General features: G+C 42.2%; 13 protein-coding genes and 2 long non-coding RNA genes across 23 annotated transcripts; 7 read left to right on the plus strand and 8 right to left on the minus strand.

The window, feature by feature from the left end:
* Window positions 1-32,614: 32,614 nt before the first annotated feature.
* On the minus strand, window positions 32,615-33,252 carry LOC149090670 (uncharacterized). The gene is made up of 2 exons (XM_089263249.1): window positions 33,134-33,252; window positions 32,615-33,031 (listed from the first exon to the last, which is right to left on the minus strand). Exon 2 carries the CDS (start codon window positions 33,007-33,009, stop codon window positions 32,695-32,697), a length of 315 nt encoding a protein of 104 aa, XP_089119375.1. The 5' UTR covers window positions 33,010-33,031; window positions 33,134-33,252; the 3' UTR covers window positions 32,615-32,694.
* Window positions 33,253-33,445: 193 nt separating this feature from the next.
* On the minus strand, window positions 33,446-36,361 carry LOC149090671 (uncharacterized). The gene is made up of 3 exons (XM_089263479.1): window positions 36,243-36,361; window positions 35,858-36,138; window positions 33,446-33,844 (listed from the first exon to the last, which is right to left on the minus strand). The coding sequence occupies exons 2-3, from the start codon at window positions 36,126-36,128 to the stop codon at window positions 33,561-33,563; spliced, it is 555 nt and encodes a 184-aa protein (XP_089119605.1). The 5' UTR covers window positions 36,129-36,138; window positions 36,243-36,361; the 3' UTR covers window positions 33,446-33,560.
* Window positions 34,275-35,262, plus strand: LOC149090672 (uncharacterized). Its single transcript, XM_089264504.1, has 3 exons — window positions 34,275-34,573; window positions 34,663-35,079; window positions 35,148-35,262. The coding sequence occupies exons 1-3, from the start codon at window positions 34,514-34,516 to the stop codon at window positions 35,178-35,180; spliced, it is 510 nt and encodes a 169-aa protein (XP_089120630.1). The 5' UTR covers window positions 34,275-34,513; the 3' UTR covers window positions 35,181-35,262.
* A 405-nt stretch (window positions 36,362-36,766) lies between the features above and the next one.
* Window positions 36,767-37,705, plus strand: LOC149090673 (uncharacterized). Its single transcript, XM_089264505.1, has 3 exons — window positions 36,767-37,021; window positions 37,111-37,524; window positions 37,593-37,705. The coding sequence occupies exons 1-3, from the start codon at window positions 36,962-36,964 to the stop codon at window positions 37,623-37,625; spliced, it is 507 nt and encodes a 168-aa protein (XP_089120631.1). The 5' UTR covers window positions 36,767-36,961; the 3' UTR covers window positions 37,626-37,705.
* Window positions 37,706-38,185: 480 nt separating this feature from the next.
* On the minus strand, window positions 38,186-38,901 carry LOC149090674 (uncharacterized). Its single transcript, XM_089263151.1, has 2 exons — window positions 38,735-38,901; window positions 38,186-38,632 (listed from the first exon to the last, which is right to left on the minus strand). The coding sequence occupies exon 2, from the start codon at window positions 38,608-38,610 to the stop codon at window positions 38,296-38,298; it is 315 nt and encodes a 104-aa protein (XP_089119277.1). The 5' UTR covers window positions 38,611-38,632; window positions 38,735-38,901; the 3' UTR covers window positions 38,186-38,295.
* Window positions 38,902-40,127: 1,226 nt separating this feature from the next.
* LOC149090675 (uncharacterized) lies at window positions 40,128-41,070 on the plus strand. Its single transcript, XM_089264506.1, has 3 exons — window positions 40,128-40,372; window positions 40,462-40,860; window positions 40,933-41,070. The coding sequence occupies exons 1-3, from the start codon at window positions 40,313-40,315 to the stop codon at window positions 40,960-40,962; spliced, it is 489 nt and encodes a 162-aa protein (XP_089120632.1). The 5' UTR covers window positions 40,128-40,312; the 3' UTR covers window positions 40,963-41,070.
* A 5,906-nt stretch (window positions 41,071-46,976) lies between these two features.
* Window positions 46,977-167,059, minus strand: LOC115564802 (uncharacterized). 2 transcript variants are annotated; one of them, XM_089264162.1, is made up of 6 exons: window positions 167,050-167,059; window positions 69,311-70,169; window positions 66,602-66,864; window positions 52,382-55,316; window positions 51,749-52,239; window positions 46,977-50,155 (listed from the first exon to the last, which is right to left on the minus strand). In XM_089264162.1, the coding sequence occupies exons 2-6, from the start codon at window positions 70,134-70,136 to the stop codon at window positions 49,061-49,063; spliced, it is 5,610 nt and encodes a 1,869-aa protein (XP_089120288.1). In that variant the 5' UTR covers window positions 70,137-70,169; window positions 167,050-167,059; the 3' UTR covers window positions 46,977-49,060. The 2 variants fall into 2 exon arrangements, with proteins under 2 accessions (XP_089120288.1, XP_089120287.1); XM_089264161.1 differs by lacking the exon at window positions 167,050-167,059 and adding an exon at window positions 119,323-119,349 and having other exon boundaries at window positions 69,311-70,336.
* Window positions 57,817-59,616, minus strand: LOC115564800 (uncharacterized). 2 transcript variants are annotated; one of them, XM_089264877.1, is made up of 2 exons: window positions 58,185-59,616; window positions 57,817-58,114 (listed from the first exon to the last, which is right to left on the minus strand). In XM_089264877.1, exons 1-2 carry the CDS (start codon window positions 59,436-59,438, stop codon window positions 57,926-57,928), a joined length of 1,443 nt encoding a protein of 480 aa, XP_089121003.1. In that variant the 5' UTR covers window positions 59,439-59,616; the 3' UTR covers window positions 57,817-57,925. The 2 variants fall into 2 exon arrangements, with proteins under 2 accessions (XP_089121003.1, XP_030245367.1); XM_030389507.2 differs by having other exon boundaries at window positions 57,817-59,616.
* Window positions 60,410-61,230, plus strand: LOC115564801 (uncharacterized). Its single transcript, XM_030389508.2, has one exon. The coding sequence runs from the start codon at window positions 60,500-60,502 to the stop codon at window positions 61,004-61,006; it is 507 nt and encodes a 168-aa protein (XP_030245368.2). The 5' UTR covers window positions 60,410-60,499; the 3' UTR covers window positions 61,007-61,230.
* Window positions 62,260-63,044, minus strand: LOC149090676 (uncharacterized). The gene has a single exon (XM_089264753.1). The coding sequence runs from the start codon at window positions 62,935-62,937 to the stop codon at window positions 62,455-62,457; it is 483 nt and encodes a 160-aa protein (XP_089120879.1). The 5' UTR covers window positions 62,938-63,044; the 3' UTR covers window positions 62,260-62,454.
* Window positions 64,093-65,124, plus strand: LOC115564799 (uncharacterized). The gene is made up of 3 exons (XM_030389506.2): window positions 64,093-64,220; window positions 64,294-64,740; window positions 64,829-65,124. Exons 1-3 carry the CDS (start codon window positions 64,199-64,201, stop codon window positions 65,014-65,016), a joined length of 657 nt encoding a protein of 218 aa, XP_030245366.1. The 5' UTR covers window positions 64,093-64,198; the 3' UTR covers window positions 65,017-65,124.
* LOC149090677 (uncharacterized) lies at window positions 78,906-79,767 on the minus strand. Of its 2 annotated transcripts, none has more exons than XR_016197429.1 (3): window positions 79,576-79,767; window positions 79,131-79,517; window positions 78,906-79,055 (listed from the first exon to the last, which is right to left on the minus strand). It is a non-coding gene; the product is annotated as an uncharacterized LOC149090677 (long non-coding RNA). The 2 variants fall into 2 exon arrangements; XR_016197430.1 differs by having other exon boundaries at window positions 78,952-79,040; window positions 79,089-79,517.
* On the plus strand, window positions 85,689-127,470 carry fog (folded gastrulation). 6 transcript variants are annotated; one of them, XM_089264163.1, is made up of 4 exons: window positions 85,689-85,838; window positions 87,118-88,060; window positions 102,464-102,609; window positions 123,581-127,470. In XM_089264163.1, exon 4 carries the CDS (start codon window positions 123,646-123,648, stop codon window positions 126,349-126,351), a length of 2,706 nt encoding a protein of 901 aa, XP_089120289.1. In that variant the 5' UTR covers window positions 85,689-85,838; window positions 87,118-88,060; window positions 102,464-102,609; window positions 123,581-123,645; the 3' UTR covers window positions 126,352-127,470. The 6 variants fall into 6 exon arrangements, with proteins under 6 accessions (XP_089120289.1, XP_089120290.1, XP_089120291.1 ...); XM_089264164.1 differs by having other exon boundaries at window positions 87,118-88,053; window positions 102,431-102,609; XM_089264166.1 differs by having other exon boundaries at window positions 85,725-85,832.
* On the minus strand, window positions 105,504-106,348 carry LOC149090678 (uncharacterized). Its single transcript, XR_016197390.1, has 2 exons — window positions 105,870-106,348; window positions 105,504-105,833 (listed from the first exon to the last, which is right to left on the minus strand). It is a non-coding gene; the product is annotated as an uncharacterized LOC149090678 (long non-coding RNA).
* Window positions 136,212-138,634, plus strand: LOC115565248 (uncharacterized). The gene has a single exon (XM_089264192.1). The coding sequence runs from the start codon at window positions 136,462-136,464 to the stop codon at window positions 138,586-138,588; it is 2,127 nt and encodes a 708-aa protein (XP_089120318.1). The 5' UTR covers window positions 136,212-136,461; the 3' UTR covers window positions 138,589-138,634.
* Window positions 167,060-230,948: the final 63,889 nt, after the last annotated feature.

The following is a 230,948-nucleotide window of genomic DNA, read 5'->3' on the forward strand; positions in this document are numbered from 1 at the left end:
AGGATACAGGATACAGGATACAGGATACAGGATACAGGATACAGGATACAGGATACAGGATACAGGATACAGGATACAGGATACAGGATACAGGATACAGGATACAGGATACAGGATACAGGATACAGGATACAGGATACAGGATACAGGATACAGGATACAGGATACAGGATACAGGATACAGGATACAGGATACAGGATACAGGATACAGGATACAGGATACAGGATACAGGATACAGGATACAGGATACAGGATACAGGATACAGGATACAGGATACAGGATACAGGATACAGGATACAGGATACAGGATACAGGATACAGGATACAGGATACAGGATACAGGATACAGGATACAGGATACAGATACAGGATACAGATACAGATACAGATACAGATACAGATAAAGATACAGATACAGATACAGATACAGATACAGATACAGATACAGATACAGTAACAGATACAGATACAGATACAGATACAGATACAGATACAGATACAGATACAGATACAGATACAGATACAGATACAGATACAGATACAGATACAGATACAGATACAAGATACAGATACAAGATACAGATACAGATACAGATACAGATACAGATACAGATACAGATACAGATACAGATACAGATACAGATACAGATACAGATACAGATACAGATACAGATACAGATACAGATACAGATACAGATACAGATACAGATACAGATACAGATACAGATACAGATACAGATACAGATACAGATCAGATACAGATACAGATACAGATACAGATCAGATACAGATACAGATACGATAAGATAACAGACTACAGATACAGATACAGATACAGAAGATACAGATATCAGATATACAGATTAAGCTAAGATTACAGATACCGATACAGATACAGATACAACAGATACAGATACGCATTGTAGATATCAATTTAATTGAGCTCGCCGGTGACACACACACAGCCTAAAAGTATCGCATCGATGACAAGTCCGAACGAGCTGGAGAAAGAGAGCCAGAGTTGGAGCATGTCATGCAATAAATACCCTAGTTTTATAATAATCAAATAACAGTTGTTACGAGCATTCGCCACTTCGCTCGCTTGACCCAACTCAAATGGAACGGAATGCGCCAACAACTTCCAAGCACTGCAGTGCTTAAGGCGACCCCCCCCCGGCCCTTTATGGCCTTTACATATGCGCCACCAACCGCGTACATTGATGGTAAATTACTCGATGCTCAGTGGTCGATGGTCCGTCGACTGCTGCATCCTCCATCCCGGTCTCTGCTTTGCCGGCGACATCAAAGGCGACACAAGACCAGAGAGTCAGAGAGAGAGACAGAGGCAGAGAGACAGAGAGACGTGTGAGAAAGAGAGAGAGAGAGACGTAGACTAATAAAAATGGCAACGAAATTATGCAATTAGTGGCGTAATATGAAGCACTTTACGGTCATTGTGGGCGTTCTCGTTAATAACAGTTGTGTGCGCTGTTTGTTGTGCTCGTTGGCTAGCTGGCCGTCTGACTGTCTGGATGGCTGACGATTCGGCTGTGGTTGCACAATCTACTTGAATGGCCAGCGCAAAAGTTGTTTGCAACCATGACGAGAATCGTTGCGGACAAACAGCGTCATGAGTATGGGATCCAACAATGAAGTCAATGGACAACGAAATCCTCGTTTTATGTTAGCGATATTCTTGTGGCTTATCGAGCTGTGCAGCCATTTTTCGTCGACTAGGTGTAGGGATAGCTACCGCTACCTCTGTGCATGCACTTCAAAGAGATCCAAGCGGAGCAGAGCCGAGCGTGTACATTGATTTACATTCCTTTTGCTTTCACATCAATGACATCAAATCTCGTCGCATCCCACTTCGTGGCAGCTATCTCATTCACTCTGCTAAGCACATACATAATTATGTGCAGACTGCATATTATATATTTTCGTTTTTTTTTTTTTAAATGAGTATTATATATATACATATATATTATTATAGTAATATAGCAGTTATTGGAACTTAAAACTACAACTACAAATATAGAAATAGAGTAACTAATAATGACGGGCAACCTACGCTGCTGTGGTGCTGCTTAGTCAGTTTGCATTCACATATCACGCATACGCCCGATGTGCGCGCATGCATTCCGCTATTGTTAAATACAGATGGCAAGCAAGTGTCTTTTATTCTTTGACTTGCCACGGCTAACGAGCAAACATTTTTCATCTAATTTCCCTGCTGCTCTCTGTCTTTTTATATCTATTTTTTTCCATACATTTATACATATATATTTTTGCATTCTTCCTTCTGGCTCGTGCAGAGAGCGAGAGAGCAAAGGGTGCGCGCTGCCAGCCAAGAAATTGTGAACATTGCCGTTATATGCTTTGTCTTAGCCTTACGACTAACGTCTACAAACTAGCACAATGTCTATGGGCGTGGGCGTATGTGTGTGTGTGAAGGTAGGTGTCTTAGTGTGTCTTCGCAGGCATGCACACACGCATACACACACACACATTTATATATGCACACTAATAGCATGCGCATATGAAATATATGGTCGGGTAGCGTTGGTAACCTTGGCGTCGCTTTCTTTTGCTGCTTAACGGTTTGCTTTGCATATCGCACCATCCGCCCCCGCCCAATAGTTGCAAAAGCCGATGTAAGTGTGTGTGTGTGAGTGTGTACGTTACCACAGCCACGCAGCCTCTGCGGTAGCCGCAACACTGCAGCACAGCGAGCTCAGGTAGAGTCGGTGTGGGCTGCATGAAAATACTTTGAACGTAGGCAAGATACTGCACTGCAAACAATTTTCGTTGACTTCTGATTTGCATTAGTTTACTGAGCAACAGAGCCGCTTGATTAGCTTCTGCCAAAACCATTGAACAACAACTCATATAATGAGTAACATTTTATCTTTGAATAAAAAAAAACTCTATTTAGATATAAAAGAAATACATTTAATTTGCACTTAATTTTATTTAAAAATTCAATATTATTTATTTTACATTTAATTTTACTTATTAATCATATTTGAATTCCATGTTATTGCAAATTGTAAATAAAATTATAGTCGATTTGGATGTGAGGTAATTTGATTTGGCTTACATATAATGCGATTTGAATTTTAACTGAATTAAATTAAATTATTTATTTTAATCCATATTGCATAACTTATTTTATTCTTTATTTATATTTAAATTTATTTATTTTTAAATATAATTTGAAATTTAAAGTGATTTAATTCACCATTTTATTTAGATTATTTAATAGTTTAATATCCATATAGCTCTAATTTAATTTATTTAACTTACAATTTAATTTAATTACATATTTCCTTCTAAAAATGTTTATCTCCACTTTTAATTAAACTACTTAATTAATTTACATTTCAATTCTATTTATAATTAAGTTTAATTTTTCAATTTATTCAATATATACAAAATAACAATTTTTTCTAGTTAATTTATTTCATTTATTTCTTTTTATTTTCTGATATATATATTTTTTTTTGTTTAGTATCAAAGCAAAGTAAATTCTCATCCTTGGGATCATATAAAAATCTCACAGTAAAATTTCTTGCTGTGCACAATTAATTCGCTGTTGGCGAAAAAATGTCATAACATGAAGAGTGATATTCCACGCTCCAATTACGAGCAGCCGTGCCAGTGCTCCAACAGAAAAATGCGCAAAGTGACGGCCGGTAGAGGGTCGGGCCACCAGCCAGTGTTCCGTTTGTGGCATGCCTCGGCACTGGCACTGGCACTGGCGCTGGCGCTGGCCCATCCCAGGCCAGCCCATCTCATGCCAGGCCAGGGCAGGGCAGCCCGCTCTGCAACAGCTCTGCTGCTTAGCTGCGCTCCGCTCAGTTTTGCTGCAGCTTGTGCATGCATTTGCGCTTATGTAACCAATGTCATCGTTATTTTTAACTTAATTTACATGCTTAACTAAAGTTGTCAGAAAATTATGTTGACGCATGCAGCTTTCAATTATGCTGCACACACGACGCGCCACGCCCACATCCACAGCCACGTCCACGAGGACTTTGCAAGCAGCCAACATTGCGGGCCAACGTGGCGTATGAATTCGTCATTTGGCAAGTGAACATCAAATTATGATAATTTTCGGCATGCCAATCACAAGGGATCGCAACAAAAGTCTTTAACGAATCGAATCGTAAATACGTACGACTCTACAGGTAATTAATTTATTCATTTACCCTGGCTCGTTTCCTTGTCAAGAAATAACGGGCCGTGAAGAAATATTTGCACTCGAACAGTTCCTGCCCAGCCGATCCTGCTTTCACCGATGCCAAACCAGGGATGAATGAAACTTGGATGGGTAGACTCCATATTTATGTTATTTTTAACTATATTTTAAGATTTTTTAGTAGCTCTTTATATTAGAGAAGATTCAATAATTAGCTACAGCAAACTTTAAAAAACAAATGGTATTCTTTAATAATGAATTCAATAAATTTGAAATTATTACCATGAGGGAATAAGATATTATAACCAGCTGAAAAAGGAATTATAATTTGGGAAAAAAACTTGTTTGCCTTGAATATAGACAAGATTATCTAAAGTAAAAATTAACAATATTGTCGCAATTTACAGTAAATGAGTTTTTATATTAAACATAGTCAATATATTCATCCATGACCAATCCAATGCCTTAATCAGAGCTTACGAAAACTAGTCTGCTCGATACCTTATTTAACCTTGAAAATAATGAAAATAATACAGCTTATGTTGGCTTGAACAAAGTCTCTCGCCCAAGCAGTAAACGGGTTATGGAGCCCACCAATAGAGTTAAAAAATAATCCTGAGTGCTGAATTTGTGCGGTTTATGTATACGAGATTTTCGACTTTTGATGTTTTCTTGTCCTCTGTGGAGCTACTCGCACTTGAGTTCCTCACTCATGCCGGCAATTCGGGCCATTTGGAATGCTCAGTAAATGTTTGACAGCTATTTTGCTGAGGGACTCGCCTTCGATTTTTGCCCATTCCAAGAAAGACTTTGTAATACATTTTTGGCCAGAAACAATGCAGTTCCATACAGAGCGTAATCTGACTTTTTGTTGTTAACGCAACTGAAGAGGCTCATAAAAGGGCGACGTTTCGCTGCAATTTCGAACATGATAAAAGCCTTCATCGAAACTGAAATTCAACAAGATTACAGAAAGAGAAAAGGAAAATAAATATTAAGAACTTTATAACAACTGAAGGGAATTAATTTAAAGAGTTTTGCATGACTAAACATTAGTAAATTCGCGATACTTTTGGAGCGCACCTAGTTCATTCTTCTCAAATCTATTTCAATCAACTCAAATAGTTAAGTTTTAAGTAAAAGCCACACTTGATTGCCCTTTAATTGCAATTTTACGCTATTTCTTTCATCATATTTTTTTTTTATTATTTGTCTACATTTAAATACATATCAAAGGCTTTTTATTTTAGATATATTTTTTCGAATTCGTTGAGTGCGCATTTCCGGAATTTTAATTACAGTTCAAACGCCCTTGATTTCATTCTTGAGCATAACAAATTTGTCTTTCAATCTTAACTGAGCCGTGCCGCAAATGCCATTGAGCCTAAGCGTGCATCTCCAGCCCCGCCCCTGCACACATACGTGCACCGCACCCTCTGTGCGCGTGTGTGTGTGTTTGTGTGTGTGTGTGAGTGCCGTTGAATGCCATTCATTTCATTCACACCCAGCACACATTCATCTTAATGCCTCGTTTCGCATTTTTTTTTTTCGATTTATTCTTTTTCTTCTCTCTGTGTGTGTGTGTGTGTGGGCGTGATGAGCGCAGCGCGACAATTAAATTTAATAGCAATGCAATTAACTCTTAATTTCTATTTTGGCATTGCCTCTCCTTATTTTTCATTTTCCTTTCATTTGTATTTTGTTCTTTATTTTTTTTTTTTTTTTTTTTTTTGGTCTGACAACCTGCTGCTGAGCCATTGTCTTCAGCCGTCCACTAGGTTTCTCAAACATCGTGAATTCCGCACAAAAAGCGAGAGCAGACACTACAAAAAAAAAAAAAAAAAAAACGAACTACGGCAGAGGTCATTTTATTAATTAACCAACAGGCAAAGTTGCTCTGAGTTTGATTGGATCCGGGTCTGTGTCTATGACTGTGACTGTGACTGTGCCTGTATGCGTGTCCGAGTCTGTCTGGGCGCCAGCCAAAATGTGTGGCAAATTGCGTGAATTATTTCAGCTGTCTTCCCACTCGCACTCGCACTCCCTGCCGGCCCACTCCCACCCCGGCCAGCCTCTCTCGGTAGGTGTTGACCCAACGCTGGTTGCTAAATTAAAATAAAATGCTTGCCCCAACACGCTCGTGCCACAGCTACAGTAGGCTCCCCTTTCAAGCGCCCAGGCATCCACTATGCCATTTGGACCCTTTGAATTACTTCATTAAATTTGCATATTAGGTGAGGATTTGGTTCGCCCTTTGCCACACTTTTTTTGAGCTGCGCTCGGCTTGTGTCTCCCCCACACACGCACACACACGCACGCACACGCACGCACACTTACACACTTTTTTTGTTGCGTCCAGCAGTCCTTAACTGCTCGAGGGCCAAAAAACTTGCCATTACAGCTGTAAACGCACTTGATAGATATGGGGAAAGCTTTAGTTAAAAAACTCTTATTATTTTTTTCTGTCTTTATTTTTTTGCTTCTCATTTTACCGGAGCATTTAAAATGGAAACAGAGTTTACTTTAGAGCTGGAAAACTATTCATATGTGGCTGCTTGAAAAAGTAACGACTATGTTAATCGGCTTGTGAGGTGGAATTTGAATCGCATGTAAATCGCTGACCCCGACAACAACAAAGTTTCCCACAAAAGATTCCTATTCAAGTCGAGAGCCGCGTGGGCCTTGCCCTACATTATTTGACTGAACATCGGAAAGACGTTATGCGATGCAGCTAACAAAGTAGGTAAAAGCTTCGACTATAATCCTACATAGATAATCCTATAGCGTTTTTAGATAGGTCAGCATAGCTTATACATCTCCTGTTTAGTCTTTTTGTTTTCTCTCAAATTTGATTTGACCACAATTGTTATTCACTTTGATTTGATTGTTATGCTTTCTATTTTTCTGTTTATTATTTGATTTGATCAATTTTTGTTCCTCCTTTTTGCTGCTATTCAATTTATTTTGCTGCCACAAATTAAAATAACATCAATTATTGTTTACAGAGCAGCTCTAACAAAAACAATTTCATAGATTTGGCTTTGCATATCTGATATTTGTACAAGGATTGAAGAATAACAATATAATAACAAACACAACAATATTTATATACTATATGTAAAAATAAATAAAAGAATATCAAATAAAATTCGAAAATTACTAAAAAATGTTTTTAAATAAAAAAATGTATATATATTATTAAAATTCCAGAAAACTCTTTTTATATTTTTAATAACTTTTAATTAATTAATTAATTAATTAACTGGAAAAAATATCATTATATATTACCTATAGTATATATTTATATTATTTAAAGTATATATTATTATTATTTAAAATATATTTTTAAAGTAATATTATATTATTAACATGATAACGAATTTTGTGCCCTGGGATTTATGTGACACGAATGTATTTATAAATAAATTAAATTGAAAAAATAAAAATAAAAATAAAATAAATAAATAAATTAAAAAAAAAATACAAAATAATTATAATCAACAAAAAATAATTATTGTTTTTTTTTTTAATATTATATTATTATTATTCTATTAATATTATTACCATTATGGTGGTTTGGGTTTTTATTTAACACAAATGTTTCCTGGTTTTTAAATATTCTATTTTTTTTTTTTTTAATATATATATTTTTTCTGTAACATCAGTCATTTGTAAAAAGTATATTCTGATATTTAGGCAGACTTCAGAATAGTTTTATTTATTTCTTTATTTTACTATTATCTTATTTATTTATTTTATTCAAGAAGAGTTTGTCACAAAACTCTAAAACAAATTAAAGCTTTTGGCATTTGCTCAGTCACTCTTTATTGTCAGACAAAGACTTTAAGACTACAAATAATTCCAAGACTTTAGACATTTCCCGCAACAATACCTACACCTCCGCCCCTCGCAAAGTTGCGCAACGATCTTAATTATTGAAATTTGCGTAATCCCTGGCATAGTGCAAATGGCATTCGACCTCCAATAATGCCTGTCAGCTAACATGTTGACCCTCAAAGTAATGTGGCTCGCGGCGATAGGCCTAGATGATGCCACAAGCCCCTGACTCCATAACGAGCCCTCCCCCAGCCCGCTACCCGTCACCCCCACCGCCAGCTGCTCGCCCTGTGCCCTGCAGCTGTTAAGTTCACGCGGTTAACGGCACAAATGGAAATGGCAGGCGGCTAGACTATCGCCATTTCGCAGCGCCATCATCATCTTCATCAGCGCCATCAGCCCGATTATCGTCATCATCAGGAGCAGCGTTTCGACTTGGCTGCCATTGTCATTGGGCTGGCCTATGGAACGGCGCAGACGCTGCCGCAGCCGCTGCCGCCGCTGCTGCTGCTGCTGCTGTTGCTGCTGCTGTTGCTGCTCGATGCTATAAATTAGAAAGTGTCAGGTTCGTTACGTAAATTACCTGGCTATAAAAAACGGGAGAAAAAAGAAAGGCGACGGCACCTGAGGCAGTGGCTGACGCGGCGGCGGCGGCGGCGGCGGCGGCGTCATCGTAGGCAGTGGAGGGAGCGCGGGCAGCGACTGCGCGGCTCACCCACAAGGACAACGACAACGAATTAATGTCTTTTTATTTGCGCTTCGCGCGCCGAAAGGGCAAAAAGATTTGTCAAGGATATTTACGGCGGGGCGGGCCAAGCGAGAAGCGGGGGGCGTGCCTAGTTTAGCTTTGCATGCCACGAAGACAAAGAAAGAGTGAGAACAAGAGAGAGAGAAAGATAGAGAAGGAGAGAGGGATAGTCAAAGTTAAAGCGAGAAGGCAACAAGAGCGAAAACAAGAATAAAAAAAAATAAAAATAAAATAAATAAATAAAGATGCTGACCCAGAAATAAAAATGAGATTAAGTGTGATTAACACGCTGTCGAGCTGAGATGCCGCCATCTTCCATAACGTGTTTGTGTGTATGTATGTGGGTGTGTGTGCCTGGTGGGTGCCTTAGTGTGTGTGTGTGTGTGTGTGTGTGCGTGTGTGTATATCAGCTTATGGTCGAGCTTTTTGCTTTATTCTCCCTTTGGCATCCCGCAACTCCCCTTTCTCCCCCTGCCCGCCCCTCTCCCGCATCTCGCTCAACTTTTGTTTTCTGTTTTCAGTTTTCTGTTTATTGTTGTCTCGTCTCTCGTCTCTTGTTTCTCCACGGATTTGCCGCTGTTCTCTTTCAATCGCTTTTAGTGCCCGGCCGCCGCTGTCCGCTGGCGGTGGGGTAATTTATTTGGTTACAACTTGATTTGCATAAAAGAACATTTACTTTTTAATTAGGTGTAAAATTTATGCACTTCACTTTCGCTTCGGCCGTTTGGTTTGTATCGTTCCTTCCTTTCATTCTGTTTTTTTCTCTCTCTCTCGCTCTCTGCCGCTTTTTTGGACTCTCTGTTGCTAAAGTTGTTGTTGTTCATTCAGTGAGCGGCTCGAGTTCCCTGTTGTTGCGGCTTCACAAGTGGGGTAGTTAGCAAGTATACGCCTGGGTAAACGCTGAGGCCCTCGAATACGGCTAGAAATGTCCAAATGAACTCGGCCCGGCCATAAATCAGGCAACTTGATTGAATCGTAACTTAATAGGGAATATGCTAGAGAATGTTGCTCTGTTATAAATGTGAACTGAAATATGCTTATAAAAATAGCATGCAATCAAGCTAGCCTCTCGACCATTATCTGCTGCTTGACGTATATCTATTGTGGAATAGTACAAGGGTAGGGCTATTTATTTATTTTATTTACTCAATTTAATTTATTACTTTTATTTTATTTTTTTATTTTATTTATTCTTCTATTCCTTTGTTTATTTGATTTGTATTGAATAAATTAAAAAATATATATTTAATAAATTTATTTATTTTTGTTACTAATTTAATTTATTAATTTTATTAATTATTTTATTTTATTTTATTTATTCTTCTGTTTAATTTTTATTTAATAAACCTATGTTTTATTTAATAAATTTATTTTTTTTCTATTATTTAATTAATTATTTTTATTTATTTATTTTAATTATTATAAATATTCAAATTGTTTTCTTTATTTTATTTTATTTAATACTGAGCCAGCTTTAATGATCATCAACTGCACTTTACAATACATTAATTGAAATGGAGGCATAGCTGAATTCAAAGCCCGCGTCGATGCGTATTACAATGGCTTAGAGGCTAACACAGCTAGAGCGAAAGTTGGCCCACTTCAGCCGTGACACCTTGTGGGCCGAGTCTGAGCTGCTGGCTGAAATTCAGGCACGTCGCCTTGTGCTTGAGCTGCCCAATGACCTGTTTACTTAGACAGCACATCTATCGAGCAGAGCACAACATCATTTTAGCCGCTGGCATTCAGAACTGACCAATGATTCGATTGCGATTGCCAACGCCAGTGCCAGTGCCAGTGCCAGTGCCAGGATGGCAAATAAAAAATTGTGAAATATGTATGTAGTTGCTCAATGGCTGCTTTTGCTGGCCAGATTGCGGGGATCGGGCGCGGAGGCGGGCCCACAAGCCGCAGCACGTTCAAGATACACATTTGCCTCTCTCAACACGTTGCCGCTCCACATCGCTTACCCCCCCTCCCCACCCCAAGCCCTCTGCCGCACAGCCCCGTCACTGCAGAGTCCTGTAGCTCGTTTCTCTGTCCTGCGAATGTATAGCGCTGTTGGTATGTGAAAATACTTTCGTGTTGACGTTGACGCTGGCGGGTAGTTAATCGGTCGCTTGCAACGCCAACAGTGACTTACCACTCGCTCGCCCGCTGCCCCACCGGCTGCCCCACCGGCTGCTCTGCCCGCTTTAGCTACACGCTGTGGGTGTGCGGCAGGTGTACGTAAACGTGCCACAGGCCCACTTAATGCAGCACACTGAGGTGCGATAAGGAATTTTCAGATTTCTTTTGCTTCGCATATACATTTCAGTAGTCAGTCAGGCTACAGGGTGATTCACATCTGCCGGAGCTACGAACTGGAGAACTAATGAGCTGGTATTGTTAAATGCTCCGATACTAATCGATATCATTCAATTGAATCCATTTTTCAATAACCTTCAATCTAACTTATTGTTCTATATATAAAATTATTTATTTGATCGTTAGTTCACAGATATATCGGGTAGTATTATGTTTTGTTTATTTGATACTTATCGATAAGTTCCACTTCTATAGATTATGACCTTTATTTTTTTTCTGACCGATAGCTCTTAACTATATCGATTACTGACTTAATTATTAACTTTATATTGATCGATAACGCTCAATTTGTTCAATTAAATCCAATCTAATTTTATACTTGTCGATAACTTCCATTTACAGAGTTTTCTATATCGATTATTTTTCAATCTATTATTTTATATTTTTCGATTAATTTTTAATGTTTTTGTATACCTGATACATATGTATATATTAATTTGTATTACATTAATATAATTATATTGAGATCCATCTATGTATAGTCATCCTCAGCCCGGATCACCCTGTAGCCTTAAATGCGTTTCGGTTTTTATTTTGTGCCTTTATTTGGAAAACTTTTGTTGCTACTTTTGTGTTTTGTTTGCACATTTCTGCGCCAACAACTGTCAATCTTTTTTCGCCGCTGCCGAGGCTGATGATGCCTGCTCCAGTAGCACGGCCAACCCAGTTGCCCCACCTCTCCCCATTGCCCATACGCTTCACTCCGTCAGCAAGCAATTCACGTCGACATCCAACACTTGCGTCTCCATGTCCGTCTCTAGCTCGCATTCAGCTCATGTGTTTTGATACACATATTGTATCGTTTTGTGAGCAGAGGCTCGTACGTGTGCTTAAGGGTGTGGGGCGCAAGGTGAGTGAGTGAGTGTGTGTGTGTGTGTGGGTGGGTGGGTGGGTGTGTGAGTACCTAAGGGGGTGGTGCTCGCCATAAGTGGCTGTATAAAAAGAAGTCGACATTTATTTGCGAGCATGCTGTAAATTGTAAATTACATTTCTAATCTTTGTAAGGCGCATTTTACACACACACACACACACATGCACACACCGACACACATACGTGTAAACACCGCTACACTAACTACACTTTAAGGCCGCTTCTGTCGGTCCAGGCATCGCACCACTGGATCCCCAATGACACACGCAGACAGACAGCTCAGCAGGCGGAGGGAGCGAGCGTCACGCACTTTTGCTCATTTGTGTTTTAAATTTCATTTCGAGACAACAACAGCAGCAGCAACAACAACAACAACAAACAAGAGAAAAGTAATGTTAAGTAAAGAAAGTTACAATTTCGGCTCTCAACTTGAGGCGACGCGTCTGCCACGCCCCCTCTGGGGACACAGGGCGCTGGCTGCATTGTGTCTTTGCTGCTCGTCCTGATTTGTGTCTGTCTGTCTGTCTGTCTGCCTCGGCCTCGCTAGATGTCTGTCCCCCGCTGTGCGCCAGGCGTGTTTTGCGTGTGTCGCTTAAAAATCTGCGGCAGTGACAATGTCACGTTTTGTGTTAATTTAATTACAAGAAACCATTTGTAAATATCAAGACGTGATTTGCAAGGCACGCATGAAGCCCGCAGCCCACCCACTGCCGCCCACCCAAGGCAGCTAACACACGCAGCCACAACCACAGCCACACACACACGCCCGCAACTCTCTCTCTGTGTCAGTGTGTGTGTGTGCTCATGAAAAGTATATAAAATTTACTAAAGTTTTCTTTAGCATTTGCCATTCATACGCAAGCAAATTGTGTTTGTCTCTCAGCTCGAGCTGCGCGGCTGCTGTTACGTCGTTTACAGTTACAGCATCGCCGTCGTTCTATTTGCGCTTGGCCGCAATAATGTCCCGTTTGGCCCAGCTGGACGCATGTTGCTGCTGCTGACTCTGCTCGGCTTGGCTGCGCAGCGCAGCATGTTGCTAAGCGCCGCATCGCACGCAACATGTTGCTGCTGAATCTGTGAGCCGGCAAAACGTGTTTGGCCTTTGTTTATGCTTTGCTCTGAATGGCACTGCATGTATGTGTGTGTGTTTGTGTGGGTGTGGGTGTGTGTGTGTGTGTGTGTGTGGCTAGCTCCTTCAGTTTAACGGCATCAACATGCGCTGCGCATTTAACACAAATCCTCAGCCGAACAGCAATTGATGGTAAATTATTTCAATAATCCGCTTAATGCTCCCCATTTAATTATTGTCAGCAAACATATTTGGGTGCTCATGCATACAGACATGCATGCACTAAAAAGTTTGCTCTCTCTCTGCCTCTCTCTCTTTACTGCACAATTAACAGTCAATAAGTCCAACTGGCCAAATAACACAAATTAAGCCATAAGGATTATGAGCTTAAGCCGCACTTAGCCAACCGCTAAAACGCCTGCAAACATCGATTTGAATTAACAAGTAAAAGACGTGGAAGCCATACTTATTTAGCATTGATTACGATAGGATTCGCACGGCAGATGTAACTAAATGTATGTATGCTAGTGTAAATGTGGGATTAGCCGGAGACAGTTCTGCCCAAAGGCTGAGTCATATATGTATAATATTAAGCTATATAGAACATACATATATGTACATATGTATGTGAATACAAACATGTACAGTTGTAGTGGTGGACAAGAAAATAAATACTTGATATTGAGCTCATTATTTGATTATATTTATTAAGTCGAATGTCAGTGAAAATATTATATAATTAAAGTGAAGCGATAGTATCGCTACTATCGATTGCACAGCAATCCTAATCCAAAACTCTGATGCGATTAATACACATACTACATCTGGATTGGGCAAGCAAAAGCCAAACTGATGCAATTAATTCTTGTCTAATATATGGCGAAAGATACAAATGTATCTGCGAGTTATGGCACACATGCAGGCATGCATGCATCTGTGGGTGGCTACGCACACCGGAAGGCGTTGGAGCTGATGGAGCTGCTGCTGGGCGAGCCAAGACGCAGCCAGGATTTCGCTTTAGCTGCCCGCCCGGCGATTGCTTTTTCGTGGCAGCTCAAGCAAAAAGCGCCAGTCATTAAAAGTTGCAATAAGAAACTACTTGCGAGAGCACTCTGGGTCGCCTCGCCTATTACTTGTCCTAATGGCGTGCAATTTAAGCTTTGGCGCCGCACCACGTGTGCCACAGGGTCAGGTGTGGCGCCGCACCACACTGCACCCCAACTGCAGCAGTGGGGAGCTCTCTGGCTGTTGCGCACTTAAATTAAACACCCGACAGCACTTTGGGCAATTCATTTCATTTTTGGTCGGCAACAACAGCAACCACAGCAACAGCAAAAGCAACAACAACGACAACAACAAGTTGCAAACAACATGGCAAATCTTCAAATGCAACATCGTGACAGCTCCATTGTGCAGCAGCTCCACATCCTCGGCCAGCCCAAGCCCGAGAAGAATGACCAAATGAAGTACTTGCTGCATTCAAGCTGTCTGCCATGAAGACTCCAGCGATGTATTACAAAAACCATGTTCAGTGGGTGTAGAGTCCATCTAACCAGAGCAAGCAATAAAGAGAGAGAGAGAGAGAGAGAGAGAGAGAGAGAGAGAGAGAGAGGGAGACAGAGAGAGAGAGAGTGGGCGAAGGATGCCCTGCTGAGATTATATTTTATAATAATTGTCTCAGGTAATCATTGATCAAATGCCAGCAGTAGTATATAGGTAGTTTATAGATAATCCTAATAATTAGCACATTCAATATGTATCAAGTAGAAGGCCCCACCATATATGAGTTGGTCGAAATTTTATATTATTACTAATCTATAATAAATGAAATAAATAAATGTCATGTATGTATATACATATATATGCATAAGATTTGAAAAACCAGCACTAAGGTTAACCATGGATAGATACATACCAATCGCGGGCTCAGGCTGTCGATAGTTGCTTGAAGACAGAAGGGAAAATTGGAGAAACAATAAGAACTGAAGAAAATTAAGTTTCATTGCTTAATTTACTCCTCCTACACATGTATTTATGTATGTACTTCCTTGAGAAAATAAAAATACAAAAATATAAAATAAAGGAAATATATATGCATGTATACATATTATAAATAAACTTATAGGCATTATGTCATTTTCAGAGAGAGCTAAATTTATTTTATTTATATATCTTTCATTCTAAACTTTTTTGTGTGTATTGAAGAGAAAATGGAAAATATAACGATTTATTATTATTTTTTATTTTTTTTTATTTTTTTTTATTTATTTATTTTTATTTATTTATTTATTTTTATTTATTTATTTATTTATTATTATTATTATTTTTTTTTTTTTTGTAAATTAAAACTGATCTGCGCGCAGTCACACAGTTGGTTTCCACATTGACTCTGAGGCTTGTCTGATAGTTATAGTATATCAATTGAAATAATAAGAAAGGGTAGGGGTAGGACAAGATGAAGTGCTACTGCTGCTGCTACTGCTATGATCTATCGCCAAGTCCACATATATCGCACAATATATCGAAAAAGTTGCCGGATAAATGATGATGCACGTTTGCTGGTGGCGCGACGCGGCTGGCTATGCCGCACGGTGTTGAGGTCATTTGCGTGGCAATCGCGACATTTTATCACATTGGACAACGCCCAAAAGGTGTTAAGCATAGGTGAGGAGGAGTGGAAGAGAGGGAGGGGGAAGGGGGAGAGTAAGTGTGTGATGGCAGAGGGTTTAGCGCATTAGCTGCCAACTCTACTAAAAAGTGTGTGTGAGTGTTAGTATCTCTGTGTGTATGGGAGAGGGAGTGTATGTGTGTGTGAGTATTTATGTGTGTGTATGTGTGCCTGGTGAATTCATTGATTTTCTTGGTTTTCGTAATCAAAAGTTTTGTTCCCACGGCGCGTTCACACTGATATTCTTCACACACACACACGCAAACATATAAATATATATATATGTATATCTATATGTATGTATATCTATGTATCTACATACATACATATGTATATATTCGCTGCTTCATTCTGCTGCAGTTGGCCCGGACAACCGGCGATGAGGAGTCGTTGGAGTATAATAAATTTTTGTGTGCTACCAACACTCTGACAAATTAATTAAAATGATTGGCCTGCTCACAGGCTGGCTCCAATTCTGGCGTTCGCCCCACAGGAGCTGCCCCAACCACACACACACACACACACACTGGAAGAGAGACACGCACAACCGCCACGTTATGTAGATAAGCGACAGTGTGTGTATGTGTGTGTGTGTGTGTGTATGGGTGTAGAGAATTGGGGTTCGGGCTGGGGCTGTGGTGTTAAATTTTCACATGCGCTCGCCGCGACGTTGGCGACGTGTCGCTCGCAATTAGCAAAGTAAGCTTAATGTGGTTTCACTTGAATTACTTACGAGTGTCGCTGTGGTGCACACTCAGAAATAGAGGGAGACGGCAGGCGAGCGAGAGAGAGAGAGAGAGAGAGATAGCAAGGAGCACGCTTTACCAACCGCTCATCAATTGTAGAGCCAAGCGAAGCAAAGCCAAATTCAAGTTCATTTCGCTTACACGAAATTTCCAACTGCAGCGAATGCAATTACCAGCAATTGCCAGACTTATATGAGACGTATTAGAGTTGGAGAACTATCGGCAGTCGGCACTATCGATAATTATGTTTTCTCAATCGATGATAGTCTCAAAAAAATTACGGTGTTAAAGCTCTGTAAGTGTTATCTGAATCGTGGAGCACTATCGGCAGTCGGACCTATCGCCAACTATATGAGAACTATCGATGATAATCTCAAAACGTAAGCTGTGTGTATGCTCTTCAGGTAGTATTTGATTCGTATTCGAGTTGGTGATTTAACTTTGAGCTATCACAACATTTTGATTTGTCTAATCACTGCAAATTCAAGGGAAAATTTTAGAGGCAATTAGTGTCATTTCGTGTCACGGCCACAGACGACCATCTCTAGGTCTCAGCTCTGCACACAAATTGAGCATGGGGATTGCATGCTGGGTAAGCATACGCCGTGGTGTACGCTCGGCGACTCTAATGAGCTATCAGCTACCCCATTTAACTGTTCATTTGAACGAATGCAGTCGCTGGCTGCATACATACATTCTTTTTTTAAGGGAACTTGGCAGTTACAGTCCTCGGTGAGGCGATCAATTTTCGATCAGAGTCCATTCGGCATTAAAATGCAAATTGCTGAAGTGCAAACACAAGTTGAGCGAAAGTTGAGAAAAGTTCTTTAAGCGATATGGATATGCAAAGCAAGGCCAGACGCGACGTTGGCGTCGACGTCGACGTCGACGACGACCGCCACGACGGTGCTCTTCACAATGTTCTTCATTAAAGTTGTTAGAGAGAGATGGAGAGAGAGGGAGGGTGAGAGGGCGAACTTGTGGAGCTGAGACGCTTCAACAGCAGCAGCAGCAGCAGCAGCAGCAGCAAATGAAACACGTAACTGGCAAAGTTGTGTGTCCAAATTGCAGACGTGCCCAACTCCGTAACCCTGGGGCCCCTGGGCCCGTGGGCCCGTGGCCCTTGGCGAAATGCAGGCGCCACCAGACGCTACCTGGGCGCCACTTGAAAGGGCAAAAATATAAAATTGTTCCTGCCCTTGTCGCCTGTCATTGTTGTTGCATGCATAATAAGCAAGCATGAATAAGTGACAGAGAGAGAGAGCGACAGAGACAGAGACAGAGAGAGGACTCAAGTGCACTTATGCGACAATTAGAAAAGTTGTTTTTTCGCTTTTTTCCTTCATTCGTCTGACTGACTGACAGATGCGAAGTGTGAAGAGACAAATGAATGCAAATGCGTGTCACTTTCGTTTTTGCTGCCGGGGGTTAGAGCCCAGCAGGTGGCAGCACCTAGCAGCTGTTGGCATGGGATTGCTAAATATGCGGTACGATTAGTTTATTGTGTTTTCTGGACAAGCTTTTCTACAGTTGTACAAAACGAGCATTACACAACACTGTAAGGCTCTAGTTTCTTTGCCTCTTGAGGTGTTACGAATAAATTTGAGCGACATGTGAAGCTTACAAGCGAATAACTTGAACTATTTAAACTCCGAAATGCGCTTCAGTGCCTCGTTTTGTATTTCAGCAGGTGAGAAACTCTGGTGAATCATGAAAATGTTAAGATACATACATATGTATGCGTATGTACACATGTACATGCAGAGGCAAAAATCTAATATGAAACATATTTCTATTCATTCTGAATGCAACTACGAACATATCAAGCTGAGAGACCTTCCATAGAGACCATAGAGACCTTCCTTCACGTTGCAAATGCAACAGCAACTGTGGCTGCAACTGTTCGAGAGAGACAGAGAGAGAGACAGAGAGAGAGAGAGAGAGGGGGGGAATCACAGAGTTGGCAAATTGATGGTCGCCCTCAAAAGCTGTCGGAGAAAACAAAAGTCATAATTTATAATGGCTTTATGGGCTCGCCTCAAATTGATATAAAGGTCAAGCGTGTCCACGTGCTCTCGTCGAGCATGGCCAAATGGGCAGCAGCGCCAGCCACGTTTGTCGGCCATTTCCCAGCCAGCCTCGGGCACTCTCCCACTTCCTCTCTCTCTCTCTCTCTCTCTCTCTTGGTCTTCTACATTCGCAGTCGCAATGCCACGCACTGGCATTCATTACTTGAATACCCGGAAGCGCTGCTCCAGCCGCATTCATAATGCCCAGCCACCTGGCCCAAAAGTTTGCGTACGAAATTGTGTGGCTTCTGGCGTCGATTAAGTCAGCGTCAGTTCACTTCATATCGAGGCTAAGGCTGTCCACAAAATATGCTCAGCATCTCATTAGACCGTCTTGTGGACAGACGTATGTACATAAGTAAATGCAGCTCAAGTTCCCCCGTTCCCTGGACTTGTTGAGTTCTTCATTCTGATTTATTGTTAATTATGTAAATGCTGTGCACACACACACACACACACACATACATCTATAGATACCTATGCACACCTGGACTAGTCATCATCGACTCGTAATCAGCTTTGCTAAGTGCCCAGCTACATGGGAAAAGTGATTATAACCGCAAGAGCAAACCTTAAAATTATGCAGTGTAAATGCATTTGTTAATTTTCGCCTCTGATTAATGATAATCAACAGCAGCATTATCAGCAGCAACATCATTATCGTCATCATCATCAACATGATAATAATATAAACACCCATCAGATTTTGTTTATGGGAAAACAAATCCAGCTCAGTGCCATTCGAGTGGTTTTGCTCCTTCGCCGATTGGCAGAGATATTTCACAGCATTTGCAATTAGCTAATGGCCATTGTCCTTATTGCTAATTACATATGTATATATGCTCGAAACATGTTGAGCTCATTTATTGGACACTGATTTACACAGATTGGCAAATATGTTTTGGCCAAACATCACGTCAAGCGGCTTAGCGCAACTAGAGAGCTACGTTATTAAAGTTGGCGCAATTTGACGAAACTTTAAATGGGACTTGATAAATATTGTGGCAAATGGAATTGATTATTATCAGAGATTCCTGTACTCATCTCCGACTCTACCTTAGATGTCTTTGTATTATCATGTTTACAGCGATTCCGATTCTATTTTGTCTCTACCTGACACCGCCTCTCTGTCAGTGTCTTTCGAATTTCTGTTCGGTCGAAGCGGGAGAGAGTGAAGTTAGATAGAGTTAATTATTACTTATGACACGAGAACTTTATATTTAGATGCCCCTATCATGTATTATATATGGAAAATTCCTGAATGCATTTTGATCTTCTCTTTCCTGTTATAGTGTAGACCACATGTTCCAGCTTGAACTAAATTCAATCATATGAATATATATTGCTGTTATGGAGATCGTTCTTATAGCTTCTTATAAGCCTTTTATTTATATTATTATATATTTGAAGTTCTCTAACAATATGGTGGAGGGCTGATCAGTAACGTAGATAAAATGTTTTGAATGGCAGAATTATTACGACAATTGAGTCAAATGAAGCTGTGTCTCTCTACAGCTCGATCTCTGCTGAATCAAATCATATTGTATAGTTATTAGTAGTATCAAGCAACAAGAACAAAGTCTATGGGAAATTCTTACATGTATTTATCGCAAGCCAAATAACTTTTTAAATGTTCCGCTCTTAAATTAAAGGTAAAGGTGCAAAACCTTAAAAGGAAGTGTTTCGTTTCACTCTTGTTCCAGTAGAGCTGCATCGACAATCCACTCCACTCCACTTGATGGTGAGTCCCATCACTGGTGTCAACATTCAAAAGTATGGACGGTGCCATCGATTGCTTGAATAGCTTTCAGATATCATTTTTTATTTAAGCAGAAATTCATACATACATACATATCTCTCGAGCATATACGTACATTTAATTTATACGGGCATGGCTCACGTTTTACCAGGCAATTAAAGAATTCCTGAAGTGTGTCCTGCTGTGAGCGGTGCTCGCTGATGCTGTCATGGCTGCCGCCTAATGTGAAATGTGAGCACACACGGCTGCCTCTACCTTGTGCAAATGGGGGCAGTCAGCGAAATTTTATTTGAATTGAAAAGGCTTCTCACTGGCCATGTGTGTGTGTGTGTGTGTGTGTGTGTGTGTGTGTGTGTGTGTGTGTGTGTGTGTGTGTGTGTGTGTGTGTGTGTGTGCTTGAAATGGAGCTGAGTAACCACTCAGGCAGCTGGGCTTGGTGGCCACCAAAACAGCATCAACATCGGCAGCGCCAGTATCGCATTTGGGTTAATCTGAATCCGAGACGAGGTTGTAAAAGTCATTCAGTCAGGAAGCAATAAAATGATTTTACGCCAATGCCATGAAAATGCTGAATTTGAATAAAGGTTTGTGGCGCTGTTTTGCCACATCCACATCCACATCCACATCTACATCCAGAGGCACATCCACATCCTCAGCAGCGCCATCATCATCATCATCATCGTGCTTGTCCTCGTCTAACATGGCTATCGATGCCGTCTTGGCGGTTGCCGTTGGCCGTCTTTTGGCCTCTGCTTCCTCTTCCTCTTCTACTACATCTTCTTCTTCTTGTTCTTCTTCTTCTTCTTGCTCGTTCTCATCTTCACAATTTTGTGCTGATGCAGCGGCCAACATGACGCAGTCGGCGACAGCTGCAGGACTTTTACGCCAATTATGCGTGTGTGTTGGCATATACATATCTATATATACACACACACATGTGTGTGTGTGTGTGTGTGTGTGCGTGTGCTAGTATTTTCATGTATGTGTCTTGTGTGCGCGCATTTACGCAAAACGAACTCGGCTAATGCACAACGCATATTGAAGCAATTTGACTCGAAATGCTTATCCATTCCATTGCACAAGAATGCGTGTCTGTCTCCTTCTCGCTCACTCTCTCACTCTCTCTCTCTCTCGTTCTCTGCATGTGGTTAGTCGTTTTTGGGCGTCGGCCACACCCACATGCTCGCATATAAGTCCTGCCATTGACAGCATAAACTTTTGGCTTTAAAGCAAAGAAACTGCCCAACTGCCTCCCATATGCCACACCCACTCGACCGGCTTGCGCCTGGGTGCTGATGCTGAGGCTGAGGCTGATGCTGATGCTGTTTCTGGTTCTGGGTTGTGCTTCTGGTCTGCATTTCCGTCCGGCACTTTGCATTGCTCTCGTTTCTCTGGCTCCCATTGTCGTCAATTGCATTGCAATGCCCTCACTCTCGCCGCCGCCCCCCAGCCCCCTCTCCAACTCCCTCGCTCTGAAATATTTTTGTGCTCCGACCTAGGCTAAGCACTCCCCCGCTGCTGTCACAATCAACGTCTAATGTCTTCGTTTCGACTTTATCGACATCTTCTTGCCCGTCCGGAGGTGCTCCTAATACACAATCCCAGCGCACATTCGCCACATTTTAAGCATTTCATCCGGGGACTCTTTGCCCAAGTCATTTCTGTTATTTCATTAGAGATTTCAACAGATTTGCGTTGCACTACATATGCGCTGTGCCTCCGCAGCTCCCCCTCACCACCCCTCTCTGCCTCACCGCGTCCGTTTCATTCAATATTCATATTGGCTACTAATGCATCACTAATTATTCAACATAACTGAGCGCTAATCAGTTAAGTAATCCACTTATAAGCCCGAGCACTTTGCCCAGCCCAGGCCAGCCCAACAGCTTGACTCCCATCTCTTTTGCCTCTCCACTCTCTCTCTATGTTTCTCTCACTTTTCTTTGTTTCCTTGCCTTTTTTTTGGATAAGTCTCGTGGCGCAGCAGCATCGCCAAGCGCTCCCTTGACTCCGTCGTTTGCCACAGCTCGGACGGCGCGACGCACAGTGGGGCCACTGCCGGCAGAGCGTGGCAAAATTTTTGATCTTTCGCAGTCATGTGTCATATGTCTTATATATGTCATGAATATTATTCTGACTATGAACTCGAAAGTTGCTATATTTATTTTACATAGTTATCCTTCAAATTTGATAAATATTTTTACATAAAACTTTTTTTTTTTAGATTCTTTATACTCAAAAATATTTTTATTTTATTTTCATATTTACCAAAAATAATAAATAATATAAACATTTTTATATTAACTCTAAGGGGGGAAAAAAATAAATCTATTTTGTATATTGAGGCAAAAAAAAATTAGATAAGGATATATTTTTTGGCCAAAATCATTTAAGCTTTTTTCATGTCTGTGAAAGACCCTGTTAACGCATCACCCTATAAGTAGATTCATTTTAATAAATTCGCTGGAGTATGCCTTTTGCTTTATACAAATATCCAGCTTGGTCCGTAAGCGATTATTTTTGCCACGCATAATGAACGCCTGCCCCACTGTGCGACCGTGCAGACAACAGCAGCGCGCTTCCCAGTTGGAGTTGGGCTATGTTTTGACTCTATATTGTAGTAGCTCCATGTTGTGGCTGTATTTGTTGTGCGACTGTGCTGCCTCGTGCCACGAGGCTCCATCTGGCTGGCTTTGATTATGCAAACAGTTGTTTGCTGCTCTCGGCTGGCGCTCCCACAAGAACTGGGAGTCAACCACTAAGTCTAATAGGGATTTGTGTTTCTATGTTGCCATCTATAGATATAGCTGCTACCTGAAACACTTATCAATTAGTAGGAGCAGCAGCAGCAGCAGCAGCAGCATGCAAAAACGTCTTGCCTTTCATTTGCGCTCTGCCAGCTGGGGAAGAGGGGGCGAGTGGGCAGAGGGGGAGCTTGCCAACAGCTTTTCGGCTCATTAGCTAGACAGAAGGTGACCTTTGCTCCGTTGGCAGATGCAAAATAAAGCTCCGCCTTTCAGCGCTTATGAATCATAAATCGTTCCTTTGTGGGCCATGGCATGCAAGTGACTTGGCTGGCTTTGAGCCTGGACTCGACGGCAATCGCATTTGGGCCCGCTCCCTCAAAGACTCAAAGACTGAAAGGCGCACGATTAGGCCTTTATGTGTGCACATTTGCTGTTTGCTTGGCCTGCTGCACACGGAGCTGGGCCACAAAGCTTTATTTAGGCAAATTTTTGAAATTTACTGTTGCTGTTGCTGTTGCTGTTGTTGTTGTTGGCGCTGCACTGGACAGCCTGGCCTGAGCAACAGCCACGCTGCGTATGCGTAATATTTGCAAGCATCGAGTCTTGGCCATATGAATATTTGCCTTTGTTTATAATATAAACTTTATATGCATATTTATTTAGACCTTTGTTTGCAATCAATGCGAAAGTATGCAAATTAAAGCTCATCTCTAAACACATTCACTCAGGTCAAATGGGTATATTGGTTTTGAGTGAAATGTTCGTGTAGAAGCTGAAATTTGCTATACATACTCATTCTCGACGGATAAAGTGTTTGAAATTGTGCCGATGCAGTCGCTAGAGAGTTGATATATAGAATGCCATCTGTCATGGACATCTCTGTATACAAAATATATTACGGATATTCTTGCGCCCACAAGAGGCGTGGCACAAAACTTGTGTCTACTGAAGTTGAAGAGCCAGAAGTCAATTAATTATTGTCGATCTCTTCTATAAATGAAACAGTTATGATCTCTACGATCTTTCGTGGGCGTGGCATACAGCATACCCTGTAATTTGAAGTGCTTTGAAGCGTCAGTCAATTAAATTTTTCATCGCCTTTACGACTACTTCTTTGAATTTATCAAATATTTTATATGTACATACGTCCAATAGGGGCGTGGCAAATCAGGAAAGTCTTTAATATAGACTCTATGTCCACTGCAGCTTTGCTGTCAGCAACTGAAACAGGGTATTCGTTTTTGATTTGTGTTAAATAAAGCAATTGGAGGCGTGGCCAATCGCCAAATCATATATAAAAATCCTTTCAAATACATATAATTGTTGCCCGACTGCTCTAACAATAAAGAATCAGATATTTTTGGACCATGGCTGGGTATCATGCAGTCGGTAGCGCCCGTTCGCAGCGCTCTGAATTGTTTTCTTAGAGCTTTGATGAGTTTATTTGCGCAAATAGTTGCTGCATGCCCATGGCTTAAGTTGATAATAGTTTAAGTTATATCCCTAGACTATCTAAGGGACATTCATGTGCCGTACCGTAATGACAGTCAGGCATTAAAGAGACATAAAGCATATCGTTTGTATATTAAAACATGCTTTCGCTCACAGCTCACAGTCTCTCTCAGTCGCTCAGCTCAGCTCTGCTTGGCATTAAATTGCAGTTGATATCAAGATTACGTATACGTATTTCTGGCTAGCTTCTACGACAGCTACTGCTGTCCTGGCGCATAGTCCTGCTCACAGGGAATTTGTTTCTCTTTGTTTTACAAGGACCACATTTTGGTTCACTTTCTGTGGTTTTTTATGCTTTTTAATTTACATAGATTTGTGCTTCATTTACAATATTTTTATACGCCACACACACACACACATACACACAGAGAGAGACCGAGATTGTGGGCGTGGGTTTGGGGCCTTTCGCCTTTCGCCCGTCGCCTTTTGCCTTCCGCCCTTCGGACAGCAGACAGTCAAATGTAATTTGCTTTTTACATCGTTGCTCAGTTTCCGTTTCCGGTTTGCATTTCGTCGTTGCGACCATTTCTCGATATGCCTGCAGCGTGGCCAGAACTTTATTGAAATTGTCTCTTTTCATTTATCGTTTATGCGTTAGCCGGCAGCAGAGACGGCCAAAATACAATTGTACGGAATACAATGAAGCCCGTAGTCCGCCTTATCTCGTAAAAAATGTGGCCAAGGTACGGCTATTGAAATCGGCCAAAGCAAATCTTCGCTTCGTATATCCCAATTTATGGTTATTCATTTACATTTGTTGGCCAATTGAGAGACTGGCAAATAAACTCGATAGCAAAAGGTAAATCAAGCAGATGACATTCGAATGGGGGGAGGAGGGAAATAGTTTAGACTAGCGGATATTGGGTAGATGGATTTAAGGGATATGGAAATGCCAGTTGAGCTGAGATATATCGAGATAGAGAGCTAAGTTATGTCCTTAGATCAAGTCAGTTTCGCATTATAAATCGAATAAAAGCTCTGACATTCAAATATTTAATTATTTGAATATATCAAATGATTAAAATTTAACGATCTTACTTTAGATGTAGATGATTCAAAATCAAATAAAGAACTAAGATGATGTATTCATCAATTTAATGCCAGCCGATACTATCGATGACACTATCGATGACTCTAACAGCTCTACTTAGCAGCCATTGACAGCTCTGCGATATGATGAGACTTAAGTATCTTGAAAGCTGACTATTTGCCGACAGGGCAGGAGGCACTGGCAGAGCAATTGGCCCGTGGCTAGGGGCTGACAGCGGGCTATGGGGCTGGGCATATCGTTCAATTGCAATAATTTACATGCAAATGCGTTTGGCCATAAATGTGCCAGAAACAGCGGCAGCGGCGGCAAGGCAGAGGGGCAGCGGGGCAGCGGGGCAACGGCTGCTGACTATGGCCTCAGAAAGTGGCATCGGTTTTGGCCAAATCGAACTAAAATACTCATACACAGGCATATGGATGTGCGAAAGAGTGGCGCAATTCAAGACGGCGCTGAAAATAAGTTGGCTGTGGCCACAGCTGGCACTCCACGCCTCTTTGGCGCTGAAGCCCAAAGGGTGTGGCACCCATACGTTTATGTAAATGTATATCTATGCGAGCGTGTGCGTCTCTCTCTCTCTCTCTCTCTCTTCCTGTGTGTGTGTGTGTAACACCCTGTATCGTCAGCGAATCGACAGAATGTGAACATGACAGCTCGCTGACTTGCACAGGCGTGTTTGTGGCTGCGGCAAGGACATACTGATGGGATACATTTCGGTCGTTTGCGACACAAAACGAAAATCCTTTTGACATTTTATTTACAAAACGCATTTGTCGCCAGCGGAAATTGGCACAGAACACAATAATAAAGCCGCACAGGACGGCAATGGCAAACGCCAACGCCAACGCCAACGCCAACAAGCGCGAAACGATAGGCAAAAGGAATTTCCGAACCGTCTGTCATTCGAGCAACAAAAACAGCAGCAGCAACAACAACAACAACAACAGCTCTGGCTTTGTCCTAAAATATAACTGAAAATGCTAGCAATCTTGAATGGAATTCAATTCTTAAAGCTCTGCTCATCGCCACATGGAAGCGAAGCGACTCTCGCTAATGAATTGGCAATTGCTTGTTTTGCTTTTTATGAAAACTCATCGTTCGCTAATCTGATTGGCAGCGCCTCGCTGTTGCGCGCACTCACTCAATAATCTATTCAAAGCCACTCAGCGTGCCCGACTCGACTGGCCATTAGGGGCGCTGGTGGCACACAAAGGGCCCAACAGCTCCTGGATGCCAGCCGGCTCCTGCTGCAGCTGCAGCTGCAGTTGACAAGCTCTCCATGACAGCCAGCAGCAGCTGGTGCTTCTTGACTCTCGGCCGGCAACCGAGGCAGCCCATTGCAGTTGGCAGTTAATGAGCACTTTGAGAGCGTCAGGCAAATCAGTTGAGTTGTTTCTTTTTGCTTGCTTCTTGTTGCTCTCTGTTTAGCTTATTTTCCCTCACTAATTCAATTGCAACTGTAGCTACTAGCTTAAGGTCCACACACATAAGCAGCGACTGTGTGAGGTTGGACTAATGTGCGACAATGGCGATCAATCAATGCGGCAATTCGTCAGGCGGTCAGTCAACCAACTAGCCGGTCAATCAATCAATAATGGATGACCGCAGCCAGTCACCAATCTCTTTCTCTCTCTCTCTCTCTCCCTTCCTCTCACTCTGTGTTGGCTGGGCATGTTAGTTGTGCGAGCTTTTCGACTGATATCGTGCAACAATCAATAACGGTTTGGCTCCGGCCGTAGCTGCATTTCCGTTGTGTAGTCGACTGTAATCTGTGCCCCACTTCAGCAGCTGCGGCCGCTGCACGGCCAGCATCCTGCTGCTGCATCCATATTTAAAGTTGCACTTAAAGTATCGTTGTCGACACATGGTTAGGCCCATCCCAGCCCAGCCCAGCCCAGCCCAGCCCAGCCCGGGCAATCGGCAATCCTTAACAGGCATCAGGACAAATCCGGCGGCTTGTTAACGTTGAATTATTTTCGTCAGTCGCAGCTTAACAACCTTTTGCTTATCTACTGCTGCTCTCTCCACCCCTCTCTCTCACTCTCTCACTCTCTGTGTATCTACCTCTGTCTAGTTTTAGGGTATTACAAAGTTTTCAAATTTCTCGCTCAACTCCATGGAGTGCAGGTTGCTCTTTATTGCGTTAACAATTTTCGCTTTCACGAAAGTCTATCGACGGTTCCTGGAATGGCACTTACACACTCACACACGCACACACAGATGCATCTAGGGACTATCGGCAACTGCCACGCCTTACGCAGACGGCAGCTTTTTCCCTGAGCTCTGTAATTGATTTATGTGCGCGAACGTGCGTGGAACAGCTGCTTACAATTTACACTCTCACTCACAATCCTGAAAAGAAGAAGAAGAGAACAAAAGTAAAAAAAAAAGAAACTAAGCACAAAAAAAAAACGAATCGCAAGATAGCGACAGCGACCACAACTTAAAGGTGTCCCTGTCCATTTCGCACCTCTCGCTTGGGTCCAAGAACAAAACATCTATTAAGTTCTCAGACCATAAATCACTGAATGGCCCACATATATATACATATGTGCTTCAAAACTTTCCGTATGTGTAACACAATAATAGCAATTCCTTAACAGAAATGAAACCCAACCTTATACAGCAAAGGTCCTACCAAAAAACAAAGACCTTTTCTGCCTATAATTGCAATTGTCTCAAATGTCATGAAAGCAAAAAGGTATTCATTTGAGGCTTCTACTAATTATAATAAAAATAAGTGATATGTGTGTGTGAAATGAAATATTATATTGAACTGTGCGGCTTGTCTTAAATTTAGCATAGATTTGGTCAAGCAAATATGACGAATTTTATACTCTGAAAGCATTGGGAAGTCAGGGTATATTGGTTCCGCTAAAATGTATGTAACGTGGCCGTGACAGAGCCCAATGCACAATGATCTGAGCCGTCTGGGTATCCGTATGTTTGAACATGTCAATCTCGGTAACTGTGGGAGCTAGATACATAGTCAATCAAATCCATATCAATTGAACGATCGGCGGTCAGCCTCAGTTAAGATTTCCAGGAATTCGCACGAGTAGTGCTGGTAGAGGCGGTGCTCTTGTCGTCTATGTCGATTGTCATTGTTGATAAATGTGAAAGAGTGAACTCGAAAATGCTAATGCGACTACGCGAGGTATTATATAGGGTATATTGAGGTAGAGTAGGGTGTTGGGTACATACGTAGATACGATGGGGCTTTTGCCAAGTCTTAGCAAATTCAACTGAGAGCTTTGCATTATGAATATGCTCTACTTGGATGTAATCAACCGTAAGTGTCTACCATGAATGTAAATTGATTTTCGAAACGTTTTGTACAGCTGCAGTTTGTTCTTAATTTGGGTCAATTTGGTATTTGGTCGAGTAGCCAGCTGCATTTAGTAGAGCCTTTGCTTGAATTGTTCCATTTTCGTTTTGAAATACATGTACCTTGTTAAGCTTCCGTATGAAATGAAATTTCCATTAATGTGGAATTGTGGCCAGTTTTCGTGTCTGAGTGCAAATGTCAGAGAGTGTTGGCTCCTCACAGCTGATGCATCGATTGAGTCAGGCAGCTATATATGTACGTATACATACTGTCTGTCTTACATCAATGCTTAGCATTTCAATTAGACTATCATGTCTTGCATTAAAACATGTTCGTTTCCATAACAACCTTTTTATATAATTTGCAATAGACTCAGGCACAAAGGTTTATTAAAATTTTTGGCTGTGCCTTTGAGGTGTCGCATCTTTGTGCCATAAGGCTGTAACTGTATAATTTTGCAAATACTTTTTGAAGGCACTGTCTGCTTACGTATGTGGCGGAGGAGCTCCTATTCAGAGGCCTTACACTTTAATATAGGCATAAGCAGTGGAGTGATTTGATTCACTTATGCGAAGAGTTGTGTTTATAGATGACATTGTGCCCCTTGGCCATATTCCACATGGAAAGCAACGCCCCTTGCTATAGCAGTTAATGGCAAATCAAAACTGATAAATGTGCCAAGTCGTTGGCCAAGTTAAGAGCTGACGCGAAGAGAGATGCAGTTATTGGGCTAAATGATAATGCGCATGTCGATGACAATTTTGCCGGCTTTGCTGACAATGCCTTAATTTATTTGTAGCGTCTGCTTATCTGGAGGAGGCGCCAACAGCGTCCAGCAACTGCTACTGATGCTCATCATTGTCACTGTCAGCCGCTCACCTGGCAGTGCAATCAATTTGCATGCGTTGCCAGCAGCTCGTGCTGAATGGAAATCCCACTGGCTGCTGCCTGCCCATCAGAATGCCAGACAAACAATTTTGCTGGAGCTTAAGGCGGACTCTTGCTCTCTGGATAGCCGAACAGTCGGACAGCCGGACAGTCGGACAGTGTGGACTGTGGGACTTGATGCGTAATCATGGCCCAAAACGAAGAGTGCTTTTCGCGGCAACAGCAGTGCCCATAAAACTGACCAGGGGCAGCACCTGCAGCAGCAGCACCGGCAGCAGGAGCAGGAACAGGAGTAGCATCAGAAGCAGCAGCAGCAGGAGGAGCAGCGTCAGCAGGGGGAGGAGTATCTGCAACAGTAGCGCCAGCAGCAAGAGATTGAGCTTGAGATTGAGTTGAGTAGAAATAAAAATTTATGGAGTGGTCATTTATCACAAGACGGGCAGCTTCTGTTTGTGTTTTGCACGTTGGCCGAGCTGGCAACTTTGCTATCTGTGTTGTAAGTCTGTTGGCCGTTTTAACTGTAAGCAGCTATAAAAACACCAGCAACAGCAGCAGGAATAGCGGCAGCAGCAGCAGCAGCAGGAGTAGTGGCAGCAGCAGCAGCAGCAGCAGGAGTGACGGCAGCAGGAGTAGTGCCGGCAACAACAACAAACAGCAATCCCACCAACACAAGCACTAACAATAACAATAACTGGCACGCTGTTGCTATATTATTTTTTGTGTTTCGCTGTTGTTGTTGTTGTTGTTGTTGCTATTGTTGCTCATTTGTTGCTGTTGTCTTTAGCTGGTTGCTTGTGGTTTATTTTGCAGTTGTTGTTGATTTACTGCCGCTGCTGCTGCTGCTGTTGTTACAACTAGCTGCTGCTCTCTGAAATTTAAAACTTTCATTTTTAATGGAATTTCCTTGTCAAAGACACGGCGGCGATTCCCTCGATGGGGCATCAACACAGCGTGTTCTCAGATAATCCACTAATGCTTTTTTTTCGTGCTTCTTTTCATTTTAACATACATGGTCGCACACACACACACACATGCAAACGCACAGCAGCAGCGCCAAAAAGTGACAGTTGACCAAGCACCTTATGTAAAGGCCTCGCTCAGTTCTTTTGGCTGTGGGCGAAAGTTGAGAGAGAGAGAGAGAGAGAGAGAGTATTAAATGCTAATTTGATCAAATAGTCATCTAAATACATGCAGATCGTTGCGTTAATACTATTCGTGCCTTCCAGTATAACTCTGCACAATGATGCTCTTGATTAGCGCTTTTTATCTTGATTATCGAAATCAATGCAGCCCTATGCTTGACTTGTCTCTTCCATTGACAATATATACATACTCTAATTGTCATTCAATTGGATAGTAAATCACGACAACGACGATAGTAGCAACACGACGACATGACGTCACGCCGATATTTGACGGCCATACTGACACTTGCACGTCCCAGTGAAATTATTTTCCAATTACATTACTCCGATATGATAAATACTGCACCTACCTACATGCATACATATGTACCTATATCCACTACCCGAAAGCCTGTGGACATATGTAGCTAATTCTCTCTCTTCTCATAGCTAAAGACCAGCCCATTAAGTTACCAGATATTCTGGACTTTTCGAAAAACAGTTGATGTAATTATTCAGCACACATATACACAATCTCAGATAAGCACACGCTCTGTTAGCTGCGCAGTTAACGCATCAGCTGCGCTTGGAAACTATTTCGCCGTCGACGAAGTTACATAATCAAACTCAAGAAATGTGACAATGACATTCCCATCTCTAGCAAAATATTACAAAAATTGTAAAATATATTGACAAATCTAAATAAACAAGAAAAGGCGAAGCCATTCTGAGAACTACATGACGTTTTTATTTCATCATATTGAAGCAATAGTAGAATGAATGGGCTTAGCAGTCCTTCAAGAAATGGGTTTCGCTTGATCGACAATGTGCCTGCCTTTCTCTGCCAGGTTAGTCCTCCGATTCGCTTGGCGATGGCACAGACGAGGAAGAGGTGCTCTCGGTGGAAGAGTCGTCGCTGACCACTGGGCTGCCTGTCTCGCTCTCGCTTTCAGTCTCCGACAGTACCGGAAGTATTTCCTGCTCTACAGGCAGGATTTGCTCCTCTATAGGCAGGATTTGCTCCTCTATAGGCAGGATTTCGTCCTCTACAGGCAGGACGTCATCCGGTACAACTATAGGACTGGCCAGGGGCGACATCTTTAGCTTCTTGTGCAATGGCTCACCTTGGCTGGAGTTGTCTGCTTCGGAACGACGCATTTTACTTGATATATTCTCGACTCTAGTAAAATTAACCAAGTGTTATTTTATTATTTTTTTCACGTTAAATGACGCTCTAAAATAAATTTAAAATATTTACATATATCAATTTATTTTCACTTACGCTTTGAATGTTCTTGACGGATTGTACAATTTTCGATTTTTGTTTAGAAATATTTTTTATTATTTATTTATTTATTTTGAGAGCCTTAGAAGTTTAAGTGTTTCTCGACGAAATCAGCTTCGAAATGATTATGATAGATTTTAGCTTGTCAAAGCCTACTTTGATTAAAAAAAACAGCAAAGCAGCATTCCTGAGGTGATAGCCGATAGTCGATAACATTGAATGAAGCATCGATTGACTTGACAACTCTAATGCTAACTTAAATATATATATAATGACAAATCTAAAAAACAGAAAGACGCAGCTATTCTGAGAACTACATGACGTTTTTATTTCATCATATTGAAGCAATAGTAGAATGGGCTTTGCAGCCCTTCAAGAAATGGGTTTCGCTTGATCGACAATGTGCCTGCCTCTCTCTGCCAGGTTAGTCCTCCGATTCGCTTGGCGATGGCGATGGCACAGACGAGGAAGAGGTGCTCTCGGTGGAAGAGTCGTCGCTGACCACTGGGCTGCCTGTCTCGCTCTCGCTTTCAGTCTCCGACAGTACCGGAAGTATTTCCTGCTCTACAGGCAGGATTTGCTCCTCTATAGGCAGGATTTGCTCCTCTATAGGCAGGATTTCGTCCTCTACAGGCAGGACGTCATCCGGTACAGCTAAAGGACTGGCCAGGGGCGACATCTTTAGCTTCTTGTGTAATGGCTCACCTTGGCTGGAGTTGTCTGCTTCGGAACGACGCATTTTACTTGATATATTCTCGACTCTAGTAAAATTAACCAAGTGTTATTTTATTATTTTTTTCACGTTAAATGACGCTCTAAAATAAATTTAAAATATTTACATATATCAATTTATTTTCACTTACGCTTTGAATGTTCTTGACGGATTGTACAATTTTCGATTTTTGTTTAGAAATATTTTTTATTATTTATTTATTTATTTTGAGAGCCTTAGAAGTTTAAGTGTTTCTCGACGAAATCAGCTTCGAAATGATTATGATAGATTTTAGCTTGTCAAAGCCTACTTTGATTAAAAAAAACAGCAAAGCAGCATTCCTGAGGTGATAGCCGATAGTCGATAACATTGAATGAAGCATCGATTGACTTGACAACTCTAATGCTAACTTAAATATATATATAATGACAAATCTAAAAAACAGAAAGACGCAGCTATTCTGAGAACTACATGACGTTTTTATTTCATCATATTGAAGCAATAGTAGAATGGGCTTTGCAGCCCTTCAAGAAATGGGTTTCGCTTGATCGACAATGTGCCTGCCTCTCTCTGCCAGGTTAGTCCTCCGATTCGCTTGGCGATGGCGATGGCACAGACGAGGAAGAGGTGCTCTCGGTGGAAGAGTCGTCGCTGACCACTGGGCTACCTGTCTCACTCTCGCTTTCAGTCTCCGACAGTACCGGAAGTATTTCCTGCTCTATGGGCAGGATTTCGTCCTCTAGAGGCAGGACGTGATCCGGTACAACTATAGGAATGGCCAGGAGCGACTTCTTTACCTTCTTGTGCAATGGCTCACCTTGAGTGGAGCTGTCGGCTTTGGAACGAAGCATTTTTCTCGACTCTAGGAAAATTAACCAAGTGTTATTTTATTATTTTTTTCACGTTAAATGACGTTCTAAAATAAATTTAAAATATTTACATATATCAATTTACTTTCACTTACGCTTTGAATGTTTTTGACCGATTGTACAATTTTCGATTTTTGTTTAGAAATATTTTTTATTATTTATTTATTTATTTTGAGAGCCTTAGAAGTTTAAGTTTTTTCTCGACGAAATCAGCTTCGAAATGATTATGATAGCTCGAGGGAGCTCCTTATATACCCTTTTTAGCTTGTCAAAGCCTACTTTGATTAAAAAAAACAGCAAAGCAGCATTCCTGATAGCCGATAATCGATAACATTGAATGAAGCATCGATACTCCCTCGTTTCCATCGATTCTCCACTCTACACCTCCCTGAAAGGGTACAAAAATGGTTTTATAAATCAATCGTAGTAGGCTTTGACTAAAAGTATCAAAGGGCTATAGCCCCTAAAATTTCATTCAGTCACTCTCATTCTCGCTTGTTGTAGGAGCTGATAAGAAAAATTATATTTCTAGTTTTTTTCCGGTTCTTTATAAAAATAGAATTTGTTATATATCTGCGCGCTAAATTCTTTGATACGCCCAAATTGACATTTAAAAGCATCCAATTCGTAATTCCTAGCACAAGGCTTTATTAGAGCCGACAATGAAGACCAAAACTCGTGCCACCAAGAAGCAGACAGTCAAGCCAAAGGCCGGGGCTGCGGTAAGTGCTTAGTGCATAGTGCACAGTGCATAGTGTGAAACCAAGCGATTGCAACTCCAATATCTATCTACGAAAAACCCATTATACAGAAGAAATCGAAGCGCAATGGCAAATCCACAGCCGTGCCCAAGATCCGTATGACCAGGAAACTCGATTGCGAGTGCGATCAAAAGCCCGCAGCTACCCCGAGGGCTACCACCCAATCAAAGAACGTATCTGGCAAGGCCAAATCATATGCCAAGCAGAAGACTAACTGCGCTGACCAACCAAAGAACGTATCTGGCAAGGACAAATCGTATGCCAAGCAGAAGACTAACTGCGCTGACCTGAAGCGCAAGTTCACTACCTGCATCAAGGCGAAGAAGTCCCACAATGCAAATGTATTTGTCGACGTCTTGCGCGAGTGCATAGCTCACGAGAAGATGATTCCTGAGCAGCAGGCCGTAAGGCTTGCCGCAGTCGCCTACTGTGTGCTGAATACAAGTCTACGACGAAGACGCCGATTGGTGAGTTAGCTTTAGCAATCAGGCTCACACAGCTCATTTTGCATGCTGACCATTTCATTGCATTCCAGGCTAAGCTGAAGAAAGAGGGATTATTGAAATAGAGCAAATAGTAAATATATTATTCGGAAAGTCATTCGTTGTGGTTCCATGCGAAACGTACAAATAAATTAAATTAAAATCGTACATCAATGTTTTATTTCCAAATACAATTTGTTTTAGCGAAGGGCAGAGTTAATAAAGATGCAATTTTGCTATATTGATAGACTAACCCATCGAATGCTTATGGAAGTGCGTTATTATTTTGAGTATTCAAATACTGAAATGACTCCAGGAGTGGCGCTACTCCAAATACATACATACACACATACATACATACATACATACGTAAATACATAAATGTGTTCTTTTCATACGCTCGATAAAGCTCAGAGCACAACCGATAGCACCGGTTCTTTAACTTCTCTTGCTATCAGTTCGCAACCGATGTGTATGTGGAGACCGTTTGTATTGATTCACTATTCTATTGATTCTCTTTCTCAGATATTCGCTAAGAGCTTTCGATGAAAATGTGACAATGACATTCCCATCTCTAGCAAAACATTACAAAAACTGTAAAAATATTGACAAATCTAAATAAAGACAAGGCGAAGCCATTCTGAGAACTACATGACGTTTTTATTTCATCATATTGAAGCAATAGTAGAATGGGCTTTGCAGTCCTTCAAGAAATGGGTTTCGCTTGATCGACAATGTGCCTGCCTTTCTCTGCCAGGTTAGTCCTCCGATTCGCTTGGCGATGGCACAGACGAGGAAGAGGTGCTCTCGGTGGAAGAGTCGTCGCTGACCACTGGGCTGCCTGTCTCGCTCTCGCTTTCAGTCTCCGACAATACCAGTATTTCCTGCTCTATAGGCAGGATTTCGTCCTCTACAGGCAGGACGTCATCCGGTACAACTATAGGACTGGCCAGGGGCGACATCTTTAGCTTCTTGTGCAATGGCTCACCTTGAGTGGAGCTGTCGGCTTTGGAACGAAGCATTTTACTTGACATTTTCTCGACTCTAGTAAAATTAACCAAGTGTTATTTTATTATTTTTTTTTCACGTTAAATGACGTTCTAAAATAAATGTAATATATTTACATATATCAATTTATTTTTACTTACGCTTTGAATGTTTTTGACCGATTGTACAATTTCCGATTTTTGTTTAGAAATATTTTTTATTATTTATTTATTTATTTTGAGAGTCTTAGAAGTTTAAGTTGTTTCTCGACGAAATCAGCTTCGAAATGATTATGATAGCTCGAGGGAGCTCCTTATATACCCTTTTTAGCTCGTCAAAGCCTACTTTGATTGAAAAAAGCAAAATTTTTTAGATGTAATTTTATAGATGATAACCGATAAACGATGACATTGAATGAAGCATCGATACTCCCATGGGTTCCACCGATTGACTTGGCGACTTTAATGCTAACTGAAATAAATTTATATATTTTTTAATTCTCTATAATAAATAAATGAATTCTGTAATGAGATAAATAAAAAAAATAAGATAAATAAATACACATGGATAGATTAAGTTTACTCCATTCTCCACTTTACACCTTCCTGAAAGGGTACAAAAAATGGTTTTAAGAATCAATCGTAGTAGGCTTTGACTAAAAGTATCAAAGGGCTATAGCCCCTAAAATTTCATTCAGTCACTCTCATTCTCGCTTGTTGTAGGAGCTGATAAGAAAAATTATATTTCTAGTTTTTTTCCGGTTCTTTATAAAAATAGAATTTGTTATATATCTGCGCGCTAAATTCTTTGATACGCCCAAATTGACATTTATAAGCATCCAATTCGTAATTCCTAGCACAAGGCTTTATTAGAGCCGACAATGAAGACCAAAACTCGTGCCACCAAGAAGCAGACAGTCAAGCCAAAGGCCGGGGCTGCGGTAAGTGCTTAGTGCATAGTGCACAGTGCATAGTGTGAAACCAAGCGATTGCAGCTCCAATATCTATCTACGAAAAACCCATTATACAGAAGAAATCGAAGCGCAATGGCAAATCCACAGCCTTGCCCAAGATCCGTATGACCAGGAAACTCGATTTCGAGTGCGATCAAAAGCCCACAGCTACCCCGAGGGCTACCACCCAACCAAAGAAGGCTGGCAAGGACAAATCGTATGCCAAGCAGAAGACTAACTGCGCTGACCAACCAAAGAACGTATCTGGCAAGGACAAATCGTATGCCAAGCAGAAGACTAACTGCGCTGACCTGAAGCGCAAGTTCACTACCTGCATCAAGGCGAAGAAGTCCCACAATGCAAATGTATTTGTCGACGTCTTGCGCGAGTGCATAGCTCACGAGAAGATGATTCCTGAGCAGCAGGCCGTAAGGCTTGCCGCAGTCGCCTACTGTGTGCTGAATACAAGTCTACGACGAAGACGCCGATTGGTGAGTTAGCTTTAGCAATCAGGCTCACACAGCTCATTTTGCATGCTGACCATTTCATTGCATTCCAGGCTAAGCTGAAGAAAGAGGGATTATTGAAATAGAGCAAATAGTAAATATATTATTCGGAAAGTCATTCGTTGTGGTTCCATGCGAAACGTACAAATAAATTAAATTAAAATCGTACATCAATGTTTTATTTCCAAATACAATTTGTTTTAGCGAAGGGCAGAGTTAATAAAGATGCAATTTTGCTATATTGATAGACTAACCCATCGAATGCTTATGGAAGTGCGTTATTATTTTGAGTATTCAAATACTGAAATGACTCCAGGAGTGGCGCTACTCCAAATACATACATACACACATACATACATACATACATACGTAAATACATAAATGTGTTCTTTTCATACGCTCGATAAAGCTCAGAGCACAACCGATAGCACCGGTTCTTTAACTTCTCTTGCTATCAGTTCGCAACCGATGTGTATGTGGAGACCGTTTATATTGATTCACTATTCTATTGATTCTCTTTCTCAGATATTCGCTAAGAGCTTTCGATGAAAATGTGACAATGACATTCCCATCTCTAGCAAAATATTACAAAAATTGTAAAAATATTGACAAATCTAAATAAAAATGGCGAAGCAATTCTGAGAACTACATGACGTTTTTATTTCATCATATTGAAGCAATAGTAGAATGGGCTTTGCAGTCCTTCAAGAAATGGGTTTCGCTTGATCGACAATGTGCCTGCCTCTCTCTGCCAGGTTAGTCCTCCGATTCGCTTGGCGATGGCGATGGCACAGACGAGGAAGAGGTGCTCTCGGTGGAAGAGTCGTCGCTGACCACTGGGCTGCCTGTCTCGCTCTCGCTTTCAGTCTCCGACAGTACCGGAAGTATTTCCTGCTCTACAGGCAGGATTTGCTCCTCTATAGGCAGGATTTGCTCCTCTATAGGCAGGATTTCGTCCTCTACAGGCAGGACGTCATCCGGTACAGCTAAAGGACTGGCCAGGGGCGACATCTTTAGCTTCTTGTGTAATGGCTCACCTTGGCTGGAGTTGTCTGCTTCGGAACGACGCATTTTACTTGATATATTCTCGACTCTAGTAAAATTAACCAAGTGTTATTTTATTATTTTTTTCACGTTAAATGACGCTCTAAAATAAATTTAAAATATTTACATATATCAATTTATTTTCACTTACGCTTTGAATGTTCTTGACGGATTGTACAATTTTCGATTTTTGTTTAGAAATATTTTGTATTATTTATTTATTTATTTTGAGAGCCTTAGAAGTTTAAGTTGTTTCTCGACGAAACCAGCTTCGAAATGATTATGATAGCTCGAGGGAGCTCCTTATATACCCTTTTTAGCTTGTCAAAGCCTACTTTGATTAAAAAAAACAGCAAAGCAGCATTCCTGAGGTGATAACCGATAGTCGATAACATTGAAAGAAGCATCGATTGACTTGACAGCTCTAATGCTAACTAAAATATATATACATATATATATTGACAAATCTAAATAAACAAGAAAAGGCGAAGCCATTCTGAGAACTACATGACGTTTTTATTTCATCATATTGAAGCAATAGTAGAATGGGCTTTGCAGCCCTTCAAGAAATGGGTTTCGCTTGATCGACAATGTGCCTGCCTCTCTCTGCCAGGTTAGTCCTCCTATTCGCTTGGCGATGGCGATGGCACAGACGAGGAAGAGGTGCTCTCGGTGGAAGAGTCGTCGCTGACCACTGGGCTGCCTGTCTCGCTCTCGCTTTCAGTCTCCGACAATACCAGTATTTCCTGCTCTATAGGCAGGATTTCGTCCTCTAGAGGCAGGACGTCATCCGGTACAGCTATAGGAATGGCCAGGGGCGACATCTTTAGTTTCTTGTGCAATGGCTCACCTTGAGTGGAGCTGTCGGCTTTGGAACGAAGCATTTTACTTGATATATTCTCGACTCTAGGAAAATTAACCAAGTGTTATTTTATTATTTTTTTTTCACGTTAAATGACGTTATAAAATAAATTTAAACAAATTTACATATATCAATTTATTTTCACTTACGCTTTGAATGTTTTTGACCGATTGTACAATTTTCGATTTTTGTTTAGAAATATTTTTTATTATTTATTTATTTATTTTGAGAGTCTTAGAAGTTTAAGTTGTTTCTCGACGAAATCAGCTTCGAAATGATTATGATAGCTCGAGGGAGCTCCTTATATACCCTTTTTAGCTCGTCAAAGCCTACTTTGATTGAAAAAAGCAAAATTTTTTAGATGTAATTTTATAGATGATAACCGATAAACGATGACATTGAATGAAGCATCGATACTCCCATGGGTTCCACCGATTGACTTGGCGACTTTAATGCTAACTGAAATAAATTTATATATTTTTAATTCCCTATAATAAATAAATGAATTCTGTAATGAGATAAATATAAAAAAAATAAGATAAATAAATACTCATGGATAGATTAAGTTTACTCCATTCTCCACTTTACACCTTCCTGAAAGGGTACAAAAAATGGTTTTAAGAATCAATCGTAGTAGGCTTTGACTAAAAGTTTCAAAGGGCTATAGCTCCTTAAATTTCATTCAGTCACTCTGATTCTCGCTTGTTGTAGGAGCTGATAAAAAAAATTTTATTTTTAGTTTTTCCGGACTTTTATGAAAACCGAATTTGTTATCTATCTGCGCGCTAAATTCTTTGGTACGCCCAAATTGCCATTTATAAGCATCCAATTCGTAATTCCCAGCACAAGGCTTTATTAGAGCCGACAATGAAGACCAAAACTCGTGCCACCAAGAAGCAGACAGTCAAGCCAAAGGCCGGGGCTGCGGTAAGTGCTTAGTGCATAGTGCACAGTGCATAGTGTGAAACCAAGCGATTGCAACTCCAATATCTATCTACGAAAAACCCATTATACAGAAGAAATCGAAGCGCAATGGCAAATCCAAATCAAAGCAGGGGAGGAAGTGTGTCAAAACCGTGCCCAAGATCCGTATGACCAGGAAACTCACTTTCGAGTGCAATCGTAAGCCTTCAGCTACCCCGAGGGCAACCACCCAACCAAAGAACGTATCTGGCAAGGCCAAATCTTACGCCAAGAAGGAGACCAACTGCACCGGCGTGAAGCGCAAGCTCACCACTTGCATCAAGACAAGCAAGTCCAACAAGCTAAAGCAGAATTGCTCTCAGACATATCTCGACTTCTTGCGCGAGTACAAAATTCGCAACGGGATGGTTCCTGAGCAGGAGGCCGTACAGCGTGCCGCAATCGCCTACTGTGTGCTGTCCGAAAATCTAAGACGCAGGTACCTTCGCCAGGTGAGTTAGCCTTAGCAATCACTCAGGCTCACACAGCTCATTTTGCATGCTGACCATTTCATTGCATTCCAGGCTAAGCTGAGGAAAGAGGGATTATTGTAATGCAGTCACAGTGCTGAGTGAAGCAGAGCAAGTAGTAAATACATTATTCGGAAAGTCATTCGTAGTAGTTCCATGCGAAACGTGCAAATAAACTAAATTCAAATTGTACATCAATGTTTTATTTCTAAATTCAATACATGCATACATCAGAAGTATAAATGCATAGGCAAGTATCGTTTACTCACACTCTGGGTACCGACTCGGTGAGCGCAACCGTTTGCATTGGTTCTTTGACTTCGCTTGCGATCGGCCCATAACCGTTTCATTTTGTGCTCTCTCTCTCTCTCTCACACACTCTGTGGCTCAGGCTGTTCGCTGAGTGATATGAAGCAAATATCTTTGTGTGTTGTGTGTGTTGGTGTGTATGTGAGGCTTTGCTAAGCATATCAATTGCACTCGTGAGCAGAGCGTGGGCTTGTGCGTGTGTGTGTATGTGGAGACCGCTTGCATTGACTCGCTGAGTGAACGTCAATCGTCTCTCTCTTTCTCTTTCTCTGCTGTTCGTTTAAAGAACGTCACACGAATAGTTCTGCACAAAGCGCTCAAGAGAAAGCAAAGCGAAAAGGATTAAAGTCATCTGCGAGGGCGACTGAGCTGATTAGACATGCATACATGTATATTTATGCATGCATGCATGCATGTATGTATGTATGTAGGCAGCTTCTTCAATGGCTCAACTAATAATACTTAGCATCGTTGCTAGGGCTCCTCTGCAACATGTGCTCAAGTGGGTCTGCTTCAGTTTAGTGGTGCGATCTCTTCTTATTCCCTTATTACTAGCTTATTTTTAGATCTCTTTTCATGTGTCTAACATCATAGTGCAAACTGTCGCATTTTAGCTGCATTCGCGCTCAATTCTTTGTTTTATTTATTTGTTTTTCTCAGCTTAGCTTTCTTTGTATTTGCATGGAAAACAGTTTGTTTGCTTTGGCCAAATTGCGCAATTAGTTTATGCGAACTTCAATTAATAATTCCGTTTTTCTGCCAACACTTTTAGCACCCCGAAAAATGTTTAAATACCTGTGTGCATGGTGCCTTAGTAAAATGAATAAAACTGAAATGAAATAAAAGACTGTACACACACACTGAGAAAAAAGTGGCCAAGGGGCCGCCAAACGAAATTTATGACAAAAATTTTTACACGAAGCGTATGTTGTGTCATGTGGCCATTCATTGCCTTTGCGTCGCCACTGTCACAGAGTCCGTCCTTTCGTCTTTCCGTCCGTCCGTCTGTCCACCTAGCGCAACACAGACTAGCTTCGCAGCTGTCCAGTTGTCCGGCTGCAACGTCTGTCTTTGTACACGACACACACACACGCACTCACACACACACACACACACACAGAGCTCTGCCCACATCCCTTTCGCACCCTATGACTGTGACTGCAGCAGCCAATTGGCTTTTTGTTCACTTCACTTCGCTTTATACTCATTCATAAAAGTGAAACGAGTATATTGGTTCGTGCAATGTCTGTCTGTCCGAATGAATGTCCGTCTGTTGTCTGTAAGCTCGAAAATCTGATCATACACATATTCTTATATGCCCTCGAATTCGAGAGTGTCTAGATTTTTCTTGAGCCGTCCAATAGGGGCTTGGCAAATCGAGCAACATGGCAGTTGAGTTGCTTGAGAAAGCAAAGAAGAAGCTTGCACCCCTTGGGGGCGTGGCAAAACGAAGAATATGAATGAAAGAGTATTCTGAATGAGTATTCTGCAGTTGGTAAAGCTCGTTACATTTTCCCTAGTTTCCCCTTTTTTTTCGGCGCAAATGTTTTCCGCAACTTTTGGTGCATTTCTATTTTTTACTTTTGTTTGTAAAATGTGTAAAAACCAGAAAAAATCGAGCTGTCATCATACATAAAACACACGCACATACACACACGTAAACAGACAGACAAAGCCCTATCTATGAGCTGATATAACTACCTAACTAAATCGGCTGCAGGCTATGTGCAGTCAGTCATACCATATGCAGTCCACTGCATATCCCTTAACACTAGCTGCACAAGATCACCATCAATTAATCATATATTATACAAACTATATTATATTGTACCATATATGGTAATACCTAACAAATCTTTTGCTTGTTGTTGTTGTTGTTTTTATTGCCAATGACTTATAGAGTTGCGCGTTGTTCCCTTGACTCGATATTATCGTTGGCGCGAATATTTTGTGCGCTTCATTGATTTAATGGAAAAACTTTTCGGTTCACAGTTTGTTTGTCTATTACATATATATTCTATATATGTATTTTTTCTGATTTTTTTTTTTTTTTGCCCAAATCGACGCTCATAAATCGACTGGGTGGCGGTCAGTTTTGGTTTCAAATATCCTTGTTGTTGCTGTTGTTGTTGTTGTTGTTGCTGTTGTTGCTGCTGCTGTTGTTGTTGCTGTTGTTGTTGATGGCCAGCCAAGTCCATGGCATACGTTTGCCGAAGCTGTTTATAGTAATTTTCAATAGTTTTGCGGTGTTCATGTGAAAAATATGTTCCGCTTGTTTTCCCCTCCACACACACACACACACATACATACACACATATTTTTCGACTGCTTTGTTTTGGCCAGTCTCGTGTTTTCACACACACGGTAGACTTTAGTTGTTGGCCAAGTTATGTGACGCTGTGTGAATGATATCCTGTTTTTTTTTGTTTGGTTTGCTCTAGATTAAAGTTGTGCAGGAGCACTTGGAGATTAAAAATTGAAAAGCCTTTGGAATTTCCACATTTGATTGTTGTTGTTGCTAACTTAATTGACTATTGGCTACCTGGTGATTGAGTGTCCTGCTGTCTGCAGGACTCGAGCTTGTCGCTTGGCTAGCCATGCCTTTCGATTTTACCAAACATGTCCTGTTGCAAATATTTGACAAAAACTGGCTGAGCAGCCCAGCTGGAGTGCCAGCTAACAGATACCCTGTACACAGTACAGGCAGGAGCTCATATGGGTATGCAGGCAGGGTATTTGTGCGTCTTTCATTCGCCCAGCTCGTTGCCAGCCCGGTGCTTGTCCTTGTCATGCAATTAAGTCGAACCCACAGCGACAGCCAAGTCAGACAGTTGACATCCATGTCGTTGAGCTGATGATGAAGATGACGATGACGACTTGGCTTGACGTTACTTGACTTGAGTTGTGGCTACAGCTGCTCCCCGTCTTCCCATCCTCCCATCTCTCCCAGGCCCTGTTCGCCGACGCAGCTGCAATTGCTGTTTGCCTAAAGCCCCGCAAACTGCTTTCCTAGTCGAGTGGAGCGCGGTAAATGGTCCTGCTGTCGATATTGTCATGTATCTTTTTTCTCTCCTCCAAATATGCGCACAGACTGAGACTGAGAGGGGCAGAGATAGAGAGAGAGAGAGAGAGGGAGATGTAGTACTCCTATTCGCGTCAGACAGGTGCAAATTTTGCCAATTAAAGTTTGTTTTAATGAAGCAACTTAGTTACCTACTTATTGTTGCAAGTAATGCAAATGGAGCCGCAGCCAGCTGCCTAGACGCCGACTCCTGCTGGCGCTGCTCGCGTTGCTCCTAATCCTCTGTCCCAGCTGCCGCATCCTTATTCACTTTGGGCAAACAACAAACATTCGTGTGCCAACATCTCAGCTTACTAGCCAATTTACATTGCCAGCAGAGCTCCACAGTGCAGTGCCGCCGCCGAAATGTGACTCTGTTTACAATAGAGCAGCATTTCGAGTCACTAACAATATTTAATTTGTTGCTAGTTAGTCTTTACCTAATTCCAGAGAGTGAGATGGTACACTACAGAGAGAGTGAGAGAGAGAGAGAGAGCTCCTGCATATTCTTATCAAATCTATTTAATTTTCAGGCAGATCCAACTTACAAAGTTTGACACTGTTTGCAATGACACTTCATGCAGTAAACCTCACATATGCATACATTCTGTATAGTCTATTAGTCGTAAAAGTCTCGCAGAAACAAAGTAAACTGTGAACAAGTTAAGCTCATGTGTCAGCGCGTCTTTATTTCTATTAATTCGCTGAAAGACACAAAAAACACTTTTACTGCCTGCATATTGGGGATGGCACGATTGCTATCTTATGATTATATGATAATCGATTATTTAGCTCCAATCGATGATTAAATTCTGTTACACAAGAGAGTGCGATCAGACATTAATCAAATATTTGCACAATTAAATAAGTAATTGGGCAAATGTAGAAGATATAAAATGCACATCGAATGCATTATATCATGCAGTCCTTTCATATTTCAGGGCTCTCTGCTTTTAAATAATAGTGCTAGAGTGAGACAACGAAACTGCAGCTGTTAAAGGCACTGTTAAAATTGTGGTAATGGCAATGTTAGCGGCTGGCAATGTTAACCTCTACCACTAGTTCCTCTACCTATACATATGTAAAGCATGTGGAACTGAAACACTAAGCTGGCAACAGAAAACAGAACCAGCGAACTTTTTTCTTCTGCTTCCTCTTATGCATTCTGTACATATAAAAAATATCATATGTAGATAACATAGCAACTAGTCAGATCAAAGCCCTCCGCAGCTTTGCGTATAAAGCCAGAATCCAACCAGTTTGGAGCTTTACAATGCATTCAAGCAACAGTATTCAAGCCATTCGAATGGCCGATTCAAATAATTTTTTCCGCATTTACGACTACGTGATTTAAAAACTGTAAAGATACTGCCGTGGCAGGCTTTCAGCAATCAGTTTATTGTCGCTCAGGTAAATATTTAAATTCCAGTTTTTACTATGTTGTCAGGCTCATATATTGTTTTTGTCATGTTTCTTGTTCAGGATAAGCCTTGTTTTTTCCTACGTCCATGTCTGCAACATCAATTGTACTACTAGCATGCTCCAAATAATACTCCACTGGAAAAAAATTGTATTAAATGAACAACCAAATAATACTCTTCTTGTTATCTACACACCCTGCATTTCAGTTGACAATTTTGGCAGCTGAAGCCTCAATTCTGTCGACTCCAACTACTTGCACCAGCTTCGTCGGCTCTTAAATTTGAGTCGAATGAAGTCGAATAAAACTCTTGCTCACCATCTTGCTCATTCCTACTCTCAAACTATGCTTACGTCTTTGTTTGCATTTCAATTCCGATTTCAATTTTGTCGATAGCGCCGCATATGTCTCGCATTTATAAATATGTCACATATACTGCGTATTAAATTTGAGTAAAGTTAAAGCCAATGAATCCCTTCGTTGACATCGTTGACATCTCTGAGATTAATCAAAATTCGGTCCTGACATCACTCACTGAAATTTCAGCTTTGATGTATGACAGTTGCTGTAAATATTGCATAGTACAAGCAGCTATTGAATCAACTTTTAAATGGACTATGTGTGTGTGCATGTGTGTATGTGTGTGTGTGTGTGTGTGTGTGCATGTGTGTATGTGTGTGTGTTCTCTGACAGACTGCTTGTAGTTGCAGTTGCTCTTCTATTGTTGGGGGCTTCTTGGCCCCTAGCACATCTTGTTGCACACACAGTCTCTATGATATACATTTTAATAACTAGCAATAAGAGAGAGAGAGTGGGGGGGAAAGAGAGAGTGGAAGTGAGCGAGAGAGTGAGTGGAAGAGAGCTGCAGAGTAACAACGCTTGAATTTGGGTTGTGGCAGGTGCGAGCTGCTCCTTGCTCAACTTGTGTGTCTATGTGTGTGTGTGTGTGTGGGCGTGTGCATGTCTATCTGTGTGTGTGTGTGCGCGCGGCTAATTAAAATTCCGCATTGCATTTAATGTCGTTGATAAGAAAACGTGCTCAAGACAGCGGAAATGTCCATTTCATTAAAATTTTCTAAAGACAAAACAAGATGATATATATGTATAAGTATAGATACACATACATACATATATAGGTATATGTCACATATATTGTCACACTTTACTTCAAAGCATGCATTTAACCTCCCCTTCCCCCTCCCCCTCCCCAACCTCAATTAAGCAAAACTTTCGAGTCATCATTTATTGTTAAATTTCGTTTGTCATTTATTTATATTTAGTTCTTGTTGCATTCAATACAATATTTGGTTTTTTGTTCATAATAATTTCATTTATTGCATTTGTATTTTTTGTTGTTTCTTTTTGCTTTTGTTTCGTATGTGAATTCTGTTTGGCTTTCAAGTTCTACGTAAGACTAGAACTATTGAGTGTTGGTGTGAGTGTGTGTGTGTGTGTGTGTCTGGAGGGACATCAACTCACACACACACACACACACACGCACATTATTGCTGCAGAGCATTTGATAAGCTTCGTTTAATGCATAGATTTACTCTTAAAGTACTTTTTGTTGTTTTTGTTTCTGCTTTGTCTTTATATTTTTTGGTATTTTTGTTGGTATTTTGTTTTGTTGTAGTTTTTGCATTTGATTCTTATTTGCGATTTTTTTGATTTTGTTTGTTTGTCTGCTTTTGATTTGCATTTAGCGATTTCAGTTAGCTTTGCATACTCTCTGCCTTAACTAATGCGCCCAGCAGCGGTCACTTTTACAGGGTATACGCCCGGCTCACGTGTGCCCACATAAGTATGCTACTGCTAAGCCAGGGACTGGGGCGTAACATCTTTTGATTTGCTTCGTTTTTGCTAAGGTTTTGCATTTGCATTTTTCGCTTTCTCCTTCTCTCTCTCTCTCTCTCTCTCCCTCTCTCTCTCTCCCTCTCTCTCGCTTGCCTGTTCGCCTCCTCTCTGCTGGCCATAAAGTAATTGGTATACTACGCAGCGCTCCGTCACATAAATATGCTTTGCTTAAGTATTTAAATATGCTTTCAATTTGTATTTAGTTCGTTTTATAGCTAAATCCTTGACTAAAGTTATTTCATTATCATATAAGTAGTTATTTAAAAAAAAAATTCTATTTATTTATTGTATTACGAAAATGATAATTATAAAGTAGATGACAAAAAAAATGTATTTCTTTTGCATTTTAAAAATGAAACTCTTTGAGTTTTTTTTTTTTTTTTTTTTTTTTTTTGTTTTTTTTTTTTTACTTTTGTTGCTCGCTTAGCCTAATCCAATTTTGTATTCTTGGTTTAATTGTATATTTTAATTAGATTAATTAGTTATAATATGTTGCTCTTGCAGTTTAATGCCACTCGACAGAGAGATGCTTAAACTCCTTCGTTTACTGTTAGTGATTCTTACTTACCGCGCTGCTTCGACAAAAAAAAAATTGTTTATTTTCGATTACATCTAAGTTTTTCCGCTTGGGTTTGAAAAAAAAAATTTGTCAACAACATCAACATTGATTACAGTTGTGTCTGTGCCTCTCTAAACCCTAAATACATGTATGTACTATGCGTAGCTGGCTTTATCTACGACACTTTTCATAGTATTTCCTTGCTTTTATTTTAATATATTTATCATTACACTAAAAACAGATTTCTTTTTTTTGCATTTTTTTTTCTGTGTTGCTTTTCATATTTGAGTTGAGTTTTCATTGCGCTCCAACTTGTATTTACATTGAAAATGGTTTACTCTCTGTATTATTATTATATATATTTATTTATTTTTATTTTTTTTAATATTTTTTTTCTCTATTTGAAATTGTCATAACTAAACGAACGTTGAACGCATCATGATGTTTATTATCACTAACCTAGTTATTTTTCTGTTTATTTGTTGGAAGTTGGTTTCTTTTTTTTTTGGATTTTATTTTGTTTTTTACTCATAAATTAAATGCATTTTTGGGCCACATTGAAAACATAAAGAATGCTTTGACATTTTCTCCGATTGAAAAAGTTTTTATGCTAAATGAATTGAATGGCACATCGAATATATATATATATGTATGTATGCACTTATATATGTAAATATATATGCTTGTGTATTTGGCAGATCAAGTGAGTGCAGCGACAGAGCCAGTGTGGTAAAATGAATGAATTATTTGAGTAACCCTTTGAGCACTGCATATTTCGTAATACTCGCGTCTGATTGAATTGGTTATTGTTCGAGTATAATATATACATATATATGTATATGTATATGTGTGCTGCATGCTGACACGGATAATGCCATTAATGACGACAACTGAGAGCAAGTCTTTCAGCATATAATATGCAACATTCATGAAGTGGACTGCAAATCGAATGCAATCGAAATAATCCGGCGTGGGCCGACTAACAGACGCTCAAATGGTTCGTATTGAGCACCACGCCCGCCGCCATATAGCCCCCAATGGCCCCGTTGTTGGGCCGGTGGTGGTGGTGGTGGTGGTTGTTGTGGCTGTGATTGTTGTGCGGTGCACTGCTCGCCGGCGATGTGGAGACGGCCACAATGCTGCCCGCTGCGTCGCCATTCTCCACAACGAGCCCCCCGATGCCCACAATGGGGCTGCGGCTGCCCGACTTGGCCATGGCCAACGGCACGCCGCCAATGGGCGTGGTTGCCGTGGTGGTGGTGGTGCCGGTGCCGGTGCCGGTGCTCAAGCTAGTGCCGCTAATGTGCGCACTGATGCCACTCGGCACGCTGGCCATGCCATGGGCGCCGCCGGCTGGCGCCGTCGACGCCGAGGCGGCGGCCGCTGCGGCCGCGGCGTTGTTGACGCTGGCCGCGGTGCGCGTCAGCTCCTCGTTGGGTATGGAGAAATGTCGATAGGAGATGTACTCGGGCGGCATGGCCGCCTGCCGCTTGGCGTTCTCGATGCGCTGCTTCTTGAGCTTCACGTAGCTGAGCACCGATATCATCACAATGAACACTATGATGCCCAGGCAGCAGCCGACAATCAGGCCCAGGCGACGCGTCAGTATCGAGTGGATGAAGCCGTTGCTCGACAGCCCGTTCTCGTCCGTGATCAGGCTGGGCGTGGAGTCCAGGGTCTGGACGTCGGTGCAGGCCGAGATGTGCGAGTTCTTGAGCACCTCATGCAGCGCCTTGTCCGTCCCGATGCTGTTCTCAATCAGCGCCTGCTGCTGCTGCTGCTGCTGCTGCTGCTGCAGCTGCTGCTCGTGGATGGCGCCGTTCAGATGCTGATACGGCGAATAGCTGTCCGGCATGGAGGGCAGGGCGGCGGCCAGGGGCCCATCTCCAGCTGCTGCCAGCGTGAGCAGCAGCTCGTCGCGCGACTCATTATAGTGGAGCCTTTGGAGCGCGTTGGCCAACGGCTCCGAGAGCCAATTACCCGTGCCGATGACGCAGATGTGATAGCGCGTGTTGGGACTCAATTTCGTTAGCTTTGTCGAGCTGGCCGTGCCGTTTAGCCGCTTGCCGTGTATCTGTGGAATAAATTAACCAAGTTTTCAACATAATTATTGCGATGCCAACCTCAGTCATGCACTCAATATGCCCCAGTCACCAATTCTCCATCATCATCATCATCGTCATTGTCATCTCCGTCATCATCACTATCATCATCATCGTCGGCGTCGCCCTCGTCAAGTCGTTTTATTAAAATTTTCTTTTGGGGCCTGCGGCCGCAATATGACTAACTGACCTGGACAATGGGCTCGATTAGCGATTCAATTGTAAAAAAAATGATGGCAAATAATAGCTAAATAAGCTACGTTTGTTTAATATTAATTTGAGTAAAATATATAGACTAAATTTTGTATATTATTTTCATTTTGTTTTGTATAATTATTTTTTAATGTTTTATCATTATGTTTTTTAATTTGATTATTTTTAAGTAGCTTAAATGTATTTATATTTTTATTATATTATTTTTAAAAATTTTTTTTTTTTATATTCTTATATAATCTTAGTTTTATTTATTTGTTATATATATATTTTTTTTTTTGTTTTTTTGATATTTTTAATATATATATTTTTTTAAGCTCAATATTTTAATTCTTATTATATTATTTTTTTAAATTTGTTTTATTTGATATTTTTATATAGTCTTAGATTTATTTATTTGTTATATTTTTTTCATATTTTTAATATATATATTTTTTTAAGCTCAATATATCTATTCTTATTATATTATTTAAAAAAAATTTTTTTTTTGATATTTTTATATAGTCTTAGTTTTATTTATTTGTTATATTTTTTTCATATTTTTAATATATATATTTTTTTAAGCTTTCATCTTCATTATTTTTAAATTTTTTCAAAATTGTTTTAGTGTTTTAATTATTTCAGTTGTTCTCATTATTTCATTTTATTCTTTTTATTTATATATTTTTAATATGCTTGTAAATTTTGTGTTTCTTCTCTATTAATTAATATTAATATTTTTATCTAAATATTATTTATTATTATTTGCTATTTTATTCATCCTAATACAATTCGGTATCCTAATAACATAATTAATGAATTATAATAGAAAACAAATCTCTTAATAGCTTAAATATTAAAAAAAAATAATTAAAACAAATTTCTGTTGTTCAAATCAAGAGATTAAAATTTTTTGAGAGATTGATATAAACTTCTACTTCAACTATTTCAACTGAAAAGTTTGGCTTACTAAAACAGTTCCTAAGCAAATTAAAATCGCCTCGGAACAAAAGAGTCTATTCACGCTTTCTGTGCGCATTTCGTCCGTGTCGAGCCCACTGTGCCATCGGCATCTTAGTTAGTTGAGAGCCCGGGGCAACGGGATGCTTAAATTAAATTTTGTATGCACAAAGTTGCGCAGTTTATCGCCGATCGAACGAGGCCACATGGCGGCCCCTGCTCCACGGCGACCGCTAAGCGTTGATTAAGCGTTTATTAAAAGAGAATTACGGGCCGGGGGCCAAACAGGACAAGAGTACCAAAGTGGAGCAGGGGCGGCAGGAGCCGGCATCGAGTGCTTTACATCGGATTTCTTTCAAATTTGTGCGTCCACTGTCAGTTAGCGTCTGGTTGAGCAATCATTGGCCACTCACCTCATCCGTGGCAGCAAACTGGGCCAGCCGCTCCCTCTCGCTGTCTCGCTCAAACTCGCTGTGCTGTCGCTGCATATCGTAGTCCCGGTCCCGGTCTCGGTCCCGTTCCCGTTCCCTATCCCTATCCCGTTCGTGATGATTATCGGTGCGGCCTCGGGCGTCGTCGCGGTCGGCTGGTGCCGCAATGAGTCCATCGCCGGTGGCGTGGTAAACAATTTCAAAGCCAGTGAGGCCCAAATGGTCGCGACTCTGCCAGGAAACGACCACCGAATAGGGCTGTATGTCCTGTATGGCCATTTTGGGTATTAATGGGGCGTCACAAAATTGCTGCGGCTCCATGCGGCCAAACACCTTGCCGCGCAGCTCCGTCGGGTGTTCGCACCTCAGATAATTAATGTTATCACCGCCCGTTGGCGATAGCGACCATTTGCGATGATCCCGCAGCCATTCCCAGAGCTTTTGTGCATCACAGCTGCAATGCAGTGGATTCTCTGTATATGCGTGTGTGTGTGTGTGTGTGTGTGCGAGTGTGCGTGAACGAAATACAAATGAAAATGCCATCAGAGTAAGCACCAAATTAGCTAAAGGACTGTGAATTTACGGCTGGTTAAGCGCCGCTGCCTCGGTACTCACCCTCCAGCTTCAGAGTGCGCAGATTCGTTTCGAGCGGCCGCAGCGGCTCCAGCGGCACCAGCTCAAAGTAGTTCTTGCGCAGATCGAGCAGATGCAGCTTCCGCAAGTAGCGAAAGCCGTCGTTCGACAGCGCCGTCATCCGGTTGCCCATGAGCAGCAGCTCGACGAGTCCGTGCAGGTTGCGAAAGGTCTTCTTGGAGATGCGATCCAGCTGATTGAAGCTGAGGTCCAGCGTCTGCAGCTGGCCCAGCTCGCTGCTGAACTCATCCAGATCCTTGAGCGTGTTGTGGGATATGTTGAGCAGGCGCAGCAGACGCAGTCCCTGCAGGCGCTCCTTGGGCAGCATCTCCAGCTCGTTGACGCTGATGTCCAGGGTGAGCAGATTAACCAGCGACTTGAAGGCGCCGGGCGAGATGCGTGTGATGCGATTGTTGACCAGATGCAGATGCTGCAGTGCCTGAAAGGCCTCAAAGTCCTTGGACGTGAGTATGGAGAGGTTCGTCTGACAGATGTAGAGCTCCTTCAGGTAGAGATAGCGCTCCTCCTTCACCGTATAGATCTTATTGATGGGATTGCCGGTCAGATTGAGCCAGGACAGGCGCGGTATGGACGCGTCCGACAGCGCCGAGCTGGGTATCTGCAGGAACCGATTGCTGGACAAGTCCACGCGCTGCAGATTGATCGAGTGCCGCAGAAAGTTGGCCGGCAGCGAGAGCAGCAGATTGCCGCTGAGATCCACATTGTCCAGCTGCGTCAGGTTGACCGCATTGAAGCCGCTCAGCGAGCTGATCTTGTTGTCGCGCAGCACCAGTTGCCGCAGATTGAGGGTGCCGCTCAGCTTGAAGAAGTCAATGGAGTTCAGTTGATTCCTGGCCAGATCCAGGGTCTCCAGCGTGCTCAGATTGTAGAGGGCGATGTGCGGGAACTCGACGAGATTGTTGCGGCACAGGCGCAGCTCCTTGAACACGTTCAGTCCGCTGAAGATGTTGCGGTTCATCTCGGTCAGCTGATTGTCGCACAGATCGATGCGCACCAGGTTCGTGTTCTTGGCGAACAGCTGATCGGGTATGCTGCTCAGGCTGCAGTTGGCCATGGAGAGCTGCTGCAGGGAGCGCAGCTTGTCGAACATGCCCGACATGATGCCCCCAACGGCGCCGCCGATGCCCACGTGGCTGAAGTTGTTGTGCGAGAGATGCAGACGCCTCAGGCTGGGCACGTCGAGCTTTTGTATGTCCGCCGGATTGAGCTGATTGCGCTCCAGATTGAGCTCATTCAGATTCTGCATGGACTTGAACGTGTGCTGCTCCAGCTTGCGCAGCGAGGTGTTGCGCAGATTGAGCGTGCTCAGGGGCAGCTCGTCCAGGAATATGTCGCGTGTCAGCTGCACCAGCGGATTGTGCGAGAGATCCAGGGACTTGAGCTGCTTCAGCCGGCTGAAGGCGTAGCCCTCGATGGCCTCGATCTGATTGTTGGCCAGACTGAGCTCCTCCAGGCTGTGCAGAGTGGCGAAGTAGTCGCGGCGCAGCTGACGCAGCTGATTGCCGCTCAGGTCGAGGAACTTGAGCAGCCCCAGGCTGGCGAAGGTGTCCTTCTCGATCTCGCGTATGCGATTGTTGCTCAGGTAGAGCCGGCCCAGATGGGGCGTGTCCACGAACAGCGATCGGTCGATCTTCACCAGCTGATTGTCGCGCAGCCACATGATCTGAATGCGCTGCTGCTGCCGGAACGTGCGCTGGTGGATCTTGTGCAGATAGTTCGCCTCCAGCTGAATGGAGAGCAGCGAGGAGTTCTGCTCCGGAAAGATGTCCTCCAGCATGGTCAGCTGATTGTCCTGCAGATTGATGTGCTGCATGTTGGCCAAGGTGTGGAAGGCGCCCGGCTCGATGTCCTCGATGTTGTTCTTCTGGATGTGCAGCTCCTGGAGCGCCGGCAGCGGCTCGAACACCCCCTTCCGCACGCGGCGAATGCGATTGTTGTGCAGCCGCACCTCACGCAGCTGCTCCAGCTTGCGGAACATGCCAATCTCCAGGTCTTGAATCTCATTGTTGTCCAGCGACAGCGACGAGAGCTTCGTGCACTTGTCGAAGAGGGTGACGGGCACCAGGGGAATGAAGTTGGAGCGCAAGTACAAGTGATCCAAGTTGGCCAACGTACTGAACACATTGGGATCGATGTGGGCAATGCCATTCGACTCCAGGTAGATGACATCCACATTGGTCGAATTGGTGAACGCATCCGCGGGCAGCTCCAGTATATTGTTCTCGGAGAGGAACACCTCGCGCAGCTGCGGCAGATTGGAGAAGACCCCGCCGATGGCGTGTATGTGATTGTGGCTGAGGTCGACGGTCTGCAGCCGTTTGTTCTTGTCGAAGACCTTCGGATCGAGCGTGATGATGCGATTGTGCGACATGTCCAGCGACATCAGCTCCTTGAGGCTCCTGAAGGCCTCCGGCTGCACGATCTCGATCTGATTGGCATAGAACGACAGCGTCTTCAGCTGGGGAAAGGCGCGAAAGCAGTCGTGCGCAATCTCGCTGAACTGATTCGAGCTCAGATCCAGCAGGATCAGCGAGGGCAGCTGCAGGGCGGCCGCCGTTGCCGCCGCCGCCGAGGCATTGTTCGTGGCCAGCTGAATGTCGCCATAGAACGTGGAGATCTTGTTGTTGGAGAGCCGCAGGATGCGCAGGTGGTCCAGCTTGCGCAGCGCCATCATCGGAAATGTTCGCAGACCGTTCTCCGACACGTCAATCTCCTGCATGCAGTCCTCCAGACCGGCGAAGCCATGCTCCGGTATGGCCTGCAGCCGATTGCCCTTGATGTTCAGCTTGGACACGCGCAGCCCATAGAAGCTGTAGTCCTCGATGCGCGAAATCTCGTTGTAGTCAAAGTCCAGGGCGGTCAGCTTTTGCATCGAGCTGAGGGCACGCGAGGGCAGCTGTGAGAAGAGAGAAGGCGTTTCGATTAGGGATGAATATAAAAGAATATAGAGTCTTAGCCTTAAGTGAGGTAAAACCATTTGCTTTGTATGTACATCTATGTATTCTTAAGGAATTGGGGGGTAGTCCGTCTAAGACAGATGAAGAACTACTGAAGATCATTTATGTAATCTATATGTATGCAGCAGTCTTCATTTGGTATTTTTATTTAAGTAAGAGAAATCTTTAAGCAGCAGAGAGCATTCCCATTGGTCACTCAAAGCGCAATTGCAACGACCTCTACCTGACACCGGCCTCAACATTTGAGCAGAGCTTGGTGTTTGAGTGAGAGGCGCCCTATATATAGGGCAGCAGCTGCAGCATTTCTTCAGTCGCCCAGGCCTGGAGGGGGTCTAAATATTAAATGATCGTTCAGCTAAGCATTGAAGACATGGAGGAAGTTTTTAGAGGAAATGCTGAAAGGAAATACTAAGCAGAAATACTTTAAGGAAATACTTAAAACTACTGAAAGAAAATTCTTAGAAGAAACAATTAGAGAAACGACTAGGAAGAACTTGGAAGTACTTGGAAGAACTTGGAAGTATTTGGAAGTACTTCGAAGTACTTGGAAGTACTTGGAAGTATTTGGAAGTACTTGGAAATACTTGGAAGAACTAATTAGGCTGTTTTGGTAGAGGAAATATTTTAGGGAAATACTTAAAGTAAACACTTGAAGGTACTACACAGAGGAACTACTGAGAGAAAATAAAGACAATACTTAAAAGAAATATTTAGAGAAACGAATTGGAGAATTTACATGGAGAAACTACTTAGATAAACATAGAAAAGCTATATAGAGATAGATAAACTACATAGAGGAAATGCTTAGAGGAAATACTTGCAGAAACTATTTGAATGCACCATTTAGGGGAAGTACTTGGAGGAATCACTAGGAGTAATCATTTCATTTCGAGCATTCAAAGTAGTCTGATTAGCTGATATTCTGATTAATATTAAATATTTTTGGTTTGCCTAATTAAATGCGACTTTAATTGAATTTAGTCTAATACGTATTTTCATTTATTGAAAATGTCGTATATTTTAGTTTCTAATTTGAATTGCAAATGTCAAAGGCAAAATTTTGACATTTTGCATGCATATCAATTCGGGGGTTTTTTTCTATACAACAAGCCCAACTAATTACATAAAAGCAAATTAATGTCAAGCGAAACTTGGCGAAATTGCGTCAGTTTGCGGTTCAACTGTTATGCAATATTTTGCATTTATAAAATATTTACATTCGTTTTTAAATTTTTTTTTTTTTTTAATTTAATTTTTTTTATTTCACTTATTTATTTATTTGCGCAAGTGCTTCGTGGCAGCTGTTTCGACCTTACAATGTTTTGAATAGCATTAATTGAAAGGCACATGCATGTTTTATGCACCTACACACACACACACGCACACACACATTGCATGGAGCAAACAGGTGCCCCAATATTGAGTTTATGCAAGAGAGAAAGAGAGAGAGAGAGAGAGAGAGCAAGCATGCACTATGGACTTTGGGAAAAGAATGCAACAAGAGCAGCTGGTCTCAATTATCAAGCGAACGGCGCGCATTCATCAGCTGAACCTGTATTATTAAGCAATTTATATTTATTTAAGAATCTCATTTGTTATAGTTCAACAATCAAAATCTTTTCAGAATCTGTTCAGAATTGCCAAATTTCTAGTTGAGCAAAATGTTGTTTCAGTTCAAACTGAGTCAATATAGATTTTATATGCATGCGTATATGAATAGGCAATAGGCGCACTATTTCTACTACCTCAGTCTTTTGGGACTCTGAGCCTCATATCCATATGAAGACCTGGGTTTGAACTGAATTTAGCAGTTCATATAAAATGCACTAGTTGAGTAAAATTGGCCGCGTTTGATTGAAAAATCTGGGCTGCTTCGATTGCGAAAGTAAAGAAAGAAATATAAAGATGTATGTGCATATACATTTATGCACCTTGCTCTTCCTCTTCTCGGGAATATTCGCAGACGAAGGTGGCATACAATGATGGCTACTTATATATTCTACATATATTCTAAATATTTTATGCACTTAATTTTATTAATTTATATAGATTTCTTATGCGTTATACAACAGATTTGTAGTACATCGATTTGACTATGGGATTAGCCACGCCCCTTACAGAAAAGAAGAGAACGGACTTGGCCAGTAAATTCATTTATCGTGTATTATGATATATATTTATTCCCCTATGTATTTAGAATGATTATTTATTTTTATATATTTTATTTATTTGTTTATTTATATACATTTATCAGTGGATTGCATTACATTGTTTCGCTCTCTCGCTCTCTGTGATTCCCTATGTGTCTCTCTCTTTGTAGCTCTTTTTCACTGTGTGTCCCTCTGTTCCTGTATATCTCTCTCGCAGTGTGTCTGTCTCTTTCCTAGTTTGCCTCTCTATATCTCGCTATCTCCTTGCATCTCGCTCTATCTCCTTACGTGTGTCTCTCTCTCTCTCTCTCTCTCTGTCTCTCTCTCTCTCTTTCTCTGTGTGTGTGTAACTCGTGTGCGTTGTACAACATTTGGAATTCAATAACGATCCCGGGCATTCAGTGGAGAAGGACGACGCCGGGGAAAACGCACCATATTCTCCTTGAACGGAGAGACGACAATGTGAGTGCCGTCGATCCTGCCGCCGTCCATGGTCCTCCGGGCGCGCTTGCAGTCCTCGGGATTGGCGTATTCGACAAAGGCGTAGCCGCGCCCGGCGGGCGTGCAGCCGTTGTAATAGTAATGATCTATGGGAAAATCAACATTGGTCAGCTGGCCAAAGCTGCCAAAGATCTCAATGATATCGCTTTTGGTCACCTGGCGCGTCAGGCCCCTGATGTGCAGGCGCACGGTTCTTGGATCGCGATCGTGCGACATCCACGGACTGGGCGTACGCCTCGCGCTGCGACGCCGATAGCTTCTGGGCAGCGTCGACTGGCGCGTGAGCGAGCGGCGGGAACGAGACCGCAAGCTCTGATCGGAGGGCGAGCGGCGTGCGCGAGGGCGTGGCGTTTTTCGCGACGAAGAGCGCCAGTCCACGGTGCGGCCGCCCTCACGCCTACTCCTGCGGTAGTCGCGTAGTTCAGTGGTGTGACTGCGCGCCCTCGCCATCTCCTGGCGACGCTTCTCCCGATGAGCTGAGCACGACCTCTTCTCCTCCTCTTTCTTCAGCTTCGCCTCCTCCTTGCGCGCATGTGACTTGCACTCCAACTTCAACTCATCCTTGTCCTTCGGCTTGGCCTGCTCCGTCGTCTCGCTCAGCTTGGCCTTGCCCGAAGTGTGCTTGTCCTTGCCTCTAAGCGGTGAGGGCGTCGAGCAGCTGCTGTCCTTTTCCTTTCGCTTTTGCTCCCCGTTTACCTCCTTCGAGATGGTCTTCGACTTGGTAGTGGCCGAGCTCTTGTGCTTGTCCAGCGAGTGCTTCGAGCATGATCTCGACTTCTTGGACTTGGACCCGTGCGACTTTGACGAATGCTTGCTCTTGCTCTTCGACTCGTTGCCCGACGGCGTCGAGCGGGAGCCATGGTCACTGCGACTCCGGCGCCGTTTGGTGCACGGCGTAAACGAGCAAGCCCCATTCGCTTTGGCATCCTGCGTTGAGGCACTAGCCGGCTTGGTCGCCGGCGCTGGCGCAGGATTCGGCACAACTGTGGACATGGCAAACACAGCCTCGATCGTGGTTGGGGCCGAAGGCGGCAATTGTGCTGCAGCCGGAGCCGGCGCAATGGCAGCTGAGGCGACCTTCTTACGGGAGCTACGCGAATCGCTACGATATTTCGATTTGCTGTGGGATCGCTTCAACGTCTTGTATTTGCGCGAGCGTCGGCGTGGTCGCCTCGTTCTCTCAACCTCGCTCTCCGAAGAGCTGGTCGACGTCACCGAAAAGCAAGTGCTGCAAGACATCGAGCCACTGCTGGAGTAGCAGCTCTCCGAGTCGCTTTCGCTGTCGCAGGTGGACGACGACGACGACGGCAAGCGGGAGACCCGCTTCGACAGTACGGCATGCGGAGCCGGATCGGAATTGGCCGATCTTCCCTCCCTCCTCGGACTGCGACTGGAGGCCCAATCACGCATTTTCACTGGATATTTTCTCGACTTTTTGGCCAAACAAATATTATTTCAGATTTTTTTTTCGATCTGAACGACGAACGTGTACAAATGAAATAAACGATATTTACTGTTTCTGATTTTTGTTACTTTTTTTTTGAAATTTGTATTTTGTTGAATGTGAAAAATTTAGGTTGTTGCTCGATCAAATCCGTTTCAAAATGAATGAGTGAGCTGGAGCGAGCGGCTATGTGCCCCGTTTGCCTCTCAATGCTCACTTTGATCGTAGAAATTCTTGACTGCGAAATGATATCAAACTGTTGAGGCAGAAGGCATGAGTCACTGATTAAGTAAAAGCATAAAATATAATTGGGAAAATAACAAACGTTGAAATTCGTTTTGATATTTGATCTCAAGGTAAATTCTTCCTTCCTAGATATAAGGTACGCCCACCTCAGTGGATTAATTGAAATTATGCTTGCTAAATTATTGCGAACTGATTTCTAGATTTGTTGTCATTGGCTGCCTCAAATCAATAAACATTATATCGGCTCGATTTCATTTGCCCTAATGAAACCAGACACGTGTTATGGCATTCCCATGACGAGCCTTTGGCCCCAAATTACATAACTTTGCCCAAATTAAGCGAGATTCTTATTTGTATACTGCCATTTGAGTTAATCATTGACAGATAACAGCCTTATCGATAGAACTATATCGAAATCTCTGAGTGGAAAGCTGTCACACAATCTTATTAAAAACTCATTATTTACTTAACACAAAGGCATATTCGAGACAAGAGAATACTCCCGCATTCATTGTTTTGTTTCGTGTATTTTGCAAGTAAACTTTTTGTCAGATTGACTAAAGAAGACGTTATTCGATTGTCTGGCCCACTGAAGGGGGAAATGGGAGCAGTTGTCGCCAGAGAATGCCGCCTCGCGCTGGCCGGCCGTATAAATAGCCCGCCGAGGTGTCTGGGCAGTCATCAGCAACTGTCGCTTGCTTCTCTCAACAGCTCAAGTCAGCTCAGCTCCGATTCCAGCCCAATTCCAGTTCCAGTTCCAGCTCCAACTGCAGTTCGAGTCATGTACAAGCTCACCATTTGCTGCATGCTAATCGTCGTCCTGGCGACTGCTGCCCTGGCCACGAACAGGCCCAGACCCGTCTGCGTGGGCCGCTGCACTGTGGGGGACTTGAGGCGCACCGATTGGGTCTGCACCCGGGATGCCAGGACCAATCTGTGCACCAAGCTGCGACCCTGCCGACTGCGCGAACGCAACTGCGCGCTGAGGGATCTGGGCCTGAAGCCGCTGCGACAGACGAGCCTGCGGCAGTGCGCCAATGTCAGGGGCATCGAGGGCACCGCCCGCTGTGCCCCCACCAGGAACCCCGTCAGGGTGAGGAGCTGCGTCGACAGGTCCTGCGTCAATCAGAGGCCCAACAGCTGCTGGCGCACTCGGGACGGCCGCAACCTCTGGCTCAGCATCTGCGATGCCCGCCGGGTGAACTGCGTCAACAGGAACAAGCCGCTGAAACAGCTGGTGCGCGTCCAGGACATCAAGTGCCGCATCAAGCCCGCCATCCAAGCCTGAGCGAGGACCACAGCAACTCCGGCGATAGCCCATCCGCGTATATTTCCCGTATATGCACAGCTGCATATATATCTATTGGGCCTCATTCTATATCTTATTTCGGACAATTTGTTTGCTCCTTATTATTTTTTTGTTCTCTCCTCTCGGTCCTTCGTATCAAATTCAAAACGCTCGTAAATATTTCATAATGTTGCGACAATAAAAATAAATATCATTTTATGGCATCCATTTCTTTGTTCTGCTTTTATATGTGCTTCGGCCACACTATGTCACCTCGCACCACAGGGCTGTGCCTCCTGCTACTGCCTGCTCCTGCTCCTGCTCCTGCTCCTGCTCCTGCTCCTGCGCCGGCACTGACTCGCATGACTTGGCCATAAATTTGCTGGGGCCGTGCGCTTTTCAAGGCGCCAAGCCAAAAGCGGCCCAAACGGCATCGCAAATGTTCAATAAATTAAAATCGACTGCCATAAATTTCCATGTCAGTACATTAATTAAAAGCCCGTAATTCGCTCGCCCATGTCACTGGCCGCCCGACTCCTGTTCGGCCCTGGCTGCAGCCACCTGCCACGCCTACGCCACCACAGCAGCGCAGCCGTAGCGGAAATTTTGTAATTTAATGCAATTAAAAAGCCAAACAGCTCGAACAAGAAATTGTATTCATTTCATTTGCCGAAGCAAGCGAAATTGTTGCCACGCATGGAGCGCATCAGCTGCAGCTCGTTAAACGCATCCCATTCCCATTTCCATTCCCATTCGCCATCCTTCTGCTCAGACGTATATTCTCTGCCTGAGCAGCACGCATTGCATTTCTGCAGCCTTAAGGCCATCTCCCGTCTCCCGTCTCCCGTCTCCTGCTGCTCTCTGCAGTTACGTGCGTTGCGGCTGACCCGCGCTAATATCAATTGCATTGCATCCTTATCCTCGTCCAGCTGCAGACCGAGCCGCCTCCCAGCCGAGGGCCACGTGAGCAGCTCGAGCAGAGGCTGTTCTGCTCTGATTAAAAGTTGATTACAGATAAAAGCTTAAAGCAGTTTATGAATGCTGGCCATTGTTGCTTAAGCAGCGTAGCATTGTAGGACTCGAATATGAAATACTCGATGTAATTATGTAAAATAAAAATAAAAAATAACAAAAAATAGCTCAGCATTGACGAAATAAACTTTTCAATCAGTTACAAGACGCCTGCTCAAAAGCATTGCAAGATATAAATTTGGCCCACTATTTGTATACCTTTATCATATATATAGACAATATTTTATGCGAATACAATTTTATTTATTTACTTCTTTTCAAATTATGTGTACGATTGATCGAGAAGAAAAGAAGAAGAGAGCAAACAAATTGTCCGAAATAAGATATAGAATGAGACCCAATAGATATATATGCAGCTGTGCATATACGGGAAATATACGCGGATGGGCTATCGCCGGAGTTGCTGTGGTCCTCGCTCAGGCTTGGATGGCGGGCTTGATGCGGCACTTGATGTCCTGGACGCGCACCAGCTGTTTCAGCGGCTTGTTCCTGTTGACGCAGTTCACCCGGCGGGCATCGCAGATGCTGAGCCAGAGGTTGCGGCCGTCCCGAGTGCGCCAGCAGCTGTTGGGCCTCTGATTGACGCAGGACCTGTCGACGCAGGTGGGGGCACAGCGGGCGGTGCCCTCGATGCCCCTGACATTGGCGCACTGCCGCAGGCTCGTCTGTCGCAGCGGCTTCAGGCCCAGATCCCTCAGAGCGCAGTTGCGTTCGCGAAGTCGGCAGGGTCGCAGCTTGGTGCACAGATTGGTCCTGGCATCCCTGGTGCAGACCCAATCGGTGCGCCTCAAGTCCCCCACAGTGCAGCGGCCCACGCAGACGGGTCTGGGCCTGTTCGTGGCCAGGGCAGCAGTCGCCAGGACGACGATTAGCATGCAGCAAATGGTGAGCTTGTACATGACTCGAACTGCAGTTGGAGCTGGAACCAAAACTGGAACTGGAACTGGAACTAGGCTGGAATCGGAGCTGAGCTGACTTCAGCTGTTGAGAGAAGCTAGCGACAGTTGCTGATGACTGCCCAGACACCTCGGCGGGCTATTTATACGGCCGGCCAGCGCGAGGCGGCATTCTCTGGCGACAACTGCTCCCATTTCCCCCTTCAGTGGGCCAGACAATCGAATAACGTCTTGTTTAGTCAATCTGACAAAAAGTTTACTTGCAAAATACACGAAACAAAACAATGAATGCGGGAGTATTCTCTTGTCTCGAATGTGCCTTTGTGTTAAGTAAATAGTGAGTTTTTAACAAGATTGTGTGACAGCTTTCCACTCAGAGATTTCGATAAAGTTCTATCGATAGATAGATAGTCATCTCGTTTGAGCATTACAAATTATGTCATAATCAAGGTAATCTAAGGCCTTGTTTATAAATTATTTGGTAGAGTTTGCTTATATCTGAAGTGATTCTAACCATTGATTATATTTGCTTGACCCTCTATGTACAGTAGGAATTCATTGTACCTTGGCTTTTTTGTCAGCTATCAAGCAAATTCAATCATATTGGAGACCCACAGAAATGAATTACGTTAGAAATTACTTATTTTTATTTAAATTAGAAATCAGGCTGGTTATTTGAATGAGTCGAAGTTGACTTGAAATATTAAGCATATTTTTGATCAGGATGACGATTATATACATACATCTTTCCCTTGATGAAAATTATGCTATTTCCTTTCACATCTTTATATTGAAATACTTATCGAACTCTGTTGGTTCAAGTTTCCCAAGATTCCTTAAAATCTCTGCACAGCCTTTTCAAATCGAGCTGTTGGACATAACAGCTATTTAAGCATGACCATGTCCATTACTTGAATTGCTCCACCCGCAAAGTTGGCTTGCGAAAGCAATTAAATTAGATTATTTAGTCGTGTTGCTGGTTAGCTGAGCAGGAGCCCGGCTACAAAATGCCCCCAAATATGCATTAATTGCCATTCGATGGCTGCGTCGCTGCCGTCGCTGCCGCCTCTACCGCCGCTGCCGCCTCTGCTGCTGCTGCTTGGGTCAATGGCATCGACAGCTGTCGCTCAATTGTTGTTGCTCCTCTTGGACTGGGGCGCGTGCCAGGCCCCCATTGTTTAGCCAGTGGCTGGCCGAGCTATAAAACGTCGAGCGTCTGCTTGGGGACAACAACTGAGAGAGCAGCCACGAAGCACGCCACAACATGCAGTTGACCACGCTAATTGGTAGGTGTTTCTCTGCTCTGGGAATATGCTTAGACTGACCACTTGCTCTACTTGCTCCACTTGCTCCTTGCAGTACTTGCGCTGCAGCTGATGCGACCAGCGATTGCCTCGACAACTCGCGCGCCCAATCCCCTCACGCAGCCCACAATGGGACCCGTGTGTCTCCAGCCGCCGGTGTGCATGGCGCGCAGTCCTCGGGTTTGCGGCCGGCTGCCCAATGGCCTGTGTCGCCGCTTCAGGAACATCTGCGAGCTGATCGCCGTGAATCGCCGGGATGTGAGCGCCGACAGGAGACTGACCTGGACGCATACGCAGGAGCGGGACTGCCGGCTGGTGCGCCGAGTGGGCGCCGGCAATGCGAACTGGTGCCAGCAGGACTGTCCCCGGCGCGCCGTCCCCTGCCGACGCACGCCGCGTGCCCAGGAGATTTGCGTGCGCTCACGCAACCTGAGGTCCTGCCGGGTCCTGGCCAACCGCTGCCAGCTACTGAACCTCAACTGCTTCGGCCGTCCACGCAACAGTGAGTGATGCCTAGGTCCTCTTGGAGCATTTCAACTAAACTCCCTCTCTCTCTCTCTCTCTCTCTCTCTCTCTGTCTCTCTGCTTAGATTGGCTGCCGGCGCCGAGACGCCTTTGCGGCCAGCTGCGTGCGGGCGATAGACCACGCGCCTGCCAGCTTCGGTTGCCCTCCCGGAGGCCCGATGTGACCATTAGTCCACCCGTGCTGCCACGCCCACCAACCAGCGAGCTGCCTCCGACGACGACGACCAGCCAGCCTGCTGCCACATCTGGCTAAGACACGGGCTCGCAGCTCCCATCTGCATCTCAATCTCCTTCTCGCTCTTCTTCTTTTCTGTTCGGTCTTCTCTTTCGCTCACAATAAATCGAACTACTTTAACATTGACTTGCAACTTTAACTGTATAATTGCAGGCAGGAGCAGCGAAAGCAGTGCTGCCACGCCCACATGTTTCCAGCTGGCTGCCTTTTTCGGTGGAAATTATTTTATTGAACGCAATTGTTTTTAGCTTTGGCTCGTTTGTTATTTCGCGGCGGCAAATTACTTTTTATGGCCGCCCAAGCGGCGTTTGTCGGGTTTACGTTACGTTAACGGTGAATGCCGTTCGCATTGCTGCCACAGTGGCTGCCTGCCGTTGCCTGGCGTTGCCTTTGCTGCTGCGGCGGCTGTTTTCCAAATTTAATGGCTTAGAAAGCCATTTGCATTTTTTCGGTTGCCCAACTTTGTTGAACATTATTGACGCCGTATGTTGGTGCCGCTAATTAGCGTTAGCAGCACCACCAACACCACCACCACCACTAGCACCACTGCTGACAAACAAATATTGTGGCTGTATTAAATTATGCAATCGACTACAAAAATTAAATAAACAAAATTCACTAAAAAACGAAAATCTTTAAGAAAATGCATTTTATTCTCATGTATATTTATGTATTTACTGTATATATATTTACTCAAGTGCGAAGTTGCGCAAAGCAAAGAGTTGCTCGGTGTTTGGTGTATTTTAAGTTTCGCCCGAAAGTATGCAATGAAGTTTCGCCAGCCGGAAATTGAAGCCCGCTGCTGCGGCTGCCATATTGGAAGCACGTCGAATTCCATTGCATACTTTTGAGCGCGCTGGAAATTCAATAAACTAATAAGTAAATTTGCCGAACGCATAAAGAACTAGTTTTAATTGGATCTTATGTGTGGTTGCCCCACGCAGATATGCAAATGTCCGATATAAATATATTGGCTTATGCAAGGCAATGTTTGCTGCTGCTGCTCTACCTCCTGCACCTCCTGCCTCTACAAGCTTGACATTCCTAGTAGAGCATATTAAATTTTACCCACCTGCACACACACACCCCCACACACACACACACACACACACATATATATATGTACATGCACAATATTTGCATATTGAAATTTTCTTGGCTTTTTAGTCAGCCGAGCCACGTGGCTGGCACACATATTAATCGCCGTTGCTGCTGTCGAGCAGCCAACAGTTGATTGTCACAACGTTAGTTGGGCCGTTGGCTGTGGGGCGTGGCACTGGCATGACAATAAGTACGTACACTGTTGCCAGGACAGGCCACAGGCGGCGGCAGCACATTGTTGTGAAGTGCAATAAATTTGCATGCTATTATTTTGGTGTCTGTTGACGTTGAAGTTGACGTTGACGTTGACGTTCAAGTTAAAGTTAACGTTCACGTTCACCCTCACGTTGACATTGCCTTTTTGTTTGCCTTTCTTTGCCCCACTTGAGGGCATTCTTCAGCTGCGTATATTAGCTCCTGCTCAACTCCACTGACTGCCTACAGTCAGCCTGTGTCCTGGCCACTTGGCGTATACGCAATTTGCCATTTTTCAGCCGCTTACCTGCGTTAGTTTGCCATTGACAATGCTGAGCGACTCGAGGCTGCCGCGCACATTGCGCAAACTGTTCTCCTTGAGCGCCTCCAGGTGCGAGTGCGAGAACTGCAAATGGCGTATGTGGACGCCCGGCTGGATGACGTCCTGCGAGAGCGATGTCACCGACCGATCAAAGTCGTAGATGGAGAGCGAGTGTATCGGCGCCGAGATGCGCTCCAGCGTCGAGCGCAGCGACAGCGCCGTCGTCCCGGGGCACTCCAGAAAGAGACCTGCAAATAGCCACACAGCTCAATCATTAATCATCGACAAACAACAGCCGGCCCAATGCGTATTATCATTGCCATTAGCATTAGTAATTGCGCTCGCACTCAACTGGCGCAATCAGTCGAGCCGAAGCGAGTGCTCTCCTGGCTCTTGACTGTGTCTCAAGTTGCCCGATGCGTGTGCCCCAAGCGAACGTTGGCCCTTGATTAGGCCCGATAGAGATGAGAGAATAATCAGCTTACCTAACGCTGAAAATTCTCGGGAAATTCGCTGCCAATAACAATGGATTATTCTAATTTTCCCTTTCTTGGCAAACAAAAGCAGAGGCTGCTTTTTGAAGCCCTATTAAGACGCGAATAAATATTTCATAATTGAGCTAAATAATTTTATTCAGGATCTGCTAAAGAATAGTTCTGAATCAAAAGTAAAAATTTTCTTATTGAAATGAAACCCTCAAGAAATAAAATTAATTAAACAAATATAGAAAAAAGAAACAGCTAAAAGTCATAAATTGAATCGACTTTTGTGAATATCTAAGAAATGAATTTTCGCTTTTGGCTAAGCCAAATGCCATTTGGATGCAGAAGCTCCCAAGCAGCTGCATTAATCGCGAAAATTCCATTAAAAATGCAATTATTGCAAATTGGATTGAATAGTTTTTTCAATTAATAGAAAATACGTATAGCTGGCGGATTTCTCATCTTGCTAATTAGCGGAAGCGCAGATCAAAGCAAACGGATTGCTAAATTGAATATTGAGCAAAGCTAATCGGGTGTCGTTGACTAGCAGATACCCTGGGAAATTAAAAAAAAAATAAATAAATAAATAATAAATGGGAAATCAGAATTTATGTAAGATGGAAGGGGTATGTAAAAATTGAAGCAATGAATATCTAGAGAAAATCATTGAAGTATATAGAGAGAGACAACAGCTCATATAAGTATAGCCTTAAGAGGTTGAGAAATGGCATGATCTGCATCTTCGATTGGTTGGCCATATGCAAAATTGTAGTACGCTCGTTGATCTACTTTTCGAGATCAACACATTTCGATATGAAACCAGAAGGACAAACAGCAAGGCGAATATTACGAATAGACTAATGAAATTTTTGTTTGCCAGTTCAACAAGAGATAACTTTGTATTCTATGTTTACGAAAAACTCGGTAGCTTTTTCTTAAATATCATAAAGCCACGCCTAGTACAGCTATATAACAATAGCTTATTTAATGTGTCTACTTCCAAGAAACATATGCATATCTGTGTATATCTGTGTGATCTATCTATGATCTGTATATTAAGCGTATATGGATTACGCTCACTTTTCTAGTGGATTTCCTCGAAAGTACTACAAATTTGCTGGCATACCGAGTATTTTTATGATTTAATGTGATTTAATATATATTAAGAAAATATACATAAAAATATATCAGAGTACATAAGAACTTGTACTCTAATTGTACAACTAATGGCCAGATTTAGCTAGCAAAACGGCTAATAACTATATGATATTATATGATACTATATGATATTATATGCTCTCTCTAGCGGCATTTTACCTTGACAAGAACTAGAAACTACAACTTTAAAGACTCTATTGAAAATTATTCTTTGCTGCTTGAAATTGGGGGCCTAATAAAGAGGGAATATTATTTATTGAAAATCTGGTAAGGTATCAGAGTTATCATGGATATATAGGCATATATAGGTATATATATGTAGGTATATATAGGCATATATATGCAGGTATATATAGGTATATATATGTAGGTATATATAGATATATATATAGGTCTATATAGGTATATATGTATATAGGTATAGATATACATATATTGTATGGCTCCCACCTTTGAAAGTCCTGAGTATTGCATGGTTTTTGGGCTGCGATCAATCAACTAAAGTATTTCTACACATTATCTAGTCGCATGTCAATACGGGAATCCCAAGAATTTAATTTGATCTTGTGAAACCTATATCTATCATAAATGTTATATTCATGTCTTTTATGCTTGTCCTCTACATATAAAATCTGTAATTATTTGCCTCAATTTAGTCTTTGGAATTTCTCTTTAATGCGCTGAGCAGCTCTGTCCGAGTAAACGTAACTGAATCTGTTCAGCTCCCCTAATTTGGGGCTGATCTACTGACCACACTCGACTTAATTGACTTGATGGCTGTGAGTGCAGGGCATATTCGCATCGCCATCGCCATCGCATCGCATTCAAGTGCACTTGGCTGGCAAGTGGAGTGGTGCCTGGTGTCTAGCCTCAAATGCTGGTGTCTCTGGTGTCAAAGTAAACAATCTTTGCATGCGCACACACACACACACACATGCATGCATATATGAAGAGATTTGTTATTGGGCCTGTTCGCACGTTTTTGGGTGCAATAAACTTAGCCATGCTCGAGCTTTGATGCGTTTAATTAGTTCGGTGGTCCGTTTGCACTTACCATCTTCAAACTTGTAGCAGGGACAGGCGGAGCTATCGTCGAAGCTGGGGCACTCGATGCCCGCTGCACCACCGCCTGCACCACCGTTGCCCGCTGCTGCTGCTGCTGCTGCTGCTGCCGCTGCTGCGCCGCTGTTCAGCTCATAGTGCAGCTCACGTGCGCTGCTCTTGCCGATGCCGCTGCCGACGCCGCTGCTCAGACTGCTGTGACCGCTGCTCAGCGAGCGGGCTGCTCGCTGGGCAATTGTTGCTGTTGTTGTTGGAGATGTTGCTGCTGGTTTGCTAGTTGTCGTTGTTAGTGTTGTTGTTGGTGTTGTTGTTGTTGTTGCCGCTGCTGCTGCAGTCGTGGCCAGCATTAACCACAGGACAAGCGAGGAGCAACCAAGCTGATGTTGCTTGAATTGCTGTCTCGACTGCTGCTGCTGCTGCTGCTGCCGCTGCTGCACTTTGGCAACATTATTGCAATTTGGGCGACGCTGTTTTCGGTCTCGTCCGAATTCGTGTTCCTGCTCATGTTCCTTGTCCTCAGCAATTGTCCTTGTTGCCATTTGCTTTATTTGATGTCCTTGTTCCTGACGTTGTTGATGTTGCCGCTGATTATGTTCCTCCTGCTGGTGCTGCTGGTGCTGCTCCTGCTGGTGCTGCATGTTTTGGTGCTCTACTCTTTGCTTATGTGGCTCTGTCTCTCCCTCTGACACTTGCAGGCGCCTCGGCTGACAATTGCTAGCGTCGATGCTGCCGCCGCTGGGAGCATTTGTTGACTTTCTGCATTTTGCTAATAAGTTTGTGAGCGTTGCATTTGCACTGGGACTGCTGCCCTTGCACATTTTGCTATTCGATTTAAAAGACAGCCTGTCCGACTGCCCCTCCGTCCCTCTCTCTCTCTCGCTGTCAGTCTGTCGCCTTAAACCGATTTCTCACCCGATTGCTTTCATCAACGCTGCTTTTTCCATTCAATTCTCAACTACTCTCTGGGGCTGCAGTTGTTGTTGTAGTTCTTCTCCTTTTTTATTCAAGCTCGTGCCATCTGCAAGTGAGAGCAAAGCAAAGAGGTTTATAATTAAGTTGGAGTATTTAAGAGTAAACGACATTAGATTGAACAAGAAAACTGTGTTAAGTAAACTTCAGTTGGATATGAAAATATACATAGAGATAGAGATGGAGAAAAAAAAGCATAGATATAGATAGTTGTACATATTGTTGGAAATTTCTGCTCAATTAAGACTTGATTCGAGTCCTTTAAAGCCTTCGCAGCTGGACAAAGGAAACTTGCTGAAGTTTCGCACTTTTGCCGTGTCAAGTTTCATTCAATTGGAAAATTCTTGAGATTTTCGCCTGAGGCTTCGGGCTAAAGCAAATGGCCAATTCGGTTAGGACAAGCCTTTTGCTGGCCAACCAGTGGGTCAACCAGTGGGCCAGCCATTGCACTGTATTGCCTGCATATTCTCACTTAATGCAGTTGGAATTAGTTTTCGACTTAATTGCGTGCCGATTCGCCCTTTGCTTCTTGGGTTAGCGTTTTGGGGCTAACAGCATTTTGTCATTTGCGCGCACTTCCGCTTTGGTGGTCGCCATTTTGTCGTGCCACTCAGCCACAGCCACTCAGTGGCTCGGTCCCTTTGCCCGCCCACTTCGGCTGGGGCTCTTAGCACCAGTTCAGCATTATTATGAATTATTTTCTTGGACATTTTCTGCCACGTTTTTTGTTTCTCTCTCTCTCTTTCTCTCTCTGCACTTTTTGCCTCCCTTTCCTTTTCCTTTTTATATTGTTTTTTTTTTCGTTTTTTTGATTTGTGTTTTCTGTTGTTTTAGTTTTTTTTTTTTTTTTTTTTTTTTTTTTTTTTTTTTTTTTTTTTGCCTTTCTTTAATTTTAATGCCATCCGTCCCAAAGGAATTTGTGTCAAGTGCGTGAATTTTGCGGGTATTTAGTCTCGAGCGCCTAATTTACTGCGTTTCGTTCTGTAGAAGGGGGGAAGGGTGTGTGGGTGCTGGGGTTGCTTTCTGAGTGGTGGGCGTGTCGGTCACGTTGGTGTGCTATATTGTTATTATTTTATTACTTTAGTAGAGAGGGAGTCACTCTCATCATCTCTCGCCATCTCTCCGTCTTTGTCTCTCTTTCTCTCTCTCTCTCTCTCTCTCTCTCTCTCTTCCTCTTTGAGCTGTCCTTCTGCTCGTTTTTCTAATTAATGCGTTTTTTTTGTGTTTCTTTACCTACTCTTGGCCAGCATTCGCATTCAATTCTTGCGCCATTAAACGCAATTAAAATTATGGCAGCCGACGTCGCCTTAGCCGGAAATTTTGTTTTTGCAATAAAATTAAAACAGAGCACAAAAAAATGAAGAGGAAAAATTGCAACGAACCGAATATTAATTATTCCGTATTTCCGCTGGACCCGGCTAAAATAATAGAGTCCAGCATAAAATATATCTAGATTCGACGCGCCCGGGCCGAAGGTCAGGCGAGCACAAAATATTTTATTTCTAAATTCTGCAAAATTTAATTCACCCAAATAGAATTCGCACTAAATTATTATACAATTTTCCCCCTTTAGGAGTTAGCCATAAAGCTCAATTGGCTTACAGACTTACGGTTTATTCGCAGAAATAAATTTGTGGAGAGACCCAAAGCTGAATTATTGAATAACTCTTGTACCAGATGCATTTTCTTAATCAACTTTTAGGATTAGCCAAAGCTCGACTTATTTTTGACTTTTGGAAATACGCTTTGAGTAGAGAAGCGTAAGATATTCCAGATCCCATTACTAGTAAACCTTTTGGAAATACTCAGCTGTTCTGATGTTCAATTTATGCCCAGTTTATAATATAAAATTATCGATAATTCGAATTATGGAATGAGTTATCGATAAATACATGCAAATGTGTATCCGGAATGCGGACAGGCAAAAACAGAAAATATAGCCATTATCTTCTAAACTGATGGGGAATATACATATGTAAATAGTCTACTTACTGGATGGATTATAAATATGATTATGATTCATTGGATGGATTGGGAAATCTATCGCCGGATCTATTGCCGTACCTGTTGCTATCGGTTGGTCTATCACTGAGTCAAGCGCTGGATCTGCCGCCGGACTTCCAGCCGGATCTACTTCCGCATTTACGCTTTCCTCTGCCTTTCACTTGCTATTTAACAACCCCATTATGCCTCGAGCTCACATTTTTCATATTTACGACAATGGCATCTACAATTGCTCCGCTGTCAATATAAATATTCTTTTATTTTACTGCCAATCGATTACGAATTGATCAAATAAATTCACTTAACTGAAAAGCTCTTTAAATATATTAGACATTATGTCATATTTGGTATATGCAATGCCCTCGCGCCTCGCGTAAACATTTCAATTTGGTAATTAAATGGACTTTCAGTGGAGTGAAACACCTGAGCCGTGAGACACGTCACCTGGCCACGGGGCAGGGATGGTCGTTGTTTGGCTGTTAAACAGCCATTGACCAGATGATTTGGCCATGGCTCAAATAGACTCGCAGCTACATTTTTATGCCCCGATTTTCATCCCCCGCGTGGCAATTTCAATTAGTGGCCATGACAACTGAGCCATTGCTACCACAATTTCGTCGCTCGCCTTGCAGCCAGCTAAAAGTTAGTCCAGCTCCAGCTAGAGGCCGGTCAGCCGGTTAGCAGGTTAATCGCCAGATAAATGCATATACCTGCATAGTATATACAATATATGTATGTAGTACGCTCGTACGTGATGTGCGCTGCTGGTGTGTGTTAATGAAAAGTTAATTATCAAGAGGAAATGCGCAATGAAATTAAAAGGAATTATGCCAATTCACTTAACATTCACAAATATGCAAATAATAAATAGGCAATATGCGCTGTTCTGTGCCAGTGATAATAAAACAAATGCCATACTGTTAATGGTGATAGTAATAATAATAATAAAATTACACTATTATGAAATAATGAATGCTTAATGTGGCGACAAAACGCAACGATTACCAATAAAATATTCGCGATAAATAAATACATATTTTGTTCGATAAAGTGAAAAGTGGAAAGAGTGAAGTTTCCATAGTCGGAGACTCGTTTAGGCATATCAATTTGAATTATTTGAAAATCAGCAGGTGGAGAGTATGCAAAATCGATAAATATCGATTATTTATCATTTCTACTTTTGTATACACAACGTTCTTATTCATTTGTCATCGTTATATTTTCAAAAGTACTCAAATAATATAACCCGAAAATTATTGTTTATCGATAACTGTCGATTATCTATAATTTTTTCCTGTAATACTATAATAAAAAATATTATAATGTTATTTTTTATATTATATTACTATATACTCATTCATATTATAGTACCCTCATAAACGAAATATGTAAACATATATCGATAACCATATCATGTTCAAATATCGCTAAAAACTTACAATTTTTGTTCTATTGTATATATGTACATATATTAATATATATAACATATCTTTATGTTGTTATACAATTGAAATTTTATTTTTATCGAAGACTATCGATATTTCTCTTATTCTACATACTAAGCTACAATATTTTGTTTAAGTACTCTAAATTGGTACCGAGTGCAATCTGGCCAATCGATATATATCGATTGATTCAACACAGTACTGTGCAGTCAATTACACTGGCCTGCTCGCGGAATCACAATCTTTCCTCTGCTAAAAATCGTCGAAAATCATTTTCCGCCCGTTCGATTTCTCCCCCTGAAAAAAACTAACTCTAAAAGTAAAAAAAAAAAAAAACTATATATAGAAAATATACATATGTTGCCCCATATTAAAGGCCAATCTAAGCCCGAACCTAATGCAGGAATGGCATTCAGGCGCTGGCAATAAAATGAAAAATTGCAAATTTGTATGCAGCTGTTTGCAATTGAATGCATCGCTGCACCGAATGTACCTTAATGCGAATATGAATATTCGTATGCATGCAAATATGGAAATCAGCAGCAGCAACAGCAGCAGCAACAGGAGAAGCAAAACAAACTAGAAACTTACTGCAGACACCCAATTTTATACGGATAGCCCCAATCACTAGTTGCATTTTTGACTTGAAGGTCCAACGAGCTGTGCATTAATTAAAGCTGCTGGCAGAACAGCTAGCATGTGTGAAGGTCTTATATAGTTCTATATGAACATATACACTGAATTGGCAATCGATATGTAATCGATAACACTGATATGCTCTCTAGCTGGACATGGAAAATGCAATTCAGCTGCTGCACAGGCGATAATCATAGTAATGTTCGCGATCATTGAGATTCGATAAGGGCAACTGATTCTATAAGTAAACATATTCCCAAAGACCTAGGTACAATACGTTAAAACTATGTCTTATGTAATAAGTTATGATGACAACAAATGTAATTGCATAGATTAGAAACGAAAGGCTCGCTACATAGTAATCGATATGTTATCGATAACAATTCTTTGGTACACAGAAACAAATTCTGGCAGCTGAGGAAGTACTAGTGCGTTACTAAACATACTTACCAGAGGCAACATATACTTCGATAACGATAACTTCAATTGAATTTCATATTCAAATAACTATCAAATTAATACCATGCAGTACGATAACGATAACTGTGGCAACTCAAATGAATCGACAATCGATCTTGAGCTAGTAGCGACGATAGTTTTGCTTTCCATTGAACACGCACAGGTCTTGAGACTTTCCGGATCCCAGCAGCGAAAGTCTTCGATGACAACGGCTGGACTATTAGCCAATGATAAGTGTTTTTTTTTTTTTTTTCTCAGTGGGTTTTTGTTTTGTTGATTTTTGCTTTGCTGGGCCACTGCCCAGACCCCAGAGTGGGACATGGCAGAGCCATAGAACCATGATGAGTTGCCATTTGAAGCACGGCGGGACATTGTTTTGGCCATGGCCCATGGGCATGCGCCCTCTACAGTGTGTCTCAAAATTAATTGCAATTAAAAATCCAGTTACCCCAGGCAATGAATACAGCGACAACGATGCTCATGATGATGATGATGATGAGGACGATCTCTAATGCCGGCAATGACGTGGACAATAACTTTGCGACCAACTCTAGCCGGGGACTGCGGCTGTCTCTCTGTTTCTATCTGTGACTGGCTCTGCAGGCTCAAAGTCTGAGCTGGGATGACATTAGCGTTGACAGCGCACACAACAAAGGAGTGCAGCAGCAACAGCAACAGCAGCAGCAACAACAAAAAACAACTTTGTTAATACTAGTGAGCATCTCATCATTCAGTCAACAACACAGACACAGAGAGACAGAGCGCAAGGGGCAGAGGCAGTGGCAGAGGCAGAGAGCTGCAGACTTATGCACCTGTGTTTGCTCTTACCGTGTGCCCCCAACTTTGGCCTCCCTTTTGGCCGTCGCTGCTCCTGGCCTGTGCTGCTATTTCATTTTAATGACTCACGTGACTTTCACGTATCTCCTCTTGCAGGCAGTTCCCAAGCTTCCACCGGCAACGGCAGCGGCAGCGGCAGCAACAACAAAGTCATGCTAGTTGAAGCAGCAGCAAAAGTATAATCATAATAATAAAAGTTATACACGTAACATGCTATTACATAACAGGCACATGCTTACATACACACACGCACACAGAGGTCCAGAGGCTCAGGCCCTGGCCACGCCCCCTTTGCAGCGAGACAGCAAGAGTTTGCCTTGATATGGTTTTTTACTTAATTTGAACAACACACGAGTTGCCCGGAACCCTAGCCGGCGGCGCTGCTGGCGCAGTGGGCGTGCCGCTGCTGAGCATGAGGCAATGGGGCAATGGGGAGTGCGTGGGGCTTTTATTAGCTAGCTGCAGCCAGAGCCACAGCACCACGCTGCTTACCCACTTACTTAGCTCAGTCAATTTGCAGGCAGCAAATGATAAGAGCCAAAGACTCTGTCTGTGCCCAGAGCAGCGCATATTATTTGTTAAGTATGCCATCTTCTGGAATTGCTGCATCGTTTGTCTGGCGATTGTGGTGCGGCATGCCTCACATTTCAATACTTGACATTTGCCACTGTGTTCCGGCCGTAATGTATCCAGTGATAGCCCGGCCGCCTCGCCAGTGACAGCCCATTCATCAAATCGGCGTTGCCGGCGTTTTCGGGCATTGAACGTGTGAATGGGCTGGCGGATGGAATAGGCATGGATGTGGATGTGCGAGTGTGGGTAATTGGCCATGCCCAGCCAGAGCGCCTCCTTATGCGCTTGCTTTTCATTTTGTTTTTTTTTTTTTTTTTCTGTGCTGGCATTGCTGGTCTTTTGACAGGAAACATTAGCGCCTGGTGTCTGCTGGCTATTTGGTGGCCGCTTCCACATCAGATGAAGTCCAATATGGGGCCGGAGCACTCGTGGCCCGCATTGCTGGAGGAGTCGAATCAGCTGTGATTGACAGCAGCCGGAATGCCAGCCGCTGTTAAGACAAACAATCTGGCGGTTTTTGTGGTTTTTAAGCGAAAATGAAAAATGTCAATTTGACAGCCAACAACGGGGGATGAAACCAAATCATTTCCCCCCCCTTCCCTTACACAGAGTGTGAGAGCTTCCCTATCTAACAGGCGCCCGCCTCCTCATGCGTCCAGTCCCTATTCGGCAAAAAGGCCCAGCCCTCCTCCTGCGTCTCCTGCTCGAACCGCCATCTGTCGCTAGCCATTTGCGGGTCGCACTTTAAGTAGATTGTCGTGTTTAACTGACACATTGCGGTTGCCCATGGTAACAGGGGACAGGGGGGGAGGACTGGGGAGTGGGGGGTGTGGAGTGGCATCCCTGCCAACCTGCCGGGCTAACTGCTCTTGGGTTTCTATTGAAAATAACAGAAATGGTTTGTTTTGTTTCGCTCAGTTCATTTTGGCCATGGCTCTTCGCCTTAAGGCCATAAGCGGCAGCACCACTTTTCAAAAATAGAACCAAGCGGAAAAAGCCAAAAGCCCATAAAAAAAGCGCGACTAAATACAACAAAGGCAAACAAATAAAGAGCGAGAGAGAGGGAGAGGAAGAGAGAGAGCGAAAAGAAATAATGTTACGTGCACATACAAGCAAAGGAAAATCGAAGCAGTTTAAATGGACAGCAGCAGCAGCAGCAGCAGCTCCTCCTGCAAGGCGGAAGACTAGCCACCGCCAACAGCAACAACAACAACAGCAACAACAACAACGCCAACAACACCTTTTAAAGTGCGGCCCAGAAAAGGCAGCGACTGCGGGCAGTAAAAGCAGCAATTTAAAGGCGATTAGAATTGATTATAATTAGTTGTTGTTGACCACAAGAGCAGCAACAGCAGCAGCAGCAGCAGCAGCAGCAGCATCAGCAGCAGCAATCACAAACACACAAACAACAACAACAACAGCAACTGCTGCCGCCTTTCCCCAGGGCTCGGATATTACTTATGCATATTAACATGAAATGAAGTTATTTTTTACTTAAAATGACATTTATATGCCACGAATTCTTTATGATTATTATTCTAACTGTTATTGTTATGATTGGCATAGGGCAAACGTTTGCCCCAGCCTCAGGAGGAGGTGACAGCAGCCGACAGGCGGCAGGACGGCAGGAGACGGTGCTCCTTTGAATGGCACTTGGCAAACGAGCAACCAAATTGGCTTAAAGTATATATACAGATAGCTAAGGTAACAAGTCGAAGCAATTGAGCTGACAGCAACGACTGCAGGACACCCATTGAAATGCTGCAGCATTTATTATTTACTATTCCTTCGGGATTTGACAACTAGATAAACTCGAAATATTTCTAGATGAACTCATTTAATTTTATATATTCTGACAACGTATGTGAATTGAATTATTTTTAATAATTATATATGAAATCTAAGGAAGACTGAAAAACTTGCATCCTCTGGACCATTGAGAAGTCAACTAAATTCGAAATACTATAGCATAGCATGGATATCAACTAAAATACTATCGTAGCATCCGATCAGAAGTTAGAGCTAAATGAGTCCTAGACAAAAACTAAAAAGCAAAAAAAAAAAAAAACTAAAATTCTTATCTCAAATGTAGGAGACCTATAACTGGACCAATGCCACGCCCACCTACAACAAGACCTAACGTCGCACTCGACTGCAAACAAATTCGAATTGAATCTGAATATGTTTGGCATCCAGAATTTTCCAACAGACTGAGCACTTCTCCTGCTCAGTGTCCGTCCGACGCTGTGGGCCAAATGGTAAATAACAAAATATGTGAAGTGACTTATTAATTGGCAGCGGATGTGTACAATAATCTCTCTGTGGGCGGCGGAGGCGGGGTGGAGGCGGTACGGCGGTACGGGACGGGGCTAGGCTCGTAGACAACTCTTTTCGGACTGGACAGATGGAGTGTTGGGCTCGTCCAACGAAATTCCTGGAAGGTCAACAAATTACAGAGCTCTAAGACAGCAACAGCAACAGCAACAACAACAACAGGAGAGAGAAAAAGAAAAAACCCCTATGCAGCAGTGCTGCCAACTTTTTACCAGAATAAAAAGCTGTTTTTAGATGGAAGAAACGGAAAAAAAAGCTGAAAATTTTTACAAAAAAGCCTAAAAAAAAGCGGTTTTTATGGTTTGATTGTTTTTTGTTTTTTTTTTTTTTTTAATTCACAAGATGTTCAGCATGCTATCTAATTCTTCGCGACTAGCATCGGCTTCAGAATAGTACGACCTGTTAGTACCTATCATGCGAAGATAATTTGAAGGAACTTAGTATTCATAGCAGCATTTGCCCAGTCTTCGCAAACCATATCTGTGTGTTATATTAAATAAAAAAGTAATATACATATATATCGGTATCATCTTTTCACTCTCAATAAAATATTACCTTATGCTAAGAATACTGTTTATTGTGCTTAGGCTCATTGAGTTCCTTAACTTGGACTTTACCAAGTTAAGCTGGCTAAATACGCGTTCCACCTGCGCGTTGGACCATGGTAATGAAAACATTTGCAGGGCAACAACTGCCAAGTCAAGGAATCTGCGGTTGCCGCCAGAATCCTTGTAATTGGAGACTTCATTCCAAAATTTGGAGCTGTCATTAACGTTTTCCCACTTATTTAGATTAATATCATAGTACCGCCGCTCAATGTCGGCTATTCTGTCTACTTGGAGGTGTTCCAAAAATTCTGTAATTCCTTTTTTTTTAGTTGACAGAATTTTATCAACGGAAAAAACGTCAATGTTTTTTAAGATTTTAAAATTGTCGGGGAGCCTGCAGATAAAATCAAAATTATTTAACGGTCGGTAGAAGAATCAGAAAAATCGGTTACCTCTGCTTTAGCTGCTTGATAAGTTCAATAACAAAAGAAGAGCAGCGAGCACGAATTTCTTGTTCGAGGCCTGCATCGATATTTAAAGACTTGATTTTCTTTTCAAAATCATACCCTTTGTACATATCAGATTCTACATGCTCTTTTCTTACAAGTGGCAACCGCGATGCTACATGTTTTCAGTATTAAAAAAATCGAAAAAAGCCTAATTCATTTTCAAAAAAGCCAGAATTCCCGCTTCCCGCAATTCTTAAATATTTCCCGCAATTTGTCTTCGGAAAAAGCCAGATTTGACGGGAAAAAAGCTAAATTGGCAGCAGTGCTCAAAGTAGTTGTATCTTGTTCTTCTTGCTGTGTTGCTCGTGTACATTGTTTTTCTTCTTTTTTTTTATTTTTTGTGATGACTCATTGCCAAGTTCAAATGTCACGGCAAAGGGGCAGCAGCGATGCAGACGACGACGCCACTTGGCTTCATGTTTCCACGATTTTCTTGGTATCTGCCTGTCGCCCGCTCAGTTATCAGTGCTTCCCTCTCGCTCTACCACTCTCCTCTCTCTCTTTCTCGCTCTCAAGATATCGGGGTAAAATATTTCATCTTGTCGTCACATGGAAAAACAGGCGAGAGAAAAGTAACCCAGTAGCAAGTCGGCAAACGGCTGTAACCGACTGAGCAATGCTCGTCCGGAACAACAATGCCGAGACGAACCTTGTCAAGGCAGCTCAGAATCGAGTCTAGGTCTTAGGGTTTTTAAGGTTTTATGAAACTTTTCTATTTCATTTACTACTTTTTAAAAATAATTTTAAAATTTCTTGAACTACAATCGAATTATAATCGACTTCTATTTCTATCTATCTAGCATAAGTTTTATATAATTCATTCCATATTTATATATCCTAAATACATATTTTATTATCTCTCACTTTCAAACTACCTTTCAAGCCAGCTAATGTACTCTTATCACTCTCTGAGCCGAGCAACGGCAAGCCCAAAGAACATTTGTTGGCCCTGGGAACGCCCAAGTTGCCATTATCGGACTATCGGCCTATCGGCTTATCGAAACTGGAGCACTGAGCGGCCAAGTTGCATTCGTAATGCCTGAAAAGTCGAAAGATCTACATTAATCACGATTCATGTTCTTTTCTCTTAACGACTTTGAGTTCTACTTCTTCCCTGTCTCCTCCCTTTCCTGCTTCTTCGTATTGTCACTGTCAACTGTTGGCCTATTAGGTTTATAGTTTTTTAGTGCTAGCAAATTGTTGTCCACTTTTCATGTTGCTGGAACTTTTATCGTTGCAATTCATGTTGTTGTCAGAGTTGGTTTTTCCCCATTCGCTTTTTTTTTTTTTTTTGTTTTTTGATATTTTCCTTCGCTTTCGACTCTGGTAGGCCCAAAGCGCACTGAGACCTAAAAATGTTGTTGTTGGCCTTTTTTCCGGCTGCGCTGTTGTTGTTGTTATTGGCCGTGGTGTATCTGTGTATCGGTATTTGGCATCTGTTACTACATGTGGCATGTATCTGTATCTGCAGCCGCATTTGTATCTCTATCTGTGTCTGACATGAATGTGTGGGGCTTCCAGGCCAAGCCCCGGCCCAGGCGCTGTCGACGTGTTGACATGTTTATCATTGTTATTATTTATGTTTAGATTTGAATGTCAATGTCGATGCCAGATACATGGGCATCGGCATCGGCATCAACATCGGCATCGACATTGGCATTGGCATTCGATTGCGGACTTTTTTTTTTCTCTTTCGTATCTGCCCTAGCCAGCTCGGTAGCTGGAGGTGAGGGAAAAGTGTTTCGGGTGCCGCATGTTGTTGGGGTTTATTGTGCGCACTTTGAACTTTGATGGCATTAAGTTGTCAATTTGGGTTTTGACTTGCCAAAGACATAAATCGACAACGAGGCGGGAGAGTTTCAAATGGAAAAGGATTTCTCTTGTTGTGAGGCATGTGAAATCTTTTTTAGGCCCGACTCTCGATTGATATCTTTTTCACATTTCCTGGGACCGCCACACACACACCCCCCCCCCCCCCCCCCCCCCACGCCACCACACCCCGTTCTGTTGACTGTTGACAACTTGAAAGTTTTATTCATTAGCTCAAGCAATTAAGAAAATTCCAAATTTTGATTTCTGCTTTTAGGCATTAAAATATTACGTTCCCAAAAAGCAAGCAGACAAAACTTTTTCGAAAGTGAAAACGAGAACCTTCACCAGAAAAAAAAAACACATACAACTACAAAACAAATGTAAAAAGTGAAAATGAAAATGAAGAAGAAGCTACAGGCCAGTCGAAAAAGAAGAAGAAGAAAAAACACCCAAAAAAAAAAAGAAGAAAAAACAAAAGAAATTAATTTCCATTGAATTCCAAATGCCACTTGGAAGATGCTTCGCAACAACAAATACAACAACAACAGCAACAACAACAAATAACAACAACATCGACAACAACTGAAGTCAAACATTCGAAAGACAAAGAAATTTTTTAATTGATTTCACTTAAAGTACCAAAAAAAAAAGAAGTAAAATATGCTGAAGAAGACAAAGCACAAGCGGCTGAACAAGAAGAAGAAGAAGAAGCAGCAGCAGCAGCAGCAGAAGCTGAAGAAGCAGGAAAAGTATCAGCAAAAACAAAAAGCTGTTGTTTTTGGACTTTCGGGAAAGGCCAGTGGCAGAACGAAAGAGGCATATCCATCCGCAATACACTTGACCATTAAAAAGTAAACTCCAACACCAATACACACACACACACACACACACAGACACACTAATAGTGGGCGAGAGGAGCTTTAATGTGCGAGTCCAAGCGGGCATAATTGGCCATTATGTGGGCCTAAAAAACAGCAGCTGCCATTGGATGCTCGCAAAGGGGGTGGGCGGGCATTGGGGGGGAGGGCATATTGAAGGGGCGGCCAATTAAAAGTAGCGTGAAATACAATTTGGCAATGGAGCAGCAAGCACACAGCAACAGCAACAACAACAATAGCAACAGCACTTCTTAGTGCGATAGTCGACTAGGCTGATACCCTGCAGTGGCAGAGGAGAAGACGGAAGGCAAGGGCGAGAAGGGCAGCTATCATGATTGGAACAGTTTTGGATATTTTAGCTAAGAGTTGCTCTCAGTTGAGATCTCTTCCAACTTCTTACCTAAGTTTATGTAAAAATTTAAAAATATATGTGAGTATCTATATAAGAAACGCTCCTTAGTGTAAATCTCATATGAACTTATGTGAGCTGCATCTGAAAATCGACAAAATCTAATAGAACCTCCTTTGTTTAAATCTTATCATAAATTCTCCATAGTTTTAGTCTCAGCTTAATGTCTTTAATCTCTTTCAGAGCATCTACAAATATTCATATATGAGAGTCTCTATAACAAAATCTCTTTAGTTTTAATCTCATCTTAATTTATTTTCGTTAATTTCTTTTATATGATTCCCCATATAAAAACAAGACCTTAAAACCTCTTAATTTGCTATCAAATACGCTCTCTTTCTCCACTTTTCACACTCCTTTTTGATGTACCCCTTATATAGTCAGCCACTCTAGCACATTACCCCGTTTCGATGGCCATTGGCAATGTGTACAGGGTATCAGAACAACGGCATTACAGCGCATTGATATTAAACCATAATGGATTCGAACATATTCAAGTAGAGTTTAGGGATTTCAATAAAATCACGCCCCCCAGGCCCCGTAACCAGCATTAGGCAAATGGAAACAGAAATTAAATACGTTGCCAAAACCCAGCGGCTGTTGCTGAATTCGAGCTGGAGTTGATGCTGGTTCCAGAGCAGGGGCCTCCTTTATTTATATACATACTAACAAATATATATATAGAAATAAAGAGAGGGAGAGATATTTGTATATAATTCCTTGAATTTTCATTCTGGAGGATTGCGGGAAAAGTTAATGTAAGCGGATGAGCTTAGCGCAAGAGAAAGGTAACTATGGGAGTTGGTGAGGCTATTGGGAGTTCTACTCTTGCGTGGTTAAGCAGAGGTTCAACATTTTCCAGCTGACCTTTACATCTATTTAGATTTGGGCTGCTGTAAGCGAGTGCAAGTGTTAAGGGCTTAGTGGGAGTCGGCTGTACAGATTCTGCCATGATTTTTCTCCGGTTCCTGCTACACCTGACCTATGCCAAGGCAAAATGTCTTGAACAATGCACAGAAGTTGCGTCGACAACAACAACAACAGTTTGACAAATTGAAAATGTGAAAAAATAGAAATTGATTTTCTTTGAAATAGTTTTGGACAAAAACAAAATTATCTAGAGAATTTCTATTTGTTTCTGAACGTGAAAACTGAATGGGAATTGTCATGCCCAGACCGACGACCCCTGCCCAGAGAGACAGAGAGAGTGAGACAGAGAGAGCGAGAGAGAGAGAGAGGCAGAGCTGGAGTCCCACAGTTAGACCCATTCCGAGCTGCGTGTCAGACGCTCTATGTAAATTTCTCAATTAGTTGCACAAACAAAGCAAAGAAATCCATTTCCCTGCTGTCATTAATCATGCGGCCCAACTATCTATCCACATACCCAGACACACATTCAGTTCCAAACCCAGACGAATGCAGCTCAGCAAGAGTCCAGTTGCCAGTTCTCAGTTAACACTCACCCAAAAAAATTGCTCTTAGCCAATGCTAATGTGCAGAGCCAAGCCGAGCACACGTACTCATCCCAATGAATAATATATGTACATATGTATATGTATATGTTATATATACATACATATATATTTCAGTAAATGGAAATTTCCAACTTAAATGCTATCGATAATTATAGAAAATACCATTACTTTTGTAGCTATCCAGTCAATTAGGCTGACTTTGACTCGAATATGGTTCAGCTTGATTTGAAAGCTTTCTCGAAAGTCTAGGAACTATAAAAAATACCATAGGCAATCATTTGAACTGTATTCAATAACTTTTGTTGTGCATTCGCAAGTATAAATTGATTGATAAAATTAAAAATTATTTATAAAGCTAAAACAGATCTTTCATTCAAGCTGAAGAAATAAACTTGTCATGTGGCTGTCCGACGGTTCATGAGAAATACGGACGGTACTTTTTCCATTGAAAAGGAAATAGTTGTCTAGTATTTGCTTAGACTAGAAAATTTATTGCAAAATAAAAAAAAAATAAATAAAATAATAATAATAATAATAATAATAATAATAATAATAATAATAATAATAATAATAATAATAATAATAATAATAATAATAATAATAATTAAAAATAATAATAAATAATAACAATAACAATAATAAATAAAAATATAATAAAAATTAAAAATAAGAGTTATGATTTGATTTTAATATAAAAATTGACCTGTGATATTTTTGATTTTTATCAAATTATTATTTATAATAACTAAAAATAATTTAACAAAAATTGCAAATAAAGGTTTATCCCTTTTTTAATTTGCCGTAAAAAAATAACATATGTGTCTTTTCCCCTCTCTTCCTTGGGATTCTTCTGAGCCTCAATTAAAAAAAAAAATAAGAACTCATATACTCGGTCCCTGTTTAATAGTAAATTTCATCAAGTATTTCATATTTAACTGATTGCAAATCTGTGTTAGTGGATTGATTAAAGCATTGCTTGGCATATAAGAAAAATCATATGCATACATACATACATACACATACATACATACACACATACATACACATAATATGCAAATTGATTCATTTTGTATGCACGCTCTCAATTTGAAATTTCATCATTAAGTTTCTATTTCTTTTGATAGACAATAGAAGGAACTTTAGCTCTCTACATCATGTTTTTTTTCTAGCCAGACTCATTTACTTTTAGTTAGCTCAAGCTGAATTGCCGGCAACAACATTATTTACAGCACTAGCAAAAATAATACCAACAACAGCAGCAACAGCAACAACAACAGCAACAACAATCGCAACTGCAACTACATTGCTGCTGACACTAGTACGCGATTTAGTCGCCCAGTCAAAGTCGTTGCGCTCTCTTTGTCATCTGGCTCTCCTGCCCGCGCTCTCTCTAGCTCTCCCTCTCTCTCTCTCTCTCTCTTGCGCTCGCGCTCTATTCAGATGAACAGCAAGTCAGCTCGTAGCCACACGATCGTTTGACGCTCTTCTGCGTTCGCTCTCCCTCGCTCTACCGCTCTCGCTGTCGGCGCAGCGTCTGCTGCTGCTGTTGCTGCTGCTGGCTCGGAGCCACGACGCCCGCACACACATTTCCAAGCCTCATTCCATAAACAACTGTGAACGTGAACGGTAACGGTGCGTGTGTAGCTGAGCCTCTCTGGCTGAACGTCAGAGCTCGGGATCGTTAAAACGGGGCTCATCTGCCTCTACCCATATTCTGACCCCTGCCACCCTCGCTCCCTCTCTCCAGCCGAGCAAACGCCACAGAAATCAGAAACCCAAATGAAATGAACAGTGACAAGTGCCGTAAAGAGCAACCAAAACAGTTTGAACTTGTTTTTTTTTTTTTTTTGTATTTTGGATTTTTTGGTTTTTGGTCTCCGTGTTGTTTTATCTAATTTCTATTTTCGATTGCTATTTCTATTTCTGTGGTGTTCCGTTTTTTTAGTTTTTGTTTTTTGTCGAGTATTTAAAATATACCAAAATATAAGCATACACTATAACGGGATGTACGAGCACTTGACTAATGCTAACACAATTACAGTTATGTGCAATCGCACGAAACGTGCAAAATAAATGTTGAATTTGAAAAGTTTTAACTTGCATTTTTTTTGTTTGTGCGCGCCAAAAAGCAAAAAACAAAAACAAAAAATGTGTCGCACTTAAAAAAAAAAAATGATTTTTTTTTATATGTATAGCAAAACGTTTCTTCGTGTGCATTTCTCTTTGGTGATGTGTTTCGCTTTGGGTTTTAGTTTGACCCGATTCCTATTTGAATTTTGTGGACTGTGTAACCAAATGACAAAAGCAACAATAACAAACAAATTCGAAACAACAACAACAACAACAACATAAACCCAAGCATATCTGTGAAAGGAAACAAAAAGCGAGTGAAATAAAATGCACAAAAAAAAATAAAATAAAATAAAATGAAATAAAATTAAGCTTAATATTCATATAGAGAGACATACATACATACATGGATATACATATGTATGTGTGTATGTCTGTGTGCATGTATTCATGTAAATTGACTTATTTATGTGTTGTGAAACACACGCGACATTTTCTTGTTGTTGTTGTTGGCTATTGTTACAACAGCAACAGGCGCCGATAATTTATAATCTTATATACATATGTATGTAAATATATAATATGTATATAATATATGTTTGTGTATGTATGTATGTATGTATGTACATGCATGTTGAAATTATAATCTTTTACAATTTGTTGTTGTCACAACAAAGTGCATACATACATACATACATACATACATACATACATACATATATAAATACATATATATATACTTGCATACATATATGTACATATCTATAGACTACATACATACGTATATTCAATATATTAAATCTTGTTTTTTTTTTTATTTAATATTTTACAATTTTTACAGTTATGTTTTGTATCCACTGTGCGTGCGTTTTCTGCTTCGTTTAATACACACTACAATTTCAATTTATTTCCATAAATAATACATACATACATATTATTGTTGTTGTTGCTACCGTGTAAAATTGTGACAATAAATTGACTTTTATATTATTTTATTTTCATTTTTTCTGTTTTTTTTTTCTTGTGTGCAAAATCTTTTTCTTTGTGAACGCGGATTTATCAATGCGTCTGTGTGCGTGTGTCTATGTGCGTCGCATTGTGTGTACGTGTGTGTGTGCTGCCATGTGAGGCGCTTGCACTGCAACAACAACAACAACAAACAGTTGTCATAATGCAACAACAACAACAGCTACGAGAGCAACTAAGAAAAAATGAAAGGCAACAAGCGACAAGAAAACTTTAAGCAATTAAACAAAATTTAGATAAAAAAAAAAATACAAAAACAAAAACAAAATATAATACAAGCCGAAAAGCAACAAAAGCAAAGCTCGCAACGATAACAACAAATACATATTTGGAGCATGGTTCTAAGCACAACAACAACAACAACAAGCTGAAATAAATACAACAACAAAAGGAAAACAAATAAACGCACAAGATTCGTGTTTAATATTTATGCGTTTGCTAATTTATGTTACAATCATTTTGTATTAACCCAAAAAAAAAAAAAAAACAAAAACAAAAACAACGCGCCAAATCAGCGAACGAGAAGATAAAAAAAAAAAACGAACAAACACAAACAAACCAAATAGCAACAACTGCAACAACAACAAACACAGCGTTGACAACAGCAGCAACAACAACAACAGCAACAGCAGCAACCGCAACGCATGCGTAACTGTTGTTGTCTCTCCGCTCTTCTTCACTGCCGACGCCGACGCCGACGCCTTCTTCTTCGTCTTCTGCTTCTTGCGCCTGGGATATAAAGCAGTTAAATGTAAGTTGTTGTTGTCATTTCTTTTCTTTGCTCTTTCTTTCGGTTTATATAAATATTTTATTTGACTTTATTATAATTATTGCCTTTTGTTGGCTGTGCAAATTGAAAACATGTTTTAAATGCAAATTCAATTAAATTTCGCCGTTAACCATGGCTGAGCGAGCGAGCGAGCGAGCGAGTGGGAGAGAGCGAGATAGGGCTAGAGCATGTCGGATTAGGCGTGCGCTGCTTGCCATTTGGAAGCAATCAGACAGATCCTTGCCGTTATCCCTGGGCCAGGCCCAGCAGCTGCTGTGGCCTTTGACCTTTTCGCTAATTGCAGGCGCGATGCGAGCGATGCGAGCGCCGCGGCGCCGCGGATGTGATTGCGGATGTGATCGCTGGCCGTCCAGCGGCAGCTGCGGCCGGTTTTCGCCGACGAGATCGCATCGAAATACCAAGAAATACTCACTTGATTGGAGATTTTGCAATGCAAAGAGAGTGCGATTACTTAAAACTCTTTTGTCTTTCCGTTTTTATTTGATTTCTTCTTTTTTCATGCATAAATAAATATTTTTTCAAATATTTCAACTGGTTTTTAGCTGATCAATCTTCAGGCTCGATCATCAACTTGTGCTTCGAGTTTTTGTTTTCTTGCCTTTGGTTTTTTTTTCTTTCAATAACTTAACGGTTCTTAAGTTGTCAATTGATGCTTTGTAGCTATTAATATTGATTATATTGATAGAACGTAATCAGTTATTATTTGATATAAACGGAATCGGAATCCTGAGTTCTTGGAAGCGAGATCTTGGGATGTACCTGAGTTAGGCCTGCATTCTAAGCTCGGATATATTGTTTGGTTCGTACAAGAATTTAATCTATTTTTAAATCTATATCAAAAACTTTATATGAATCAACTTTGCCTTAGTAATCTTTAGTAAACCTCTGCCTCTCTCTTTCTCCTTCGCTTGCTCTTCAGATTTTCTACTTGATTTGTGCTTTGCTACCATAATTCCAAGTCACGTAATCCCAGTCCAGCAATAATATTAACCTAAATCGATAGATGAAGAGTTTTCACGGCCCATTGAACCGTTTGACCTTCGCTTGGGTCTTATCAGAACAAAAGTCGCGAAATGGAATGAACATTTGGCAAAACAACAAATTCTATTATTTATATAGCTAATGATCATGCTGATGATGACGATGATGATGATGATGATGTCATTGGAGTTATCAGTGGGTGCTCGAGTCCCATGGGTCTATATGAGTGTGTCTCTCTGTGTGTGTGAGTGTGTGTGGCAAACCGATCATTTCCGCTAGACAGCCAGACAACTCGACAGCCCTCATATTCCCAGTGAAGCATCTAATGAAATTTAACATTTGGCATTTCGGTTCTCAGCTCCCTTGCCCTGGGAATTACCAAAAATTGTTGACATCCGATTCACCAAAGCAGAGTTCAAATGGTTTTCCACCCAAAACTTCATGTTTAAGCATTAGAAAGTGTTACAAACAGCACGCAAATCAAATTAAGTACTTTACACACACACACGCACGGACTCTCCCTCTCTCTTTCTCACACTAGCACTAGCACTGTAAATAAATCAGCAGCGAAACACGAACTCATTTTCGTGAGGCTCTCAATTGCCTAGCCTCCGCCGACTCCTGCTGCACAGCCCAGTCGGACTCTCGCCGTGACCCAGTCGGACTTTGCCCGCTGAAATAATGCTATATACATGGGCAGTCCCAGATGCACTCACAGGCTAAACGCTTTTGCCATTTGGACTGGCCTAGGGCCGCAAAGAATGCAAAGTACGTGCCCGTGGAGCGGTGCGCCGTGACCTCAGCTTCCGTTTTGTATTACTGCCAATCGGCGAGAGTTTCGGTGCTAGCTTTTGATTTCGTCTCACTTGTCCAGCAGCAGCTGCAGTTCAGCTAATGCGCTGCCAGCTGCACGAATTCTGTAATATTCGGTTACAGCAAAAATATCAGCAGAGCGCGAACAGCACAGCGAAATATCTTTGCTCTCTGTCTGTTTTCATCGTTAACGAGCCAAGCAGAGGTCAAGCGGATCGTGTGGCAGAAAAAAACAAGTAAGAAGACTCTACTCGAGACTGCTCGACTAGGAGATACCCTGAACCCTCCAAGCTGATATTCTTATCATTCTGCACTTCTTTTATGCACGCACACATACATTTACATGCATCCACCCTCACGCGCCCGCGCTCTGCTAACTGCGCAATAAGCAGCGACTGCGCTTGGGCTGCGCTGCAGTGTGGGCAATAGTATGAGAATTTACTTGGTGAATAACTTCTTTTGTAAACATACGATCTTAATGAAACTTTCAGGGCGTAATTATATGGTCAAAATGTGTGTACATTCCAAAGCACAAGTCTCTAGTACTTGAAATACGTTTTTTACAAATTGGGGGCGAAGGGGGCGTGGTATCCAAAGTCTGTTGATTACAAAATGTTTGTAATCATCATCTATATATACACAGTAAATCTGAAGTCTCTACATCTAATAGTACTCCGATGAGGCTCAAAAAACAAAATCAATTTTTCGATTATTCTCGATAAAAAAGTTATCGGATGAGTTATCGAAAAAATAAAGCAAACTCGTACTGCGTATGGTATACACGAGTATTCACACAAAATTTCAGCTCTCTAGCTTTTATATCTTCTGAGATCTCGGCGTTCATACGGACGGACGGACAGACGGACAGGGCTATATCGACTCAGCTCATCGTGCTGATCAAGAATATATATACTTTGTGGGGTCTGCGATGATTCCTTCTGCCTGTTACATACTTTTACACAAAAACATTATACCCTGATTTCCCATTTTCAATGGGTTCAGGGTATAAAAATATATGTATACATATAATAATAAAAAAAAAAAGTATATTGAAACAGACGGAATATTCTAGTTTGAAACTGATTGATTCTAAAGCATTTGCTGCTTTTATTCCAAATATAGAAATGATTTTAAATATAGATATAGAATAGATTGATATTTTGATATTTCTTATATACAGGGAAAGACACTCAGGGTGTAACCTATTTAAAACTTTATATATTCGCTTTGAAACCTAATTATTGTTTACTTCAAAGTACTACATCTGTATAATTAATCTGAAATTTAGAATACATTTACTTTGGTTCAATATGAGTAACTGTTGCCGTAAGACAATCAAGAAACGAGCAAGTGGAACCTCATTTTGGAGATCGATAAAACTATTGCTTAGCATGTGAAGGGAGTAAAGTATATTGCATAGACTGAAAAGAGATTGTACAGCTGGGTAGATAAATATTCTATAGATACATATCTATGAAGATTCTTAAAGGCTTAGCTTAGACTGTGAAAGGAGTGTATATGTAGTATATAAACTCTGACTATACATGTACATATGTATATATTTCATAGTCATCTATGTTTACATCATCATTCTCGATTTCATATGGAAAATTGATAAAGAGATAAATTGATAAAGTAGTATTAAAGACTCTATATATTCCATATTCCTAATTCCTCCTTGTATTTCAATTTGAAGATTGTTAAGATCTTAGCTTATACAGGAAAAGGCGAATATATCTGTAGTATATTTATGTACTTTCTCTCTACATATGTATATATACATATGTCTATTCCATAGTTGGTTCCATGGAATATAGATACATCATCATTCTCGATTTCATTTGGAAGATTGCCAAGAGTTTCTTTTGGCCTATAAAAGGGATGATAGTAAGAGAAACAAGTCTGGCTCTATATACATACATTCCTATTTCACAGATATCTCTGTAAATCATCAGCATCCTCGCTCTCTGTAGCTATAATAGCCATTAATTTTTCCATGGTAACGCACTGATGAATCGATAAAATCTTTTACTATTGATGATTTCGTATGCTAAAATAATAACAATGGATGTATTACTATAATAAATGCTATGAATATATTTTTTTTTGTTATTTTCTGAATAATTGTGGATGAATACATATAGAAACAAATCGCAGCTGTTCATATTTTTAGCCACTTGTGGTCCACAAACAGTTAACCCAACTGTTTATATAAAGTTCAAATCCAAATTGGATAACGCACTTGACCTTTCCGTGCCACCTGAACCGCATTTTGTGTGTTTGTGTGTGTATTTGTGTGGGTGAGTTGGTTAAATTGAAATGCCAAAACGCAAGTGGCCGCTGCTTAGAATTCCCCTTAGCGGGCTCCAGCTGTCCCCAAGCTACGCTAGCCATGTGCAGCGTAGCGTTGCCTCTGCCTCTACCTCTGCTGGCTCTTCTTCTATCCACTGGGCAGTCAGGCGGCGGCGGTCAGTTATTTGAGCATGAAATGCCGTCACAGGGTGACTCGGGGCCGGCTTGTGCCGCCGCACTGAGTCATCGGCGTCGCCCGCTTAAGCCCAGCGAAGCGTCAAAGTGTCGACGAACGTCGCGAGGAGCAGCGCGAGAGAGACAGAGACAGAGAGAGAGAGTGAGAGAGGGAGCTGGCTGGCAGGAATGGTAATTGGCAGAGGGGTAGGCGGAAGAAGGCGGGGCAGGGGGAGGGGGTTGGCTGATTTGATTGCGGCAGCGCATGTTACGCTTTTGTGGTCATTGTTGTTGTTGTTGCTGCTGTTGCTGTTGCTGCTGCTGTTGCCGGCAGCAAGCGGAAGCAGTAAACAGTTTGGGGCAGCGGCCGCCTAATCGCCAACGATCGACGCAGCTAGCTGAGCACTGGCTGCCACAATTGGCCCACAGGTGCAGCGGTTGACTGCCTCATTTGATGCCTACAGTGCAACGGCAGCAGCAGCAACAACAACAGCAGCAACAACAACAGCAGCAGCAACAGCAGCAACGGCTATTACAATGCGACTTTTTTTATTGTTTTCATTTGGCTTTGCTCGTAATTTACATTACACTCCATGGCCGACAGTCGTCGTTTGTCTTTCTTTATGATGCCTCTACGTCTTCGTAGTCGCCGTCAACGAAGGCGACCAGCGGCGGGAGGGGCGTGCCGCGCAGGGGGCAGACCTTCTTCCGTTGCTGCTGCTGCTGTTGCTGCTGCTGCTATCACTGCTGTTGCTGCTGTTGTTTCTGATATAAGCCAAAGCTCAGTCGACGTCACAGCTGAATGCGTCGCTGCTACTTCCGCTTACAGTTGTTGTTTCTTTCATTCTTCTTCTTCTTATTCTGCTTGTGCTTCTTCTTTTATTACACTTTATTACACATTTTATATTCCGTTTTCATTTCTATTTCTACTGTTGCTGCTGCTGCCGTCGTCCGTTGTTGTTGTTGCTGCTGCTGTCGCCTCTGTTGCTGTTTTTGGTAAATGATTTAATTATTTTAAATTTGTGTTGCTGCTGTTGCTTTTTTTTTTGTTTTTTTGTTCGTGTTTCTGCTTTGCTGTTTACTTGTTTCTTGTTTGTGTCAGCCGCATTTGCATGTGCGACCAGCCACGCCTCCCCCAACACACGCGCACACACACACACACTTGCGCCCACCCTTGTGTATGTGGGGGGGGTATTGCTTGGCATGTTATTTGGGAAAGCATAAAAATAAACTGAAAATTAAACGTTGTCAACCGCAAATGTGACAAGCACTTAATTTTCATGCATGTAAAGTGTGCGACAAGTGGAGGCCAGCATAGCAGGAAGGCAACCGGCGAGTGGTCCAGGACTGGCCGGCCAGGATCTACACGCACACACACACACACACACAAAGAGACATGCACATGCACACACCAGCAGAGCCAGGCGACAAGCGTTTAGGTCTGGGAAGACGACAAAGAAGCTGAAGAAGCGAAAATGATGGAGCAGAATAGAGAATAAGAGAATTAACTCAATCAATATACAAAGAAATCAAGATTATTGTAGCAAAAAATATATATAAAGAATGTTGTATATAGAGAGAGAGAGAGAGAGGCCTAGAGAGTGTGGGGTTTAAACTAACAAAGTAACAGAAATCATATCAGAAAGAGAGAGAGAGAGAGGGAGAGAGAGAGAGGGAGCGAGAAAGAGAGAGTAATAGAAATAGAGACAGAGAGATATAGAGAGTAAGAGGGTGAAAAACATTGAGAAATAGATCTGATATGATCAAACCAGAGCGAGAGATATAAAGAGAAAGATATGATATTAAGACTGAGCAAGAGAAAGAGAGTGAGAGCGATATATAGCAATGAGACTTGTGGAGAGAAATATTGAAATAACAGTGAGGTAGAAGGCGAGAAAGCAGAGTGAGAGAGAGAGAGAGAGATACAGGGAGAAAGAAGAATGAGAAGAAGAGAAAAAGAAAGAGCGAGCTAGACATGAAGAAAGAGAGGCGCTATGACAGAGACAGCGAGATAGGACTAGACTAAGATAGATCGATAGTGAGTGAGTGAGAGAGAAAGAAAAAGAGTAAGCAGAAGTAGAAGGCGAATGAGAAGCAACAGAATAATTATAATATATGTATTTATTATATATTTAAAATTCACTCAGTTCCTCAATTTAAATTTATCTAATTCTTAAGCAAAGAATAAACTAGTTAAAAACAAATTAAATTAATTGAAAATAAAACAAATGTTCTAGAATGTTTAATTCTAGAATATCCCCATCAAGTCGAATACCTTTCATCACGTATTTCCGCATTCAAGTCTGGAACATTCAGGCAAAACAGTTGCGACAATTTTGTTAGCTGGACAGCAATGCACCTGTATGTCTGTGTGTGAGTGTGTGTGTGTATGTGTGTAGCTTGTAAGTGACATATGTGTGCGTGTGTGTGTGTGTGTGTGTGTATGTGTCAAGTGTGAAAGCATATGTTTTTACAATGCTAACGTGATGGAAGCTGCGTGGCAGGAGAACAAAGCAGAGCGTCGAGCGTGTGTTGTGGCTTGTGAATGTGAATGCAGCCAAGGAGGAGAGGCAGGCGGAGGAGCAGGAGCAGGAGCAGGAGGAGCGAGAGCAGCCTCAATGTGCGCGCCGTGGCATTTGGTTTGGGCCAGGGCTCGTTAGGGATCACTCTTATTGTGCATTGCAGTTTTTGGTATGCGCAAAATGGAAACGCGTGTTTTTGTGCCCGCCACGTTTGTTGCTGCTGTTGATGTTGCTGGTGGGGGCAGCAACAGCAGCGCCAGCAACGTCAGCAGCGCCATCAGCAACACCCACAACCCCTGGGGTAGCTGGCGCTTGTTGATGCCGAGGTAAGCCGAGGTGCCAAATGGGGGAATGGGGAATGGGGCCAACAACGACGTTGGCATCCGTTACAGCTGTTTGCGGTAGCCGGCGTTGTTTTGCTTGACAATGTTCATTTCAGTTGTTGGCCCTCAAAACTGTGCATATGCATGTGTGTGTGTGTGTGTGTGTTTGTATATATTTTATATATCATATTGTTATCATATTGTGTTGTTTTATTAGGTTTGTTTATTATTCATTTGGTTTTTTGTTGAAGTAACGACACCAGCAACAAGCAACAAACAACAAACAACATAATTTTATTATCTGATTAACGTGAAAAACTCGCTTTTGCTTTTTATGCAAACTATCTAAAAATAAAACGTAGCTGTTTTGCTTTCTCCATTGCGCTAAACTGAATTTGAGGCGTGCTAAACGGCCTGATCACATGATGTTTGCGCCCAGCGAATCACCGACAACAGCAACAACAGCAACAGCAACAGCAACAGCAACAGCAACAAGAGCAATAATTGCTGCTGCATTGTATTCTTGTTGTGCGGGGCCAAGAGTCGACTTATGTGAGAAATGTATTAAAATTTGTTGCGACAGCGAAATGCAAGCATGCCAATTGCCAGCAACACCAACAGCAACAACAACAACAGCAGCAGCAGCAACAACAGCAGCTATTGCCTTTGCTATCACAGCCAGCCCTCTGCTTTATGCGCCCACACCAATGCCAGCAATTGCAGCGGGGCCAAGCAAGCAGCAGCTGCAGCAGCTGTTGCTGTTGTTGTTGTTGCTGCTGCTGCTGTTGCTGTTGCTGTTGCTGCTGACTGTGTGGCATCTTTTGCAGAAGTTTTCCCATGAACTGATGGCGCCCTCTTTGCTGAATGGGCGATTGGCCGTGTGACCGCCGCTGACATGTTGCTGATGCCTTCGGCAGCAACAGCAACAACAGCAGCAGCAACAGCAGCAGCAGCAACAACTAATAAGAACAACAGTAGCCGCATTGTTGGCAGTTGTTAACGTTGTGTGCTGTCAATGATTTTGTGGTTCAAGCAATTCAATTGAAAATGCAATGCAATGCATTAGGCGATGATGACGTTGTCGGAGGACGAGCACGAATGACGATGACGATGACGATGACGATGACGTAGACGATGCTGCTGACTGAACAATGCGAGTCATGGGTGGGCCATGGATCGGACCAAAGCTATCCGCCGATCACGACCAAGCGGCCCTTCTCAATTGTTGTTGCCTGCCATTGCCATTGCTATTGCTATTGCTATTGCTGGAGTTGTCGTTGCTGTTGTTGTTGTTGTCGTGCAATGGAACGTGAGATGGCAGATAAATCAATGCCGGCCACAGCAGCAATATATGTGGGCATTGTTGTTGCTCCACATTCAAAATCATTGAACTAATGAGCGGGCCTGTTAGCGGCAGCCGCAGCAGCCACAGCTGCAACATGTTGCTGCGATGAAGACACACGGCAGCAGCAGCAGCACCAACAGTACCAGCAGCAACAACAACAATTGTGATAAGCACAGCCATAGAAAGTTTAATGACTTTAACAAAGGCACAGGGAGAGCGAGTAAGACAAAGAGAGAGAGAGCGAGAGAGAGAGACAGTGAGAGAGAGAGAGAGAGAGAAGTACACACCGAGTGGGTGAGAGAGACCGCAATCGTATGCCAACTTTGTCTAATCGAAATCAAAAACAAAACCACATTTAAAGTCGCAAAAACAAAAACAAAAACAAATGGAAACATCGGGCGAACATTGACCTCCATTGAACTGATCGCAGCTCCTCCCCAGGGGCGGTGGGTGTGCCAAGTGGGCGGGGGAGACAGTGGGGCCGGTGCCGCGGCTAGGGGCAGGCTGTATGTCATGCTGTCACATAGATTACAACAACTGCGCCACAGCTACGACAGCCCTGGCTATAGCTATAGCTAGAGCTAGAGCTACAGCTCCAGCTATAAAGCAGTGATTAAAGCTGAAGCTAAATAGCCGTAAATCTAGGTAGACTACGGCTAAGCAGCTGAAATGTCGACTAAAGTTGATGATGAAGTTCATCTTCATCTAGTTAATAGCTATTATAGCTAAATATAGCCAGATTCAGATAGTCGAGTGTCTGAGCTTTAGATGTTTAGATTTTAGATGTTAGATGTTTAGTTGTTCTAGTATATGCTCAGCTCTATTATGGCCATAGGCTGAACCATTTGGCTAAATCGTAGGCCTAAATATTGTTCAAACTGAAGAATTCTGCCAAAGTTTCAGCTAGAGTGGAATAGCTAGAAGTATGATTAGCTGATGATTTCCGCTAAAGTTTCAGCTAGAGTCAAAAAGCTGAAGAGCTGACAACTTGAAGATTTCTTTGGCTGTTTAGCTGTTTAGCAGCTGATTTCACTATACTAGCTAAAGCTATTTATTGAATGGATTTTTTGGCTATAGCTGTTTAGCAATTTAGCAGCTCTTTATAGCTAGATATTGAATGGACTTTGGCTATAAAATTATGCTATAGCTCTTTAGCTATTTAGCAGCTGACTTTAGTGTACTAATATCTAGCTATAGTTAAATAGATTTCGGCTATAAGTTATAGCTATAGCTGTTTGAATATGTATATAAATCTAGCCCCTTTTATGCAGTTGCTTTAAGGATTTGGCTATATTAAAGCTGGTTTTTCCTAAATCTAGCTAAATTTAGGTCTACATATCTTCACACACATACAGACACAGACGTGGCCCCACCTCAAGCTATATTTATGAATATGCTATAGCGGCAAATGACTGCTGATAATGGTTAATGGTTACAAAAATCGACGGTTGGGCTCTTTGACCCGCTTGGAGCACCACCGGACAACTGTGCGGCTTTTGACTGTCCCTGAGTTGAACTCAAGCTGTGGGAGGGTCGTGGAGCAGAGCGGAGTAATGAAGGCAGGGGGGGGGGGGGGGTGGTGGTGGGGGGTAGACGGCAAACTGAGCTAAGCGGACTTCTCCTTGTCATTGTCAGTTGCAATTAATTAAGCTTTAATCATGTCTTGGCCATGCAATCACTTTCGGATCTGTTGCAATCGACAGACGCAGAGTTCAAGCCTCAGGCATTCAAGTTTCTGCTGCAGCAGCGGTAGAGGCAGCGGTAGCTGTGCCAGCTCTGTCGGCTCTGTCAGCTCTGTCAGCTGGCCTCATGAATAGCTTACAAATGACTCGCACCACTCGAACCACTCGCAGACGACATTCATATCTCAGTTGGCAATTATGATTGCATTGAAATTCGTTTCATTATTTCTTGGATTCTGCGCAATATGTGTTGGATCACTCAAGATTAAGTTATCGGTAAAACTCATCGATTGTTGTACGTAATTCCAAGGGCGATAAGCTATACGAGATGTAAGTGATCTATTGACTAGCTCTAATGAGGCATAAGTGCAGACTTTATGATTGATTGTACAAGATATGAGGAAAGGAACTGTGCCAACGAATATCTTGTATAGCTGGAAGAAGGATCAAAGCGAACGATATTTGGCTTGAATATCGATTTGGATTATCTCGAGAGTTCAGCTGTATGCAGAAGGGCAAAATGATTGAAATAGAGACTTTGATATAGAGAATGGTAAAGAGAGAGAGAGAGAGGGAGAAAGAGAGAGAGAGAGAGATAGAGAGAGAGAGAGAGAGAGAGAGAGAGAGAGAGAGAGAGAGAGAGAGAAAGAGAGAGAAACAGGGAAAGAACGAAAGACTACCAAAGATGGATAGACAGATTTTAGGAAAGAAGCAGTAGATACTTGGGACTTCAGAGCAAATAAGCTACAGAAAGACAGAGACATAGATAGAGTAAGAGAGAGAGAGAGAGAGAGAGAGAGAGAGAGAGAGAGAGAAAGAGAGGCTGAGAGATAGATAGATAGATAGATAGATAGATAGATAGATCGATAGATAGATAGATAGATACACAGATTATAGGATAGATAGGAAGGAAGGAAGCAGTAGATACTTGGGACTTCAGAGCAAAAAAGCTATAAAAAGACAGAGAGATAGATAGAGTGGGAGAGAGAGAAACACATACGAATTAAGAATTACTCAAAGAAGAGAGAAATAGAGAAGAGAGGGTGTTACACAAAGAACGAGAGAGAGAGAGAGATAGACAGAGAATGAGTGATGCATCTTACTATTCACTTTTCGTGTCTCAAATGTCCTCTAACACAACTTCTACACTTTGCCTTCGGAATTGTTAAGCTAGCAAAAAAAAAAAAAAAAACAGCAAGCAAGTATTCCCCTCGGAATTATGAAGTGGCGCAACTTCTGTGGCTTGATATGGACTTGTTTTATGAACTGCAAGTCCGACTTCGGCGCTGTTTGCCCGGATAACCCTTCTGGAGCGGAGGCAGCAGTGAAAAGTTTTCATTGCTCATAAATTTTAACGCACTTGGCAATAATGATATTATAATCATTTATTTCTGCTGTCGCCGTTTTGTTGCTGTTGTTTTTTTTCTCGCTTCTCCTCCTCCTCCTCCTCCTCTTCTGTTTCTTCATTATATTTTTTATGGCCAGAAGAAAACAAGTCCAAAATTTGCGTTTAATTTAAAAGTATTTTATTTATTTTTGCATTTAGGTTTTTGCTGTTGCGGTTGTTGTTGTTGCTGTTGTTGTTGTTGTTGTTGCTGTTGTCTTTGCATAAGCGCAAATTATGAACAGCAATAAAAAAGTAACGAAGGCAACAACAACTACAGCAGCAACAACAGCAATCTGCAGAAATGCCACAAAAATTAATAAGACGTCGACAAAAAATTGTGAGATGATTGCAAACGTCTCAAAGGCAGAAGCTGCGCCGTTGGCGTCAGCGTCAGCGTCGGCGTAGGCGTCGACTGTGGCGACATTGCTTGGCGCTAATTTGATTTTTGTTGCTTTATCGGCGCCGCGGCGACTGCAGCTGTTGCAGTTATAGTTGTTGTCGATGTTGTTGTTGTCGTTGTTGTTGTTGTTGTCGTCTGGGGAGTTACATTTGTGACATTTAAACGTGTTTTTGGCACTTGACGCCGCCCGTTACTGTTATTGTTGTTGTTGTTGTTGCTGCTTTTTCACTTTTTTTTTGCCTTTGCTTTACTGTTGCTGTTGCTGCTGCTGCTGTTGTTGTTGTTGTTGTTGTTTTTGTTGGCTCTCTTCTTTTATTGTTCAATTTTTATTATCTTTCTTGATTTGCGTTTTGCTGTTTTTATAGCGCTTGCCTGATTTGTTGTTGTTGTTGTTTTTTTGTCTTTTGTTTTTGTTTTTGTTTGTTTTTGTTTTTTTGGTACAAGTTTTCACCATTGCTGTGGCCCACAGCGCCAACCCTTGCCCATGGGTAACTCGAAAATCTGGTGTCCACTCATAGAAATTTCTCAGCCGAATGCAAATTTTACTTTTATGGCTTGGCATGCTTTTAACTTGGCTATTTGCTGCTGACTTACTTACAATCTCTGTATGTGTGTGTGTGTCTCTCTCTCTCTCTCTCTCTCTCTCTCTCTGTAGTTTTTCTCTGAAATTCGATTGCAATTTGGCGCAGTGTACGAACGCACGAACGTGAGTGATCCTTGGTCCTTGGTCTGCGGGCCGACAAATTGAATGTCAAGTTGAAATGGCAGAGACCTGTTTGATTTCAAATCAACGGCAGCCAAAATAAAGATTGAAATAGACACAAAGCGTTGCGTGCGCGGGGGGGCGTGGCATGTTTAGGGTCGACACTGGCTGAGGCATATGGCGTCCGTTTCATTTCGTTGTTGTTGTTGTTTTTGGTTCCTTTACGTTGGCTGACATCGATTCGGGCGAACGCTCATCGAGGCGTAGAATTAAACTGTCAAATTCAACAAATAACTGGATTTGTTACATCGAATGCCGCTGCACGGCAAAATCGAAACGAAGGCGAAGCAGAAAGAGAGCCAAAACATTTCGATGCGCCAGTCCCGCGCACATGGGTCAAAATTTGCCAGGAAATGGCAAATGGGAAACGAGCCAGAGCTTAAAGCTATTTAACTTGAGCGCAGCTTCTACAATATTCCAGAGAAACTCATCCACTGATAAACGGGAGTACTACATATACATACATACTTATTTACTATATATGTACATATATATATTTCTATATAAACAGCTTTAATCACGACTCGATTTGGTTGTTGTGTCAAATTTTATGTAAGCTCTGACTGGAATTATACTCAAGGTCTTTTAAATGGGGTATATGTATATACAGATATAAGTCTATTTTATGTGTATATATGTATCTGATACGCCCTACACCCACAGCCGTACTTCCTCTCGGCAACAATCGTCGCAAATAGACGCAAAACATTTGCGCATTTACAAATTTGTTTTGGTCTTGTGTTACAAGAAGTCAAAAATATATACACACATTTATAAAATGCTGATATGAAAGCACTTAGCAAACATTTCCAAGTTTCAAAATCGTCTAGCTAAAGTATTTTCTTAATATACTAAAATTTGTATATCGAAATTCTGAAATAACGTAGCGAACCTCTATAAAAGCACATTTAATATGAAGTGCTTTTAGTATAAAATAAAGCTCATGGAAGCTAAAGCACATTAAGAATAGAACAAGTTTGTTATATCAAAACATATACAAATTTGGGGCTTTAAGACTACTTCCAATCTCTAGATCTCTAGATTTTACTTCTAATGTAACTTAAATTTGTTTTAAATAAGTTTGTCTTAAGGCGCTTTTATCAATTTGCATTATGAAGAAGACGAAAGCTCAAGCACATTGTAAATAATTTAAAGCTTTCATCATCAATTTATGAAACTAAGAACATTCTTGTCATGAAACTACTTTAAGTATCTAGATCTTTAGAATAGGCTTTTAAAGCCACTTGAATAAGTCTTTAAAGTAACTTTTCATTCGCATTGCTCGACTCCTGCCAGTGAAGCTTTCAGCATAATGAAGCTTTGACTTAAGTTAATCTGATCAATTTTCATTACGAAGAAAGCAAAAGCTGAAGCACATTAGAAATGAGGAAAAGCTTTGAATTCATATACATTAATTTCTAAAATTAAAAAAATTCTTGCTATGTAACTACTTCAAGTCTCTAAGCTCAAGTGCTTTAAGCTTAGCTTTAAAACAACTCTAATGAGCTTTTGAAGCCTACAGCTGCATTTAAGCAACTTTAAAGACACAAAAACCTTTGACTAGCTTATGAATTGCAGAAAATGTATTTAAAGTTGATTATAATATTATCATTTGCTGACTCTTCTATTTGTTTTCCCATTTCCCCCTTTTTGCAGCCATCCCGCAGCTTGTCCGTCTGAGAGAAAGAGAGAGAGAGAGAGAGTGAGAGAGAAGGGAGATACGCACACATCCTGCGCCAGGATTGTCAGCCACACTTCAGTGCAAAAAAAAAAAGTGTTGGTGCTGCATTTGGTATTCCCGCTGCCATTTGACATTTATGTCGCCTGCTTCTGGGGTGAGTAGTGTAATAATATATGAATATACGGCATCCACATAAATATTGATGAATATTTTTTGGATTTTTGTTAATTTGTTGTTTTCGCGCTGATAAATATTGAAATGTGAAGGGAGGGGGCAGTTGGAGCAGGGGGAGGTGACAGGGGGCAGACAGTCGCGCTGCATAATTGTGAATGGGTTGCGTTCGCCTGCTGATTGAAATTTATTTCACTATAAATATTTTGCTTTGCTTCATTTGTTCGATTTCGTTTTTCGCGCTGCTGTTTTAGTTGATTAAACACAATTGTTTACTCGCATTTTTTTCAATTTTATTTTATTTTATTTCATTTCATTTCATTTCATTTTATTGAATTTATTTGTGTGTGTTTTTTTCTTTTTGCTGCAAATGCATTTTCTGGCAGAGTTTTTCTTTATCACAAGTGCCATAAATTACGCGACTGCGCCGAAATGTTCGCTCGCCATGCATAAATATTGCCAATCGACAGCAGCAGCAGCAGCAGCAGCAGCAGCAACAGCAACAGTTGCTGCTGCTGTGCATCGGCATAAAAATTACAAAATCCAAATTAATGAACTCTCGGCGCTATTAAATTGGTTCAATAACATTTCAATTGCGTTGACATAATTTTAATTAAAATAAAGTCAACTACAACAGCATATATATGTATATAAACGAAACCCGAAAAAACATACACACACACAATAATATTGGATACTCGCAATGAATTTCAAGTGGAGCTGGAGCCCGAGTTCGCTGAGCTGTCGAAATCGAATCGAAGCGCTAACGGGGTTATCCAAGCAGCGCTCTCTGCGCGATTTGCATTTAATTGCATTTACCAGGGCTGCATGCCTAATATGACCGCCCAGCCACCCCCAAGGGCCCACTAACCGTGCTGCCCCTGCCCCTGCCCCCGCTTAATGCCAGACATGCGGCCAAGGTGGCCTCCAGCTGCCACTGCCTCAGTGTCTCGATGTGTCTCTGTGTCGCACCGTCTCACTGCGAGAGTCGAATGCCGCGCACCCGGAAGCGATTGCCGTGCGGCCAGATAACTGACCATGTGCCCGACGTACAGTGAGCACTCGGAATACAGAATGTGTGTGTGTGTGTGTGACAGAATGAATAATAATAATAAAGCGCGCAGCCACCGTCGCTGACGCACTTGCCCCTGTTGCAGCCGCTGGCACTTGCCCCTGAACGGCTCGAGCTCTGCAGAAAATTCGGGTATGCTCGACTCACAGTTAAGTGGGGCAATTGTAATGCCTCTTTAAAGTGCTTCCCGATATCTTATACGATTGTTATCGATGTCATGAAGAGAGAGAGGGAGAGAGAGAGAGGGAGAGAGAGAGAGATAGAGAGAGAGAGAGAGAGAGAGAGAGAATGAGGTAGAGAGAGAGAGTACATCATCGAGTCTACAAGTGGACTCCACACATTCCAATATAGGGTTCCAACTGGAATGTCATATCCTATAAGAACTCTCTTCTACAGGGTATCTATACGCAACTCATCATTACATCACATATATATGTACATATATATATATGTATGTATTTCATACATATGGAAAAGCCCATACCATCTGCATATGTGAAGAAGTCCAAGTGCGATAATGTAAGCAGAATCCAATTCAATTCACGCAGCGCTGCCAGATCTGTAACACTTTATTTATTTTTAGCCAGATCAAAGTGGAATTGAAATAGAAATTATCATAAAGGCATTTACCACATTTAAATAAATAAATAAAGGGAAATGGTTTTTAGTTTTAAAATATTGTGAATGAATGCATAACGAATGAGTCGGCGACGAGTCGATCGATGCTGCCACCTGGTCTAAAACATATTCAAGCGCTCTGGCAACTCAGGCCTTAAATCTGACAAGGCCAACTGTTTCCAAGTACTAGAATATCGACGAATGTTTCATATACTTATTTTGATATACAATATAAGGAATCGTTATTCATATTACTCTTAAAGTTTTTGTAAAGAATAATAAACTTGTCTTTGGATATAGTTATCCAGTAATAATATAATGAGATAGGTATAAGAAGGTATAAGGAGTTAAAGAGGAATGCTTTTTATATTGAATGCAAATAAATGGAGTTGGATGGGAATGCGGAAATTTGGATGTGCTTAAACTAGTTTACAGCTATACAGAACTATTCCATGTTTCTCATTATATCTGTTTAACATATGTCTAGCTTTTGGGCTTAATTTGCCTTGCGTAAAGTATTTCTATATTATCAACTCGAGTTGCTAGGTTCTCGAAGGTTCTTGTATGTATACTCTATTTATGTAATATATGTTGTATATTCTCGGTTATGTTGAGCTTACTTGGTTTTTGTTATAAGAACTTTGTTCATTCCCTCAGTTATATTGTATGATATATTGTATTTTCAGTCTTAGGATCAATTTTGCGTATTTTTAGCTATTCAAGCTAACCCAGAATTTTAATAATCATAAAATAGTTTGGAGTATGTACTGAAGCCTTAGATATTAATTTTTAATAGTCTGGCAAGTAGTAAATAATTTATTAGATATTAAAGCCTTGTCTCATCCATCCACTTTAATTTTTAATCCCATTAAAACTCTCCCCTCCACAATATATAATTACAGGGTATCATTGAGCTTAGACCTGCTGGCACCCCCAGCAAAATTCTTTAAAGTCAGCGTAAATTGCAAAAAAATGAAAGTAAATATAAATAATAAAAAAAATATATATATATTTTTAAATAAAAATGAAAATAGTTGGTGGTGCTCGGTGGCTCGTTGTAGTTCGCAGTGTGGGTCAAGTCGTTTAATGTAATAACAATGATAATTATTTATCAATTAAGCAGCTACATTTAATTCAATTTAAAGCGAGTATATTGAAGCTCTTCTTCTGCCATTTATTTTGTGTTATTTTTTTTTATTTGTTGTTTTTTTATTTTTTATATGTCTTACTTAATTTATGCGGCAAGAGTTCAATTGCGTTCAAAATGTCAATAATTTGCTGCGGTTGTCCGCTGGGTTATTGATACATTTGCTGTTGTTGTTGTTGTTGTTGTTGTTGTACTGTGAATTGTCTCATGAATTTTGCATGCGACAATTTATTATTGATTTACTTTACAGCGCTGCCAACAACAACAACAACAACAAGAAAGCTAACTAAACATAGATAGAAGCATATCCAGCCTGCCTGCCTGCCTTTGCTGCCTTCTCCAAAATGCCTGCTCTATATAATCAACTACCCTACACACACACACACACACACACACACACACACACACACACACACACACACACACACACACACACACATACATTTGAATTGTTTGCACATTTCCATTTGCTTCACATGGCAAATGAAAACGTGTCAAAGGTGTTTGCAATTTCGCAGTCAATTGGCATTAATTGAGTGTGAACACAAAAATATTTTGTAAATCGTCATTTCACTGAGTGTATCAGTGTGTGTGTGTGTGCGTGTGTGTGTGTGTGTCAGTGTGCGTGGCATGATGGGCTCGCAAAATGCGTCGCGCAATATGCAAATTGATTTACCGAACAATTCATTTGGCAAAATGTGTTGCATAAGCCGCTATGGCAATTCGAGGCCCAAATGGCAAATGGCCGCCGCATTGCCACATTTCTGTTGCAATTGCCAATTTGCAGCAAAGCCAAAGTGCAACGGCGCACTCGGCTGCCCATTGACTGCACTCGTAGCACTCGTTCCTAGGCGCTGCAAACTAAATAAACAATATGAAAAACACTTTCCCATGGGCCACATGCAAAAAAATTAATTGTATACACATATACACCTCTCTCTCTCTCTCTCTCTCTCTCTCTCTCTCTCTCTCTCTCTGCATATGGTTAGACGTGTGCTAATCCAATTGACTGTTGCATATTTTGAACTCAAAAGTTTGCCAATACTAATTTCATTTCTGGCATCCAGCTCCACTTGCAGCAGACAATGGGATCCAAAGGCAAAGGGTAGGCCCACAAATTTGATTAGATGTGTGCCAAAATCTTCTCGGAGCAAAGTTTCAGCTTTGGTTCTGGGCGAGGCAAATTCATCTAATGGCATTTTTGAAATTGATTTAAGAAGTTATTCCTGCGAAGGGATTCATATTTTCTGTGTTTTTGCTTAGACAGGGTTGTTCGTATTAGATGCAGCCATCTGGCAGCCCTATGTCTTTTGAGAGAGACATCAAAGTAATTGTGTTTTCTCTTATAATAAAAAGGGTTGTAGGGTTGCCAGCTGGATCCGTCGAATACGGAAAACCTTTATAAACGTGAAATGGCCTAAGCTCAGTCTTAAGTCAGAGGCAAAGGGAAACGTCTCAGCATATGCTGAGATCTTTTAGTCTCTGCCTCACTTGAGTGCTATAAATATTGATTTATACTTAGGCATTAAGTATTTAATTCATAATCTTTTAAATATCCATTAGCTGAACCCTAATCTCTCCTATCCATATGTACTCACTGATCTATTTAGCTATATATCCATATATCATACAGTGCTTCACAGCTTGTTTCAACCAGCACCTCAAACAAATTTGGTTGGTCTATAAAATCTAAGCCATTGGGCATATAAACAAAAATTAAACGCTGGTTTTTAGTATGATGTTTAAACTAATACAAAATGAATTTATTTATTTTTAAAATATTTTTTCAATATTTAATCATGCTTAAAAACTAAAAAAAAATTAGACAAAAACAGCTCCACTGTTTATTTCAATACGAAATAATAATATAAAAATTAATTATTAATTTAGATCAATTCAATTTAATTATTCATCAATGAATTTAGAACTTTGATATTGAAATGTCAAAAAACGAAAATATTCCAATTTCATCTACATCAATGCAGCGCCCACAATATAGGGTATCTGCTCGTCATTTACGGCCAGCAGCCAGAGCTGCTCTTGTGCCGCCCCCAGAGGTATCAATCGATTCAAATCGATCCACTCGAATCGCGATCGGCTTTCATGCTCATGTGAAGCATCGTTCGATCTGTTAATTGTGGTGCGAAACTTTCACATGCTTCTTGGCAAATAGAAATCTTGGGGGTACTTCTAGCCGCAACTACAGTGTGGGGGTGTGGCATTTAATGAAATTATCAAAATCGATTCGCATCACGTTTTCAAAATATACCAAAATATACCAATGTATGTATATAAATATATATTTTTTTTGATTTGGCAATTTTTCTATTATTACATGCCGCCCACAAAAGCGATCATAAAATGCACACACACACACACACACACATACGTACATACACACACATGCTTCAAATATGGCACAAATGAAGGTTTGGCCTTGAAACCTGCGCTAAATGCGTGAAAAAAAAAATCATTAAAAAAAAAACTAACAACAAATAAACAGCAACAATAACAACTACAACAACAACAGCAACGAAAATACCAGCAGCTAGTGATAAACAATTGTTTTCTCTTTTTTTTTTTCCTCACTTATTTAGTTTTATTTCTTGTTTGGCTTTTTTTTCTGCTTTGTTGATTGGCCTGTCACGAATTTGTTGTGTTCACTGTTTGCGTGCTTTTGGCCGCCCTTTGCATTGCGAAAATGAAAAATAAAATACCCAAAAAAAAAGAGGCATATATGTATGTATGTATGTATATATAGAAAACAATTGTGAAAACTGCAAAAATTGAATTCCAAACAAGCAACACAACAACAACGACGCGCATTGCATTTGAATTAGAAATTCATAAAAAAAAGCCAAAAAAAAGCAAAAAAAAAAAATTGAAATTGAAATTTGGATTTGAACTCGAGTTGGATTTAATTTGCGATAGCCCGAAATGCGTGTGCCATCAATGCAAGCGCACATTATTTTAATTAGCTAATTTCACACAAAGGGGGGAGTGGGGGGTAGAGAAAGATGGGGAAATACCATACCATACACATGTATGTGTGTGTGTGTAGACCTGTGCTGGCTGGCAAACACATGCGAATTGGGTTTTTTTTTTCTTCTTTGTCTTTGGCCCAGCGCAGACTTTTGGTTTGGCCCCAAGGCCCGCGGGATAGACCCAAACAACCAAGTTTTTAGTCTCTGTTTGTCTTTTGGAGCAAAGCAACTGTTTCAGTTTCAGTTCCATTTGGGTGTACTCTTGGCTTGGCTTGGCTTGCTTTTTATAATTGCCCACGATGTAGAGGGAAATTTGTGGCTATATATGTATATACATATATGTATATATGCATGTAATATTTATGTGCGTGTACTTATATATAAGATAATAGATCTAGACTTTATCAAGTTGTAATTACATTTCTATATTGTATATGATGTGATATGATGTATATTAAATTGAGAATTTGGGCATTTCCATCTCTTTATCGGATTATGATATTATATTCTATATGATACATATCATATTATATATGAGAGAATTAACTGAAATATATATATTTAAATAAATATAGATATCATATAACAATAAGAGTTTTGGCATTTGCATTTAATTCTCTATCGACTTTCGATATTATATATGATATGATATATATTATAATTAGAATTGTAGCATTCTCTGATTACTAACCAACTTTTAATCACATTTAAATATTTTATACGATATGATATATCTTATAATAATAGAGATTGTGCATTTCCAGTTAACTCTCCTTATATATATATATTATGATATATATTATTATATTATGATATATATTATAATAAGAGTTCTGACATTTCCTTTTAATTCTCTGTGGGATTTCAATATTATATATGATATGATATATGTATATTATAATTGGAGTTTTAGCATTTTCTGATAACTATCTGTCTGCTTTCGATATTATATATTATATGATATGATATATATTATAATAAAAGTTTTGGCATACATAGAAAGTAAAAGATCAGCAATATATACATACTCTATTTTTTCACTAGACTTAACAAAACTTGGTTAAGTCACATTTCAATATCATAGACGATATGATATATCTTTGGGCATTTCCAGTTAACTCTCTTTCTGATTTTAATAATTCATATATACATATATATTATGATATATATTATAATAAGAGTTCTGGCATTTCCTTTTAATTCTCTGTGGGATTTCAATATTATATATGATGTATTATAATAAGTCTCTTGGCATTTCCCTTTAACTCTAACTCTGATTTCGATTGTATCTATGATGTGATAAATGTGTATCATAAAGCTTTTAGCGTTTCCTTTTAGTTCTCTGTCTGAAGTGCCGCAATGCTTGGGTATATGCATTTATTTCAACAGTCCATTCATTCGTCAATTAACTGTTGAGTAAACAAAGTCTTTAACAACAAATCACTTTCAGCCTAAGCCCCGGCACACCTCTTGGCTAAATTGTCTTCTCCTTCCGCTTCTCTCGCTTATTCAGCTCATATTCAGCTTTGCCGGACTGGACAAAGAAACAAAGCGTTCATAATTACTTCACTAGCAATATAGTTTTATTGGGGGTACTCCCTCATTAGTATCTCTCACATGCACTCCAAAACTCTCGTGATACATGCGACTGGGCTGACGGATGCTCGAGACTTTTGTTTCGATTTGATGGCGCTCAATGAGTGTGAGTCGGTGTGAGTCGATGTGTTGTGATGTGATATAAAATTGTCGTAAAGTGCATATAAATAGAATTGGACAAAGTAGTTTTTGGGCTTTGACATTGCTGAATTCCAGACATTTATGGACCGATCGATCTGTGCCTGTGTGTGTGTACATGTACTATGTCTAGATCAGACTTATTTTTAGCTACTGTTTTGTTGGGTTTCGGTTTTGGCCTCCGGCACGCGCACTCTCAATAAATGTCCATTAGTTGGCGCCCAAACTTATCATCAAGTTCAAGTCTCTCTCTCTCTCTCTCTCGCTCTCTGTCTGTATGTGCATTTGTCTGTGTCTGTGCCCAAAACGAAATTGATGTGTCTCCAGTCGACCTTATCGATGCTTATCGTTCGACTGTCTCTGCTCGCAGCTCTGTTGCATGCAATTAGACGCTGTCCATTTGTGAGGTAGTCACAATGGCATACAGACATGCACTTGCTGTTATTATGATTGTTGTTTTTTTCCTCACTTTTTTTTTTGTTTGTTTGCTTGTGCTGTCTATCTTTAGAATTTGGCCAGACAATGGCCAGCAGCAGTAGCTGCCACCGAAGTCTCAGCAGTCGCGACTGTCTAACACTTTGATAAACCGCAGACGCCCGTCAGCGGCCACAGGGCCCACCGACACACACACACACACATATATATACATACATATGGCAGTTGTATCTGACAGATAGAGCTACATATGCAGCTGCTGCTGATCTTGCAATTGTGTGGATCATCAGAGAACAGCGAGTGCAACAAGCTGCGGCGTCTGGCATTGAGAGCGTTAATTGAATTGCAAACAGCTAAGCGCATTGCGCTGGCAAGCGAAAGCTGTCTTCGGTGCTGAATCAGAATCGTATCGATGATGTCTATGTGAGTGTGTGTGTGTCTGTCTCACTTTCGTTGGCCAGCCACTGGCTGACCTGTGTTTGCAGCTCGGCTCATGCAGATGTTGGCTTGTTTTGCTGTCGCCGCTTATCACTCGATAAACAGCCGGAAAAGTTCGAGCTGAATAACTGCTGTACATGCAGCTAGTTTTTTTGGCGTCTCATTATTGTGTTTTATATGAAAATAATTAAATATTTGTGTGTATATGTAGCTGTATGTCTGTCCGTCATCTGATAGACGACACAAGTATTCCGGCTTGAAGACGTAGCTATTTGCTTTTATCTCGACCTGAGCTATCTGTCTTAGCCATATGGCTAGGGGCAGATGTAACTGCATGGCTGCCTTAAGCAATAAGAAAATTCAGTTGGCATTCAATTTCACGATATCTGCACTGTATTTCTATCTCTGTCTTGCAACATGCCCAGATAAAGCCCGCTATCTATCGGCTTGTCTATTTTAATAAAGCCTATTTGTCAATCTAATTGACGACCTATTTACACAATGCTACGATAAAGATGCGGTAGATAGGTCAGGGTTTTTTTTAGATATACACAAGTGAAAGCCAGATAAGAGTGCATCTCATTGATGAATCCACTTGAAGCTCTCGGGCTTAGCTGAAGCCAAGCCAACTTCAAGGACTTGCTGTCACGCAAGCTTATGTAACTGCTGCTAGCCTCGGCTAGCTTATCACACGCACACACGCACGCACACACTGGCACATGGAGCGTAATCAGACAATACCCTTGGCCAGATCAAGTGCATTGCATGACAAGAGCGAACGAGCGAAAGAAGGGCAGATGATGAGAGAATCGCTTGCACCAAGGTATCTTTTTGCTTGTTCGCCGCTATCAGTGCACGCACACATGGCCAAGATGCAGATACAGATACAGATACAGATACAGATACATTGCTCAGATACTTTTCACCTTGCTGCTGCTGCTGCTGCGATAACAGCTGCGGCAAACAATGCAAGGACGCGGCACGTACGAGCTGAGCTCAGCTGTGAGCCGAGCAGAGCAGCTCTTATCACTCGCTCTTCCACTCTCCCACTCTCCCACTCTCTCTCTCTCTCTCTCTCGCTCTCTCTGTGTGTGTAACTGTAACAATTGTATCTGAATGGAGTGGATCAAGGCTGCGATGACTGTGCAGGTAGGTGACAAGTGTCTACCTGGCCACGTTCCACGCTCCACAAACCAAATCCGCTAGCTGCATGTGTGTGTGTGTGTGTGCGTGTGTGTTTGTTTATCTTCGGTCTCTCTGTGTGTGGCAGGATCGTTGCGGCAACGGCAACGGCAACAAGTGGCAACAAATTTGCCGCCAAATGGCAACTGCCTGGCAGCTCGATCTGCCATAAATTTGTTGCTCTTGTTGCCTGCAACAGCGGGGCAGCTGTTGTTGTTGCTGTTGCTGTTGCAGCGGCTTCTGCTTCTGCTTCCTCTTCTTCTTCTTCTACCACCTCTCCTTGCTCTTCTTGTTGGCCGTTGCGTAAGTTTATCTTTTACTCTGCTTAGAGCTGATCGGTTTTGTTCTCTCCGCTGCTCGCACACAAGTCTTCTGTCTATCTTACGCTCTTCTGCCGCGCTCACTCGCTCTCTCACTCACTCACTCTCTCTGCCTCTCTCTGTTGCTGTGTCTCTTGCTCTCACTATCTCTCTCTCGGTGTGTAGTTCTTTAAATTTGGTTTTCTTGCTCGTCGTCGTCGTTCTCGACGATTTGTACGTCTATTAGCTGATACGATATTTTCGTGTACTTCCACTCAGTCTGCATTCAGATCTCCAGCCAAACAAATCGCAGAGCGCGCTCTCCTTAATCAAATTTACAATTTTATCAAACAAACATTCTCGAAAATTCAATTCACGTATTTAAAAAACAATAAACAAAATAATCAAATTAATAATTATCATAATAAACAGCTGTGTTTCAGTGAAAAGTGTTTTTTAAATATTTTTATTTTTATTTTTATTTGATTTTTTTTTTGGCAATGCCAGCTTCAAGCTGTGAGACATAAAGATACAAGTGAAGTTACAGTTACAGTTATAAATACAGTTAACCGAAACCTTGCACTAATTGGATACACTTTTCACGGCCATACATACATATATATACTATATATATATATATATATATCAGCTACATCTCTACACGCAAGTGAGTGAAAAGTCTTGGAAAATGTTCGTTCAATTGCGTTGCGGCAGCGCGCGAATAGTTTTCCCACGCTCGTCGAATAATGCGCAAATTGAAAACTTTTAAGTGGAAAAACACAACATGGAAAATGGGAAATGGGTAATGGGCAATGGGCAAAAAAATGGCAATGGACTGGTAAACGCTGTAGTAATTAGGAAAAGATACAGAACAGACCCAGCCAGGGCTTGCTAGGTGACGAGAGATACATTTCGTGTTTTTTTTTCTTTTTTTTTTTTCCGTGTTTTCGAAAGGCAAACAAACGCTGTCTTACGAGTGTTTTGTAAATACAATGGAGGGTGTATGTGTGTGTGTGTGTGAGTATTGGGGGGAAGCTAACAACAGCAAATGCTGGCAGGTTGAGGCAGCTTCAGGTTCTCACGGACAACCTGTTGGGCTGGCCTGGACCTGGACCTGGCCAACAGGCGAGCTGGCGAGCGCATAAAGTGTTGGCCAGCAATTGAGCATCAGCATGTCTGTGCCTGTGGGCGGCTGGGCTGTTGGTGGGTTGCTGGGTCAGCTACAGCCATGACCTCTGCAAGTTTGTGTACACTGTATTATTTTGGGTGGAAGTGAATGAAGTGAGCCAGAAATGAAAATGAAAAGCACATTCAAAACAATCAACGGCCGCAAACAACAACATTGAAATGCCTGTGTGTATGTGTGTGTGTTGGTGTGTGGAAAGCAGAACTCCAAACAGCACAACAGCAGAAACAATTATAATATGAGTCAAGCAACTGCCAAAAGTTGCGCTACACTCACTCACTCACTCACTCACTCACTCAGTCAGTCACACGCACAGCTGGGCATGCCGGCACACAGAGCCAACATGCTGCATGTTGGGACTTAACATACTCAAAGATCTTAGCGCACATTTGCATAAGCATTGCATTGAGGCATTCTCTTTGGGCATGCCCGCCTATATATATATCAGGCTGAGCGCTAGCTTATGCTAATGAGCCGGGGCCACATGGGGCGCGGAAGAGCTTAGGGCCCAAATCGAATGCCGTCGATATGCAGCATGAAGTTGGGCATCGAGTAGAGCATCGCATCGGTCGCCTAATAGCAGCTGCTAATTTTTTTTTTTTGGTTTCAAATTCTGTTCGCTGGCCTCTTGCATGCGATTCGCTCTCAGTTGTTTGCTTTTGGACTTTTATGTCGATTATTATTGTTGCTGTTGTTGGTGTTGCTGTTGTTGCTGTTGTTGGTGTTGTTTTTGCTGCTGCCTTTTCATTTTGATTGGACTCAAATTTCGTGCCTCGCTTGACGTTCGCCGGGTTTTTGGCTGGCCTAAGTGCGACTTAATGTAAATCGATTCGAATGCGTTTTTATGAATTCGGCACGCGTCTGCGTGCGCATTTCAGTGCTACGTTCGTGTCGCACTGTTCACACACACACACACACACACATGCACACACACACACACACATGCAGTCATTCGCATACTCTGACCAGTTGTTAGTAGCCAAGGCACCAGGCACACCCATACGCACACCCACACGCACAACTAGGGCAGTTGTTGCATGCTAACCGTCCGTCCGTCTGTCCGTCCGTCCATCTGTCCGTCCGTCAGTGGCGCCGCATTCGCGTCTCGCCGTCCAGCTGCTGCATATCATAAACAAAGCTCGATTCACTTGGCAGCCTATCAAAATTTGTGCTTCCGCCAAAATGTGTCCAGAGAAGAAACGCACCGACAGCTGATGGATGCCCGGATTGCAGCTAATATACCCGACAGCAGAATTCGAGCAGTTTACTCTTCAGTTTGGCATATTTGTGTAAATGTGGCTTGATCAATTTGGGAACTCAGTTTGTTAACCTTAGCTTGACTTAGACGCTCATGAGTTATTTTTGTAATGTTCGAGTGTTATTCACCTTTGACTTATTAGAAAGAAATACTAGAATATAGTTTTTATTACACTCAATTAAGAGTGCGGTGGAATTCAACTTGAGTAAATGATCTTGAAATATATGTTACATACATATACATATATATATACATATACATATATATGAATGTATGTATGAATGCATAAATGTGTGAATGTATGAAAGAATGAATATATGGGTATATGAGTGTATGTATGTATGTAGGTATGGATGTATGAAACTATTCATGTATGAATGCTTGAATGTATCAATCTGTGAATCAATGAATGTGTGAATGTGTGAATATAAAACAGTATGTATGTATGAATCTATGAATCTATGGATCTATGAATCTATAAATCGATGAATGCTTGCATGTATGAATCTGAGAATCTAGGAATCAATGAATCTATCAATCTATGAATCAATGAATCTATGAATCTATAAATCTTTGAATCTATAAATCTGTGAATGTTTAAATCAATGAATGCTTGAATGTGAGTGAATTAATGTGTATGAATGTATGCAGTTATATATCATTCATACATATATATGTATATATTCATACATATGAGTGCATCTTTGCCTATATGATTCACTGCCAGCAACATCACTTTGAGTATTGCTCGTATACACATTCATTCGTCCATCAAAAATGATCTACAGAGCATCTGCTAGTCATGCACTTCAGCCCGAGTCCTGCACATTTGTTTATTTTGCAATTGGGTCACGAGTTTTGGCCACCCTCAACCCAAGGCGAGCAGCGAGCCAGGCCACCTGGTGGCACAGCTAACAGCTAACCGCTGGGTGCCGCTGGTTGCCGCTGAATGTTGCTGCGTGCTGATTGAAAGCGGCGCGCTGTGCGGCATTTCACACGCTCGTCTCACACGCAACGCACTCTGGGTTTGGAAATCAATTTTCCATTTTCCATTTTCAATTATCAATTTTGCAATTTTCCAGTTTTCCATTTGCGATAAATATACGTTGCAGTCACCGCGGAGGAGTGAGGGGCATCATCGAATGCTTCCTAGACTTCGATCATGCCTCATTTAGCGGCAATTCAGCGACAATAGGCAACAATTTATTGCAGTTGCAAGTCGAGCCAAACAAAGGGCGACAATTGTTTGCATTCCCCAAGTATTTATTAGATAAGTGACCGTCTCTCTTGCCACACCCTCCGCCCTCTTGCATCTAATGGCATTGCCAGAGACGATGATGTCAGTCCAGTCGGTTGCAGTTCGACAAGTTCGTGAAATTGGCCCAGTTGATGGATGCAAAACTACAAAAACAAAAAAAAAACCTTGCGATGATGCGATCGCCCAGCTCTAGCTGTACAATATTATCATTATCATTATCATTATGCTTAATAATTACTATTATTATTATTGAGCTCGAAGATTTTGTGAATGCGCATTTATTAATTACTTGGCTCTCAGTTAATTGATGTGCAAATTAATTCTTCACTCGCTTGGCCTCCGATCGCCGCAGTGCCGCAGCATTTCCTGAGCTGATCTCATAAATAACTATAAATATATCTATGTATAAAATGATTGCCGCGACTATTTTTAATTGCAGTTATCTGGCTGCAATAGTCGCCTATAAATAGCCACACTTTTCACTCATTTATATCGTCGTCTTCTTCGTCTTCTTCTTCTACTTTTTGGTGGGGGGGCCAAGTTGATGCCTACTAAATAAGCCGGTAGTTAAGCAGTTCGCACGAATTGTAACGGTTCTCAAGTGCGTTGCCAGCAACAACAACAACAACAACAACAACAACAACAACAACAGTTACAGTTGCTTGCCACAGCGACAACTTGGCATCCAGTGTCCATTGGTTTAGGCCGCCTTTTGGCCGCTTGGCCAACTCGATCGTTGCCAAGCTGAGTGATTGCTGAGCGCTGGCTATGGCTCTGACTCTCTGACTATCTGACTCTGAGTCTCTGGTATTGGCAAAGCTGTTAAACGGCTATGAAAACTAAATGACACCGCCGCTGGCAGCACCATCTCCGCCCGCATCGGCACATAAATAAACCACAAGAGCGGTGTAAAATTGCGTTCCAGTTGCCTGCTGAACTACTATGAGCCGCATGCCCCAGCCCCTGCCGCTGCCCCTGCCCCAACCGCTGCCCCTGCCGCTGCTTTGCATGTTGTTGCTGCGGCGCATCAGCAGCAGCAACAACTTTGTTGTTGTTGTTTTTGTTTCATTTAAGCCCGACTGTTTTGCATTTGTTTCAATTTTTACGACACGACTGAGGCCCAAAAACTGGTTGATATACTATTTAGCCGTAGTTCCAACTCGACATGTACATATATCTCTCTCTATATATATGTACATGTATCTGTATTTGTATATATATATCAACATGTTGGCAGCTACACACATGCAAGACAACAAACAGTCCACGTGCGTAGGCAACGCTGGCAAACCAGCTTCGTTAGCTTTGGCTCTCGATTGTATAATTCTTTTGGCCAGACATTGACATACTCTGTGTGGCCTGCTGAATGCATAATAAGCCACTTCTAATGGCCACTCGAGCACTCTGTAGCCAGGCGAGTGCCAGTTGCTGCTAATTGGACTACTTTGATCATCAGCTGTGCTCGCAAATGAGTAATTGAATGCCCATGCAACAGACACACACACACACTCAGTGTATATGAATATGTATTGTAATTGTGCTAGATGGCAGCCTCCATCGATGCACTCCAACTGTAAACGTCTTAGCCAGCGATGAGATCACTAATGATGCAATGCCGGCTGCATGCCTGCACTGCGAACAGGGCCAACACAATTGGGCAATGGGCAATGGGCAATGGGCGATGGGCGATTGGGCAGCGCTTCCAAAAATACATTTCTGTTGCAGATTTCCAGCTCACTTCGACCCACTCCAATCGACTCCATCCCAGCAGCCGCACCACAATGAGAAACAAAAAGAAAACAAAAACAAAAACAAAATCGAAAGCAGATGACTTATTGTTTGGACAACTGAGAAAGCAAAACCAAAATCCAACTTCAAATGCCAGACTGAAGCATCATTGCGCGTCTCTGGTGTAAGCAAGTCGATGCTGGCATACACTTGACGGGAGACTCGAAATGATTTTACAGGCGATACGATAATGCGATTTATCAAATATGATAGACTGCCAGATACTTGGGCTGGAGCACATGATGCATTGATAAATAGATAGGATACGCTGTGCTCTGATGCTGACTTCCTTGCCTCAGCAATGCCTTTCGTGAGCTGTGATAGGGTGAATTTATTGCAGTTCGATTTTTAATCGAATCAAAGTAGATTGTGAATCGAATACAACTTCCTTTTTAGGGGAACGCAACTCGATTATAAATCCAATGCCACTCGATTGGGAATCGAATGAAACCTGATTGTGTATCGAATAAAAATCGATTGTTAATCGAATGCAATTCGCTCTTCAATCGAATGTGAGTTTATTGCAACTCGATTGTCAATCAAATGGTACTGGATTGTTAATCAAATGGCGGTCGATTGTAAGTTAATTGCAGCTCGATTACAGATTGACTTCATTTTAATTTCATTGCAACAGCTCAGAAGCAGCTCGATTGATTAATACTCGATTGCATCTCGCTTGCAACTCGATCGCAATTATGATGAAAATCGATGGCCAACTCGATTGCAGCCCGATTACAACTCAATTGTGACGTGGTTGTTAGTCGACCGGGGAATCGATAGCATCTCGATTGCAACCTGATTGCAATTTCATTGCAACTCAATTGATAGTCAACTGTAAGTCGATTGCAACTCGATTGTAAATCTGTTGGAAATCTAAATCAGAAAATACATTGATTGTTACTCTACTGAATTTGCATTGCAAATCGATTGCAACTCGACTGCCGTTCGATTGCAACTCGCTTGCAACTTCATTGTAACTCCATTGCAACTCGATTTCCACTCGATTACTCATACTTTTTAAGAACTACACTTAGTTTGCCTCTTCAGAACGGTCACCCCCTTTGAGCACCACACACTCTCTGACTAAATCATATGACTCTGTGCTAGTTGAGGCATCAGTTTAACTTAATTTGCTTAAAGTGAGTTGAGTCGTAAATAATTTCGTCTTTGTTTTTCTTAATTTGGGTAAGTCATACTCTAGTTCGCTTAAGGCTTGTCACAAAGATGATGATGAGCTGTTCTTTTCATCACAGATAATTGATATTTTCTTGCATGAGTGAGGATCGTTAAGGCTTACCTTTGTCACCAAATGATTGCTGCAAAGAGAGAAAGAGAGGGGGGATAAGTTTATATAAGGAATTTTTATATACAAATGTGTATTATATAGAGAATTGCGTATATTTTGTTTCAAATGTTGAGCTGTAAGCTGCACTCACACATATATGAGAGAAAGAGAGAGTGAGAGAGAGAGAGAGAGAGAGAGAGACACAGATGGGCAACTCTGATGATGCTGATAGGCAGGGACATGCACATGCATGAATAGCTGAGCATATGGGGAGTGAGACAGCGATTGCATGTGGCGTTCCGCGGACACCATCAAAAATTGGCAAATGAATAGCGGGACACATGCACGTACACACACATGCACACGCACACACACACACATACATACATATGTATATGTATATGCTGCCATCCGTTGCCATGTTGTTGTTTTGAAGGATGCCGAATGGGATTGAATCATTGAATTGAATTGAATACGTGCGAGCACGAAACAGAAAGCACAGTTACGTGTCCTGTACGTGTTGCTGTTGTTGTTGTTGCTGTTGCTGTTGCTATTGTTGTTTGTGTTTGTGTTGCTGTTGGTTTGCAGCTGTAATGTATTAGCAGGATGTCAATGTATTGTGGCCTCGAATTATGCATGTCTGTGTGTGTGTGTGTGTAGATAGCAATATCAACAACAACAACAACAACAGCAAAATCATAGATAGGACCCCAAATCCTGTTGCCATCCCAAATGGAATTGCACGCGTAAAAGGCATCAAATGTTGTCCGAAAAACCAAAGGACATCAAATAGAAGAGAGCAGAAAAAAAATGAACAGAAATGAAGCAAAACTAAAAAAAGGAAGAAGAAGAAGCAGCCCGAAAAACAAACTGAAACCGAAACCGAAACTGAAACTGAAGAAGGCGGAAAAAAACACGAAATGTTTTGAAGTGTTTTGCGAGGTCCGTCCGTGGCTGTGGGTCCTTTTGGCTGTGGCCCCAAATTGACATCCGTTGCTGATTTTTAATTAAAAATTTGCGACGTGTGAAGTTGATTTCAATTTGGCGGGCCTAACAGACAGCTGTCTGGCATGATGTAGTATAGACAGCCAGTCGACAGGCTGCAGACATGTGACACATGAGAGGGAAAGAGAAACAGTGTGTGTGAGAGAGAGAGAGAGAGAGAGACAGAAACTATAGAGACTATCTAAGTCATGCGCGTGTCTGACCGCTGGCAAGTGCGAATGTGGCATTAGCTAACAGATGTGAGAGCAATATGTTATCACAGTTAACATAGATGAGATAGAAAAACAGCTTCACTGCTTACTCAAACTCATATCTCACAGTTAGAATGTTATCTTAGTTAGTATATTCTCATAGTTGCACATAATTAATATGTTACACTGAACATGTTATCATAGTTAACATAAGTGAGATAGAAAGGCATATTCGCTGCTTGCTAAAATAATTTCTTATAGCTGTAATGTTATCTTAGCTAACATGTCATCATAGTTAACATAAGTCAGGTAGAAGTTACATATTCTCATATGTTCCTATAATTAACATATAATAGTTAACATTTCATAGTTAACATAAGTGCTAAATTGATTTCTGAAAGCTAAGATATACATTTAATTATAGCTAACTTGTTCTCATAGTTTCTAATTTCTTAAAGTGGAAATATCCTTGGCATATCCTGCCATAAGCCTGGCTAGAGAACTACTGCAGAGTCGTCTTGCAGCTGCGGAAGCCGCTTTGTGTTTACACTGCCCTAGCATGAGAAGGGCTCTCTCTACCTGTAGGTGTCAGCAGATATCGCTCATCGCAATCTATGTGGAACTGCAAGTATTCATATGCATGCATATGTATATGCTAATGCATGTTAACCTCGTCGTAATTATGCCACCAAAATCCCCATTTGCATTCACTTTTAAGCTGTGGGTACTTCAAATGCTCAACTAATTGAGCTATGAGGCATACGAAGTGCTGCGGGTGTCAAAGTCATTGTCTTACATAATGCCGTAATGACATTAACCTTATCAAGTGCTTATTTAATATATACACATGTGTGTGCTCTTGTGTGTGTGTGTGTGTGTGTGTCGAGAGGTTCTTGACGTTCACACGCATTGCCCAAAAAGCAGAGACGAAGCTGAGGACATAGGCTAAGGTGGCCAATGGCCAGTGTTCAGTTTTATGACCGATACGCCGAGTCCGGCCCACTAAAAAGCTATTAACAAGTAATAATGACAACAGCAACAGCAACAACAACAACAACAGCAACAACAGCAACAGCAACAGTAGGCGGCCATAAACTTGAGTGCAACAGTTAGAGCAGTGGGAAAAAGTCGCGGTTGCAATGTGCCACACTTGAACTCATAAATTCGAAGAACCCGCAGATAACCTACATATATGTCTATGGTCTCTCCAGACGTCGCACTCTGTCCCTGTGTCGCTCAGCCAGCGTGCGTGTGTGTATCTTTATAAATAAACATTGTGCGTGCTTGTCCCACTACATATCTGTTTGCATTTGTATGTGTGTGTGTGTGTGTGCGTGTCTGTGTGTGCTTAAGCAAAGTGCAACATCAACAATGACTGCTGTGGCAGCAACAAGTTGATGCAGTTGCTGTTGCTGCTGTCGCCACTGCTGCTGCTGCTGCTGCTGCTGTTATTATTATTATTGTTGCCGTTGATAATGACAACACAGATGACTGATGAGAGATATACATTTGTCTGTGTAGGTGTGTGCGTGTGTGTGTGTGCCTGTGCGTGTGCCTGCCACCGTCGATATACCCATTAAAACATTAAAGCGATGCCCAAGTTCACAATCTTTGTGTATGACGACTGCCGCCGACGCGAGCGTCAAGCGCACAGTGGCACAAAGGCTATAAAAAATGCAATAAAAAATAACTATACAGCTAAAAATATCCATAAATAAATAAATATTAAATTAAATGAAAAAGTGAAGAATAATATAAATATTTTTAAATAAAATAATAATAAAATTAAATTAAAAATAAATCAAATAATACTATAAATATATTGAATGCATATGATAAATAAATTATATTATGCTGCTTGGCGGAACTGCAATCAATATATTTATAATATATTTTTTAAAATATTATCTCTTAAATTTGACAATTTTAAAATAAATATATATACAATGATAATTATTCAATAAAAATTTAAATAAATATATACAATGATAATTATTCAAGGAAATCATTGCAGCTATGGAATATAATATAGAGGCATGCAAATTATTGAGTAAAATAATGAAACGAATATAGTGAATATATAAAAATATAATAAAAATAATGAACATTAATATATGAGTATAATGAGTATACTAAATACTTTATGGAATTTTTTCGCTATATAATTATTTGCACCTTCCACACAAAAATATATATAAAATACAAATATATATGAATACGAATATATATAAAATACTTAGAATCGTCACTTCGCCTTAATAATTAATATTATGGGGCTTCACACAAAGCTATTTTAACATATGAAATGACTAAATGAAATAATATATAAATATATGTTTCCATATTAGATTGCTTCCGCAATTATTTCAATCAGCTTCGATAGAGAGAGAGATAGAGAGAGAGAGAGAGACAGAGAGAGGGAGACAGAGAGAGACAGAATGAGGGTGATAGAGAGAGGGCGCAAGAGAGAGTTTCGCTCTGCTCTATACTAAAATTAATCTCGAATTAGTCTTCAATTGTCATCACATTATAATTTATTTTTTAGCCAATTAATTTATCTTTATTTCTTATCAACATTTGAGTGCGTGCTAAATATGTTTATATGTACGATTAATTATACATATATACATTTATTAAAAATTTACAAAAATAATTTTTCTTTCAATTTATCGTTCTCGATTTTTGTTTTATTTTTTTGGGCTTTAAAGTGCTCAGAAAGTTTTATGAATTGTTGCCATTGTGGCACGCTCCGTGTGCGGCCCAGCCACACACACACACACACACACACCCGCACACACACAATTGAGAACCGGTATTGTTCCACATGCCACAAAAGATGCGGCGGGGCAAAAAGCACACAGAGCAGAACAGCTGCTGCTGCTGCTGCTGCTCTTGCTGCTGCTGCTGCTGCTGCTGCTGGTGGCACAGAAAGAGCATTAGCAGCTGTGTGTGTGGGGGGGCGGGGTGGGGTTTAGGGCTAGGGGAGCTTTACCTGTGGGCAATTGCCAGCACATTTGGCCACTCATACTAATCCATTCTCTTTCTGTGCGTTTCCGTTTCGCTTTCGATTGCAGAGATAAGCGGCACTAGGATCGTGGGATTGGTAACGCTGCAGCAGTGGAGCTGGAGGATCGCCGCCATGGCATCGTCGTCGAGAGGCAAGCGGCAGGCGAGCAATCGCTGGATGCTGTTGCTGGTGCACGGCCTGCTGGCGCTGGCCGTGCTGCACATGCACAGCCTGAAGGCGGGCGGGGTTGAGGCGCTGCCGATTACCTCGCGGCCCATCGAGGGCAATGCCCAGAAGGATGCGTGGGAGGCGTGGCTGCGCCTGCCCTACGAACAGAAATCGCTCGAGAAGCAGAAGAAGGTGATGCCCAAGTCCATATTCGCGCTGCCCTTCCGCCACTGTCCGCCGGGCCACAAGCTGTACAACGAGCGCTGCATCTCGCAGACCAACATCGATCCCACCGATCTCGTTGCGCAGGAGCTGCAGGAACAGCTGGGCTACGGCGGTGGCGGCGGTGCTGGCGGTGGGCCCACGGCCTTCACCGACTACGACTACAGCGACAACGAGAGCGACGAGCTCATCTACGAGATGCCACTGGGGCCGCTCATTCTGTCCGATCCGCTGCCCACGCTGCCCACAAGTGGTGCCAGTGGTGCCGAGGACCAGGCGCTGCCCAGCGAGGATGCGCCGCTCAAATTCAATATATTCGAAAAGAAGTTTCCCACGGCATCGGAGTCTGATGTTGTCAATACAACGACAGCAACATCATCATCGATTGCAACGGCAACGGCAACAGCAACGACCACGCCAACACCCACAATAGCAACGATGCGCGAGGACGCCCTCAAGGCGCAGCAGCGGCCGAGTAATCGCATAGCCGAGAGCGACCAAGACCTGCAGGCGGATGCGAGCAGCGCTCTGCCCAGCACAACAAGCCTCAGCATATCCAGCAGCAGCAGCAGCAGCAGCAGCAGCAGCAACATTGGCTCCTTCGGCGACATTGGCCATATCGATGCCATTGTTGTGCCAGCGGGCGCGTCAGTGAATGAAGAGCCAACGGTGCAGCTTGTGACGAGTTCGATGCGCACTGAGCCCAAGGCGAAGCCGGATGCAAAGCCCAATGCGGGGGCGCAATCGGAGTCAGAGCCAGAGCCCGAGCCCGAGTCGGACTCAGAGTCAGAGTCAGAGAGCGCTGCCGAGACGGTGGCTGAGGCTGAGGCCGAGGCCGAGGCCGAGGCAGAGATCGAAACGGACCTGGAGCAGCTGCTCAAGGTCGACGCCTTTCTGCCGGCCTACGGCAGCAGCGTCGATTTGATGCCGCAGTTCAGTCATCGTCGCGTCTCGCCGCTCAGCGCCGATCTGGATGCTGACGACTCAGCGACGGATATTGTTCCAACCACAGCAGAGCGCGATGCCGATGCAACAACAACAACAACAACAGCAACAGCAGCTACAACAACAACAGCAACAGCAACCGCAACAGCAACAGCAACTACATCAGCAACCACATCGTTGGCTACGCCCACAACACCAACACGAGCAGAAGAACAAGAGCTAGATGTGCCTGTGTTGAAAAAATCGAAAGTGCAACCGGTTCAGTTAAGCTCAACCACAACAACTGCAGCAACAGCAACAGCAACAGCAACAACAACTGCAGCTACAGCAATATCATTGACATCAACAACAACACCAACAGCAGCAACAACAGCAGCAGAATCATCATCATCGGCAGCAGTGACAACAACAACAACAACAACAACAACAGCTGCAACAGTTGCTGCTGCTACTGAAACCAAAGTTGCTGCCATACATCAAGATGCCAATGGCAATGCTCGAGATGATGACCGGTTTTATTATCAGCATTTGAACAGAAATGTTGCTGCCATTGGCAGCAGCAGCAGCGACAGCGACACCAGCAGCAGCAGCAGCAGCAGCAACAGCAACAATGCTGACAACGACTTGGATGTGTTGAACGATATGGCATCCAGTGACAATTTAATGACAAACACAATCGGCGGCCAGGGTGACAGTGAGCGGGCGGCAAGTGAAATTAATTTTGAACAAGAATTGCGCATTATAAACGAACTGGTTAAGGACAAGCGGCGATTATCGCAGCTGCGACAGCAGCAACACGAGCAGCAGCCGTCAACGACAACGACGACGACGACGACGACGACAACGACAACAGCAGCAACGATCATTGAGAGTGGCTCGGATGCGTCTAGCACTCCAGCGGCGGCAGAGGCAACAAATTTTTGGTCTAGCCTCATGCCAATGCTGAGCCAGACGTCGACAGAAGCAACAGCAGCAACAATAACAGCAGCAACAACAGCAGCAACAGCAGCAACCGAACAGACAGCAGAGACAATTGCAACAACAATAATGTCAGGTAATGCTGCTGCTGTTGCTGCTGATAGCTCAACAACAGCAGCAACAACAACAGCAGCAACAGCAACAGCAACAGCAACAGTTGCTGACACCACAAGAAGCACACAACAGCAATTAAGTATTAATACAAATCGTAGCAATAGAAATAGTAAAATAATTAGAGTAGATAGCTTAGGCGCGAGTCCACAGCCAACAGCAGCAACAGCAGCAACTACAACAACTACAACAGCAGCAGCAGCAGCAGCAGTAGCAACAACAACAGCAGCAACAACACCAAACGATGAGAATTACACGCCTTTCTGGTGGCTGCCTAGCATCGGGTGGCGCGTCGATCGTCAGGTGGACGAGAAGGGCGAGGATCGTTCGTTGTTGTTGCGCATCTTCAGGACGTTTCGTGGCAGCGACAGCAGCACAGCAGCAACAGCAGCAACACTAACGTCGCGCCGCTAGTGCGGCCCAGCTATTTGGTAGCCAACTGGCGCCATTCCAGTGCCTGCGCGCTGCTCTTAGCAGCTCTCGCCCGTGCGGAGAGTCGCTGGAGTCCGCTGGTCGGTCGGAAGTGCTGCCGTGTCGTCGAACGGTGCCGCTGGCAGCAACGCTTCAATTGTGTGTTGAACTCTCTGCTTGGCCAGTTGCAACCAGCGTCTAACCTAACCCTACTCCCCCACACTCACACTTACACTTACACTTACACTACACCACACAGCACTACTTAGCTTTCAGTCTATAAATATTATTTAATAATTTTATGCACGCATACATATATACCTGGATCGATATATGTATGTCTTAATACTTGTATCTGTTTATCTATTTGTACATATTTATGTAATGTCAAGTAAATTCGTTTATATATATATATATATATTCATATATTTTTTTTTCGTTTTCAACAATTCTTAGAGTTTTTTTTTTTTGTTATTTAACTTGCTGCTTTTTTTTTTTTTTAAGTTGTTGATTTAATTTTAACACGATATATATATATATGTGTGTATATATATGTATATCTATATGTATATGCATATATCGATTTTTACAATAGTTTTATTATTGTGCTTCTGTGGGGCAGGACACGTGCATTGCCGCCTGTTGCTGTTGCATTACCTTAGCAATATTTAATTGTGATTATTTAAAGTTAAAGCTAGTTTTTTAGCCAACAAACACACACACACACACACACACAAGTTCGGAATATAATTGCAATTATTATTGATATTATATTCAGATATATATATTCATATATAGTTGTAATAAAAGTCCTTCCGGCATATTAAACAGCTACCTAAATACCCCCAGCCCCCACCCCCACCACCCTTTATCAGTACCTATGTAATATTATTAATATATAATTATTATCGTAACCCCCCTCTATATACCATTATTATTATTATTATTATTATTATTATTATATTTTATGTGAAGCCTCGTTGTAGTTGTCTCTGTGTATATACCCCACGTGGAAAGCCATTTAAATGCGCTGCTTAATTTTAAACGTTGTGAATTGCTGCGCTGCATTTGAATTTAAATTAAGCTCAAACAAAAACAAAACAAACAAAAAAACAGGAAAAACATGAGGGAAAGAAAAAATGCGTTGCTTTTTAAATGCTGCTAAATGAAACATTTTCAAAGATATACGAGTATATTTATACATTAGAATTACAATATTTTTTTTTGCTAGCACTTAAGCATATTATATTATTTATGTTATCTAAAACAAAAAACAAAAAAAAAAAAAAAAAAACAAAAAAAAACGAAATACAAATAACAAAATATTAATGTAAAGTAAATGTAATGCATGTACATAGATCTAATTTTTTTTCTGTTGGTGTCTAAAACAAACAAAAAGAAACACATAAATATATCAAAAATATCAAAACAAAAAAAAACAAACCAAAAAAAAAACTAAAATTGTTTAGTGTTTTTTTTTTTAATTTAAAGAACAATTTCAGGAGCTGGGAATGAATGGAAACAGATGGAAAAGGGTAAGTCGATTAGGGAGAGGGAGAGAAAGAGAAGGAGGGAGAGAGCTGTTATGGAATTATATGTGAATAGATGTAATGCCAGCATAATACTCGCTCGTAAATCTCTGCTCTTCCTGGAGCATCGTTGCAGCAGCTCTCGAAACATTGCACATTAAATATCCACGAAGCTAATATACCCCTTAGCACTTGAACGAGTATTGGAGCCACTAGCCTAGCAGGAGTTTTTAGCAGTCAGACTTGGCCAGTTCACCAACTGTGAATGGCCGGAATTAAGTCAGACACTTGACTTCCAACTGCTGGACCCAGACATCAGCCCTGGGCTCGAGGCGGAGCAGCAGCAGCAGAGGCGAGTTGCTGCAACGCAATGTGCAAACACTGTGTATGCGAATGCGGATGCGGATGCGGATGCTAACGACAGCTGCTGGCGACGAAGAGCATTAGAATTACCAGGCGATAGAAACAAAATCAGGGCCTGGAAGCTGGCGCCCATAGCGCTGCACACAGGCGGAGGCAAACAAATGTACGCAAATACACACACACACACGCACACGCACACATGTGCACAGACACGCCCCTAATATGCTAAAATATCTGTCACACTCGCATGCAGCCGGCGTAGGTGTCGATGTTGTTGTTGCTGTTGCTGTTGCTGCTGTTGCTGGTGTGTTTGACTCGTGTAGCAAATGCCATTAGGAAAATTTAACTTTTTTCCCAAAAAAAAAAACGAGGCAAAAGTGGAAAAAAAATCTTTGGCAAACATATGCAGACGGCATGTTAACATGGCGAATAAAATACAAGGGAGGGTGAGCGGGTGCGGGTGCGGGTGCTGGAGAAATTGGCAGAGCTGTGAAAATGCGTGTTTACCTAACGATTGCATTAGGCGCTGATTGCAGCAGCAGCAGTGGCAGCAGCAGCAGCAGCAGCAGTGGCAGCAGCAGCAGCAGTGGCAGCAGCAGCAGCAGTGGCAGCAGCAGCAGCAGCAGTGACAGCAGCAGCAGCAGCAGCAGCAGCAGCGGCGGCTCAGTTTGTTTGTGCGCGCAACTGTGCGAATTTGGCCCAGCTTTTCAGCTGCCATTCGTCAGTCGGCTGCAGCAGCGCCACCTGGCGGCGTGTAGCGCTGCCGCAGTGCCGCTGCCTGAACGCTGCATACCTTAAGGCGCTCGCTATTTGATAGCACACACACACACACACACACAGCTCGATTGCGGAAAAAAAATATGAAAAATAAACTCTGCCACAATTTGCGCAAAAGCAAAATGGAATCGTTTGCATTTTGCATATCGAACGACGCTGTATTTGTCATACAAATCGAACCGAAATAAGAGAGGAGCAAAAGTTTCATACATGTATAAATAAAATATTTCAATTACATAAGAAAATTTTGTATTTGTGTTTGTGCTGGACTGCTGGCTGCAGGGCTGGCGGTAGGCGGGGAGGGGAGGGGAGGGGAGGGGGCTGGTTCTGCCATGTTTATAAGCCAAATGGCAATAGTTGCCAGAAGGAAATTGTTGTTTATTTAACTATTAAGCTAAAATGCACACTGAAAGCTGGACGATAAAACGACGCACTTAAACGCATGTGTGTGTGTGTGTGCATAAAATATAAATGAAACACCGCCTAATGCTGTGCAATACAAAGTCTCAATGTGCTGTGCAGTATTTTAGTTTTCAATGGCTGAGCTTTTATGCAAAGTAAACACACACGCACATAATTCAACTGAGTGTGTGTGTGTGTGTTTGTATTTGTATTTGCCAGCTGAAGCATTAGCTATTGTCTGCCTGTCAAATCTGCCCATTGCGAGGGGGCGTGGGGCGTGGGGCGTGTGGCTTGTTGGCAGCCTTGTTGCTGTTTTTGGGGTTACGTTGCACAGCTGAAGGGAAGCTTCGCAATCTGCTCAATGAATCTCAATAAGTTTGTCAGAGTATGCGTGTGTGTGTGTGTGTGTGTGTGTGAGTGATGCTTAAGCTTGTTTGCATTTGTGTGCGTGTGCTAAATCAAGCGGTAATTGGGTCTTCTCTCTCCCTGCCTCTCGCTCTCTCTCTCTATCTCTCTCTCTGTTGTTTATATAATTGAAACTAACACAAATAAAGTGCAAAAGCTTTCTGATTATGGGGTTTTGCGCCAGCCACAAAATGAGCGTGGCTAAAAGCCCAGTCAAACGCTGTCCCGTTACAATTGCCGCCGCCACAGAATCACCAGCCAGCCACTCACATTGCTACAGAGCATTGTGTTGCTGCTGTTGCTGATGTTGCTTGAGCAGCGACAACATATACTCCAAATCACTTTGCTTACTATCGAACAGTACAGTGGTACAAAAGTGTTGAGAATGAATCGAATATGACTTTTAATTTAGTTAAATATATATCTATATTATTTTCGGGAAATTTATTAATTACTGACAGGATAACAAATTCTTAAAAATAATAATAATGCAACCCGATTGTGAAATAAATTGTTATGTTATAATTTACTGTAATTGTAATTTATACAAATTAATTTAGCTAAAAATATATCTACATCTATTAAATAATTTATTATTCACATAACAAATTCATAAAAAAGTAGTAATAAATAATAATAAACGTAAAATAAATTTTAAATGAATTAAATTAAAATTAATTGTAATTATATATTTATATAGAAACATATAAATATTTATAAATTAAACAAAGTTTATTGCAATATAACTATACATTGTGGCAAAAGTCGTACAGATTTTAGCACTTTGAAGAATAAATTGCATTTTAAAATATTATTTTGTGTTTACAATATTATGAAAATAATTGTTATATTTAACGTAGTACTTAAACATTACTTTAATTTAATTATTTTTGTATATATATTTTTATTTTATTAAATATTTCATTTACTTATTATTATTATTTATATATTTTCATTTTATTAAATATTGTGTTTATTTATATTTTTTCATTTTATTAAATATTTTATTCATTTATATTTTTATAATTTATATTTATTTTTTTCCTCTATTTGCTTTTTAATTTTTTAGATGTTTTTTTCTTTATAATTTTGGGTCTTATATCAACAAAAAAATTAAATAAAATAGTTCAAAAAATATAATATAGTTTATGTTTGATTTGTATTTATTTTAGTTTCTCGCATTTTCTTCTAGTTGCAATATTTGTAGCCTCTTGATTACAATTGAAAATAAATTCTGGGGAATTATATACTTATATATATGTATATATATTGTTTATATCTCATTTTAAACTCTATAGACTGAATGCATTTAAATGTATTCATTTAAATTTGCATCGCTTCGAGCCCACTGTGCGGCACATAAAATTCAAGGTGCCTCCGCACAAATGTGTGTGAGTGCTTGATTAGTGCTTGAGTATGCGTGCGTGCGTGCCCATGTGTGTGTGTGTGTGTCTGTGTGTGTTTGCTGTTGTTTAAGCTGCTGTTAACTTAAGTATAACAATGATAAGGATAACGTTAGACGATTGCGATTTTGTTGGCATTTAAGCTGCAAAACGAGCTCAGCAAACTGCCAACGCACACACACACACACACACACACATACACACATATGCGTGTTTGCACCTTATTTATTTGGCACTTTCATTGCTGGCACACAAACACACTAACACACACACACACACACAGACATAAAGTTGGCCACTTACTCAAACAATTGTGTTAAGTAATTGGAATGGTTGGGATTTGCTGTTTGAACAAAAGTTTCGTGCCGTTGTTGATTCTGTTGCCGGTGTTGCACTTGATATAATGCCACAAGCCGTGTGTGTGTGTGTGTGTATGTGTGTGTGGATTCGCCAGATATAATTGTGCACACATACATACGTATATATCTGCGGCTATAAGCAGCTATCTTATGAGCCTATCTGAAGCAGATTTAGCCAGCGCTCGGTTCATTAGTTTGCCAAATGCCCAATGCTCAGTTGTTGTTGTTGCCGTTGGTGCTCAATGAAAAGGCTTAAATGCTCATTTGACGCAATTCATTCGCCTGTATTTATGCACCCACACACACACACACACAGAGATAGACAGACGCGTCGTGGAACTCAATTAATGGCAATAAATGCAAATTACATTTAAATGTGGCGCATAATTCTGCATTTGGCTGCCTTTTCCTGTAGCTGTGCGGTTGGCATTTTAGTTATTTACGAGCCATCACTTCCTAAACACCACCACCAGCCTCCACCCTGCCACGCCCCATCCCTGCCTGTTTGCCGGCTAAAATGTGCATTTCGCCTGGCTAAATGCTGCGTGATTCTAGCTGCAGCTGTTCGTCAATTGCAAAACCGATTTATAATGCAATCAGTTGATATCTGCTTGCGGCTAAGCCGCTCTCATCGTAACTGCAGCAATTGTAGCTTAGGCTATGAATAATGCCTATGAAATAGCTCCATTTGCTGGGACTATAAAAAAATGACAAAATTTTCAATGCATAAAAAAGAAAAAGAAAAAAAAAATATAAATATGTGTATGTATATATATATAAAGACAGCAATAATAATAATGCTAATGAATTTATGAATAATGACAATAATAATAATGTAAAGAAGGTGCCAATAAACACAATGATATATAAATCATAATTATCATGTAGGATTTTAAATTGTTATAATATGGCAATGATAATGAATAATTATAATGCTACTGATATCAAAAAATAAACAGATAATAAAAAAGTTGAAGTAAAAATAAATTTATAAAAGTATAATAAGACGAATGTAAAAGCAATGATAATGAACAGTAATGGAAATATAAAATAAATATAATTTAATAATAGTAAAAATCTAAACAATCGTAATTCAACTCAACAATGTAATGCCAATGATAATGATAAATAATATGGTAATAAGAGAGATTTTGAAGCCAACGATAAAAATATGTTTTTTTTTTTTTTAATTAATTTATTTATTTATGTTTTATTGCAGCTTTTTGTCTTAGGCTCTATAGCGCAGTCTTCATTAAACCTTAACTTAAAAGTAAAATATTTATTTTACTAAAGAAAACATTATTTATAACAAATAAACAATTAAAAAAAAAACATTTTGATAGTAATAATGGGGAAAATGATCAAAAATAAATTAGAATACATTTACTTAATTAATATATTTTTTTTAAATTAATAATTAAATAAATATACGCAGCCACATCAATACCAATAACCCAGACTATTATTATATGATTTGAATAACTTAATGATGTTGAAGAAATGTAATAAATTATTGCATATGCACTTCAGCTCTAATAAGAATTGGCAATCATCGTCATCTTGCATCATTAAAGTCCTCAGCCAACTTGAATTCCTCACTCTGGCTCTGCAGTGCAACACATTGTATATATGTATATATGTATATTTCAATACACACAGACGCATACATGACATCCCAGTTGGGGCTGTGAACCGGCAATAAAAGTGGCGTGCGTTATTACAATGAAGCTGGCTTCCATCGCCCAGAGCTTGATTAAGCGCATCGAGCTGATGCTCAGCTTAAGCCAATCAGCTGGCCAACGAGCTGCTGCCATGTGTTTTGTGTAATTTGAAAACGAAACCTGCCATCGCCATCGCAATCGTAATCGCAATCGCAATCTCATAATGCGCCGTATTCATTCATTGTCATTGTCATCGGCGTTGTCATTGCCGTTTTTCGTTGTCCCAGCTCGCTGGCCGGTCGTTTGCCATTGTCCGTCCACTGTCCTCTGTCCACTGTCCGCTGTCCGCTGTCTGTCCGTCCTTCCGTCCGTACACTTGTCATAAATAAGCTGTGCAGCTTGAAGCTCTCTCTTAACTCTCAACTCTCAGCTCGCGGCTCTTGGCTCTTGGCGCTCAGCTGCCCCCGGCTCAGGGCTCGCATTGAATGACTGAATTCAATTTAACGAGAAATTGCAACAATCAACGCTGCTCAGTGCGTCCAGCGTCCTGTGCCTGCTCTGTGTCCAGCGTCCTGCGTTCTGCGTCTAGTGGCACGCTCCTTTCGTCGACGTGCACCTCTTTTATTGCAGCACCGACTGCTGCAATGCTCTTTTCTGTGGGCATAAGCTCATAGAGCATTCTCAACAGATAATAAATCTTATATATATATATATATATATATATATATATATATATATATATATATATATATATATATATATATATATATATATATATATATATATATATATATATATATATATATTATATACAGTCGAGTCTCAATAGTTCGTAATGTCAAGGGCATAAGTATTTTTTCGATTTGCACAGTAATTCAAATTATCGAGAATTATCGAAAACGAATTTTGCTAGGGGAATACAATTTTTACTCGATTTAACGTGTTTTTCGATTAGGTGGGATACAAATTATCGAGACTCGACTTATTTTTGAATATCCAATAAAGCGAAAATTAAAAATTTTCTATAAATTTTAAAAATAATTAAGCAACTAAACATAGAACTATAATGTATATAATGTAGATAAATACTTTTTTTTTTTATAATATATTTTATATTTTATATTATATATTTTATAATTTTTTTTTTAAATAAAAAATGAATGCGCCTCAAGGCCTTTGAATTAATTCCTTGTGACAATAAAATAAATAAATATTTTTTAATAAATATTTTCAAATTATTTATTTATTATGTTATTAATAGGATTATTCAGTTTAGCTGCCCCGAAAATCTAGCAACAATTTGATTACGATTTATACAGAATTTCAATTTATAGCAAAGGGCATTTGCTCTTCGGCTAGCTATTTCAATTGATTCTTTTGTTGCTCTACGCTCTTATTTTGTTGTCGTTTTCGTTTTGTGACGCCCACATTTTGCGGACAGCCAAAAAACGAGCAGACCAAAGCAGACCAGACAATGGGCTGATCGGCTTGTTGGTTGGATGGCCGGCTGGCTGGCCGGCTGGCTGGCTGGCTGGAAAGGATTTCGAGGTGACCAAGAGGCAGCAACAGGAGTCGCAATAACAAGAGCGCCATGCTGTTGCTGGCCGCGACAGCGCGCCGCGCAGGAAACGCGAGGCATGCCACCAAGGGGCGGCAGCACCGCAAAAGGCACAAAATAAAATGTTGGCCAACGGCAGCGAATGGCGCAAAAAGTTGCACAGCGTATGCCAACAATGTAATTTTGACGCTTGATCTCGGTAAAGCACACACACACACACGCTGTGAGACTGCCAAATGGCAGATGGAAAAGGGCGTGGCAGGAAAAAAAACGAGAGGAAAAGAGGCGAACAAAAAAATGGAAAAACAAACAAACAAATACCGCTGGATAATGGACACCGATGAATGCAGCACAAAAAATGCCACATATGTGTGGGTGAGTCTATATATGCATGTGTGTGTGTGTGTGTGTGTTTACAGAACAATGGTTGCATTGAGCCGATGCTGTTATTGTTGTTGTTGTTGCTCGTTTTGAGTGCGTTTTTTGCGCGATTTCGGTTCACATGCGTTTTCTTTGCACAGGAGCAGGAGCAGGAGCAGCAGCAGCAGGAGCAGGAGCAACTGCACGCTTCCGCTGCTGCTGTTGCTGCTGCTCTCCGCCACTCAGCTGCCGCCCAAAGAGAACTTTGTGCTGTGTGTTATTACTGCCAAGCCGCAGACGTCGCAGCCAAACGGCCTCATAATATTTCATGGCTGCCTGCAGTTTGTTGACATTCCGTTTGCCGCTTCCTTCGGTCCTGGCCACCGTCTTGATTATGCGGCAACAGGACACGTGCAACTTGGCACCTTGTCAAACAGGATGCAGGCAGCAGCAGCAGCAGCAGCAGGAGCCGGCAGCAGCAGCAACATCCTCCTAGCAGAACAACAGTTTTCGGTTACGGCTCAGCCATGCTCACTAATGAGAGTTCGCTGAGGAGCAAAATAGATGTTAATGGTCTAGCCAGGGCAGGCTCTATACGGCCTATGTGTTATTTATTTAGGATAGGATAGGAATGTTACGCTGTCCACCCTAAAGCAAAAGAAGCCTCTGCTCCTAACGGGTTTTCCTTCTAATTGATCTGATTCCTATGATTACTTCAGTTGTCCTCTGGTTATTCTATATACACATATTCTTTTAGGTATATATCTCTGTCTCGACAATCACAGCCCAAGCTCAACGCTGTCATGCCCCTCTCTGCGATTCCCTTGGGGCTCTCGGCTGGCAAATATTATTGTTGATTAAGTGAGCTTGCTATTGAAATAAATATTTATTTTTCATTTACTAATTGCAATTGATTCAACTTCTGACAGAGCTGCTCAACATTTAAATGTTTCGAACAATATAGTAATGAAATTCCATTCGAGAATACAGTGAAAGAAAAGCCACATTGATGCCTGCTGCGATTGTCATACGAATGCTATGTAGTCGGCCCAGCTGGCAGTCAAACTAGTTCAGCTCTGACAGCTACGGAGTGTAGATAAATCAAATATCTTTAAAATTAGGCATTGTCTTCGTTTGCCTCTGTTTGGCGCCGGGACAACCATAGACCAAATCCGTTTGCTCGGACGCTCGGGCTAATTCAAATTCAAGCAACCAAATTCCGCGAATTCATCAAATTTTGCAAGTACCGCTATTACCGTAAATTCCGCTAGTATCTATCACAAAATTCAAGTCATAATGTATCCAAATCCGAACGCAAACGTGTGCGTGATGGTGTCGGTGCCCACCGCCCAGCAGGAGGCGGCACAGCAGCAGCGCCAGCACAACAAGCGCTACGCCGAGAACTACAACAACATCGAGTGCAGCTGCGCCTGCCACAACTGGAGCTCCGTCTACTGCGGCCAGTGCCGGCAGCGGCCGGACAGGAGCCACTCCCTGGAGCTGCCGGGTGTGGAGCGGACAGCGCCACTGGAGAAGGTGCTGCGCCAGATAGTCGTCCAGCTGCGGGTGGAGCATGTGTTCTGGTCACATGATCTGGGCGGCGGGCAGCTGCAGGCGCGCTTCGAGCTGAAGCAGGACGAGCTCTACGAGCGTCTGCTCTACACGCTGAAGGAGTGGGGCATCGGCAAACGGCCGGGCACCCATGTGACGGCCTTCCACTGCCTGGACACGAACGTGCCGTTCGAGGCGGCGGCAAAATCTCGCGCCTATGGATCGGCAGGAGCCGGATCAGGAGCAGCGGGCGCGCTCGAACCCTACGACGAGGACACGAATGAGGGCCAGCACGTGGGCTGGCAGAGCTTCGTGGACTCGGTGCGCTGCCGGCTGAACGTGAACCAGGTGGTGCGAATGGTGCGCCGCGATGCCACCGTCAACTTTGACTTCGTGGTGCTGCTGATGGTCGCCGCTCTGCTCTCCTGCGTCGGCCTGGTGGAGAACAGCTTCCTGTACCTATCCAGCAGCATGCTCATCTCGCCGCTGATGGGCCCGATCATAGCGGCGATATTCGGCTCGGTGATCAATGACCGGGGACTGCGCTGGCTGGGCATCAAGAACGAGCTGATCGGCATTGGCATCTCCGTGGGCACCGGCTTCCTCTTCGGCTGCGCCGTCTGCCTGTGCGGCATGAGCCGCTTCTTCATGCTATCCACCGGCTTCACCGACGAGATCATCTCGCGCTGCGACACCCACTCGCTGGCCATCGGTTTCTGCACGGCGCTCGTCTCCGGCGCGGCGGCGGCCATTGGCGTGCTGGGCGGCAATACTGGTTCGCTGGTGGGCGTGGCCATATCGGCATCCCTGCTGCCGCCGGCCGTCAACGCCGGCCTGCTGTGGGCCATCGCCCTCTGCACCCGACTGTTCCACATCGATCCGGATCTGCTGCAGAGCCTGTCCAAGCACCGGGACTACTCGACGCACCTGCACGTGGAGCTCTTCGTCTGCGCGACGGTGAGCATGGCCCTCACGCTGGTCAACGTGCTGTGCGTGTGGGTGATGGGCGTGGTGGTGCTGCGCATCAAGGAGGTGGCGCCAGCGGTGCAGCGGGATCAGCAGTTCTGGCGGCACGATGTGCGCCTCGCCCGCGAGGTGGCGCTGAACGATCCGGAGCTGCACAGCGCCATCGATCGCCTGGACCTGGACGAGCGGCGGCATGTGAATCTGGATGCCGACCACTACCAGCACACCTGGTCGCCGGGCACGGTGGTGCGGCCGCGCCACCGCTCGGACACGGCTGGCAGCGAGGGCGAGGACAAGGAGTCCAGCCGCACCTATCACACGGTGCACGGCTTCCAGAACTTCTGCATGACGCTGCACAAGCGCAGCTCGGAGCCGGCCAAGCGGCGGTCCGGCGTGCTGCCCAGCTTCCTGGACGTGTTCAAGCCACTGGAGTCAACCGAACGCAGCTCAGCTCCGCTAAAAGTAGTCACCCATCCGCCGCCACCGCCACCACCACCACAGGCACAGCCACAGCCACAGCCACAGCCACAGGCAGAGCCAGAGCCAGAGCCTCTGTCCATACCGACTCAAGCAGCGGGCAGCGACGCCATCGCCAACTATCGCAGCCTGCCCGATCTGCGGGTCGACTGCCCCGACAGCCAGGAGGAATGCACCCTGGAGCTCTCCGATCCTGAGCCGCACACCAAGTCGAAGATCTCGCGCAGCGTACACTGGCACGTGGAGCGCCGTCCGCTGAACGAAAGTCCCGACTCCTGCTCACAGGCCGGCAGCAGCCAGGACTCACAGCGGCGCTTCTCCATCCGGATGCTGGTCCCACCACCGCCCGACCGTCGACTGCGTCTGCTGGAGCGCCGCCAGCCCGAGGACAGCGAGGAGAGCGAGTACAAGCACGAGTTCAATGTTTAGTCCAACTGTACATCTCTGTCTCCCCCCATCTCTGTGTGCGTGTGTGTTTATGTTACTTGGCCAATAGAAACGCTGCGAACAGCAACGCAAACATTGAGCACCGAACTTCTCTTTCAGTTGATGTCGCGCCGCTTTGGCTGCGGTTTCGCTTTGATTACTTCGCGACGTCCTTGTTTGCCCAGCACTTTGCAGCTCCACTTGCCGCATTCCCTGGACATCACCGGCAGTCCTCTGCTGCTGCAGCTGCGGCATGACAAACATTTTGTTGGCTTTCAATTTGCTGGCTCTGCCCTCCCCTCTTTGCCAGCGACTGGCTGAGTGCATCAATAAGTCACATCGTGAGCTCCTGGCTTGCTTTGTTCCTCAAAGGCTTACTCCTTTGCCTGTCTCTGCGCAAGCTAAGCTCTTTCTCTCTCTCACTCTCACTCTCACTCTCACTCTCACTCTCGCTCTCTCGCCGCTGATAGCTAGCCAACTGCTCTTAGCTTACGTCTTGTTTCTTCCATATCGCATAAAGTTTGAAATGCTAGCAGCTTGTAGCCTATTTCAATATCCAGTCGCTGACATGCTGTAATACTCGCTCACACTTTGCAGAGAGCATATTGGTTCATGTCTGATATAGGCTGAACTCTCTCACTCTTCTAGCTCTTTTCAATCAGCTCTGCATTTGCTGAAATTCGCAGCTCTGACGAGCGAGTATTAGGCAGTCGATCGGGGCATACATATATAGAGTGAATTAGATGTACTTCCATCATGGAATATTATAAAGCGTTCTATCACATCCACTAGCTCTACAAGGGATCAGGAACTTTAGTGATCCTTGCTGATCTGCTGAGCGAGTATTGGGCAGTCGATCATGACATATGCATATAGAGAGTGAGCTAGATGCAATTCTATTATATTATAGTCTTTTCTGTTTTCGAGCTCACTTAAGAGAGCTCTGCTACCTGCTAAGCGAGTATTATGCAGTCGGTCAGGTTATATATAGAACTAGATGTGCTTATATTAGATTACAGAGATCAATTCAAGTTATATTATAGAGTGTTCCATCACATCACAGCACTTGGCTAATCTAGTGGATCTACCGAGCGGGTATCACGCAGTCGATCAGGACATATGTATATATGTAGACTGAGCTGGATGTGCGCTTATTATTTTACAGTGTGCTCTATAATGTATATAGAGTGATACATCAAATAACATCAACTAGCTCTATGAATGGCGAACCTCACTGATCTGCTGAGCGAGTATTGGGCAACCGATCAGAGTTTCGATCACTTTTACTATGCTTTAGAGTGTTCTATCACATCACAAGAGAGTTATACTTCTATTATAATAGAGTCTATTTTATTATAGAGTACTTTTCCATACAGTCATCTCTTGAGCCAGCTCTGCAATAGCTGCAATAGCTGCTGCTGCTGAGCGAGTATAAGGCAGTCGATCAGCACATAGATGAAATGAAGTAGTTATACTGCCTTACTATAGAGCGCTATGATCAATAAGTCATACTTTTATTATAATAGATTCCATTATAGGCATTTATATTCGAGCCCACTTCAGGCAGCTCTGCCATTAGCTAAGCTGGCGAGCGAGTATTGGGCAGTCGATCAGGACACGTACAGAGCTAAGTAGTTGTACTTCTATTATTCCATATTATTATAGGGTCTATTACAGAGCATCGACACTCGTTGGCTTGTTGAGCGAGCATTACGCAGTCGTGCTCACCCCATGCATGTCCTGCGGAAAGCCCTCTTCGCTTTTTCCTTTGCTGCTCTCGACTTCTCTGTGCAATTTTCGTTCGCTGATTGCTTTCAGATGTTTTTCCTTTTTTTATATCCTTTTCGACTAGCTGGCTCTCGGCTCTAATAGGCAAGAACAATTACGTGTTGCGTGTTGTATTGTATTGTGTGGCTATGGCTGTGGCTGTGGCTGTGCCTGTTGTCCTGGTCACTGGGCCCGATTGGCCAGCAGGCGTTGTTAGCCAGCCTGGAGCTCAGTGCGAAAAAAAGGTCCTGCGGCCCAGTGGGTGATCCTTTGATGTGATGGGCTGCTGCTGCTGCTGTTGCTCTAGCTGTAGCTTAACAGTAATGTTTATTTGCCATGTGGCACTGTCGCTGTCCTTGCCACGTGCGCCGCATCCCATTTGCTGTTTGCTGTCGGCTGTCGGCTGTTTGCGTCCTGCAGGTGCGACATTTGTCAGGTAGCCGCAATTAGCGCCATTCGCACAACGCCGAACCCACGCAGCACGCACCCGCACACCCTGGCACCCTCGCACCTCGTCCGATTAACTCGTTTCCGTCCGCCTGCCCACTAACGACCACTTCAGGGCGCATTCCTCAAGTGCCCGGGCCTCATATAATTTTATGATGCATGCGCGAGAATTTGTGAGTCCATGAGGGAAGTGCCAAAGGTGGCAAGGCAGACTAGAGCCCGACCAGCGCTTGCATCTCACACCCCGGAACAAAAACCAAACCCATTTCAATGGCCATTCTCATAGAGGTGCTAACATGTTTATGTGCCGGCTTTTAGAGCCTCGTTAATGAGGTGAGAGGCCAGGCTCGGGGCAGGACAGTTGCCTTTCCTCCTGCGCCGCCCGTCTTGATTATTGCCATTAGCTGAAGATTACGCTTATTTGCTACACGGAACGGACTTGAAAAGTTGCAGGCGAGCTGACAGAAAAACTGTCAGCAACAGAGATAGCACTCAGTACTTGCCTCTCCCTCTCTGTTTACGTCTGTGACTAAAAATGCGCTCAACATGGAGTCTGGTGCTAAAAGAATTTCCCTGCAATCCAATAAACAGCAATTTCCCTGCATAATATTTATTTGAAATGCAACAAGGCGAATCCTGAATGATGCTGCTTTTCTCTATTATGTCTGCATTTGGACCCCGATGGAACCAGGTGTATACAGGCAGTGCAATATTCAGATGGTTATTCTTAACAACTAAAATGAGATCGAATGGAATATACTATGGTCGAAAGGCGCTGCTCTGCTATTCTCGGGATCCCAACGTAAACTCTGGGCACTCTCGTTCATAAGGAAAACGTATATCTCTATGGGATTAAACGTATTAGTTGTTGCAAAATAAAGAATTTAATAAACAACTTAATGCAATTCATTGCACGCTGTTTGGTAGAGCTTCAGCTTAACCCGGACACTGTTCCTGCTCCTGCTCCTGCTCCTGCTCCTGCTTCTGCTCCTTCCTCACCCGCTTGGCTGTGCCTGTCTCTGCTTTATGCTGCTCCAAAGCAATTTTTTGTGCTGCCAACTTCAGCTGAACTTCTTTTGCAACAAATTGTGTTGGCTTTGTTATTGTTGGCTGCTGCATTCCGTTTTAATCTTGCCGCAGCGCATCGCAGCGCTGCCTGCAACTCGAGCTGGGCCGGCCCAGCGGCGAGTGGAGTCCGGACTCCAGACTCCGGACTCCTGGCACTGTCAGCATTGTCCTTTGAAGCGTTCTCTGTTTCTGGTCTTACTTGTAAATTATGTGTTTTAATAATTTACAAAGACTCAAAAACTGAAGCACTTTGCTTATAATCTTTTTGCCGTCTCGCTCACTTTTGATAGCCCTAATGACCAGCAGCAGCACGAGTCGGTGGAGTCGGAGGAGTCGGCAGAGCCGGGGGAGCATCTGCAGCAGCTGTAGTTAAATGCAAGCCTGTAAATAACTACAAAAGACACAGATCCGGCTGAAATGGCATATAACGAGCAAAGTCATACAAAAATGCTTCCAAGTACCAACTTTTAATTTCAAAAGAAGCCCAGACCAGATCGCGCTGGCATTTCACTAAGTTTTCACTCTGGGCGAGGGAAAGCCTTTGTGCTCGCCCTCCGCGCGGCTGACCCCTTCAATTTGTTCACAACAGCTGCAGCCAAGCCACTCTGAAACGACTTTTGTCATACGATTATTAAAGGTGAGCCTTGAATTGCATCAAAATGCTGCGAGTTGCCGTGAGATGGGCAAAGCTATCAACATTGGGATCTCTAATAAGCATGAATAGAGTTGTGAAGGAATTGAATGGCTGGAAATATTCAAAGTATGCAATAGAAAGCAGATAAAGAATAGCAAATATTGCCAAGAGAGCACCAGTTAGGCATGCCTTAGACAAGCGGCTCCTTACACTCTACTCGCGAAACCAAACGAAAACAGAATACTCATACTCATTCGATCTCGCTCTGCTCTCTGGACTTCAGCGTCTTGAGTGAAACTGTTCGTGTGACGCTCTCTGAATGAACATCGTTTAGGAGAGAGAGACACGATTGACGCTCGCTCAGCGAATCACTCAAAAAGTCAATGCAAACGGTCTGCACATTCACATGCATATGCACACACAAACACCAATACACACACAGCAGACTCTTTGCTTAGTTTGACTCAAGCGAATCGTGGGGGAACAACGAGAGCGAAACAAAAGAGAGCAACAAAAACGTTAGCTAGCCGATCGCAACCGAGCTCGTTAAAGAGGCGATGCAAGCGGCTGCCCTAAAAGCTTTCTCTCAGAGAGTGAGCAAAGGAAACGTATGTATGTATGCGTGTGCATATATATGTACATACTATGTATATACTTGAAGAAAAGGGCAACAGCTAGCTGCAAGCTACATACATGTGTGTATGCATGTGTGTATGCATGTATTCCAGTCAGTTGACTTCTTCTTCTTTTATACATACATGCATGCACAGCTAACAGATATATGTATGTATGTGTGTACACTTTAAGCTCTTGCTCTGCTTGCTGCTTAGTTAAAGCACTGTGAGAGCTTTACTATTAAAGCTTAATTAATCCAACATTATTCGCATTTACATATATGTACATACATATATACATGTATAAATAAATGAACATAACAGAAGAACTTGAAATATTTGTTTGCTTTTAGGAACCATGTTTATGTACTTTAAGTCTTCTAGCATCTATAGCTATCAAACTTGTGTTGAGATAATCAACCTCTGCTTTCATATTTCACTCCCATCCCCAATCGCCATTCATAAAGATAAACAGACTATATTAGCTTAACATATTGTCTATCTCTTGCCCTCCTTCTCTATGCGAGTTTCTATCTGGCATATTCGACATTTGACCCCCCACCTGCCACACACACACACACACACACTTGGCAGCCACTTACATAGTTCGGCTGCCCCAATCCCATCCTCGCCATCGGCCACAGCCATTTTTGGCCACGCACAAATCTATTTAATTAAAGATTGAGCACTTGGCATTTTGTTTATCTTGGCCACATTGAAGTGTTTAGCACATTGTCAATTAGTCAGCCGGCGTCCGAGGTGGGCCCACATACATATGTACATACATACTTCTATCTCTAATGGTTTCTCATATTGCATGCGCACGTTCCGCACTTCAGAGCACCTGGCCACTTGGCCACTTGGCCAGTTGGCCACTTGGCCACCTGGTCACCTGGCTGGCTAGCTGGCTGAGTTACGATTGCTTACAACTTAATTATCTGCGACGATTACAAGCCGGCAACAAATCTAAACTGGAATGTCCTGCATGTCCTGCATGCGTCCCCCGTCTGCCGTCCCCCGTCCGCCGTCCTCCGTCCGCCTGTTTGTCCCAGCTACGTGTCCTGTCAGCACATTTGTCTACGTGGCGTATGAATAATTGCAAATGCCAACAATTGGAACATTTGTCGTTGTTGCTGTTGTTGTTGTTGTTGTTGCTGACATTCCACAGCTCTCATACATGTTGTGTAGGATACTATTATGCACATGCAAGACTTTTCTTTCACACACCTGCCTGCGTGTGCGTGTGTGTGTGCGTGTGTGTGTGCGACAATTTAGATAAATAATTCTGAATGTTAATTGAGTGTAAGAAATTTAAGACTGCCAAGAGTTTTAGACTCTGCCTTTTGTGCATGTGCAAATTAATTAACTGAATTATTAAGTGAACAGCAAAACGAGCCAGGCATAACACACACACGCACACACACACACACACTCACACACACACGCACATGCTCATAGAGAGAATATTATAAATTATGCTTTTATTATATGCTGTAAGTTATTAAGAACAATAATGATGATGTCCGGCCATGTGCTGGCAGACCGAATGGCACACTAACACAAACATACATATGCATATACATATACATATACATATGCCTGTCTCTTGGCATTTGGCATTAATTGCGGCCTAGCACCAACAAAAATTACCTGCCTACCCTTGCCGCCCTACACCCCAACCGCCCCAACCACCCTCACTCCCCACACTTTCTTCATGCCCAGACCACGCCCATTTGCCAGAAACTGACCAGAGCTCGTGCATTAGCCAAAACAGAACAGAGCACCCACACACACACACACCCACACACACACACACATATACATTGAGAGCCGCTGTCCACGTAGCCATTTAGCTGATGGCAAACATTAAGCAATATTTATGACACGCCGGCAGCCCAGCAACGAGGCCCAGCGGCTGGCGAGCAAATTGCAGAGGCAAATGCAAACGCCAAATGCTTATTTAATGAGTTAATTATTTTTTCTGTATTTATTGCAATGCCCAAAAATATGCGAATATTAACGAAGTAAACGTGCAAATATTTGCAATTAAACGCTAAGCACAAGTCCATTAAATATTTTATTATTTATTACTTGTTCTTCTGCATGTGTGTGTGTGTGTGTGTTTTCTCTTTTTATTCATTTTTCTTTTTTCTCTCTGTGTGGAAATTAATATTTTTATGAGGCAGCTCTGCGCAGGATTTAATGTATTATAAAGCAAGTGTTTTCACTTTAAATTGTCATTTAATTAGAGTGAAACTAAGGAGATTCAAGCTGAGCTCCAACTGGAAAAGCCTAGACACAGATAGAGATAGAGATAGAGATAGAGATAGAGATACAGATACAAATACAGATACAGATACAGATACAGATACAGATACAGATACAGATACAGATACAGATACAGATACAGATACAGATACAGATACAGATACAGATACAGATACAGATACAGATACAGATACAGATACAGATACAGATACAGATACAGATACAGATACAGATACAGATACAGATACAGATACAGATACAGATACAGATACAGATACAGATACAGATACAGATACAGATACAGATACAGATACAGATACAGATACAGATACAGATACAGATACAGATACAGATACAGATACAGATACAGATACAGATACAGATACAGATACAGATACAGATACAGATACAGATACAGATACAGATACAGATACAGATACAGATACAGATACAGAGTACAGTACAGATACAGATACAGATACAGATACAGATACAGATCAGATACAGATACATAGGATACAGATACAGATACAGATACAGATACAGATACAGATACAGATACAGATACTGATACAGAAAGAGAGAGAAGGAGAGAGAGAGAGAGAAAGAGAGAGTGAATTCATTTAAATTTAATTAATTGAAATGTTCAAAGGCAAAGGAAGCTAACAGCTAAGAGCTAAGAGCCAAGAGCGAGTCGAATGGCCCGCTGTGCGCCTCGGCTCTGGCTTGGCTCGAGCGTCAATCAATCAGGCAATCATTCATGCGCACATTCACTTATTTATTTATTTATTTTAGCAGTTTGCGCCAGTTCGAGGCCGTCCGTTCGTCCGTCCAAGCCGTGACTCATCAGCAGTCACTCACTTGGCACTCGGCACTCAGAGCTGGGCAATCGGCAATTGGCAAGGGGTGGGTGGGGGCGCTGTGACTCGGCTGGCAGCACACAAAATATGTTTGCTATTTAATTGCTCTTTTGCCAATTTCCGTGTCGAGCGGGCAAAACGCTTTTAATTACTTAACCGGAAATTGGCAATTAAAGCGATTTAACGGCCCACATGCATGAGAGCCTGCACAGAATTCTCATTTGCCTGCCAAAAACTTAGCCAATGCCAGCCATCAGCAACATCAACAGCATCAACAGCATCAACAGCATCAGCACCGGCTCTACAACTCCACAACTCGACGACTCTACTCTCGCTCCCCTGGCTCCACTCGCGGCTCGTAATCAACTTTTAAATGGCCACAGCAGTCGCTTCTACCCCTATCAGTGAGACTCAGTCTCAGCCTCAGCTCCCGCCTCGGCCCATTCCAATTGGTTCTTTGAAAGGTGCTGCCAACTCGTTCATTGTTATTTATTGTGTTTGTTGTTATTGCCGGCAATTTATTTCAATTTCGCCGAGCTGCAAACTTTTGTATTGTCATTGCCAGCGAGCGAACGCGCGTCTTTTTCCAATTAGAAATCGCTGGCTGGGGTCGCGTACGCCGCACGGCTGGAGGGCGTGTGGGGTGGGGTAGAATGAGAGAGAATGGCGTGAGGGAGGGGCAGCTCCGGCGGCCCGGGCATAAAAACTCATTTAACTTTTTTGGCCGGCAAACGTCAAATGCTTTGGCTTGATGAGCGCCGCGTGTAATACACAAAACTTTTTGGCAGGTGGTTAAGATGAGGGAGGGAGGGGGGTGTGGGTGCTGTGTGGGTTCGTGGCTGAACTGCGATAACTGTTGCATAGTTTTTGGGGCCGCTGCATAATTAATTATTTGCCAGCAGCCACAGCAGCAGCAGCGGCAGCAGCTGAGCCACAAACGAAGCGAACCAAAGCGAAATCAGCTGAAATGAGATGCGATGCGATGCGATGCGATCCAATGAGTGTAAATCTGTTGGCTAAGATGGCCAGGGCAAGGGGGTGGGGTAGTGGAGTGAGGCACCGGTCTCCTGCTGGCCAAAATTTCGAATTTGTGGCCGCAACTTGGGCTAGCAAATAAAATAGCAAAATTGTTTGTCTTGACTTTTATATAGTTGGACATGTCCGTGGCGGGGCGTGGCGTGGCGAGGCGTGGCCTGGCGGACTTTACGTTTGCCATGCTGCGGCCAGCCGCTTAATTTCTGGCGCGACTCGCAATTTGCCGCCACATTGCAATCCAAAGTTGTACGGAAAACTTTGCAGGGCTCGAGCCAACTATCCAACTGCCTCGGACGCACTCTAATTTCAATTGGTGCCAGCTAATATGCTGCTGTCCGGCCACAGCTCTCCCTCACTCCCTCTCTCCCCCTCTGTCTCTCTTCTCAAGTTTATCGCGAAAGTTGCGCGAAAAAACGTCAAATGAAATTTATACAAAAATTGCATGTGAAAAGCGCCGAGAAGTTTGGCCAAGCGAAGAGCATGCTCCGGGCCCTCACCTGGGCTGCCTCCATAATGCAACGGATACGCGTCACCGACTTGAACCGAACAGACATATTGTTTACCCAACTGACGCGCGCTCTGAATCATTAAGAGAGCATTTTAGATGCGATGTCCGGCTTGTCCAAGAGTTTTGGAATGTGCTGCGCATTCCGCTTTTTGAGCTGACTTTTTCAGGTAACGCCACAAGTGAATCTGAATTGCAAATGCCAAACGAAAACCTGCTCAAGCTAGTCATTTATAATTAATTGCTCGCAATGTAAAAGCTGCCAATGGAGCGCTTAGGTGCAGCTGATACTGTGGGAAGATTCCAGATTCACTTGGAGCAGAGCTAAAGGCTTTTGGCTGTGAAACTGGGACTCCCACGTTCGAGTGCTGCAAGAGTCAATTAAATGACTTTATATCAGTCGATAGTAATACACATATAGGCCAGGTGGTCACAGCGTACTGGAGTGCATGAAGTACTCTGAGAATCCCCCGCAAACCATCCTTAAACTATGGTCCTCGCGAAACTCCCTGAAAAGACTCTGCTGTTTGGTTTTCTAGTCATACAGTATGAAAAATTTAAGTAAGGAAAGTCAAGTCAAGTAAGTCTAAGTTGGATTTGAATCTATATTAGTTATAAAATCAATAAGCTAAGTAAAGGCAGCGAGCATGAACATGCCTGCCTCCTATGCATATGCATAGAGTACATGGACAAAGTAAGACATTAGTAACTAGTCTTGTAACTATAGACACAAGCTATAAAGGGATTTTCTCTTCAGAGCGAAAATCAGTGCGCAACACAATATATTTAGTTCATCCATTTGCTTGTGTTTAGCTAGCTTAACATATTGTTATTTTATTTTATTTTTTATAGTCATAAACTAGTGATGGCGCTATAAATCATTTTATGCACAATTATCGATTATTTTTCCTCCATTGGCGATTTAATTGTATCATAAAATGTTTAGCGATTAACTACAATCATAATAATAATAATAATAAATAATCGCGTTGATCCTTTTGTATAAATATTTATAATATTTTATATCATATTTGAGTATTTAAATATATTTTTTAAAATTTAATACTTAAATAAATTTTTGTAATTTAATATTTAAATATTGAAATATATATTTTGAGCATTTAATATATTTAAATATATTTTTGTAATTTAATTTTTAAATATTAAAATATATATTTTGATCACTTAATATATTTGAATATATTTTTGTAATTTAATTTTTAAATACTGAAATATATTTTTTGAGCACTTAATAATTTTTTTTTTTTTTTAAGCAATACCTTAAAAATCACTTGATTAAAGATGAGTCGATTATCCACGTCAATTCATTCAAATTAATAATCGCTTAGCTTAATCACGTGATTCAATAATCGTTTAATACATTTTGTTCGACATCAGTAGACATAGACAATAAGCTGCATTAATAAATAAATAAATATGTATGAAAAAAAAAGCAAATCATACATATATGAGCCCTAAATAAAATCAAATGTATTTAAATATTAGCCCAGCATATAGCATTCCCTATGGACAGACAAATTCTATGCCCGCAACAGTCATTAAAAATTGATGCACTCCACTTGTCATTTGATTGCCATTTACCCTGGGCATTTATAATTGATTGATTTAGGTTTGTTCGTTCGTTATTTTTTTTCTCATGGCATTTCATTCCATTTCATTTGTATCTATAAACAATTTAAGTATATTAATTGCTTGATAAAAAGCCAAATGCCCGCCATTTAAAACAACATTTAAATATTTTGTCAAATGCGAAAGCAACAAAAAGGTAAATAAATAAATAAAAAGGAGCAGAGAGTAAAAGCGAAAACAGCAACAATAAAAAAAATATCTCTTAATATTAAATGGCAGCTGAACAACAATTTGATATTCGATACATTTTGGGGCCGGCACAAAAAACCGGGCAAAACCAAATCTTGTGCAATCGAGTTGATTGTCAAACAATTTGCGAGTGGATTCTCGATGGTTAATTAATGGGGCCGGCTATTGAAAAGGCGCGCACCACTGTGGGGCGCGGATGGTGTCCACGGCTCGTGTAAGTTGTGGCCCCAGCTCACGCAGCTCCAGCGCCCTGCCGCCTCCTGCCGCCTCCTGCCGCCTCCTGCCGCCTCCTGCCTGGCCCTGCGTTTGCATTTCGCACCAATCGCAGGTTCGTCATTTACATTTTGTTTTGTTTGCTGTTTTTTTATTCAATTACGTTTTTTGGCTGGACTTTTGCAAGCGATACGAAAAAACAACGTAGGGAGCACGGAGTGTGCGTGTTTTTCACTTTTTTCTGTTTTTATTTATTTTTTTTTTGTGCTCGCAATGATGCAGTTCTGTAGCTGCTCCGTGGCGCGTTTTGTAATATTCCCCAATGCCAGTTTGACGCAAAAACTTTTTGCGCAACAGCAAACCGGAATCACAACAGCAACAGCAACAAAAGCAAACAGCAGCAGCGGCAGCAGCGGCAGCAAAAAGAAGCTAACATTTTGGCATTTAATTGGAAAATGAAATTTAACGCTTGTGCAATGCACGGGGCGAACGTGGCGTATACGCGATGGGCTCGCTTATTTCAGTCAGAAGCAATTTGTGGGGCAATCAGCGACGCGACGCCGTCACAGCTACCAGGTAATATCCGAGCATAATATATATTTTAAATATGTGTATATATATACTTTATATATATATATAAGTTTGTATATATTTTCATTTGTTTTTTTGTTCTATCCCAACGGTCCCCACTTTTAGAAGCTGACGTGTCAAGTGCTCGCTCAGCTCAGTCTCAGTCCCCCGCTCTCTCTCTCTCTCTCTCTCTCACTCTCTGTGGAGCACATCTCAGTCCCTGCAGCTGCTGTCCGACTGTCCAGCTGCCCGGCTGTCCCATTGCTTGTGCAATTTTGCGAAATGACTGGGAATTCATTTGACAAATTGTGCTTGGGCGCGGGGCGCACAAAGTCAAAGTCAAAGCAGATAGGAAGCCAGTCAGCCAGCCAGCTTTACTGTCTGCATTCGTTTCGTGCTCTGTCATTGGTTAAACAAGTGGCAAAATTAAATTTAACAATCTGCGAGCGGGGCACGGGAACGGGCATCGGCTGTGGCACGAGCCGGCAGCCTGAGCTGATGCCACATTGTTTAAAGTGCTTAACAAGCAGCTGACCGCACACCTTGCCTTGCCTTGCCCCTGCCCCCGCCCCTGTCCCTGCCCCTGCTGCCGCCTCGTTCGCTGCAAACTCACTCAAAGAAGTGGCATGAAAAATGAAATGAAAACCAACAAGTAACCACAATCATTGCTCGACTCGCCACTCGTTAGCAGAGACAGCAACCGGCAGTGGCAGCAGTGGCAGCAGCAGCAATTGGAACAGTGCCACTGTCCTTTACACTGTCCACCCCTACCACCCCTCCCCGCCTCCCCCAGGTTAGGGCGCTGAACTCATTTGGCTTTGGTGTTGGTCTGCTTAGTGCTTGGTGCAAAAGTGCTACAAGTGCAGGGCAGTCCGTCAACCCATCCGTCCATCCGTCCATCCGTCTATCCGTCCATCAGTCTGTCTGTCAGTCAGTCAGCATCTTCCTCGCTCCTCCTCCTCTCTCTCTCTTTCTTGCGCTCTCGTAAACACTCTTCCGTTTTGCAGTCATTCAAGTTCAGGCTGGCTTTTGATTTGTGGCACTGACACTTCTAGTCCTTGGAATGGGCTTTGATTTTGTGGTCGCTCTGCCTGTCTGTCGGTCCCAACCCAACACCACTCGGCACCGCATGCACCACTCGCATTAAGTAATTACTTTCTTGTGCTGCAGCCGACGAAATGCGAACTCACTGGATTGATGCACTGCGCCTCCGCTCAAGCCACGCATCCGAGCCCTAAACAGACAAAGTGACCTGCACTAATTAACGAGTCACAGAATGCTAAAAGTATTGCACTCCGATGTCGTCGAGGCGTCGGGGCGTGGCGGACGTGGCCCACTTAAAAAGTTGCTGCTGCTGCATCAAAACGTGGCACTTGATTGAAAATCTGTTTACGCTCCTCAGTCCGAATTGCGCTGAGTAGACTCGCATTTGCCTTCGACTAGCTGGCAATGGATTCCCATAATTGAAGTAACTTTCATAAGGATTATTATTATTATTTTTTTATACCCTGAACCCATTGAAAATGGGAAATCAGGGTATAATGGTTTTGTTAAAATGTATGTAACAGGCAGAAGGAGGCGTGGCAGACCCCACAAAGTATATATATTCTTGATCAGGGCGACGAGCTGAGTCGATTTAGCCCTGTCCGTCTGTCTGTCCGTCCGTCCGTCCGTCCGTCCGTCCGTCCGTCCGTCTGTCCGTATGTTTGAACGCGTCGATTTCAGAAGATATAAGAGCTAGAGACTTCAACTTTTTTTTAAAATGTCCGTATATATCACGCGGATATCGAGTTTATCACTAAAAAACGATAACTCATTCCGATACTTTTTTATCGATAAAAAACCTTATCGAAGATCAGTTAAAAAATTATATCTCCTACATCTTTCAAGCTACAGTCTCCAAATTTAAAATGTATATTAAGACGCATGTCATACAATTTCGGTTTTTGTTAAAATTTACCCCCCACCCCTAAATCCACCCCCTCACCCTCATCTTTGTAAAAGTCGTATATCAAATACTAGAGACTTGTGATTCGGTATACACATACATTTTAACATTATGATTACGTTCTGAAAGTTTCATTACGATCGTACGTCTAGAAATTAAATTATTCAACAAATAAGTTCTCATAATATTGCCAACACTGCAGCGCAACCCAAGCGAAATCGCCTGTATATGTGAGTGTGTGTGTGTGCGTGTATTTGTTTGCATGAGTGCGTGTGTGGGTGCTAATTATTATTGAAATATCAGTTGCTTGTAGGGTTCAGGGGATCTCGTAGTCGAGCAGTCTCGACTAGAGCTTTCTTACTTGTTTTTTTTTGAATATTATTATTATTATTTATTTTATTATTTGATTGAAAAGTAATAACATATATGAATGAATAGTAAAAATATAAATAAACAAAGTAAAAATGATAATAATAATAATAATAATTGAATAATAAAAATAAATAATAATAAAAATAAATAATAATAAAACTTAAATATTCTAATTTACTTCAAATTTTATATATACTTTATATATATTTTAAAATAAATAGTAAATAAATAAATAGCGATCAAATTTCATTTTACAAATTTATTGCAGCCCTAAGCAAGCGAAAAATAAATAAAAATAATGTTAACAAATTTTAAATAAATAAAAATAAAATAATAAATAAATTTACTGAATAATAAGTTCTTTTATTTAAATATATTATTATACAATATATGTAGTTATATTTGAAAAATGCGGCATTAATTTATCGGGTAAATATAATCTATGCTCGTATAGTAGCTTTTGCATTCAATTCATTCCTAACTTGATTTTCTGATAAATTCTGATATATTTTAAATTAAATTTAAAATTTACATTAATTTAAATTAAATTTGTAAAATATTTATATTTTATATATGCCCTCCTCAAATCTGTGAGCCGAGCTGGAGATATATATATATTCCCATTGCATTTTCAGCCCAGTATCAATATAGCCAGCTGCAGGAGCTCAGACTCGTCTGCACAGGAACAAACAAGTCCTTTACATCCTGTCGCACCTGTCTCTCGTCTCATAGCAACAGCAAACTGCGAAAACATTTACAAAGGCACCTTTCACTTGGCCAAAGACTTGAATTTGATCGCAAATTCATTTTACTTTGTGTATTTTAAGTGTTTCGGAATTATTTTCACTTAATATTGAAAAGCGAAGAGAAAATAGCTGATGCAGCCAATGGTGCTCAGCTAGACTACGAGGCCAACTATTTATGCTGTTTCGGGTCGTTGCTGGCTCATTGGAAAAACAGTTTTCCACTGCCACTCCAGCTCCAGCTCCTGCTGCTCCTGCTCTGTGTGTAACATATGCCTTGCATTGGATTATGACTGCAAATGTGAAACAATTTGGCCAGCCGAACATGGACATGCTTAACTAGAGGGCGGCCCGGCACGGGCTTAGATAGCGGCTCGTTGGTCTTTCGAATGCCAAGGATGCTGCTGCTCCTGCCGCTGCTCCTGCTGCTGCTCCTGTTGTTGGCAATTGGCAATGCAAAGGAATAACTTTGCTTATTGCATTGAAATGCAATTGAGATTCGCAGCCAGAGCCGTGTGGAGGCGGGAAGGGCAAAGACTCAGCCCGGCGCTCTCGCAGAGGCCCAACAATATCTAGCATATATAGTATTTTTGTAAGGCGAATGCGAAATAAATTTTCCACAGCAGCAGCCAAAAAGCGGAAATTTCCTACATAATTTCGTTGGTGTATTTTATTATAAATAATTTTTTCTACCAATTTTGTTCTGTATTTTTATTCTATGTATTTCTTTTTTTTTTTCAAAAAATTGCAAAGTAAAAGCGCGCGGCCAGCGACTGACAGATGAAAGCAGCTGGAAGGACTGGTCAAAAAATGTATAGAGAAGCGAAAAAAAGAAAAAAAAAAAAAGCAAGTAAGCCTTATGACCACTCAATAAGAGGAAGCAGAGCCAAGGACATGCCCGAGCAGATGATGAAAATATGTTAGCTGTGGATGGATGGCCATGGAACAGAGGGCGACGCCAAGGGACGGCTGGGCATGGGAGGAGGGGCGTCGATTCCGATGCTGAGCGAAATATAAATAAATATAAAGAAAATAAGTGCATGCCACAACCAGAAACACTCAAAGTTTATGAAATGCGCGTCGCCGCCAAAGTTTTCTTATTTTTTTGTTGTTGAACATTTTCTCTCTCTTCTTCTTCTACTTCTGCTTGGTCCTTTGGCTTTGGCGTGGCCGGTATATGTATGTATATAAAACAAAGTGGAGGCCAAGGATTAGGACACATGTGCGCTGCTCTCTCTGTGTGTGTGTGTGTGTGTCTGTCCGTCTGTCCGTCTGTCTGTGTATCGCCAATTACTGTGTCTGTTTGAGCGTACAAAGCGTTTTATGAACCAACTCCGGACCTGATATACCCGTCAACAACCTCTTCTTTCACTTCAGTCCGGCCCGCCCCTTCCGCCCATTGTCGTTGGACGACTCGCATTTGGGATGCAAGGCACGCCGCCTGGACTTTGTCGAATAACTTGCCGCCGTGGTCATCCTCAACGTCGACGTCGTCACCTTTGCTACTATTGCTCTTAAAGTTCTCTTCTCCTTCTTCTTTCTCGCTGGTTTTTCTTTTTTCGATTTTCGTTTTTGATTTTATTGCCGATTGACCAACTTTTTAGGTCGATTGGCTCGGCAGTTGGCAGTTGGCTCGGCCAAATGACAAGACAGTTGCCCCAGATAAGCATTGCAGTGGCTCTAACGGACACACGAGCCACCTGATTGGAATTGGACAGGTCGCGGCCACAATCCGATTGCCGACTACATACGATTAGACTCTAAAGTGACCCAAGTCCAGCTGGAGCCTAATGCCATTAAAGCTGCTCAAAGTCCATATAAAAAAAAAAAAAAATAACGACGTTTCAATTTATCGATTAACTAAATCCCCCCCTAATGACATTAGCCAAGGAGACTGAGCTGGAGCGATGCATGGCGAGCGAAGGTGAGTTTCTATATACTGCATCCAAGTACTTACATCATTAATTCGAAAGAAGACTCAGTTTGAGGACCTTTTCGAGAAATAATCAAGCACAGATAACATTGTGGGAGCCGCATTGCTGCCAGCAGTAATCTGTGCTAATGCAAGCCGAGCCCCAATTATCGAGTTAGGCCTACCCACAACGATATTATTCGCCAGAAAGGGCGCCAAAGTTACGCACTCCGCAGGGATTCAAGGCGTTGATGGGGGACTGGCAGCCCCTGGAGACGATTTGTAGAATTCCAGCTCTCAAAAGTGAATTAGGCTACATCGAATCAGGGCGCGCAGCTTTGCCGGCTTTGGAATTAGCATCGGAATTAGAATCAGAATAAGAGTCGGAATGACGTTCAGGTTGAGAATCTTGGATCAGCTGAAGCTGAAAACAAAAGACAAGTTCAGTTTGTAAGAGTTTGTAGCGTTCCTTCCGGGCCTCACATGCAGCGCAACGACAACAATGCCGCACACACATAGACAGACAGTGGCTCTAGGCTGAGCAGCATAATAAATGCGTGATTATTTGTAGGTTTTATTAGGTGAGCGCTCAACACGCCAGCAGGAGGCGGCAGCCACAGCCACAGGATTCGACAATAGAGGAACAGTTGAAGTTGTGCGGCCCCAACTTGGGCAGTGCAGCACATGAAGCCGGGCGTACCGGAAGCCAGCTGCCATGAGGCTGCACGGCGGCAACCAAAGGAATTGAGGTAATCCTACAAGCAGAGTCCTCGGCACAGTCGTAACTTGAATTTGTTTTCCATGTCGAGCAGCTGAAGCGGCGCCTCAAGTGCCAGCTCTGCTTGCGGCTCGGCTTGGCCTGGGGCTTGGAGTTTGGGGCATGGGCACAACGAACTCCGGACGGCTACATAACGGAAACAGACAATGGCAGACATTGTTTATTACACAAAATAAGTTATTGTTAATAAAAATGTTACCTGTGCGCGGGCGGCGAGCAGCAGGGGCAATGCCGTCGGAGATCTCAATACACAGAAGTAAATCCCATACTGATATGCTGCCGGATGCGGGTCGGACGGAGGGTGGGCTTATGGAAGGACGTCTCCTTTTTCATTGTTTGTTTGCGCAATTCGTGTGCAAGTCTCCTGCTGTATTTTGCCTAAGCGCCACCCAAGCTGTTACTCCTCCTTGGCCATCCTACCCGCTCGCCCCTGCCCCCGCCCATTACACGACCCCTACGACCAACACTTTACAAATCCAGCCAATTGGTTGCCGTCTGCAACTGAGCTTATGGCCCGGCATTAGCGCTGAGCCAGAGCCACCTGTTGTTGGCTGCCTCAGATAGACCCACAGATAGCCCCACTTGCCGACACCGTATTTGCTCTCCAGCTTGCAGCTTAGACGCTTTGGCGCGTCAAATTAACTAAGCTCCTGCTCGAATTCGCCTTTATTTCTGTATCAACGCATGCTGTGCTGTTGTTGCTTGAACACTGTCTATAGCTGTTGCTCTCATGACCAATCTCTAACTGTCCTGTGAGCACTCTGTTTGCTATTTGCTGTTGATGCAACTAGTGAGGTGTTGACTAGTGTGTATAATCAGCATTACTGGTGACTGATGACTGATGACTGATGACTGATGACTGATGACTAACGACGACTAATGACTAACGACTAATGACTGATGACTGATGACTGATGACTAATGACTAACGACTAATGACTGATGACTGATGACTGATGACTGATGACTGATGACTGATGACTGATGACTGATGACTGATGACTGATGACTGATGACTGATGACTGATGACTGATGACTGATGACTGATGACTGATGACTGATGACTGATGACTGATGACTGATGACTGATGACTGATGACTAATGACTAATAACTAATTACTAATAACTAATGACTAATGTTTAATGACTAATGACTAATGACTAATGACTAATGACTAATGACTAATGACTAATGACTAATGACTAATGACTAATGACTAATGACTAATGACTAATGACTAATGACTAATGACTAATGACTAATGACTAATGACTAATGACTAATGACTAATGACTAATGACTAATGACTAATGACTAATGACTAATGACTAATGACTAATGACTAATGACTAATGACTAATGACTAATGACTGATGACTGATGACTGATGACTGATGACTGATGACTGATGACTGATGACTGATGACTGATGACTAATGACTAACGACTAATGACTGATGACTGATGACTGATGACTGATGACTGATGACTGATGACTGATGACTGATGACTGATGACTGATGACTGATGACTGATGACTGATGACTGATGACTGATGACTGATGACTGATGACTGATGACTGATGACTGATGACTGATGACTAATGACTAATAACTAATTACTAATAACTAATGACTAATGTTTAATGACTAATGACTAATGACTAATGACTAATGACTAATGACTAATGACTAATGACTAATGACTAATGACTAATGACTAATGACTAATGACTAATGACTAATGACTAATGACTAATGACTAATGACTAATGACTAATGACTAATGACTAATGACTAATGACTAATGACTAATGACTAATGACTAATGACTAATGACTAATGACTAATGACTAATGACTAATCACTAATGACTAATGACTAATGTTTAATGACTAATGACTAATTACTAATTACTAATGACTAATGTTTAATGACTAATGACTAATGTGTAATGACTAATGAATAATGCCTAATGACAAACACCTATACAACTCTCCTACTAATATTGCTATTACTATAACTATTTCTACATACTACTACTACTATTGCTATTACTATAACTATTTCTAGTAGTATGTACTACTACTACTACTACTACTATTGCTATTGCTATTATGGTTAGCATCAGCTTAAGTTTTTCATTAATTGTGCAGTTTCTTTGAAGCTGCTATTTTTGCTGTCGCTGCTATTAGTCGAGGAATTTAAGTTCTGGCATTTCTGCCACCTGGCCACACCTCGCTGCGCCCTCCTCGCAGGCAACTGCGAGTCGCATCGCTGGAGCTGAAAATACTCTTGACTTAAAAGAGCCTCTGGCGTAACATGAAATTACAAATTTTGGCAGCACTAAAAACCCAAATTGTATGCGCGAGTGCAGTGCATGTGTGTGCATTTGTTGTGCGTGTATGGGTTTGTGTGTGTGTGTGGGTGCATGCGTTCAACAGGAGTCTTCAAAAATGCGCGCATGTCGCGAGCGCAAAGTTTATTGCACCATATTTTCTCGGCCGGCATACGCACAAACACCCAGCACACACACACAGACACAGACACAGACATATGTGAGCTATGTACGCACACTCGCTTGCAGTTTTTATCACACACAAGCAACAAAAATATTTGTCTTCCTCCTTTTTGGCGTGCCAACTTTGCTGGCAACTGGCAACTGGCAAAAATTGTAGGCAAATTTCGTCGAAAGCCGACAACAGGACGTTGTCGGGACAATTTTGGCGATTTACGTTGCCAACACTAGCACACTCACACACACACACCAGCACACACACACACACACACAGTGATGCTTTGAAATATGGCTGGCAATGGGCAGTGAGGCTGGTGCTCCGTTTTTGGGGGCGTCTCTGCACTGCGAGTTGCGATTGCAGTCTGGTGCGTTTTGTTGCCGGTCGCAATGCGACAATTAAACACACAGAGCACCAGAAAGCTGTGCTGCCGTCCCCTCCGTTCCTAACTCCCCCCTTCTTCACCATCCATTCTTGTTCCCTCAGTTTAGACCCCCTCTGCAGGACTGTCAACACTTTCGGCGGGCGCCCGTGGTGCGAGCTGCCAGCTGGAAGCGGGACAGCTGGCAGCCGGCAAGCGGCTCAGCGGACTCACGACAACTAACGAAGCTAAACGCATGCAAACAGCAAGCCCCCAAATGCATTTAAAGGCATGCCCAAAAGCTGTGTAGAGCAGCGAACCCAAATGAATGCTGCTGATATATCGAGTGTGCAACGCACGGTCAGAGCAACAAAAAAAAAGGAAACTGGAATGAAACGGGGAAAACATGGAGGCAAAACATGATCCAAATACGAGCACCTAACGCCACAGTGCCAAATTGCAGTTGGCTAAGAGAAATTTGTTGGTCAAAAGGCAGCAGACATTCAGACGAGTTATGGTTATGGCCATGGCCATCAGACGGAATACTCATGTTAATTGAAAGCACAGCCAAGATCAGCAGCTGCTTTTCCAGATATGTAAATGAATATATGTGTATAACAGCCGAGTATGTAAGGTAAATATAAGATATGATGCTACTAAGAGTAGACGGAAGAAATTGATGGGACTGGAAACATTAAAAGTTTTACTTTGATATATTACAAGAGTTGGTGATCAATTTGCGATTTCTTCTTGACTTGGCCTATAGAAGGAGAAGATGAAGGTGAAGAAGCAGATGACGTGACATTAAAGAAACATGTCTTATCCTTTATATAACATACATATATGTATATATAATTTTATATCTTTTATCATCAAAGACAGATAAAATTAACAGAGAACTGTAAAGTAGGACTACAAAACTATCGATGGCTTCTAAGATCGATAGCTTCCATATTAATCTGTAGTCGGCCAAAGGGAATTAAAGTCGGAAGCACTATATCTTTCTATCGATAGCTAACTATAATGCTATTGATACTTGAGCATGGATATATGATTTTATGTGAATCTACGAAAATAAGCGATAGTCTATCGATACAAAATAAGATTCATTTTGTGATACGAAGTGAGCACGAGCAGCTGTATAGTTTGGTATAGGATTTAAAGAGAATAAAGAGTTAAGGTTGGAGTCTTACAGCTGACCGATACTATCAATGGTGTCAGCGATAGTTTTAACAGCTCAACTGTGCGCACTCTAGCTGGGGTACGCTCAAGTATTTAGCTAAATATCGTAAACTAATTAAGTTCAGAGCCTTCCACAAAGCAAGCGCAGTCGATCTATCGCAAAAATGCATGCTTGCCGATACTATCAGTAGTGCCATCGATAGTATTAGCAGCGGACTTTGTTAGGCTGCCTTGCCTCAGATTCGATTGGCCAACTGCGCCTTAGTCTGCTCTTAAGTAGAGATTAACGCCTCGGAATTAGCTGTAGTCGTTTGATATGGCCCTAATTAGTTGCTGGCAGTGAAATTAATGAGTTGGCCAGCTTATGAGGCTGGCTAATTAGCATTAATTAACATAAGTGCGTTGCTCGCTCCTTGTTTTGCCACACAATAATTGTTAAAATAGGGCCACGCCTTGCGCCCCTCAATCTCAATCTGCCACAGCCTCACCTGAGCTCTGCAACTAAATACCTGTGCAGCTGCTGGCTGTTTGCATTGATGAATATTTGAAATTAGATTGCGCCAGCAAGCACTGCAACTGACGTTGTCCGTCACTTGTTTTGGCTCCGGGATCGAGCAATTAATCTTTGTCCCCATTGCAGCTGCAGCTGCACCTGACTCGCTCACTCACTCACTCGCTCACTCACTCACTCACTGACTGTGAATTGTTGCTAGCCGTTGTTGCATTCGCATCAATGTTCATTTGATGTTCGATGTTTGTCCGTTAACAGTTTGTGATTTCATTTAAGTATTTCATTGGGATTTCGACTGCTGTGCCTGACAGAGCACTCCCAGCTGCCCAGTGGCTCACATATGTATGTATGTATATGTAAATCACAAACGCATTCAGCTCCACTGTGGCCGTTGCAGCTGAAGCTAATGACTATTTGGTGTTTAATGTGGCAGCCACACAGCTTGACACGTTTATAAAGGAGCACACACAGTTAACATACACATACACGCCTCTCTGTGTGTGTGTGTGTGTAGTGAGTATCTGGTCAAAGGAATGAAAGCTGAATGACGTTTGGCTGGGGCATGCAAATGATTTTGATAGCTTGCTCGAATATCCCTTTGAATGTTAATGGCATTGCTTGAAATTTGGTCATATTTATGGCTCGAATGTGGCTAGAAAACCAGAAATAGACACACACACACACACACGCACACAAATACTATACTATCTATTACATAAATATAACATATGCAAATGCCACAAATATTTTGCCTCTAAATGTCTGACACAAAAGATGGAATAGAAGATTATCCAGTTGAAAATTACATATATATATGTAATATATAAAGAGTTATATAAAGAGAATTCAAAAGGAAATATTAGAACTAAAACATAAAACATACTTAAAACCAAGTTAAACAGATTTAAATAAAACTAGTTTAATATAAATGAAAAATAAAATAAATTATTGTACAATATTTATTCTTGGCATCATTATTGCAATAGCAGTTAGATGAAAAATACCAGATATGCTAGGGTATCTGCTAGTCGAACAGGCTTGTATGGGGCGCGTCTTTCCTTTGCTTGTATTGGGGTTCGTTAAAGCCACGTCAAGTGAGATTTGGTTTAAGCAAACGAACTGCTTCACATGGATGCTGTGTGCTGCTGTCCACGTTGTAATCAACAGGCTCGTTAAGGTGAACACACACACACACGCACACGCACGCACAGTCGTGGAGCTCGTCATTTGTCTGGCAGCCATTTAAGCCGATTGATTGACGCTAATAAAAATGTACAACACAAAAGCGCAACAATGCGGATGCCCAGCAATGTATGGGGATGGGCTGGGATGGGCTGGGCTGGGCGTTGAGTTGGCGCCGGCAGGAGGCGGGCAGGAGGCGCACTGCCTTTTCAGCTAACTTCCGTTTGCCGTTGGCACTTTAGCAACAATGGGCAGGGCCTAGGCCATAAACGACGGCCGGAAGTGAGGCATAAAGCAGCAGCTGCCTTGCAAATCGTGCGCTCATTGAAGGCAGCTGCCAAACCGGCGGAAGCGATCGCGGTTGGCCGGACGCCTGCCTGGGCATGGGCGTTGCACTTTCACTGAAAATCACATGGCGGCAACAATAAGGAAGTCGCATGTGAAAGGCCGCCAGCAGCAGCTAAAGAAGCACACACACACACACACACACACACGCACACGCACGCGAGCGACGCGTCGTCCAAGGCGTAAGAATGAGCAGAGCAAAAAGTGGTGCAGGCTGACAGCGGCTGTTGACTATTTATGAACTGAAAGCCCTGCAGTAGTTTAGCTCCAAAAACACACGCACACACACACACACACAGCAGAGCACAATGCATTAGCAGCCGAGCCTGGGCCAGAGGCTCGCATTAAGTTGAAACCACTTTTCGACTTGTCGCTCGTGCCACTTGGCAATTTCAAAGGCGTTGAATTGGAGTCAAAGTCAAGCGCAGATGCCGAGGCCAAGCCGCAGCCGAGCCCAGAGTCGAAGCGAGCAGAGCAGAGCAGTGGAGCCGCCATTAGCTCAACTGGTTTGAGCCTTAAAGCAGCAGTTGAATGAATAAAGGCTCATTTAAAGCGTCGTCAATGCTCACACACACACAGAGAGAGAAATATATATATATAAACGTGCTTAATTTCGTTTATATTTCCCAATTGCAAATTTTTCCAGTTTTTCTTAATTGCGCCTAGGCGTATGCAATGGGAAATTGGCAGCGCTTGTTCGAGCTTTGATGTTGTGCATGAATGGCTTCCCACAGTATGTATATCTCTCTCTTTCACCCCCACTCTCCCTCCCCCTCTCTCTCTCTCTCTCTCTCTCTCTCTCTGTGTGTGTGCGTCGGCCTGTGTCTTCGTTGAGCTTCTTTCATACGTTTTAATTGCATTTGTATAGCAAACTCATATTTATATAAGCCGTGCATATGAAATTGTTTATTTTGCGTTCGATAAATCGAAGGAAATTAAAACGAAAAACTCGCTGGAATGAAACAAGAATTTATTTGTTGTGCCAGGCAGCCGCTAATTGCATTATTGTTGCGCTTTTGATTTTGATTTTTATCAATTGTATTATATTTCTGTACCAAAATCAATCTCTCTGTGTGTGTATTATATTTCATTGCATTGGAATTGCCAAAAATATCGAAGGGAAAAGGGCGAATCGACAATGTTTGATTCAATATTTGCCAACAGCTTATGCCTGTTCAATAATCGACAGTCAAAGTGTAATCGAATATGCTCAACTATGTTAACGGCCATTGTTTAGCGCACGCTACACGCTACACACTGCAGAGGCAATCGGATAATTTCCAGTTCGAGTATTTATCGCAGAGTTAATAAATATATCAATTATTTCCACTTGGGCTGCCGCAGGAGCATCTCCTCGAAATGCCAGCCTGCATTCCATATGAGGAAGAAGAGCTTCGTGACTCTGATTCGCACTCTGTGCATGGCTGTGCACTTCACTTACCTTCACTTGCGCTTGACGTGGCAAAAGAGCCCAGCTTCGACTCGTTAAGTACAATTTAATCCCGAAGACGCGTGCTCCAAACTATTTAATATCGAACGCATTTGGAGCCTTGTTATAAATTGAACGATTTAAGAAAGTTTTTGGGGGCGCGTGTTAATGCCTCATTGCAAGTTTGTAGTATTTGGGGATTCGGCTTTCGAGTTGCTGCCGCAGCCGCAGCAGCAGCCGCAGCCACAGGCATCGATGCTTTTGTGCTGTAGACTCAAACAAGATCTTCGAGTAACTAACCGCGTGGCAAGAAAAACTTTTGCTTTGGGACTCTGGAGCTGCTGCTGCTGTTGCTGCTGTTGCACTTGCACTTCAGAGACGCCGCTCGAGCACCAAGCCCCGCCTCCTGCCAGTGCCCGCCCAGCTAATAACAGTTGCAATGCGAGCCCTGCTCGACGAACAAAAACGATTTACGCTGAAAGTGGCTGCATTGGAGTAAAGTTACCCTTTAGTCGGCGGCCCGGCATACGCCAGGTTAGGCCACACATCCCCAAGCTCGACTCGCCTCGCCTCCCCTCGCCCCGACTCGACTCCAGCAAAGTTCTGCGCTCAGCGTTTTAATTTAATACAAAAACTTTAGCCCGCCGCTCAACCTAGGCCGGGTTCAAGCACACACAGGACCAGCTGCACATGCTGCTGCTGGCAATTGAACTTGCCCAGGAGCCGGGCGCTGCGGGCCGTGCACTGAGTGCATTTATTTCAAGTCAAGTTTGTTGATTTGTCGCCCCACAAATTCCAAGGCGACATTGCAACTGCTTCGCCGTCGTCTTCGCCGTCGTCTTCGTATTCGTCTTCCTCTTCATATTCTACTTGTTCTACAATTAATGCAAATTGTATACGAGAACTGAAAGTTTGAAATAATTTATATGAGAGCCGCAGACATCACATGAACGACTTTAACACAATCCGTGTTTATATTCTCTTTGAAATTATGGCAGCTATGGAATGCCAAGGGAGAGGGGAGAGGGGAGGGCGGACATAGCTTGACCCAATGCAAAAGAACATTGCAATAAGCCAATATTCATCCCTTTCGAGGCGCCCCTAAAAAAAAAAGGTAATAAAACAAAAAGGAAAATAACCGAACGGCCTCCTGTCCGTCTAAATATAGATCCTTTGGCCAAGTCGAGCCCAGCTGTCCTGACTTTTGCCACACGAAAACTTGGAGCAGGAGCTGGAGTCGAGCAGAGGCCAGGAAACATTGCTCGCTTCCTCCGGCCAACTACTTACAATATTATTTTATAACTTGTCATCTGCTGTTTGACAGCCTCTGCTTTCCACCTGGCAACATTATGTCCGCATTACGCATATGTCATCCATTCCAGCCATGAGATCGACCTTTTCCTTCTTCGCTTTTCGGCTGCTTTATCTGCTGGCCGGGACATGTAAGCGGGCAGGTGTGTCGAAAGGACAAGGGGCGTGGTTAGGGCGAGGCGACGAAAAAGGGCAAATTGAGAGGACAGGATGCCGTCCTGCCGTCCTGCTGTCCCACTGTCCTGGCATTCACTAATAAAATTCGTGTTTCAAGTTTTACGACTTGCTGACAAATAAATGCGTAGACAAATTTAATGAACGGCGGAAATGTCTTTTCATTCTGTTTGGCAGTCGCCGGCCAGCGTTGCCTAGGCCCCGGGGCCTGAGACCTTTTTTAAGCCAACGGCAATGGCGACCTATAAAAATTACGGCCCGGATAGAAATCAAACCTTAAACACAGCCACAGTAAACAACAACGAATACAAATTCGAATGGTGAATGGCGAATGTGAATGGTGAATGGTGAATGTGAATGTGAATGCGAATACGACTACAAATACTCGTGCATATGTTTTGCTGTGGCTGCCCGGCAAATGGCAAATAAAATAATGCGCACTTAGAGGACCGCAAAAGGCCAACCGCTTGTCGTCTGTCGCCTGTTGGCGGGCCGGACGAGGAGGGGGTGGATGGCTGTCGGCGGAGGCGAGGAAGTGAAATAAATGATAACAATAAAATATAAATAAATAAATAAAATTAACTCATAACCACTTAGACAACCGGATCGAGTCCGAGCCGGAGTCCCAGCAGAGCAGAGCGGAGCGGAGCTCTGGCCAAATGATGACCCATGTCCCGCCGAGTTCCGGCCAGCCCACGAGTCCTTGCTGCAACTAAACACAAAATAATTTAGTGACCGCCCGCAAACGAGCGACTGAAACGGATGTGCGCTGAATGTGGAAGGACCCGGCCAGGACGGACCCGGACCAAACCAGCACAGTCCACAGCCAAAGGACAATAGACGCACGCTAATGTGATGCTCTGTCTCTACACCACACACACATACACATACATAAGTCTCCCTCTCTCTCTCTCTCTGTGTGTGTGTGACACTTCTTGGTGGCTGATGCCGCTTCAAAAATTCCATCGCAGCCACCGCCACCGCCACCGCCGACACACGACTCGGAAACCTTCATTTATCAAGTTGACATTTTAATTTATTAAAACAAAATGAAATGAAATGAAATGAAATGAGACGCACTGGGAACGGGCGCTGGACATGGTTAGAATGGGATCTGCGGGCAGGCCCATTCGAGCCTAGACATAAGACTCTTGTTCACTTTCGCGCATCCGGACAAGCTGTTTGTGATGTGCCGTTAGATATTATGTGTACATACATATACATATGTATATAGATGTGTGTATTTTGGTACCGTTTCATACCCTGCATCCTTTCAAAATGGGATTTATGAATAGGATTGTTTTCAAAAAGTGAAACTCAGTCGGGAGAAGGCGTGGCTGAATCTATAAAGTATATGTATTCTTGAGCAGGACAACGAGCTGAGCTGATATAGCTATGCTCTGATGTAGTACGGCTGTCTGTGCATCTATTAGTGGAGTCGTTCCGGTTCCGTATACGTCTATCTGTCCGTACAGTCAGTCTGTCCGTCAGTCCATCTATGAGTCTGTTCGTTTGTTTATCTTTCCATACATCACGCTGTTCGTCTGTCCCTCGAAGAGTCTGTCCGTCTATCCGTCCTAGCATTAGTCAGTCCGTCCGTCTTTCCCCTTGTCCGTCTATCAGGTTATGCGTCCGTCCGTTTCGCCATCCACCCATCTATCAGTCTGTTCGCCCATCCGTCCGTCTATCAATCAACCTCCCCGTCCCTCCATCAATCCGCCTCACCGTCCGTTAGCTCCTCCATAAGTCTCTCCGTCCGTCACAAATCACAGATATTAGACTAGAAATGCTAAATATTAGACTAAAAATAAATAATTTTGATTAGGTAAAGTACAGGGTATTATCTAGTCGTCCACGCCCGCCTCAAGCACTCGAACTTGTTTCCTCTGCTCCAATCCCACTAAAGAGCCGCAACTGAAGACGTTAAGCATGAGCAAATCCCCACTAGAGAATTCCGAGCACTGGGCTAATTACAAGGGAGTTAGTTCAAGTGAATACTGTACAGTGAAGCTCTATATATACAGACTCATAGATGCAGGCCGCAAAAGCAATATACCTTAGCTGACTTTGTCAATTGGGCTCAAGCGTCTAAGTCAATGGCTGCAGCAGCTGGTTAAGGCCCATAAAAAGTTGATGCGGCCAGCTCTGGAATCGGCTTGAGCCTTGCCTGAATTTACATTTTTCTTGGCCATAAATTCCACATGTTGTACGATGTTGGCTTAAAGACGCTCAGCAAAATGTTTCAGCTGCTGAAGCATTTTTTAATTTACATAAATTTTAATAGCGAAAATTTGAAAACGCTTTCCAGTTTTTTATTATTGTGGGCGTTGTCCTTGCTAACAAATAAAAAAAAAAAATATTAATAATAATATATTACGAAAAAATAACAAAATGCGCATCGAAACGCATAATAAAATATAATTTGGAGCGAACGGTGTGCTGCCCGCCGTACCCAGCTCCAAGCAGAGGCGCAGCCGAACGAATTCGATTTGGCGGCAGAGCACAAATTGTTTGTGGCCAGGAGTGGCAGGAGTGAGTCCTGGCGGATGCTCTGGCCACGTGACTGCAAATTCATGGAATTTCAGGCCGGCAAACAATTTAGTATTCAAAAATGTTGCGAGCCATTAAAGCAGCTTAGAGTCTTCGCATTTGCCAAAGAGCCAACAACAAAATGTACGTATATATATAGACGCCTACGGCGGACTGGACAATGGCAATGGTTGTGGAAGGCAGCATTTATTGAAGGGGTTCTCTTCTCTTTTTGGCGCAATTGGCGCCAGTGAATGCCGCAGAATGCCTTTCTGAGCGAATGCTTCTGGCGCCTTGATTCATTCCCCTTCCAGCAAACGGACTGCACGTTGGTTCGCGCTCTGCGGCGTAAATTGCTTTCCATTTGTTGTCAGGGCCAACAGCTGGACTGGGCCAAGATGTTGCGCCCACAGCTGCCATGCAACGGGGCGTGGCTGAGGCAACTTAAAAATATGAAAACATTTCACAAATTAAAAGGAGTTTCAGCGATGAAAAACTGGAATGCGGTTGAGCTGCTGGCAGGTGCGAATTGCAAGCCTCCCACCTGCCACGCGCCCCCTCGGGCAACAGGGCATAAGTGCATGCTGTGAAGGAAATCTATTCGAGCCGCAGTGACTAATGAATGCTGCAAATGGAGCCGGCGTCAATCATTGGCAGATTGATGATGTGGCTTTAACGCTCAAGAAATCAGAGCTTGACCTACAGGAGACGCGTACTTTTGTGACTGACTGTGTGGATGGGAAATAAATATGCATTACACTCATACCCATGCAAGTTGAAATGAATAACGTGCGGATGCCTAGCCTGATGTGCGAATATGCTGGGCATTTTAGAGCCGTTAAGCCCAGCGATGGCACTACCGATAGTATCGACGGGTGTTTATGCCTGCCGTGGATTGTTCGATACTAAATAGACGTTGAGCCTGAGGGTAATATTGAATATTGTAGCCATGCCCTATGCCTGAGCTCATGTGCATGAGAGCTTTATTAATTAAATATTAAAAAAAGTGAAAATGTAATAAAAAAAAAGTAAAAAGTACTAAAAAAAGTACTAAAAAAGTAAAATAAAAAAATAAATAATAATAATAATAATAATAATAATAATAATAATAATAATAATAATAATAATAATAATAATATTAATAATAATAATAATAATAATAATAATAATAATAATAATAATAATAATAATAATAATAATAATAATAATAATAATAATAATAATAATAATAAAAATATAAAAATAATTAAATATTTTTATAGCACTTAGTATTATTTATTTTTTATTATTTAAAAAAATGGGTTTTGATTTGTTTTTATTTGTTTTTTTTTTATTTTTATTATTTAATTTTTATTTATTTTATTTGTTATATATTGAAGCATAATATGAACGAGAATTTTCTGCAGTTAATTTGAAAAAATGAAATGAAAATAATGTAAGATTTTTATCGTAATTAATTTTTTTCTATTTACAAATTTTTTATTTTATATTATTATTTTTTTTTGTAATAAACACATAAAAAAGAACAATTGTGGATCAAATAATTATAATTATAATTAAAAAAAAAATAAATAAATAAAATAATAATAAATAAAATAATAATAATAAAATAATATTATTAAATGAATATATTTCAATATATTTCTATTGCCATTAACTGATGAAATGAAATGTTCTTTATTATTTATTTAAACTAAATTATTTTCTAATGCAATAGGCTGTTCAGACTATCGATAGCGCCATCGATAGTATTTGAGCAGCCGTCGAATGATTTCACAGCTCTGTGAGTGCTTCGGTTAAACTTCAGCCGGAATCGCTTAGCTCTAGCAAATCATTTGATTTGCCAAGCCTTATCACAAGGTGGCATGACTAATCCGTTTGCTGTGCGGCAAATCCTTTGCTCTGGTTACACAATTGAACACATGTCCAATTAGCAATTGGCTTCGACTCCTGCTGCTGCTCCTGCTCCTGCTGCTGCTGCTGCTACTGCTATTGCCTAAGGTCCAACGCTTGCAGTCGTTGCTGCATTTCTACCTTGCTACAAGACCGCAAATGGCCACAGCCGGAACGAGCCGGGCCAAATGAATCCATGCCATGGCCTGGCCGTGTGGACGATGGGGCGTGTCCGCGCTGCAGCTGAATGTTTGGCCGGCCGTTAGCGATATGCTTTTACCGTTGGCAGCCGAACATTAACCAAAGTGGTCGCGCTCCATTTTCAACCGGATTTTAATGGTTATGCTACTTATCATGTTCTACAACGACTGCGAACGGCAGCGAACACATCGACAACGCGGGCCTAGCAGCAGCTCCCTTACACTGGGGCGGGATGAGCATATTGTATCGGAAATTGTTGCATTTGTAGGCTTTAGCGGGAGTTCCAAGCTGAATAGAGGAGGCAAGCGAGCGAGTGCTATTGAGGGGGTTTATATATAGGTATGGGATTTGGTATAGTCGGTGCACTGCATTTGCTATGATTCCAGAATGGAATTTCTCTACCTCTCTATTCCTCTCTGTCTCGCTCCCTCTATATATGTATATCTCTATATATGTGTACATATATCCCTCTCTCTCTCTCCATCTCTCTGTCTTTTTTACTATACATCTCTCTATACAGTATATCTTTCACTTTCGATCTCTTTCTCACTTCTCTATCTATAACCTTCTTCGTCTCTCTCTCTCTCTCTCTCACTGTCTCTATCTATAACCTTCTTCGTTTCTCTCTCTCTCTCTCTCTCTCTCTATATCCTTCTTTGTCTCTCTCTCCCTCTCAAACCTTCTCTGTCTCTCTCTCTCTCTCCCTCTCGCTCTATAACGAGAGAGACAACTTCAATTTCTGCCTCTCGCATTCCCTATACATATCCCTTCTCTGTCTTTCTTACCCTATTATATTTTATTCTCTTTGCATATACTTTATTCTCTCTCCTTCTCTCCGGACATATATATTAAATATATCTCTCATTATCGCTGTGACCTCCTCTCTCTTCTTTATGCCTCTTTGTCACGTTCTGTATTCTTCTTTCTATACCTTTCTCACAGTCTCTCCCTTTCTTTCTCTCCTTCCCTCTCTCTTGCCCTACGTTTCTTCCGCTTTCCATCTCTCTCTCTCGCAAGCTCTCCCTCTTTACACCTCTTTCTCTCTCTCTCTCTATTTTAGTCCCCCTTCACTTCTTAGGGTATCTGCTAGTCGTACCGTCTCAACTCTTGTACCCTGACTCTTTTTCTCTGCTTTTTGGTTTTTGGTAAGGTGCAGCAGCCATTCAACAGCAGCTCGCGCCAGCGAAGCTCTCGTGGCTACCATTTTTTGCTGGCCAAATGGCCAACTGGCCAAATGGTAATGCACAGCGAGTGGGGCGTGATTCAGTAATGGAAAACCCAAAATAAAAAACAAGGCAGAAAAAAGGTGGCACAAAAAAAAAAAAAAAGGAGACTGACCCAAATATGTTTGCGCAAATGAGTTTGGCGGCCATTTAATGATTTGTTTGCTTAGCTCGAAATCGAATTACGAAAGGACAAAAAAAAAAGGGGAGAAAACCAAACGAACCCATTGCAGGCCGAAGGACTCGCGTCCTGGCTAACCAGGTGGACATCGCACGTATGTAATTTGTCGTCTGCGGCGGAAATTTGCACGGAACCAGCACACAAAACAGAAGCAACAGCAGCGGCAGCAGCAGCAGCAGCAGCAACAGCAGCGGCAGCGGCGGCAGGAAAATAAAAAACACAACAAAATAAAAAGGCAGAGATTCCTGACCAGGTTAGCAGCCCAGTCGAGGCCCGTCTTGACCCGCAGGCACTGCAAATGCTGTCTATAAATAAATTAGCATGGCAAACAAGTTGGTAACTTTGCTGATCTCTCTCTGTGTGTGTGCAGGTGTAGGTATGTGTGTGTGTGTGTGTGCGGCTTGTTACGGCTAAAAAGCTGTTTCCGCAATGAGTTTGCTTCCTGTCCATAAGGACATCGGCTGTGGGATGGGGGATGGGGGATGGGGCATGTGGCTGCTGCCATTGACAACTCAGCTAAAACTAAATGTGTTGCACGACACTGCTGCAAAATGTAGGCAGCGCCGCTGACATTGTGGGCGTGGCAGTTGTACCAGTAGCGCAACGACAAAAAAAAAAATCTAATTTCCTGTGAACAACATAAAGTAAATGTTTCAAAAGTGACGCCCCTGGGCCAGTGAGGAGGGCATAGACACACACACGCCTGTGTGTGTGTGTGACAACACTGCCACTAGCATTGGTGGTAACAAATGCTCGACGCTGCTCGCCATTTTCCATTTTGGGCCTGGCACATTTTTGCCGCCTCTGGCATAAGTTATGAGCGGCGACCAACAGCTGCGGGGCCCAACAGGAAGCAGCAGGCGGGAGGTGGCGGGGGGCAGCGATTGCAGCAGCCATGGGTGGGGCAGAGGGGGGGCTGTCGGCTATGGGACTCGTCGCAGCTCGTCTTCTACACGCTGTAACTGGCATGAAACATGTGACCAAAGTCGTTGGCGAAGCCGCGACAGCTCTGACCAGCACACACACGCTGCCGCCCCCTGTCGGCGGCAGACGAAACCACAGGTCAGCAGCGGCAACAGCAGCGAGAATGAAATAAAATGTATACTACGAAAAAAAGAAAAATAGAAAACGTCACAAGAAAAATATCCAAAAATACAAAGAGAGCAAACGAGCAACAGCAACGACGGAAAAATGCCAAACAAAGCGAAAAAACGTTTAACGAAGCGTCGAAAAAAGGAATTGCGCAGATTATTTAAGCACGAGGCAATTTCTGGAGTTGTACACAACAAAAGGGATACACAGCCGCAGCTGTGTGTGTGTCTGTGTGTGTGTGTGTGTTAGCCTAGGCTAGCCCAGCCCTGTCCAGGGCGCGCGTCAAGTGAGTGATAAATTTAATGAAGCAAATCCCAAACGATTTTAAGGTAATTCAAAAACTAAACTCAACTAGAGCCCTAACAAGCAGTGGAGTTTGGGCCAAGTTAACATTGCGGCCAATTAAAATGCTGCCGAATGATTGAAACATCGCAGGCTCAAGCATCTGCATGAGCTGAGACTATAATAGATCTGGCAAAGTTATCATTGATCGTTTATCTAACGGTTCAGGCAGAGAACAAGGCGGGAATCGGGCTAACAAAGAACACGAAAATACAACAAAAACAACAAATACAACAACAGCAGCTGGCTGAGTCCCATGTGGCAAGGCCGCAAAAGGAAGAGCGAAAAACCGCAAGCTGTGGCACCAAAAAGGTGTACGTCGCTCTCCAAGGACATTAGCACGTGTGTGACTCTGTGTGTGTGCTTGTGTGTGTGTGTGTGTGTATGCGTGGAAATTGGCTAAAACGGATTTACACAAATTTATCAACGTGGCAAAGTCAAAGCCAACGAAGCAAAGCCGCAGCCACGAGCCAAAGCGGAAAGAAAGTGTCAAGTGTGTGACACACACAGACACACACAGACACACACACACACAGACACACATAGTTACACACGTATACAAATAGAACGGAAAACGGAAATGAATCATTTCATTAGAGTTGGCAACGCCTACGACATGGGCAGGGGCAGCCGTGCTGAATCAGAACTGAGAAAGAGAGGGAGAGCGAGAGAGAGAGTGAGGGCAGCTGCGCCAAGGGTAGTAGGTGTGGGGGCCGCATTGGGGCCACGATATGCGACCCAAGAAATTGCTAAGTAAAATGTGTTTGACACTTAACGTAGGTCGCCGACATGGGCAAACGGGTCTGCGGATGTGGACGCGGATGTGGATGTAGCTGTGGCTGCCAATGCGACGGCGGATGCGAACGAGACAAGAATCCGCTTGACCGTGGGGTTGGCGCCAAAAGGATCAACATCCACTTGCCTCACTTCGCCTCAATTGGCTCTCAGGTGCGCCACAGCCACCCCCCCTCCCCCAGCCCCAACCCGCTGCACTTGAACACGTGTTTTGCGGCCCCCAACTCAATTCAGCTAAACTAACCCGAACTTGACGCACTTCAAATATACGAACTTTCTTCTTCATCTTCTTTTTTTTTTGCTTATTCCCCACTTTAACCCCGAGAAATTAAGCCAAGACACAGCGCGGGGCGAAATCCTCAAGTTGACAGCGCTCAAAAGCAGAAATTACTGAATGTGTTTAGCGTTTCGTGTGTGCAGAGGGTGGCAGAAGTAAATTAAGAGAAATTACAAGCAATCAAAATTGCGAGAAATTGAAATGCTAAGCAGATTTTTTAAGTATTTCTTACATTGTATCAGCTTATTTCGAGAATTAAGAAATCTTAAGTGAGATGAAGCATTTAATTTAGCTGAAATTGAGTAAGAATAAAGCAGTTCTCAAGGGAATTGCAGCAGGAGACGTAACTATTAAAATTTGTATAAATTAAAAATGAACGGAAAATTAGAAGAGAGAGTAAGATTTACTTTTTAGTTGTGGAAAACAAAAATTGTATATTTTAAATATTTATTTTTATTTTTAATTTTTTTTTATTAATTTACTAATACAAATACAATAAAAAATTATTGTAGAATTTTTGCTTGAATGATATAGAAAATATGCAAAATGTATATTCAAATTAGCATTCACTTCTATCAATATATAAATATATAGACTTCATCAATCGAGCTTAATAATTCCCATATTTCATAAGACTCCTGAAAGCAAAGCAAAAATCAAAAATGAAAATTATAAAATTTAACCAGAATAACAATCACAGCGTCGCGCTAGAGAAAACCTTTTCCTTGGCACAGCACAGCACAGCACAAATTTAAATTTTCACTTTGTTATGTTTGGGGAATATCCTTAATAACTTCATTACAAGAAATAATTACGCTAAAGAGGTTTTCCTTCTCTCTTTTTTTTAGGCCAAGGTCTGCTGAAACCGAGAAACTTTGCTTTAAATGAGGAAATTCTAAATATAAATATACATACATATATATATGTATATTTATTTATTTGCATTTACATACATATATTAGACGCACTGAGCCTTAGAGTTATTTTTGCGTAACAGCTCAAGCAGAAACTGGTCCATTTTTTTGACTGCTTCGATTTCTGCTAATCAAATTGGATTTTTTGCTTGGGTCGCACTGGCGTATGAATAATATTCTGTTTTATGGAGCACATAACAAACACACGCCCAAGAAAAAGGCACTTTCTTTGTGCATGACAATGTGTGCGTGTGTATGTATGTGTGTGTGTGTGTGTGTGTGCATTAAATACAATTGAATTCTTGATGCTTTGCGCGATAAGAAGACGAAACGCTTTTATGTTTATTCATAACACTGTGGACGGACGTTCTAAAGAAAGCAACAACAACAACAACAGCAACAGCAAAAATGTATAAATAGAAGAAGAGAAAAATTGTGTAAAGAGAAGAATGGCAGCTCGGCATTCGCATCCGCATCCGCATCCGCATTGGAATACGCAGCACCCCCAATTCCCAATACCCAATGCTCAATTCCCAGAGCAAGTACCCCTTTTAGCCGCTTACCCTCATTGTTGCAAAATGCCTCACACACACACACTCACACACACACACACACACACACATACACATTGTGTGTAAACACGTTTGACTGAAGCATTTGACTGCCTCATTTTTGCATATCTTTCAATGCGTATCCTTGATGTGTCTATCTTCCTCTATCTCTCTCAGTCTATCTCTTTCTCTCTCATCTCTGTCACTCGTTTCAATGGCAGGTGCTTGTTAAATCACAAAATTCGTAAACGTAATGAGCGCCCATTTACGTCAAGCCTCCCCTCACGCCACGCCCCAGCGTATGCAGCAGTTTTTTTCGCTTGGCTTCCCTTGCTTCATGTTTACAAAGTGCTGAGGCGTCAAGTACAGTCACAGTTCAACAATCACCTGCGCATTGTTGATTAACAGATGAGCTGGCGCTGTAACCGCACCGTAATCGTGGCACGATTGCGCCACGCCCACAATGACAAGAAGAAGTCATCCAAGCAGTCGTCACTCCACACTCTGTTTGCCGTTGACTGCGGCAGTTACTTAATACGGGCAACCAGACAAACATCTTTCAATATGAATTTCAACGGCTTGTCAAGCAGCTGCCTTTTTCAGTTGACTCGGTGATACCTCAGTGGCTTCCCAAAGCTGCAGCAACGATAGCCCCTACCGATCCCCCCCACCCCTCTCTCTCACTCTTTCTCTCTCTCCTTTCGATTGCTATGTTTGCTGCTCTTCGGCATTTCTATTACATTACTGATTGTTTTTGTGTATGTGTGTGTGTGTGTGTGTGTGTCTGCCCCTTGTCGCTCACTGTATCTTTCAGTCATCCTCCGCTGCCCTCTGCCCCATAGTCCCTGTGTCTCAGCCGTTTGTCCTGTCATTGGATTTCAGTCGTATTTTTGCAATATTTTGTTTACTATTGGCACGGCTGCTTCTATCATCAATCCATTGCCTTTCTCCAAATCTCTCTCTCAATATATGTACGTATATGTGCATGTGTGTGTGTGTGTTATTCCAACTGTCGTTTACCATTCATTCTGGATAAATACAAAATGAAGATGATCCTTCGGGAGCTTTAGTTATTTAATTTCAAATGTAGTAAATTTAATCTAGCAAACAGCTCTTCGTGTGTCTCTGCGTCTCTCTCTCTCTCTCTCTCTCTCTCTGTGTGTGTGTGTGTGTGTCTGTGTGTGTTGGCCTAGGCTTCGACTGTTTCCCTCGTAATGGTCTGTTCTTTTGGCCAAGTCTCATATAAAATACGCTACAACTTTCCAACGGGGGAATCTATTTACTTTTGCCTCTTCTTCTTTCTTTTTCATGTATTTTATTTGCTCGCTTCTCCTGACTTACGTGACTCCTACTATCATCCCACACCTCGCCCCACCTCCCCATCGCCCTTTCCACTATATCACCCTCAGAGCTCTGCTAGACTGCTCTCTTTATTCTAGTTTTCGGTGTTGCCTTCGCTATTGTCATTACTGTTGCATTGCCTGCGCTACCCTAGCAGCTGAGCCGCATAACTGAAGGGTGTGAGATGAGAGATATAGTAAAATCTATTCCTGATCAGCATTTATATTAAATAATCTCCAGGTCTTCTTTTATCTTATATCAAGACTCACTTTACGCTTAGACAAATATATATATCTGAATCTTAGAGTTAGCTTTTAGCCCTTTTATAGCTGACTTAGCCGTGATCATCGTATGCCGCTCGCCTGCAAAGGGTATTCGGTCTTTGGTCTAGGCCTGCCAGCATGTTTTTCCTTTAGCAAAATCCCAACTCGTCGTCGTCGAAATCTATCTATTTTCTTGTGTCTCATGCACATGTCCTGCTGACAGGCTCAGTCACACAAGCGGACAGTTGGTATTTTCATGCACGTGTGTGTGTGCTGTGTGTGTGTGTATGTGTATGTGTGTGTGTGTGTGCTGCTGTTGCTGTTTCTCATTGCGTCTCCAAATGCGTTTCGCCGCCTTTGGCGCTAGCACTCGAGCCCGGGTCTGGTCCCAGCTACTACTCCTGCCCCTGCTCCTGCCCCTGCTCCTGCTCCTGTTCACACACAGGCAGTCTGTTTGCACTGTTTGCCCACTTTAGCAGCAGCTGGACGCAGAACGCAGCATGCAGGGCGTAAGGACATAAAGACGCCAGGACGTGCAATGGAGGCGAGCTGCATTCGTGCTACGGCTACAGCCCCGTCGACGTTTGTTTGCTCATCATGTTTGCCTACTGCTGCCTATTTATCTTTGGACAAGCAGCATCTATCCATGAGCTGCGCTGCGCTCTGCGCTCCGCTTCGTCCCGGTCGTCACTTTGTTATTGCTGCATTATCTTTCAAATGGCATATTTATAGGATTTTGCTAGCTTTCTCATTGCCAGCTCCCTCGCGCGCTCTCTCCCTCTCTCTATCTGTCGCTTTCTCCCTGGGGAGCGAGCGAGAGACAGAGATCAATGCACAGTCTCGCACTGACAGTCGGAGACAGGCGCATAGTTTATTGGCAGTGCCTTAGAGCGCTTGATGCGCATTTCCTCAATCAGCTTCAGTTCCAGAGGCAACGACAAGGTCCTGCAACTGTAAACAGCCAAACAAGCGTCACGCTCGCGCGGCCAGCGCCAGCAGAGCCAACAGCAGGAGTCGTCAGGTGCTGTCCAGGGCAGCCAGCGACAGCTCGGACCCTGCCACGCCCATGCATGCTGGCCAACCGACTGCACTGTGTGCCAAAGCCCCGCAGTCCAAGCAATTTGAAGATCTTAAGATTGCCTGCGACGAGTTTTCAATATAAATTTACAGAGTAAAGCACTGAAATTGATACATATGCCAAGCCGATGGGCGTGTGCATGGGAATGGATGTCGAATGCTCGCTCGGTTGGCGCAGCAAAGCCAATTGCCAAAGATTATTCTGATTTATTTATTAAGGGGTTGGAGAAACTATTAATTTATTATTTCCAAAGAGCATTAGCAGCCAAGGCCGGGGATTAATATGATGGGAGGAAAACTATTTAATATAAGTTAGCTAGTTTGTTTGTTTGTTAATTCTACTTCTACTTCTACTTCTACTTCTACTTCTACTTCTACTTCTACTTCTACTTCTACTTCTACTTCTACTTCTACTTCTACTTCTACTTCTACTTCTACTTCTACTTCTACTACTTCTCTTCTACTTCTACTTCTACTTCTACTTCTACTTCTACTTCTACTTCTACTTCTACTTCTACTTCTACTTCTACTTCTACTTCTACTTCTACTTCTACTTCTACTTCTACTCCTTCTACTTCTACTTCTACTTCTACTTCTACTTCTACTTCTATTCTACTTCTACTTCTACTTCTACTTCTACTTCTACTTCTACTTCTACTTCTACTTCTACTTCTACTTCTACTTCTACTTCTACTTCTACTTCTACTTCTACTTCTACTTCTACTTCTACTTCTACTTCTACTTCTACTTCTACTTCTACTTCTACTTCTACTTCTACTTCTACTTCTACTTCTACTTCTACTTCTACTTCTACTTCTACTTCTACTTCTACTTCTACTTCTACTTCTACTTCTACTTCTACTATCTACTTCTACTTCTACTTCTACTTCTACTTCTACTTCTACTTCTACTTCTACTTCTACTTCTACTTCTACTTCTACTTCTACTTCTACTTCTACTTCTACTTCTACTTCTACTTCTACTTCTACTTCTACTTCTACTTCTACTTCTACTTCTACTTCTACTTCTACTTCTACTTCTACTTCTACTTCTACTTCTACTTCTACTTCTACTTCTACTTCTACCTCCACTCCAATTACAGTGGCTGCTACTGTTACTGTTTCTGTTACTGTTACTGCTGCTGTTACTGCTACTGCTACAGTTACTGTTGCTGTTGCTGCCACTCCTGCTGCTTGTGCTGAGGCCCCTACCAGCTCGAGTAGAGGCAATGTGTGCTTAACCATTCCATTTATCGTAAATTCATTTTCTCAATTGGCTGCCGTCCATTTCGATGTCGTTGTACTTATCGCTGTCATCGGCGGGCTGGGCCATATTTTATTTGTATTTGCTTATTTATTTGTACTCTCGCTCTCCCACCCCTCGGCTGCCCTCTCTCACTCTGCTCTTCTGACTCGCATGTGTAAATATTTTATTTTCTGCTCATTTTTATTATATTTGCTCCAGTGGACGGCTGGCTGGAGTGGACGAGCGCCTCTACCTCTGGCTGCTGGCCTGCTCACTGAAACGCAATTCGTTTGACTTATGCGGCACATAAGAAATCAATACGAACGAGTGCTCAATTCACTCCGCTCGCCCGCTGCCCGACGCAGCCAAGCCGAGTGTCCTGCTGTTCCTTTGCTTTTTATGACAGCACAGCAAAAATCAAAGTGCTGCACGTGGCGTATGAGTAATGCGGCATTTGCGCATTCAAAACGCTCGCCGCTCGGTTGTTTGTCAAATCCGCTTGCTCCACTGACCAAGTGGCGCTGTCTGTTGTCCGTTGTCCGTTGTCCATTGTCTGTTTTCTGTTTTCTGTTGTCTGTTTTCGGTTTTCTGTTGACTGCTGTCTGCTATTTGTTAGCCAGCTCGAACTCAAAGTCAGTTTATGTATTCAATCAGCTAACAGCGCACGAAAAAGGTTCAAGTCAGCAGCTCTCGAATTACAAATGCGAGCTGATAGCTTCGAGCTAGCAAAAATTTCATTAATTTTCATTTATACGATAATGGGAAATTCAATTTCCCATGCACATCGGTCCGACACATTTCCAATGCTCACACACTTTCTCGCTCCATCTCCCTCGCTCTCTCTGTCTGTGTCTCTAGATGTTTTGCTCGAAGGCAAGAAAGGGGTAATGAAAATGACAATGGCAGTGGGAAATGCTAATGGCAGTACGCACAAACACACAAACAGAGAGGGAGGGAGAGAGAGGGAGGGAGATATAGAGACACACATACAGACAGCTGCAAATTCGTAGTGGCGTCTGCTTCGATTATCATTTTCCCTCTCTCTTTCTCTCTCTGTTGTTGATTACTTAGCGATATCGACAGACACTTGCCAAAAGCAGCGGAAAAAGAAAAGAAAAAAATGTATATATACATATATATAAAAGAGACTCGCAACTATTTCAATAGTCGTGTAAGCATCTGGGATAAGGTCAATAAAAACTATTCGAGAACTATTTGAATTCGCCCAGTGACAGGCAGCTAAGCATTTTACATTGTCAAATTGTTCGGGGCAGCAGGCGGCCATGGCCAATGCAGCGAAACAAACATATTGAGCACTGAACGTGTAACCGGAACAGTTAAACAAGCCCTAAAAGAAACGAGCAAGAAATGGACGGACAAATAGTTGGCCAAGTAAATATTAGCGACGTTTTTGCTGTTTGCTTTTTACGCATTTTATGGCTTAATCGAATGCTCGAAATTTAAAGAACGATCCAGGGATGGTCGAAAGTGATTTGAATGGGCGAAGGTAGATGGAGAGGAGGCTCCTATGTGAAATCAGAGTGCGCTGTTAGGGATCGCACGACTGGGAGATACCCTAGGCAATGCAAAGAGCGGATCTATTCAGTCAATTCATTTATATAAATATATGTATATACTATACACACACAGTCACACACTCATACACACACACACACACTAATTCTCGCGCTCTGCTTGCAGCGCAATTAACGCAGCGACTGTGCCTCGGGGCTTTACTTTATGAACTTAACCGTTGAATAAATTTGCCTCTAGATGGACTTTCTTCATTATGCTTTCAGGGCGTGTTAATGGCATTGAAATGTGTGTATTTGAGGGGAAGGGCAGCGGGAATTAACGTGCTGAATACAAAATCTCTGCATTTAACACAAGGATATTCTGAAATCTACAGCAATTATGTTAAGTCAAATTATCGATTTTTATCGATAACTGTTAAGTGTGATTAAACAGGAGAAACCGAATAATAAACACAAGCATATAGAATACGGTATATAATAAAGTCTGCTTGAAATGTCGACAAACAGACATACATTCTGAAAGCCGATGAATGGAGAGATTGACGAACGATCAGAAGAATATAGCTTGAGCTGAGCTTGTTTTCCTGCTGCCACGCCTCCTTTTAACTACTTCATACACTTTCGCAAGCCCTATATACCTTAAAATAGGCATTCAAATAGTATTCTCTAGTTAATGAGCTGCTCCATAAGGGAAACGGCCAATCGAATCGAATCGATTTTCATGCCTGCTGCATAAATCAACCATCAACTCACTTGCCAGACTTTAAATGGCATGATTTACATATTCAATCATGGAGCTGTCATCAAATCAGTTGAATGATGACTATCAACAATATTGTTTTAATCGAAGATAAATACAAACAAAATAAAACAATGTTTGAAGGAAAGCGCCTATCCCTTGGCTGCATATTAAAAATAACTAAAAATTTAATAAAACCATCTGATAAATATTCCGCAATTATTCAAAACTGATTGCAATCATTGTATAGAGTTAAGCTCTGAAGTAATTATTGATTTAAAAAAAAAATATATATATAAATATATGTAAATCGAGAAAAAAGAAAACGTATTTAATTGATGAAAGTGTAAATTTGGTATTCATACAAATAATTCAAAGCCATCAATTGATTTAATTGCTTTGCATTGTAATGAATGTGTTTGGGTTAAAGCCTCTGCTTAAATGCTTAATCACTTTAACTATTTAAAGTGATTCCAGCGGACAGACACTCGCACGGCCAGCTTAATGGGCATTAACTCAAAGAGAAATTTAACCGACGCTGCGGCCCATCGTCTATGTACATACATACATATATGGAACTGGGCGTGTCTCCGGCGCACTCACACGATTCACACTGTGCACTCATTAATGCCGCCGTGAGTGCTTTTACATGCATGAATGGAATTGACATCGCAGGAAACACCTTTTTAATTTAATGTTTAGTTTTTATTATCGCAACGCGTGCAGAATTTATTAGCTCGACTCTGACTTTTATGTGCGCCCTGGCCATTCGCCTGGCCGACCGCCGCCACCGCCGCCGCCCCCTCCCTGGCCTACGCCTATGGCAATGCCTACACGTCTGCTCCTGCTGGCTGCTGGCCCGGCCCAGGCCTCTCAGCTCGGCAGCTGGCTTTTGACCAGCGTTGCGCAATGAAATTATCTATCGAGGTCGAGATTCGCGCTGGAAATCTAGTGAAGGGTGAAGCATTAGCCTCGCTCAAGTCCAGAGCCAGAGACAGCGGCAGAGGCAGAATCAGCTGCTGGTCAGTGAATGCAGCGGGCAGCGGGCAGCGTATCAAGTGAAACCATGAATTATTTATTTGTGTGGACATGAATTATTGTTATGAAGTTTATTGCAAACAAATTGCGTCCTGGGACAGTGGAAATCAATATCAAATAAATAAAAGCGCAAACAGTTTTTGTGGCTTTCACTGAAACAACAGAAACGTGGAGCGATACGCCAGCCAAGATATGCTGCGGGGCCGGGTCGATGAGACAGAGAGAGAGAGAGCGAGAGAGAGAGTTGGGTATAGCTAGAGGGATAAGGGCATAAGGTATGGTATATACTATATAGGGCTTGCGAGAATCGCTGAGTTATACGCATAGCATGTCCCAACCAGCAGACAACAAAGCGTGTGCTCGCTATCTCCCTCTGCCTCTGCCCCTCTCACTCTCTCTCTCTCTCTCTTTCTGTATGTGTGTGTGTGTACAAAGCCATCAACAACATGCACGAGTATATGGGGTAACGCTGCGGGCGATTCATGAAATTTAATGAAGCAGGCAAACTAAGTGGGCTGGAGGATGAACGATGGCGTATGGCTGGCCCATGGGCTGCCTGTGTAACGTGTGGGGGGATGGGGGGAATGGGGGCTGGCGATGGGAATCTGCATGGTTGGATAACCCGCGAACAGTTGAAGCGATGGCACTGCCAAACGGATGTGGGATACACACACAGACACACACACATACATGCATGTATTTGAAGTTGCTTTTTAATTAAAATAAATATTTAATTGAAATTATAATTAGGAATTAGTTGCGGGCAATAAGTCAAAAGCACAACCAACAGCCAGCTAAGCAGCCACAAAGGCAACATGTCCACTCAGCCGAACGCACTTTGTTGTTGCATTGCTAATGCCCTGCTGATTGGATCCACTGCCAGGGCCACGCTCACGGCCATTGTGAATGCGAGTGTGTGTGTGTGTGTGAGTGTGGGCAACGGCTATGGCTATGGCTATTGCTCATCTGGGTGTTGCTTGGCTGCAAATCAATTTGTGATTGTAAAAGAGATAAAAACGATTGATCGAAGCACCCCCCCACACACACACACGCATGTGTTCTGGGGGAAAGGGGCGTGGCATCGTGTACAGATACGATATTCGATTTCAATAACATTCACTGGGCGCCTTGCATTAGCCAAGAGCCGCCGACAGCCGAAACACTAATGTCCTTGCCATTAAGTGGAAGAGCCGTGGAGCCTTGGAGCCTTGAAGCATTGGAGCATTGGAGCTGGGGGTACTTTTATATATGCTTACGAATTGCCATGACACCAGCACCAGCGGCGGTTTTTGATTACATAAAAAGCCCAAACAGACACACACACATACACCACACCTACACACATTGGCAGAGACACCAATATCGAATGCAAAAAGGATGCGCATTAAGTAAATGAGGGAAAACCCATCTTGCTTTACACAAATCCACAAATTCAGAGGAAACTCATTTTCTGCCGCTTTTTAAATATTATTTTTAAGATATGCTTAGACTAGTAAATACCCAGTGAATACTTACGGAATACTTAAGATCTAGTTTCTGAGATAGTTAAATATAATTAAAATAAATATTTGTATTTCATAAATGTTTTCCGATTTCATATTAAGCTGATCGATAGCGATAATTGCAACTATCGACTTGACAGACTATCGAATGCCTAGCATCTCCAATGCCCCAATGGCCGCCCACTCTTTACTTTAGTAGTCAACTTCTGCCACGTTTACAGCCAGATGTTTAACACAAAATAAGGGCTTTGAGGACTTGCCGCTCTTAAAACCGTCTGAGTACATATAATTAATGCAGCATATTTAAACATTTTACAATTCGATTATGCTCAAAGAGAGAACAGGAATTTATAGTTACCTGCAGCGGGCTTCAGTCGTCGCTCCAGTCCGGGTGGCTTCTGGAAGAAACGAAAAGCGGAATACATAGAAATCAATTATATGGTTTTCATTCGGGTATTTATTCTAAGATGAATGTAAATTGTGTACAACGGTAATGCGTGGAGATGAGCTGCATTGTGGAGGGGAAAGGGGGGGGGAGGGAAATGCTAAGTGGCTTTTCCGTCGAGCTGCTCGCCTTGCGCATGCCATGCCAGGCACCAGACACAAGGCACAAGGATAACGAGACAGGATTACGTTGATGAATGCCACTGCCGCAGCAACTGTGCGCCAATGGACTGGAGCAGGAGGCGTGGCGGAGTGGCGGAGTGCTGGCGTGCAGGCAACAGCAGCTGGCAGCTACGTGGGCGTGGCAATGGCAACTACAAAAGCAATTGCAGCTGCATTTTAATGCATTTTCATTGCACGCTGCCGAGGTAGGTGGAAAAATGGCAACAGAAAACAACGAAGCAGGAGTCGGCAAAAAGCTGAGCTCTGACTGACGCCCAGCGTGCCAGCGTCCAATGGGCGTGGCCCGGCAAGAAAGTACAGCTGCAAACCGTTGCAATCCCATTTCGGCAATGGCCTCCCGGGCACATCAACCGAAGGATTGCAATTCTGAATGCTGAACAAGAGCTGCTCAGCACCGGCTCGCATGGAGAAGGGGCGATCGATCTGCTAACTGCAGACTCAATGACAATTGCAAATGAGCGAAGGCAGGCGCCAGAAAAACACGAAACGTCTTGGGGGAAATGCGAAAAGCTCAAGCGAACGATAAGCAGCTAAGTAAGAGCATTAGCTGAATGTGTTCGACCTTTGCATTAATTGCAATAGCTCGAGCACTCTGCATTATATGCGCAGATAGTGTATCAATTACTGTTAGATCTATTGGGATAGTTGAGCTAACTAAATCAGCTCGTTATATCAAATGCAACCCGTATTAGTCTGCTGCTTGCTGCTGCCGTCTCCTGCTCGATGGAGCTGGAGCAGGAGCGGGAGCTGGAGCTGTAGCAGCATCTGGTGACAGACGCGGCCGTGAGCATAGATAAATCGTTGGTAAATTTTATATAATCTAATAACGAATTTATGGCTTTAGAGCGGGCGCATTGAGGCTGCCAGCTGGCAATAAATACCAACAGGCGCTGGCCCAGACTCCTGCTCGGTCTCAGCTTCAGCTTCAGTCGCAGTCGCAGTCGCAGTCGATGTCTCAGCTTCGACGTGCCACTCAGTCGAGCTGATTCTGCTGCTGCCTGTAGCTATTTAAGCCCCATCTCTCTGTGTGTGTGTGTGCTTAACTGTATCGGCGCGTATGTTTCTGCTGCCAATCCGTTGAAAAGCGCTTGCCAATAAATGATGAGACATCGGCAATGGAGCAACGAGTAACGGCAGCAACATTGCAACACAGCTGCAGGATGGCAGAGGCAGTGGCAACGGCAGAGGCAGAGACAGGGGCAGACACAGCAACAGCGACAGCGACAGCAGCAGGAGTAGCTAGAAATCGTAGGTATTGGTAGGGAGAGAGCATTAGCTCGCTTTTTATGCAGCCCTGAGCTTAATGAAATGAGTTTGTCGAACTTATTGCTCACTGAGGCATGCAACATGCCTCGCATAGCATGTGATATGGAAAGAGATACAGTGCAACTAATAGACACCGGGAGTTTGGGCAGGCTGGAGCTGCCTATGAGCGACGAAGATGGTATATATGCAATTTATTTGCATAGAGTGTGTGAGGGAGAGAGAGAGAGAGAAGGAGAGCTGGAGTGAGAGCAATTGCGACAGAGCGCGTGTTTCTTATTTACTTATTATTTCGAATAGGTATTGACAAAACTAATATAAGCGCAGGGAATTATTGGGAGAACTTGCCTTATATGATCTGATGTATACACATACATATATAACAAAAGAATACATATAAATTCATACTAGGTATACAAATATACAAAGTCCAATACAAAATCAGAATTGAATCAAACTTTAAGCTCAGCTGATGCTCTCTCTGAAGTTATTTTGCAATCATCACTCAATAATATTATCCACCCATTGGGTATTTTAGTTGGTAGACCAATTCACAATTCAGTATTGTCAGTGACATTATGAAAGTACGGCAGACCGAAAGTACTGGAATAGACAACGTAAAACTAACTATTAAAGAGTCTTAAGTATAAAATTCAAAAGGTTCATATAGTTAAGATTAACTAATAAAATTTAAATAGGGAATAAAGAGTGAAAACACAAAATTTAATAGAGGATACAATTTTATAATAGATGAGGCATCTCTCCCTTTATCTCATCTCCTAATCCTGTATATCTTTGCCTGTTCTTAAATATGATCTCCCAATCACCCCTTTATTCTTTATATGTTTCACTTTATGTTTCAAAAGAAAGTAGAAATGAGAAATCAAGAGAGTAAAAAGGATAGTTATATACATGCTGCCGCTCTTCCTCTCTCTCACTCTCAATTTATCTATCTGTACTATACATCCAAGCTTCTCTATATACATCTTTCTCATCCCCCAGACCTATATTTAATGAATTTTTCTTAAAATGAGGAAACAGAAAATTTAATGGAAAATAAAATTGGCTGATATAATATATAATATCTCGTCTCCCAATCTTCTTTATAAGCCTACAACTCTTCTGCCAGTCCTCTATAAATTTCTCTATCTCTCGCAATTCTCACTTCAACTCTATATCTTCCTCTCTATACATGTCTCATCTCTCGATCCCATTTATTTATTAATAATTATTCCTTTATTTAGTTATTATTATTAATCCCTTTTCTCTCTTTATTTCCCATTTACAGCCAAATGGATCCCTATGTAATCTTACTTTCAGTTTACAGACTAAATATGGATAATACCTGAAATGGACTGCTTAAGCTCTATCATCTCGTGGTACTGCTAGGACATCTGGTAGCATTTCAATATGTGTCCACGCGCTGCACAATTAAGATGAGCCGCGGGCCATTTGGCAAGTCAATCAGCCAATCAGCCATGGTGCTGGCCAAGTTTTGCTGCCAGGCCCTGGCTGAGTGGGTCACTGGGTGAGTGGTTGAGTGGGTGAGTGAGGCTACTTGGAAAACTTGGATGGCATTGTTGTATGCACAAACTTTTGCCAGGCGCTGCCGCTTGTTATCTGGTAAAACTTACACAATTGGACGAAGCGATTGCCCCAGCCATTAGCCAAGGCCAACAAGGCCAACAAGGCCAGCCGGCCAAGAGCCACCCCGGGAACCCCTTTGAGCGAATGTAAACAGTTTCAAATTACACGAGGCAACTTTGTACTATTAACAAATTGGCACGCTGGGCCGCAGTTGTTGGATTGCGCATTGTTCGCGGACTGCTTAAATTGTTGGCCAAGGAAATATTTATTTATGAGTAAACTTGTGAGTGTGAGTGCCCGCCCACCAGCGACTGTCGTGTGTGGGCGGTGGCCGGGGGCGTGGCGACGTTAATGTTTTTATTAGCACGCCAGCAGAGCTGAAACTGAAACTGAAACCGAAAACTGTAAACTGAAAACTGAAAACTGAAAACTCAAGTCGCAGTCAAAGTCATGAAAGAAGCGAACTTTATGCGCTATTTTATCGAAGTTTGTAGCCCCCCTCCGCCCCCACCACCCCTCACAATGATGATGACTGTTTCGCCGATAATGATAAAGCTCGAATTGGGGCATGTGTGTGTGTGTGTGTGTGACTGGGGCGTGGCCAGAGCTGAAGCAGTTTTGCCTGATTGCCTCGTTCCCTCTGATATTGACTTTAAAAAATATATATGTATATTCTCTTTCGCATCTCTCTCTCTCTCTCTCTTAGTGTGTGTGTGTGCTTTTTTAATGCGCTGCCTGTAGGCTGGCAGGGGGGCGTGACCGGGGCAGAAGCAGCTGCTCCACAAACCGTTTTGAGCCACCCGAAATGGGCAATCAAGCGAAATGTGCCAAGCGGTTTGGGGCAATATCTGTCGCTGGCTCCTGCTCCTGCTGCTCCTGCTCCTGCTCCTACTGCTGCTTTAGTATTGGCGGCGTCGACTGTTAAAAGCCTGGTGCCTGGTGCCTGGTGCCTGGTGCCTGGATACCGCTGAGAGGCGACACAAATCAATGGCAAAGAACTCCAGCAATGAGCATTGAAAATGACATCGACAACGACGACGAGGACGAGAACGACGCACGTCAGATTTAAGCAGTCACTCAACCGCTGGGCGGGCATGTGGCATGTGTGGCATAGACACACACACAGAGAGAGAGAGAGAGAGAGAGAGAGTCACTCATATGAATTCTAGTCGGGCTAACGCCAGCTTTCCACACTCTCTAAGCCGACAGACCACTTGAGCCAAGCTGAAGGGGCACTCAGCCACGACAGAAGGCATGCAGCAACTACACACAACTACGAAAAAAGTGTATATATATATATATATATGTTCTGCAAAGTGCGCTGCCACAGACAGCCTGACAGAGACAGAGAGAGAGAGAGAGGGAGAAAGGGAGCGAGTCGAGGCGACTCCAATAGCAAAATCGCTCAACAAAAACGTCTGGCACTAGAGAGAAATGCTTTAACTGCCAAAACGCTGATCGAAACCAAAACCCAAATGCCATGATGAAATTTTTAAAACTACTGCCATTTGCCAGTCACACACACACACACACGCACAAGGGCAGCCCCCAGCTGTTAGCTGGCCGCCAAGTTAGCTCAGCTCAGTGTGTCTGTGCTTCCCTTTTTTTTTTTCCTTTTTAATTTCAATAAATTTTAAAATGTTTTTATGCCTCACGGGGTGTGCGGTTGTGTGTGTGTGTGTGCGTGTGTGTGTGTGTAAGAGTGTGTAAGTGTGTGCTTGCCCTGCACTTTAACATTCAAGTTGAATGTTGGGTCAGCTGCGCCGGCCAAATGGACCAAACTATGCCAAAAATAAACAAGTTAGTATGGTGCTCTATGCAGGCAATGCACGACTAGAAGATACCCAGTAACAGGGTAGATATGCGAGACTGAGGCTTGAAGGCCTGGAGCAAAGCACAGCAGGCAATCTGAGAAGACAATCTGTTGAAAATGAATCTATCAATAGAGAGATTTTACAAGACAAATAACAGCGTACGGCGCTAGACTTGCCAGATGGAGCGTAGATCAGTAGAGAGTTATACAGTAAATTGGTTATTAATATGTAAATATATTTAAAGATTTGCCTATTGTTTTTTATAGGACAGATTGCAAATAAAAAGAAGAAAATATTAAAGAGATTTTTTTTTAAATTTATTTTTATATTCTAAATAAATTTATTAAATTTTTTTTCGAATTTTTTTAATTACATATGTATATCTATTAATCGAATCTAGATCAGTTCAGTCAGGAATTCAATATGTTCCAACCCCCATTAGTTAGAACCTCGCTACGCTTCTGCTTGGTGCGAGGTGAAGCTTAATGATAATTAATGAAGTTTCATTTGATTTTGGAATAAGACCTTTTGGGTTTTATCAGACTTGTGCCAATGGATTAGCTGGGTCAGCTGAAGGTATGCAAATCCCATTTTTTAGTAAATATGCTCAAGATCCGTAAGTTTATCCGTCTTAAAGTTCATGAGACAGATAACAATTATAAAAATGAAAAATAAAAATAGAAATTCGATACGCTAATTCTTATATATATATAATAATATATTATAATAAATAAAGCCGTTTTCCTTCTGGCGCCTGTTACATAGCTATACACAAAACCAATATACCCCATTTAAGAATAAATACTGTTGGCACAAGGATTAAGTGATTTTGCGACAGTGAAAATGAAACTTCAGCAAAATGCCCCTTGGCTTGATTATAGCTGTGGCTGTTAGAGCTGTTGGAACCATTAATGGCTACATTGATAATATCGACTGATAAACATCGTGCGAAGCACTGCAAGGTAATTTCACTGATATAATTTCACTTATGGTTTGTATAGATATTTATGTAGAAATTACTAACGGATTATGAGAAATAAATTGAAGGAATAATTCAACATTAAATAGAAGGCACAATCGATAGTATCGATGCTTGAGTCAGCGATGGGATCAACTATCGTTGATTTCCTGGTTCAGTGTGTGCATTTGGTTCGAGATATTATTGAATATATTTTCTTAACATCATATCAAGGAAATTATGAACTTTAAATTTCCATTATTCCATATGGTCTTTAAGTTTCCACTCAAAGCCTTTATTATTATTTAAAATGCTCGATTTTTTCAATCCTCTATTCACCATACATTATCATATTTTAATGATATTATTGTACATATATAATATGGTTTCTTCATCTCTAATGAATTTGACTACATTCGATTTCCCTTTTCGATTCTATTCAGAGCTAATCGCTGTCCATTTTCAGATGAAATGCACACAATTAGGCAAACTGAGATTGCTTCAGCTTAAGCTCTTAGCCATTGCCTGGCAGCAGTCTGCCACCTACGGAAGTGAAGGAGAGGAGAGGAGAGAAGCAAACTCCCCCTGGGAAACTTTCAAATTGTTCTGGTAAGTTATTACAAATGCAACGAAAACTTAACTAAAAACTTTATTGTTTGGCATTTGCATAAAACGCAAAGCTACATCAAGTGCCAACAGCCGCATGCAGGATGTGGCATGCGGCATGCGGCATGCGGCATGCGGTATGCGGTGTGCATAAACAGTCAGAGAGTCAGTTAGAGTGAGGCTGACAGTCAGTTTGTCTGTCTGTCTGTCTGTCTGTCTGTCTGTCTGTCTGTCTGTCTGTCAATGAGCTAGTCATTGAGTCAGTCATTTGATTGTCGGGGTTGTTGATCTATTGACAGTCGCGTTGGTTTTGGTCATGCCAATGTCTATATCGAATGCATAGCACATGCTTTACATGTAGCCACACACAATACCACACACACACACACACACACGCACACACGCAGCCATCAATCGGTCAGGCACAACACAATCAGTGTCTGAAAATCAATGCGAAGGCAGCAGCAGCCAACAACAACAGAAGGGAATACAACATATATACATATGCATGCATGTGTGTGTGTGTGTGTGTGTGAGGCAAGTTTGACGTTTACTGGTTGCTGGCTGCCTCGCCCACTCGGTGCGGCAAGCACGTCAACGATGGCGGGCAAAAAGTCAAATGGATTGAATACATATTGAGTTTATGATGTTGTCGCTGGCAATTTTCGTTGGCTTTAAGCGGTTTGCGCGTTCGCCTGTCGCTTTGTGCTGGTTGCGTATACGCAACGTACCCCAAACACGCCTATGCCTGTGTGTGTGTGCGTGTGTTTGTGTGTGTGTGCGTGGGTATTGTCGATTATATGCTTCACAGAGCTGCCAACATACGCAGCTCGCACGCTTCAACGCAGCGGCCGCTTTTTGTTTGCCGCGTGCCTCCTCCTGCCGCTGCTCCTGCTGCTGCTCCTCCTCCTGCTGCTGCTGTTGTTGTTGCTGCTGTTATGCGCATGTGTTTATGGACTGAGGCAGTAAATTGAATTTTGCCCACAACAACGACATTAGGCATATCGCAGACGCTACGGCTTTAGCCACCCATTGGCCGGGGCTTCGCACTGAAGCTCTGCGTGTGTGGCCTGGGTCGCTCTGGGGATTTGGCAGCCAAACTTCACACGTATTTTTCGTGCCCCCTCACTTTTTTTTTACTTTTTTTTTTTGTTATTGTGATCGACAAATTTCAGTTTTCATGCTTGGCATTTTTGGCCACTGGTTGTTTGCTGCGCGCCGGCAGAGCCGAGCCGCACGAATTTTCAACATTTTCATTATTGGATATTGGAGCCGTAGACTGTGCGTGTGTGTGTGTGTGTGTGTGTGTGTGTGCTCTGGGCAGGCTTAAGGGTTTGCTCACAATGCGGCCTGCTGCCGCAGATCAGGCTGCAGTATTATGCGACTCCTTTGTGCTAAATCCTGAATGCTTGGCTGTATTTCATGCTCCAGCGAGTGCTCGAACAACAAAAACTTGTTTCAGCTCAACTTTGAACTGTTCGCTGATAAAGGTTGTCCGTATCGATATCGTTTTACCATTTACGCCGTACAGGCGCTTAGATCGCTTTTCCTAGCCTCTTGTTGAAATCTGATTCATTTGGCAATGCCGAATATCCTTTGCCGTAGTCCTTTTACCTTTGTCTTTGTCTTTCACATTCTAGATTATGTTATTAGTCAGTCTCACTCTCTCTCTCTCTCTCTCTCTCCCACTCTCATTGTGCTAGTTGATTCGTTTGTGTTGTTGCCACATTTGTCACACAATCTGGCAACTTTGGCCAAGTACTTTGCGCTTTTCACTTTTCAACAGCTTTGGTTAATGGAGCCGACGCCCCCTGCAGCCGGCCCACTTTCTCCTCCAGCAGCAGCGTCTACTACGCTTAGGTAATTCGAGCCAAACTTTATGCAAAACTTGCAAATTTACGCCACAATTTGTGCAAAGTTTTTGAGCAATTCCCGTTGCCCGCTTCGGCTCGACTTACGCCTGCTAACCGGAACACTCGCTCTATTTATTGCCCAGAGATCATAGTTAAGGAGCTTCAAATCGATGCGATTCGTGCTTTTGGCGGAAAACTCTCTTATTCAATGCAAATAAAATCAACTCAAGTTACTTCAAATTGTGAGCGAATGAATGGGCAGTACAAATATCCCAATAAATAGGTAAAAATATGATTTATATGCATATAATTTTTATAACTTCTATAATAATATATGATATATGCATACATACATATATGCTGCTCCATTCATGAGAGAAGAGAAGCCAAATAATTGAGCAAAATGAGTGAATTAATCCGAGATTCTCTAGACAGCATCAGAAGACGAAGACATGGCATCAACTAAGGGATTTCAATGGTACATGACTTGGTATTCTCAAGGATTACGAATGACTATTGAGCCCTTCTCTTTTCATAACTTCAAATCTCTTTCCTCTCTTTCATCCCCAGACTCTCTTTAATACTATAATACTCAAAGCCATATATAAGACAATTAACATCATATACTACATGCATATATCAAAATATCTGAAAGTCACTTTAAAGATCTGCATGACTTGGTCTCCAGCCCATCTACTCCCGTCTCTCCCCACTCTCTCATTCCCATACAAGTTGTACGCATCCATAATCCTTAAATTTGCCATCTATCCACATGCACACACACACACACTGAGGACATCAACGCACTCGACACTTGCTGAATCGCATTTAAATTGTTCATTTTGCATGCGTAACGCGTTCGAAGTGGGAGCGATTCGGTTTTTCCTTTTCTTTTTTTTTTTGTTTCAGTCACACACACACGTCACTTATGTATGTGTGTGTGTGCCCTTGACTGACTAACTGCCTGACTAACTGTCTGTCTGTCTGTCCGTTCGCTCGTCTGTGGCGTCGCCCGTTGAATTACGCGCTTTAAAAAACAATTTTGTCGATTTTTTAATATTTTATTGCGCATATCAAATTCGCATTCAAGCGGAAATCCCTAAGCACAGACAAAACGCCGCTCACACATATGCACACACACACACACACACACACGCATACACACTCATGCCGAGATAGATAGATGGATGCACGTGCTGCTGCCAGTCGCTTGTTGGTTCCGGGATTTTAGTTCATGTCGCTTGCGATGTTTATGAATACATTTCACAGCTGCCACGCTGCCGCGCCATGTACGGAATGTGGATGGCACCTTGAGACGAGACCCCCCCCCCCCCCCCCCCCCCCCCCCCCCCTCGTCCCACTCGCTGCCACCCACTGCCATTTGGCCCCGGGGTGCACCCAGAAATCAGCACGCAAAGTTATATTTTATTGATTCTAAACTGACTGTGATATATGTTTGCTCTGCCGCTGCCCCGCCCACGACCCTGCCGCAGCCTTGCTTTGCATTGCAGCGCAAAGCTCTCGGCTCTCGGCTCCTGCTTCTGCTCCAGCTCCTGCTCTAGCTCCTGGGCCTCGCTGCGCTTCACTGGCCTGAATACCAGCATGATGCTGATGTTTAAGTGCGCACGTGACGCTGCCGGAGCAGCGCTGCGATATGTGAAGAGGCCACTGCAAAGCCAACAGCAACAACAACAACAAATGAGCCCCATCGTATAAACAGTCAACCAAACGGAGCAATAGAAAAACTGAGGGCGCGTGGTCGCTCGATGATTGAAGCCGCCGGCACAGCTCAGTGAAGCTCTGTCGAAGTGAAGCAATCAGTTCCTCGTTTTTCGATTCTCTCTCGATTTCGTTTTTTCGCTTTTGTTTTTTTGTCTTTCGATTCGCGTAAACAGCCCATGTTGCGTCTCTGTCTGACTGTTTCGCTTTTCATGTGTGTGAGGGGGCGTGTCTCATTTGCCTCACTTGAGCGGGCAATGGGAGCATTGGGCAGATCAGGCTGATATACATACTTCGATATGGAGATTTGATTAAGTATTTCCATCTGATGGTTCATAGATGATAATGATTAGTTAGGTATTAATCATGCATTCTTTTCAAGCTAACCTATTTATAAAACTAAATTAATGAATTAATTGCGATGATTCAATGACTCTGATAGTCAGTCCATAAGAACTTTTTCATTCGAGACAAGCTTGGGAATAGCCCCGAAACTCTAAATGCGAAATTTCTAATTAATACCTTATTGTACTTCATTATGTATGTAATATAAAAAATGACAAAGAGCACAATAAATTTAACGAAAAAAATCAAAAGCATGCAAACTTTGCTCTTATGTCAATCTATCCAGACTAAAATGCCAAACAAAGGTCAACAGAAGGCAATAAAAAGCTGTTAAATAGATTTCCAAATGAAACTGCAATACTAACTCAAAGTCAACTAAACTTAAAAACAAACCAAAACAAAAAACACACCATTTACAGGCTTCGGTTTCTATTCTCTGTTCGCTGGGATTCAAATGCAACCAAACGCCTTTGGCTAACATTTCCAAATGTTAACACTCTGTTATATCTCTGTACTCGCTCTAACGGAACTAGTTCACTATGCCTCTCTTTCTCTCTCACACACCATCTTTATCTCTGTCTGCTTCCCACACACACACTCTCCCTCTCTCTCTCTCTCAAAGCGTAGAGTTGGGTTCCATTCCATTTTATATTTTATATTTTATATTTTATATTTTATATTTTATATTTTATATTTATATTTTATATTTTATATTTTATACTTTATATTTTATATTTTATATTTTATATTTTATATTTTATATTTTATATTTTATATTTTATATTTTATATTTTATATTATATTTTATATTTTATATTTTATATTTTATATTTTATATTTTATATTTTATATTTATATTTATATTTTATATTTTATATTTTATATTTTATTTTTTATATTTTATGTTTTATATTTTAAGTTTTATATTTTATATTTTATATTAATACCATTATGTATTATATGTTCAATACCTATTTATATTAGAGAAATATGAATCATCTGTTAGGCACAGACGGTTTATGTATATAGCTTATATATATATAGCTTATAATTATTTATAAATATTACATGGACACATATCATATGTCATTCATAGAAATTACACGGCTCGTTATATAATTTACAATTATTTTCATCATGCTTGTTTATGTTTCATAAACATCTGCCATTCGTGGACTGCAGCTCATTGCAGAGTGAATGGAGCTGAGCTCTAAGCCGGCAGCTCTGGCAGCTCTCGTAGGTCTGTCCGGTTTGGCGCACGGCGGGACGATTGACAGGCAGTTTAATAGTTTTGCTAGTCAATCTATTCGCGTATTTCGCTCGTGTAGTGAGCCAGGCTGATGCGAGCTGCCGCACACCGGCCGCTGTCAGTCAGTCGGTCGGCCATTCAATTCGTCTGTGGCTGGTTCATTTGGCTCTTTGAAATTTGATTGCACATACGATTGGCGGGCTTACGGCCGGGGACACGTGGCCGGCTGGGCTCCACACATAATATATGCAAATGTCGTCTATAGAGTATAAATTTTCGTGCATTACGGCAGCCCCTCTGCTCGATGCTCGGTTGGCCAACGTTGCGTATGCGCAATATTTCAGCAGCCTCTAGTTGAAGTATTTTTTGTTTTGTTTTTTTTTTTTTTTTTTTTTTTTTTGGCTCCCCATCAACTGATGGCCTAAAAGCTTTGTCAACAATGCATTTCAAATAGTTATGCGTGGCATTTTCTGGAATTAGTGCAACAGCGCCAATTTCAGTAATTGGAGTTGGATTAAGAATCGAAATTGTGATATTTGGCCAAAACAAATTCAAGTGAACCGATAAGAGCTCAATTTGGGAAGGGCTCTGATTAAATGTGCCCATTATAAGGAGTGGACAATGTGAGTGGCAGAAATTAAAGCAATCGCTGTCGAGCGAGCTAAAGCAGATGGATGACGAACTGTATATGTATCGAGTGGTCTGTGGAAGGAATGCAGAAGAGATTTACCTTCTCCTCTTCATATCCTCATATCAATATGCCGCAAATAAATGAAAATGGATGCCAGAGCTGGATGAATTCAACTGCTGAGTTTATCTTCTCTCTCTCTCTCTCTCACTCAGTGAGTTTTTTTCTTGACGTTGCTTGCCATGGGCTTCCACTTTTTGCCTATCAACTTTTGTTTTATTGCGCCGATTACTATGAAATCTTCAGAATATTATCTACACATTCTATATCATATACATCAATTTAGCACATACGCAAACTCTTTTGCATATGGCCGAAATTTGCAATTAAACTTCAATTTAAAGAAGAATTAAAGTCTAATAACATAGTAGATGCATTCCCATTAATAGGAAGTGGTTATCGACCATCTAATATGGGCCTTAATCAACTCAGCTGATTATGAATATGCTTACTTTGCTCTACCACGCTTCCTTCTACCCGTGAAGTGCCCATTAAACATTATATTCTGAATCACATATAGATATATGTAGAATATAAATATAAAATTGTCTTCGCCTGTTTGTTTTCTTTACCTTTGCCCTAATACCATTTGGCTTAGGAAGACTTTTACAATTTCATTAGTATGTCTGGCATTGTTGCCCGAAGAAAAAGAATAACAAAGCAGATAATATGATGTCTTGTACAAGTATGTAATCATGTGTCTATGGATGTGTGTGCCTACACACCTATGTACATACATACAAGCAGATGTGTGTCTACTTTGTTAAATATAGCTCTCGGTGTCTGTATGTCATTTCTATCGCCTCGGCTTATCCCTCTGTGTATGAAAGTCGCTTTGACGGACCGTTCGCTGACTTCGTCAAGCTGAGGCTGAGACTCTACCCGGCTATTCATTTGAGCGACCCGTGAGTAGCGGATATGTTATGCTCAAACGACTGTTTTTTCTACGTAAAAAGTTTGCGCAAATGTGAGAGCTTTAATATTGTCTGTTTACCGTGGGAGTGTACGTAGAGTAGCTCAAGAAATCACTGTGAGCATATTAAAGGTTTACTCATCGTCTAATTGAGAGTCTCTTTAAGGTTTGATTTTATATACATATGTATATTCCATTTATTCTTTATATATTTTATTTATTCGACTAACTTAACAATGATAGACTATTAGCATCAGAGTAGACTTTATATATTAAATAAAACTATTTCAGACTGAGATGACAGTAAATACTAATAAATCTTTGCCACTTGCATATTATATCTTTTGATCATTTTTAAGACAAAATATGGTTGGACGGCATAAAAGAGGGAGCAAAAATCCTGTGAATCGTTTTTATATGAGATAAAGTTTTTTTCGATTCGTTCATTGTAGACTCGCTTGTGTATTTACCAAAATTATTCCCCTTATATAGAGTCTACTTACGAACACTTTTGTATTAGGTAGAGCTAAAGCTAGTCTAGTTTTTTTAAGAGTGGATTTTTTAGATTGTCGAGTATCAAGTTTCTTTAAGGCTCGTTTCTGTATAAATTACTTGATTTTCTCTAATCCCCGCTTCTTTATTATCTACAGATATATTACAATCGAGACTCGCTTTTATATATCGCTTTTCCCACAGTCTAATTGAGAGTTACTTTAAGACTCTGCTCAGATTTAAGTTGTGATATTTTCGTTGTTTTATCTGGAGTCTCTTTAGGAATTGCTTCTTTGTATATCAGCTAAAATTGTTTGCAATTGTCGAATCTAGAGTAAGAGTTGAGACCTACTTCTTTCTGTATCACTGAGAGCTTACCCCATTGTCTACCTAAGAGTCTCTTTAAGACTCTCCGCCGTCTTAACTAGAGATTTGTTCGCTGTCCAATCGAAAATCCCTTTAAGACTTCCTTCTGTCATAGCTGGAGCTGTTCCCATTGCCTCATCTAGAGTCTGGTCTAGTCTCCCATCCATAGATCTGCGTTAAGTGATGTAATATAACTGTATTGTGTCGGTAGCTCTAAGTAAGATATCTGTCAAGTCAATGACTGTGAAAGCTCGTTCAACACTTTGACTTTGCTCGCTTCCGCTCATCACTATATATACTCATTAAAGCTCTCTCTCTGTCTCTCTCTTTCTCTCTCTCTCTCTCTCTCTCTTTCTGTCTTTCTCTCTCTGTGTGTTTAACTGTTTTTGGCAACGACACGCAAAATGTTGAAATCGAGTTATGACAGCAGCACAAGCAAAATTTCGCTTCCCCTCCAGCCCCTCGCTCTCTGATTGTGCAATGCCCCCAGCCCAAGCAGTCATTGTCACTCGTACGCTCTGTTTGCCAACTTGTTCCTGTCTGTCTCTCTCTCTGTGTGTGTGTGTGTGTGTGTGTGTGTGGACGCATAAAATCAGATATCAAAAATTGTTTACAAATAATTTAATAGCCACAAAGCGCGCGCGCTCCATCCATTTGAAGGCCCACGGCGTACACACACGCACGAGCACACACACACACACACGCAAACGCAATCATAAATCGGCTTTGTTGACCAGCACACACACACACACACACATACATACACATTCATATTGGTGTATCGCTGGCTTATGGCACCAACTGCGGTCAGAGCAAAATCACCGAAACAACAAAGGACCCGCTGACCACTCTCTCAGCATGTGTGTGCGTGTGTGTGTGTGTGCTAGTTGGTCATAAATAAAATGTTAGTCCCGGGCACAGTTTTGGGCTGGGGCCGGCAGCGGGATGCGGATGCGACTACACGACATTAGGCCGAATTAATGCGCGCAAGGACTTAAGTCGCAAATTTATTTCTATTCAACATACAAGACAAAACGATGAACGGCCCCACAAAACAACTAGAGCCCGACCCCAAACCGGGTGTGCCTCTGTGTGCGTGCGTGTGTGTGTGTCCACATTTTGGCATGACAGTGGAAATCCGGCGATAAATGTTACCAGCAAATGTGCGTGCCTTCGAAATGGTCCGGCCGAGCAGGCCGTACGGAATCAGCAGCCAGAAGTCAGCACTGCCGGCCAGGGGCGGCCGCAGAGTGGGCGGGCCGAGGCGTATATGGTAACTAGAACAGTTTAGGTGCTGCTGCTGCTAGCTGTTGTCCATCTGGCCTGGCCATTGGCTGCTCTGCGTTAATTTGTGGACAAATTTGTGCGCCGCAACGGAAGTTTCCAAGTGGTTGGCGACGGAGTCGACAGCGCCTTGTTGCCCATTGTCTGGCCTAATCCAATGGATCAGCAATCGATAATGAAGTTGCCGAAAAACACACGCGCCGGCGTCATAAGTTAGCCCCATCCCCAGCAAATCGACTTAGTCGAAAACTGGCTGGCTGCAGGGCACCAGACGGTACGGGGGCTGGGCGGTTCGGTGTTTGGGCGGTTGGGTGTTTGGGTGGTGCGTGGCGTGTTCAAGTGTGCCGTCGATTTGTTTGCTGCAAATCCAGTTATCGATGAGCTTGGGGCCGATACCGTATGATGATGTTGATGCTGCTGCTCGTTGACGTTAGCCGGGCACAATTTCAATTTATGTCAAGTGCTGGGCGAGGGGCAAACAATGGGGCAGAGGGGTGTATCTATATAGCATACGCTCCACGCTCGACCAACCCGGCCCCGCTGGATGAGCACATTTTGTGCATTGATTCATGCATTTGCTTGCGGATGCGAATCGGCGATTGGAAGCCAGGGCTGCAAATTGACTAATATATTGTTTGCTATGCTTAGCCACAAAATGAAATTGGCAATAAGCCTAAGCACTGGCCCAGACAAGAGCTCCACCAAAAGCCCCGCCACAGCGCCGCTAAGCACCTTGCCTAATGCACTGAGTGGACTTACGCTGGATCTGCCAGACCGTAAAAAAACACATCATAAAATAAGGTAATAGTTGAAGTCGATGTGTAAAGGCAGGATAATCACTCAATACTGTTCTATGTTATGCTCTTTGTGCATGCTTAAGGCCAGAGCCTAACATTGAGTGAATTTAATTAAAAAACAAACAAGCAGCAAGAGATAGAGCTTTTCGCATTAGCTCTAAACTCATGTGCAAACATTTCACTCGCAGTTCTCTCAACCGCGTAATTAGCATGGCATTTTTAGCATAGCTCATCAATAACTGTTTATCCTCTCTCGATGCCTGCAAATGAATCTGTTTCACTCACACTCTGTACGTTTGAGTGGAAGTGCTCACGGTGTGAGAAAAAACTCAACAAGCGAACATTTGCATTCGCCCTTTAAAGAGCTCGCTCGCGATCGGCTATTGCCGTTATTTTGCCTTGCTTCACTTCGCTCAGAGAGAAACCGTTTGGTTGAGTGGATTTAAGCAAAGCAGTCTTAAGTGAATGCATTGGTATGCGTGCCTGACGTGAGTATGTGCATGAGTATGTGAATGTAAAGGCCGTGCTTTTGATTTTTGATTTATTTGCTGGCTTTATTCGTCTCATTGAGCGAACGTTAATCGTGTTCATTCCCGTTCCAAGAGAGTTGCAGGAATACTTCCAGTCAGGCCGCTTAACACAACAAAAACAAAGGCGAAGAGAGCAGAAGATTTTGCTCAGAACGAGAGCGAGAGAGAGAGTACAATCTTAGCTGTTAAATTCGCAAATATTTATGTATGTATGTAGTTATATTTGTAAGCTATGCTCAAATTCGACCAAAAGCAACAACAAATTACTGATTTTCTGTGTTTGATGCAGATCTAAGGCCGGATAAACAAGTAGGCAGAATAGGATAAAGGAGAAAATGAAAGAGTGGGCATTTTAAGTAGTTTGAGTTTTAATCGCAAAAGGAAAGGAATGGAAGTGGAATTGATGGTGGCCTTTTGCTCCGTTGAGGTTTAATCCGGGCCTGAGTAGATCCAAAGTAACTCGAATTAAAGTTAACAATGTAAAATATATCCCTATATAATCAAGCAATAAGCTGAATAGATATATGAAGGCCATATGCATATGTACATATGTATAGTATGGATAGATATTATTGTTGCGATATATTAATGAAGTTTGAATGATGACGATATATCGTCTCCCATGCCAACTATGTTCTGTGATCGATGCAACTATAAATAGCAACGACGACTAAAGTTAATCGACAGAAGAAACCATCGGGCACATATGCACTATAGTTGATTTTGGCGCTCTTAAACAGAAATTATAATTTTCCTTGGATCAGCTCGCTGATATTAAAGCCATAAAACAGCTTGGCGCTGGAGAGGCAGCAGCAGAAAATTTGATTAGGCTGGCAGCGTATTTAATTCAACTGGCCCTTGCGAGCGGCAAAATGAATTTGCAAAACTCGCAAATGAAATTTTTTCCTCTAGTTTTTTATTTTCACTTATATTCGCTTGGATGGGGGCGGGCGAAGGCTGTTAATGCAATAACAAGGCCAAATGCTAGGCATGAACTGTTGATGTTGCTGATAAAGTTGCCAACGAGCGAGTGTGTGTGTGTTCGTGTGTGTGTGTGTGTGTGTGGGCATGGCTTAACTTTCAATTCATTAGACCACAACAACGACGTGACAACTTTTGCAATGGCCAAACAAAAGCTAAATACAATCAACTGTAAACAAAAGCCGAAGTGACACACGAGCCGACGCGAGGCGAGGCGCGGCAGGAGACGCAGGACACGCAGGAGACGGGGGCCACAGTGCAGCATCTAAACAGCAAACGAAACTGAAACTGGAGCTGTAGCTAGAGACGGCACAAGTTGCATTGGAGCGTGCCACGCCCCAAAATGAAAAGCAAAGACAAATTAGTTGCAAGTTGGCAGCGACTGCGACGGCGACTGCGACGGCGACTGCGACAGCGGCTTCTTTTGCAACTGCAAGTGGAAGCCGACTGCAAAAAGTTTTCTAGGCGCTGCCAAACTTATTCGCTACCTCACCCAGAACCTGACTCTGTCTCGCTCTCGCTCTCCCCCCTCTCTGTCTTTCTTTCGCTCGCCTTATCTATTGCATTGTGCGCATTGTTTAAAGTTTGCGCAAATGTGAAATAGAATTGGACGGGCGAGCAAAAGGCGACGCTGCCAACGAGCGCCACTTGGCCGAGGCTAAACTTTAGCCAGCTAAACCACCTCACCCCTCCCGCCTCTGCAGCGCATACTTTGTTTTTTTTTTTTTTTTTGTTGTTGTCTGTCTCAGCTACTCTTTAGTTTTATATTGTTATTGTTTGAAAGGCCACTTTGGCAACGCGCGAATTAGCCAAATAATAAATAAGTGCACGACAAAAGGCGGCAAAAGTATTTGAACTACAATGAAATTACTTGAGATGTGACAGCTCCTCAACGAGCTATTGTTGTTGTTGTTGTTGTTGCATCTATTGTTGTTGCTGCTGCCCTTTTGCCCAATACTTGGCAACTTGGCGATCTTGCCACCGACTGTCAGCAGCAGCCGCAGCAGCAGCAGCAGCAGCAGCAAACCGCAACATTTTGCTCCACATACGGAAAAAACTTTAGTCATACTCGAGTGTGTGTGTGCGTGTGTGTGTGTGTCTGCTAGCTAATGTTCCCCAGTTGATGATTCTCAAATTTCTGTTCAACTTTTTATGCTCTCTCGGGTAGTGCATAGAGTATATGGGCTGTGCGCCAAGTTCATCTAGGCTAGACCCATTGACGGGACATCTTGTTCAAAGTATTTTGCATGGTGACATTTGATCATTACCAACTCAGCACATCTGCGTATTTACTTGGGTCCTTACTTTCAAGTTCCGGTCACGAAAATATGCGAAAGCATAATCATATCTTTCCAAGGATCGGTTGAAATGTTCAAATTTCGATCGAAGCTCCTACCAAGATCGATTTGTTTTCTTGCTCTCTCTTTCTGTCTCGCCCTGTCTCTCTTGGTCTTTCTGTCTGCGTCTCCCTTAAGTTGATCATAGTAAATAATTAGAGGCTAAATCATTCTTCTATCGAGAGATTTGAAGCACTCGGCTTAGTCTAGTCTCATAAAAAGAGGGCGTTCAAATAGTCTCGATTTTCCACATTCCTAGGGGTTCGTTGTTTGAGAAGACCTGAAATTTCGCATATAGAAAATCGTTTAGGCAAAACCTTAGTAGTTTTTCTTCTTTTTAAAGCTTGGTAGTAAATTGAGATAATAAAAAAAAGTAACTGAATCGACTTTTAGCAAAGTCTAAGCTTATCATAAAGATATGAAACAGGTCACACAGGTAGCTCAAGAAACTATCGCATGTGTTATGGGTATTTGAGCAATAATTGAAACTGATTTTGCCATTTAGTTCATATTCCCTAGCGAAATGTTCTCAATTCTTTGTAAAGCAGTTTTCCAGCACAATTTCATACATGATAAACGACTACTCCCCATATGAGCAGCATCACTTGATAACTTTTATTCTGATTTTTGTTGTTATTCTAGCTTTTTTCTCTTTTGGCATTGGCCGTTCTGCGTTGTTTGCTTAGCTGCGCTGTTGTTGGCCAGAAAGTTGACTTGTATTGAACATTGTGGGGGATTCCGGGCTGGGATTCGGTGGGTTGCTGCGGTGGCTAGGCTTACAAGCTTCTGGGCCCTGGCCGGCTTGAGCTGACCAAATGTGAGCCCTAATTATTTGCTTGGCCTGCAGCTAGGGCTTCATTATGAACTCGCCTGCAGCGAGCGTGACCAAGATAAGAGCCTCAAACTTTGCTCAACAACAGCAACAAGAACAGCGGCTATAACAAGTAAACATTTTGGCTAAATGCACTTCACGTAAATGGCGATAGAGATAGAGACAGAGTGAGATGCAGAGAGAGAGGGAGAGAGAGGTGGAGATAGGGGGAAAGCAGTGACATTAGGAATAACAACAGCAGTCCGAGTCGGACTTCATCTTTAAGTTTCTTGCAATTAAACTTAATGCATTACTAAAACTTGAATGCAATTCTCAAACTTTTCAATTTGTGGCTGCAAACTGAGTTCGTTTACAGGAAAGGAGATCAAAGACTGAAGACAGAATCAGTTAAGGTAACAGGACTATGGGTATTATATATAGACATCTTCATTATAAACAAGGTATTATAACTAGGTATCATATTTATACATATTTATTAGAAACTTATATCAGTACGAGAAATCAGAAATGAATGAGAGAGAATAGCGCCTAATTTTACTACCGATACCAAGCTATCGATACTATGGCAATAGTATGTAGTAGCCGACAGTATGCCAATAATTAGTTACAGTCGAGTCCAGATAATTCGAAAGGGCAAGGGGATCATTTTTTCGATTTACACAGAAATACAAACTATCGATAATTATCGAGAACGATTTTTTCAAAGAGCTCGATTTTTTTATTTATCGCTTTTTCCGAATGAGTTGAGAACAAATTATCGAGCCTCGGCTATGTAAATATCAGATCTAGCTACTAATATCTGGTGATTCTATCCAACAAAATATATACCCCACGATTTATGGTCCAAAAGTGAAGTTACAAACTTCATCTGCTACTTAATTATCGATAAGTAACATCGATAGGCAATAAAACTCCTAAATTAAACAGAAACAATCGATATGTATATATTTATATATATGTATATGAAAATATGTACTGGAATACCCCAATATTACCCTTATAATTCTTATAATTGAGCAGAGCTGATCATCAGCTTTGCTCTAAGGAAATCTTCTTTAACTGTCAGCTCCGTCTGAGGAGCTTTCACTGCTGCGTGGCTCCCCCAGCTCAGTCGAGGCAGTTAAACCGCTAAAGCTTAAGGGCTTCGTGTAGTGGCACAATCTCTGGGTCAATCGCCCCTCGGGCAATCATTTCGCACCGCAAATCTATGCAGTTGTGGGCTTATCTCGCGCTTAGCTCGAGTGCAGCTCGATTGCAAAATATTTCCATGCGTTTGCATGCAGTGGTGCAGCAGTGGAGCGGTAGTGGTGCGGGGGTGGTGCGGTAGTGACGGTGTCAACGTTGTTAGATTAGTGTCCCATCAAATTAGGGAGAAGCAGCCAGAAGGGACGAGCTCTATTCAGACGGGACAAACGGTTAAAGCCATTGTTATCCTGCCATTCACGCTGACCGCACACACACACACACACACACACACACACTGAGTGCGTCTGTGTGCGTGCGAGGCAAATGCTTTAAATGGCTCTCGAGCGCAGGCGGCGTTGGACGGCGCTAGACGCGAGGCCAAATAAAAACTAAAAGCGGATACACACAATGTCCTTAATGAATGTTTCATGAACATCCTGCGAGCCACGCTGAGCTTCACACCTGCACCTGCCCGGGCCCGGTTAGCTGCGGATGCGTTTAAATGCGCCACTTGGCAGCTGAAAGACGCGCAGCGAGACAGACGGAGCGACAGACGGACAAACGGAGGGGGCAAGTGAGTGAGCGAGTCGCCTAAGTGCAGCACTAACTTCATTTGTGCACGCAAAGCCGCAGCTGGCGGCGCGGCAGGCGTGGCAGGCGTGGCGTATGCGTAACGCAAGCTCAAAGGGCTGCGCCAAAACAACTCACAAGCCAGCGCATAGCAAGCCAATGTGAAAAGCAAGCGACCCACCCGAGCCACTCGAACCACCAGCGACCCACTCGAACCACACCTTGTGCAGCACACAATTAGTATGCACTGCATGAGGCACACGGTGCTGAGCTCGGCGACTGTTTCTCTGTCTTTAACTACCTCACTCTCTCTCTCTCTTTTTTTCCCTTTCCCTGCCCCACTCTCTCTCTCTCTCTCTCTCTCTCTCTTTCACCTCTCTCTCTCTCTCGTTTTGTTAAATTGTGGAAATTTCATTGTTATTATTATCATAGATCAATTGCAATGATAAATCGTGCAATGAATGAATGAATGAATTACTGACTGAATGACCCAATGAATGAATGAATCAATGAATGAATTCACCGGGTCAAGTATGTCGTAGAACAGGTAGCATTTAAAGTTTGTTATATTATGAAACATCAGCGTCTAGAAATGCATTGAAATTAAGCAGATTCCAATAAAAACTTAAGTGATAATAAATTCCATTAATTTTTCTCCATCGCTCTCTTCTTTGTTCTGACTATTTATCTATCTTTCACTTCCAATTCTTATTTTTCTCTATCCTTATCAGTCTTTCTATGACATTGTCTCACTCCTCTCTTTCTCATTATCTACCTATCTGTCTTTCTCTCTCTCTCTCTCTTTCTCTCTCCATCCTTATCGATCAATCAAACTCCCTCTACCTTCTCTGTCTGTCTTTCTTTCTCTTTTGTTCACAATCCATCCATCTCTATCTATCTCTATTTGTATCTTCTCTCTATCTCTCTCTCTTATCTTCTCTCTTTCTCTCTCTATCTTTTTCAATCTATCTCTCCTATCGCCTTTATCCCTATATTTCTCTCTGCTCTATCTCTATCTCTCTCTCTCTCTCTCTCTCTCTCTCTCTCTCTCTCTCTCTCTCTCTCTCTCTCTTATCCCCCTGCGCTTACTCCAGCACTCGTCTTCGCTCTCCCCTTCGCCCTCACATTCTGCTTCATTCAGATTTCCCATTTTCACCTGCAGAACCATATCATTTCTATTTTCAATTTATAGTTGTATTATTTCCCTTATTTCCTTTAACTTCTACTACTACTACAATTTTTTTTTTCGCATCTTATTTTGCTTATGCCGAATGCTGGCTCTGCTTGTTCTGGAAATTAAGCTTTGAAAAATGGCTTACTTGCTCACTCCCATGCTTTCTCTCTCTCTCTCTCTCTCTCTCACACACACACACACACACACAGTCAGTTACATTGGCCATACATAAGTATTTAGAAAATTACTTTCATTCGTGCTTCGTTTGGCTCGTTACTGGGAATGCCCCGGCAACTGGTTGGGGTTTCCCCGCCCCCCTCTTCGCCGTCCTGCTTTGCCTCCGAACAGCATTTCTGCTGCGTAGTTTTTGTGGCATTACAAAAGCATTTTCATTTGTATTTAGCTGTCGCTCTCTCTCACTCTCTATCGCTCTCGCTCTCTCTGTGTCTGTCTGTCTGCTCACTCTGTAGCTTTTTGGACTAGCCCATTATCAACGTTCCCTTTGCAAGAACCCCTTTCCCTTCTCTCTCTCACTCTTCCTCACTCTTCCTCACTCTTCCTCTCTCTGTCCGTCTCTTTTTTCCTGGCTCTCTTGTGTTCCTGTGGTTGTTGTGCGTTGCCTCTGCCATTGTCGTTGTTGCATTTGTAAACTACAAAAATGAAATTAAGTTCACACTTTGTCATGTGGGGACATTTACGGTTTTTAATTGTTTTGAGCTGAGGAGCTCCGGCAGCGGGAGCAACGGGGGGGGACAACGGGGCCAACAGGCAGCAAACGGCGTTGAATGCGAAGCGCTCCGACTAGAATGGAGTCCACATAAGTTGAGGAATGTTGCGCACTTTTCGGGAACAAAGCAGACTCTTGGCTCCCGCCCCCTGCCCCGCACACCATGCCCAAAAACACTGAAGCCAAAGCTGAAGCTGAAGCTGAAGCTGTAGCTGAAGCCTTCTGCCCCCCTTTACCCCCTTCGCTGGCGTCCTGCTTTGCCTTTCATCTTGGAAATTGAGTAATGAATGCTTTCATGTCTTCATCGTCATCATCAACGCTGAGTTTGTTATAAATTTCACTTGTGTACATTTATAATTTCGTTAAATATTTGTTGTGCCTGCATGTGTGTATGTATATGTATATGTGTGTGTGTGTGTGTGTCTGTGTGTCTGTGTGTGCACGGATGCTCGTTTGCTTTTCTAATTAGAAAGTATTTTCTGCACATTGTCTAAATGAAGGACCCTGTCAAGGACCCCTTGAATGCCACTTCGGACTCGGATTGCTCGGCCCCACTTGAATTATGCAATTCAAGTGCAGAAGCTGCATGCCATAAATGTTTTTGCGGTTAATTAACTGCATTCATTACAAGCTGTTGCCCACCTAAAGCTCTGCGATAAAAGTCAAGTCATAAATTGTGAGAGATATGGCATCAGCAATGCCATCCAAGGTTATTCAGTTGCTCGCCTTACTTAGTCGATAGCAGATAGTAACGATAGTCGTGATAGTAACGATTATGGAATGCGACTATGTACATTTATAGATATGCATGAATATATGTATGTATGTTCGTTCTGTTAACGCCGGTTTTTGTCCGATAGTATCGATCAACAACTATCGATTGCAGTTATACCACATTATATGATGCCAATCCATCTTCTTCTACTTATAGAGGCATATAAATAGAGTAGAGCTGGTAAACTAACGATGCTGGCGGCATTTGCCATTTACGATGTTTTGAGAGCATAAATTCGATACTATCGGTAGCATGTTTGTTTTTTAAGTTGCCGTTGAACCTTTAGAGCTTTTTCTAGTGGTATATGGAATATCTATAATTTTGGATAGTTCGTATTCAATATCCAATATTAGTGATACGTAACAGAAATTACAAAATAAAATATATACAAAAAAAAAATATCGATATTGGTATATCGATTAAGGTATAAACTCGTTACCTCGACAGTTTCATTGCCCAGCTCTATTTGCAACTCCGCTATATGCAATACTGAAGCTACCGTTAACCCACATTCCATTGCGCCTGGCTGGGATCCTTATCCGCTGATCACTTAATGTTAATTGCCCCATAATGCTCAGCAGTTGATTAAAAGTCTGAATGCGAGTTCCGTTTGAGTTTTAAGCTGATTTTTGGTCCCTCTTTGGCATTTCCTTTTTTTTTTTAAAGGTAAAAATGGATGCTGCGCTGAGCAGCGCATTTAATTCTCGCCGTCATTTATTTTTCTCTTAGCGGGAAATTTTGTAATTTTTTTTCTCGTTTGCCGTTTTCCTGATTCACTTTTGGCGGCGGCTCATCGACTTGTAATCGCATTTCGGATGAAGAAACCAATTTCGCAGCAGATTTACATTCGCCTGGGCTTTTTGCTGGCCGCGACGAGATTTCGGCCCCAGCAGCCAGCCATATAGCAGTCGTCGTCGTCGTCGTCGTCGTCGTCGTCTGGCCGCTTATCTGACGCCTCTGACATAATATATAGCACAGTTTTTGTTTGGGCTTTTGGCGCAGATGCCGACGCCCAGAAATGAGGTTTGCCCGTCCGCAGCCGCGGCAGTTACCTAATTTTTTCCTCTCTTGCCTGACTTCTTCTTCTTCTGCTGCTGTTGCTACTCATCCTCATCCTCATCCCCATCGCCATCGCCCATCACCTATCGCATTGCTTGGCCATGTTTTGGGTTTTGTTCTTGCCACAGAGCACTGGAACCTGGCACTGACTAAGTGGAAAGTGGAAAGCGCATAGAGATCCGCATCACATGAAAAACTTATTTGCAAATCTAGAAAAGGATTTCTGCCATGTTCCGGCCACGTGCAGATGCGCAACTTGGTCCCGTTATCAAGCTGAATAGATCTTAGATTCAAATGGCATGGAAACTAATTAGAGATATGAAAAGTGAAATTAAACAAAAGCCGACAGTCGACAATTTGCTCAGGATAAAGGATAAGGATGCTGTTGAGCTGGGGAAATTTTATGATTTCGTGTTGCTTTCAGTAAACTAGAGATGCTCGAGATTTGCATTTTATAGAAGCCCAGATTGTATATATATGTATATATGCTTATTTTAATTTAATTTTTGTATATACATTTATTTATTTATTTAATTAATTTTTGACTTTTTCCACTAGCTGCAATAATTAATTAATTGATTAGAGCTGTCCACGCACAAGCAACTGCTCGAAGTCAAACGACAGTCAGTTTAATCTACAAACATACACACATACACACATACTACATATGCATATGCATGTGTGCTTTCACACCGCGAGCTGCGGCTTAGCTTAATGGGCATCAATGCCTTCTCACAGCATGGCAGCCCGCTTCAAAGTTTTGCTTTGCTCTTCGCCTAGCAGGTAGGAAACGGGATCTCGCACTCTCTCTCTCTCTCTCTCTCTCGCTCAACACAAATTTCTACTTACGTGCGCTGCAGCTTGTGCATGCAATGCATATGAATATTTAAGTGTGCAGAGAGAAGGAGAGAGCGAGAGAATAGGAAGAGGCATGTATAAAAGGACTGTGCATGAGCATCAACCACTTCGGCTGAACGCACGAAGAGCACTAAAGCTTCGCTCTTTGACTTAAGTTGATCAAGCTCAAAGTGAAGAAGACGAGCAAATACGAAGCTGAGAGAGAAGAAATGAGCGAATTTAGTGAGATGAAATGTTTTGTTTGTGATGTGCCTGCTGGGCATATACATACATGTACATATGTATATGTGTATGCACGAATCGGGTGAGTTGAAATGATTTGTTGAAGATGTGACATCTTCGTCTGTATGTACATACACGTGTACACACAAATGCATATGTATGTCTGTATATGCATGCATAATATTGAGTACAATTAAAGCGCAACAAAGTCAACAACAAACGAAAAACGAAAATAAAAGCAAACAAAATCCTAATAGGTGAACACTTTATTTGAAATTTAATTAACAAGCCGCAAGCCTCAGTGGCCATAGGTTCCTTTTCATTTTATCTCTAATTTTGAAATAAAAAAATAAATAAATTGAATGACGTAATTAAATCAATATATTAATTAAATTTATTAAAATATGTGCAGTAAATAATTATTATTTTGTATACAGGCATTTAATGCCATAAAGAATGCCGCACACACACACACACACACACACACACACACACAGAGACGCACACAAAGCAAACTCAATTAGTGTAAGCCAGAAAAACAAAAATACTCAAATATCTTTTGATGAGCAGGCAAAGTGATTTATTCACGTGCTGATAGATTTTCCATAAATATTGAAACTTTTCACCAATAATCGGATTAAGCCGAGCTGTGTAAGTAAATTATAAATGGCAAATAGTAATTTGATTGCATGCCTAGACCGCTTAACTCATGGCCAGGTAAGGCAGCAGCTTCTCAGTTTGGCTATTAATATGACCACAATCGATGTGCGTGTGTGTGTGTGTGTGTATGTGTGTGTGTGTGACTAGCTGCATGCAGCCAGCCCATGGTATTTGGTATTTGGAATTTAAGGCCAATTTGTGGCACGGCTCATTTGGCTACGCTGCCGACAAGGATCGCAGAACATGGCCTACGCAACAGCTGTTGCTACATGGCTCGACACGGCTTGGCTGGCATTTGCACCCATTCCAAATGCCGAATGCCAAATGCCGTGCGCTCACCCGCCTGCCACACCCCCCCTCCCACAACCGACTCATGGCATGCGTAAGCATTTGATTTCAAAACATTTAAAACGCTGTTGTTGGGGGCGGAGCTTGGGGGCGGGGTCTGGCTGGTTGCCACCCCTCTGTCATAAAAACGAAAGCTGAATAAACCGCTTATTGTGCCACAATGTCTACCCCGCATCGTCGTCGTCCCCTCCTCCCCCCTCACGACATCTTGCAATGATTAATTTATTGAAATTTGTGCTTATTGCGATTGCCAAATTTATGCTTTACGTTTTATTTGGACAAGCGATGCCGATAATTTGTCAAAAAGTCGTAAATTATGATATTACATTGAGCATAGGGAGGGCGCGCGAGGGGGCGGACTCTGTCAAGTGGGCGTGCCAAGCAATTGTTAAGCATTGGCGGAGCGAAAAGACAAGAAAAGTCTGGGAAAGCTACAAAAATGCCTCAGAGGTTGCATGTGGCATGTGGCATGTGGCATGTTGCATGTTGCATGTTGCATGTTGCATGTTGATTAGCACACACACACACACACACACATGCATATTTCACATAATTTAATGATGAATAATTAAAGTCTCAAAGCCAAATGTAAATTAAACTTCACTCGAATGAGAGAGGGCGACAGAGAGAGAGAGAGAGAGAGAGAAACACTTTAACCTGAATGTAAGCGTGCGTAATCAGTTTTTACTTCGTTCAATTGAATTGGCGCCCGACCGCCCAGCCGCCCCCTCGGAGCTCAGATCCAGCTCTGATTTCCATTGGAGCTCGCTGCATTTCTTTTGCGATGTTTTATTTTTTTTTTTGTATTTTAATGTTTAATGCAAGGCTTAATTTATACTCACTAATGGATTTCAGAGCGCAATGCACGGCATTCAATATTATCAATTACGAGACGCCGTCAATAACTCAGCTGCAATTGCCACCGAATGTGGCACGTGGCACGTTGACTGCAAAAGTGAAATAAAATCAAATTAATTATGAGACACACACAAAAAAAAAAAAAAAAAAAAAAAAAAAAAAATACATAAAGGAAAGCACATTTGACGTAACGTTGGCAATTGTTTGCCATTTAGCAAAATGTCTCCGGCACTTTTATTGATTCAATTTAATTAGGCTGCTCCTGCTGCTCCTGCTGCTCCTGCTAGCCTAAAACGCCAGCCGCTCAAATGGCTTGTCATAAATTTCGGCAGCTAAACACAGTTCATTTTTCATTGACAAATCGAAGAACATGAAATTCAACTAATTTGCACACTTTTGCCGCCAAGCCAAATGCAGCGGGCCCAAAATGAAAAACGTCCCAGGGAAAAAAAAGAGAAAAGGAGAAAGGAAAAACAAAACAAGATGGAGCAAAAACTGACGGAAAGCGAGCTGCCAATAAAATAAATGAGCGCCATTAGCTTGCTCACAATGATGAGCACTTGAAAGTGTAGCCAGGCAGAGCTTCACACACACACACACACACTCACACACTCAGGCACACTTGTGTGTGTGTGGGCAAAAGTATTGCGCGCTATTAACAAACTTGCTGTCGGCCATCGAGTATTAGCCCCAAGCAGCGCAACTAGCTTTAACAGCCGTTAGAACTTAATCTCAGATCTTGAAGTCAGCATTTTCTATGGCCGTACAAATCGAAGAGCGTTTTTCTCTTTCGCTCGGCAGACTCTGGACAGTTGCCTACTTAACTATTGCACTAGCTAAAGACTTGAACTAAGCTTCATCATTGAGCTGCTCAACAGAGCAGTTAAAGCTAAGTCTCAACTTGGTTAGAGTCGAAAGATCTAACGTTAGTGACTGCATTCGATCCTTTCTTAAGTATGCTGCTACTAACGATACTATCGTAAACACCTGGCCAATCGTTTTCTTTGATTCATATACTATATATATAATATATAATAAAATATATATATATATATTAGCTATATTATCTAATATAATGTTCCACTACACTATCGTATCAATTCTAACGCAAGAAGTGTTTCAATTTTTGACGCAGTGATACGATATTATGAACATTGTAGAAAAATCACTGATCTGGCGAAATCAATGTATAACATATAAAAATTATAATAATATTCAAAGAATATTCAACAAATGTTGTAAAATACTTTTCGAAAATTGCTTAAATATTTTATATATTCTCATAAATGTATATATTTTTTTAAATTTTTTTAAACATTTAAAATACAAATATTTATTTACAAATATTTAATGAATATAAAACTATTTAATGCAAAACTATTTTAGTCTTTATTGTATTATAACATTTGGAATAACTCTTAAATAAATTGTTATGCATTAAATATATTTACAAATATTTAAAAAAAGATTATAAAATGCAAAACAATCAAAATATTGTTTTTTATTATTATACTTTGCGTTCTTCAAATTAACTATAATAAATTAAGTAGGCACAAGAAAGATTGTCTTTCATTTAAACCTATGAAAAGAAAACGTTCCTTCAGTTATACACCTAAAACGATTAAACGATATATCAACATCGACTAAAAGTTCAAGGATTTATCGAAAAATCGAATTTCCTTTGATGCTAAGGATAGTGCCAACAGATCTTATGCACAGATAATAGTCTAACAAATAATGAGTTAATTATTTGCTATCCAACAGCATCGACAGCAGCAACAACAACAAAACGAACAACATCTAGACTCTGTTCAAGTCCAACAGCAGCGAGGGAGAAAGAGAGAGAGCGAGAGAGAGAGAGAGAGAGAGAGAGAGAGAGTGATTCTGACTAGCTCTTCGGCCAGACTTGTCATAGTATTAGTGTTATATAAGAGTTGACTCCGAAGAAGTTTCAGCAATAGGCAGAGACACACAACCGCAGCTAACCATGGATATCAATCGATACTATTGGTAAGCCATCGATAGTTGTTAACAGCTGCAATGCCAATGGAGTTACAATGGAGTGTGTAATGCAATCGCATGCTATGCATGCACCGCGCAACGCCGGTTAATCTCTGCTCACTTCCAAGTGCTCCACTGTCTGCAGTTCGCATGCAGAAATGAATTCGCATGCAGCTTTCTGACATTCAAAGGGTTAATTGCACAAATGAGCACGGCAGAGACCATAAATTTATGCATGTGTGTGTGCTTGGCTCTGTGTGTGTGTGTGTGTGTGTGTGAGTCAGCAACTATTTGTGGCTGATGGCAATGCGTCGGCGAGCCAGATACTCTAAGTGGGGCGCAATTATGCAGCGCTTTTAAATATAATTTTCTTGCACTGCGCTTTACACTCGCCCTCAAAGCAAATGTGTGTGTGTGCGTGTGTGTGTGTGGTTGTCTGTGTGCAGAGTGCTTAAATAAACGACAACACTTGAAATAAATTGCAGGAAATCAAGTTAAATAAATTGCGCGAATGAACGAAACATCAGCGCCGCAAAATTAGTAGCAGTCGCAAGGACATGCCAACGACAAGTCGACGCCAGCATCGTTATCACACACACACACACACACAGTTGAGTATGTGTGGTAAAAGAAATGATGCTGCTGTCTGCATGCTAGCTCGCTTTAGTCTGCATGGCAAACATTTGACTGAATTCTTTTGATTTGCCACTGATGAAATGCAGTGTCTACCACAGCACGCACTCACACACACACACACACACACTCACACTCTCCCTCCCTCTCTCTCACTGTTAGCTGTGTGTGACAGTCAGCTACGTGCCTGCTATCAATTACATGCAACAATAGCAAAAACAAATCACAACCGGCAACTGGCGACACCAGAGACCAAAAACCAACAACAACAACAACAGCAACAACAACCCGAACAACAACCCGAACAACAACAAGGACATCATTTCATTCTTATAAATGTGTGTAATTAGTTGCGGGTGTCCGTGTAATTATTTCGATTGAATTCATTTGATTACCCAATTAAATGGTTCACCTACTGCCTTTACGCCTACGCAACGCTGCGACGTTTACTTTTAACTAAGTTCCCCGCTAATTTGCCAGGAGATACGAAAAGACACATCGTTAGCGCATAGAGCAGCTTAAGCATATGCCAATATTTACATAGAATATACATGTGCATGTATGTCTATATATGTGTGTACATAAGTCATATTAAAGCAATTTTTGTTATATATTTACGTGAAAATAACAAGAAGGAAGTCGAGACTGCTCGACTAGGAGATACCCTGCATCGTTTGAGGTACTGAAATGCCCATATTTCTGCGCTTCTGTTCTGCTTGCAGAGCAAACAGCTGTGAGCGCTGGGGGAAATGTGAGAGCTGAGAGAAATAAGAGGACTAAGAGAACTATGAGAACAGAGAGATCTATGAGAGCTGTGAGAACTACGAAAACTGGAAGAACAATGTGAACGATTAGAACCATCAGAACTGGAAGATTTATAAGAACTGAGAGAACTATAAGAACTGAGAGAACTTTAAGAACTGAGAGATTTATGATAACTAAGAGAACCATAAGAACTGAGAGACTATGAGAACTGAGAGAACTATGAGAACTGAAAGAACTATGAGAACTGAGAGAACTATGAGAACTGAGAGAACTATGAGAACTATGAGAACTTAGGGAACCATGCGAACTGAGAGAACTATGAGAACTGTAAGAACAATGAAAACTGAGAGAACTATGAGAGCTGAGATTACTATGAGAACTTAGGGAACCATGCGAACTGGGAGACCCATGAGAACCATGAGAACTTAGGGAACTGCGAGAACCATGAGAACGATTAGAACCATCAGAACTGGGAAAATTATGAGAACTGAGAGAACTAAGAGAACTATGAGAACTGTAAGAACCTGTAAGAACAATGAGAACTGGGAGAGCTATGAGAACGTTAAGAAATATCAGAACTGGAAGATTTATAAGAGCTGACAGAACCATGATTTTTTGAACAATTTTTCCTGTAGATAGACTTTTGCCATCAAACATTCAGATTGTGATAATGACATTCAATATGTGTATACTTGCCAAATATAAAGTAGAGTCCGGCAATAGCGACTCCGCTTATAGTGTCCGTACGTCTATTGCGACGAAAACTCTAATACCTAGACAAACTTACATATATAAGCAGACATAGATAGTTGTAGCATCACCCGGGTATAGCTACAGTCCCTTTAGCGTCGTCATAAACGGATTCTACTGGATGTGGAATACGAAATAGGTGGGATGGGGATGGAAGTGGGTCAAAAATCAGAAGTACAACAACTCTAATCGGAGACCATACTTCAACTAATGAGGGAAATATAGCTTTAAAACTCATTTTCGATAAGTCTTAGAATCGATTGCACTGCAAGAGAAATAGTTATCGATCTGTCTCCAGCTTTTATGGGTCATACGATCGGACATAGTGAAAGACAAGGTTAAATCGATTCAGCCACGATAAAAATGGATGCACTTTATGGGCTCTGCCACGCCTCCATCTGCCTACTTCAACAAAACCATTTTATCCAGATTTCGTATTTTCAATGGGTTTCATGGGTAAGGCAGATACATATGTAAATTTGCAATTAATTATTATTTAAATATTTTCCATTACAATTGCAATTATAATATATATTTTAATTCGTTAATATATATATGTATGTATGTATATGTGTGTGTATTTGTAATCGACTTTAAATTAGTTGTCAGAGCGATTTAAAGTGATAGAGTAAACAGACGGCGCCTCACGCTGGCCTCGCGCTGGCCTCACGCTGCGTATACGTAATCTGCGCATGTTTCCACAGTGGAAATGAAGCGGCAATTAAATGGCCGTTAAATTGGCAATGTCCGAAATTGAAACGCATGTCAAACGGCGGTTAATGCAAATATTTAGCAATGCCAAAGTCGTAAAACAAATGTTTGGATTGAGCGACATGCTCTACGTGTAAATAAATGACCGCAAAAAGGATTGACAATTGACATACGCACACACACAGGAAACTTTTATTTGGTTAGCAAACACAAAAATATTTCATAAATTTACAAATGTTATGCGAAACTCAGGGGTATCATAAAAACAAAAAATAAAATAAAAGAGGCAAATGGAACACAGGATTTTTTTTTTCTTGCTGAGCCCAAATGTGAAATCAGGGCATATTGATTTGGTGGAACCGTCTGTAACAGGCAGCAGGAGGCGTGGCGGATCGTAGATTGTATATGTATATACGCGATCCGTGTGATGAGCTGAGTTCAGCTTTACATCTATAAATGCTTCGATCTCAGAATCTATAAGAGCTAGAGACTTGAAATGGTTTTTAGAGACTTAGATAGTTTTACAAAATCGATAACGATTACTGGTTTATCGATGACAATGCGTATTGAAAATCTCGCACATCTCTTGTGCTACAGTAGGCAGCGCTTAGAAGATCTGTTGCCTCAACGCGTGCAGGATATGTCCTAGTCGAGCAACCTCAGCTTCTATCTTCTATTTTTAGCATGATTTTTGATGGTTCCGTGGCTCTTTGGCTGCTTGGGTGGGCTGAGCGGCAATCTTCATTAGGTAATGCATTAACTGATGCCACTCGGGAGGCTGCGAAATAAGCGTCTGATGGCAGCCGGATGGGAACATATGCGCGCTTGGCATTCTATTTGTCTACTCGTCATTTGTTTGCCTATTTGCATATGCTTTATTGTTGGCTCGCTCTTAGCTTGTTTGCCGTTTGCTGTTTTCTGTTTGCCGTTTGCTGTTTGCTCTTGCGGCAGCAGTGGAAAAATCTTTGCCGTCTGCTCGCCTTTCATGCGGCAAGGACAACAAATCGGCGACGCTAGCCGAAAAGTATGCTTTGATTAAGTGCGTGTCCTTCGGCACTCGGCTGGGCTCGACTGATGGCGCTGCTACTCCGGCTGCTGTTGGGATTGACTCATTGCCCATTTTGATGAAATGTCGCCAACTAAAATGTTTGCCAACTCCACAGCTCGCAGCCCACAATCCTTTCGTCTCCTCCCGAATTGCGCCCACCCAAGGCAAGTGCTGCCCGTCGTGTTGTTTGCAGTCTTCGCTTTGTTTGCCTTTTCCGCTTTGTCAACACTGGCTGCTGTTCCTGCCACTCCTGCCACTCCTGCTGCCGTCGTCTCCACGACACACACACACACACAGACACACACACACAAAAAGGGTTGTAAAAACGTAATGGCGAGTTAAATAAAACAGCGAACGTGCTAAGCAAAAAAGCAGAGCACACGAAAAATATGCGGAGGCCAACAAAAAATGTATAAAAATACACACACACACACGCACACACACACAGACACAAATATAAACACATATGTATATATTTATGTATATACATATTCAAAAGTGTCATAAATGTAATACAACTTTTCCTTTATGGCAATTGCATATGTGTACGCGTATATGTGTGTGTGTGTGTGGCTGTGTGTGTGTGTGTATTTGTGTTGGCGCGTTGCTCAAGTGGTGCTCTAGAAAGTTTTGTCGTCGTGCGAGCCAATAAAAATAAAAATAGAGTTCAAACCAAATAAGAGAAGGAGCCAACGTAAAAGGCACAAAGATGCAGGCCAAAACTTTAACAAACACACACAGTCACACACACACACACACACACAGTCACACACATGCACACTCACACATGTAGAGAGAGAGGTGCATGGCCAGGCCAAGTAATGCGTTTTCATATTTTGTTTCGAGGCAATTTACTGTAACGTTCGTTCAGGTAGCCAACACAGGGATTAGGTGTGTGTGTGTGTGTGTGTGTGTGTGTGAGTGTGTATGAGTGTGTAGTTGCTGACCCACTAAGATTACCCAATGCATAAAAGTGGTTAAATTAAGTTTTAAGACCAATTGACAAAAGCACAAACACACACACACACACACACACACACACACACACACATGCAAACACACACACACACACGTAGTTCAACTCCATTTGCAAATGCATTTCGTTATTCGTTATTTAAATGATTTTCATATTGGTTAGAGGCTTTTGGACAAAACCAAAAACATATTAACATTTTTTAAGAAAATCTTAAATTAAGTTTTATACGCATCTTTTGGGTTGCTTGAAAGGTTTTGGGATTTGTTGTAGGAGTTTGTGGTATATTTATTTATTACATTTGATCAACTTTTAGCCAGGATTGCGGGTGCTTCTGCTACTATTCTACTACTACTGCTGCTATTATTCTGCCACCACTTCTGCTACTATTCTACTAATATTCTGCCATCACGTCTACTAATATTCTACTACTACTTCTGATATGATTCTACTACTTATACTACTACTACTTCCGACTTTTACTGCTATTCTACTATTACTCCTGCTACTATTCTACTACTACTTCTGCTACGATTCTACTAATTATACACTGCTACATTCTAGTACTACTTCCGACTACTACTACTATTCTACTACTACTTCTGCTACGATTCTACTAATTATACTATTGCTACACCTACTATTACTTCCGACTACTACTACTATTCTACTACTACTTCTGGTACTATTCTACTACTACTTCTGCTACGATTCTACTACTTATACTACTGCCACTATTCTACCACTTGTTACTACTACTACTCTTTTACTACTACCCCAGCAGCACTCCGTAAAAGACTCCGCCTCCATTGCTGCTGGTCCGGCTTGTTTTTGCACAAGATTTAAGGCTGCCCGCTTTTGCGAGTGTGGGCCAAAACATTTGAAAATATCCCGAAGTGCATTTTGTAGTTTACGATTTGTGTTTTTTTTTTTATGCCCAAATCCGATTTAGTTTTGCATTTTTGAGAAAATATCTCATGCTATTGGCTCTGGAGTTTGTGTTTTGCGCTTTTAAATATATTAATATATTGCAAATCCAGATGGCAGGTGCCATAGGCCACTAGCCGGCATATGGGTTCAGTTTGTATGGCAACAATAGGATCTGCATGCTGTATGTCTGTGTGTGTGTGTGTGTGTGTCTGTGTGTGTGGGCAAGTGATGTGGTAAGTGCTAAAGAGCACTTACTGAAAAGCTGAAAGAGCTGCAACTGCAAAAACCAAAATGCTCCACACAGACGCGCATACCTCTGGCATTCTCTCTCCCTCTCGCTCTCCCTCCCAGTGTGTTTACTGGCAAACATTTTGGCAAGTTGTTACAAAACTTAAAAATAAATTTAAAAACTCGTTGCATAGCTACCAACAACAAGTTTCTGATGTGTTTTTGCTGGTTGCCTTATTTGTTTGCATTCCGCAGCAATTGTTGGCCATCGTTGTTGTTACTGTTGTTGTTGCTGTTACTATTGTTGTTGTTGTTGCCTTTATCGAGTTGCAGCACAGAAGAAAGAAAGAGCATTGGGGCAGCTCGTGTGGAGCGACTGCCTTGGCATGCAGATTGCCAATGCTCTCGTGACGTTGACACGCCAGCATCAATGCTTGAGGGACGTATGCGCCTAGCAGATACCCTATACCCTGTAGAGGGCTAGCTCGCCAGCTCGGTGTAAAACAATTGAGTTAGCTCGCCAGACTGATTATATTTGTGAACCGACTGGAGTTGCTGCGCCTTCTGGCATGCTCCAGTCGTCTGCTGTGCTGCTATACCTCTACTTCTTCTTCTTCTTCTTCTACTTGTGCTGAGTTGAGCGAAAAAAAGGAGAAAACGGAAACCGGAAAACGCCGCTACTACAACTTCCTTCCCAATGCCTTCGCGACTGGCTGCACATGCACTCACACACTCACACTCACACTCACACTCACACTCACACTCACACTCACACTCACACTCACACTCACACTCACACTCACACACTCACATCCACATGATGCAGTCACACGACCTCATACCTGGTCTCGCACATGCTCGAACGTTGCTGAGGAAGGGAAAAAAGCGCTGAGCAAATAAATTAAAACAAGTCCAAAACAAATTTGGAACATGGCGAAAAGAGCAAGAGCAAGCGACAGTGTGCGGCAGTGCCCGACTCGCAGATGCCCTGTAAACGGAAAAGATCCATCCCATATCGAGGACAATAGTTGAATCACTTTGTATTTTGCTTTGCTTTAGCTTTGAGCTCTAATTCCCGCATTTCTGTCCGATTCCTAGATCAAGTTCAGCTTGGCCAATCAATAATAATATTATTGCCTTAATTCCATTCTGAGAACAGAGCCAAGTACTTACGTCTGCCACAAGACACAAAGCCCTTCCACTCGGGCATGCCATGGGAGAGGTGAAAGAAAATCGAAAAAAAGAAGAGAAAACTACAGAAAAGAAAAGAAATGGAGGAAAATATGGAGAATGGGAGCTAGCGCGAAACGTATGCAAGGCATTTGCGCCCAAAAAGTTGTCATCCTCCGGTTGTGATGATGCCCTGAAACTAACCAAACGAGAGCGGCAGGGGGTGGGAGGCGCGAGGCGTTAGCACAAGACTCGAGAGAGAGTCTGTGGCGGGTGTGGGAGAGGGGGGGGTGTGGGGCAGTGGCTTGGCAGAGGCGAGGACATCCGCTCCTTCATGCTCAAGCTGGAGAAGATTGCTTAAAGTTTTATTGGTTGTTGTTTGCAAAGCAAAAACTCTACTTTTGCGCGCTTTTCTAACGGTACACAAACTGCCAACAACTAAATGGCGAATGTGTGGCAAAGTTGCCCCTGGCTGCCTGCCGCATGCCGCATGCCGCATGCCTCATGCCTCACGCTCGCTGCCGGCAGCCGCCTCCTGCGGGCTCGCAGTTGATGCCTTTTGCTTTCGTTCTGCTGCTGCCTCAGCCGCTGCCGCTGCCTCTGCCGCTGCATCTGCCGCCGCCTCTGTTGATTTTTGTTTTTGCTTTAGTTTTGTTTCCCTCGCTTTTCTTTACTTTAAGCTTTCTTCTTTTCTTTTTTTTGCTGCTTCTGTTTAAGTGAACAATTTTGTGTTGTTGAAACTATAACTGAAACTGCCGTTAGTCAGTCGGTCTGTCTCTCCGTCCGTCAGATAGGGATAGCATGGCGCACAGACAGCGCAGGGGCTGGGGCCGCGAGCTGGCACGGAAGTCATCGCAGTTCCAGAAATGGCGCTGCTCAACTTCAAGTCTCCTGCTCGACGTTGAAGTTGATTCTTTACCCGCTTGAGTTGAGGTCATCTTCGACATTTATCGTTCGTCGCGTCTAATTTCCATGGACAAAATAGTTGAACATCGCTACAGCTTGTCGCATTTTCCTTCCCCTTCGCCCGCCCACTCCGTGTCCAGTTAGACTGTGGCAGCGCTGCAGCACAAAAGTGCAGCCAATCCGCTTAAATGGCCTAAATCCAGCGAAAAGGCTTTCAAAAGCCGACGACTGCCCAGAGATTTGAGCTGCTTTTGGCCAGTTAATGAGCTCGTGCTAAGGCTCAAGCAAACCATATACAGTTTCTGATTTATAGATATACCAGATTGTAGAGATATAGATGTAATAGGTATATAGTAGGTGGATAACATCATATATCGATATATAGGAAATGGTGGCAAAACAAATTTTGTAATTGATTCTTCTTGATTTACTCTATACGAATCTTAACCTCAATTAATAATAATCGAGTATAATTTATGTATATATATTTTTTTTAGCTTATTTATTTCTATTGTATTTTTTAAATATTGTAAACAGCATTATTAAGTGCTCAAAGAACATATATATGTAAATATTTTTTTATCAAGTCCAAAGTTCAGAAACAATAATTTCGAATCTGATTCTCTCTTCCCTAACAATGGGAACCACTCTGAAGATTTTCCTCAAAAATAGTTTAGAGACCGAAGCGATGATTTTTTAGAATAATCGATAATCGATGAATTGCAATCCATTTCGCGTTGCAATGAAAACCGCCAATAGAAGCAAAATAATGGATTATTGTATATCCATAGCTGATTAACATATAATCGCGACATAGTATTATCTTATGATTTATCTAGTTATAATAATATTAATTTATATTATTACTATCGAAAACCCATACCTAAACTCTGCTTAAAAATAAATATGCCTTATATGATGATTGAAAAATGTTTAAAAAATAAATAAATAAATAATGTATATATATATAGGTATATTATGGATATAACTAGATATAAGTATGTACATATGTAGTAAGTATATAATACCCCTGTACTTCAGTTTAAGTTTCATATTTAATATTTAATATTATTATTCATATTTAATAGTATATATTCATATTTAATATTATTATTTTATTACATTATTCACTATTATTTTACATTATTTTCTATCAGCTCTAACATCGAGTAAATAAATACGTAAATCTTTAAATTGCTTTCACCTGCCTGGCTTCACCTTTAAAGCCTCTCAACGTTTGCTATTCATATTTTTAAATTTATTTTTATACATATACATATATATGTATACATATACATATACATATATTTTTTTTTTCTCTGTTGTTTATTTTTCCAATTTCAATTAAAACTATTCGTAATGGCTTTTAAATCAAGTTGCTTACAGATAATTTGCATTAATTTGTTATCAGGTCTTTGTCATGTTGTGTCGGCTGTGTGTGTGTGTGTGTGTGTGTGCGCTGCATTGATATTGTGAATGAACTGGGGCCAGTGATTTCCATTCGTTAGTTATGGATATATGCAGTGGCTCTGTCGCAGTCAGTCGATTCATTTATGTACAAAATGTTAAACACGCACGCACACACACACGCACACACACACACACACACACACACACACGAATAACAGTTTATTATGCTTTTCATTAGTGGAGCAGAGCAAAGACAATGATGGCACAAAGGCTGCCCAGCCACGTTCGCATCGCTCACGTTTGAACACACGCACACGCACACATACACACAGTTCGCTTTAGCACACATACATTGACACTTAATGGCCACGCACACACACACACACACCCACACACTCACGCACAGTCATTGACGCACACTCAAAACATGGTAAAACTTTGTGCAAACTTTTTACACAACGACTGCGCCAGTGTGCGTGTGTATATGTGTGTGCATGTGTGGGTGTGCGTGTGTGTGGAATGTCATTGGCGGAAATTGAAACGCACATGACAATCCATTTCATCAGCAGTTTAGTTGCTTTTAGAAAATTTGCTGGCCACTGGCCACGAGAGGAGCTGAACGCCCGCACGCTGGCGCCACACACACACCCCCAGAGAGAGAGGGAGACAGAGAGAGAGAGAGAGAGAGAGAGAGAGAGAGAGAGGGAGAGAGAGTGCGAGAGTCATTGTGATGTGATGTGATGCGATGCGAGTGGCAGCCACTAAGCCAAATCAACAAAAATCAACATTTCAACAACAAAGTCCTTGACTGGCAAACTTAACCGGACAGGACACGAGCAAGGAGCGAGCGAGAGCAGCCGTAGCCGTAGCCGTAGCCGTGAATACATTGCCTGCGCCGTCTGGCACCCAAAAAGACAACGAACCAGACGACGACATCCTCGACGACGACAACTCTCAGCAGCTCGAGGGGGGGAGCGACAGGACATGCCATAACATAACAGAGCGTAATAGAAAAACTGTGTCTGATGGCGCGACGCGGGGCCCCATAAGAGCCCCTCCCCCCCCCCCCCCCCCCTTTGGAGAACCGCATTCAAATACTTATGTAGCACATATTCATGCATGTGTGTGTGTGTGTGGATATGGACAGGGTATGCCCAGCGTCAGTCAATATTTTGCATTTGCAGTGCCAATAAGTAAGAGTGCTACAGTAGAAAGTGATCGAAGCACAGATATCCTAGGCCAGATGCTCTCTCTCTCTCACTCTCTATATAGAGATGCATATATTTACTCTCACATAAACAAAGACGTCGCTCAACCCATGCAATGGCTCAATGCATGTATCAAAGTGACCCTGTTAAACAATACGCCCGGTGCGGCTCACTCAGTGCAGGGTATATAAAAGGGGTGCAAGAAACCAAAGCAAAGCAAAGCAAAGCCGGGCAAAGCGAATCAAATTGAATTGCAAAGAAAGCAAAAATAAAAGAAAATCAAAATCAAAATGGTAAAAATGAGGAAACAGGCGTGGCATATGGGCGGTGGTTGGGTTGGGGTTGGGGTTGGTGATGTCTAGTAAATGGGAAAATGGCGTGCAATGAGCAGGCAGCAATAACAACACAAATTACATATGCACACAAATACTTGGACTGTCTGTCCCCCCCCACGCCTGTCTGTCTCTCTGTCTATGTGGCTAACAACAGCAACAACAACAACAACACAAATAATAGTGGCAGCCATAATAACAAGAAGAAGCACACATTTTCTGATTAGTTTCTGCGACAAATCAGGCGACATTGCTCTCAATCCCAATATTTGCGACGGCCAGACGAAGAGGCAGAGAGGCGGAGAGGTAGAGAGAGAGGGAGAGAGGAGGACGAAGAGGATGCCTTCCCAGTTAGAGCCAGAGCCATTGCCATGCCCATTCGAAATATCATTTTCAGCTCCGCAATACGCAGTTTGCATGCTTGAGCTGGATACGTCAACAAAGCCGGAGCAACAACAACAACAACAACAACAACAATAACTGAAACAGTGTAGAAAATTTTGACAACAAAGCAAAGCCAAAGGTCGAGACTATTTACAAGAGCTGACAGCTGACACAGAGAGAGACGAACATATTAAAGGCACTGTTGTCAGTTGATATACTACTCTCAGCTAGATATGTATGTACGACGTATGTGTGTGTGTGTACATGTATGTCTGTGTGTGTGTGTCCATCGATAAGCTTGTACAGTCTGGCTAAAAACCTCATATGCAATAATCCATCTAATGGTTATTTAATACTTTTTAATTGAAAATTCAATTACACTATTCGTACGCAGCAGCAACGACAACACACACACACACACGCACGCACACACACACACACACAGGCATACACTTGCGCACCTCTATGCTCATATCAAAAATTATTATAGAAACGAAATAAATCGACAAAATGTTACTCGAATTTCATGTTGCACCCATGCACCACTCTCTCCACCCTTGCACCACTCTGGCACCACTCTTGCTCCGCTCAACTTCAATCAAATATTGAACAGATCGAACAACTGCTTAAAGGTCTGATAGCAACTGGCTTATGGAGCCCTGCATTGTCCGCATTGTATTGCAACAATGGCACACAGCAGATTCGACCAGCGCCCTCAGCTTATGTTGGCCATAGTCGCAAACTCAAAAATAGTAAATCCCATGTGGCGGAAAGAGAGGGAGCATATGAGAGTAAAGAGCGGAGAGCGAAGAGTTTTTAATGTGTTCCCAAACTATAGTCTGGGGTCAACCACAATATACAAGTTCCCAAATGAAATTGCAAAACGAAGAAACAGCTAAGGGTGTTCTGGGCGGGTCTACTCGACTAGAAGATACCCTGAACGCAGCAGGATGCTGCTCGATGTTGCTCTTAGGCATAGAACGCTCTGCTGAATTTGTAATTGACACAGCAAAGTGAAATTGAGCTGACTATCTATTATTCCAGATGGAATTTCTTACTTAAAATGGCTAATAATATTCACATGAGTGCATTTGCTAAAGCAGAAGCTTAGTATATACCATATAAACTATAGTCATAAAGTAGACAATTTGATGTACGCCTTTTGGCAAATTTATAAGGAGTGATTCAACATCAAGATCATATATAATTTGTGATAATATATAATTCACAGCAGTAAAATGAATATTACTAGCTTTTGTATTACTCAAGGTACGCCCAAAACATGAATAAAACATGTCGATATTTATCGATTATATAGAAATTAAATGAGTTATCGGAACAAAATATTAGGCTCCTACTGCGCATGGTATGCAAGAGTATACGCTTTGAATGTCAAGCTCCTAACTTTTGTAGTTTACGAGATTGCTGATTCTAATTAGAGACTAATTAGACGAACTGCCACACAGATGAGCATGTATAAGTATATATGTATATATACATATATATGAGTATATACAAGTATATCGACCCAGCACGTCAGCCATATTAGAAAGCTATGCACTTGTTGGGGGCTGCCACGCCTCCATCTAGCGCTTACATGCAGTTGCCCAAAGCAATTAAACCTGAATTTCTCATTTTCAATGTGTTCCGTATATTATATATATAAAGGAATATGAGCCAAAAGCAACCAAAAAACGCTGACATTCATGTAAAGCATTCAATTTCGATTCCCCTTAGATGGCCTCACATAATAGATGCCCGAACATAATGGAAGTATTTAAGGGCCATTAAAACTGAAGAAATCATTTGACGAGCCTAAACTAAATGTGTATAAAATATAGCACATTTTTTTTTATGTGAATTTTTTCTATTTGTGAAATATGTGGAAAATCTGAAAAGTTTCATCAAAGTCAAGCGAAACCAATAAAATGCAAAAAGTGAACTTTTTTTTGGTCAGTTTTCCGGCGAAAGTCTTTGGTAATATTTTAATAGCGGACTTTAAAGGCCGAGAGCCCGCCGCAGGTGAGCGGGGCAGCGGGGGTGGAGCTGCAGCTGTTTTGTTTATCTTTAAAATGCTTTAAGCCCCGGCCAACGGGGCGGGCTTAAGTGGAGGCGGCTGCCCGATTGCGGCCATTCGAGTGAAACATTTATGCGTGCCGCACGCCGGCCGCAACAAATGCGCCTCGAAATTGACGCCAGGCGCCGGACGGACGGACGGACGGACGGACGGCCGGGGTGGGGAGTGCGTTTGGGTCAGCCACTGGCACTCGCACTCGGCATGAGTGCTGATTTATAAATCATACACAAAACCCAACCGCGGAGACACCCACACACAGAGAGAGAGAGAGAGAGGGAGAGAGAGAGAGAGAGAGAGAGAGAGAGAGAAACACCTATGGCTACACCTATGGCAACAAACATGTGTCAATTTGTCAAAGGCTGTCGACTTGGCTGGACATCGCAAAATGTGGCATGCTGTAGAGTGGTGCGGGTGGTGCGGGTGGTGCGCTGGACAGCGGTGGCTGGCTATAGAAAACGTAGCAAATCCATGCCAAAGAGCAGCACGCGCGAATGAATTTCTGCTGGCGTATGAAATTTTTACGCAAACACACACAATTCTCACTGTCTCTCTCTCTCCCCCTCTCTCTCTCTTTGTTTGTGTGTGTTTGCAGTCGTCAGCATTTGATAAAGAAACAACAACAACAGTAGCAGCAGCAGCGAGGTCAGACGCACAGCAGCCAGCCAGCAGCTTTTAAAGTCGCCGGGGATAAAGTAAAGAGCTCGGAGGCAGCATTGCCTAATTGTTATGATGCGAATGTCGGGCAGAGACAGACAGCGAAGGAGTAAAATTCTGGACGCGTCTTGGCCAGGCTGCGGACGTGCGGCCAAAAGGCGCAATGAAGCCGGCCCAGAGCAAAAACCAACAACAAGAAAGCACCAAAAATTAGCAACAACAAAAGGAAAAGAGTAAAGACCAAAAAAAAAAAAAAAACAAGTAAGAAAGCTCTAGTCGAGACTGCTCGACTACGAGATCCCCTGAACCCTACAAGCAACTGATATTTCAATAATAGTTGGCACACACACACGCACAATTATTTGAGTGATCTTCGATAAGGTTTTTATCGATAACAAAATATCGGAATGAGTTATCGTTTTTTAGTGATAAACTCGGAATGCGCTTGATATATACGGACATTTAAAAAAAAAGTTGAAGTCTCTAGCTCTTATATCTTCTGAAATCGACGCGTTCAAACATACGGACAGACGGACGGACGGACAGACGGACGGACGGACAGACGGACATGGCTATATCGACTCATCTCGTCGCCCTGATCAAGAATATATATACTTTGTGTTGTCTGCCACGCCTCCTTCTGCCTGTTACATACATTTCAACAAACCCATTATACCCTGATTTCCCATTTTCAATGGGTTCAGGGTATAAAAAGAAAAGGTTTTGAATAAAACGCAGCAAATTATTGCGGAAACTAGGCGCAAAATAAGCAGCGAGAAACTTGGAGTAAGTTGTTCAGTGCTGAGTGGAAAATGGCTGGCAATAAGCAAAACAACGGCAAGACCAACAACAACAACAACAACAACAAGCAGCAGCAGCAAATGAGACACGTGGCAAGTGGCAAATGGCAAATGGCAAAAGGCGGCGGCGCTAAAACTTGAGACAAATTAAAATGGCGGCTTGAAAGGGGCGTGGCGCGAGGAGACTGGGGCGTGAGGTGCCCCGGACTAAGCCGCAAGTGTCTGGTCGACGCGGCAGCCGCTCCGAAATGGGCCACTGAACGAAAGTTTTTATCAGCGGCGAAAAAGCTGCGACGCATCGCGGCAAAATCAAGAAAGTTGCGCAAGGTGAAAACGACAACGCGGCTGCCAACTAATTCAAAAGCGTGTTAAAGACGAGCTCATTAATATGCCATAGAGCGAGATAGCAATCTGGCGGGTCGCACAGCGAGACTGTAGCCAAGCCAAAGGACCAAACCAACAAAAAAAACGAGAAAAAAAGAGCAAAGAGGAAAGAAAGCAGAGAGAAAAACAACAAAACGAAACAACTTTGACAAGGCAGGTGCAAAAAGGTGATGCGAACAATTATTGCCAGCGACAGGCGCAGAAGGCGAGGAGGCGGCAAAACTGAAAATTAAAAACAAATTAGAAAGCTTGTCAAGTGTCCCCACACACACACACACACACACACACACACACACACACGCACACAGCAGTTCGCCTCTCCCACCGGGCATCCGTGATCAAGTTATGAACGCATCAGCCGCATGACCATGACGATAATAATGAGCGAGCGAATGGCAGCCGCAAGAGCCCCAAACTGAGCGCGGCGCATACAAAATGAAAAGCGAAGAAGCAGAAGAGCAAGGATGAGGAGCAGCAGAAGCAGGAGCAGACGAGGCAAGAGACAAAAAAAAACAAACTCAACTTTTGCAATTTACACTAATTCCGACGAGCAAAGCCGGGCAGAGGGGCAGCGGGGCAGCGGGGCGTCTATGCCAACAATAGCAGCCGGAGAAAGCTCTTAAAATCATAATGCGCACAAAAGTAGGCAACAGTAAACAGAGAACTGGCTGTGGAGTGACACGCCCCCATGCAAAAGATGTTGAACATTATCAATGGCCGCCAGTAATCAGATGTGCGACAACAGAGAAAGAGAGAGGGAGAGGGAGAGGCAGAGAGGGACAGAGGGCGTGAGAGAGTGGGTAAAGACTGAAGGGAGCTAAAGATATTGCGATAGTGGAAAATGGAAAGAAAGGAGAGAGAATGACCGAGAAGAGTGGGACAATGTGAGAAAAAAAAGAGTCTAAGTAAGAGAGATGGAAGGAAACTAAAGTAAGCTAGAAACTAGATACAAAAAAGAAGAAAGAAAGTGAGAAGGAATGAGAATTAGTTAAATACA

This window comes from Drosophila navojoa, chromosome X (genome assembly GCF_054131105.1).
Source record: "Drosophila navojoa isolate 15081-1374.11 chromosome X, UAZ_NAV_1.0, whole genome shotgun sequence".
NCBI classification, from domain to species: domain Eukaryota; kingdom Metazoa; phylum Arthropoda; class Insecta; order Diptera; family Drosophilidae; genus Drosophila; species Drosophila navojoa.

Bases quoted from the DNA above. Each gene is read 5' to 3' on its own strand.
- LOC115565248 (XM_089264192.1), top strand. From the start codon at position 136,462: ATGTATCCAAATCCGAACGCAAACGTGTGCGTGATGGTGTCGGTGCCC.
- LOC115564800 (XM_030389507.2), bottom strand. From the start codon at position 59,438: ATGCGTGATTGGGCCTCCAGTCGCAGTCCGAGGAGGGAGGGAAGATCG.
- LOC149090673 (XM_089264505.1), top strand. From the start codon at position 36,962: ATGAAGACCAAAACTCGTGCCACCAAGAAGCAGACAGTCAAGCCAAAG. The intron at 37,022-37,110 runs GTAAGTGCTTAG...CCCATTATACAG, and splicing joins AGCCAAAGGCCGGGGCTGCG to AAGAAATCGAAGCGCAATGG. The intron at 37,525-37,592 runs GTGAGTTAGCTT...ATTGCATTCCAG, and splicing joins TACGACGAAGACGCCGATTG to GCTAAGCTGAAGAAAGAGGG.
- LOC149090675 (XM_089264506.1), top strand. From the start codon at position 40,313: ATGAAGACCAAAACTCGTGCCACCAAGAAGCAGACAGTCAAGCCAAAG. The intron at 40,373-40,461 runs GTAAGTGCTTAG...CCCATTATACAG, and splicing joins AGCCAAAGGCCGGGGCTGCG to AAGAAATCGAAGCGCAATGG. The intron at 40,861-40,932 runs GTGAGTTAGCCT...ATTGCATTCCAG, and splicing joins GACGCAGGTACCTTCGCCAG to GCTAAGCTGAGGAAAGAGGG.
- LOC149090671 (XM_089263479.1), bottom strand. From the start codon at position 36,128: ATGTCAAGTAAAATGCTTCGTTCCAAAGCCGACAGCTCCACTCAAGGT. The intron at 33,845-35,857 runs ACTAACCTGGCA...TAATTTTCCTAG, and splicing joins ATCGCCAAGCGAATCGGAGG to AGTCGAGAAAAATGCTTCGT.
- LOC149090674 (XM_089263151.1), bottom strand. From the start codon at position 38,610: ATGCGTCGTTCCGAAGCAGACAACTCCAGCCAAGGTGAGCCATTACAC.
- fog (XM_089264163.1), top strand. From the start codon at position 123,646: ATGGCATCGTCGTCGAGAGGCAAGCGGCAGGCGAGCAATCGCTGGATG.
- LOC115564802 (XM_089264162.1), bottom strand. From the start codon at position 70,136: ATGTGCAAGGGCAGCAGTCCCAGTGCAAATGCAACGCTCACAAACTTA. The intron at 66,865-69,310 runs GTAAGTGCAAAC...GGCTATTTGCAG, and splicing joins CTGCTACAAGTTTGAAGATG to GTCTCTTTCTGGAGTGCCCC. The intron at 50,156-51,748 runs GTGAGTGGCCAA...TTTATTCCACAG, and splicing joins AGTTTGCTGCCACGGATGAG to ATACACGGCAAGCGGCTAAA.
- LOC149090672 (XM_089264504.1), top strand. From the start codon at position 34,514: ATGAAGACCAAAACTCGTGCCACCAAGAAGCAGACAGTCAAGCCAAAG. The intron at 34,574-34,662 runs GTAAGTGCTTAG...CCCATTATACAG, and splicing joins AGCCAAAGGCCGGGGCTGCG to AAGAAATCGAAGCGCAATGG. The intron at 35,080-35,147 runs GTGAGTTAGCTT...ATTGCATTCCAG, and splicing joins TACGACGAAGACGCCGATTG to GCTAAGCTGAAGAAAGAGGG.
- LOC115564799 (XM_030389506.2), top strand. From the start codon at position 64,199: ATGCAGTTGACCACGCTAATTG. The intron at 64,221-64,293 runs GTAGGTGTTTCT...TGCTCCTTGCAG, and splicing joins GCAGTTGACCACGCTAATTG to TACTTGCGCTGCAGCTGATG. The intron at 64,741-64,828 runs GTGAGTGATGCC...CTCTCTGCTTAG, and splicing joins CTTCGGCCGTCCACGCAACA to ATTGGCTGCCGGCGCCGAGA.
- LOC149090670 (XM_089263249.1), bottom strand. From the start codon at position 33,009: ATGCGTCGTTCCGAAGCAGACAACTCCAGCCAAGGTGAGCCATTACAC.
- LOC149090676 (XM_089264753.1), bottom strand. From the start codon at position 62,937: ATGTACAAGCTCACCATTTGCTGCATGCTAATCGTCGTCCTGGCGACT.
- LOC115564801 (XM_030389508.2), top strand. From the start codon at position 60,500: ATGTACAAGCTCACCATTTGCTGCATGCTAATCGTCGTCCTGGCGACT.